Source organism: Rattus norvegicus, chromosome 20 (genome assembly GCF_036323735.1).
Source record: "Rattus norvegicus strain BN/NHsdMcwi chromosome 20, GRCr8, whole genome shotgun sequence".
Lineage (NCBI taxonomy): Eukaryota > Metazoa > Chordata > Mammalia > Rodentia > Muridae > Rattus > Rattus norvegicus.
The window spans coordinates 9,441,649-9,657,417 of NC_086038.1; the positions used below are offsets into that span (position 1 = coordinate 9,441,649).

The window sequence follows — 215,769 nt, forward strand, 5'->3', positions numbered from 1 at the left end:
GCCATCTCCATCTGGAAGAGCAGGAGCGCATCCCACACCGGAAGCTTCTTCCTCTGTATTAATAGTCTAATGATCACAACCGAAGGCTAAAAATAAGAACAGCGTCTACCATTAAAGTATAGACATTTACGAGCATCTGCGTGCATCACGGGGCCCAGCACGCGTGTCGTGCGCGCTGGAGGGATGAGGTTCTTCCGGCCGTAGTCTGGGCATTTATTGACATAGATGGCGGAGTTAGAGGTGGTGATTGAACTTTGGATCTCCATCCTCAGACTCAAAGCTCTTGATAGCAAAGAGCGTGGTGTTCTGCAGAAGTCCAGCATGGAGGAACTAAGACCGTGAACACAGAGTTCTTTAATAATTTTGTCCAGTCTTCTATTCTTTCCAGGGGCTTTCCCTCACTCTCAAAAGTCAAGTCCACTTGGCCAGACCACAAAGTGACCCTATGATCGGAGAGCAGAAAGCTATCTTTTCCCTTGCCCTGACTCCTCAAGACTGAGATGGCCCAGTGTGGCCACACCCTTCCTTGGACAGAGTCTGCACACCTCTGAGTCTCAGAGCTTCTCTTGTACCAACTTAACCTCCCACAGGAAGCTGGAATTTTTCACCTGATAGTCTGCCTTCATGCTTGACGGTAACCTCCACCAAGGTGTCATAGATTGGTTCTCAATACACTGCCCAATACAGGCAACAGTCCAAACACCCTCTTGATAGATGACTGAATCAAAGGGGCCTTGGCAATGTGTCTGTATTCTTCCTTCACAAAAGTTTGTCATGAAGATCTTGCTTTCTCTTCTTCTTTTTTTAAGATTTATTTTATGTATATAAGTAGCTGTCTTCAGACACACCAGAAGAGGGCATCAGATCCCATTACAGATGGCTGTGAGCCACCATGTGGTTGTTGGGATTTGAACTCAGCACCTCTGGAAGATCAGTCAGTGCTCTTAACCGCTGAGCCATCTCTTCCGGCCCAAAGATCTTATCTTCAAGACAGTCATTTTCTCCAGCTGAACCTGGAAGATGTGTATTTCTTCTGTTGCCCTCGATCCTACCAGTGGCTGGGCCCACAAGAGGACAGTTTGTTACCATCCTGGAAATGCCAAGAGCCCTTACCCCTCACCTGTGAAACAGCAGGCTGTGAAAGATAACTCTGATTCCTGGTCGAGATAGGTCGAATCCCCGGAAACCCTAAAAGGGACAGCAGGTGCATTCCCAGTCTCCCAGGAGAGATCAAGGGCTCACCAGCTGCAGCCCCCCACAGACCCCTGTAGAGAGGTTTGAGACAGATCAGTCGCATAGGGCAACACCCTGAGCCCCTCCTCTACAGGTGAGCTACACATAGGCTCTCTTCCTGAAGACCCAGGAGGAGCCTTTCCATAGCCAATGGCACATGTCTCTCAGTAGCCTTGAGTTCTATCTTAGATAACCAGCCATGGCTGGTTCCCTCATCTTTCCAGAGAAGCCTATCAGTTAAATTCTGGGCCTTCCATCCATCAGGGTGACATGGTGATCACTGGGATGTATGGAACAGTCACAGGATTCAAGGACCTCACAATCCAGTGGGGGGCGGGGGGATCAGTAGTGTCTAGACTGCTGTACCAACAGTGAGACGCCTCACCCCTCAGCACTGCTGAGACACCTGGATCAAGGTCACTAGGCTTCTTTTCCTGCCCAGACTGGGCTTCTCACGTGAGGGCTTCAAAATACAATCCCTGTGCTATTTTACAGACAACCTCTGTCATCTGCATTTCCATTTTAGGACAGGCTGTCAGTCACTGCTTTAGTGACATGCATATGGCTATGTCCTTATGCTAATTTAGGGCTGACTGCCTGAGTGACTAATGTGGAGGAGGGGCCAGTAAGAGGCCGTGCTGCTTGGAGACACTGTGGAAATGGGATGACCTAATTAGTGCTCCTCAAACTTATAACTTTCTCTATGGAAATCTGTACTGGGGTCATCAGGAGGCCAGATCCTCCTAATCAGGAGACAAAAGGAATGTGTCACTTCTCAGTGGAGGGACCTGGGGACCCATTCTTTTTTTTTTTTTTTTTTTTTCTCCTTTTCTTTTTTTTCTGGAGCTGGGGACCAAACCCAGGGCCTTGCGCTTGTTAGGCAAGCACTCTACCACTGAGCTAAATCCCCAACCCCCTGGGGACCCATTCTTAAAGGGGTTCCACTCCTTAGCTGGAGCCTCACCACAGCCACAAAATCCTGGCACCAGTTGCAGTCTGGATTTGCAACAAAGAGATGTGACCTCGGGTCACCCAAATGCACTTGACAGTTCAGGCCCCTTCACCTTCAGAGTCTGATTCTTTTAGTCAAAGTTAGACCCAGGCAACAGTATTTTTTTTTTTTTAAGACAAGCATCTCACTGTGCAGCACTTGACGAACTGAGGAACTCACTCTGTAGGCTGGACTAGCTTGACCCTGTACAGAGCCACCTGCCTCTGCCTCTCAAGTATTTGAATTAAAGACTCACTCACTCCACCAGGCCTCGTAGCCTAAGCATTTTTTAAGTTCCCTGGCAGACCCCTGTAGGTGACAAGCTACTCTCCTGCTGGAAGAACTGGGTCTAAGGATACAGAGCCCTGGAAACTGCCTATCCCAGACCCTGTTACCCAGGTCTATAGTACAACCCTATAAACATCGATTCCTGAATGGAAAATCTTGGATTTTATTTTAAATGCTTCAAATAACTCAGTTTATTCTATGAGAGAAGCCACTCCTTTGCCCCCAAACCGTGTAGAAAAAATGGCATTTTCCCAGAGTGTGATACTTTCCTCCTGGCTATGGCTAAAAATATCTTACAAGATACAGCTTAAGGGAAGGGTTATCTTGACTCATGGTTTCGAAGATTCAGCCAGTCTTTTTTTTTTTTTTTTTTCTTTTTCGGAGCTGGGGACCGAACCCAGGGCCTTGCACATGCTAGGCAAGCGCTCTACCACTGAGCAAAATCCCCAACCCCAGATTCAGCCAGTCTTGATGGTGACAGAAGACAGCTGGTCAACCGTTTGGTGCCTGCAATCAGGAAGCAGAGGGTGGAACAGGAAGTAGGGCTGAGTCAAACCCCAAGGCCCTACCCCTAGTGACCTACTTCCTCTATAGGGTGCAGCCTTCCCAAACCTTACCGTACGCTGGGGACCAAGTGTTCAGAGCCTGTGGGAGACAGTTCACGTTCAAACCGTATCCTAAAGTTAGAAGGTAAAAGTTTGCATCACATAGACACATAATGAGCTACATGCTGTTAATCCATGTCTTCTGGTACCTACCTCTTGTGTTCTCTACATCCATGCAGTGCTGAGCATGCCCATGCAGTGCTGAGCATGTTCATGCAGTGGTGAGCTTGTTCATGCAATAGTGAGCATGTTCATGCCGTGGTGAGCATGCTCATGCCGTGGTGAGCATTTTTATGCAGTGGTGAGCATGCCCATGCAGTGGTGAGCATGTTCATGCAATAGTGAGCATGTTCATGCAGTGCTGAGCATGTTCATGCAGCAGTGAGTATGTTCATGCAGCGGTGAGCATGTTCATGCAGTGGTGAGCATGTTCATGCAGTGCTGAGCATGCCCATGCAGTGCTGAGCTTGCCCATGCAGTGCTGAGCATTTTATGCAATGCTGAGCATGTCCATGCAGTGCTGAGCATGCCCATGCAGTGCTGAGCTTGCCCATGCAGTGCTGAGCTTGCCCATGCAGTGCTGAGCTTGCCCATGCAGTGCTGAGCTTGCCCATGCTGTGGTGAGCATGTTCAGGCAGTGCTGAGCATGCCCATGCAATGGTGAGCATGTTCATGCAGTGGTGAGCATGTTCATGCAGTGGTGAGCATGTTCATGCAGTGGTGAGCATGTTCATGCAATAGTGAGCATGTTCATGCCGTGGTGAGCATGTTCATGCAGTGGTGAGCATGTCCATGCAGTGCTGAGCATGCCCATGCAGTGCTGAGCATATAGATGCTCTATTCCACAGGAGAGGGTTCTCCAACATAGTACTTGCTTGGGTCAAAGGACCCAAGTTTCTACATCAATAATCTAAGTTCCTCAGACTACAGAAACCTGGTCCGGGGACTAACACCGCCCTGACACAAGTTTACAATGAGGCAAGGGACACAGAACAACACAGCAAAAACACCGGGCATGGCTTTAGTGGCAGAAGTGTCTAGACTAACTGTGCCTCCCCCCAATAAACTTACAACCCTGCAGTGTCTGTGTTTGAAGAGAGAAAGTAACAAAGATTAATGGGGCCCTAAAAGTGAAGCTCTTAAAATGAGATTAGTGCTCTCATAAGAAGAGATGGGCTGAGGCTGGAGGGATGGCTCAGTGGTTAAGAGCACTGGCTCCTCTTCCAGAGGTCCTGAGTTCAATTCCCAGCAACCACATGGTGGCTCACAACCATCTGTAATGGGATCCAGTGCCCTCTTCTGGTGTGTCTGACGTCAGCTACAGTGTACCTATATATAACAAACAAATAAATAAATAAACTTAAAAACAAAGAAGAGACAGGTTAACACCAGGGGTGTCGTTCAGCCCGAGTTCCCTAGCATACATGAACGCTGGGCTAGATAGATCCTAATGCTGCATAAATGAAGTATGATACACTCCTATAATCCCAGCACTCCAGACATGGAGACTAGAGGGTCAGACAAAGTTCAAGGCTACACAGCAGGTTCAAGGCCAACATGAGCTGCAGGAGACCCTGTTCTGATGTTACTACTACTATAACCAATATTAATAGTAACAAGGGCTGGATGCTGTGGTGCGCATCTCGAATCTCAACACACTCAGGAGGCAGAAGCAGGCAGATCGCTGAGTTCAAGGCCAGCCTGGTCTACGAAGCGAGTTCCAGGGCAACCATGGATTCTGTGTAATCCATGAGTTACACAGAAAAGTCCTGCCTCAAAACAAACTTATTATTATTATTAATTAATAATAATTAATAATAATAACTTTAAAAAAGAAGCAATGGAACAGAAACCTCTGTCTCTTACTTGAGAGGTCATGGTCAGAAAGTGCCCACTTGAGGCCAGAACCAGGACTCCCAGCAGGACCCTAATAGGTAACACCTTCACATACGCTTCCAGAATCAAGCCAATGAGCAGTAAGTACTGGTGGGCAGTGTCTGTATTCTTCTGTATTCCGTAACGTGGTCCTTGTCCGTTGTCCTTAGCTCTCCTATTGCTTGCAATGAAGAACGCCCTATATGGGTCATCCATCTCTAACCTAACAGTATTGGCATAAACCTCGGCTTGAGAACTTTGTGCTCTGAGCGTGCTGGCCAGGTCGCAGATCATCGAAACAAAGCCAGGGTGTCAGCAGCAGCCACGTTCAGCTGCCGTGGCTGTGAGCTCTGCAGCTTGAAGCTGCTGCCGACGACGTTTTAAACGCCAACCCCACCACTGCCATGAGATCTGTCTCTGCCTCTCCCAATCCTCCCTCCCCCCACCCCGACTCCTGTTATCTCCACCGAAGGAGTCCCCTGCCTTGTCAACAGGGAATAAACGGAAGGCCCTGCTGTGCCAACATCCACCCAGCATTTAGGTTCTATGGCATCGGTCGAGCATCTTCACTGGTATTTGCAACAGAGCCGGTTTTGTGCGGGAATTAGAATCATAAAGCCGTCCAGGTGTTGTGTCCTGAGCCTTTGATCCCAGCACTTAGGCGGCAGAGACAGGCAGATCTCTGAGTTCGAGGCCAGAGTGGTCTACAAAGCAAGTCTGGGACAGCCAGTGCTACACGGAGAAACCCTGTCTTGAAAAACTAACAACCACAAGAAATCTTAAATGCACAGGCCTGGGGTTATAGAGATGGGCAGGAAGTCAGTCTGCGAGTGTTGTTTAGACAACAGCAGGCGTCTCCCTCAACCACAGGTAGAAAAGGAAGAGACTGTGGAATTATTTCCGTCTTTCCATAGCTTATCCGCTGGAGCTCAGAACCACGGGTGCTCTCAGTGACAGGTGTACAGTGCGCGCATGCTCAGTGCGGTTCCTGACGTTTGAAGACGCATGGCTAGCCCCTCCCCGGAAAGCACCCTACACACACTCTCAGGCCATCAGGTCTGGCTCTCTTTCGGACCCCCTTCCATTTAAGCCTTCCCATGTATACTGGTTCGCCTTGGCATAGACTTGATTGGGGCGAGTCGTTACTGGGTCAATGAGACCCATGGGTGGGTCTCCGAAAGCATTTCCAGCTAGATCTCAAAGGTTCTGTGATAGGCGATGGATTAATCATCCTGATGGGTTCAAAAGACAACAGTAAAAGGTGACCAAATGGGGCTGGGGATTTAGCTCAGTGGTAGAGCGCTTACCTAGGAAGCGCAAGGCCCTGGGTTCGGTCCCCAGCTCCGAAAAAAGAAAAGAAAAAAAAAAAAAAAAAAAAAACAACAACAACAGAAGGCCAGGCCTCCAGCACGGTGGCCGTGGCGGCAGGGCTGGGCCTCTCTGAGGAGTTTTCGTGCCTCTCTCCTGGCTCCTGAGAGTCACCTACAGTCCTCAGTAGTCCCTGAGTTTGTCGATACACAGCTCTAGGTTCTCCATCTTATGGGCAGGACGATCCTCGGAACCAAACAGGCGCCATCTTTGGTCCTCCTGGAACTGCTCACAAAAGTTCTCACAGCTGGGCCTGTTGATATCACTCGCAGGGTGCAGGGGTGGAGGGCAGACATCAGACCCTCACCTGAGTATCCAGCTATCCCTCTCCCCCAGGTGCAGGCAATTCTTCCGAGATTCGATAACCTGGGGAGAAAGGCTAGACAGAGCTTGTCAGTAGGGAAGCCCTGGGAAGTAGTTCCCACTAGACAGCATTGAGGAAACCATCATCCTAGCTGGGTGTAGACCTCCCAGTGTGGCTGCTTGAATATCACCCATGTTCCTACCCCTACCCCATCGCTCCGTAAGGAAGCCCATGGTACTCACTGGCTCCCCTGAATGAGCACAAGGACCTTAGAAGAAGGGCTAGCCATTGTTTGCACACACCCCCCTCCAAGGAATGCCTTTTAATAACAGGGCCCATCTTCACACACACACACCCCCCCTCTTTAACTTTGAGCCCTCTCCTTTCTTAAGGGGACACTTGTCAATTGGTTTTTGGTCTTATTAAGCCTAGAATCAGCTGTCTCAACAATCTTTCGTTTTAAACCGTCAACACCGCGCGCAACCTTGAAACACCTGGAAAGAGACTCTCAGTGAGGGGTTGTCTAGATCAGATTGGCAGCCCTCGGGGCGTGTCTGTGGGGGGAGATTGTCTTAATCTATGTGGGGAAGTTAACCAGTAGTGAGAGGCACTGCTCCCTGAGTCTGGGTCCTAGGCTGTGTACAGGGCAGGGAAGCAAGCCAAAATGAAGCATGTGTACACGCTCTTCTGTCTGTTCGATGGAGTGTGGATCTCACGGGACCAGCCTGCTTCAAGTTCCTGCCTCCTTGCCTTTCCGGCAATACTATGAGGTAAAACAAACCTTCTCCCCTGAATGGCTTTCTGTCTGTGTGTCCCTCCTCCCCCGGCAGAGACAGAAATGAAACCAGGACACTAACTTACTCACATCTGCCTGTCCCCTTTCTCCAAATAGCATCATAGTTGTGGGCCAGATGGACACAGGGGGCTACAATTCAAACATACTGTAACGGGCTTCACACTGTCTTTGGGGCTGTCTGTTCCCTTCACGCAGTGTAGCAGGGGATCCTGGGAGAACTGGGAGTTTGACTTTCCCTGTGGTCATCAGGTCTCCACAGACTCCCAGGGGGAAAGACCTGCCTCATTTGCAATATGTCACCGCCTTGCCTTTTCACCCTGCCATCTGGGACCAATTTATAAACCTGGAAAGGAGACGTTTTTATGCTGCCTATAGGAACTCAGAAAAGAATCAGTTTAAAGGCTGAAAGCTATTCAGATTACAGAGCTGCCTAGGCCCCTATTTAAAACCTTCTGCCTTCCTCCTTCATGGCTCCGGCTATCATAGCTCGCTGTAGGACCCACCAAGACCCATATAGAATCTGGTGGGCAGCTGTACCTGTCTTCACAGCCCCCAAAGCCTCAGTTTACAGTGACATTCTAGTGCTGTTCCGAGATGCCAAGGAGGGAAGGGAGTCCTTTCCAGAAGTCTCTGTGCCAAGGAAGAGGGAGAGGCTGCCAGAGCCCCAGGACTTACAAAAACTAAATTAATCTCCCATGTAAATTCCAACTGTGGGCAGTCACAATGGCACAGCTTCTAGAGAGACCCTTCCCTGTGTCCCTCAGTGTCCACACTAGCTGGATGTCCTGTGCCCTGCGCCTAAGAGCCTCCGAGTTGACACCTGAACAGAGCTGTGCTAACCCAATAGGGCAGGAGGAAAAAGAAGTAGGTAATTTACCCTCTACACGTTAAGTTTTGCTCACTTCATTTTTGTGGCGCTGAAGCTGGAACCCAGGCACTGCCACGGAGGCCCAGCCCCATGGTGCATATTTAACATTATTATTTCTGTTCGTTTCTTTGGTTGGTTGATTGGTTTTTGATGTTGTTTTGTTTAAAGATTTGTTTATTTCTGTGTACACACCAGAAGAGGGCACCAGATCTCACTGTAGATGGTTACATGCCACCGTGTGGCTGCTGGGAATCAAGAACTCTTCCTATGGAAGAGCAGACGGTGATTTGTTAGGGTTTGGTCTTGCTGTGTATCATAATGCTAAGTGTGGGCCTCCAAGACCTCGAGTCCACATGTAGACCCAAGGGAAGCTATGCAACCTTGCCCCAAGTTATTTCTGATTGGTAAATAAAGATACCAACAGCGAATAGCTGGGCAGAAGAGACATACGTGGGGTTTAGGATTCCTGGGCTTGGGGGTCAGAGGAGAAACACAGGGGAAAGAAGGTGAGGAGGGGAGAGAAGCAACCATGGGTTAGATGAGTCATGAGAACGTGGCCTTGAGGGCTGACTGTTGGAGTTAAGAGCAGACCAGATGAAACACAGAAAGTAATAACTCAAGGTTATCAATAGAAAAGTAGATTCTAATAGCATAGAGGGTAGGTGTCTCCCCAGCTCTAATGCTGATTAAGGCTTATTGTAAATCTAAAAGTTGTGTGTGTGTGTTTTGTGTGAGAACTAAATGGTCGAAGGCAGGGTTGAAACACCAGATTGGGGTTACAATTTTCTACAACAGTTATCTTAGCCTGAGCCATCCCTCCAACCTGGTTTCAGGGGGTTTTGTTTGTCCAGACAGGGTCTCTCTGTGTAGCCCTAGCTGTCCTGGAACTCACTCTGTAGACCAGACTGGCCTCGAACTCACAGAGATCTGCCTGCCTTTGGCGTGAAGCCACCATATGCAGCTAGAAATGTCCTTTCACCAGGTCATTTAAAGCATTAAGAAGACACTAAAAAGGGGGGAAATTCTAGTTATCAAAACATTACAACAGGTTTTTAATCTATTTATTAGTGTGTTAGGTCTGACACAGAGAAGTCAAGGGACGGAGAGACACCTGTTTAGTGGGCTAAAGAGAGCCCACAATAGTTTATAATTAGAATCTGGACCTGCAACATTGTAACTTCTTCGCGGTGATTGAAATTTTAGTCAGTCAGTTAAGCCTCCACTTTCCAGGAATTCTCCTTCATAACAAACCAAGGTCAAGACACACGGTCCTCCTCAGAGCAGGTCTGCCATCCCTCAGACCCAGCTGTGGCATCCACAGCCCCCCGCCCCCTTTACTGTCATCCTGACTGAATTTAGGACCACCTGTGAGACTGAGGTGCTGCTCTGGGTGTGAGAGAGCTTTTCCAGAGAAGACGAAGTAAGACCCACCCTGATTGTGGCTTGAGGGGCCACATTAAAGAGTAGACGGGGGGGGGGGGGGGGGGGGGGAGGCAACTACCACAGGCTCTCTCTCCGGTTCCCTCTGTTTCTCTTCTTCTCCCTCACCACTGTGAGGTGAGGTCCTCTGCTCCATCATGGCCCCCCACCGCCCTGCACAGAGAGTAAGCCTTTCTTCCCATCGGTTAGGTTTGGGCACGATGATACAAAATACATTAACTCCTTGGTGGCCAGCGCCCTAGTCTCCTGGCACGGGGGCAAGAGAGCTTCGACGGGGGACTCTGAACTGGTTACTCATGCTCAAAGGTCTCCATGCCATGTGCTGGGACCCCTCTTCATCATCATTGCTCTGACCCCAGGCACTGTTGACCTTTGAGCTAAACAATTCTCCGTGTGTCTGTCCTGTGCACTGTGGCACAATTAGCAACACTCCACCCGGGAGTGTCCCTCCCAGCCATGACAACTGACATATCCCAGAAGTGCTCCATACCTTGTTTCCTTGACTTAAGTACCAGACCGGTGGTGGGTTTCATTTCTCCTTTTCCTCAATCATAGCCATTGCCATGGCAACACCCGCTTCTCCCCAGGGCTTCACCCTCCCCTCGAGTCCTTCCATGCTGATACTGGTAATGATCTTAGTCATTGAGATGCTATGGAATCTGTGTTTACCCACATCACATTGCTCCAGGAAGGGGATCCTGCTCCTATAAATGACAGCCCATCTCAGTCTACATTGAGGACCTGTTTTGTTTTGGTTTGTTTTGATCAAGGTCTTGATAGACCATCACCCAGTTGTCCTCATGGGACACAAAGCTCGAACTAAAACAATTGAGGTATGCTATATAGAAAGAGGCTGAGGTAAAGACATATCTCAGAAGTGGCAGGCGATCGGGGCTGTCCAGAGGATGGTGTGGTCACCAGGGGTCGAGCATAGTGGACCTGGAACCACCCTGGGTTAAAGGGGCCTGAGCTAACTCTAGAGGCCTTCAATCACAAGCAGGAGGCTGTTTTGAGCAGTGGATGACTCTCGGTCACCAGCCAAAGGTGAGGACTTAATCTTCAACCCATCTCCTAGCTCTTGATGGGGCTTCCCATTAGCTCAGCCCATCATGGTTGGGTTGTCCCCATGTGGGTCAGTCTCAGAGTACAGAGAAAACAGAAAGTGGGGCTGGAGGCATGTGCTGTGCTCCTGGGGCCCACTGTGGACTATTGTACCGTGGCTTCCACATGGTGGCAATGTCCTGTCATGATGTTTCAGAATGCTGCCATATGCAAAGCTGGCTCCTGGCTCTGGCTCTGGATAGATGCCACCTCTTCCAGATGCCACCTCCTCAGAGGTTTTTCTGTTCCTTTACCAGAGGTCACAGTCCTTAACCCTTAAAAGGGATGCCTCATCCAGACAGAATATCCAGCCCCTAGTAAGTACTCTGTGCACACATGTCTGCCTATCATTGGGCTTCTGAGAGTGAAGGCTCAGACATTTTCCTGACCCAGACCGAACATCTTTATTCCCTCACACATACATGTGTGTATCTAAGTTTCCATTCAAGTATCCATCCATCCATTCATAGACGCACACATATCACCCATCCATTCATATAATTGTGACTCCATCTGCCCATCTATCCACCAAATCCACCCATTTACTCACCTGTCCACCATCCATACACCCACCCAATCCATCCATCCTCAAAATATCTCTCCTTTTCCTCTCTGCACCAGCCTCATTCCAAATGAGCCTATGACATAAATATCAGCGTCACCAAATGCTTCTGAGGCAGAACCTCAGAGGGAGGGTCGCCTTGCTTTTCTTAAAGGGCAAGCAAGGCCAACTGTGCCAGTTAGGTCTTGCAAACATGACACAAGCCAGGGTCCTCCTCCATCAGATTGGCCTGTGAGAGGGCACAGCCCACTGTGGGCGGTACCACCCCTAGGCAAGTGGCCGTGGGCTATGGTAAGAAGTCAGGCTAAGCAAACCACAGAGAGTGAGGCGGTAAGCAGCATTCCTCCCTGCTCTCTGCTTTAGTTCCGGCCCTGACTTCTCTGAAGGACAGACTGTCACATGGACGGGCTGTCTTTTTTGGGTCCTGGTGTTTATCACGGCAACAGGAAGCAAACTGGGACAGCATCTCATCTCCACTGCAAAACAACCAACAGCGTACATACAGTGGGCATTTCGCACTCAGGAAGCAGAGGTGGTGTGTGGTAACAGCCATGCCTCTCATTTTCCCGGCAGAGTGCGTACCATCTAATGTTCAAAAGCAGATCGCCTGGAGCATGCACACTCTGATGTCCTTTAACTTATTTAAGAATAGCCCAGCTTTTGCTTCCTAAGTAGCTTTAACAACAACACAATAAAACTGCAGGCCCTTGAGCCAGTCGCAGAGAGGTTTAAATGCACTCAGATACCCAGATTGCTACTCCAGAGTGATGGGTCCTCAATCTGCCTGAGGCGAGACTGTTCCCCAGCCAGGTACCACTGTGTAACCTGTTAGTCCCTGCTCAGACACCTCAATTCCACAGCTGAGGGACTTTCCTACACAAGGCTGGCCTGCTTCCCGAAGAGGTTTGACTTCCGACTTGACGCCAATTCTTCTGTCTGCTTTTCCTCTCTAGAACTGGGAAGCAAACAGAGCTCTAGCCAGCCCTGAGAAGCAGGACAGGATGCTGCACTCGATGGGAGCATGGGTTTTGTGCATTTTCCCCCCACGTGCATAAGCGCAGCAACTCACATCTCTGATTGTAGAACATCTTCCCAGAGACACAGGGACAGTAGTAGGTCAAAGACAGCAGCTTGGAGAGGATTGCAAGTGTGCTCACACAAAGAAATGGGAAGAGTTTGAGACAGCGGGAAACCGCCGATCAATGCACGTGCTCCACGCATCCACGCTCGCTCCATGCCCTAGAAAGGTGCGTGTGTGATGTTGTAGGCACAAAGGTCCTCAGGCCCACAGATCACTAGGGAAGCCAACAGTGTTAAACACACAGGGACCTCTTCTGCATGGAGTCTTTTATAGATTAAAATATCTATTTTCCCACCCAGAAGGCTGGGAGTAGGTTTTGTTAATGACCCGGTGACCTTTCTCCTATCCGTAGCAGTAAACCTCACTCACCTTTTGCTGTAGAGGCAGACCTCGCCCCAAATCCCCAAAACGATTATCCAGATTCTCCCCTCCCCAGACCATTACCCGTCCTTTTGAGAAATGTCACATGTATGTTATGGCCTGCTGAGTTCTATGGTATCTGGAAGCCATTACCATAGAACCCACCTTTGTAAAGGAGTTTCTATTTAATCAGACCTTAAGCTTTTTTTAATTAATTAATTAATTTATTATTTATATGAATACACTATTGCTGTCTGCAGACACACCAGAAGAGGGCATCAGATCCCATTACAGATGGCTGTGAGCCACCATGTGGTTACTGGGAATTGAACTCAGGACCTCTGGAAGAGCAGTCAGAGCTCTTAACCTCTGAGCCATCTCTCCAGCCCCCAGACCTTAAGCTTTATTATGCACCTGGAATCAGACTGAGTGTTTGTTACCTGGGAACCTTTTCCCAAATTGTCCTGTATTTTAAATGTGTGGACAATGAACCGTCTGGCGTTAGACCCCCCAGAGTCTGATCGAGGTTGATGAAGTTAATCTGCACTGGGTTTTCATTTTTATCTCTTTGAGGGTCCTCTTCCCTAAAGCCCGCCCCTGCCCTCCCGCAGTGTGAGGTTATCAACTGTCAGTCAATCTGAAGGCATAAACAGGATTGCTCAGTGGTTAAGAGTACTTACTGCTCTTATGGAGACCCTGGGTTCAAATCCCAGTACCCACATGCATGGCAGCTCATAACCATCTCTAACATGGTTCCAGGGGGCCTGACAGCTTCCAAGAGCTCTTACACATATACTGCACACATAAACTCAGCAAACTACACACATATACATAAAAATAAATAATTTTAAAAACCTCTGAGCTCTACATGCATACACACACACACACACACACACACACACACACACACACACACACCCCTACACCCCTTCTGTGTAGTAGTTTCTCTGAATTGAAATAGTCTATCCCTGGGAGATGCTTGTTAAGATTCAGAAAGTCAACAACTCACAAGTATCAGGAAGTCTCTAAAACTCACCAGATTCACAAAGTTCTCCTTCCCCAAATCTAAGCTGCAAGAACTATTGAGGGTGAAGAGACTGTCTGAGCACAGAGCTGCCTGCAGGCTCTGCAGAGAACTCCAGGGATGGGATACATGGCCTCTTCATCTAGGCTGGAGTGGGTTTTGGTGATACAACTATGTTTGAATTATCCATGCTCCTCTTAGTCACCTCCAAACGCTTACTGACTTAGCTAGTTTGGACTTTGGTAGGGTCTTTGGCTTATTATCAGTTTTCTATCTGGGATGACTAGTTGTTTGTTCACAGAAGGGAAAAGGAAGGGGAAGCCCATTGCTGTAAACCCACGGAAGAGGCTTTGAGCCAACAGAATAGCCAGGAGCAAAGAGTGAAGCAAATTGAGCAATAACGTAAAAAAGGAGGACAGGCGGCCGCTAAATTCAGTGTACAAGACAAATTCCCACAAGGTCAGGATGATACCAATCAGAGGCTGAAGAGACAAACAGAGGGAGAGAAGCCAGTTTCCCACACAGAAGGAACTGAGGTTTACGTGGGCACACAGTGCTCAGGCAGGAGGTGGAGAAAAGTCTGCATGTAGTCGTTTCCTTCCAAGAAGGACTAAAAGATTAAATAAATGAAGGAAGGAAGGAAGGAAGGAAGGAAGGAAGGAGAAAGGAAGTAAATAATTCTACAGGGAGAAACTTGACAAATACCGCCCCCCTCCCCCACAAGCCCCCTCCCCACAAACCTCCACCCCCATAAACCCCCCTCCCCCACAAACCCCCTCCCCTCAAACCTCCACCCCCATAAACCCCCCTCCCCCACAAACCTCCTCCCCCTTCCAGTCAGCTGATCAAGATCCAGGCCAAGACTAATGAACCCTACACATGGCCTTGCCTTTTATACAGCACGAGGGAACCACACTTTATCTTATCCACAGCCTTGCAACCCCAGGCTGCTCAGGAGAAAAGTATCAGACAAATCCCAATTAAGGGAGAGCTGACAAAGGGGCTTGACTGGGCCTCCTCAGAGATGTCAAGGTCATCAAACACGGGGAGAGGCTGAGAAGCTGCCACGGCTTCGAGGAGAAGACGATGAAAAGTGTCACACCGGATCTGGGGACACGAAGGAAAGACGAGGCAACCCCAAGGAGCCTGAATAAAACATGGGCTCTTGTTAGTGCTGATGTACCCGATGTCAGCTCATTAGTTTAACAAATGTGCCCTACTATTCTAAGATGTTAGCAGTCAGGAGAACCACTCTGGGACATCTGGGGACTGTGTGTTCCAGCTTAGCAATGTTTCTATAAGTCTAAAATAGTCCTAGCATTAAAAAAAAACCTATTTAAAAATATAATTATCAAAGTGACCTGTGATTCGCAGCTATGACATTAAAATGTGGCCCGTCATATCCAGTCACACCCCGGGACGTTTCTCATAGATTTTTTCAGAAAGTTCTACTCCTCTCTCCAGAGTGATCAGGTTGGTAAGAGGTGAAGCTGGACATCCAGTCAGTGGATTGTAACACTGGCCACATGGGAAAGTCCACAGGGAGGAGAGGAAGGCACAGGCAGACAGACAGACAGATGACCGACAGACAGACAGACGACAGACAGACAGACAGATGACAGACAGACAGACAGACACACACACACACATACACACAGTGTGTCCTCATGTCCTATTGCACCTAAAGCCAGCTCAGCCCTGGACTTTTTAAAAGTAAGACTGCTGTGCACGTGTTTATAGAGCTGGGGTGTTCTTTTGCTTCTGGGCATTCAGCTACACCTCGGAGCAGAGTCCAGCTTGTCCTCTTGACTTAGTAAAGCAATTGGGGGACCACATGAACATGTCATCAAATCAATGGAAGCAAGCCTGGGAACCTCCCAGAAGAATGGCTCCAACCTATTTTCTTTCAAAGCACCAAACTTCCCTGCAAACAGCAGTCGAACATGCTAGGTCTTCATCCATGCATGGCTAAAGAGCAATGGGCCCTCAGGTGTCCATTTAAATGGCCAGGACAGTCACCCTTGCCATGGGTTTTGAGGAGGAGAAGAAGTTTCTATTTCAGGGACAACTGGGCCCTGCCCATCACTGAGCTTCCCAGAGCAACTCCTGCATGAACATCATGGGTCTCCAGGGAGACAGCCTTGGGAAGGGGATGGCGCCACACACCCAGCCTCCACTGGCTGCTGGTCATCAGCCTGCTTCCTGCCTAGTTGGCAGCGGACATGGTTGAGGAGGTGCCCCGTGCCCGTGGAGACAGTAAAGATCAAAGCCATCCTACCGCCCCTCGGGATGGCAGTGCCAACATTTGGAAACATCTCTGAGGGGAGAGATCAGCTGAGATCGCCGGGTCCTGGAACTGTTTCTTGTCATTCACTTGCTCTAAAGAGGCCTCTTCAGGCATCTTTAAACTTACGCTCCAAGGGGAAGCTGCATGTATCATAGCAACAGCGACTTGCATGTTGTTGCAGGGAAGTGGTATCCCCGGACTGCACAGGACAGGAAGGGAAGGGTCTTCATGGACCCATCACTGCGTGGCAATCTCCGTGAACCTTTAAAGTCCTTTTACTCTATGGCCCCATTATACTGATGAGAATACTGAGGCTCAGGATGGTGGAGCCATTTATTCAATGCCATTTGGCAGGAAGATGAGCCAGTTGGATTCAGACTCTGCCCCCAACCTTGCACCTAAGGGTGCTGCCCTGGCATCCTGACTGTGGGGGCCTTCTGGGTGTATATCAATTCAGGCTACTCCCCAGATTCTCATCCTCCTGTGACTCTTGTCACATCTAGAACAGAATCCCAAGTGCTGTGAGCGTTAGTCACCCTGCCCAACCTGCTCTCTGCTTCGGTCCTCTAACACCTGGCCCAGCTCTGGCTGTGTCTGGCCTTTTCTGCCATGGCTCGTGGCCTCTACTGGATGACTGTTCTTTCAAAGATCCCTCCCCTGATGCCAGTATCCCACCATTTAAAACATTTATGGCAGAAAGGACTTTATGAACAAAATACTGGTAGCACGGACACTGAGACTAATGGTAAATGGGATTTTATACAAAAGTTTCTGAGTGGCACCATCAGGCGACGTGGGAGAAGATCTTTACCAAGTATACGTCAGACCGAGGGTTGGTGTCTACACTAGATAGAGAGCTTAAGGAAAGTAGGCAGCAGGAAAACAAATAACCTAATTAAAAATGGGGCACACGGAAGTAAATAGAGAGTTCTCATAAAATGAAACACAAATGATCAAGAAACACTTGAGGAAATGTTCAACATCCTTAGTCATCACGGAAACAAACATTAAAACGACTTGAAGATTTCTTACCCCAGTCAGAATGGCCAAGATGAACAAAACAAGTGACAGCTAATGCTGGCAAGGATGTGGAGTTAGAAGAACATTTATTCATGGCTGGTGGGAGGGCAAACTTGTACGGTCTCTATGGAAATCAGTGTGGTGGCTCCAGGAAGCTGGGAATAGATCTACCTCAAGATCCGGTTCTACCACTCTTGGGCATAGGCCCTAAGGACTCTGTATGCTGCTACCGTGAGATTTGTCCAGCCATGTTCATAGCTGCTCTGTTCATAATAGCCAGAAATTGGAAACAGCCTAGATGTCTATCGACTGATAAATGGAGAGTGAAAATGTGGTACATTTGCATAATGAGATATTGTCCATCCAGTTTAAAAAAAAGAAATTATGAAAACTGTTGGTAAATGGATGTATCTAGAAAAAAATGTCCCCAAAAGACAAATATTGTATGTTTTCTCTTATAAAGAAATGTTGGTCCTGGGCTAAAGAGATGGCTCAGGGGTTAAGAGCACTGACTGCTCTTCCAGAGGTCCTACGTTCAATTCCCAGCAACCACATGGTGGCTTACAACCATCTGTAATGGGATCTGATGCCCTCTTCTGGTGTGTCTGAAGAGAGTGACAGTGTACTCACATACATAAAATAAATATATTAATCTTTTTTAAAAAATTATATGGAAACCTATTGTAGAAGCTTCCTAAAATATATACATATATGAAAAGAATCAAAATTGGGTCCCCAAAGAATAGGGGAGACAACACCCCAACAAGGCATCTTTATACCACCAAGTAAGATCTCTAGTGCCAGGGATGGGTTACATCTTGACAGTCGTTGACCCAAGGATCCCAAGGAATGCTCACACACCATCAAACATCACAGACTATTTTCTGGCAAGGCTATTGACTGCTCGCAACAACCCAATGTAAGTCCCTATTGGTGAAGGCGTTTACAACATACGTCATCAGATATGGAGAAATCAAGCTGAACTAGATGTTTCACTCCTGCTGACTAGTGTTCACGGTCCCAGAAGGGACATACTCTGCATGCTACTGGAGGAAAAAGGTTATTATCATCAATATCACCCAACGACAAACCCAGAAACAATAGTGATTTACCTGCTGGACTTAAGACCCAATCCATGGGATGGAATCCAGATCTAACACTGTCAAAGTGGCCGTGGACCTGACACTAAATTGGTCAGGGGCAGTAGAGAAAACCTAATAGTATTTTTATTCTGCTAAAGGGACTTAGGAATAAAAGGACCCCTAATGACATATTGCTATACCCAGAGACGGGCACCCTGCTCAACCCACGTCAGAGAAGCTTCATCCCGCAGTATGTGAGTGTTGACATAGAGACAATGTGGAAAGAGTGAGATACTTTGTAGCACTTAGTCCTAACTGGGATGTCTGCATCCAACCCCTACCCTCCCCGCTCAGGGATCTAGGCAGAAGAGGAGGCAGACATCCAGAGGGAATGGAGGACTCCAAGGAAACTGTGTCTTCCAGATACAACAGAACTGATGGGTGTATGAACTCAGAGTCTCTGGCACAAGACCTGCACAGGTTCAAGCCAGATGGAGTCTCGAGTCTCAGAAGGGGAAGTAGACATGGGGGGGGTCCCACCCATAAGCAAGAAACTGTCTGCAATGAATACCACTGGCAACAGGAAAATCGGGTTTCTCCAATGAAATCTTATTAGGTCACACTGGCCAATACAAACAAACCCAATAGTCCTCCTCTGTCTGTTATATTTAGTGACAGAGTTCTTTGTATGCAGTAGTTAGAGGCAGTGCCCGTCACATATAAACTTAGATGAATGAACGTCACGCTGTAGATATAAACATGGGTTAGTGAACGTGCCCTTAGCCCTGGAGGATCTTGTTCAAGACTCACATGCCAGGGGACACAAAATAGTACCAAACTTTAAATTTACCAGGTTGGGTTTTTTTCCCCCCCTATACATGCTCACCTACAACAGAGATTAATTAGGACCAGGAAGAAAATCACACCAACAAGAAGAAAACAGAATAAATTATAGCAATATATCATATTAAAAGTTATTCTAAATGTCATGAGTTTGTATGTTTCTTAAAATCTCCATTTATTTTTGAATTGTGGCTTACCAGGGGTCTCTGGAATCACAGAAAGGGACATTACTAGTAGAGAAGGTGGCTTGACAGCCAGCCAGCCCTGGGTCTGCCTGCCTGGCCCTGCTTCTCTTTCTGGTGGAGAGAGAGTCTGGCCTGCTCTGCCCACATCAAACACAGTGCTGTGATCCAGATAAGGGAAGGCCCAAGCCTTGCAGGGCCTAAGATCCATTGCTTTCTTCAAGTCAGATCTATTACTTTGTAACAAAATTCAGAGTTCCCTTCACATGGACAAAAGGAAGTTAGGGCCTCAAATGAGAGGTCTGTAAGTATCTGGGTGGAAGGGCAGCAAGGGAGTGGGGGAAGGGTGGGGAGGAGAGGCAGCGGGGGGGGGGGGGAGAGGGAGGCATCAGGAGGAGGGAGACAAGAACGGAGTGGGGCATTGGGGGGCAGCAGCAGGGTGGGGGAGGGGGAAAGGGAAGCATCGGGTGGAGGGGGATTGGGGGGCAGCAGTGGGGTGGGGGCCTGGGGGAGGGAGGCAGTAGGGGATCCTCAGGTTGCAGCCAGGATCCATGGCTCTGGTCACAGCTTTATGACAGCACACAGTAGGGATAAACCACAGAGATTCTGTCTGCTCAGAGAACTCGCTGTGTGGGCCCTATAGTGACCCCTGCTCCAAGCTACAACCTGTAGCCTCTAAAACTAAGACTGACGGTATTTCAACACTCTGGTGGACCGACGAGGCATGCCTTCCTCTTGAAGATGTGCGGTTAAGTTGGAGCAGCACTGGTCCAACGTGCAGAGAGAATGAGGATCCCAGTCTACTGGTCCCAATGGAATGGCTGACACAGGACCATTGGAATAGCATCAGGACCAGCCTGGGGCTTCCTCTGGATCCCGAGTTGGCCCTGACACATCCTTGGGTTCTGCACAGAATCATCTTCAGAAGTAGGATGCTGAGGATGCTAAGGATGGAGCATCCAAGGCAGCACTTCTCAGGACCAGCAGGAGGCTCGCACAGGATGTCAGTTAACTGCCATGACGCCTACTCCAGAGAAAGTCAGGGTTACCTGCTGCTAAAGGCCCTGGGGTCTCTCCAGGTGAGCTGCCAGTCTCACCCACCTGCAGCCCATGGTTTGGTCCCAGGCCCTGGACAGAGGGATCTTCGTCCTCTTCTCTTCTCCATCACTCAGCACTCTGGACCACTTGTCATTCCCACTGACAAATGACACTTGAGGAGGGACAGGAACCCGAGTACCTAGGAAGGATGCTTTTTTTTTTTTACCCACTTTAGAGATCTGGAAAGATCTGGCTATATAGGGGATACTTTTTTTTAAATGTATTTTTAAAAATTATTTGAAATTATAATTTCATCGTTTCCAATGTTTCCTTTCCTTTCACCAATGCCTCCCGTGGCACCCCCTTGCTCTCTCTCAAATTCGTGGCCTCTTTGTTACACACACAGAGAGAGAGAGAGAGAGAGAGAGAGAGACAGAGAGACAGAGAGACAGAGAGACAGAGAGACAGAGAGACAGAGACAGACAGACAGATAGACACTCCTAAATATATCCTGCTCGGTCAATGTGTTATCCGTACAGCTGATAGTAAATGAAGCAACAGGAAAAAAGGACATTCTGCTAAAATAAAACTATGTCTAAATAAAACTATGTCTAAAGTCACCCTGGGAAGACACAGGACTGCAGGGCAAACCACAACAAAAGACCGACCCCTGCAGATGCGTTGCATGGAGGACCTGTGAGCAAGGGAAGTGAAGGGCTAGAAGAAGGAGTCCCTGACCTGGTGCTCCCCTCACAGAACACCCAAACCAAGTGTCTGGCTGAGACGGCCCACAAGCATCCAGGCTCCCAAAGCCTTGAGAGAATGTAATACTCATTTCAACCCCCAGGGGGCACTAGGCTTCTCTGCATCAACCTGGATCCGCGCTCTCTCCCATCAGCCACTTCAAGGTGCTTTGTGGCTGCTTTTTGCTTGACTTTGTGGCGAAAAATGTCTCACTGCTGTAAACGATTCTGAAATGGTCTCTCTCTTTCTCTCTCTCTTTTTTTTTCCCAAGGAAATTCTCTCTCCAGACTCAAACATTTTCTCTTTTCACCGCAAGTCAGTTCACCTCTGCTGGGTCTTAAAAGGCTTAGCGGAGTTCCCTAGACAAGGGTCTCACACCCAACTGGGCTGGGTCCCAGTAGCTGGCCTGGTGTAACCTGCTGTGTTCCACAGGCTTCCCTGCCTGTCCCAAGCACTCAGCATAATTAACATCTTTGACATTGCTCCAGCGGGGCTGCCAGATCCCATTAGCCAAGTCCACTGAAAATGTGGGTCATCTCTCCTTTTTCCTTTTCGATTTTCTACTTTAAAGGGCACACCGCCTTTTAAAGCCGATGAGAAATCCAAAGCAGCTCTCAGGAAGAGCGGTATCGGCTCTGGTGACTTAAACATGCGCCGTCACGTGACGAATAGATCGTAAAGTTAACGGACGATGATACCCATGGACGATGATGCGGACGAAGAAGTATTCGTAAACAGCCTACCGCTCCAAAGGCTGCCATTTCCTCTCTGTAGAAGGAGTGAGTAAAAAACCAACAACACACAGGACCTTAAGGCAGCATAAACAGTGGGGTGTATAAATTCACTTAGAAAACAATGAGTAGACCAGAGAGGCACGAGACTGGAGTCTCTGCACGTGTGGACAGAGAACTGAAAGTCTCTGTCCCCCTCCTCCCCCCCAGGCTACCGCAGGGTACAAAAGGGACACCGAGCGCTTTTAATTTTGCTGAAAGTGTGTCAAAGGCACTTGATATTTTATGCTCATAGGAGGATGACAAATTTACTCGTGTTTATGGGGTTAGTCAGCACAAAATAATAATAATAACCGTTAAGTGTGTCTTCCTCATCCAACACACAGAAGTGTACAAAGCAGGGGTAGGGGTAAAGTACAGTTAGTAAAGCGCCTTCTCACAAACATGAAGACCTGAGTTCAAAACCCGGGACCCGTGTGAAAGCTGGGCATGGAGCTGGCTACCTGTAATTCTACTGGGAGGATCCCCGCAGCTCCCTGGCCTGTCAGCCCAGCTCAACGATGGAGCTCCAGGCTCAGTATGAGACATGTCTTAAACAATAAGGTAGAGGGAAGCTAAGGAAGGCGTGATGTGGATCTCTGGTCCCCATACTCACTCATAGCTTTCATATACATGAATACCCATGAACACTTACACATACCACATACACACTGACATATGCTCTTGCACACACACAAAGTGTACACATTCACCTATAAGTCTGTTTCTCTCTCTCTCTGTCTCTCTCTCTGTGTCTCTCTGTCTCTGTCTCTGTCTCTGTGTGTATGTGTGTCTGTCTCTGTCTCTCTGTCTCTCTGTCTCTCTCTCTCTCTCTGTCTCGCTCTCTCTCTCTCTCTTTGTGTGTGTATGTGTAGCCTAGGCTGCCCTGGATCTCCCTCTGTAGACCAGGCTGGCCTTGAACTCAGAGAGTCCCCTGCCTCTGCTTCTGCCCCTCTAATGCTGGGATTGAAAGCATGTACCACCGCCTCCTGGCCTACAAATCTCATTTTCAGACCGATATTTTATTTTTTTTAGGAATAGCAACATGAGTCAGGCGTGGTGGTGTAGACCTGTGATCTCATCTGACAGGGGACAACTGAGAGTTTGAGGTCATCTTGGGCAACCCCAGAATGAGGATGGAGAAGGATGGGGGGAGGAGAAAGGAAGCCAACCCAAGTAGCACCTGGCTTGCACAATCACCCCAGCACATCACCATAGCGAGGGAATCCAAGTCCTCTGCAGCAGCCGGCTAGCCGCATAGACAAGAGCCCAAGGTATTGGGGACCCACATTGAGTAACCCAGACAGGGCCATCGACCTTCTTTCCTGGGAAGGACTTTGTCTTGTCTGAAATGTTTATGGCTGGCCACGACTTGCAGTGACAGAGGCCATAAAGAATAGTCACCGAGTGTGTAAATGAAGCCCAAGGTTTACACCGGTCTTTCCACAGAACAGTACTGTTTAGGGCAGACCAGGTCAAAGAGCACAGCCTGCTGTGTGCACGTGGATCGGTGAGCAGGTATATAGGAAAGGATAAATGGCAATCTTGAGTATCATTCTTTGGGCACAGTCCACCTTCTTTTTTTTTTTTTTTAAATCTCTGCTTCCCCAGGTCCAGAATTACGGTTCCTCGCTAACACAGCAGGCTTTTTAAAAATTTTTAATATTTATCGACACTTAGGATCGGACTCAAGTCCTCTTGCTTGCAAGGTGAGCACGTTACTGACTGAGCCACCTCACCTGCCTCTGGAGTTTTGTGTCATTTAGGTCCTGTGTTCAAATCCATGCTTCTGTGCCAACCCAGCAGATCCCGCTGAAAGAGGCATCTACATGTGAACACATCCTAACCTCAGCCAGCGTGTCCCGTGTGTGCTCGTAGGCCCCTATGTGTTAGGGGCACATCTCTAACACACATGAGCTGAATACATACTTTTGCTTGGGAAATTGGCATGCACTCCTCTGCAGCCCCTTGTTCAAAGATGTAGACCCGGAAGCGGCTAGACTCTTTTTCAGAGTAGTCATGAGAAACTCTGGCTAGACTTCAGGATGGACAGACAAGAAGACATCATCGCAGCCTGCTGTCACGATGTTCAGACCAACCAGGGACAAGCGGGCCATTGGCTCTGGGTAAATTTGGGTGGGAAACCCTGTAGGCTCTCCCCAAATGTTCAAACTTTCCTTCCCAGTCTCCCTCCTTCCAGGAAGGGTGCTGTCACGGTGAAGCCTGCTGTCCTGCCTCACTGTGGCTTTGTCTCCTGCTGAACACAGGGAGCTGGCGTGGGCAAGGAAACCAGAGGCCAGCTAATCCTCCTCAGGGGCCCCTGTCTTGGCTCCTCCCCCTTCAGCTACTATCTGAAGTCTAATGGGTCGTTTTTTTTTTGTTGTTGTTGTTTTTTTTTTTTTTTTTTTTTTTTTGACAATGACAGAGCGAGCTACACTAAAAAAGACATCAGAAGGTACCAGACTTAACTACAGTTTCTGCAGGGGATTGGAAAGGAGGCTAGCCCTACCCTGGCTCCCAGACTCCCCTTCCCTTGCAGAAGAGAGACAAGCGGGATCCCACACACCTGAGAAGGTCCCTCTAGGTAGCACCATTTTTGACTGAGTTGAGGCAATACCCGGATGGTTTTTACTTTAACTTGGTACAAGCTAGAGAGGAGGGAACCTCAACAGAGAAGATGCCTCCTCAATTGAGGCCGTAGGCAGGCCTCTGAGGCATTTTCTTAATTAGTGGTTGATGGGAGAGGGCCAAGCCGGTGGTAAGGCACACTGCCCGTGGGTTTGTGGTCGTGGGTGCTATAAGGAAGCAGGCTGAGCAAGCCATGAAGAGCAAGCTAGTAAGCGGGATTGCTCCGTGGTCCATTCATAGGCTCCTGCCTCCGGATTCCTGCCCTGTTCCTGACTTCCTTTGATGATGGACTGAGATAAGGAACTGTAAACAAAATAAGCCCTTTCCTCCCCACACTGCTTTTGGTCATGATGTTTCCTCCTAGCAACAGTGACCCTAACTAAGACGGTTAACAACATCCCAAGAGCTCCAAGGTCAACCGAAGAGATAGAGGGGCAGGTTCTGGGTCCTTCACCCGACCCAGGATCCCCCAGGCCACTTGGCAGGGGCAGAAGGTTTCTTCCGGTTTTGATTCGGAGGCACTCTCTGGGTTGCATGCAAGTCGGGACACTTGGAGCCTCGGGGCTGCTGTGGAAGTCGCAGAGAGGCCAGCCCTTACTCAATCCTAGGCCTGAGAGAAGGCTGGCAGAAAGAAGTAATGGCCGCCCATGAAGGCGGTTGTCATGGAGATATTAGACAGGGACACTGATCATTCCCCACCCCAGGAGGGTCAATTGAATGAGTCAGTCTGATGGGGCACGGCGCCTTATCCTAGATGTCTTGCAGGAGTTTCTGGGTGCGGTTGAATCTGATGGCTGTCCACCTGTATGCTGGTGGGATTCATCTGACCCACCATGTGACTTAATAGAGCAGCGGGACGCGGAGAGAGGATTCCGTTCTTCCTGCCTGCTTACATTCGGCATTGGTGTCCGCCTGGCCCTCGTACTCGGGATGTACGTGAGCAGTTCTCTGGGCCCTCAAGCTTCAGATTTAAACTAGAGACTGGCACCAGCACTGGCTCTCCTGGGTCTCCAGGCTGCTGCTAATCACTTGAGCCAGCACCCGTTGTAGGAAGCAATGGCCCTGAACTTAGATGGTAGTTCAACTTAACATTTTCCTTTATTACAGCGCCCAAGTCCCATGCATTCGAGAGAAACCTCCCTGCAGCTCTTTCCCTGTGCTAATGACAGGTTGTATGAATCTGTCTCAGTCTCTGCTATTCCCCTCAAAGCAAGGCACAAATTGTAACCGAAATGCTCCGGGATCCTAAGGGGAAAGTGTCAATGCCACGATGTGTACGGTAGGAAAATGACAGGCATGTTTGATTTAAAATACTTCCAATTAATGATAGGTTTATCAGGCACATCTGTGCTGAGGTGTATGGATTATGTGGTGGTTTGAACACCCATGGCCCACATAGACTCATGTGTGTGGATGCTTGGCCCATAGGAAGTGGCACTTTGAGGAGGCGTGGCCTCGTTGGAGGAAGTGTGATACTGTGGGTGAGCTTTGAGGTTATAGATGCGTGAGTCTGGCCATTGTGACTTAGTCCCCGTTTGCTGCCTGAGGATTAATATGTAGAACTCTTGGCTCCTTCTCCAGCACCATGTCTACCCGAATGCTGCCAGGCTTCTACCATGGTGGTAATGGACTGACCCTCTGAAACTGTAAGCCAGCCCCAATTAAATGTTGTCCTTTATAAGAGTTGTCTTGGGGGGTTGGGGATTTAGCTCAGTGGTAGAGCGCTTGCCTAGCAAGCCCAAGGCCCTGGGTTCGGTCCCCAGCTCCGGGGGGGGGGGGGGGAGTTGTCTTGGACATGGTATCTCTTCACAGCAACAGAAATCCTATCTATGTACACATATATCTCAAATATATTATATATATATATATATATATATATAAACAGGGCCAATAGAAGACTATATATATATATATAGTCTATTGGCCCTGTTTCTCTGTAGAACCCTACTCTCTTACCACTGTCCAAATGACCATCATGCTTTGGGAAAGTATCATCACTTCCTGGCTGTCCTCCCACTCTGTGCCGCCCCTGGCTAGCCTCCGCTAGCCACTCAGTAGAACCGGTAAACCATTAGTCAGGCATATCTCTCCTCTGCATGAACTCCCGTGAGGTGGCATCAGAAAGATACACAGCAACCTGGAGTCACCCGTGTGAAACCCAGGAGCTGCCATTTAAATCTGTCTACCCTGCAGCCCCATTCCCACCCCGGCAGCACCCCCACCCCACCCCAGCTGCCTGCCCCCGCTGTGCCTCCATCCTAACCCTGCTGGCCTCCTGAGCAAGTTCTTAGGGTGAGGCCACTGTTGGCTGGGAGGTTCTTCATCTTATCAGGGAACCAGCTAACCAAGTAGCCTGTTAAGTCCAGCTTCCATAGCACCACATTTTTTCCCCTCTTCTCCTTGGCTTGAGATATTACTCGACACCCCGTGTCTTTATTTATTCATCAAGTCTTAACCTCTAAGATGCCAGCTCTTCCCACCCCAGGATTTTGGTAATTTTGCTCACCACCCTACCCTGAACCCAAGTACCTGAGACAGTTCTGAATACAGAAGTCATCGGCCGGGGGCTGCAGAGATGGCTCAGTGGTTAGAGCACTGACTGCTCTTCCTGAGGTCCTGAGTTCAAATCCCAGCAACCACATGGTGGCTCACAACCGTCTGTCATGAGATCTGATGCCCTCTTCTGGTGTGTCTGAAGACAGCTACAGTGTACTCATATATAATAAATAAATAAAATATTTTTTAAAAAAAGTCATTGGCCAAGGGCAAGCCACAGTTGGGGGGGCGCAGGGCAAGCATTTGCTGCCTCGGTGACTAAGTGTCTGTTCAGAGGTCTCCTGAGAGGGAAGCTGTACAACGCACAATAAAATTAAGTATGAGTGTTAGCCTGACTACAGAGCTACCTAGGCTTTGGAAGAGCCAGCTTGCCCAGTGCCCAACGCCCACAGTATGAGACACACAGCAGAGCCACACCCTCCAAGATGCCGATCAGCTGTACTGGGGACAAATATCTGGTCTTGAAGGAACCAGTTCCAGGGGACTAGGCCAGATGACAGCAAGGTTTGGAGAAGAAAGCCATTGGCCGCGCATACAGGAGCGCAAGGTGGCTCTAACAACAGGCTGCCCTCCATTCCAATAGCGTTGGTTCTTTGGACCACAAACACCTGCTTGATTTTCTGAGGACACCAGGTCACAATCCCCGAGTCAGCCAGCTAGCTGTAACCACCCAGAAATCTCAGATGCCACCTTAAACCCTGCATACCGCTGCCCCCTTTACTCCAGTAATTCTCAGCTTTGTCTAGGGCTCCTTAATTGTACTAGAAGGATGGGTGGGGCCCCCAGACAGCCCAGGTGGATTAGAACCATCAAAGTGATATGAGGGCTTAGACAGCCTGTAGGTGGAAGGTGGCTACATCCTTTACCTCATGACCGGTCACCAAGGTGTGCGTAGCAGCCATCCTGAGCCTCCTCCATCCTCAGGGCTAACAGCAGAGGAGAGTAAGTGTATCTGTGCCTAAACGCATGCTGCTTTTGGAAGCCCCTGGCTTTCTCCCTGGTCTGGACTCCAACAGCAAGGCCAGTGACAGCCCACCAGGTAGAGAGCAGAAAGGCCAGCAACCAGGCTGTTTGATTAGGCTGGTTCCTCTCAGGCCAATAGGATAAGGCGCCCCAGGCATTCTCAGCGAGCACAAGCCAGGCAGCAGATGGACCGTGTGGCTGGAAATCCACTCTAGACAAACAATAGGGCGCCTTCTCCAGCGGTTTGACGGCAGCTTCCAAGAGCAACAAGCTCACGGCCCCTCCTCCAGCTGTTCCCACAAGGAAAGTCCCAGAGAGTTATTTGTGACCGGAGGCTAAGGAGACCTGAAATTCTCTCCCCTCGGACTTAACCATGAGCCCCCCAACCCCCCATGGAAAATAGCCAAAGTCTATGTGAGTGTTGTGGGGGCGGCGGTAAGGGAAGTGCTGCATCTAACAGATACTCTGCTGGGCAACCTTCCCTCAGCTTAAAGGGCAGGGACGAGCCTGCCCGGTCAACTTCAGGTGAAGGGAAACAACCTTCCCAGCCCTTCCAGGAATGCACGGGGCTGCTCGGGGGAAGGAACTTTCCCCGCTTCCGATTCAAATTAAGTGAGGGTGGCCTTTACTGCGGGGGGGGGGGGGGAGGGCGATGGGGGAGGGGAGAGGGGAGCTGATTACCCAGCACGGTCACAGCCCTCAGCCCAGAGACTGCTATTGTATGGACGGGTGTATATAGGGAGCTAAAGGAGCACATTGGGCATTATGAAGGGGACACTTAGAAACAGGCTGTCAAGGGGACAGGGATCAAAGGAGAAGATGGGGAAGGGAGGGCAAGGGAGGAGTGAGGAGGGAAGGGAAGGGACTGGAATGAAAGAGAGGGCGGAGGAGTGAGGGGAGGAAGGAGGTGGGGGAGAGAGAAGAGACGAGAGAGAGAGAGAGAGAGAGAGAGAGAGAGAGAGAGAGAGAGAGAGAGAGAGACCCTAGGTGATGAAGGACGGGATTGAGGTGAGGTAGAGGGAGAAAGGAGGGGAGATGGGGAAAGAAAAGATGGCAGAGTGGGAGGCTGAGTAGGGGAAGGAAGAGGGGCGAGAACGCGGGAGAGGGGAAGGAAGAGAGGGGCGAGAACGCGGGATAGAGGAAGGTGGGCAGAGAAAGCAGGAGGAGGTGGGAGGGAGAAAGAGGAGAGTCTGGGAGACAGGAATAAAGGGGGAAAGGCTGGGAGGGAGGGGGCAGAAATGAGAGGGAGGAGGAGGAGGAGAAAGGGTGCGGAGGAAAGGAGTGAGTGAGGAGGGGGAGAGGCGTTTGGGAGGAGCCCTGGAGAGAAAGGAGCTAGATGGAGAAGAGAAGGGGTTGAAGGAGGGAGGGGAGGGGAGACGAGGGGATGGAAGGGCGGGGCGGTCCAGCGCCGTGGGAGGAGGGGCGTGTGGAGGCCGCGAGCCGCCAGCTCTGGTTGGCTGGCCGCCCCCGCCCCTCCCCCGCCCCTCCCCCCGCCCCCGCCCTCCCGGCGCCGCGGCCGCGGCGAGAAAGTAAGGTGAAAAAGTCCAAGAGCCGCTGCGGGCGCAATGGGGGCCGGCTCCTCAAGCTACCGGCCCAAGGCCATCTACCTGGACATCGATGGACGCATCCAGAAGGTACCCCGACCTCCCCTCCCTCCGCGGCCTCCGTGCGCCCTAATAGGCGCAGGTGTCCCCACCGCGGGCTCGGAGCCCACGGACCAAGCAGATCTTGGCGGCCCGCGGTGAGCGCAGGGTCCCGGGGAGGCACGGCAGCCTGAGGTGCAGACCCGCAGGGCAGGTCTCAGGTGGACAGTGACAGACTTGGGGGATCCTGCCTCTGCACCCTGTGTCCTCGCGGGGACTGAAGGGACTCGCTTTTGGCTCCACTGTACACTGCCCTCCCAACCAACTTGAGCCACGTAGGAGTGCGGTTCGCCACAGACCCTTTTTGTTCGTGGCCCCTCCCCTTCTAAAGACCCAGCTCTGGACACGGAGTGCCCTTGACTTCTGTTGATATCGACAAAAGGACAATAGGCAAGCTGGCCTGGAAGGGGGTGGGGGGGTTGTCACATTAGCTCTTCCTAAAGTGCCAATGTTAAAGCGTTATGAGGAAATTCCACCCGGACCGCAGCTGGACATCTCAGGGAAGCCGGGCAGCTTGCTGTGAAGCCAGCAAAGGAAGCCAAAGAGGGCTGCCTGCTGGGTATGGGCCTTCTGTCTCAGGTGTGCGCTCTCTTAACTGGATGGTTGGCTTGCTTCACCAGTAGGAAAGACCAACCTTCCACTCTCAACCTGTCCCTGGGAAAATGGGAAGTCCCATCCCTCCTCCAAGGTGGTCCCTTCGGATAGGCTCGATGACTTGGGATGGCGGGAGGCACCTTCAAGCATCACTGGTCAGCTTCTTACTTAAGCAGGAAGGGCAGGTGCGGGACCAGATCCAGATGCCTGACTCCTAGAGGGATCTGGAGTATGGATCTGGAGGGATCTCATAGCTATGCTATGGAGATGTAACAACCCTCTTCTTCCTCCCGGAGGAGGAGGAGGAGGGAAGGGCTCTCCTCTTGTCTCTTCCTGCTTCAGTCCATTTGAGCGCACAAACATGCACACGGATGTGTTCATGTATGTGTACACGATGTGTATACAAAGCCCACATCTGTACACATACATTTCCCCACACCCTGCTAAATGAGAATTTATTAATGATCTGCTTATTTATTTATTTATTTTAATGTCGGTGCAAGGGGTGGGCTTCACACATACGAGGCAGATGCTTTGCCACTAACCCATATTGCTGGCCCTTCATTCATCTCTTTAAAAAGGAAAGATGGGCTGTCACCTGGCCAGCAGTGGTAGGAGGTCCTTCCTAAAATCTCCCCAAAGGTCCTCAAAGATCTGCTGAGCAATGAGTGGAAAGTGGAAGGCAGGTTTAGGAGGGCCTGATCGGACTGGTTTGTCCCTGTGTAAGCTGGGTTTTCCCAGTGGACCTACCTGGACTTGGGTAGCCTCTGGAAAGGTCACCTAGAAGCCAAACCTGGGGGGGGGGCGGTGAGGGAGTGGGGACAGGCACCTGCACTAGGCTAGAAAGTCACAGCGCTGGGTAGAGGCAGACCTGATGCAAGTGTTGGCTCTGCTGCTCTGGGCTCCTCTGGCTGCCATCCTCTGGGAAGGGATGGTCTTATCTGCTTTATAGACTGTAATGAGAGCAAATGGGAGATATAAACAGTGCCTGGAACATCGCAGAACACGAGAGGCATCATTCTTGCTGTCTCTGCCTCTCCATAAACATCTTTGCACTCAGCCCAAGGAGCAGAGACTGGCGGAGCAAGCGGGCCCCCACCCTGTCACTGTGGTCCGTCCATCACTGATCCTGGGCACTCTGTCTTTAGCACTGGGTGCTGAGGTGAACCATTACCCCGATGAGAACCAGGTCTTTGGGTTTCCCGGTGTCTGTGTCAGCTTCTCAGGCTCCACGCCCTGCAGCCCTGCACCCATCCACACTGCTGGGACCTTGGACATCAGTGCAAAGTATTTCCTCTTCCTAGGCACTGGGCTCATCTGAAAGTTCCCAGCATGCAACTGTTCCTGGCTTACACTTACCCACTCCATCTCTTCTCCATGGGAGGTCAAGGAGCAAGCTACTATTGCTTCCCCAAGAAAAGGCTTGGGATGAGATAAGACTGTATGTTGCCTTCTGTCACACAGCCATCATCATCTTGATGAGGAGCTTGCCCGTGGTTCCTGCCAACTCCTGGCCATCCCAGCTCCAGGCAGATTAGGAAGCGACCATATTGCTAACGCTGACTTTTTCAAGTGTTTATCTGTCCAGCAAAGTTCGGGGAGAAGACTCCAGGCCCTCTTGGTCTTACCAGGGTGGGACTTAAAGGAACCAATGTAGCAGTTTGGCTGCCATTTGGTGCTGTTTGTGTGTGTGTGTGTGTGTGTGTGTGTGTGTGTGTGTGTGTGTGTGTAGACAATTCCAGGTGCACACGGCACCCAGCATTCTTTAATGGGGATGGCAGCAAGAATTGGGGGAGGCGAGGAATTCTATCTCTGAGGCATTTCATGTAAAATCTGTAAGGCCCTTAGGTGGGTGGACACCATGCTTCCCCAGGGTCTTGGGACCTCCACCTCCCATCTCTGCTTTGGTTGGTTGCCGCGTCTGTTTTCTCAGCTATGAAGTAAGGATACAAGTGGGCGTACTGCTGTACAGCTTAGACAGATGAGGCGGATCAGGTAGCCAGTGAGTCATGCACTCCCTGAAGTCGGATGTTGGAGGCTGGGGTCCAGCATGATAGAGACTCAGGGTCCTGCATTAGCCTGTGCGAGCCATTGCTGTCCCTCTGGTCTGGGGATAGCAAGCTCACAGATGGTAGGCTGGCTAACATTTTACAGAAGGACATGGCGGGGCCCCTCTCATCATTGGTGGGGCCTCGTGGATTGCTGTCCATCCTCTGTGAAGTGGGGGGGGGGGGTAGCCTCCCATCACACAGATCAGGAAGCCTTTAGGACGTACTGTGTTAAAATCTTCCAAATGGCCAAGGAGCAGTGTGACCTGTCTAACCAAGTCTCTACAGTCCTGTCCCACTGGTTCCTCCACTTGCCAGGATGCACAGATGGGGACCAAGAGGTCCTCAAGTTAAAGAAACAGGGAGTTGGGAGCCGGATCTGCTCTAGAAACGAGGCCCCCTCTATCTTTGCAGACCTCAGTACTTGGCCCTTTATCTTATCTGCAGGGGATGAGAATGAGAACACTGAGCTTACCCACTTAGGGATGACAAGCAGAAGGCACTTCCCAGCAGGGAGCCAAAGAGCCCCTGCCTGGTAGCTTAGCCAGGCCTGGGTTATGGGGAAAGCCTAAGAGGCCTTTGGGAGCCTCAGGCCAACCCAGCCTTGGGTTGGGCAAGGGGGAAGCTTAGAAGCCTTTGTTGGAGCCTGGCCCTGGTCTGGTAAGCGCCCTCCCCTCAGCCACTCTAAGCTGCCTGTGGCTTTGTTCCAGGCTATCTCTGCAGCTGGAACCCCTGGTCTTACTATGGAAACAGCCACTTGAGTTTTGCTGAGCTGTTTCTGTTTGAAATGGGAAAAAAAGCCACAGGCAGGGCACCGGGGCATCAGGAAACTGGTCAGTATCCCTGTTGGAAATGGTCTGCCCCTGGGGATGTGGCTGCCTGGCCTTTGTCCTGCTTAAGCCCAGAGCTCAAGGTGCCAATGCCTGCTTGGGGCTTGGCACCACACTTCCTGGGCTCCACCCGGCCTGGTTCTATCGCGCTTTTATGGAACTGACAGGCTCTGACCTGCTGTCTCCACAGTGAAGGTTTCCTCTTTGGTGCAGCCCCTCTGCCCTGAAAGTCCTCTGCCCTGCATGCTCTGCGTGTATACCCTGCTGGGTCGCTCACTGGGATTGTGGCTCCCTGCTCTCTGTTTCTCCGGCATCTTCTACCCTGCCTAGGCCTTTTCCAACTGTAGGGCCCTCGGGAACTCAGCCTTCTTTCCTAGCTCCATCTCTTCAGTGGGTCCACCTTCTGCTGTTCGAAGAATGTACCTATTTCAGCTTGCTCCTATGGGGAGCATCAGGCCACCTACAGTGTCCCTCCCCTAGGATATTCTGTCTTGTCCTTTCACTTCGGAGCAGGTGGGCCTGCCCATCCAGACACACAGTGGCTAACTTTCCACTATCTGATCTCCTCATGCACACCAGAAGAGGGCATCAGATCCCATTACAGATGGTTGTGAGCCACCATGTGGGTGCTGGGATTTGAACTCAGGACCCCTGGAGGAGCAGTCAGTGCTCTTAACCGCCGAGCCATCTTCTCTTACTCATATCCACGTGCTGCTTACAGCCGGAAGATCTGGGTCAGTCCTGTGGGTTCTGGCTCCCGCTGTCCTCTCTCTCATTGGAGAGACTCTCTCATCGGATTCAGAGACTCCCCTTGGCTCACCCTTAGCAGTTGCAGAACAACCCGTGCATCTCCCTAAGCTGTGTTTATAACTTAGGCTCTCTAACCGGATAACGGGTGCAGCGCCTTGAGAGCAGTGGTGAGTCAGAAGAAGAGGGGCGTCCTCATCTTTCGGGGTCCAGTGTGAAGTTAGAGAGGGAGCAGAGGGCCACATGGATGCCCAGCTCTGTGTCTATCCTGACCTCTGACCTGAGATAGCCCCAGGGTCTCTACCAGGGTCAGAGCTGATAAGCAAGATCACCTCAACTTACCTGATGGGACAAATATCTTAGGAAGACCTTGGAAGGTCAATGGGAAATCAGAGACCAGGCCCTGGCCCCGCCTATACCCAGCTTTGATCTGAGGTTCCTTTTAAGCCAAACATTCCGAATGGCCTTTGGCCTGGAGGGGATGCTACATGCTCCAGTCTAGCTCGACACTGTCAGAGGTGACTGCTGATAACCTGCAGCCTTCTGGAAACACGGGTTGGTTGCCCTGTGGCCCAAAGAGATCGCTCTGCTCTTGATGATTACAGAACAGGGTCCCCTGGTCCCTGTAGCGTTTGATTCTGTTCTTGCCGACTGGGAGGTGGTGTCCTACTTTGGTTTCTGTGGACCTGATAAGGGCCATGACCAGAAGCAACTTGGAGAGGAAAGGATTCATTTGGCTTATGCTTCCGGTCACAGACCATCTCTGAGGGAAGTCTCAGCAGGAAGTGAGGCAGAAAAACGACAGAGAAATGCAGTTTACTGGCTAGCCTGCCCTGGCATATGGTCTGCCTTCTGAGTGCTGGGATTGAAGGTGTACCCTACCACACCCAACTCAGCTTGCTTTCTTAGATGACCCAGACCTATCTGCCCAGGGTGGCACTGCTCATGGTGGGCCGGAAGTTCCTACATCAAATCAAAAATCAAAGCAATTCCCCATAGAGATGGCCCTTGAGGCTCTCTCCTCTCAGGTGACCCTTGGTTGTATTGGGTTGACGGTAAAAGCTAACTAGGACAAATCTGGGTGGTGGTATCACATGCAGGGGTGGCACACGCCTTTGATCCCAGCACTCAGGAGGCAGGGGCAGGCAGATCTCTGAGTTTGAGGTCAGCCTGGTCTACAGAGTGAGTTCCAGGACACAGAGAAACCCTGTCTCAACTCATCCCCCGGCTCCCCACCCCCAGTAACCTAACCAGGACAGATGTGAAAGTCATTTTCTTCTCTGGAGAAGTGGGAAGATGGTGACATTCCCGAAAAGGGACTATGCAGAGGCTGGTGACTCACGGGGCAGACGGAGACCCGGGAAACTAGGTGATGTCCAGCTGCTCCTCAGACCTAAGTGACCTGCTTCTCGATACCTTTCCCACCCAGAGATATGACAAGTTCAAGGTCCCAGAGGAAGCTGTGGCAGGTACCACCTTGTCTCTCATTATTCTGACCAAAAGTAGCCGCAGACAGAAAGACAGGACCAGGACCCTAGGCTCCAGACACTTCCAGTTCTGACTTATATAGAAGCCACATCTGTTGGGACCAATTCGTGCCCAGAGTCAAAGGGGTCAGAAACCTCACCAGAGTGCATTGTGAATGAGGGCCCATCTGGCCTCAGAAATGTATAAAACACAGCTCTGGTCACTTGTCCCCTCTCAAGAGCAAAGGAAGGACATGCTAGTGGACACACAAACCGAAGATGAGGCTGAAACAGGTCTCGGTGCCAGCAGCGGGAGCACCTCGGGGCATCCCAGCTGGACTCTGCTCAGATGACTGACTGACCGAGTGGCCGGTGTGCCCATAGCTCCTCACTGCACAAGAAAGCCCCCTCCCATCCAGTCATCAGGGTGCCGGTAACCCAGCAAGCTGCACCCCTGAGAACGGGGGCAGGGGGGTGAACGGGGATAAGGACAGAGGACTGATAGGGAAGACTGACCGAGTCACCAGAGAAACACCTCCCTGCAGGGTCGCTGCCCTGAGCACAGGGCTTCAACTTCCCAGGAGTCCAGCTGCAGCAGTTCTACCCACAGAAAGTGTGCTCTGTGACGGAACCGACCCCTAGGGTCTGAGAAGTGACCGTGACCTCTGACAGCCCACAGAGTGTGCATCGGCATATCCTGAGCACAGACAGCAGGTGCTCAGGCTGCAAGCACAGGGAGTGTGCAGTTGCGTGCGCACTCCCCGTCTCACCCTGCGCACCTCTATGCCCCTTCTCCGGTCACACACTGGGAACATCTGTCCCAGACAGAAATTCCCTGTAGCTTTTTTTTTTTTTTTTTTTTTTGGTTCTTTTTTTTCGGAGCTGGGGACTGAACCCAGGGCCTTGCGCTTCCTAGGTAAGCGCTCTACCACTGAGCTAAATCCCCAGCCCCTCCCTGTAGCTTTTAACCTTCACCCTTTAGACCTGCTCTCTATTTTTTTTTCTTATAGTGATAAACTGTATGTAACATTGTAACATTGTTAAATGCAGGGTTCAGCAGCCCTCACTGAACTCGCTGTGCCCTGTAGCCAGCCCTTTGGTCTTCTAGCACTTTCTCTAGCAGAAAGACAGTTTGGTCTCTATGAAACATGGACTCTGTACCATGTCTGAGCCCTGGCACCCTCTCCTTACATCCAGTCTCCATGACTGGATGGCACTGAGGAGGCCAGAAGGGAAGGCAGCCCCACCAAAGGCACAGGTAGAACAGGACACACTGACCTACCCCCTAGCTGTGGGCTTCAGGTTCATTTGTGTGTGTGTGTGTGTGTGTGTGTGTGTGTGTGTGTGTATGTGTTGTAATGCCCAGGGGTGGAGTGATGGTCTGCAGGCAAAGCCAACCTGACAGTGAAAGGCGCTGTGTGGGAGAAAGATTTCCACTCTACCACATTGCCTCCTGGCCCCTTGATCCTGTCAAGTTCTAGCCCCTCACTTAACAGCCTCCTGGGACTGTTCCATGGGTTTTTGGTAAAATAGAGCCCACCTCTGGAGTGGTGGAAGTTGGAGAGTCTGTTTAGCCCAGGGCTCTGGCGTGTGGGCAGACTGCTCCTCCAAAGTGGTTTGAGCTGAGCATCTAGAAGTCACCACAACAAGTGTCCAAATGTAGCCACATGGGCCTGTTTATAGTCAGGTAGCCAGTTGCAACTGGCTGATTGATTGATTGATTGATTAATGATTGATTGATTAATGATTGATTGATTGATTGATTGATTGATTTTGGAGCCCATGGATAAGAAGGCTTGGTTTCAGGACACAACCCTGGCCCATGGCTCACATAACAACGTCACTCAGGTCCTGCGGGGCTGAATTAAAGCTTAAGCTGTCTGGGTTCGGTCCCCAGCTCTGAAAAAAAGAAAAAGAAAAAAAAAAAAAGCTTAAGCTGTGATTAAAGGCTGGAAAAGCAGTGACCGTGTGTGCTTGAAAACATCTGAGACTCCCTGTGAGAGCCAAGGGTGCCATGGCTGCTAACCGAAAGCCACAGCTCAGAGTCTGGCTGTGGAGATAGCCAATGACCACATTGCCTCTGGGAGTCTGTACTGATGATGTTTCCATTGCTGTGACAAAATACCAGGCCCAGGGCAACTTATAGAAAGAAGAGCTTATTTGGCATACAGAGATCTGAGAGTCTGTTGTGGAGGAGGAGTGTGGCTGGGTGAGCAGCAGGCATGGTGGCAGGAGCTAGATGCAGTTCACACCTGGAACTAGTTCACACCTGGAGCTTTGTTCACACTTGGAGCTTTGTTCACACCTGGAGTTTTGTTCACACCTGGAGCTTGTTCGCACCTGGAGCTAGTTCACACCTGGAGCTAGTTCACACCTGGAACTGCAAGCCTGAAGCTAGTGGTAGCAGTGCAGGACCATAAACTCTAAAAGCCACCCCATTGACATACTTCCTCCATCAGCTCCACCAACTGGGGATCAAGTAATTAAGCACCCTAGATGGTGGATGACATCTTATTCGAGCAACCACAGCCTACAGGAAATGTTCTGTGCCTAGGCTGAGCCCCTCAAAGCCAGTGTGGGAGGTGATGATGTCTGTGTCACCATTGCTAGGGCGGATGAAGTAGTTAAGGGAGGAGAAGTGACAGGTAGATCTGTCACTTCTGGGCTGTAAGGACATAGTACTATGACCAGCTTAGAGGAGAAAGAGGGCTTGCCTTAGCACATAGGGGGCTTCAGCATAGAAATCAAATCCAATTGAAGGTTGAAGGTCCAAGGTCCAAGGTCATAGTGTCTCAAGGCTGGTTCCTCCCAAGGCCTCTTCCCTTGACTTCCAGGCAGCAGCTGGACATCCTTCTGTAGGTGCTGTGTCTGTGCCCTGCTTGCCTCCTGGAAGGTTATGAGTAGTGTCGGATCTCTCCAACATTCTCACCGTGACAGTGGTGACTCCATCACCCCGTGAAGCCCTCGTCTCTGGTACTCAGTCTAAAGTGCAGGCAGTGCAGGGGTTTGAGGGAGACACAGTCCAGCCCCCAGAGTCTCTCTGGAGAAGTAGAAACGAGCCTCTTTCCGCCTCCTGGCTTCTGGAGTTCTAAGTGACAAAAGGAAAGGAGTGGACACAGGTCACCACGGTTATTATGGTGACCCAAGGCCCACATCTGTGGTGGCTTCTCTGTAACCTTGTGGCAAAAGCTGCCCATGCCTGTTTCTCCCCATACTGAGACAGATGCCTTCCCACTCAGGACTTTTCCCTACATACACTTGTCTCTCCGCCCCTCTTGGCTCAGGAAAGGCCAAATAAGGAAAATGCAAATACCTAGAAGGTTTTGCAGCCAAAGAGGTTCTCAGAAGACCCCACCCCTCTACCCCCAGATGCCTACCTGTCTATTGGGCCTAACTACTCAGATACCAAATCTGTAGAGGATGGGGGGGCTATCCATTGGTATCAAGAGGGAGAGATGGTGAAGTTCCTGACAGGCAGAATGGGAAAGGAAGGACCAGTGTGGACAGTCCTTAGCTGGATGGGTGGGCAGAACATAGTACTTTGAGGGAGATTATTAAATTATACTGAAAGCAATGTATACTAACACTGGGCTATATGGGCATAGCCCATGTGAGGTACCTGGGCCACGAAGCCATCACTAACTCACTAGAAGGGAATCTCTGCCTGTTTTTCAGACATGTCACGGAAGCTCTAATTATGGGAGTTTCTGTTTGAGGTCTTAGACCCTTTGCTTCCAGTAGGTGTCCCATATGAGCCACACCCGAGCCCTCTTCAGAGCCTCAATGGCACCAGCTCCATGGATCCTCCTGCTTCCCAAGGGGATCACGAAGACTGTCTGCCTCTGTTCCTGGGCTCATTGAGTAAACAGCGCCTCCCACTGGGGCTCTGGTGGAAGCTCTCTCCTTACCGTTCCCATGGTATTAGTCATGGCAGGGTGCAAGGCTGCCTGCCATCCCCAGCCTTCTATTTTGGTTTCTAAGGAGGAAAGTTTCTAGAGGTTTCCATCATGACTACTGAGCACCATCACCTTGGCCCATGGTGAGGTAGGGCATCATGGTGGGCATTGCGTGGTAAGGTAGAGCTGCTCTCCTCATGGAGGGCAGGAATCAAAGAACAGGCCAAGAGGCTGGAGTCCCAACATCCCTTCAAGGGCTCTCATCATCTTTTTATCACTCCATTCTCGGGTGCTGTCTTGAAGCCAGGATTCTAGGGGCAAACCTGGTGAGAGAAAGCCACCAGATTGCTATTAGGAAAGCCTCAGCAATGTCCCCCACAAACCCGTCCTTTGCCTGCCCTGAGCTCTGCACAGCACGTTTCTTAGTCTTTTGATCTCATGTTCTCTCTTTCCAGTTCCTGTGATTCATTATTTATAGTGATGACATTGCCTTCAGACATTAAAAGTGTTAAAAAAGAGAAAAAAAAAAAAAAAGCAGAGTGACCAGAGCTTTGACGGGAGAGACACGTGTATCAAGACACGTGACAGACAAATCCAAGCAGAGGATCCTGAGACCGGCAGGGCAGTCAGGGATGCAGGTCCTGGAGTCTGCTGACAACCAGGCAACCTGGGGAGCTGGAGGAGTTTCAGAGGGTCAGGGTGGCCTTGTCCCTGCTTCCCGAAGTGGGATTCCCATAGACACCAGCTTCTTCTACTGGTGAGAGTTTCGGGGGTTGTAGCCCATCAGAGAGATAGGTGTAACATTTGCCTGTTAGCATTGCCGGATGTTCCCGACATCCGCGTCTTCCTGGAGGATTGAGAGTCGCATGCGTAGTACATGCTCTGTGAAAGAACACATACCCATAGTCCCAAGCTCAGGGTCAGATCTGGCATGGGACCAGGAACTCTGATCCTGGACTCCTTTTGCAGCATAATCGGGTCTTTCTAGGGTGATGTATTCCCCCAGCCCTAACATCTTGGGCTCAGGGAGGAAGTCGGAAGCAGACGGAGTGGGTGTTGTTCCCACCCTGGGGGTAGGGAAGTCTTGGTACACTACCTCAGAACGATGTCTCCCATCAATTGGATGGATGTGGTTTGATCAGGAGTCCTCAAAGGCCCATGGGCTGGAGGCTTGGACCCCAGCCTGGGACAACATTGGGAGGTGGAGGGATCATCAGGGGATGGAGTCTAATGGGGGTATTTAGGGCATTGGAGGTGTGCGCTCTCAGAGATGTTGGAACTGGCACCCCCCTCTTCCCTCATTTCATGTCATCTCTATAAGACGAACAATGATGCGTCTCACTGCCCTGCAAGCCTGCTGCCTTACTGCTGGCCAACTGCAGACTAGAACCACTAAACCACAAGCCAAACCATACATCCCCTTAGTAAGCTGACTGTCCCAGCTCTTTGTTCCAGGAAGGGAAAATTGGCTCACACCGTGGCCTAGCTGGATCTCTCATGTCATGACCTCTCTAGGGACAGGGGGTTGGGGGTGGAGTGGGGAAGGCAGGATACCTGGGGGCTGCTCTTTGTATACACAGAACATCAGCTTCTCATAGGCAGTTCTGGACTTGGCTGCTCCCCTTCATGCGCTCCACACGCTGTGGGCTACATCAGCTCACAGCTGCCGCCGCACGGGTTACTGAATCCCACTTCCTGTAGGACATCACTCTGTCTGTACATTGCACTTCGTTTCTTTCCCTTGCCCTTGTCGTGTGGCTTTGGGAAAGTGACTTAACTCTCTGAGCCTTACAGTCTGCAAAATAAGAGTATCCACTCCAGATGAGTGATTTAGGGAGCAGAAGTATCACGCGTTTCAGTAAATGGTGAAAAGAGGGGACCACTGCCACCACCCCTGTCCAGGAGACCTCAATTTCTACACCAGGACCTGACCAGGGGGATTGCCAGTGGTTTTCTTTTGTGCACCTATCATGTCATGTTTGTCTTACATTTAGAGATATACCATGAAGCACACGAAAAGTAATGTCAGCTGTGAGCTTGGAAGTCAGGCTGAGCAGTGGTGGGGCCAGAGGGCAAGTGCTGGAACCTCTTGGGGCTGGGGGTGGGGAGCTGACATAATTTCAGTAATAGGTCTGGAGCACAGTAATAAATGGAAATTTCTGTTATTGTTTCATACTCTTTTTCAAACGCAACGACCAGAAAAACAACATCTCCTGCATTAGAAAGGGAAATGAGGCCTAATACAGTCTTGATTTTAGCAAACAAAACAGCGTGATTGCCTGCTGGTTAGCCATAACCATCTTGGATATGACGTCATTGCCAAGCACTCCGAAGCAAGAGACAGTGCAGATAGACTGGAGTGCTGAAATTTACATGTGGAATTAATAATTGGGGGGTGAAATTCAAATATGGGTGGGCGATGGGTAGGTGGATGGATGGGTGGACAGATGGATGGGTCGTTGGATAGATGTAAGGTGGCTGATGGATGGATGAATAGATAAGTAATGTTAGGCTCGTTGGTGGGTGGATGGATGGATGGATGGATGGATGGATGGTAGACCAGATGGATGAGTGATGGACAATGGCTAAGAGGGTGGATGAAGATATAGATAAGATGGGTGTGGATGGAGATGTAGGTGTTAATATAGATAGTGGGTGGGTGATAGAATGGATGATGGGAGTTGGATGCATGGATGATGGGGAGTTGGATACATGGATGATGGGGGAGTTGGATGCATGGATGATGGGGAGTTGGATGCATGGATGATGGGGAGTTGGATGCATGGATGATGGGGAGTTGGATGCATGGATGATGGGGAGTTAGATGCATGGATGATGGGGAGTTGGATGCATGGATGATGGGGAGTTGGATGAATGGATGATGGGGAGTTGGATGCATGAATGATGAGGGAGTTGGATGCATGGATGATGGGGAGTTGGATGCATGGATGATGGGGAGTTGGATGCATGGATGATAAGGAGTTGGATGAATGGATGATGGGGAGTTGGATGCATGGATGATGGGGAGTTGGATGAATGGATGATGGGGAGTTGGATGCATGGATGATGGGGAATTGGATGCTTGGATGATGGGGGAGTTGGATGCATGGATGATGGGGAGTTGGATGCATGGATGATAAGGAGTTGGATGAATGGATGATGGGGAGTTGGATGCATGGATGATGGGGAGTTGGATGAATGGATGATGGGGAGTTGGATGCATGGATGATGGGGAGTTGGATGCATGGATGATGGGGAGTTGGATGCATGGATGATGGGGAATTGGATGCTTGGATGATGGGGGAGTTGGATGCATGGATGATGGGGAGTTGGATGCATGGATGATGGGGAGTTGGATGCATGGATGATGGGGAGTTGGATGCATGGATGATGGGGAGTTGGATGCATGAATGATGAGGGAGTTGGATGCATGGATGATGGGGAGTTGGATGCATGGATGATGGGGAGTTGGATGCATGGATGATGGGGAGTTGGATGCATGGATGATGGGGAGTTGGATGAATGGATGATGGGGAGTTGGATGCATGGATGATGGAGGGGTTGGATGCATGGATGATGGGGAGTTGGATGCATGGATGATGGGGAGTTAGATGCATGGATGATGGGGGAGTTGGATGAATGGATGATGGGGAGTTGGATGCATGGATGATGGAGGGGTTGGATGCATGGATGATGGAGGGGTTGCATGCATGGCTGATGGGAAGTTGGATGCATGGATGATGGGGAGTTGGATGAATGGATGATGGGGAGTTGGATGCATGAATGATGAGGGAGTTGGATGCATGGATGATGGGGAGTTGGATGCATGGATGATGGGAAGTTGGATGCATGGATGATGGGGAGTTGGATGCATGAATGATGAGGGAGTTGGATGCATGGATGATGGGGAGTTGGATGCATGGATGATGGGGAGTTGGATGCATGGATGATGGGGAGTTGGATGCATGGATGATGGGGAGTTAGATGCATGGATGATGGGGGAGTTGGATGAATGGATGATGGGGAGTTGGATGCATGGATGATGGAGGGGTTGGATGCATGGATGATGGAGGGGTTGCATGCATGGCTGATGGGAAGTTGGATGCATGGATGATGGGGAGTTGGATGAATGGATGATGGGGAGTTGGATGCATGAATGATGAGGGAGTTGGATGCATGGATGATGGGGAGTTGGATGCATGGATGATGGGAAGTTGGATGAATGGATGATGGGGAGTTGGATGCATGAATGATGAGGGAGTTGGATGCATGGATGATGGGGAGTTGGATGCATGGATGATGGGGAGTTGGATGCATGGATGATGGGGAGTTGGATGCATGGATGATGGGGAGTTAGATGCATGGATGATGGGGGAGTTGGATGAATGGATGATGGGGAGTTGGATGCATGGATGATGGAGGGGTTGGATGCATGGATGATGGAGGGGTTGCATGCATGGCTGATGGGAAGTTGGATGCATGGATGATGGGGAGTTGGATGCATGGATGATGGGGAGTTGGATGCATGAATGATGAGGGAGTTGGATGCATGGATGATGGGGAGTTGGATGCATGGATGATGGGGAGTTGGATCAATGGATGAGTGGATGGATGGAAAGACAGGTAAGATGGATGATGGCCAGAGACGTAGGTCTTAGGATAGATGGCTAGATGGATGGATAGAGGATGCATGAATGGGCAGATGGATAATGGATAAATGGGTTATGGAGAGATAGGTGTTAAAACAGATAAGTGGGGGGCAGATGGATGGAGAGAAAATATATAGATAGCTTGCAATGTTTTCTTTGGTAAACATGTTTTTATTTGGGGATAGAATATGCAGTTTTGGTACTGGTCTCGATATTAAATATTTTCATGTTAAATACTTGTTTCGCAGGCACTGTAAAGGCAGTATAGAACACACACACATACACACACACACACACACACACACACAAACACACACACATGCACTCACACCTTTTAGTCCCTCCAAAACTGTCAAGGCAATGCCCCTGTGCTGGAGTCTGCTGTCCTGGAAAGTGGCCCAGCTGGATTTCACTCACCCAGCAACCAGCCTGAGAGGCTCTGGCAGCTTTGGGGATGGGCAAAGCCTGACAGTCCCACAGAGGCTTATGTAAAGGCTTAATAGCTGGCAAAAGCTTTAGAGAATGAATCAGTCTGTGATAGACAAAGTAAAAGGACCACGAATTGGTTTGTTCTCCTCGGAGGAAGGAAGGAGCGAAATCAATACTCACTCTCATTAAATACCAGCAGTTGAGAGTCAGGCAGACCTGAACTGTGTCTCCATCCTGGGTGGGACAGCATGGCACAGAACTGGGAGACCCCCTTCTTCCCCATGGAGAGCAACTGAACCAGTTTCAGGCAGTACCAGCGATCCTGCATCCCGGGCTCCGAGACCTACAACTCAAGTTTGCATCAGAACCAGCACCTACTCCATCCTTTGTCTATATCTGTGTGGCTGGCTCCTGAGGCCCCCTTGCCCTGTCTCTGTTTTGAGAATTGTCTCTGCCCCAGTAGCCCTTGATGATAATGGTGGTGGCAATGTTGATAGAGTTATTGTTATACACCATAAAGCCAAGGGACACAGGGCTGGGGAGATGGTTCAGCGGTTAAGAGCACTGACTGCTCTTCCAGAGGTCCTGAGTTCAAATCCCAGCAACCACATGGTGGCTTACAACCATGTAATGGGACCCAATGCTCTCTTCCGGTGTGTCTGAAGATAGCTACAGTGTGTGTGTGTGTGTGTGTGTGTGTGTGTGTGTGTGTGTGTGTGTGTAGTAAAACTTTTAAAAAAAACAACCAAGGGACACAAAATATACCTTAGTGGTCCTCACTGGCAGTTGGGCCTTGGAGGCTGGCAGGACCTATACCCTGTGTATATGTCTATGGGCTGGTTACTCAGAGGAGCTCATCTAGGCCTGTGGGAAGGACTTCCCCATCTAGAGCCTGCTTACTGAACTAGGGGAGACCTCAACCCTCCTGGAGAGAGCTCAGACTGATTGCTCACTGGCCACCGTTGGAACACCGCCGATTCTCAGTCATGGTTCTTACTAAGCCCTTCTGTCTACCAGTATCTGCCGCCCTTCTGACACACTAGGACACAGCGACTTGTCAGTAGAGGTCAGTGGGCCACTTAGGGCAAGTACAGCCTCGTTGACAGGATTCTGGAGCTGGCCTCCTCTTGTCCCACACTGATGGAAACTCCCAGAAATCCTGGCTGGCATGCTGAGGCCACATGTCCTGGGTGTCTGTTTCTTACGAAATGGTCTTTGAAGTGCTAAGGTTCCTGGGTTTAGATGGGCCATCCTGTAGTCACAGTTGCCACTCCACCATGTCGTTGATATATAAAGCTCTCTCCTGCACAGGTAAGTCCTCACGGCAAGCCTGTAAGCCACTTTCTACCTCAGAGGAGCTAAGACACCTGCGCTTGCTCTTGCAGATGCCGTCCTGCATCCGTGTGCCGGATTTCTCTCTACTTGCTTGACTGCCATATGTGTACTTGAACCAGTGTATAACCCCAGCGCCTAAGCAGAGCAATCCTGGAGATTTGAGACAGCCAAGAGAGCAGGAGCTGTAGACAGTCCTGGGTCTTCTGAGGCAGGGCACAGACGGCCACAGACACTCAGTCCCAGAAGTCTTGGCTAGTAGACCGCCCTTGCTGCCAGGACCCCACCCTCCTCAGCCCTAATGGCTGGGGAGTATAAGGCAGAAGTTTGCCCAGTCTCCAAAACTGACCCGTTTTCTTCTCACAGACTTGCACACAGGCCTAATATGTAAAGCAGATATAGGCCGCTAAGTCACTTATTTTGCGAGCCACGTTCATAGCACTCCGTATAGTATGAGTGGCAAGAAGGAAGGACATGTGCGGCCTCGTGCTTGGAGTTGGGGTCCCAGGTGGCAACTGTAGGCTCACGTCAGCCTCAGGGTCACTTTGCTTCTGCACGTCATGGCAGCTCTCAAATTAAGACAAACCCCCGCCTTCTGGTCCCATAAAGTTGTACTAAGATGATCCTGACTGTTTAGCTCCTGAAGCCAGGAGAGGCCTGAATACCTGTGGACAACGGCCTGTGACTCACCGGGAGAGTCGCCTGGGACACTCGGGTCTCCGGAACATTGAACATGTGGGAGCACCTGAGGCGTGGACCCACAGCGTTCCCCCTCTGAATTCAGCACTGCCATTCGGAGCACCTTGTCATTCTGTTTGGTCTGTACACCCTCAAGGTCACTCTCAAGGCCTTGGGGATCTTTGTAAAAACAGTGCTCAGCTTCTGTTTGCGTTCCTGAGGAACCACCAACCCTGCTTTGGCTTCCGCGCCTTTTACCCCTAGAGCCTCTCTAATGCCTCTCTTCCCTTCTGCTTTTCTCTGGGTCCCTCTCGCTCGCACAGCCTCCACGCCCAGCCATATGCTATTTAAGTTCCAACCTCCATTTTTCTGGTTAACTGTTCAACGCTTTTTCGTTCTTGGATTTGCGCCAAGGAATTTTCATTCCAAATTAAAAAAAAAAATGGCAGAGAGACCTTTTCTCCTCACTTGAGATTTTTATACATACTGAACCTCTTGCTCATACCTGGCTCTTTATCTGAGACTAACCTCGGCTTTGGGAGCGGGTTACCTTTTTCCTTGATTATAAAAGCCCCCCACATATTCGTGGCAGAAGACTGGGAAATGCAGAGTATTATCAGGAAAAAAAAAAAGAATCTATTATCCTACCACCCAGTTGCAGGGTGCTTCATGCAGGTGTGCATGTGTGTGCACATGCGTGCATGCATGGGTACATGGGTGTCTTTCTTGCCACAGCTGCTCCTGTTCTTTTATTTTTCCCCACACAGCCTCCCATCTGCAACTCTCTCACTGGTTGCCTTAACCGGTCTTCAGAGGAACCATTTGAACGCGTTTGTAGTATTCTGTCTGGAGATGCGCTCGACCGAAACCATCCCATTGTTTATGAGACCCATGTGGTTTTTTTACTCCATGTGTTTGTGGTAAACTGTACCACAGGCACATCCCCAACTGCTGGCGGGATCCTGTGCCAAGCAGTGAGGTGGGCGTGAATCCAGAAGGTGACCTGGTTTGCTGGGCTGGCTGGGCGAGCTAATCTGTGGGCTGCATCGGAATGGTGTCTGGCCGCCCTCATGAAGTCAAAGCTCTCACGGTTACTGCTGGTTCTCCCTAGAAATGGAATTCTGAGTCAAAGGGTGTACGCCTTACCTAACGGCTCTCCTAGGATTTCAAGGAGACCCGTTCCTTAGCTGCCGTCCTCTGTACCTCCTCAGAACCCACATGTAGCGTTGCCCTCATTCTTGAGGACTATGGTGGCTTTGTAGGAAGCTGCAGAGAGAGCACAGTGGGATCAGTTTCCCAACATGGCATCTTACAAACACCACCTCCTCCCCCATAATGCATTCTAGGCGCCAAGAGTGTCGTAGTTCACCTAGGGGATTCGGTCCTTCCTCGTTCCTGGACCTGATTTGTTCCACATCTATCACCTCCTGTGCAAGGTTCCTTCCTCAGGTTCTCAGCCCAGGAGGGGGCAGGTTCATCTCCGAGGGTCTAATGGCCTTCCTGACTTCTTTTCTTTTTCTTTTTCTTTTTTTCCGGAGCCGGGGACCGAACCCAGGGCCTTGCACTTGCTAGGCAAGCGGTCTACCACTGAGCTAAATCCCCAACCCCTCCTGGCTTCTTAATAGGCCAGATCTGGAGGGTTTTCTGTGATTACAGTTGCCCTGATTTCAAGACGCTAACCTCAACATTCTTGGTGAACAGTACTCTACAGGACAGGGTGCGGAAATGGAAATAACTGACAGAAAGCACTGGGTTGTTCCCACAGGGGGGACCTGCCCTTTACTTTTGTTACCAATTCGATTGTCATTAGTATTTGCTTTGATCTCTTGGGGCCAGCAAGGTTAACTTCTGACCCCACTGCCTCCAGATGCTAAAAAGACACAGGCTCAGGGAGCATCACCATCAAGTTAAGAGAACAAACGGAGTCTTCAAATGGTTAATCTGAGATTCGAGAGTCTGAAGGGGTGGGCAGTGGGGGGCCGGCGGTGGTGGGGGGAATGGGGAGGTGGGAGGGGGCTGAGGTAGAGGACCATGGGAATCCAGCAGCAAGAGACATGGAACACAGTAGGGTCCCAGCACCCTGGGCTCTTGTCATCCACGGTAGCTGTGAAGCTGCTAAGGAAGTGCCGGGCAGAGACTACAGAATTCCTACCAGCAGGATTTTACTGGGGATTTGTTACTCTGAGTTCAAAGAGACTTGGTGAAACATTGTTGCTCAAGCAATTGACCGACAAATTCTATCATCAGGGTTCCCGTAACTAGGGGACGTGAAAAGCTGTATGTTTTCCTGTAGCTAACTCCTTAGTGGGACTTCCCAACATGGCTCTAAAAAATATATGTGTACACACACACACACACACACACACACACACACACACACACACACATACACACACACACACAGTTTTGAAAGATAGCACAGGCTTTCAGCAATGTGGAGAGGAAACTCATGCCACCCCAGTTCCCACCCAGCCTTGCAGGATGCTGTGTCTTAATGGAGTGAGGCTGAACCACAGAGGAAGTTCCCAGGCACTGCGGCTCTGGGGGCAGGGGTGGGGGTTGCTGGGAGGCTGCTGCTAAGACTAAGTTTGCTTGGGGTTTTCCTTCCCAGCCCAGTCAACCCAACCCAAACCTCAATTGCTGTTTGATTATTGAATTTGCCCCCCAGGGGGGGCCCTGGGGGAATTTCCTAACTGTAAAACTAACTACACAGGCCTGTGTTAGAAACCCACAGTTTCTGGTGGGCGCTGGCTTCAGGCCAATCTGTATAAACTGACCACATTACTGCTCCATGGTTAAGGGGAAGGTTTTCATTGAGAGAAGGGGAGGGGGAGGGGGAGAGAGAGGGAGGGAAAGAGAGAGACAGAGAGAGGAGAGAGAGAGAGAGAGAGAGAGACAGACAGACAGACAGACAGACATTTGGAAGAGTCCAGAGTAGAGAGACAAAGAAGTAGACTGAACAGGACCAGAAGACTGGCCATGACATGAGCTATCTTTGAAATAAAGTGAAATAAAGAAGAATGGCAGGGGACAGAAAATAAAGTAGCAGGAAGAAGAGTGGAGAATAGAACACTAGCAGGACCTTCGAATAAGAGTAGCAGGCGGGAGAGAAGGACCTGGAGGCTGGTGTGGTGGCATTGTACTGTACAGCGTGCTTGGGACTTGGGACTGAGCAACCTGGAGGCTAGCTAGCACGGATCTAGATCTGCCACAGGTGTATGTCACTTGAAGAGCCATGTGTCCCTCTTGCTGGAGGTGAGGGACATGATTCCTTTTGGTAGATGACAGCCAGTTTCACAAGTTCACGAGGAGTGCTGGCAAAAAGATAAAAATCTGACCACCAGAGATCCCCCCGTACGGGGCTGAGCTCCTCGTTGGATATTTTGGCTGCCTTTTGGAGTTTGGGGTAACTGGAGTTTCCTTTGGACCTGACACAATCCAAACCAGCATCTCACAGGCCCAGCAAGAAATGTGCATAGAAGTTTCAGGGAAGTGCTTCAGAGAGACAGGCAGAGATGAGCGGGTCCCTGATCCCTCAGTGTAGGGGAGTCCACGAGGAGCCACCAGCAGAAGTGTGCCAGGCAAGAGGCTGGCTGCTGTGCCCCTGGTCCCCTCTCTATTGGATTCTGGTTCTTCTGTACAGGCTTCAGTTTGCTCGGAAGCGGGGACAGTCTCACAGATGCCACGGCAGACATTTTTGGAATGAATAGAACCTGAATGTCAAGTGTAAATAGGAGAGAGTCAGCAAGAAGTCACTTTGTGTCTGGAACCCAAATCCAAGCTTCCGTCCGTACCAGTCTTCCTCATGCACCTGTGTGGGCTTCTTCCCATCTCCCTGGAACAGCTGCCCACCTTGGAAGCCAGACTGGGTTCCAGAAGTCTCCTTTAGGGTAGATCTCTGTCTAGCATGACTTGGTTAAAATGACAACTATTTGTTTCTTTAATCCCAGCACTGGGGAGGTTGAGGCAGGGGGATTACCTTGAGTTGAAGGCCAGCTTGTTCTGCAGGGAGTTCCAGGCCAACTAGAGCGTACATAGTGAGACGCTGTTACCAAAACTGAGGGGGTGAGGCAGGGGGTGGGGGATGGAGATTATACAAACTGCGGGGGTGGGCGGGGAGAAATTAAAACCAGTTCTGCGTAAACTTTTTTTTAAAAGTTCTATGAGTACGTGGACTTTTCGTGTTCATTTTACCCTCGTGCTACAGAAATCCAAACTGAACCAGGGCAAAACAAAACAGCACAGTACCACCTAGCTAGTTTTAATCCTGAGATTTGCCTCAGAAAAGCCAATTCCTCCATTTTGGGTCAAATTTAAAGCAAGCTTTATTAAATATTAAGTACTGACCCAAAAAAGGAGGGGGGACTTTTGTCAGGACTTGTCCCGGAATTTCCCTGAAATGACCTCAAGACACATGTTGCAGGGACTTATAAAACCCATAGGCCACCATACTTTCCCATGAGGCATTGTTAATTTTCCAAGAACTACAACTCCCAGCATTCCAGGAAGCTACCTGGTCCTTCAGCAGGTTGAGCTTACAGGTTAGCTTTGGGCATTACACTAACACCTCCCCAGTACCCACCCTAGAGAAGGCTCGACCTCCAACATGCCCACCACGGGCAAGTCACTGAGTCTGATCACAGGTGCTTTGGACCAGGACACAAGCGAAGGCCGAGAGTGGGGTCCAGAAGCCCTTCCAGTAGGGTGAGGCCGGAAGGATCAGGGTTGGAGCCTGACTTCTGATCCTTGGAACTTAGGCCTGTCAAGTCAGCCAGTCCCCCTGGTGTGGCATGCTGCTTATCTGAAGGACGGTGTCTTAGTCGGGGGTTTCTATTGCTGTAAGAGTCACTATGACCACAGCAGCTCTTGTAAAGGAAAACGTTTAATTGGGGCTGGCGTACAGTTCAGTGATTTAGTCCATTGTCATCATGGCGGGAAGCACAGTGGCGTGAAGGAAAACGGGGTGCTGGAGAAAGAGCTTTGAGAGCTCTACATCTGGATCAGCTGGCAGCAGGAAGAGAGAAAGACGCTGGGCCTGGCTTGAGCATCTGAAACCTCAAAGCCCGCCCCTCAGTGACACACTTCCTCCAACAAGGCCACACCCACTCCAACAAGGCCACGCCCAATAGAGGACAACAGAGTCCCTATCAGAAGCTCAGGTGGCTGACTCTTCTGTCCCTAGTGCCTTGTTCCTACAGAGCCCCACAGTCCTCTGTGTCCTGAGCCTACTCCTGACGCATCCCTATGGTGGCCCCTGTGCTCCTGTGGAACTCCCCATCCATCTCTGCAAGCTCCCAATCTCTTAGGAACTTTCCTGAAGTAGCGTGCAGGGGTCCTGGGCTCAGTTCCATCAGCATAATGATATGGGGTTACTATGGTTCTCCAAATCTTGCTTCTCTAAACTCTTGGAAGAAGGCATACACAGGGATGTTTATCGGAAAGTCTCCACCAGTGACTCTCAACCTATGGGTCTTGCTCAACCCCTTTGACAAACCTGTGTCCAAGAATATTTACGTGATGATTCGTAACAGTAGCTAAATTGCAATTATGAAGTAGCAATGAAAATAACTTTATGGTTCTGTTCACCACAACTTGAGGAACTAGCACCACTGGTCTCTACCCAACCAAGCTGACAGGTCCATTGATTGCCATTTAGCCAGAGCCCTGACCCCACTCCCCATGTCCCTTGCCTTCCTATACTCTTGAGAAGGAACCATGCAGCCCAAGAATCACTGAGCTGGGCCAGAACATCTATTCAAAGCCATGGGTGCTGCACCATACACAGCCTTGTCCATTCTTGAATGACAGTTTGCCAGGTCAAGAGTAGCTCCTCCCCCAAGGAAATCGTGGGCACAGAGGAGCTCCACCCCATCCCTAGAAATCCCTCAGAATGTGCACTATAATCTCACTAAAATACAACTGGGTGCCGAACAAACTTATGGCTGGATTTGCATTTGACAACTCAAAGACCCGTGGAGACTTAAGTCAATAGTCTGATACGGCCATTGAGTTTCATGGGTACCCAAGATGGCGTGAGTCAGCATGGTATTCAGCCAGCCATGTTATTGTGGTTCATTTCCTGTGTTTTCCTCTGCTTGCTGCTCACTATTTCCCGGAGAGACCAGTGGCACTCTAGTTCTGTTGGCCCATTTGCAGAAGGGTAAACTGAGGGTCCCACAGCTCCAGTCTTGCTTACAGCTTTCAAGAGAATCTGGTTCAGAGAGAAGGTGATTCAGATTGAGGATGGAGCTTCTATCCCAGATCCAGCCTGGTTCTATAACCAGGTCCACAGCAGGGGGATGATTTGAGTATAGACTTTAAGTAACCAGGGTCAGTAGTTACCCAGGTTAAACCCTCAAGGCCAGGTGACCTGAGATGAAACCTTGACCCCGGCTGAGCCCTCGAGGGCTCACACATGCCCCGGTGCCTCTGTGGCTTTGCTCCACTCTTTGGATTATGCTCAGTTTCTGTTAGCTCTGGGTGGGAGACCCGGGTGACTGACGCTTGGTGACATTCACAGGTCTCAGCTAAGACAGAGAAGCTCTCTGTTTCCCCGCTGTTTCTCTTGTCCATGTTTGAATATCACAGGGCTTCCCATCCAGCCACATGAAAGACTTTGGGGCTGATTTTCCATGCTTGCTTATGAACCCCAGCCCTGGTCTGTCTCCGGAAGCTAGAAGGAGGTACGAAATCCTGTGGATCTGGCTGCCTTGGCAAATCGTTTAAATCTCAACTTCTCTTTTCTCGCGCTGTCTGTTTCTGAGTAAGGGACAAAGGATCTAGAAAATTACTCAACACGTAGAACAGACAGGCCTGTGCCCTTTCCCATGAGGCTGTCTGAGGCTCTCCCGGCCACACACTGAAACCAGCTGGTTTTGGTCGTCAGAGGCAGTCGGTCCAGGCTGGATGTCTCCTGCCTCCAGCCATCCCAGCATCCTGACCTCTGGCTTCTTCCTACTCAGACCCTCCTGGCGTTGGCCCCGCTGGAGACTAGCAACAGAAAACCTCCACTCTCCTTCACGTGAGGTGACCGTGTTTCCAAAGATTTTCGCTCAACTCCTGTTGCAGCCAGTTCAAAAGAGACCTCTTGGCCGTGATCTTGGCCGGGGAAACGGAGGAATGTGGGGTCTCTGCTTTCTGTTGGAAGCACCCCACAGAGTCTTTCCTGTTCACTCCAAGTTTCTATACAGCTTCCTTAGGCCATTTGTCAGAAATGATGTCAGTAGGTGGATCCTGGTCCCAGAACAAAGCTCGCCTTCCACAGATCCAGCTCGGCTGTTTGCACGGGAACAGCAAGAGCAGCAGGTGCCAAGGGGCCTTCCATTTGATTGGGTGGAAGGCTTAACTCTCCCCCTCCCCCTCCCCCTCCCCCTCCCCTCCTCCTCCCCCTCCCCCTCCCCCCCTTCTCTCCGCTCTCTGTCTACCAGGTCTACCAGGTCTGCAAATCCCAGACTCAGCCCTGTCTGGCCTAGCCTCTCAGATGCTGGGCTTGTAGTCATCTATCACCATCCCGGGCTAGGAGATTACCTCTCAACTTTTAAAGGCCTCTGTTTCTTTGCTGTCCTATCTCTGGAAGCCCAAGCACAAAGGAAATTCTCTTCCATTGCCACCTTCCTCCGAAGATCTTATAAATCTGGACAAAGGCATTTCAAAGAATCGCCAGGACAGTGCATGGGGCTCGGCCTGGAGAAAGCTTAGGTGTTTCTTTTCACTGAGAAGACTCTGACCTTCCTGGGGTGGGAGCAGGTTATTACCCCCCCCCCGCCCCCTCAGAGGAAGTTCAAAGCTTTGACCCAATACAGTAGCCCCTTGCTTTGTGAGCGTCGCCCACTGCTCCAGAGGAACCTCGGCAGATAACCCCGTTGCCATGGAAAAGAAAGACTATTTAATACAACTTTCTGAATCTGGGGAGGAGGCGGAGATGGCAGTAAAAAACAGATATTATTTTTAAAATGTTTCATTTCGGTTTAAAAAAAAAAAAACAAAAAAACTACCCGTTTGTTAAAAACCGCTTACAAAGAAACAAAAAGGGCTTCTTTGTGGAGCTAGAACTGAAGGAGTACAATCTTCTCCCGGCTCACTCTGTGCTCTGGGGGGGTGAATTCCGCTGGGCGTGGTAGGGAGTCTCACCATGCTGTTTTTCTGTTTGTCCTGGTCATCCTGGACATCCCGTGGAGGTTGGCATGGAGGCCTGTCTGCAGTGGGCTCTGGGGAAGGGGGGTCTGCGGTTTACTGTTCCTGGTGTGTTCCTTCACTGTGGCCTCTGAACCTCTTCAGAATCACAAAATTTGGGATTGGGGATTTAGCTGAGTGGTAGGGCGCTTGCCTAGCAAGCACAAGGCCCTGGGTTCAGTCCATAGTTGGAAGGTGGGGGGTGGGGGGAGAAGGGGACGGGGGACACAAAAACAAGGTAACAGAATCACAAAATTTGACAGGAGCACCTTAAAGCATCTGTCACTCAGGCTAGCCATCTCTGGATGACAGCTGCTGTCTTTGCAGGCCCATTCTACAGGACTTAAAAATCAAGGCACAAGGAAGTGGGTGAGACCCAGAGAGCCAGGTCAAGGGGCTTGACTTTGCAGCCACTGGCGCACGTGTTGGGTATTCACGACTAAATAAATGTAAATAAAGTAAGAACAAAAGACGTCAGGGAGCTTTTCTCCCACTTACAGAAACTAGGAGGGCAGAGAGCCCCGCTGGACACCACAGGGCTCTAAGAGGCCTTGGTGTGAGTGGCTCTTGGCTATAGTGAGAATGAAACTTTAGGATCAACTCTGTGGGTCCTGGGATTCCGGAGGAGCCCCTCCCAGCAACATGGTACCATCAGTATTTGTGCAGGGGAGGTGGGAAGCACCTTTTGTAGAGGGATAGCTGGCCCCCAGCTCCACATCCAACATCTTGAAGGCTCTCCCACCCCTCAGAGCCGCCCTCAGCCTAGTAAAAACAAAGTATAAATTCCTCGCCTCACCCAGGTGCTGTGCATAGCATCCCTGAGCTGGCCCAGGGACCGTTGCTTCTCTGACTGCAGGCTCACTCTGAAGAGCCTCTTACCCCACCCTCCCTTTTTAGAAGTCTTCTGGGAAGCTGGATCGCAGAAAGGGCCTTCTACCCGCCTCCTTCGGGCCTTCCCCCACCTCCATCAAAAACCAAACTGCGCAGGCTGAGTGAGTTACAGGAAAGACCCCGTCTGCCTTGATGGCTGAACGGCTAGAACCCCAGGCTGACTCAGGACTCTAGGTTGGCTGGGCCAGCAGATCTGCAACATAAACCATGGTCTGGGGGTCCATGCCGGGGTGTTCATGGTATAAAAGCAAACCAGGGGTTGGGGATTTAGCTCAGCGGTAGAGCACTTGCCTAGCAAGCGCAAGGCCCTGGGTTCGGTCCCCAGCTCCGAAAAAAAGAAAAAAGAAAAGAAAAAAAAAAAAAAGCAAACCAAACAAACAAGGCTGGCACTGGGTAAAGGTGTGCTCAGCTGACAGCGGGGACCCAAGATGCTGCTGCCTTGTTTAGATATCAGGATGAAGAGAGGGCAGGAGGGCTAGGAAGGAACATCCGTGGGGCTGGAGTCAGAGACCAGAGTGAGAACACTTAGCCAGGATGCAGGCAAGCCCTAGGATGTTACGTGACCAGCAGAGAGTGGGTGACAGGAGCTAGCAGGGACAGGCAAAGAAAAGTGGCACTATTCAGGGGCGTGGCGGGGGTAGGATGAGGTGGGAACTGAGCCAGGGAGAAAAAAATTGCAAGAGTCAAGGTGTATGCCAGCCGTGAGCTGCAACGGCGCCTGGAGCCGAGCGCACCAGATACAGAACCCGTGAATGGTGCATACCGGCCAAATGAAAAGTTGCCCATGTGGCATCCTAGAGCCCACGGCTTTGAAAAGTAACCCTCAGTTTAGAACATTGCGCGTGGAACCTGCATCTCCATGGAAACCAGTGGGCGGCACCCTGCTACCTCACTGCCTACGGATTGTGCCTTTTCACATATGTGCATGTGTGCACACATGTGTTTATGCATGTAGCCACACAGGCACACATGCATGTGGGAAGCCAGAAGCTGTCTCCGAGCTTCTGAGAGGCAGCATCTCTCACTGGCCTGGATGACCGGCAAGTACATGAGTTCTGGGGATCGAACTTGGGTCCTCCTCGCGCTAAGGAAGGAAGCACGTTACTCCCTGAGACAACCCTCCAGCTCAGCTTCTGTGTTTTGCAGGTGGTTTTCAGCAAGTATTGTAACTCCAGTGACATCATGGACCTGTTCTGTATCGCCACCGGCCTGCCACGGTGAGTGTCCCCCGCATGCTCCGTGATGAGAGCTGTGTTATCCCCACAGTGGACCCGACAAGGGTGAAGCTACAAGTTGGGGTTAGCGGGCAGAGGGAATCAGCAAAGAGAACCCCGTGGGGAGCTCGGTCCCGGCTCCACCGCTGCCCCAGCAGCAGGGTCCAGCTGCCCTGTTGAGCTCGGCTTGACCTCCGTCCTCAGAGCTGGGTTTTCCTTTCCATGCGTTTGCTCACTGTTGAGGAAGGAGTTGCCCCGGCCACAAATAAATAACCAGGATCATTGTTCCCAACAGCATTAGGCACAGGACTCGCGTAAGGGATGCGTTACAAGCAGTTGCCTAGCCTACAAGATTCTCAAAAAAACCACCCCACGGTTTCTTTCCTAAATGCAGCCTGTATTAGCATGGGGAATTTTCTAACTAGAGGCTGAGCCTCTCTAGTCCCCCAAACCCCAAATCCTAGGTTTTCCGAAATCTGCAACAGTTTTAACACTGACCTGACGCCAGATGTACAGAGCGGTGTCCCCGGCACGGCGTGATATGTCATTCGAGATGCCGAGTGAAATATGTACATTTTATGTTTAGGCGTGGGTCAGCTCCTCCCAATATCACATCCTATATATACGGGCAGCCTAAAATCTGAAGAGAAAAAAAAATAATACCAAACACTTCTGGTATGGGCATTTTTGGATAAGAGACACTTGGCCCATTTTAGCATCTAATTTCCCATTCGAGGCGGTTTATGCCAGCGATGCCGGTATTTGGGAGGCTGGGGCAGGAGGATTGTCAGTTAGAGGCCAGCCGGGACCACTCAGTGAGACCCTGTCTCAGAGACAACTTAAGAAGTAACTAGGAGAAAGGAGAGGGTATTCAGGAATGGCATTGGATAGAGATGGCTTTAGTTAGGGTCATGGTCCCTGGAGGTAGATAGGACAGAAGGATGATAAAAGCCTGTTAGGAACAAGGAAGAAAGGGACAAAGGGATGAAGCCATGTCCTGGTGGATACAGCCCACGTCCCAGTGCAGCAAAAGCAGCCACCCCGAGGGGCAGTCAGCGTTAGGTGGCATGTGTTAAGAACTATAAAATGTACGTTGTGCACACATCTGCGGGTACGCTGTGGGATCTGGGTCCCATTTCCATTGTGCGGATTTGAAAGCTTCCCAAACTGGACCGCAGGCCCCAGTCCCAGGAAGAGATCCTGTCTCAAAATTTAAGGTGGATGGTGCCCGAGGGATTCCACAGAGACTGATCTCTGAGCTCGTGTGCCCACACAGGTGGGCGTTCATCCTATACACACAAATTAAAATACAGTAATAAAAACTCCTAGTTGAGGATCAGAGGGCTTAGTTCTTTGGGCAGAGGTATTAGCTTAGCGGAAGCCCCAAGACGAGGGGCTGGGAGGGGATAGGTTTCCACCATTTAAGTCCACGCTTTATGGGAGAGAGATGAAACGGGCTCAGAGTTCTCTCCAAGGGCCCAGAAGCAGCACAGTGAGTGATGGTTCCCATCTCTGGTCTACATTAAGTTTTGTGCACTTCATCTCCCAACTCGATAAATTATCCTTGCTCCAATTCTCACTTTATTATTTTTTTTTCTTTTTCTTTTTTTCGGAGCTGGGGACCGAACCCAGGGCCTTGCGTTTGCTAGGCAAGCGCTCTACCACTGAGCTAAATCCCCAACCCCCCAATTCCCACTTTAAATTATTTAAAATTTGACAGGCTCTTGGAGCACACTTGCCCTTTTTACTTGACTGGGGGACAACCAGCTGCCCCTCACTTGCCCTTAACCAAGGACACCTGGTCCCCTGTTCTCAGGTCCTGGTTCCTCCGGACTCTGTCACAGGAAGTCTGTGAGCAAGTGGAGGTCGGGAGGTGGGGGGCAAGTGGAGCTGACACGAGTGTTTTGCAGGAATACCACCATCTCCCTTCTGACCACAGACGACGCCATGGTCTCCATCGATCCCACCATGCCTGCGAATTCAGAGCGGTGAGCGTCTCCTCCTGGGGTGTCTTGCTGGTCCACACCATGTGCCAGGGAGTCTGCAATTCGGGTTTTTGTTTACTACTGCTAAGAAGTGTGAAGTTTCAGCAGAGAGAGAAAGAGGCAGATGGGTGGCAGGCGGAGGCTTGGTTCACTCCTTCCTTCTCGGGGGAAACCATTTTCCCCGTGAGGAGGCTGTGTGCAGACACAGGGGACCGAGCTAGGAGCATAGCTCCAGCCTGAGGAGTCCTTGTGGGCTGAGGCACAGAGGGTCAAGGGTAGCCAGTGGCTCTGTGTGTCCTTGTGAAAATGGATAGGACAGGACAGCTGGGACCAGTTAGCTGTACCCTCTTAGAGAACATGGAAAGGGCCCTGGAATCAAGGATGTTTTCCAGGGACCTGGGAAGTCTCTATCACCTCCTTGTCATTTGTGCAGTTCAGCAAAACAGAACTTACAGATGCAGCCTCTGGGGCTGGCAGGGTGGATCAGCAGCTGGTAAAGCGCTTGCACACAAGCCTAAAGACATGAGTTCAAGCCCAGGACCCACGGGAAGATGGAGGGAAAGACCAAATTCTGCAAAGTCTGTTGGCTTCTGACGTCTGTAACACACACACACACACACACACACACACACACACACACACAGAGAGAGAGAGAGAGAGAGAGAGAGAGAGAGAAAATAATTTAAATTTTTTAATATGCTCTCAGAAGAGTATAGGAGGTAGACAATGAGCCATTGGGGAGATGTGTCCTCAGGGCCCTCTCTGGGTCCTCTCTGTTCCTCCTGACCACCACTCTATAGGACAAGGAGGAGATTTGAGGGCCTCTATCAATCTGGTCATCATGGTTTCTGTGATAAACCCATGGCCAGCTCCGAGCCCACAGGAGAAAGCAGACACACCAACATCCTTTGTTGCTCTGGGCAAGCAGTATTTGAGTTCACAGATGGGGCCAGCTGGGACCTTGACCTCAGCTCCAGAGTGACTCCGCACCCCATATGAGTAACATGGACACTCAGGCAAACAGCAACTTCGTAGCTCCATCTGGCTTTCAGAAACACAGATCTGTGAGGCCCCAGGGACTATGGCTGACATACTTTTGTTTTAAACACGGCTGCTACTGTTCCCAACAACCCTCGGCCTTGGCCAGATCTCCACACTAAGCATACCCATAATACTCAGGCGTAGGACGCCTTTGTCCCTTCATCTTGCCCCCAGGAGTCAGTGTTCCAGTCCAACCCACTGGCCCTCACTCTGATCCAGATTCCCACAAAGCCCATGGCTCATTGGCTTCCCAAAGACTCCAGTGACAGTCACATGCAACATGTGTGTCATCTCCAGCCCGCCTGACCCAGCACTCAATCAAGAGGAAGGGACTGAGCGGCCCTTCCCCCTCAACACCCAGAATCCTAAAGTGGCCATGTTGGGGGTGGGACTCCTCTCAAACTTGTACCCTGTCTGTGTAAACAGAATCTCAGTCCCACAAAGCCATGTGGGTTTTGCTGAATTCAGTTTTAACAGGTGTAACGATTCAGCTTGCAGAGCTATTCAAACATGAGAGCACACATGCATGTGCACACACACATGTGCACACACATACACATGTATGTGTACACATGTGCACACATACATACATATACGTACACATACACATGCACGCACGCACACAGGCACACAAGCCCAAGTGTCTATAAAGAACACCGAATCATTTGTGACATGGTGAAAACTACCTCTCAGATGCAGAGGGGAATGGAAATGTATGAGGTTGAATAGGCGCCATCTGCTGTGTGTTGAGGTTACAAAGGTGTGGATACAGAGACAGAGCTAGCTACATAGAAGGCTGAATGAGGCAGGAACAAGAACAACACATTTGTGGGCTCAGACCTAAATCACCTAGGTCTGGTGATGGCCACACGCTATGAGGTTAGGTAGAGGCGAGACACTCCGTGTGGTCGCGTGGAGATGGGGAGGTAGCAGACATAGGCATGGCGGACCATGCTTGCCTCAGACGTGAGTTTGCTGCCTTCTGGGTCTCCGTGTCCTCCCACACTTCCACCTCCCTCATTTCTTCCCACTTCTCAGTATCTTGTCCTGAGCTTGTGTGCTGGGAGGGGTTTGTCAGCCCCATGCAGAAGGCTCCGTGTGTGTCAGGACGTGTGGGTCAGAACGTGTCTGGCCTGGAAATTCCCAATCCCGGTCTCCACAGGGGTTCCTGACCTAGAATCGTGCCCACCTGTCGGGAAGACATGGTTCTGCTCACCCACACTAATGGCTCAGTGTAAACCAGGTCAGCTGAACAGTAACCCCTGCTGTACACTAAAACGGAGAAGCTCTTTTAAAGGAATCTGGTTAACCCCCTTTAAGATTTATTAAATCCAGGTCAGCCCATGAGCCCCTCTAAGATTTATCAAATCCAGGTCTTGGTGAAGATTTGTAAAGAGTTCTGGAATGCAGAAAACCTGGGGGTAAAACCTGGGCCGAGGGGAACCCCTGAAACCACTCTGGACTTAGATGTGGGCCTGAGGCCTGGAAGTTCTCCCCTCTGCACCAGGCTAGGACCATTCTCAGAGGGTACAGTACAGGATACACTGTGTGAGCTACCCCCACCTTCCCCACGAGCACGGGGCCACCCCTAACCCCACCCACCCCCACCCATGGTTCCAGGTGGCCACATTGACTACAGGCCTGATCACTTGTTTTTGACTTCCCCCATCTCTGAAGACCTTGGACATGCTCACCTCCCCCTGTCCCAGCCTCCCACTGATGGGAGGGACCTGGCTATAGATGGCAGCCCTCATTCACACACTTGGAGCTGTTTCCTGTCCACGGGATGGATTTTCCATGACTCCCCGAGTCTCCAAGGTTTCTGGCTAGCCACCTCTATCCTAGCCAGAGGGGTCGCTGTCTCCATGTCTCCCAGCTTCATGCTTTCTGGGCTGTTTCTCTGCACCTGTTTCAAACCCCAAGTCACCAGCAGCGGAGTGGGAGGCCAGTCGGCTTCTGCTCTCATTTGGAGCTGAGAAGAAATGGCGAGTGATCTGTTCCTCAGGACCAATAAGTGAGAACAGACGTGTTGGAGCCTGGTCAGAGGGAGCTACAGGTTTGCTCTCAGAGGGCCTTATCTCATCCGGCTCCTTTCTCTGACCAAAGAATGTTCTAGGTCTGGTAGCGTCCAGCTCTCGGAGCTGCCTCTCAGACCCGGCCCTTACTCTCTTTCTGGGGAAGGGGAACAGATGCTTACGACGTGAGGAGAGTGGGGCCATCTGGTGCAGCATACGGAGAGAGGAGAGGGCCAGAACCAACTCCGCACATTTCTGACATTACACAAACACATCCTGGGTTTCCGATTTTAGCCAAGTTGTGAGACGTGTGCTGGGTAAAGCAGCCGGGTGCCGGCGAGGAGTGCTGTACCGCCATCCCTCTGCTCAGTCAGTGCACATGCCCCTTAGATAGCTGCCCAGCTGGAGCCAGGCTGCTGCCTCCCAAGGCATCATAAGGAGAGCCAGTGCTCAGGCAGTGAAGATTGCAGAACGGATGCGCAATGAAAGTCCAAGGCTGTTTATCAGCGCCGGAGGGGGAAGGGTTTATGTGGTTGACATTATATTAACAGTGTCCAGGAAGAAAGTGAGGAAGCTATAACTCAATTCAGATAGAGCCGGGAGTTTATTCAGTCCCGGAAGACGCGCCACTGGTTCTGCAGAACTGAGCTGTGGGGATCTGGGGACCAGGAGCCAAGACCAAGCAAGAGCCCATGAGATGTAGCCAAGCAGCCTTGCCCGTGGCCTGAGGATCTTGAAGTCTCTGTCCAGGCCCTCCTTACCTCAGGCCAGTGGTATCTGCTTGCCGGTTACATTCAGACCAAAGCACCATGGGACGATGAACGGGTAGCCCATCCCAAAGACAGACACCCTGACAGTGCGTCTGTCCCTTCAGAAACCCACACTCGAGCATGGGAGATCATTGCTCAGAATAGGAACATTTTAGCCTTGTTCGTGGCCAGCTCTCGGAACAGAACGAGAGTCCCTGGACTCTGGAGGCTCAGCTCGACACATAACTTCCGGATTTCATTTGCAAGCCCCACTGAGGGTCAGGTATTTGAGCTCTCGCCTGTGCCTGCCTGCTTGCCTGCATTGCTAGGGCACATCCTGTCTGTGGGCTGTCTCTCTAGCTTTGTGTTCCTCTTGCTATCAGGTTGTAAATTCTGTTAAACTGCTAAGTGAATCAATCAACCAACCTCTCCTGGGGTTAGCTCTTAGCACTGGGTATTATCTACCTTAACCTGGTTTCCATTGGTCTCAGAGCCTGCCCCTGCCCCCAGCCAGAGGTCCTTCCATCACTATAGAGCCTTTCCCCTGCCATCCAAATAGCCCAAGTCTTCTGCACAGCTTCCAACAGGGTGGCGAATAATGGGGTGTGGTTTTCGACAGGGTCGACAGTTCCAGTACAGTGCTGTGAGCTCCAACAGAGACAGGGGGTGGGGGGCAGTTTGTACTGGTTTGGGGTAGAACTGGGCAAGAATGTCAGAGTCCTCTGGCCCTACCTGATAATGTACCTCTGGTTCTTACTATATCAATGACAGAAATTTGCTCCCTTAGAATCAAATGTGAACGTTATGAAGGACACTTCGGGTAAATCATTAGATGACATCCAAATGAGGGAACTCAGAACGGCCTGGTTGCAGGGAAGGGGTGCTGGGGTGTCGTAGCTCAGTGGCCAAGCATGAGCTTGCGATGTGCAGGGCCTGGGGTTCCGTCTCCAGCACCTCAAGATAAAAAGAAAACAGACCACCAGAGCTTAGTTGACTGAATTACAATGTTTCCTAGCAGTGTTTATCTCTGGTCGCAGCCAGTGCCTCTGGCAACCACTCACTGGGACACTCTGTTCTCTTGCAGAACTCCCTACAAGGTGAGACCTGTGGCTGTCAAGCAAGTGTCTGGTAAGGCCCTGTTATCACCTTTGAGAGAGAAAGAGAGAGGGGGGGGAGGGAGGGAGGGAGGGAGAGAGAGAGAGGAGGGAGAGAGAGAGAGGAGAGAGAGAAATATTCCAGCCTCTCCTCCCCTAGCCCCTCCCCGTGCACCGAACTCCCATTGGTTAAGTGTTTGAATCCACTACAGTACCTGGAGAATCCGAAACTGTGTTTGCGTCTGGGCCGCCCCTCTGAGTTCCCACCCTGACCCAGAGAGCATGATGGATCCTGTGTGTGTGTGTGGGGGGGGGGGGGTCATCTCACCTCATTCTCCCTCGGTTCCCAGGCCCACAACCCTCTCCATTCCCATGAGCCGCAAAGCCAGGCCTCCACCCCACCAGGTTTCCCAGGGTGCTTCAGCCAGGCGTGGGATTCTTAAAGAATCCCATTTCCTTTTGGATTAAAAAAAAAAAAATCACTTCGATCTGTACGTGATTTGCATGCAACGAAATGCTCCCACTTAAATGTGCGCCTGGACGAGTTCTGAAGAATCTTCACATTGCCGTCACCGTTGGTGAAATCTACGTTCCCGGGGACATTTTCTCATGTCCCTTGCTCTGCTGCCTCGGTCAACGGCTGCCTTACTTTTGGAAACTATCCAATAGACAGTGTTTCCCAGAGTGTGTGCAAAGTGTTAGGGAGGAGGGGCGGTAATGTTCTGATTCTGTGCATACGTGTGGAGCCCAGACTTGAACGTCCATTTGATGTCCTTCCTCATGAGCTGGTTCGTCACAAGCCTCCATCTTGCTTCTTGAGACAAGGTCTCTCACTGACTAGGCTGGGATGGCTGGTCAGTGAACCCAGAGATCCTCCTGTCTCTGCCTATCCAGCCCTGGGCATGGTGTGTGTGTGTGTATGTGTGTCTATTTGTGTGTATATCTGTGTTGTGTGCCTGTGTGTGTCTGTGTATGTCTGGGTGTGTCTGTGTGTGTGTGTCTGTATCAGTGTGTGTGCGTATGTGTGTGTGTCTGTATCAGTGCGTGTGTATGTGTGTGTGTGTCTGTCTACGTGTCTGTGTGTCTGGGTGTATATGTGTATTTGTGTGCCTGTGTGTGTCTGTGTATGTCTGTGAGTGTATATGTGTGTGGCTGTGTATGTCTGTGTGTGTCTGTGTGTGTGTCTGTGTCAGTATGTGTGTGTCTGTATGTGTGTCTGTGTCTCTGTGTGTGTGTGTCTATGTCTGTGTGACTGGGTGTGTATGTGTATCTGTGTGCCTGTGTGTGTCTGTGTATGTCTGTGAGTGTGTATGTGTGTGTGTATGTGTCTCTCTGTGTATTATGTGTCTGTGCATGTGTCTTGGTGTGTGTCTGTGTGTGTGTGTGTGTCTATGTCAGTGTGTGTGTCCATGTGTATGTGTGTGTGTTGTGTCTGTCTGTCTGTCTGTCTGTCTGTCTGTCTGTCTATGTGTCACCATGCCCAGTTCTTTATGGGCATTCTGGGAGTCAGACTTAGAGCCTCATGCTTACATAGCAAGCACTAAACCAACTGTGCCAATCTCCCCAGCCCCTTTCCAGAGTTTCATGCAGAAAAAAATTGACCCAGGAAGTGAGTCCACATGAGGCTTCTGAGACCCATCGGTGGTGTGAACACTGGCCACTGTGCCCGATAGTTGCTGTCATCCTGATGTTTTTCTGTCATTTCCTGATGGACATTTGGGTCATTTTTTATGAGTCAGGCTGCTGTGGATTAGAGAGTGGGAGTGTGGTTTGAGTGGAACTGTGGGGTCATGGGGTTAAGTGTACGTTTAGCTCCATCCACGCCTGCTGCTTCCCTTTTCCAGCATCCATGGTCCAGCTGGCTCCCTTCTTGGAACTCTGTAACTGCTTGTCACTCTGATGGCTGCAGAAGTCAAGAGTGCCTCGGTTTCAATTTGCGATTCTTTTTAATTTAATTTGTGATTCCCTAGTGATTACTGACCGTGAGTGTCTTTTTATGACATCTCTGGCCAGCTCCTTGGTAGCTCTTGGTGAACTCTCCTGAACTTCCTGAGTCGTGAGGCTTCTTGATGCATCGAAGAGTCACAATTAGGGTCTATCCTGTAGCCTTGATAAGAGGGTTCATCTCGGCTCACAGTTCAAGGTTTCACAGTCCATCCTGGTGGGGAAATCAAGGCTGCAGAAGCTTAAAGTTGGTCACATGGCATGTATAAGGTCCTGGGTTAAATTCCTACCACTGCAAAATGTGTATACACACACACACACACACACACACACACACATATATGTTTTACATGTGCATCATATACACAAACACATATACATATACATATGCATATACATATATATCATATACATATACATATACATCATATACATATACAAATACATCATATACATCTGCATCATATGCATATGCATATACATGTAGATCATATATAAATATACATTGTATACATGTGCATATACATATATATCATATACATATAAATATACATCATATATATCTGCATAGTATACATATGCATATGCATATGCATATACACATACATTGTATGCATATACATATAAATATACATCATACATCTGTATCATATACATATGCATATACACATACATTGTATGCATATACATATATACATCATATGCATATATATCATGTGCATATACATCATATACATATACATCATATGCATGTGCATATATCATACACACATACATCTACATCATATACATATGCATTGTATACATCATATACATTACATATACATCATATACATATGTATATGCACATGCACATGCACATACACACATACAATACATGTGACTTTTGTGAAGGAAAAGCCAATCCAGATACTTACTCAAAGAATGGGGTTTTGTGTAACTGTGGAGCCAAGCCATACTGGAGTCGAATTCTGACTCTAACAAAAGCCAGAGCTATGTATAAGTCGAGCCTTTGGGGTGTAAGAGCTGAACTCCCTGGAGGGTTAGTGTATGGCAGGTGCGGAGGGCACACTTGAGCTGGTCCAGGGCTACCAAAGCTCCTCCCACAGCAGGGGTCATGGGAGTGACCAAGGACTTTGAGGAGCAGACAGCGCTGCAGAGGACCAAGGCTCCCCGTGTGTATCCTAGTTTCAGGATGGCAGAGTGAACGCTGAATGAGGGATGAATCTTCTCAATGAGCCAGGATGGGACAGAACCAGAAAGCACCTGCCTCACACAGTCAGCGTGAGCTCCCTTTAAGCGAGGGAAGAGTATAGGAGGGCTGCTTCCCTGGGAATGCTAGCAGGGTGGGTGTGGCCAGCAGCGATAAACTTCTCCTCAACAGAAAAGGACAAGCCTGCTGGGAGGTGGTGGGGCACACCTTTGATCCCAGTATTTGCGAGGCAGAGACAGGCAGATCTCTTGTGAGTTGGAGGCCAACCTGGTCTACAGAATAGGTTCTAGGATAGCCAGGGCTACACAGAGAACAAAAAAGGCCAGTCTTGACTGCAGAATTGGAGAGACTACTACAGCTCCTGCTGGGTGGGCTTAGCCGGGGAAGACTGACTGACTTCTCTCCGAAGATGAGTATGGAAGTCTGTGTTTACCTTGCTGCTCGGGAGGCTGGAAAGGAGACAGCCTGAGTCTGAGATTTCAAGCTGAGGCTGGGTTACCCAGATCTTCCAAAAAATGGAGAAAGGAAGGCAGCAAAAGGGGGAGTAGGGGGAGGGGTCCTTTTACCTAGCACTGGGAGGCAGTCTTGCTTCTAGTCCGCTTCTCCTTTTATGAGGGAAATAAAGTCACTAGCTGCGACAGAAGCCATCGGACAGGCCTTTTTGTGTCAATGGTGTCCGTGGTCCGCCATTTTTATTTTAAGCAGCTCAAACTGAGGTTTCTCAATGACAATATATACCATTGTGGTTGACAGCCCGTTGCAGTGTACCTGCCTGAGAGAGACAAGGATGTCACAGTACTAGCCACATGTCAACCTCGAGCCCTCAGACCCATCTAGGACCATAGTGTGGTCCTATGAAAGAAACAAACATACTCCATCTGAGCCGCCCTCTGACAGAGGCCAAAGCAGAGGCTGCCACCCCTGCACAGCGGCCACAGGGAAGCAAACTTGTTTCACTTCTTGCCTAAGGCAAGGTGCAAAGCAACGTGTGTCAGACTTTCTCGAGCCGATGGGACCTGTAGCGCCCCTGGGATCCCTGGAAGAGCTCTGTGCCCATGGTTTTCTCAAGACACAGCAGCTGTTGACCACTGAGTCACGCTCAACCTGGGGACGTTCAACCTGGGCATCTTCAATTTCTAAACCCGGCAGAGAGCTTGTGGGTTCTGTCCGTATACACTCCATTCCCCCAGCCTTCCTCTAGAGTCCAGGTCCGGCCTGTGCAGCCACACTCTGTCAGCCTGGTGGTATCCAGCTGGTTTGAGGCAGGTCCTATGCAGTCCCATCCGCATATGCTATCAGCTCCACTGGGCGTGGGGCTAGGATGCTCTCCCTGTAGGCTAGAGTGCAGGGGAGGTCCTGAGCCCTTGTTTACAGCATCTGCCTTGCCACCACCACTGTTTCCAAAGGACAGAGGGCAGGGTACAGGTGGCAGGTAGCCAGTGGTAGATAGTGCTCAGAATTCCTGCTGGGGACAGGCACACACCCTCCCCGTTCCTTGTCGAGATAGTGGCAAGCCTTCCCTGGAGATCTAGGAAGACCAGGTCAAAGGAGCCATGTGTCCGTGAGGGTGAAACTTCGACCTGCGCATGCTCCCACACACTGTGTGCACAGTGTCTCAGTGACTACAACAGAGGCCTCCTAGCCCCAGAAGGTGCCCCTGAGTAAGCTCCAGGGATGTCTATAGCGCGTCCACGGAACTCCAGGCACTGCCACGCAGAGCATTCTCCCAGGTCCTCGTGGACCAGAGACAGCCGCCCTGTCAGCTTGGCGTGCACACTTATCTTAGAAGACAGAGGCTGAGGTCCATCCCTTGGGAATTTGCATTCAGCTTCCTTGTTTGCTCAGACATAATTTGCATGCTGCTACACCCCTGGTTGGTTCAGCTTGCAGTGGAGCCAGCTGTCTGCATGTGTTTCATTGTGTATCTATCGTCACTGTTTATCCCCAAATGTTTCCATTACCCGATAGAAGCCCGCACCTGTGGGCCCCGAGTCCCCGTTTCTGTAACCCCTCCCTTCCCCGGCTCGAGCCTGCATTGTCTGAAGATCTGTCTAGTTCCCTTGTTTCAGATACGCCACTGTGGCATTTGTGGCATCTTGCGGGCCACACGTTCTGTGTATCACGAAGCTGCTCTACCATTCAATCTGGGGGTGACCGACGCTGCCTCGAGGGTGGGCCACATTTTGACCCCTCCCTTCTTCAGGGGACACACCTGAGGGTTGCAACTGTTGCTTGAAATACTGCTCTGAATTTTCATGCATGTTTTGGGGTGGATGTTGCATTGAACTGTTTCAAGATATCCCGGGGAGTTGAATAAGCCCCTCATTCCTTTTAGAAGTCTAATAGCCATGAGGGGAAGGGCCTGAAGGTTCCCTGCAAGGCATGGGAGTTCCAGCCCCACCTATCCTTAAAGTCCCCATAACTCAGTAGGCAGTTCTGAAACCCACCAGCCACATCCTTCTCCATCCCTGTGTCCCGTCCCATCCCCCCACCCCTCCCGCCGGAGGACTTCCTCTGATCAGGGAAGACCAGGAGTACTGGATAGCCAACCCTCTAGACATCTTTTTCCAGAGGACAATCTTCTGCTATCGCTAATGCAGGAGCCCAAAGGGACCCCAGAGTACTAATCTTCCTATTTCCACAGTGGTCCCTTCCTCACAAACGTGCCTCAGTTTCCCCTCCTTTGGAAAACTTTCTGGATAACCTCCCTGAGTGATCTGCGGATAGATCCCTTTCGTGGAGGCCAGATTTAGAGCTTTGAACCCGAAAATAGGGAATCCAAGAATAAAGGGCCCATCTGAAGCTGCATTCATCCGCCAGCTGCATGAAGTGGCCTTAGGAAAACTATCTCGCCCCATGAGGGTCCATTTCCTGTGCAGAATAGGAATTAAAATAGACACCCCCGCAGGGTTCTTCAGAGGGTAAATGATGTAATTTATGCAAAATGCCTATTGAGTGCTGGCCACTTAGAGACGCTCAATAAATCCTAGCTATCATTTAAAGTAACCTCCCGGGCAAACCGATGGGCAAAATCTTGTCTCAACAAAACTGTGGGATTTCAGTGGGGCAGGGACGCTCCCTCAGGGCCAAAGCGGCACATGGAGTGTGGGCTCTGATTTTGCTCGGAAGCCAAGTTACTGCTCTGAATTTGAAGGCAGATGTGTTGCTCGTGCACGATAATAATGTTTCTTAATAATATTTTCTATATTTAGTGCAGTTTCAGCCCAAAGCATTAAGGCCCTTAGGTTTCAGAAACATGCCCTTAATCACCCTTGCCTGCACTATTTTTTTTTTTTTTAAATAACAGATCGGGTGCAGCGTATAAAATGCAAAATATAACTGTTCCCGAAATTGCGAGCTCACGCTTCTCCTCCAGGGTGGTCTAGCCAGCCAGGGCAGCCAGCAGCAGGCCACTGCCAGACACGTGGGTGGCAAGCAGTGGCCTTCCTGACTAACGGCAGGGTTCCTTTTGGATAAGAACAAATACTCCTAGTGCTTCAAGGTCCATGCATGGTCCAACGACCTCTGTACTGAGACATCTCTGAGGTCCAACAGAACACAGCGTTCCGCCAGATCCAACCTGAATGAACGCTCAGTTCCACAGGGTGCCACTTAAGGAGTTTGATCAAGGCTAGCTAGCGGCAGCCCAGGCAAGACAGATGTTTCCACCAACCTCGATAGCTTTCCCCAAACACACACGGTAAGAATCCACCGTCTCCACCTATTTCGGCAGCTTACATTGCCAGCTCCCTAGGGCCACCAGTACAGAGCCCTACTGTGTGCCACCCACCTGGATGTCTGGACTCTCTGGTTCAGTGCTACCGTTTCCAGATTCACAGGCCTTTGACCACTTCTGGGCTGCTGAACATGCTTGCCCGTCTAAGTTCCTGTGGGTGGACACCGGAGGGAAGTCACCTCTAACGTGGGGCTCGGTGGCTACGATCACTGTGAGGGCCTTAACTGTGGACATTTGCTCATGGACGTCTGAATATCTTACTTGGTGAAATGTGTTCTAAGCTTTTTTGGCCACTTCTAAACTGGCTCATGTTTTTGTTTTTTTTTTTTTTATGATGGTTTACTTTGTGTTTTCTCCGGTCCTGAGTATTTTCTGCCACCCCGTGCCCCTCCCCCACCACCTTTTCCGTGCTCTGAATGAGGTCATCAGAGGAGAGAGTGAATTTGATGACATGGGAAGCAACATGTTTTCTTTAACCTTTAGTACTTCATCGACTCTCAAGATTCGGCTTCTGTTTAAAGATTTATTTTATGTATATGAGTACACTGTAGCTGTCTTCAGACACACCAGAAGAGGGCATCAGATCCCATGACAGATGGTTGTGAGCCACCATGTGGTTGCTGGGAATTGAACTCAGGACCTCTGGAAGAGCAGTCAGTGCTCTTAACCGCTGAGCCATCTCTCCAGTCCCCTTTTGTCTTAAAGCCGTGATCCATCTCAGATCAATTTACATAGGGGGTCACTGATATGTTTATAAAAAGATAAAGAGAAGGGGGGGATATGTTCTATGGAAGTATGGGGGAGGGGCTGCCTCAGCAGGTTCATGTTGAGGGATCCCTTCCCCCGAGGGACCAGCCACCTGACCTGTACAGTATAGAATAGGGTTTATTCAGGGCATGGGGAAGGGAGTTAAGAGGGTAATAGGGGCAGAGAAAGGTAGGGGGAGAGAGAGAGAGAGAGAGAGAGAGAGAGAGAGAGAGAGAGAGAGAGAGAGGAAGGAGGAAGAGGAGGAGGAGGGGAGGGGGAAGAGGAGGAGGAAGGAGAGGAGGAAGAGGAGGGGGAGGGGAGGAAGAGAAAGAGTGGGGAAGAGAAGGAGGAGGAGGAAGGGGGAAGGGGAGGAGGGAGGAAAGGATGGGGAGAAGGGGGAGGAGGAGGAGGAGGAGGAAGAGGAGAGGCCGGCATTAGCACGTGGAGAGAGATGGGGGAAGGTGATGGGGAGAGAATGGGGACAGGAAGGCAAGAGCAAGAGAGTAAGAGAGAGAGGAGGGGGCTGACAGCTCCTTTCATAGTGTCAGGCATACCTGGCTGTTGCCAGGTAACTGTGGGGCAGAGCTTAGACAGAATGCTAACAGTCACCATCCAGCCTTCTCTCTAAATACGCCCGCCCCACTGTGACAGCCAGACTTGCTGAGTGCACACTTGCTCAGAACACAATGGCACCTTCGCAGAAACAGACTGCCACTCAACACAGCTCTTTCTAGACTCCCAGTAACTGCTCTGTCTGCTCTGATTGTGAGTTAGATCAGGAAACTGTTGCCCTAAGACTCAGGTGCGGTAGTGGGGGGTGGGAGGACGGGACACCTCCCTCCCACGCCCCCTTGTGGAGGGAACTGGCAGTACCCTGCTGGGAATGGTTAGACCACTCGGATATTAGTGGAGAAACTAGCCCAGCCCCTTTCCCCTTGTAACTATAAGATAATTTACAGTCCTGCCCGGTGCATGCCACCTTGCTCCTTGGTATGGTGACTAGGCCAGGTTGAATCATAAGGTGGGGACTTCCTGCCACTGTCTGAAAACCTGCAAAAGTAAAGATTTTTCCGCCTCTGAGGAACTGGATAGGCTCTTCACGGTGCTAGGATTGACAGCTGTCTGTCCAAATGCCGCCCCTCTTGGTTTTGGAAGGAAGTCTTTCTCTTCTCAAAGCCCCACCCTGCTGCTCTCCCCATGACCCTCAACCCTCCACTTTCCTATACTAATTTCTATGGTTACTACGTTACTAATTTCTATGTTCCGTCTGGGCTGCTCTTGGCTCCAATTGGCCAGCCTTCGTGGCCATTTTTTTTTTTTCGTGGCTCAGCTAACCCATGGCGTCAGCTTCTCCTTTCTCCTCTCCTGCACATTCTTCTGTTCCATGGCAGCTTTTCTCTGCTTCTCCCAAACCCACCAAACCTTAGCCCTACCCAGTTTCTCTTCTGCCCAGCTATTGGCTGTCGGCATCTTTATTCACCAATCACAATTTACTGGGGACAGGGTCACCCAATATCAACATCTCATCTCTGGGGCACCTGTCTTGGGGCCCCAAATCAGCATTAGGGTACAAACAGCATTAGGCCAACCCCTTAGGAAGCTCCTTTCCATTCTGCCACCCTGGTTCATGGCATTGACATCAGGATTAAACAAACTACACCGTATGGGCGGAGAGAACCCCATACCTTTGTCTTCCTTTGGGGTTGATTTTAAGTAACCGGATTGTTTTCTCCCGGTCAATTTCAAAAGAAAAGTAAGAAAGTATCTGCAACATTGATTGCGAGTGCTTTCAGTGTATCAGTGGGTTTGGAGTACCTCCACATCTCTACTAGATTGAGACTTCCCACCCAAGTCTCACCGATCGGCTCAGCCAATGGTTCAAGACAGGCATTTTCTAATAAGAGTCTAGAACTGGACGCACAGACAATCGTGTGTTGGAAGGTCCGATTTTAGTGCCTGTATAATAATCGTTTTGACTTCTTAAAGTCTGTCTTGTTGGGGCTGGAGGGACGGCTCAATGGTTGAGAGCACTGGCTGCTCTTCCAGACCTGGGTACAAGTCCCGGCACCCGTGGTAACGCGTAACTGCTTGTAATTGCAATGCCAGGAGATTTTGCTCCCTCTTGTGGCCTCCAGAGGTACTACATGCACTGGGTGCACAAATATATATATATTATATATTTTCCCCCTTAGGCAGATTACTTTGCTGACTGGCAGGCTGGTGTCTGTCTGTTTGTCTGAGGATCTCACTGTGTAGCCCTTCTTTGCCTTGAATTTGCTTTGTTAGACCTGGAACACACATGTTACACATCTGCGGATGAGGCTAGGGTGGACCTTGTCAGTCCAAAGGAAACTCCATTCCCCCACATTCTGTCAGACAAAAGCCAGCATACCTCAGGAACTCGTAAAGCCAGTTCCCCTCTGCCAGAGGAACCATTTCTCTTATCACTGGCAGAGGGGACAAGTGGCCACCTGGGGTGCCCATTAGATATCAGAGCACACGCTGGCTCCAGGCTCCCTCAGTATCACAAGCATATTTCAGAGTCCACACCAGCATCTTGGTTCTTCTCAGGTCCTCAAACCCTGCCTCCTACCCCAAACTTGTCTAGTTCATGGTCTTCCCTCCCCCAGCTATTCAGTTCTCCTTATAGCCCCATTATGTCAGCCGGGCTCACTCTTGGACATCTCTTGCCCCTACTCTCTTCGTCTTCATTTCTCACCGACACCACCCTTCACACACACACACACACACACACACACACACACACACACACACTCACACACTCACACACTCATGCACACACACATACACAAGTGGGCAGGCACGTGCACACATGTACACACACTCACATGGGGGTGCACACACAGATACATGCATACATACATGCACACATGTGCTCACACTCTCTCACTTGTGTACACACACATACACTGGTGCATGCGCACACGCACACATACACATGTGCACATACACACATTCTGCTGGCCATGTTCAGCAGAACATCTACAACAAAACCTTTCCCCATAGCACGGAGCGGTCATAGGTTATACAGGCTTGGCCTTGAGGGCGCTTGGGTTTCTTGTTTGTTTGGTTGGTTGTGTTGTTGTTGTTGTTTTGCTGATCTCAGGTTTAGTTGTTTTTCCTTTTCTGTTGCCGCTCATGTTGGCTGGACAGATGTCCACATTCTGTCTCACTCCTGCTCCCTGCTCCCCAGACACCCTTCAGCATCCCTTGTAGCTGCTTCTGTAAGCAGTGTGGTCTCCCTCCACCTTCCACTGATCTCCAGTGAATAGGCTTGAGAGTTTTAAATTACAGCCAAGTTGAATGGAAAGTGCAGTTCCTATCCACGCCCCACCTCCCTTCACCCTCAGTGACAGATCCCTCATACTCTCTGAAGTCCACAGTTCACTGCAGCCACTCTTGGCTTTACACACTCTCCAGTTCTTGTAAATACACAGCCATTCGAGGTCCCCCAGTGAGGCCTCATAATGGATACCTTTAACCTTCCAGGCTTCCAGAAGTCTGATGGCACCTGTAGTCAACCCCGCCTCCTCAGGAAGCCGAGGATGGGGAGGGGGGGTCACTGAGACTAGCATCTGAGAGTCAAAACCATTGTGGTCTGCAGTGTGTGTGGTGTGCGTGTGTGTGTGTGTGTGTGTGTGCATGTGTACTGTGTGTATATTGTATGTGGTGTGTGTGTGTGGTGTGTGTGTGATGTGTATGTGTGGTGTGTGTGTATGGTACATGTGGTATGGTATATGTGGTGTGTATGGTGTGTGTGTGGTGTGGGTGTGGTGTGTGTGGGGTGTGTGTTTAGTATGTGTGGTGTGTATGTGGTATATGTGGTGTGTGTGGTGTGTATGTGTGTATATGTAATGTGTGTAGTGTATGTGTGGTGTGTGTGTGATGTGTGTGTGTGAATGTGTGTATGGTGTATGGTGTGTGTGTGTGTGGTGTGTGGTGTATGTGTGGTATGTGTGGTGTGTATATGGTGTGTGTGTGGTGTATATATGGTGTGTGTGTGGTGTGTGTGGTGTGTGTGTGGTGTGCGTGTGGTATGCATGTGTGTGGTGTATGTGATGTGGTATATGTTGTGTGTATGTAGTGTATATGGTGTGTGTATGTGTGTTTGGTATGTGTGGTGTGTATGTGGTGTATATGTTATGTGTGTGGTGTATGTGTGGTGTGTGTGTATGATGTGTGTGTGTGTGGTGTGTGGTGTATGTGTGGTATGTGTGGTGTGTATATGGTGTGTGTGGTGTGTGTGGTGTGCGTGTGGTATGCATGTGTGTATGTGTGGTGTGTGTATATATGGTGTGTGTGGTGTATGTGGCATGTGTGGTGTATGTGGTGTGTGATGTGTGGTGTGTGGTGTGTGTGTGGTGTGTGGTGTATGTGTGGGGTATGTGGTGTGTGTTGTGTTGTGTGGTATGTGTGTGTGTCCACTGTTCCTTGCTGCCTCCCACCACCCATCTTCCCTGTCTCCATGGTTTTTCCTTTCCCAGAGTGTCCTGTGGCTGGAACCTTTCCGACCAGCTTCCTTCATTTGCTCCTGTGCAGTGGGGCCCTTCCTCTGCCTCTCCCTGGCTCCCCTGCAGCCTCTCACATCTCCTGTCCATATGTAGCAATGTCCGTTCCTCCCGTACCTGCTGCAGGCAGCTTGTGGCTTTCCTCATCAGCAGTCAGGAACACTGACCACCACTCTGTACCCCTCTGCTCAGCTTCTTAAGAAGGTGGGGGCCTGGGGGAAAAGAAAGAGTACTGTGCACCCTGAAATCACAACCACACAGACCAGGACAGACCCCCACCCCCACCCCAAGAACAATGCTGTACACACATCCCTCTCCCTCATGCCTGGTGGCTCCCGAACCAAGGCAGTTGCCAGACATTGGCTCCAGGACATCGGAGTCCTTGGCACCTTGGCTGGCTGATGACTGAAATGCCCTCTGCCCGTCCTTTGGCTGCTGAGAGACGGTGTGATTTCCCAGCAGGGCGAACCCTGAGGGCCTGTGACTTTAAGAAGGCCAGGCAAAGTCACTGTTAATCATATAACTTTATTGTCCTCCTGGGTCATAAAGGAAGTGTGTCCCCCTCCTTCCCCCCTCCTTCTGAATGTCAGTTTTATGGCGCCCATAAACAATGAGCAGCCAGTGACCCTTCCAGCCTTAGAACATCCCTACCGGCTGTTTTGAAGGTAGACTGGTTGGAGGGCAGCTGCAGGGCCTGGGAGAGACCAGAAGTGGGGCAGGAGGTGAGTCTGGCCCCTCTTGGCTCCCAGGGCAAGGGTGGAGAGTCAGTCCGTGCTCCTGCACTCTCTGTGTGGGGAGAGGGAGGCTGGCACTGAGAGGGGAAAATATCTATGCTCCTTCCTTTGACTTCAGGGCCCCTGGGAGGGTTGTCTCTTTGAGTCTAAGGAATGGGGCTTACTTCCCCTCGTGTGGTGGTGTAGTGGTGGTGGCGGCAGTGGTGATGGTGATGATGGTGGTGGTGATGATGATGACCATGATGACACACCAGAAAAGAAAAAAAAAAGGTAAAAATGATATCATTGTTGTTGTTTGGGTCTTGCACGGTTTTGGTTTCAGTTTTTCGGAGCTTTAGAAAGTTTCTGTTGAGCTCGTGCAGCGGGGAGAATACTCAGAACCCTGAGCGGGAGGAGGCTCCCTGCGCCGTCTGGACAGAGGAGTAGCAAGCCCTGTGGAGACAGTCGTGAGCCGTCCCTGTCGGGTGAAGCTTGGCAGCATGTCCCTTATATTTCAGTTTTGGGGAGGATCTCACTGTGTAACCCAGGCTGGTCTGCCGTTCGCCATTCTCCTGCCGTTGGCGGGGTTACAGGTGTAGGCCAAGTATGCGTACTGCCTCTGCAGCTCTTAAAGCGGTTTCTACAGGGTCAGGGAGCTAAGATGTAGGTGTCCATGCAGGTTCCCAGGCAACTCCATGCAGGAGACTAGAACTGGGGAGAGGGGAGAAGTACAAAGTGGCTTGAGGGGCTTAGGGTGTAGAAAACTGACAGAGTTGTTGTCCTGTGCAAAAGTTGTCCTGTACAGCTCAATACGATAAGAACTTCAAGATGGCACTCGGTATACAACTGCTCCTTACAACAGAATGACGGGCTTTCCTGGCTGTCCCTTTAACCAAATCCTTGTCCCTCTGCCTCTGAGTGATAGGAGCCCTGGGCAGGGTCAGGAATTGTCTGAAACAAAACAGTTCCTGGAAGTGGGCGAGGCGGGGACAGGTTCCTTGAATGTCCCCTATAACCCGAGCTGGAGTCGGACTTAAGACTCGGCAGCCGTGGTCTGCTGCATGGGGAAACCCCCGGTGGGGCAGGGCACCTATCTCATTTGCACCTATGTGACTGCCAGCTGGATTCTGTCCAGGAACCTTGAACCTGACACCTGAGTAGCTCCCCCCTCCCCCAAATGACGGAGGTTTGGTCTATTCTGGACCCCTATTCAGAGGACACCAGAGCTGGGGTTCCTCTGTTCCCTTGCTGTGCTGTCCAAACATCCTCGTGGGACCCCCGCTGGCCTTCTTAGATTCTCCTAAGACTGTCCTAAAATGAAGCTAATACGGGAGATTCCCCAGCTCCCAACAGCAATGTTTATTGTGGATGCTTGCCTACAGCAGCCAGCAGGAGCTAAGGCAATGACAAGCTAGAAACTGTTTGGCCTGCCAAGGCTGCCAACAAGCCTCTTCAGCCTGAAGGGAGCTAGCTGCTCTTTGGGATATACAGGGCGCTTGCCTTCCTTGGCTGCACTCAGTACCTGGGAGTCCTCCCCAGTGTGTTCCTGTCAGCACCCCGTACCCTCACAGGAGCCGGGGCTATTCCTCATAGCCTGCTGCTTAGCTCCTGGAGTTTCCCTAGAAAACAAATTGCCCGTGAATGCCTGGTCCTCGGGGCCTCAGCATCAGTTAAACGCAGCTCCTCCCCTCAGACTCTCTCGCCTTTGTTAAAAGCCTTGGGATCCGGAGGGAGCCCAAAGAAATGACACTTGCCTACAGCCATGATTTACAAGCATTCTTGGCTACTGCTGACTTTTCTCAGGGCTACTTAGACGGCCTACAAACAGAATGTCTGCACGTGCTTAAACTCCTTCAAGTCAGGATGTGCCATGAAACCAGGGAAGCAGTGAGAAGCATCATTTGTTGTGGTGAATTTCGCCGACAGGGTATGGCTTTGCCATCAGGTTGGGAAGGATGGACACTTGGCAATTGAAAACTGTTGCCCCCCGCCCCACCCCACACCCAATCCAGGGGTTTTAGGCTACCTGAGGGGACGAAGACAGACAATTCGTGCTTTTTTTTTCTCATGCGGAAACCTTTTCAAAAGATAACTGGGAGGTAAAAGAATTATTAGGAAAGCAGAAGGAGAAGACGAGAGGCTGTGAATGTGTGCAGAAATGTCACAATGACCGCCCTTAGTCTGTGCAAGTGAGCTCTGTCTATAATTATGACTGGAAAAAAAAAAAAAAAGCATGGGAAAGACACGGCAGACAGATCCTGGATGCCCAGGCTGATGGATGCCCTGAGCATCCCATTGTCCCAAAGATTGGGACACACCAGGGAAGGGCGGGCCACAGGAGATGTTCGGGTGCACAGCTTGTCTGTCAGCCAGCCTTAGTGACCGGAACAAAGGCAGTGGCATTTGCCACAGGCCACACGCTGCCCTGAGGATTCTGCACAGGTTCCTTGCTTGCAGTCCAGTGGGAGGAAACAACGGCAGTACAAGAACCCCTGTGATGGCGGACAACACTCCCCGATCAGGGCTGTGTTTACGGACACGTGGGTGGGTGACTGGCTGTGCTACATGGGAATTTTCCCCCCTCTTTTCCCTTGGAAAAGAATTCATTCTTTGCACTCCGTGTAAACGCCCCGGTGAGCTCTTTGTGCTGAGTTGTCCATAAGCCACAGCCTGACTGTGGCCCCAGCGGGTGAACCACTCACTCTGACTCTGAACAAAAGAGAACCATGGGCTCAGGCTAAGGTTTAGCCTTAACGTAGACAGGGATACCAGTGTCTGCCCAAGCCGATTCCTGCTTCCCCTGAGACCTGAATACAAGTATAAAGATGCTACTGTGAAACCCAAGGGATTACATCCCCCAATCCAAACGACAGCTCTTCATTAGCTCCCTTTTTAAGATTTTTATTTTTTTATGTATGGGAATACACTGCCTTCAGACACATCAGGAGAGGGCATCGAATCCCACGACAGATGGCTGTGAGCCACCATGTGGTTGCTGGGAATTGAACTCAGGACCTCTGGAAGAGCAGTCAGTGCTCTTAACCGCTGAGCCATCTCTCCAACCCCATTAACTGCCTTTTAAAAATGTTATTTATTTCTGTTTTATGTATATGACTGTTGCCTGCCTAGATGCCTGGGGGCCACCTGTGTAGCTTTATATCCAAGGAGGCCAGAAGAGGGCATCAGATTCCCCTGGAACTGGAGTTACAGTAGTTGTAAGCTGCCAAGTGGATGCTGGGAACCAAGTCCTAGACTACTCAGCATCCGCTGTCCCTTACCGCTGAGCCATCTCTCCCTCCCGGCTTCCTTTTTTTTTTTTCTTTTCTTTTTTTTTCGGAGCTGGGGACCGAACCCAGGACCTTGCACTTGCTAGGCAAGCGCTCTGCCACTGAGCTAAATCCCCAACACCCCCTCCTGGCTTCCTTATTTTGTTATTCCACTCTGAGGTGGCTCAGAGTTCCAATTCAGATCCTCATGAGGACCCTTCCCAGTCCACCTTGCACAACCTGCAGCAACAGTGGCCCAGCTAGCTAGGCTCACCACGCTCCTGGGTGCAGCTCCCCTCCCCCACCCCATCCTTCCCTCCTGTTGCCCTTTGGTAATCATTTCCTTTCTGAACTCACTCCTCCCTGACCCCTTCCCTGCTGGTCACTGACCCGAGATCACCAGATTTCTAATTTTGTCACTTAGAACATTGAATAAATACAGTCAGACCTGCAATTTGGGAGATTAGTTGCTTCGCTCAGAACCAGCAGGCTGATCTGTCCGTCCTCGTTGTTCCTCTAGAAGTAGATTCTTTTTATGGCTGGAGGGTGTCTGGCTTGCTTCCATTGTTGGGACCATTTCCAGCCAGGTTGCTAGCTCACAGGTGATGATGGGAGCATAGATTTCCTTCCCTTTACCCGGAAGGTCAGCTACTTTCGAACTTCTCCACAGAATTGCCCCCGCACCACCAGCAGGGTATGAGTGACCCAGGGTTAGTCCTCCTGAGCCCTGGGTGTGGTCAGCCTTTTTTTTTTTTTTTTTTTTGGTTCTTTTTTTTCGGAGCTGGGGACCGAACCCAGGGCCTTGCGCTTCCTAGGCAAGCGCCCTACCACTGAGCTAAATCCCCAACCCCCAGCCTTTTTGATCTTAGGATAAGCATTCTGTTTTGCCTTTCCTAGTGACTGTGGATGCGTGGGTGGGTGGCATGACTTATTTCTTACTTACTTCAATCGGGTTTTTATTTAATTTATTTATTTCTTCACTTATTTTGGCCTTTCAAGGCAGGGTTTCTCCGTGCATAGCCCAGGCTGTCCTGGAACTTGCTCTGTAAACCAGGCCGGCCTCGAACTCAGAGAGATCCGTCTGCCTCTGCCTCCCGAGTGCTGGGATTAAGGTGTGTATCACCACCACCCCGGCTAATTTTTATTTATTTATTTTTTAAAATATCTCAGTCTTTTTTTTTTAAAGGAAAGACATTCTTGTAAAGGTTTATTTATTTATTTTGTATTTGAGTACACTGTAGCTGTCTTCTGACACACCAGAAGAGGGCATCGGATTCCATTACAGATGGTTGTGAGCCACCATGTGGTTGCTGGGATTTGAACTCAGGACCTCTGGAAGAGCAGTCGGTGCTCTTAACCGCTGAGCCATCTCTCCAGCCCCCATATATCTCAGTCTTATATTTACCCCTTCACTACTTCCTTCCATGTCCCCAGCCACCCACCCAACTTCATATTCTTTCTCTGTCTTAAAACACACACACACACACACACCCCAAAACACGGAATCTGTTCTGTGTCGGCCAACTACTCCTGAGCACGTCTGCCTAACACGTATCTTTCTAGAGCAACAATTAATTCTGATGAAGTAGCTTAGTGATTTCTCCCTGTGTATTTGGGTGTCACGTCTAGGAAGTCCCTGACTTCCCCCACACTCTGCAGGCTGTGTCCCCGTGTGTTATGGTTCTCGACCATGGGCAATTCATTTTGCATTAGTTTTTCGCCCATGGAATAATCCACTTCCACAAACGAGCTTGCAGTTTGCTTTTTGACAGAAAGAAACTTAAGCCTTCGATACCAGGTTAGGGAGGATGGACATCCTTGCTGTGTCAAATTTACTAAGTCATTAACACGAGTTATTATTTAGTTACACATCTTTATCAGTGACCCTTGGAATTCCGAGCGTATAAATTCTGCGTGTTTTGTTGTGTTTATTCCTGAGAAGTGATGCTTTTCTGAGTGACTAGCAGTGGAATTGAGTTTTTAATATGATCACTACATACTATTAATATTGCATGTGTGCCTTACAACCTTGGTTAATTCACTTGTTGGCGCCAAGAGGGGTGTTTGTTGCATTTTGTAGAATCCTTGGATCGCTCTGTGTAGACAGTCTTGCCCTCAGCAGGCAAGGGCTGCTGATTTATTTCTTCCTTTCTGGCCTGTGTGGTTTTTATTTCTTTTTTTTTTTTCTTTTTTCTTTTTTCCCAGAGCTGAGGACTGAACCCAGGGCCTTGTGCTTTCTAGGCAAGTGCTCTACCACTGAGCTAAATCCCCAGCCCCATGGTTTTTATTTCTTATTCTTACCTTATCATGCCAACTTGAATGTTCAGCAGTGGGTCAAATAGTTACGACGAGAAGCCCCTCCCGCCTTGTCACGCCTGTAGCTGAAGCGTGTGTCCGTGCTTTTATAACTTAATGTTATGTATATGGGTGCTGTAGCTGTGTGCCCGTATATGCACCGTGTGTATGTGGTGCCCACCGAGGCCAGAAGAAGGCATCCCATCTCTTGGAACTAAAGTTACAGATGGTTGTGGGCCACCATGTGGGTGCTGGGAATCGAACCCATGTCCTCTGGGAGAGCAGCCAGTGTGCTCTTAACTGCTGAGCCATCCCTCCTGCCCCTCTTAATGCTTTTGTAAAATCAACTTAATGAGGTTCCTCCCTATTTCTGCCTTTCTGAGAACTTCATCTTGAGTGTGTGTTGATTTTGCCAGATGCCTTTCTGTGACTTAATTGACAGGATAATGAGGTTTTCCTTTTCTCTGCTACCAGTGTGGATTACGTTGATTGGTTTTTTTAAACAGTGGACCAAACTTGCATCCTTGGCACAAATTACACTTGGCATTCACCTATGGTTTTCCTTTTTCTATATTGCCAAATGTGGTTTTTTTTTCTTTTTTTTTTTTCTTTTTTTTTTTTTTTTTTTTTTTTTTTTTTTTGGAGCTGGGGACCGAACCCAGGGCTTTGTGCTTGCTAGGCAAGCGCTCTACCACTGAGCTAAATCCCCAGCCCCATGTGTTTTTTGTTTTTTTTTTAATATTTTTTTTCTTACTGAGTTTTTTCTGTGTTCATGGGGGGTGTTGGTCATGGCTCTCTATCTGTTGCTGTTGCCCATGTGGATTTGGTATCAGACCCTGATGGCTGGTTGTGGTGATGCAAGCTGGTAGGAGTTGCTTAAGGAAGCAGAGGCAGGAAGATCATGAGTTTGAGGCCAGCCTGGGCTACAGAGTGAGTTCCAGGACAGCCAGAGCTACATAGAGACAACCGAAAGAAAAGGGGGAGGGTGTTCTTTCCTCTTCTTTTTTGGGGAAGAGATATTTAAAATTGTGTGAAATCTGTAACTACTTGATTGAATTCTGCAGGGACACCAAAGGGACTGGAGAGTTCTTTGGTGGTAGTGAGGAGTGGACTTTTACATTTTAAATCCACTCCCCTTTACAGTGGCAAGCTGCTCAAATTCCTTCATCCCAGATGCGTTGTGGTTTTGTTTCTGCAGGAATTGGTTTGCTTTTCAAGGTTGTCAAGTCTGTATGTGCAAGGCGTTTGCAGGACCCTCCCAGAGCCCTGTCTATAGGGGCTGTAGTAATAGCTCCTTTCTTGTCCCTGATCTCGGTAGCCTCTGTCTTTATTTCTGCCATTCTTCCTGGAAGTCTGTTGGTTTGTTGGCCTTCTTACAGAGCTGGATGGGTTATTAATTTTTCTGTGTGGTTTGATTTCTCTTCCACTGCTTTCTCTTTCTTTGTCTTTGTGTCCTGCTCTTTCCTGTCTCTCCCTCCCTCTGCTGTGTTGAGCTCTGTCTGCGAGTTCTTACAGTGAGACCCAGGGTTACTGTGTTCAGTTTTTTGCTCTTTCAGTGTACAGGGCTCCATTCCTTTCTCAGCCATACTTTAGCCACAGCAGAGCTTTGATGGATGTGTGTGTGTTCCTTTTCATGAAATTCAATGTCTTTAAATTTTTTTCTCGAAACTTCCTCTTTTACCTACGCATCATTTAGAAATGTGAACAGTGGGTCAGAGACTTGCTGCCAAGCCTGACCACCTGAGTTTGAATCCCAGGACCCACACAGTAGAAGGCTAGAAACAACTCATGCAAGACACCCTTGAATCTACACAGGTGTAATGTGGCATCCATGTGTACACACACATACTCACATATACACACACACTCACATATGCATCCTCACAGACACACACTCACACACACACACATACTCATACATAGTCACATATATACTCTCACATACTTGTATACACACTCATACTCATATATACACTCACACATACACACACTCTCATACACAGCCACATACACATGCTCACACACATGCTCACATATAGATGCTCACGTACACACTTTCACATGCTCACATACACACACACTTTCACATGTACACATGCATATACACTCACATATACACACACAGTCACATATACACTCTTACACTTGCTCACATACACACACTCATATGCACACACATACACACTCACATCACACTCACACATACATACACACACACTTTCACATACACAAACACTCAGACACTCACATACACACACTCATATGCACACACATACACACATCACACACTTACACATACACACACTTTCACATACACAAACACTCTCACACACTCATACACACACACGCACACACATACACACACAATACTGATTGTGTAATGACTTCTGAATTTATATGATTACTCAGAGATCAGCAGCTCATGTAAATCCCAGCTGCCGCTAAAGATTCTAAAGATTTCTTGGTAAGTAATCTAAGACCACACTGCACCAAGGATGCTATGAAAACTCACCGAGGGGGCCTGGGGATTTAGCTCAGTGGTAGAGCGCTTACCTAGGAAGCGGAAGGCCCTGGGTTCGGTCCCCAGCTCCGAAAAAAAGAACAGAAAAAAAAAAAAAAAGAAAAAAGAAAACTCACCGAGGCCCTGCCAGAGGCTCAGAGAAGCCACTTCTCCTCCGTGATAGATGCAGGCCTTCAGAAGGCCAGCCATTGCACTCAGGAGCTGCTCAACTGTATCTCTGTGACTGACACTCTGAGTTGAGCTTCTAAGAGACACTATAAAAAGCGACTTTTATTCTTACAGGATATGAAGCCGGCAGCCATGGGTTATCCACACCCACTCGCTTGAAAGCGTTCTGAGTCTTAGGTAGGGAGAACCATTTGAATGACACAAGCTTGAAGGAAAGATGACATTATTTAGGATAGACAGGTGCCTGTGTGTCACACAGAGAGGCCAGGAGCACAAGAGCAAAGACAGAAGATGACCTGTAGGTTAATGCCTTTACTGTGTCCCGTAGGTTATGCCTTTACTGTGTCCTGAGAATTACCCCACGGGGTTCCTCATGGGGAGTTTTGATTGGTGGTTTAAAGCAAGCAGACATGAGTTCTGAAATGCTTGGTATTGGTGGATGGTTACTGTGGCATAGGGCTGCACAGTGTGTACCAGGTGTGGGGACAGCAGGTGAGTCAGCTGCCCACAGGGAGGTGGTCACCGGGAGGAAGTGGTTTAAGGCAGACATCTGGGTTGACACCTGGGTAGATGGGAGGGAGGCAGACAACCGGAAGCAGGTTGGGGTGACTGAACCTGCTCTGAACCTGCACTCAGAGTGAAACCACGGGGAGTGTAAGGTTACGTGACACCTATAGGCAGTAAAGCAGAGAAGGCTTACCAGGTTGATCTAGGCCAGTGGTTCGACCTTCCTAATGCTGTGACCCTACAATACAATTCCTCATGTCGTGGTGACCCCCAACCATAGAATTATCACCTCGCTACTTCCCAGCTGGGATTTCACTACCGTTGTGAATCATAATGTAAACATCTGGTTATTTCCAATTATCTTAGGCGACCCCTATGGAAGGGTTGTGACCCACAGGTTGAGAACCACCGATAGCAATTGGTTCATTTTTTTTTTGTTGGTTTTGTTTGTTTTCTTTTTATTGCATACAGAGAATAAACACTAGCGAATATATTTTAGGAAGAAGGGAAGAAAGAAAGGGAGAGGAGAAAGGAGGAGAGGAGAGGGGAAGAGGGAGAGAAGGAGGGAGGGAAGATGAGAGAGGGGAGGGGAGGGAAGAAGGAGGACAGGAGAGGAGAAGGGAAAGAAGGAGGGGAGGGGAGAAGAAGAGAGGGGAGAAGAGGAGGAAGGGGAGGAGGAAGAGAAAGAGGGGGAAAGGGAGGGGAGGAGGGGGAGAAAGAGGAGAGGAGAGGAAGGGGAGAGAGGGGAGGGGAGAGGGTGAAGGGAGAAGAGAGGAGAAGAGGGGAGGGTATAGGAGAGGAGAGGAGGGGAGGGGAGAGGGGAGAAAAGAGCAGATGGAAGGGACTAGGGATGATGGCTGGAACTGGTGCTCCCAGCATATGGGAGGCTGCAGTGTAAAGATAGCCCAAGTCAGAGGCCAGCCTGGACTACGTAGCAAATCCTGCCAAAAGCAAGGGAGGAGGGGAGCAGAAAACGCCCGGAAGTAGAGCAGACCAGGCTACTGTTCCTGTCATGTTGAATGTCCATAGGAGCGAGTGTTACAACAGCCTGTTGTCGAAGACACACAGAGATGGAGCTGTGGTGTCCACACTTGGAAACATCTTCCAGGGCTCAAGTAGCATGCCACACCATCCGGTACCAAACTCGGAACTTCCTTAAGTGACCTCAAGTCGTTACTGCGCCAGCACAGTGTCCCCTAGCCGCGTGCTGCTTGAAGTGATATTCTCACAGCCGATGACCCGAATTTTGGAGTTTTCAGGGGTCTTAGCCTGGTGACAATCGATGTGTTGACGTGGCAGGTCCGTGCTACAGGGCACCGAGGCAACCCAGTCTCCTCAGTAGACCAAGACAGCAGTTAGACACGGGAGGACACGCGCGGCAGACCCGCATGCCTGTGAAACCCGTGAGCCAGCATCTGCTTAGATCAGGACAGAGGTGGCTTGTGGAGGGGAGGAGGCCAAGGAGACTTCTGGTGCCAGCAATGTCCTGTCGCTTAGACTGAAGGTGTCCAGGATGTGAGGGGGAGGAAACACTTCTTTCTCATTATAAAATTAATATGTATGTTCATAGTGGAAAATAAAGGTTCTCTGAAGCATCAAAAATAGGAAAGTGGGGGGGGTTGGGGATTTAGCTCAGTGGTAGAGCGCTTGCCTAGCAAACGCAAGGCCCTGGGTTCGGTCCTCAGCTCCGAAAAAAAGAAAAAGAAAAAAAAATAGGAAAGTGGGATCTCATAAACAGAAGATAACTACTGTTGGTGTTCTGGAAGGTTCCCTCCCAACGCGCTGGAAAAATGGGGGCATTCCGTGTCACTTTTCAAAAACAGCCATCATTCGAATGAAGTTTTTGAGATTCTGTTTAGTGTGGAGTGTTTGGCTTGAACACATGTGTACGTACTGCGTGTCTGCCTCACACCCACGGACATCAGGAAGGGCATTCGATCCCCTGGGACTGGAGATTCATGTAGACGATGGTTGGCTGTGAACCTCCACGAGGGTGCTAAGAATCAAACCCTGGTCTCTGAAAGATTTCTTTGGCCCCTAAAAACCGCCTTTTAAGTCTAATAACAGACGTTAACTTTTCCCGTTGGTTTTGGTTTTTGTTTTGTTTTGTAGAGTCAGGGTCTTGCTGGGTAACCCTGGCTGGCTTGTGGTGAAATTCACCAGTCCTCCTGCCTCCGCCTCCCAGATAGGAGCATTAAATGATTATTCGGTTTCCCCTCATCTTTCCATTTTAGACAGGCTCTTGTGGTGCAGTTAAAGCTCATCTTAAACTTGTTCTTCTCGACTCCCTGGCCCTCTAATGCCTCACCCACCCTCCCGCATACTGGGATTTGAAGGTGGGCCGAACTGGGTTCATTATCAATGGTAGACTGGGAGTCTACAATACGGGTACGTCATATTTAATTTAACAAATCCTGAGGCCCACAAGATGGCTTGGTGCTGAATGGCATTTGCCTACAAGCCTGCTGACCTGAGTTTGGTCCCCAAAAATCTATAACATGTATGTGCCACCGCCGCTGCGGCCGCCACCAACACCACACACAGACAAGCTGTGCTGACTTCGTTAAATGATGCTGGGCTGTATTATCTTCTCTGTGTGTTTGTGACCGTTTGCTGGGAAGCAGGCACTGGGCGGAAACACGGGGATATTCCTTAGCTTCTGAGTTCCATGCCCTGACTGAATTATTGAAGTATCACCTAGCCGTGCTGGTTTGGTTTGCTATGTTTCGGTTGCTGGCGAGAGTTAAGCGTCAGGCCAACAAAGAAGAATCTATGGATCCCTTTATAGAGTGTCTGAGTTTGGGGCTCTGAATGAATGGCTCTCTGGGACCCAAAGGTCTCCCTTCTCCAGAGGACAGATAGAATCACTTCAAAGGGTGACGTCACGACCATTGGCAAGTCACAGAACCGGGCTGGTCAGGAAATAGGAAAGAGACGGGTTATGATCAGCCTGGGACCTGAACCTTGTAAAAACCAACCACCCAGCCCAGTTTTACAGGGCAGGCCCAAAGAGGCCCGGCCCGCTCCTCCCAGCCTGCTTCCTCTCTGCAGACCCATCCTGAGAACACCATGTTTTCACTCGGAGGTTCACTGACCCCATTCTGCTGTGGTAATTGTCCCCATAAAATGAGCAACCCAGAGAAGGTTGCCTATATTTAGAACCCCCCAGGCCTGCCTGCCTCATCTAGGTGTGGCAGTGCCTGGAGAATATCAGCCCCAGGGCCACTGGCAACAGACCAGGACGAGCAGGCCGAGCAGGGGAGAAACCTGTGCCCAGGGAGGCCCTGCTACCCGTGATCGGCAGGCCGAACATCCTTCTACATAGGCACCTGTAGCTCACACAGGGATAGCAACCTTAGCTGCCTGCCTGTCTCCACGTCCTTCCTCCCAGCCTGCACTCCATCGGTTTCTCTTCTTTGGTTTGTAGAAAGAGAAGAACTCGTCCAGGGTGTGCTGGCCCAAGTGGCGGAACAATTCTCCAGGTACGGTATGTTCTCTGTACTTATGGAAGGTGGCTGAGTCAGCCATCTATAGCTTCTATAGCGAGCCTAGCCCAGCATATCTTAGCAAACCTTCACCATATCCCCAAAACCACGTCCAGTGGCCGCTTCTAAACTATGAGTTTTGGAAGTAGCGAATCTGTCCCCCACTATTCTTCTAAGGCTTGGAGCCATCTACCAAACATCCTTCTACTAATGAATGTTTCCCACTGAGATGCTGTTACCGTGCAGGTGGATGGCTTCTCTTTAGTGTGCCAACACCCTATAATTCTGTTGTGAGCTCCCCAAAATGACTTCTGTATGGTATGTTATTGTCACTTTGAACCAAATGACCGAACCACCATGGAACATGGCGGTACCCCACCGCTGTCCATACTGGGCAGGGCGGGGTGAAGGCATGGGTCAACCCAGCTTAAGTCTACTCAGAGAGCCCAGGACAGAGTAGTAATAACCCCCAGACTCAGAGACATTACACACTCTTTTAAAAGCTCCTCCTGCTGTCTCGGTCCCCTCCCCAGCCTCCAGCCTCCCTGGAGCTCTCACCCCAGGCAGGGACCTATACATGTTTGCTGGTCTGGGTCTCAGTTTTTATCTTTTCTTCCCGATTTTGCCCCCCAGAGCGTTTAAGATCAACGAGCTGAAAGCTGAAGTTGCGAATCACCTGGCCATGCTGGAGAAACGGGTGGAATGTGAGTGGAGATTTTTTTGTTTTTCTTCCTTCCCTTTCTGCTTTTTTTTTTTTTTTTTTTTTTTTTTTTTCCGGAGCTGGGGACCGAACCCAGGGCCTTGTGCTTGCTAGGCAAGCGCTCTACCACTGAGCTAAATCCCCAACCCCTTATTTTTTTTTTTTTAAACCTCTGTCGGAATTAGCCACTTAGAGCAGTGAGCGGGTGGGCGCTTGAAGGCAAATGCATCCTTTCTCCGTGCCGCTTTGATTTCGACGGAGGTTGCACACGGACAGATCTAAGCACGCCTTTCTGCGAAAGCGCGGTTTGCGTGATGCTTTTACCTGTGTACAGAACACAAACCGTAAACCAAAATGGCCTATGTCTGGCCCAGCAGAATCTCTGCCAGGGGCTGTACTGCTTGTACCAGGGATGGGGTGGGGCAGGAGGTCTTCTCTTCACATTGCTTCTGCAGAGTTTGGAAGATGTGACGTTTTAGTCTCAGTCTCTGGCCACCGCAAGAGAGAGAGAGAGAGAGAGAGAGAGAGAGAGAGAGAGAGAGAGAGACAAGTCCAGGTTCCATTCTGTTTCCAAAGAGACAGATTCGGGGAGGGAAATAGCTTCAAGTCACCTCACCCGTAGTGACAGGATCAATGAAGGATTGATGCTTCCGTTCCACAGGTCCGGGGAGCCCGAATTCCACCCTCGGCTCCACCGCTAGGCATTCTGTCACTGTCAGGCTCAGCCTGGAGATATCCAGGCACCTAATTTATTAACTTGGGCTGAGTAAACAAAATTCAAACAGGGAGCCATTAGGAGACAAGCACCGTGACTGACTCTCTTCGTAAGACAAAAATGGATGCCTTTTTTTTTTTTTTGCTTTTTAATCCTCTCCTCTCTCTCTCTCTCTCTCTCTCTCTCTCTCTCTCTCTCTCTCTCTCTCCTCAAGAAAAAAGTTTCTATCATGCAAGACTTGGCTCACCCATGTTCCCCACTGTCCTGCAGATACCTCTCAGAGTGTGTTGGCTTTCCCCGAGTCAGGTGGTCTTTGCGTCCTCAAGGCTATCTTGTTTTAACTGGAGATGGTGAGGAGCCACAGAAAAGTTAGTGACCACTCCAGCCAAGGGCAGCACCCAAGAGGCCTGCGTAAGTCACAGCAGTGCCCACTCCAAGGTGCCAGAAGCTGGAGGGTCTGGCTTGGGAAGTGTCAGTGTGGCTGTCTCCTCTGGGATCGGAGGGAAAGTGAGCTCTTGCCTAACTCTGATCATTGGTGCTTCTCAGTCGTCCTTCCCTCTCCTCCTGGCTGGGATCACTCCACGACTACAGCTTGCCCCTGTCTTCCTGTAGTTCCCTCCTTACGACTGCCATTTCTCAATACGCCCTGTCTGTTTCTTGTAAAGACGCTGCCGTTCGAGTCAAGGACGCTCCCATTTCAAGTCCTCTGCCTAAAATCTGCCAAGGATCTTTTGCTGAAATCAAAAGTGCTATTCACAGGATCCTATCCCCGAGTGGCTGGGCAGGCTGCCAGGAAGACAACTTGAGCCGATTCTCCATGCAGACACACAACCATGCACAAACACGTACACGAAGACGTGGACTGACACACCGGAAGGCATGTGCCCATCTGGGTGTCGTTAACTGTACCCTGCGTCTCAGGGGAAGGGACATACAGCTGTAAACCCCCACACTTTGCTGACCTCGTAGCGAACGGAATTTCCTTCTTGCTCTTTGACCTTTAAACCAAATACGAGTTTCTCCTCTGTGACTGTCAGCGCTTTTCCCCCTTTCTGTGTAAATGTTTAGCTTTTAAGGAGTCTGGGATTACTGGAGAGTCAAAGGTGATTTCATAACCGTGGAACAGCCTGGCCCTTGGCTCCTGTCCTGCCGGGAGCTGTTCACTTCCTTCCTGGTGTGTTGTGGTGGGGACACAGGGCATCCCTGCCCCATCTACTCTTTGTACCCATGCCCTGGACCTAAACCAAGACCTGAACACCAGTGTGGGCCACAGCCAGAGTTGACACCTGAAGACAGAGGTAGATACGGGGTATGCAAACAATCCAGAATTTCCATACTGAACTGAACTGTACCAGTCTTTCGGTGTCGTTCAGGAAGTGTGCCTAAGGCAGACTGTCAGAGCAGTCCCAGGAGAAGGCATTGTAAAGCAACTCTCTGTTCCCTCTTTTTTTTTTTTTTAAATATTTTATTTATTTATTATATATGAGTACACTGTCGCTGTCTTCAGACACACCAGAAGAGGGCATCAGATCTCATTACAGATGGTTGTGAGCCACCATGTGGTTGCTGGGATTTGAACTCAGGACCTCGGGAAGAACAGTCAGTGCTCTAACCACTGAGCCATCTCTCCAGCCCTCTCTGTTCCCTCTTAAAGTGGTGCCTCTTAGCTTTGCAGATAGGAGAGAGAGCGCGCCCACAGTTCCGGTGAGTTCTTAGAGTGGAGGAAGGTAAAATTGCCTTTAGCTACTGCTAAGGCCACTTTCCACAGAGCCAGCATCTCCCTTAGGAATTCACTCCTAAATCTCTTTTATCGGGAGGTGACAAGGTAGAGAAGCCCACAGGAACCCCTTCTGAAGTCGGAGCTGGAGAGGTGGCTCAGAGACTAAGAACACTGGCTGAGAGTCCCAGAGGACCTGGGTTTGATTTCCAGCCACCCATCCACGTGGCAGCTCACAACTATCTCTGTAACTTCAGTTCCCGTGTGTGTGTGTGTGTGTGTGTGTGTGTGTGTGTGTGTGTGTGTGTGTCCATCGCCCTCTCTGTCCTCTGCGGGCACTTCAACCCTTCTGAAGTCCACATGCACTTCCTGGGTTCCCAAGCAGGCCAGCATGTCAGATGGCCTATGTTGGCCGTGTCACTGGGGCGCTGGCAATGGTAAATTGTTCAGGGCAACCTCTTCTTTAGCTTAGAGTATCTGTGCCTACCCATAGGTCAGACTTGAGAGGAATAAGGGGACCTGTCTTAGTTAGGGTTTTACTCCTAAGGAACAGACACCATGACCAAGGCAACTCTTATAATGACAACAGTTAATTGGGGCTGGCTTACTGGTTCAGAGGTTCAGTCCATTATCATCAAGGCGGGAGCATGGCGGCACCCAGGCAGGCATGGTGCAGGAGGAGCTGAGGGTTCTACATCTTCATCTGAAGGTTGCTAGAAGACTGGCTCCCCCACCCACCCCACCCCACCCCTCCCCACCCCACCCCACCCCACCCCACCTCTATGGTTAGGAGGAGGGTTTTAAAGCCCATAATGACATCCTTCCTCCAACAAGGCCACACCTCTAAATCGTGCCATTCCCCGGGTTAAGAATGTTCAAACCACCATGGGACCCTTACGGATGAAACTTGGGTCAGGCCATGAGTCCACTGGCCTTCCACCATTGTCTGTGAAGGCCTCACAGAATGGAGCACCCACCCCTTGGATCTGAGGGTAGGAAGACTGAAGGGGCCCTTCGATGAACCACTGAACACCCGGTGTAGTCATAGGTCACGCCTAAAACCCCCAGCCACTTACAAACCAAGACAGGAAGATCATGCGTTAGAGCCAGGTGGTGCCACACAGGACAGCTTTGTCTCTCACCCACTAGCAAGTGGGATCTGCCACATGTCTCCTTGGATCTGCTGGCTTTCTTCCATGTTCTGCCTTTGACTCACCCATTGATTGAGCTGCAGCTTCCTCGGCTTGCTTATCTGCTGTGTGTTCCTTCAGTCTGCAAAATGCAACCAGGTTTAAACAAGACTGCAGCGGCCATATTAAACTCATGGCTGGGGAACCCCCAAGGGTGGTCCTCAGAAGAACGTCCACTGGCCTTCGACAACTTCTTTAAGTGCCAGTGATACGAGAAGGCATGAAGAACCTCACTCTAAAGAAAGGGTGACCAAGTGGGTGACCAAACATGTCTAGCCTCTGTGTTCCCCACAGCTGCTACCTAGATTTATCCCCAGGCTGCCACTACCCTGTCCCCAGACACTGTCCCCTAAGACCTTCATTTTGGTCTACACATAACAGCCTTGTGTGGGAGGGATAGAGGTTTCTCTGGCCCAAAATCAAGTCACCCAGACCAGAGCTGACCACATCCCTTTGTGCAGAAGAGGCGGTGTCCCTACTAAACCCTATCCACCTGGCCTCTACCTTGGAAATTTCTGGAAAGCCCAGAAGGAGGCTGAGCCCCGCCAGGTCACCTTTGCACATGCACCCAAGCTGCGGCTCTGTTTCTTGGGTTAGAGGCATTGTCAGGAACCCAGCAGGTCCCCAGATGGCTGTTTTCCACTAGAAAGGGCCACGGTGTGTTTTTAGCAATTATTTGGAGCCCAGCTCAGCGAGAAAGGGAATAACTCGTGCCTGGGGTAGTGTCCTTTGGCAGGGAACTGAGGTGCAGTCATAAAGTCACATATAAGTTTTTTTTCCTTCCTCAAGAACCCAGCTTCCGGTAGCATTTCCAGTCACTCCCAGCATTTCTGAGGGAGCACACTGGATGCTGGCTTGTTGGCAGGCTATTGGCTTGTTAACACTCATCAGTTAGCTGGGACCCTGGGGATATGACTGAGTCCAGCCCTGTTCCTCCTTGACTCTGCCTGTTTATTTCTTGGCTGGCGGGGAAGTGGGGGATCCCCAGATATCAGTAGCGTGGGAAGGTAGAGAAGCCTTTGCCACAAGCCAGCCTCCTTCTGAGACCCTCAGCTACCAGTCTGGCTAGAGCCCTGGGATTACTTCTGGTGACCCTCCTTCTCTGTGTCTCTTTGTCACCAGTGGAAGGACTCAAAGTGGTGGAGATCGAAAAATGCAAGAGTGATATTAAAAAGATGCGGGAGGAGCTGGCAGCTAGAAACAACAGGTAAGTCTGTGTCCAGGCCTACGACAGCTGGTCCTGGAGAGGGCCCTGGAGACCATGGGATGGGCTATAGCTAATGTGCCTTGATTTGGCGCCAACATGGATGACACAAGCCTGTTGTGTCAGAGATCAATTACTCTATACGATTATTTTTCCTTTTATTTTTAAGACTTATTTATTTATTTAATATGTCTAAATGCTCTGTCCTCAGACACACTGGAAGAGGGCATCAAATCCATTACAGATGGTTGTGAGCCACCATGTGGTTGCTGGGATTTGAACTCAGGACCTCTGGAAGAGCAGTTGGTGCTCTAACCACTGAGCCACCTCTCCAGCCCTCCGCCCCTCCCGCGATTCCATTTTCTTAAAGATATTTTTATTTCTATGCCTCTGAGTGTTTGCCTGTAGCATGTCTGTGTCCCACTTGCATGTCTAGTACCCGTGGTGGCCAAAAGAAGGGCATCAGGTCTTCTGGATCTAGAGTTTCAGGCAGTTGGGAGCCGCCATGTGGGTGCTGGGAATGGAACCGCAGTTTCCTTTGCAAGAACAGTTAAGTGCTCATAACTGCTGAGCCGTCTTTCCAGACCCCTACATTTTCTTTTTTTTTTTTTTTTTCGGAGCTGGGGACCGAACCCAGGGCCTTGCGCTTGCTAGGCAAGTGCTCTACCACTGAGCTAAATCCCCAACCCCCCTACATTTTCTTATAAAGGGTTTTGGTAGCTGGAGGAAAATGTCCATACATACAAGGTAAATAACTTCTCCAGAGCCCGTGTAACAGTAAATTCCACACTTGAAAGAATTTGACGTCCATTTTTTTGTTATTTGGATTGGATGGGGGTTGTTTGTTTTTGTTTGTTTGTTTGTTTGTTTGTTTAGTTCTGGCTATCCTGGAGCCTACCATGTACGTAGACCAGGCTGGCCTCAAACTAACGGAGATCCACCTGCCTCTGTCAGGGATTAAGGGCTTATGCCACCACACCCACCTGATACTTGTCTTTAAAGATAATGGTAAAAAGACAAAGGTGTTTGGTTTATAGTGAACAAGCGCCCAGTTTTTATCCCCAGGTCTCCTAGTTCCCAAGGATAGCCCCCTCTGTCAGAAGAGCACAGTGGGTACTCTTGTTTCTGTGGACTGGATCACATGGCCCTTTAAGGGTGATGATATCCTCAGAAACCCGTGACCAATAATCCAAACAAAACATGCCTCCTGCATGTCTTGTCGGTGGGAATAGCCAGGGTCCACAGCTATAGGGCAGCATCCTGAGTAAGGACCAGTCCTGAACAAATGACCTCAGCTGTCTTAGGACCCCAACCTCAAGCATTCTGGAGACGACACCCCAAGTACACCAAAGCCAGGCTGCCCGCTGAAGGTAGGGCTTGCCTCTGGCCTGCAGGTAGGGAGTAGTGGGAAATCTAGTGGTCCCCATGGAGTCCCACCATGATGGCCAGCCTGGTTGTCGCAGAGAGGGCACAGTATAGGGAAGAGAGGTGAATCATGGAGTCCTAGAGGGACTGTGTCCCATTCAAGATCATGTGGAGTGGCTAGCTGGTGTGGTTAAGGAGCTCTTGTTCCGTTAGATTTGTGTGAAGGCAGGGCAAGAATCTTACAACCGTAGGACACTGAGTGATCAGCTCACTTCCACTGTCCCTGTGAAGTCGGCTCTTCAGGGGCCAGGAGAGTCCCTTCTGTGTGACCTCTAAGAAGAACCAGAGTCACGTAGGGGACAGACACTCAGCTGAGGCTTGGGAACCTGCACAACAGCCTCTGACCCAAGACCTCACACAGCCTGTCATCACCCCAGGAGGCCTGGTTCCCAGGACCAGGTAGGGGCAAGTGTCTTCTGGGCCAGCTCCTCCCGTCAGCAGGGCTGGCAGACTGCCTGTAGTGGGGCTTTGGCTTGTCTTAGTGACTGAGCATGCCTCTGTAGCCCACAAGTACAGTTTAGAGCTCACAGAGACATAAAGCAGAGCCCTCTAGTGCCTGGGCAGGCTCACAGAGACAGCATTCTCTGCAGACAGCACTGGAGGTGTCCCTTGTAAGGAAGAGACAGGCCAGGGGGATGTCGATCATCTCCACAAGAGGGTGAGATACTCAGGCTTTGCCTCCAAATGAACAAACATGTGTGAAGCTCCGACCCGTGTTCTAGTCCGTGCCTAGTCCGTAGCTACTTTTCTATCCGACCCAGTGCTTTAATGGAAGGAGTCCATTTTAAGTACGGAAGCACACTCAGCAATCAAGCCTCCCACCCAGGATGAGGCTGTGTAGACTCACTAGACTGTGGAGAAAGGTTATACCCTTGAAGGGTGCAGGTACGACGTTCTTACCTTCCTCGAGGAGCCGAAGGGACAGGAGACCAGGTGAGGTGGAGCCTAGCTCTACACTCACAGTTACCCTGGAGGACAGACTGACATTTGAACACACCCTGACAGGGGGCTGGATCCACCAGAACCCACCTGGAGACAAGAGGGGGGGTGCACAGCCTGCCAGAGCCTTAGGCGGGCTGTATTCTCCTTAGACTCACTGAGGTTCCTCTGTTTCCCTGAGAGGAACAAATTCCAATGGCCAACTCACGTTCAGGGCAGAAGCGCATCCTCCAGAGAGACTATGGCTGCTGTGGTTCCCAGCACCATCAGAGGGTTGACTGAGGCCTGAGGTCTGCGATCTCTGCTTTTGTCTCAGACAAATGGCCTTGGCCAGGAACTGGATCCCCAGGGGACGGGAGAACGGGAAGCCCAGGAAATGAGGCAAAATGAGCTGCAGACAGAACAAAAGGAAGAGGCACTGTGCCAGCCGCTCTGCCCGCTGTAGGATGCTGGTTCCTGTGGCAACGGGGGCTCAGAGCGGGAAGTGGCTGGCCAAGGCAGGGTCAGCAGGCACCCAGCAGCCCAATTTGGCCCCAGGTCTCAGTTGCTAGGAAGGAGCTGGATTCCAGCAGTCAGCAGTGTGCCTGGGGAGGGCTTCCATATGCTCCCAGGGAATGCAGAAGACAGACTGTGGAACAGAACCCGGCTGCGGATGTGGGTCTAAGCGAGGCTGAAGGAGAAACCATGGTACCCTACATAGCCAAAAGCATAGCCGACCTCAAAGGGGAGGGGCTTATGGTCAGGGTGAAGGTGGAAATGGCTTCGCTGGGACATTCGATTGGCTCCTTCTGTTGGTTTCTATAGCAAATCCTATAAATTTGCTAAATCTGTTAGAATCCCCTTGGTACAGGGACTGTCACAAGAACCTGGTAGTTTTTGCAAACTAACTGGTACAGTTAGTTGGGAGAGAGGCAACCGAAGGCTGTATTTCAAAAGGATTTATGACTTTAGGCTAGGAAATACCACAGGCTCAAAGGAGACTTCAGACAACCTAGCTGGAGGCTGGGGGGGGGGGGGGGGGAAGGTCACTGGTTCAGTTGAAATTCATTGCAAAGCCCCGCTTTTGGGTTTGTCCCCCCCCCTCCATCCACCCCACCCCCCCACCCACGCCCCAGGTATGTTCGTCTAGTTTTGAAGGGGGAAAAAGAAACCTTAAATATGGGCTGGGGATTTAGCTCAGTGGTAGAGCGCTTACCTAGGTAAGCGCAAGGCCCTGGGTTCGGTCCCCAGCTCCGAAAAAAAGAACCAAAAAAAAAAAAAAAAAAGAAACCTTAAATATACTGTTTTGTGATCTTTTTCCACTTGTAACATTGTGAAGAATAGGTAGATTCAATGTTAATCCTCCAGGTCATAGATTTTTCTGTTTTTTCTTAACCCAACATCAAATGTAGTTGGGAGATTCAGATGTCCAGCCACGGGTGTCACCCGGTGTGTCACCCATGCCTCAGAACCTTCTGAAAGGACGCTCCAAGCCGTTCTCAGAGTGACCTGCAGGATGTGGGGCTTAGGAAGACAATGGATGACTGAGGACTTCAGGGTTTCTCTTTGGTTTTCTCCTGCGTTTCTGTTTTTTGTTTGTTTGTTTGTTTGTTTGTTTTTTGTTTTTAAAGACTTATTCGTTCTATATAAGTACATTGTCGCTATCTTCAGACACACCAGAAGAGGGCACCAGATCCCATGACAGATGGTTGTGAGCCACCATGTGGTTGCTGGGAATTGAACTCAGGACCTCCGGAAGAGCAATCAGTGCTCTTAACCGCTGAGCCACCTCTCCAGCCCGAGTTTGTTGTTTTTTGAGTCAGGATCTCCAACTATATCCCTGGCTGGCTGCGGACTCTTGATTCTTCAGCCTCATCGGCTGAGTGCTGACATCACACGTGTGTGCCGTCACATCCAGCTGAACCTTTGAGAATCAAACCGTTTGACTGCGTGCAAGACAGCTGTGACACATACATTTAGACCCAGCACTCAGGAGGCAGAGGCAAGCAGATCTCTGAGAGTTCGAGGCCAGCTTGGTCTATAGTGTGAGTTCTAGGACAGCCAAGGCTACCCACTCTGAGTTCAAAGAAACCCTGTGTCCAAAAAAAGGGGGGGATGTGGTTCAGTGGTTAGAGTGCTTGCCTGCTATGCATGAAGCCCTGGCTTCTGTCTCCAGTACCACCTAAACTAGGGGTGGTAAGGCACCTCTATAATCCTACCGTGCAGGAGGATCATAAATTCAAGGTCATCCTTGGTTACATAGCAAGTCCGAGGCCAGCCTGGGTTACATGAGATCCCATCTCAGATATAAAGGAAAAGGAAAAGGAGAATTTCTTTTTTCATTTGTGGCATTTAAAAAGACTTCGTAGAAACTAAACTAACGTGAACTCTGGCTACATTAGCCTCTGGCTTTATGGGTGTTTCCTATTTACAGACTGGGAGACAAACATCTCACAGCCTCCGTGGTTGATACTCTCAGGACAAGTCCAGTGGGGAGGGTCTGTGGGTTCCAGGGCTGGGGCTACAGGCTAGAGGCTAGGGCTATGGGTCCTGGGGCTGATGGCCGGGTGCTTCATTTGCTCTGACGTCCTGAGCAGCACACACGGTGCCTTCGAGTCAGAGCACACGGCTGTAACTAAGTCCTCCCTCTGCCCTCCAGGACCAACTGTCCCTGTAAATACAGTTTTTTGGATAACAAGAAGTTGACACCTCGACGTGATGTCCCCACTTACCCCAAGGTGAGATTTCTGGCCCAGGGACAAATCTAGTTCTGCCCCCCCCCCCAGCACCAGGGCACGGGAACCCAGGTCTGGCCCCTCACCCTGCACAGGGATAGCATCCCCCACCCCCATGCTCCTCTATCCCTGTCTCTGGCTGAGGAAGGATGGGAGGTTCTCAGGCAGGATATTTTTCTCTTGGACATTTGTTTAGAGAAGTGATTCCAGAGCGGGGAGGTAATGGCCCTTCAGGCTCCCTCCCCGACCTGCCGCTGACAGTAAAAGACATCTGCATATAAACATCCCTCCGAGGAACTTTAACAAGGTTCTTAAAAATCTGCATCGCTGGCGCCCCTCTCCTGGAACAGAGGTTTTATGAAAAGCTTTGCACAAAAGCTTTTGTGCGTTTTGAAAGAAGCCCAGCCTTTAGCCAAGTAGCTGCGACCTTGAGTTAAGTTGTTTTAGCTTAAACCCTGACTCACAGTTACTCTGTGGTTAGAATGGCCACCCACAAGTCCTCCTGGAAGCCCCCATAGGTCCCCGGTGCCCAGTGGTCAGTGATTCGCTCCACATGGGTCCGAGCCATACCCTGAGTTATCATCCCGGAGATCAATACCTTCCCACAAGGGAAAATGTGGCCCCCATCTTTCCGGAAATTACACAGCTCAAGATGGTCTCCACACCAGTCCCCTCTTAAGAAAACAGAGAAAGCTAACCCGAATGGCTTCCTGCCGCTGCCTCATGTCTAGAATATCAACCTTGGTTCGGACAGTTCACCCAAAACCATAGTGCCCAGTGTAGATGACCTCGGGCCAAAGCCTTCATCGGCCAGTGTGTGACTTAGCTCATGGCTGATTCCTGGGGTGGTTCTGGGCAAGACAGACCTAGCAGACTTTCTCAGTAGGGATTTGAACACCCAGTGGCTTATTGTCTCTTCCCTTCGCGTGATGTAATGTTTGACATCTGCAGAGCTCATCTTGGAATTTGAATTTTGATTAATGTGGTCATGAAATTACTATCCTGTATAGGAAATATTTCATTTATTTATTTACATCTGAAACATTGCTCCTCCTCCTGACCTCCCCCATCAGAGAGTTCCCTCCCCCCATCCTCCCCTCCCTTCTCCTCGGAGAGGGTACCCCCCCAACGCCCCCCCCAACACTGGCACATCAGGTGTCTGCCAGATTAGCTACCTCCCATCCCACTGAGACCGGACAAAGCAGCCCTACTGGGGAGTGGGTACCACAGTCAGGCTACAGTTTTAATGACAGCGCACCCCACCCAATTGTTGGGTGACCCACATGGAGATTAAGCTGCACGTTGGTTGCATGTGTGCCGGGGGCCTTGTTCCAATCCATGTATGCTCTTTGGTTGATGGCTCAGTCTCTGAGAGCTCCCAGGGGTCCAGGTTAATTAACTCCGTTGATCTTCTGGAGGGGTTTAAAGGGAATATTTCTATCACTCAAACATCCCTAAGAAGCCCTGCGGGGACCTAGGCCACTACAGATGGGAGTCCATTGACAGTTTCCAGAGAAAGGCAGGCTTGAGTCTGTACACAGTGTCTATGAGAGGTGCTAGGAAATGCTCACCCAGACCTCTGAGGCCACGGCCTTTGTCACTCACAGAAGCCCCCCCACCCCGTCCCCAACCCCCAGCCCCCCCCCCCGTCTGACTAACATACCACTCCCATCCTTCCTAGTACCTGCTCTCCCCAGAAACCATTGAAGCCCTACGGAAGCCCACCTTTGATGTCTGGCTTTGGGAACCCAATGAGGTAGGTGAGGGATGTTCCAAGTTCCCCGGTCACTGGGAATAGCTGCTCAGGATTGCAAATCATGAATGGGGGCTGAGCCCAGGCTATCCCTCCTGTGCTCAGGATTGCCAATCATGAATGGGGGCTGAGCCCAGGCCATTCCTCCTGTGCTCAGGATTATCAATCACGAATGAGGGCTGAGCCCAGGCTATCCCTCCTGTGTATACCTCCTGGTTTTCCTTATTTTGTTTTGTTTTTTAAGTTAAAACTGCCTGAATTAAAATCTATAGAATTAATGGACATCTGATGGGCTCAGGGGGATACAGGAAAACAAACATCATCTCCTGGGCTGCTGATGAAGAATGCCCAGCTGACCCCAGGCCACAGGCTGGGTACATCCACATCTGTAGGTGTCGTGGGAAGATGAAGCCAGGCAGAGGCAAAGAAGCTGCTTAGAACAGCTATTTCCTGTAGAAAGGGGCCTCCCAAGGAGACGTGGGAAGAGTCGCCAGCCAAGGCCCCTGGGGAACTAGACAACGAGATAGTGGATAGATGAGGTTTTCAGAGAAAGGAGTGACTTCCGACAGGAAAATGTTCCTTCAGCATTTCTCATTCACTAAGAAATACCAATATGGAGACTGGACAAGCAAGTTGTTCTTCATGGACAGCTCACCAAAAGCTAAGGACTCTTCCCAGCTTTTCTATAGAAGTAGGCAAAAACTGTTCCCTGCTACCTTTGACAAGATCAGTCACAGCAGATGGGATTTGGTGCCTCTAGACAAGAGGATCCCCAAGTTTCCTAAATAAACTTCTTCCAGCCTGTGCTTGCCCAGTGTAGGAAAGCCTTTGGCTGGGGAATGGTGGCCAGAAAAGCAGAGAACAGGGTGGGGAGATGCTCCATGGCTAAAAGAACTTACTGTACACGGTGAGGACTGGGGTTTGAATCTGCTGCTCCCATGTAAACATCAGGTGGGAATGGCCGGTAATCTCAGTACAAGGGAGGCTGAGATGGGCCGAGCAGGCTGGTTAGCTTAGTCTTGTCAGTGAGCTCTGGTTTCAAGTGTTACATCCTGCTTCAGTGTGTGAGATAGAGAGCAATAAAGGAAGATACTGTATCAACCTCTCATACCGGAGCACACAAGTGCACACACACATGTGCATGCGCAAACACACACACACACACACACACACACACACACACACACACACACGAACTCCCTACAAGTACACACTGAACAATAAGACAGAAAAGCAGAACCCAGCCCAGCTCACTTGGAAGCACAGCCATTAATAAGCCACCAGAGGGGGTTGGGGATTTAGCTCAGTGGTAGAGCGCTTACCTAGGAAGCGCAAGGCCCTGGGGTCGGTCCCCAGCTGGGGGGGGGGCAAGCCACCAGAGGGACAAGCCCACTCAGAGCTGCACTCTAGCTCTGAGGTGTGGGGCCGGAATGCAGAAATGGAAAATTCACGTAGAGGGCTGGAGAGATGGCTCAGCGGTGAAGAGCACGGACTGCTCTTCCAGAGGTCCTGAGTTCAAATCCCAGCCGCCACATGGTGGCTCACAACCATCTGTAATGGGATCTGATGCCCTCTTCTGGTGTGTCTGAAGACAGCGACAGTGTACTTACATATAATAAATAAATAAATCTTTTTTTTTTTTTTTTGGTTCTTTTTTTCGGAGCTGGGGATCGAACCCAGGGCCTTGCGCTTCCTAGGTAAGCGCTCTACCACTGAGCTAAATCCCCAGCCCCAATAAATCTTTTTAAAAATAGTTCCAGCAGCATCTTAGATATGCAGCCCTCCTAGGTCAGTGTAGGGGTCACATGCCCCTGTGCACAGACACCAGAAACAAAGATAGAGCTTAGAGGAAACATGTCAGCGTCATTGCTCCTGGACCTGAAGAGAGCAAGACCATGACAGATAAAGGTACAGCAAGAGGTCAAGTGGCTCCTCCCATCAGCAGGTGCATCCTCGAGAAAGATCCCCAATAGCCAGTCATTGACTTTAACCAACAACCAATGTCACCCATGAGAATGACTGCATTAGAAATCAATACTTAAGCTTTCTTCTGCCACCACCACACTCTGTGGGATCTCCAAGAACTGTGCCACCTGAGGTGGGAGGTGAATGTCGTCCCCGAGTCTGGAGAACTCATCCGTCGATAACAAAAGCGTGACCTCTCTGCCCTCGCTCTGGAGACCGTACTCATAGCCGCTCTCTGACTGGCAAGTGGGCATGGTGAGTGGCTCTCACAGCTTGACCCAGCCATGTGACATCTTCCACAACCCATAGCTTTGGCCACGGAGGCTAGCAAGATTCTTCTGGAGGTTTCTCACTACCATCAGGTGGCAAGCCAGAAATGACTCCGGCAGAGCCAAGTGTGGGCTGCCATGATGTATATCTGAAGATTCGCTGAGGACCTAGGCAGCCACCCAACTCTGAGATGTCAAGGAGCATCAGAGGTGAGCCTGTTGGGGCTCACCTCTCTTTCCCAGGGGGTCATGCCACATCCATCCGCATCTCTACCCAGTGTCCAGCCCTTCTCAACCTCGATGATCTCATGTTATTCTGATGTGTCTGATCTATTGGCTCCATCCCAAGGCTGCCCATAGTAAGACGGCTGCTCTGTCACACTGAGATGCCACCCACTGCCATCTCACAAGTCCTCCCCATCTTACTCAGCAGTCATCACATCCGGGAGCCACCTGGCTCACTCACTCAGCTGGGGTTGAGGACTGTCAGGGAAACAGACCGTCACTACTGCTCCGAAGCCACCACGTCCGTCACAGAAGGGGCAGCAGATGGTTTAGTCTGGCAACTCTCTACATCTCTCAACTCTGATTTCACAGCAGATATTTCATCTCTCCAGGGTGGCTCAGAACACTGTCTGGGCCTCTGAGGAGAAAAAAACAATGGTTTCGGGATGTAGCCCAAGAGTCCTGACGGTTGGCATCCAGGATGGTGTAGTGGCTGCAAGCTCTGGACAGCAGCCGCCTGAAGCCTGGAAGCCAGCCATTCTCAAGTCACGATCAGAACATCTGTCACTCTGCAAGGGACCCCTTCTGGGACCTTCAGCTTCGAAGCCATTGATTCCTCAAGGGAGATGAATGCCGGAGCCAGCATGCTCCCCGATGCTCTGCAGCAGTCTGAATTCTCCCTGCTTAGTCTCCCTGCTCGCCCCACTAGGTAGAAATAAGAGGTTGTTCTTTGTTTTCCAAATGAACTCTCTGAGATACACTGTAGCGGATTCTCCGCTCAGGACAGAATTGAAACATTGTAGTCACAAAGTTTCGCCTTAACTACCACATTCCCCAGCCCATACATATTATGTAACAAAAAAAGGATAGCCCTTGCTCAGAGGCACTCCCTTTAGCTTCAGCCACGTCAAACCACCAGAGACTGGGCGGCTTCAACAACTCCAGTGTGTAATTGTCTCACTGCCCTGGAGCCGGAAGTCCAAGGTCAAGGTGTCTTGGGCTGGTCCTTCCTGAATTCTCTCTCCCCTTAGCATCTCTAAAGTCACCTCCATGTGTCTGTATTCTGATCTGTCCCTACAGAGTCAGAGTCAGATCACATTGGGCCCCTCCTGATGGCCACATTTATCTTAGCTGCCTCTGTAAAAACCCATGCCTAATATGGTCTCATCGGAGGGTCACAGTGGGGTCTCAATATACTATGTCCACAGGACACAATTCAGTGCCCAGATTCAGGGGAAATATGCCAGACTAGAACACTGACAACTGCTGCCCTATGCAAGTATTGGGACACTGATGCCCAGGACCATGCAGGCACTGATATGTGACCTCTAGGGAAATGGTCTCCTAGGGTCATGCCATGTGCCCACAGGGCTGGCTCACTCAGCTCTGTATTTTAGATCTGAATCCTTGAGACCTTTCTTCTCCCAGAAGCAAAGGGGCCCTAGCCAGGCTCAGTCACAAATCCCTTGCTGGCCTAATTAATGTCAAAACTCTGGGAGATGCCTGCAAAGACCCAGAAAATGACAGTGGGATTAAATACCATGTCTGTTTCACCCCCGACCAAGTGTCCATAGATGACAGAATTCCTGGAAATAAGATTATCTCAAACAAGAGGTTCGAGATTAAGACATCAAAAAGCATCTCAAGTCCCAATAAGAGGAGTGAACTTCAGCTCATCAAAGTCCTTCCCATCTCTAGCCTTGGGCAAGCAAGATGGATGGTGGATGGCGGATGGTGGATGACCTCCTCCCAACCCTTAACCATAATCTGCTTGGATTATGGTCATCTTGGTATCATCCTCTGAAGTTGTGTCACCATGCACAGAGTTGCTATCTCGCCTGGAATACTCATGGGCTTCTGAACTCGTCACTTCACTCCCAGGAGACCTATAGGCTGTCACAGACCCACAGCCCATCTGAGTGATCCTACAATTGGCCTCTCCCACCCACAAGTGAAACTCACCTCCCCAGGTCACCCTAGTGGCACTGTCCAGGACAGTACATGGGAAGGAGGGGCAGCTGGTAGACCTGCTCCCTCTGACCCCTGACCCCTGACCCCTGGCCCTGTTCCCACAGATGCTGAGCTGTTTAGAGCATATGTACCATGACCTTGGTCTGGTCAGGGACTTCAGCATCAACCCAATCACACTCCGCAGGTGGCTGGTAAGTGGGGAACTCACACTCGGACCTCTCACCTCCTCCCTATCACCCTCAAGTGGACTGCTCTATGCGCCCTGGTGGCAGTGGGCTACTGTAGAGTGGGTGTTGGAATCAAGGAAGTCCTATGGAGGTCATTTGTCCTCCCATGCCCCTCAGAGGCCCGAGGAAATAGTACAACCACCAGGGGTACAACCACCCCAGCACATTCCAAAAGCAGGGGTGTGCGGAGTTGGGGGTGTCATGTGTCTCTGGGTGTGTGCGGATGATGAGATTACATGAGTGTGTGGGTATGTAAATGTTTACGTGTGCATGTGTGTCTGGGAGTGTACATGGAAGGATGTGTGTGACTGTGAGGGTGTATGTCTCTGTGGCGGTGTGGGTATGAGAGAGTGTGTCTCTGGGAGTCTGCAAGAGTGTATTTGCCTGGGGTTGTGCATAGTGCGGGTGGCTATACATAGATAGGTGTATGGAGGACTTAGTAACAGGTCTTTCTCTAAGGGGTAGAATGTTACTGCTAACCAAGATCTGTAGTCCTGTTAATTGTCTTAATTAATTAATTAATAGGCTTGGGAACCTAAGAGCTCCTGATGAAGTGCTCCCTGGCCCACTCTCAATGTCCTATCCCATTGTGGCTCAGCAGACACCTGGGGGATACCTTAGTCCCTGCCCCAGATGGTAGAGTCCATCGCAGGGCTCCTGGGCCACGTTGTCCCATGTTGGTGAACTTGGGAGCTCCTAAGGCCTTGGGCTTGATCATGCAAAACCCTGGGAGCCTTCTAGGAGCAGGAGCACCGAGCTCAGGGAGTTCACCCTTTCCTTCCCCCACAGCTCTGTGTGCATGACAACTACAGGAGCAACCCCTTCCACAACTTCCGGCACTGCTTCTGTGTGACACAGATGATGTACAGCATGGTCTGGCTCTGTGGCCTCCAGGTGGGTCCTGACAGCCCCTGCCCTCTGCCCCTAACCCTGCTGAGTGGCCGGACCCTCCTCTCCCCCCCAGCCCAGGGGCACTGTGTCCTCCCCTGTCACTGCAGCCTGGTCTGTCCCCACCCCTCCTGCCCTCCCATGAGGAGGACAGACCGCCTGACTCTCACCTGATCCAGGAGAAGTTTTCCCAGATGGACATCTTGGTCCTGATGACCGCAGCCATCTGCCATGACCTGGACCACCCAGGGTACAACAACACGTACGTTTGGGATTTCTTTCTCCGTTCTCCTTTGTGAAGTGTCCCTTCCCTCAGGGGAAACTCAGCTCACCCTTCAGCAACTGTCAGAAGGAGCTGCCAACCTAGTCCCACACACACACACCCAACCCTGCCAGATGCAGTTCCCAACTTTTGGGCTTTGTCCAGGGCCCTAGGCCTCCCCTGTCGGGATGGAACCTCCAAAACCACCAAAGGCACTAAGGGCAGCTACAGTCTCTCTGTGTCAGCCCAGGCTTGGGAGGTAGAGACTCAGGTCCTCACACTATTTTTTGCCAGGAAGCTTCTTCCTCAGGCTGCTTCCAAAGGCATGGGCAGAGGAGGGTAGGTTTGGGGGAGGGTGAGTAAGGGCAGGGCAGAAGGAATGTATGTGAATGTGCCCAGATCTGGGACACTAAGCCCTTCCTGTCTGCATTGGGTAGAATGCTACACCATGAGACCAACAGGCCACTCTCATTGTATAGGCTTGTGTTCAGTGATACCTGGGTTTTTTCCTAATGCACCTGTGTGGCTGTGCATCAACATCAGATGCACCTGGGGCTACGGCCACCATTTGGCAGGACAGTGTGGGTCCCAGGTCTAGACATGTGTGTTCCTCAGAGGCTGGTTGGGACAGAATAGATGCCACTAGTGGCCGTGAGTACTCCTCGGGAGCTGTCCCAAGGGTGTATCTGCTATTACCATTCTGCTTATTTAGTGGTCAGCACAGCTGCCAACAAGAAGCTGGCAAAGGGTTCTTCATTTTAGCAGTAACCCCTACAAAACCCAGCCCTTCGAATGGCACAGTGGTGCTCTCTTGCAACCTCAGCTCTTGGAGAGAGGCGGGAAGATGCCAGGCCAGCCCGAACTACAGAACGAGATCCTGTTTTAGATGTATATTTAGACAGACAGACAGACAGACAGACAGACAGAGAATGAGGGAATAAACCCGTTTCCTCTTTCCAAAATCCTGTCTTTGCTTACACTGAAAACCTGGCAGTTTTTAGAACCCTGATCCCTTCAGGGCATCACCCAGGGAGAGCGCTAAGGACACAGGTTAGACCTAAAGGCACAGGATATCCAGTTACAGAAGCATGAGAGTCAGAGGTTCGGCTGAAGCAGGTTTCTGGGGTCCTTGGATAGTACCTGGTCACTGGCCCTTGAGCATTTCCCTCCAGCCTCTGCGGGCACCACCACGCACACCATGGCATACAAAGGCCAGCGGCGGGGTGCCTGAGCCTCCTGCTCTCTCCACATACCCTAGATACCAGATCAACGCCCGCACGGAACTAGCGGTGCGCTACAACGACATCTCGCCGCTGGAGAACCACCATTGCGCCATCGCCTTCCAGATCCTGGCGAGACCCGAGTGCAACATCTTCGCCAGCGTGCCGCCTGAGGGCTTCAGGCAGATCAGGCAGGTATGTGGGGCCAGAGGTTGGTGGGGTCATCAGTGAGAGCTCCACTCTACAGAGGCTCTTGGTTACAGCGGTGCCCATTAGGGATGCTGAAACCAGCCCTCCGTCCCCTCTTCCCCAGGGCCCAGAGTGGTCCCCGAGAAGGTGGGCCTTTGCCATATACTCCTGATGTCACTTGCGTGTCACAGCCATTAATACAACACTAATGAACTCCCTTTAAGGTGACTCCAAGGTCCCTGCAGTCAGGGAAGAAGCTGAGGAGAGAGAGAGAAATACCTGGCCCAAGGCTGCAGTATGTGCTCTGGACGGGCACCTATGTTACGTACAGCCTGGTAGAGCTGGTATCTGCCAGGTAGCTTCCACTACTGTTACCCCTAGACCTGGTCATTCATCTGCCCCACAACCTCTACTAGCAAATTACACTGCCTAGTCACCCCTGCCCTGAGACAAACACTTCTAATCACTTAAAACATCGCCCTCCCCATGCAAAAGTCCCATCGAAATCATAACTAGTGCTATTTATAGGGGCCCAGAGTGATTCCTGTCCAAAAGGAAGCAGCTCAGAGGTAGTGGACCCTCAGAACCTATGAATGAGTCTTTATCTGGGGGAAGGGGGAGGTCTTGGCATAGTGTCTTAGTTAGGGTTTTTTTTTTTTTTTTTTTTTTTTTTGTTCTTTTTTTTTCGGAGCTGGGGACCGAACCCAGGGCCTTGCGCTTCCTAGGTAAGCGCTCTACCACTGAGCTAAATCCCCAGCCCCTTAGTTAGGGTTTTACTGCTGTGAACAGACACTGTGGCCAATGCAACTCTTACTTTTTTTCTTTTCTTTTTTTTCCTGAGCTGGGGACCGAACCCAGGGCCTTGCGCTTCCTAGGCAAGCGCTCTACCACTGAGCTAAATCCCCAACCACTAGGATGAGGTTCTTAAAGCCCATATCCGTAGTCACACACCCACTCCAACAAGACCACGCCCACACCAACAGGACCACGCCCACTCAAACAAGGTCTCACCTACTCTAGCAAGGCCATGCCTCCTAATAGTGCCACTCCCTGGGCTAAGCATATGCAAACCATCACACATACCTACTTAGTGGGATCTCCTGGTGCCACTGTGGATTGAGCTCTAAACCTATGACAAATGTCCTTATGAAGGACAGAGTAGAAAGAGACACGGACATGGTAAAAAGGCCAGGGGACAATAGAGGCAGATACTGATATAGGCAAAGCCGGACAAAGCCAGGTCACAGGTTGCCAGAAGTTATAATGGGCAGGAAGGAGCCTTTTCTCCAACCCTGGGAGGAATGCAAAGGCACCTTCGTCTTGGCCTTCCAGACCCCAGAACTATAAGGGACTATATCTCCTACCTGGCAGCACTCCGTAAGGCCACCATGCTGTGCCCCTAAGGAGCATCTCCAGGCCCTCAGAGACTCATCTGTTGCCATCCCTGAGTCTCGGCTGGCTGGCTTCCTCCCCAACACAGCTGAACTGATGCAGGGGGAAAGGTTCATCTGCCTCCTGCGGAACCTACGTGCTTGGCTCTGTCAAAGAGCAGCCGCCTCGTAAACCGTTAGTTACTTCCTTATTTGTCCGTTCCCCGAGAGGTTCAAAACCAACCGTCTCGCTTAAGGAGGTCAATATTGAACAACGGATTCCCAGTACAGCCCTTCTCTCTCTGTAGGCTTCTGCCCTCCCTTTCATGTTTGTGACTCCACCCTTTGCGGAGTACGCCATAAGTTTTTATGACGACCATAGCTAGCCTTCTCTGAAGTGACTAAAGGACAATGCTAGGAAGGGAGACACGTACCAGGGCCACCCAGTGACTGCCCAGAGGGCTTGATGGGGTCATTCTTTAGTATGGAGCTTTTCTCAGCAGGGTTCTTCAGACAGCAGCCTCTCAGAAGAGAAAGAGAGTCATCTGATTGGCTGAGGAGACAATACATTCCTATCAACAGGCTCTTCTTTGTACTGGCCACCGTGGGGATAGCAAGGCTTGGCCTACTCCAGAAGTTTATGAGTTTTAAAATAAGACTTTTTTCTTAAAAAAAAATCATCCACATTTTTAAAAATATTTCATCACAGAAAAGGGAGATGGTTCAATAGGTAAAGCACTTGTCACAGAGCTGAACCCCCAGAATCCACTTTAAAGCTAGATACAGTGGTGCCAGCAGCTACAATCACACAGCTACGTGGAGTATCAGCATCTTTAAATGTACAGCTACAGGGAGACGAGAGGCAGAGACAGGAGAATCACCTGATGCCCACAGACCAGCTAGTCTGATGTACATGGTAGGCAAGAGCCAGCAGCCACCGTTGTCCCCTGATCTCCACAGGTACTAATTATGATACGTGTGCCCCCACACTCGCACATACAAAATACTTTTGTCATTGAAGAGCTGGAGGGGCAACCGAATGCTCTATTAACATTCGACTAAGCTTTACAGAGAAATAAAAGTTCGTAATTCAAAGTGCAAAGTGATGTCACACACAAGGAATATACCTTTGAGATTCTTCATAGTGGCTGTCCGGCATTAGCATTTGAGGCTGGTGGCTTTATTTTCTTGGAAGACTGAAGCTCTACACCTGGCATGGAGATGCTGTGTAAATGTTTGTGTGATGGATGGATGGGTGGATCGATGGGTGATGGATAGATAGAGGATGGATGGAAGATGGATGGATGGATGGATGGATGGATGGATGGATGGATGGATGGATGGATGGGTGAATGGATGGATGGGTGGATGGATGATAAATGGATGGATGGATGATGGATAGATGATAGTTGGATGGATGATGGATGGATGATGGATGAGGGATGGACCAATGGATGGATGGATGGTGATGGATGGATGGATGATGGATGGATGGATGATGATGGATGGATGGATGATGGATGGATGATGGATGGATGGATGATGGATGGATGGTGATGGATGGATGATGGATGGATGGATGGATGATGGATGGATGGATGGATGATGGATGGATGGATGGATGATGGATGGATGGATGGATGATGGATGGATGGATGATGGATGGATGGATGATGGATGAGGGATGGACCAATGGATGGATAGATGGATGGTTAGAGGTTGGATGGATAACAGATGGATATATGGATGCTGGATGGATAGATGTGATGGATGGATGGATAGATGATGGATGGACGGACAGATGAATAGATGGATGCTGGATGAAGGGATAAAGGATGGATGACTGATGGATAGATAGATGGAGAATGGATCTACAGACAGATGATGGATGGGTGGTGGCAATGGATGATAAATGGGTGGATGACTGGGTTGATGGTAGAAGGGTGGGTGGATGAACAGATGGATGGAGGAGTTGAACGCAGATGGATGAGTGGAGGAACGAGTAGCAGATGCTTGGATGATGGAAGGAAGGATGCGTGGATGATGGGGTGGCAGATGGTTGGCTGATGGATGGGTGGGTGGGCGGGTGGTTGGCAGATGGGTAGACAGCGGATGGATGATGGATGGAAGGAAGGATAGGTGGACATATAGACAAGCAGAAAACCGTAGATGGTAGATGCACGCGAAGCTAGGCAGGCAGGAGAAACGAAAGTTCTAGTTTCAAATTATGCTAACCCCAGTCTCCAGTAAACTTCCTTAGTCTATTTTAAGCTGCTATAATAAAAATCCCACAGGCTGGGAAATATAATAAGAGAAGAGGTTTACGTTCACCCGCAGTTCTCGAGTTCTAGGAGCGTGGCATCCACATCTGCTTTGTTTCTGGCGAGGGATGTGAACAGACAGAAGGCCAAGACAAGCATGCGGATTCACTCTCTGTGGATTTAACCCAGTGCTGGGTGGGTTGGGGGGGGGGGGAGACCATGAATTGCTTCATGAGGGCGGAAACCATACACTCACTCCCTAAGTATCTCACCTCTCACTACAGTCACTGCGGGGACCAGATTTCAACCTGAGTTTAGGAGGGCACCATCCATGCTCGAACCACAGCACAGCTTTAGCTTCAAGCCCCCTGAATCCTCATTTACAAACTTCAGAGCGGGAACGTTATCAAGGATGTCATGACTTAGAAAATCTGTACGTAGTCCCATATAAATGAGGCAAATGGGAAAGTAATGGGAAGCTCTGAGCAGGACCCATTGCAGACTTGGAGACTAAACCCAGGCTTGGCTAAAATCTGTTTGGTTTCACAAGTGAGCATCGATGACCCACCCGTCTGCCAGCCTGTGGACACGGCCCAGGGACAGATAGAACACACGTGGGGGCAGTGGTCACACAGGAGCTCAGAGCACAGTGTGACGGGTTCTGGTATGTGCTGACACCGTGTCCTCTTACCCTTCAGGGGATGATCACGTTGATCTTGGCCACCGACATGGCAAGGCACGCTGAAATTATGGATTCTTTCAAAGAAAAAATGGAGAATTTTGACTACAGCAATGAGGAGCATCTGACCCTGGTAGGTTGCGTCTTTGGAAAGCTAAAGGTAGGAAACCCAAAGAGCCTGGGTATGTTACCTGGCCATGGAGTGCTGGAGTAACTGGATTTCAGTATCATAACCCCTTCTGGGCCAGCAGTAGACAAGCTACCTTCTGGAGAGCATTCCGTGGCTCAAGTACCAACTCCTCCCTTAAGGAGATGGCCTGAGTGTGTCCAATGGCTATCCCTTCCGAGAAAGCAAAATGCAAACCCAGCATGCTGGTTCATCCCTGTAATCCACAGCGCCGGAAAGCCTGAGGCAGGAGGGTTGCAGCAACTGTAGACCCACCTGGGCTACAGACAATGAGTTCCTACCCAGCTTGGATGATAGCGTAAGACCGTAGGTCGAAAATTAATTAATTTCAAAGTGAGCAAAAAACTTGCTAACAAAATAAATAACAACTAATATCCCATCATTCAGAGATTAAGTTCATTGTTTTATGCCTTACTTTGGAGACCTGGACCTTAGTCTCTTTTAAGCCCTCAGTTCCCAGCCCTCACACGGCAGCTCACCACCATGTGTAATTCCAGATCCAGGGGATCTGGTGCCCTCTTCTGGCTGCTTCAGGCATTGCACATGTACACCCATGCAGGCAGAACAGACATGCACATAAAAATAAATGTCTTTAAAACCAATACCACCATTTTGTCCCTCCTGAGGCAAAGTGACTGACAGTAGGTGAGGATCCCTTTTTTAGGTCAGGCTGAATTTGTGGCTTCCTTCCCATGACCCTGATCTTTTGTGAGGCCATTACTCCAGAAAAGCTGAATCCCAGTAAACAGACAGGGGTTCAGAGAAGCAAGGGCCCTCTTAGCTAACACTTGTACAGGGGGAGGATGTCTTCCCCAAGTTGGGGCCTCCAAGAGCACCCCCTTTCTAAAGAAAGAAGAGAGGCACGGTTGTCTTCTTGTCCATAGAGGACACCTCGCAAAGATTCTAGTGAGTACCTGAAGCCATGGGGAGGCCAAACCCCGGGTACAGCGTGTTTTTTCCTATTCACACATCTCCACGCTAAAGTTTAACTTACAAATCAGGCAAAGAAGAGCCTGACGCCAAAATAAGGCAGGGTAACAAAAGGACCACACAGTAAATAATGGGCAGGCGACGTCAAAATGGACCGAGGGCAGAGGGAAGACCTCCATCCTGGGTAAGGTGAAGAGGGTATGAGATCTTTCTGTGTTGCTCAGAACAGCATGGAGGTTAAAACGGATGGGCTCTTTCTTTCTAGAACTTTCTGTTTAATATTTTGGGGTAACTAAAAGCATAGAAGGCAAAAGCAGAGACAAAATGCGGGGGGAGGGGGCGTTGGGCAGCCATATTGGATCTGTGGCAAGATCTGCTAAGGTCTTGAATGAAGCCAAGGATGATGGGAAGGAGTGAGTGGAAGCAAGGTGGCTACACCCTGCATACTTCTGTCTGTGAAATGAAGGAAGCCAGCTTCACGACTGCGTGACAAGCACAAGGCCAAGGACTCTACCCTGCATGCAGACAGCCAGATAGGATAACCCAGACCAAAGCACCCACCTACCTCAGGCTCTACCCACCCACCCACCCACCACCCACGTGATGAGGAGGTGCAGGAGGAATAACCCCCCTAGACCTCCACTTTTCCCCTGGGACAGGATCAGGCTGGCTGGACTTGTGTTACTGCAGGGCCCCCAGAGGCTGGGGGAGGGACTGAGAAAGGTCTGGGAGTTCAAAGTCTAAGCCTCTGCCAGAGACTCCTGGAGCAAGGAAGTAGAAGTGTCCAGGACACAGCCCGCAACGTGCCTGACCCAGCCGCTACAGAGGCCACGGTGTCTAGTCTGGGACAGTTCCCCCATGAGGCCAACCAGAGCAAACTTGTTACTACTGCCTCTGGGTTGAAGCCAGTTCCGATACAGAACGTCAAAGAAGGATTGGTGTATAGGAAGGGGCTGCACAGCAAATCTCCATAAGTCCGTCAAGGCCCAGCCAAAGTGGACGCACTGACCCAGCCTGCTATGCTGGCACAAGGCTTAGTCAGGCCATGTCCCCTCTCCTACATGGAAAAGTCAACAAAGCAAGTAGTTCTGGATTGGTGGCCTAAAATTGTGTGCCTCAGCTAGGCGATCCTCCCCGTTCCCCCTCAGACCCTGGACAATAGTCCCCTTCCCCTCATTTTCTTGCGGAATGGTCATAGGACCTCGTGATGTTTGTGCCACAAGGCCAGAGCACCAGGATACCGGCTCCCACAGCCAGGCAAAGTTAATCCTCTAGCTAGCCCAGGAGAAAAACTTGTGCAGAATCCTTTGACTGGCATGACCCACACTCCAGCAAGTGGCCAGCCTCCTGCCTGGGAGGAGGTGCCTCTCCCCTGGGAGACCACACCCAAGAGGTTGCTGTGGGCCTGAGACAGTACTACAAGGGACATGTGCTCTGGCGTGGCTTGAAGGCTGGCAGGAGTTGACCTACACAGGCAACTTCCAGTCACACACTTGGCGCCATAATGGGAGATGTTTCTGCGGGGCGTGTAGCCCCAGACATAGAGACAGGCTGATTACGAAAGCTCTGTGTTTGGAAACAGAGCAGAACTGAGGCCGTTTCTACACAACTTTGTGCAATTTTCCAATGTAGGGCTGACCACTCCCACCCACCGAGGTCCTCAAACGTGGGATGGCGAGGCCTTTGCCATCATACTCTTTGACATCATTTTACCGCCACTTGGGTGTCCCCACTCTGGGCTCTTTTCAACAAACACCCTGTTTAAACCACGGCTTCGTAACAATGTCCCCTCCATATGTTTTTCGTCTGTTTTCCACAGTCACGAAATTACTTAACTTGTTAAGGTGCTAAACCTCCTGTGTGATAGGCAAACCCTGCGCCATTCAACCATGTCCCCCGCCCTGTTTTTCTGGGTTTTTTGTTGTTGTTGTTGTTGTTGTTGTTTTTTTTTTTGTTTTTTTTTTTTTTGGTTCATTTTTCCGGAGCTGGGGACCGAACCCAGGGCCTTGCGCTTCCTAGGCAAGCGCTCTACCACTGAGCTAAATCCCCAACCCCCCCACCCTGTTTTTACTCAGCACTCTGAGACAGGAGTCTCATTAAGTTGTCCAGGCTGACCGGGCAGGCGGACCTTGAATTTGCATCTTCTTGCTTTTGCTCTTGCTAGGTTATTATTTTGACAACCAGACCTAGGGACACATAACTTGTAATCCTAGAAGCTGGGAGGCAGGAAAATAAGGAGTTCAAGGCCAGCCTAAGCTGCAGAGTGAGACCATTTCACACATGAGAGAGCACAGGTCCTCCCTCGCTTTTTAACGTGATGGTTTACAGTTGACTTTTTTTAAGATTTATTTATTTTATGCATGTGAGTACACTGTAGCTGTCTTCAGACACACCAGAAGAGGGCATTGGATCTCATGACAATGGTTATGAGACACCATGTGTGTGCTGGGAATTGAACTCAGGTCCTCTGGAAGAGCAGTCAGTGCTCTTAACCACTGAGCCATCTCTCCAGCCCACAGTTGGAATTCTAAAAGCTTGTGTATCTGCTGGGTCCCCATCCTTCCCTGGGGAAGCTGGGAAATCCAGACTGCAAGGATTGCAGTGCAAAGCACAGCAACACTATGTGTGTATGTTTGTGTGTGTGTGTGAGACACAGAGAGAGAGAGAGAGAGAGAGAGAGAGAGAGAGAAAGCACACAAAGAAGGAGGAGTGACCTTCAAAGTAGAACACCTCTTGTCTTAATGGCCAGTACTGCCCCCCAACCTCCACCCCTCCCCCACCCATCCTGTCCTTTTTCCCACCTATGACGGCGGACCCAGTCAACCCACACAGCAACAGTGGTTGTGTTGTGTCTACCAACCCCCTAAACACCGCGTCTCCTTTCAGCTGAAGATGATCCTCATAAAATGCTGTGACATCTCCAATGAGGTCCGTCCCATGGAGGTGGCAGAACCGTGGGTGGACTGTTTACTGGAAGAATATTTTATGCAGGTAAGAAACACAGAGTCATCAGATTACGGGCAACTCCTTCCAACTCTGTGGACGGACAGCACTGTGTGGGAAAGAGCAGACCAGGGCAACGGGTACATCCAGCCCACAACCAGGCAGCCTCCACAACACTGTCTGTGTAGACATCTGGCAGAAATGACATTCTGCTTTTGGCATCGTCTTGAGAACCAGGCATGGCGACACACACCTGTAATCCGAGCAGCTGGGAGGCAGGAAGATCAGGGGTTCGAGGCCAGCCCTGATCAGGGATGAGACTGTAGCCACCAGCAAAACCAGTGTGATGGAATTGCCACCCACAGCCACTCATAGAGACACTTTTAGAAGCAGAGTCAGGAAAAGTGGCTTTGGGTCGAGCAGTAAGACCCAAGGGGAAGGGGCAGCCACCATGGAAGGGTGAGTTCAAACAAGATTGCTCATATGGTAGTTTTGAACTAGGATAGTGGTGGGGATGGGATGGGCGATGCAGACAAGGAGCTGTCAAGCTCAGCCTTGTAAACTGCCCTCAGACCGTGTTTAGACTTGGTCCCTACGGCTCCAACCTGCTCACCTCACCTTGGCTCCTAAGTAGCCTTTGCGCCGCAGGCTCTGTGTCCTCACTGCTGTCCTGCCTCTGTGTGACTGGGAGGATCACAGCTAGGCAGCATGTCCATGGGGATGGGCCTTTGTGCCTTTAATGTCACCGTCACTGTGTTGCCTGCAGAGTGACCGCGAGAAGTCCGAAGGCCTTCCTGTGGCCCCATTCATGGACCGAGACAAAGTGACCAAAGCGACAGCCCAAATTGGGTTCATCAAGTTTGTCCTAATCCCAATGTTTGAAACAGTGACCAAGGTGAGTACATGCTGCCGGTACAGCAGCTATACACACGCATGTGCACATGCATGCACATGTCAGGGATATGCATGGTGAGTGCATGCTGTCAGTACAACAGTAAACACACTTGCACATGCACGCATGTAAATATTTAAGGATATGCATGGTGAGGGATCGTGCTGCTGGTACAGGAACAGTAAACACACATGTGCACGCGGACATGCATGTACACATCAGGGATATGCACATGCACACGCATGAACCCTCTACAGCTTCATCATCTGCTGTCATGGTGATGGTTGCCTGGCATCCATTCTTTTCTGCTGTGTCCAGTGATCTGTCCCCGCTTCCCCCGTGCTCTTCAAAGAGCTACATGTATGCATGTCGGACCCTCCCTCGGTGCCCACTTTCCCACTGCCCATCTCTGCCAGCTTTAAGACCCAGCCAGTTGTGCCAGCTGTTAGCTCTTCTGTCCTCCCAGACCTCGTCTTAACAAAGCAACTGGAATTGGTGCCCACAACCAGATCCTAGCCTTCTACCACACAGCCCCTGTAGCCTCCACCTTCCAGGTCCCAAGCTGCCTATGTGTCCTGTCCAAGGCCACCACTTCCAGCCCTCCTCCAGTGTTCTCTACAGCTTAACGTGAATATGGGGGCTGACTTTGGATCCCCTTCTCCCCAGCTCTTCCCCATTGTCGAGGAGACCATGCTGCGGCCCCTCTGGGAGTCCCGAGAACACTACGAGGAGCTGAAGCAGCTGGACGACGCCATGAAGGAGGTAAAGGCAGGCAGGCAGACTGGGGACTGGCAGGCAGGCAGGCAGGCAGGCAGGCAGGCAGGCAGGCAGGCAGGCAGGCAAGCAGTACACAGGGTAAGCACAGGAGCCAAACCTTGATACAAGAAGCTTAGACGCTCAAAAACAATGAATTTACAAAATTCATAGGCAAATGGATGGAACTGGAAAATATCATCCTGAGTGAGGTAACCCAATCACAGAAAAACACACATGGTATGCACTCATTGACAAGTGGATATTAGCCCAAATGCTCGAATTACCCTAGATGCACAGAACACATGAAACTCAAGAAGGATGACCAAAATGCAAATGCTTCACTCCTTTAAAAGGGGAACAAGAATACCCTTGGGAGGGAATAGGGAGGCAAAGTTTAGAACAGAGGCAGAAGGAACACCCATTCAGAGCCTGCCCCACATGTGACCCATACATATACAGACACCAAACTAGATAAGATGGATGAAGCAAAGAAGTGCAGGCTGACAGAAACCGGATGTAGATCTCTCCTAAGAGACACAGCCAGAATACACCAAATACAGAGGCGAATGCCAGCAGCAAACCACTGAACTGAGAACGGGACTCCCGTTGAAGGAATCAGAGAAAGGACTAGAAGAGCTTGAAGGGGCTCGAGACCCCATATGAACAACAATGCCAAGCAACCAGAGCTTCCAGGGACTAAGCCACTACCCAAAGACTATACATGGACTGACCCTGGACTCTGACCTCATAGGTAGCAATGAATAGCCTAGTAAGAGCACCAGTGGAAGGGGAAGCCCTTGGTCCTGCCAAGACTGAACCCCCAGTGAACGTAATTGTTGGGGGAGAGGGTGGTAATGGGGGGAGGGTGGGGAGGGGAACACCTATGGAGAAGGGGAGGGAGAGGGGTTAGGGGATGTTGGCCCAGAAACCGGGAAAGGGAATAATATTTGAAGTGTAAATAAGAAATAGCCAAGTTAATAAAGATGGAGGGGAAAAAAAAAAGAAGAAGCTTAGACGCTATGCTATCTCAAAGCAGAGTTTCTTCCCCAGGGACCTCGTCAGACAGTGTTTTCCTCAGAGCCTGCTGGCCAATGAGAGCCAGCACACAACTGTGCGACCCTGGTGTCACACAGAACTGCCTCTGTGCTGTCTCTTAGCACCTCCCTGGCCTCCTCCTGGCCAGGATGCCTGTTCAGTGAGGGCTGCATTGAAAAGGAACAATGCAAGCGCCCAAAGTCCGGGCTTTCAGAAACAGTGCACACAGGGCTCAGCTACCCTTGCGGTCTGGGAGATGGAGAGGTTTTAGGGCACTGCGGATGCTGGATCTCAGGAGAGGGTAGGAACCACTACAGTCTTAACAGATTCCTCATCTGTGAGGATCTCTTCTTCCCAAGACTCTGGCACTAAGGACTCCTTCCACACCTCCTACCTGATATGGCGGCTGGGTATAGTCTTTCTCTATCCACTTGACCCCTGCTCCTACCAGGACAACCATGACCCAGAAAACCTTCCCCACTTCTTATATACTCCAGACCTTTTCTTGGCCACCATGACCCCACCTCCCAACCTGGGATGCCCCTCAGCTTCTCATTTCCTCTTTTGTACCCATCCACCCAAGCTCCCTAGTAATGGATGGTTCTATATCCATCTTTTCTGCCTTCTTTCCCAGATGTGACCTGGTATTGGTCACAGCCCGCTCAGCCACATCTGGCACACACATCCCCAGTGTGCAATGCCAGGGGTGTCTCAGAGACATAGGGTGAATGCGCATCCAGGTTGACTGAAAGTTCAGACCAGCAATCCCCATCTCCCTGCTTGGCGTCTCCTTCCACAGACACAAGACGGCTCTGAAAATCTAAAGGGTTAAGAGCAAGAGGGCATTCCTAGTCTAGACTCTCACAGGAAGGCTGCAGGGGGATTGCTCTTGTGGTCATCCCATCAGCCATTGCTTTGGAGGACCTGAGTCTGCAGTCCTACATCCCGCTTGCCCAGTGGGAATGGATGCCAGGCCTCTCCAGCACGAAAAACAAAGGGTGAACTAAGCCTGACACAGGAACTCAGCTCCCAGGCCTGGGGCTGTGGGCTGTGGGCTGTGAGCTGGCAGGATCCAGACATTGTTCCCCAGGATTATACACATGTATGTGTGGGCAGCCGTCTTTCACATTTGAGCATCTTCAGGCAACAGGCGCTTCCCAAGACAAGAGGCTGCTTGAACTGGCCCACTGCCTCCAAGGACTAACTTTGACCTCTGTTCTCTTAGCTGCAGAAGAAAACGGAGAACTTAACATCTGGGGCCACGGAAAACGCCCCAGAGAAGACCAGAGATGCGAAAGACAATGAAGACCGTTCACCTCCAAACTGATGTCCCAATGTATGCAGTAAGTGGGAAGAGGACACTGGAGTTCTAGGGGCGAGAGGGTGCATGCAAGCACCTTTATGCGTGTGTGCGTGCGTGTGTGTGCATGGGTGCATTGTGTATGCTCGAGTGTATGTGTGCATGCTCGCGAGTGCATTTGTGTTTGTGTATGCATGTGTGTGTGTGCATGTGCGTGTGTGTGTGTGTGTGTGTGTGTGTGTGTGGTGCCCCACCCTCTTCTTATAAAGCACCGTAAATTCAGTCATGAGATATGCACCCTGATGCCTCTGTCTATGCTACCCGCCTCCCACAGCCTCCTTCCAAACACTACAGTCAAGTGTTTTCACCTTTAACCTCACAGTGGGGACTGAGCAGCACCAGAATACTCCAGGGACACATACAAAGTATCAATTGCCTGCTACACTTACAGGCTAAGAGCAGAGTCAAGCCCCAGCATGCTGTGGGCTTTCCCATAAGTGAAGCTTCAATTAACCCTGTGCGTCCCCATTAGAGTCTGGGCTCTGATTTGGAAAAGTTCACACTTTGGATAGAGAAAAGATTAATTATCAGGATGTGTGCCGCTCTTATGATGAAATAGTCTGTGAAGTGCATCTGGAGTATTACAAGCTCTTTTTTTCTTTTCTTTTCTTTTCTTTTTTTTTTTGGAGCTGGGGACCAAACCCAGGGCCTTGCACTTGCTAGGCAAGCGCTCTACCACTGAGCTAAATCCCCAACCCCTAAAAGCTCTTAAAAAAGCATTTGCCCTCCTCACCACAAGCATGTCCTTAACTACTTAGCAGTGCTCTTAACTACTGAATACCTCTCCAGCCTTACTTCTGTTGAAAGAAAGAAAGAAAGAAAAAGAAAGAGAGAAAGAAAGAAAGATTTTATTTCATTTTTTAAAATTTTTATTGGATTTTTTAAAATTTGCATTTCTTTTTCTTTTTCTTTCTTTTTTTTTCAGAGCTGGGGACGGAACTCAGGGCCTTGTGCTTGCTAGGCAAGCGCTCTACCACTGAGCTAAATCCCCAACCTAAAATTTGCATTTTAAATGTTATCTCCTTTCCCAGTTTCCCCTCCAGAAACCCACTATCCCATCCTTCCGACCCCTGCTTCTATGAAGGTGCTCCCTCACCCATCCACTCACTCCCTCCCACGTCCCCGCCCTGGTATTCCCCTACACTGGGGCATCAAGCCTTCATAGGACCAAGGGCCTCTCCTCCCATTGATGCCTAACAAGGCCATCCTCTGCTACATATGCAGATGGAGCCATAGGTCCATCCCTGTGTTCTCTTGGGATGGTGGTTTAGTCTCTGGAAGCTCGGGGGGGGGGGGGGGTCTGGTTGGTTGATATTGTTGTTCTTATGGGGTTGCAAAGATTTTATTATATTTTTAATTACACACACACAAACACACACATCTGTGGTGTGTGTGTGCGCGCACATGAGTGCAGGTGTCCATAGAGAACACAAGAGGGCGTTGTATACCCTGGGTCTGGAGTTACAGGCGGTTGTACCTGCTGGGACTTGAACTTTCGTCTTCTGCAAGAGCTGTGCTGGCTCCTAGCACTCCTGGCCCAGGTCTTACCGCTTTCTTATCGAATGTATTCTATCACCATCTCAAATCCCCACTTGGTCCTGTGGCTGTGCCATCTCCAGGCCCCTCAGGGAAAAACATGCCATCTTCTCCTTTTTCCAGCAGACTGTACCAGTTAGAGCCGATGAACTGCAGCCTCTGAGTGGACAGAGCCAAGAGGGGCTTCCCAGGATCTTCCACACAAGGATGGTCGTGCCCAGATGACCCCCAGATGACCTGCCACAGACCATGTTTTCTAAGAACCATTTTGTTCACTGATATAAAAACAGGAATTCATGACGCTGTACAGAATTTTTATTTTTAAACTGTCTTTTAAATAATATATTCTTATACAGAAATGGGTCTGTATTTTTTTTCCTTTGGGTTTTAGACTCGGGCTTCCAAGGACTCTGGTTTTCCCTTGGACGTATCTTCGTGCAGTTGAACCATGGGATGTGATATGAGGGTCCATGTAAATTCCACATTAAATGTCAGAACGGTGCCCAAGTATAGAGGCGTGCATGTGTCCTGTTTTTATGAACAGAGGGGGACACTCGGGATGCGCATGTGTCCAGTGTTTATGGACAGAAGGAAGGTGTCAGTGATGTGTACAGAAGTCACAGAGTGAGGCAGGCACTATGTACCAGAGTGGTGATGTGGGAGACAGATCCCCCCACCACCACATAGGCAGTGACAGCTGCTGAATGCCCACAGGGAATTGAAATTCACCCCTCAAATTCTCAGCGGGACTCTGTCCTAAAAGAAGAGATGCCCTGTCTTTCATTTTTGGAAGGCAGACAGTGAAGACATTCCAAGTCCCATAGTGACTGTTCAGGGAACCCAGCTCCTACAGGTCACAAAGAAGTGGTCACACACACCCTGCTTATGTGGTCCTCTTGTTCTCTCATGCACCTGGACTCTGAATTCTCAATTTACAAGGAGTATGAAGAAGCTGCTGGCCATCTAATGGGGATACGGGGCCAGTGCTACTCCCCTGGGGGAGCCAGAGAACCACCAGAGAGGTCACCTCATGAGGAGTTGGTCCACTGTTGGGACCCTTACATCCTGGATTGGCTTCTCTTGAAGCACCTATCCCTCTGGGTGAGTTCTAGAATGTTACTTCTTGTCTTTGAATAATTTATTGGGGGTATAGTGATTCTATCTGTCTCTCTATCTCTATCGGGGGTATAGGGATTCTATCTGTCTCTCTGTCTCTGTCTCTCTATCTGTCTCTGTCTCTCTGTCCTTCTGCCTCTGTCTGTCTCTGTCTCTTTGTCTCTCCCTGTCTCTGTCCTCTCTCTTTCTCTGTAGGGTATGCACACACATGCCTGGCGTGTGTGTGTGTGTGTGTGTGTGTGTGTGTGTGTGTGTGTGTCTGTTTTCTTCACCATGTTGCCGAGGCCAACCTCAAACTTTCCACTTAGCCCAGGCTGGCCTTTGAATTTCAAGCCCTCCACCTCAGCCTCTCAGCCTCCTACCACAGCAGCTGCTCTCACCTCCTTTGACCCACTCAGTTCAGCCCCCACATCACCTCTCTTCTTGGTTTTGCTTTTGTCACCTTAATCCAGAGGAAATTCAGAGGCCCCCTGTCATCCTACAGGACAGGACAGTCTGACTCCTGGGCCTGGGATCCTGAGTTCTGAGTCTTGCATTGACCGCACGAGGAGACTCCTGAGCCCTGGTTTCTGGTAATCCTGGGAGACACCTAGTGTCAACAGCTGGAAATGAATGGAGTAAGGGGAGGGGCCGTGTCTGAGTGAGTGGCCCCTGGGAAAGTCACTATCTTTGATCTGATAGGGAGAATGCAGAAGACTGGTGGACCTAGGCATCAGCCTGGGGACAGGACCACCTGGCTTCTGTTCTTAGACATTACAACTTAGGAGTCTCCCAAGATCCCAGAGCCGCACCCAGCCTGAGGTTAACATGAGCTGTGAACATGAATCCCCATCCACACCAAGACGGGCAAAGACTGGAGACTTAATGGGAGGTCACTCAAGAGGCCTTCAAATGACTTCCAACCTGCCCATGTTGCTTTAGCAACCTAACCTCTCAGCACAAGCAACTCCTAAACCACCAACTAACTATTCTCCCGGCATCACCAGACTCTAATTATGTCACAACAGAGCTCTTTTTGAGCCGCCCCTGCTCACTTCTCAGATAAATTAGTCTCCAGCTTCTTGGATGCAGGACTCTGGCCACCCTTCGCCAGAGTCTTCAGTCATATGCTTTGACTTCCCATCACGCCTTATGGAGAATGCCCCACCTCCTAATTTGAATATTGCTAATGGTCAGTGAGCCACCCTTCCCTATAGTCTTCAGGGGATGGGTGTTCTGTCTGCACTCTCTCCCTCAATATCTGATGTCAGGCTTTTCCTGATCGCTCTGCTGGAAACTTTGACCCAGCTTCATCCCACCTCATGGGCCCCTCTCCCGTTCCTGGTTTTATTGTCCTTCAGTGTACTCTAAGGTGACTCGACCTTGTCCTAGGGCTGAGACTCTGGATTTTTACTCCCCAAGCTGTAAGTCCTGGCCCTTCTGAAGACTTCACACTACCAACGTCACTGATGGATCTACTCCCTGTCTGTGCTGCTTCCCCTAGTACCAGATCCACCCATGAGCACTGTGGGGGAAGTTTGGACTGCATCCCAGGACCTTCTGGTCTCACTGCCATGCCTAGGATATGTGGAATGTCCAAGCTACTGGGCAAGGGTCCTACCTGGGCTCCTTCCCACCTCTGTTTTTGGAGCTGCCCTGTGACCTACCCCACATCTCAGAGTCAGCCAGGAACTCTGGAAAGTTCCAGAAGGGCAGTTGAAGAGGACAGACAAACAGCACCCAGGAGATGGCTGCTTAAACAGGACCTGAACCACTCTTGACATCACAGGCCCAGCCCTAAGGGAAGAGCCACAAAGCAGTTAGTAGCTGGTGAGACAGGAAAAACTCATCTTCCCCAGGGATGAGTCCCAGCTGGTTTTTAGTCAATACTAAGAAATAGAATGCGGAGGGGCTGGAGAGATGGCTCAGAGGTTAAGAGCACTGACTGCTCATCCAGAGGTCATGAGTTCAATTCCCAGCAACCACATGGTGGCTCACAACCATCTATAATGAGATCTGGTGTCCTCTTCTGGCCTGCACGTGTACATGCAGGTGCAACACTGTATACATAATAAATAAATCTTTAAAAAAAAAAAAGAAATAGAATGCGGGCAATACTCAGCAGTTTGTGCTTACATGTTTATTCCTGTATATGTGCATGTACATGTATATATATATGATGTGTATGTGTTTATGTATATGATATATCCATATGTGTATGTGTATGATGTCTATGTTTTTGTGTATGTGTATGTATATGATGTATATGTGTATGTATATGATATATTGTATGTACATGATGTATGTGTGTATATGTATATGATGCATATGTGTATATGTATGTGTATGATGTATATGTGTATGTGTCTATATGTATATGATGTATATTTGTATATGATATATATGTATATGTATGTGTATATACATGATGTATATGTGTATGTATATGATATGTGTGTATGTGTATGATATATGTTATGTTTATATGTATGTGTATGTATATGATGTATATGTATATGATATATGTGTATGTACATGATGTATGTGTATATATGTATATGATGAATATGTGTATATGTATGTGTATGATGTATATGTGTATGTGTCTGTATATTTATATGATGTATATATATATGTATGTATATGATATATATGTGTATGTGTATATACATGATGTGTATATGTGTGTGACATATGTGTGTATGTATGTGATATGTGTGTATGTGTATTGTATGTGTATGTGTATAATATATATGATGTATATGTGCATATATATGATTAAAGAAGAGAATACCATATATTTCTAGGGGGTGGTAAGGAACATAGGAAGGGTAAGAGGGAGGAGGAAATGACATAATAAAGTTTTAATATCATTTTTTAAAGTGGTGTGACAGTTTGTATATGCTTGGCCCAGGGAGCGACACTATTAGGGGGTGTGGCCTTTTTGGAGTACTTGTGGCTTTGTTAGAGGAAGTGTGTCACTGTGGTATGGGCTATAAGACCCTCATCCCAGCTTCCCAGAGCCAGTCTTCTCCTAGATTTCTTTAGATGAAGATGTAGAACTCTTTAGATGTAGAACTCTCAGCTCCTCCTGCACCATGCCTGCCTGGATGTGCCATGATCCCACCTTGATGATAATGGACTGAACCTCTGACCCTGTAAGCCAGCCCCAGTTAAATGCTGTCCTTATGAGAGTTGCCTTGGTCATGGTGTCTGTTCACAGCAGTAAAACCCTAACTAAGACAAGTGGTATGTTGCCTACTTTACCAAACATGCTCAAAAGAAAAACAAAAAAGGAAAAAGGAAAAAAAAAAAAAAACCCAGAGGGATTATCTCACGCTGATTTTCCAGGCACCTGACCCCTCCCACCCACTCCTACCTGCACAGGCCACAAGAGCTCTAGGCCAGCCTCTCCTGCAGAGGAATAAGGGCTTGTGGGGGTCTGAATGAGAACCCCCCCCAGGCTCATAGAGAGTGGCACTGTCAGGAGGCGTGGCTTTGTTGGAGTAGGTGTGGCCTTGTTGAAGGAAGTGTGTCACTGGCGGGTATGGGTCTTAAGGTTTCAGAAGCTCAAGCTGGACCCAGCAGCTCACACTTCCTGCTGCCTGAGGATCCTGATGTAGAACTCTTCAGCCACCTCTCCAGCACCATGCCTACCTGCAGGCTGCCATGCTTCCGGTCATGATAATGATGGACCATACCTCAGAACCATAAGGAATATTTGGGCTAGCTTTTGTACTCAGCATCATTCCCAGGCTACCCCTGGGGGTTGGCAGAGGATATCAGATCTGTGGTTGTCACCTTTCTTATTGCTGGGACAAAGTGCTTGACAAAAACCATTTACGGAAGGAAGGGTTATGTTTTGGTTCTCGGTTTGAGGGTACAGCCCAGGATGACAGCTAAGGCATGGGGGCAGGAACCCCCACAGTCAAGAACAGAAAGACATGATGACGCTCTGCCTGCTCTCTCCTTCCTGTGCTATCTGGGATAATTGTGTGATTAATCAGCAGGTGTTTGTGTGACTCGTGGATCAATGTCTCTGGAAGGAATGCCAGGGAAAGCGGGAACTTTCTGTTAAGTGCTCCTCCTCCTCCTCCTCCTCCTCCTCCTCCTCCTCCTCCTCCTCCTCCTCCTCCTCCTCCCCTGATGAGCAGGGACAGGGTTTATATATCCCCATGTACATGTGCATGTCAATAGTTTAAATGAGAATGTCCCCCACAGGTTCCTCTATTTGAATATTTGGTTCCCAGTTGGTGAAGCAGTTTTTGAATAATTAGGAGTGACCTTGTTAGAGAAGGTATAGCCCTGTGGGTGAGCTTTGAGGTTTAAAAACAAACAAAACCCTACCCACTCCCAGTTAGCTCCCTCTGCCTTGTTGTGGATCAAGATGTACTCCAGCGCCATGCCTGCCTGCCTGCCTGCCTGTCACAGACTCTTAATTCTCTGGACCACCAGCGGGTTTAAATGCTTTCTTTTCTAAGTTGCGGTGTTCAGGGCGTCTTAGCAGAGCGATAAAAATGTAACTAAAAATGTAGCCAACACATACACAGATCTCTGCAGGCATTTCTCTGGAGCTTGTCCACTTTGGTATTTTTTTGACACAGTATCTTTCTTTGGCCTGGAACTTTCCGAGTTAGCTAGCCAACAGGTTAGAGGGAGAGCCCCAGGGCTCTGCCTGTCTCGGGCCTCCTCAGCGTCAGGATTATGAACACCAGCAGCTTCACTCTGTGTTCTGGGGATTGAACTCAGGCCTTCAGGTTTAGGGCTTAGATAACAAGCACTTAAACACCTGCCGGCAGGAACCCTCTCGCCTTTCTTTGTTAGGTTTTAGTAAGGCTATCCTCAGCTAGGTGAAGCCGCCTTCCAACCTTTACTTTAATAAAGGAGTGTGTGATTGGTGTGTGACACTGTGGATGACACTGGCTAGTTGTGTTTTTGTTGTTTTTTGGTTTGGAGGGGTTTGTTTGTTTGTTTTTTTTGTCCATTTGACACAAACTAGGATCATTTGGGAAGAACCCTCGATTGGGGAAAAAACAACCTTGCCTCTATTAGCGTGGGCTGAGGGCGAAGCTGTGGGCATTTTCTTGATTGAGGACTGATGGGGGAGGGCTGGGCTCACGTGGGTCTTGCCACACCTGGGCCAGTGGGCCAGGCTTAGGAAGCCATCAGGAACAAGTCAGTGAGAGCACTCCTCCGCAGCCTGTCTCTCCTTCACCTCCTGCCTGGAGTTCTGGCCCTGACTTCCCTCAGTGACGGAGAATTACCTGGAAGTGTAAGTCAAATAATCCCTTCCCTTACTGCTTCTGGTCAGTGTGGTCATAGCTAGGACAAGGATCAAACCCAGGGCCTCACATTTGCTGCTGGACAAGACACAATTTCCACTTACCCCAGTCTACCCCTCCTCCCTCTTCCCTCCTCCCTCCCTTTTTTCTCTTTTCTCTCTGTCTTCCTCTCTCTCTCTCTCTCTCTCTCTCTCTCTCCTCAAGAGGTTTTTTTGAGGCATGGTTTCTCTTTGACTGTCCCAGAATTTACTCTGTAGACCAAGCCAGCCTTGAACTCAGAGGGATCCTCCTGCCTCTGCCTCCCAAATGCCAGGCACTTAAAGGTGTGTGCCTCCACCTTCCAGCTCCCAGACTTCTTCTGCTCTTGTAAGCCTTGTTCTCAACCTTCCTAGTGTTATGACCCTTTAATACAGTTCCTCACACTGCGGTGACACCCCCCCACCATAATATTATTTTCATTACTACTTTGTAACTATGATTTTGCTACTGTTAGGAATGGTAATGTAAGTTTGCCTTTTCTGATTTCTCAGGTGAGGCCTGTTAGAGGATTGCCCGACCCTCAAAGGGTCCATGACCCACAGGTTGAGAACCTCTGCTAAAGCGGTATGGTTTTGTTTTTTTTTTTTTTTTTTCAAGTAGCAAATATTTGCATTTCTGCCAGCATACAATTTTGGCAGGCCTTTCATCTAACTTGTTGTCAAATCTAAACACGATCTCCTAACCCCTGTATGCTGAGAATTTCTTCTATGTCCTTTTTTCTCTCAAGTTTCATAGTTTTAGGTTTTAATCCCTGATGCCTTCAGAGTCAGCCTGCGCATAGAGGCTGAGGTCCACCTTGTGCCTGAAGATGTCTAGTGGCTCTGGCACCTTTCTTCTAAAAGCTGTCTTTCAGCAGGCTAGGGTGGTGCACACCTTTAAACCCAGTACTCAGGAGGCAGAGGCAGGCGGGGCTCGAAAATCAAGGCCAGTCTGGTCTACAGACAGTAATTTCCAGGACAGCAAGGGCTACCCCAAGCAGCCCTGTTGAAAAGAAAATTTCTTTTTCCTCCTGGAATGACCAGTACTGTTTTCTCAGAGGCCAATGGAGCATTCCTGTGGTCGTCTGTATCTGGATTTTTCTCTTTTCCATTGACTTCTACCTACTCCATTACTAGTATCACACAGCTTTAATTTTTGTAGCAATACAATTTTCTTTAAATTGGTAGCCCAGTCCCTCCCACATTACTTTCTTTTTCTGAAGAGCTTTTAGTCATTATGCTCTTTTTAAAAAAAAAGTTTGTTTTAATATTTTACATGTATGGGTGTGTTCTGGTTAGTTTTATGTCAACTTGACCCGAGTTAGGGTCCTCAGAGAGAAGAGAGCTTCACTTGAGATAATTCCCCCCAATAAGATTGGACTGTAGTTGGGATTGGGGATTTAGCTCAGTGGTAGAGCACTTGCCTAGCAAGCACAAGGCCCTGGGTTCGGTCCCCAGCTCCGAAAAAAAGAAAAAAAAAAAAAGATTGGACCTGTAGTCAGGCCTGTAGGGCATTTTCTTTATGTATGTGAGTACACTGTTGCTGTCTTCAGACACACCAGAAGAGGGCATTGGCTGCCATTACAGATGGCTGTGAGCCACCATGTGGTTGCTGAGAATTGAACTCAGGACCTCTGCAAGAACAGTCAGTGCTTTTAACATTCTCTCCAGCTGAGCATCTTCTTAATTAGTGATTGATGGGCGGGGGCGCATTGTAGGTGGTGCCACCCCTAGGTTGGTGGACCTGGGCTTTATAAGGAAGCAGGCTGAGCAAGCCATGTAGAAAAAGCCAATAAGCAGCACCCTCTATGGCCTCTGCATCAGCTCCCGCCTCCAGGTTCCTGCTCTGTTTGAGTTCCTGTCCCGACTTCCTTCTATGATAAACAGTGAGATGGAGGTGTAAGCCAAACAAACCCTTCCCTCCCCCAAGTCGCTTTCGGTCATGGTGTTTCATTGTAACCATAGAAACCCTTACTGAGAAAGGGTGTTTTGCCTGCACGGATGTCTGCACACCACATAAGTGCAGTGCCTAAGAAGGCCAGAAGAGGGCGCTAGACCCCTTGCATGGGAGGGCAGTGGTGAGCAACTTCAGGTTTTATAACCACTACACAGGGAGTTTTACACTGGTCCGGTAAGGAGTCCCAGACAAGGAAAACATGCGGCAGCTGGTCACAACTGCAGAAGCAGTCAGAGAGCAGAGAATGACGGCTGCTACTGTTCAGTTCGCTTTCTCCATTTTGATGGGTCCAGGCCCCAGTTCAGGGAGCAGAGCCACCTACTTGTAGGGTGAATCGTCCCACCTCAACGAACATAATAATATAATCCAGCACAGGCAAGCTGGGAGACTTGTCTCACGGGTGATTCTAGACCCTATATCAAACGAATAGTCAGTATTGACCATTGTGGTCTTCCTGTATTTCAGAATTATCTTGCCTGTGTTTATGAAATTTTGTTGCGTCTTCCCAGACGTTGAATTAAATGTATATTTCCAATTTTGAGTGAATCGACATCTTTGCAATACTGGATCTTCCAACCCAGGAAAAGGCATGTCCCTGCCTTTATGTAAATTCATATGTCGTCATCCCCCCCCCCCCAAAGCTGAGGATCGAACCCAGGGCTAGGCAAGTGCTCTAACCACTGAGCCATCTCTCCAGCCCCCGAAGAGAACTCTTAAAGAGAGTGGTGAGCCAGGAGGTGGTGATGGATGCCTTTGATCCCATTGTTCAGGAGGCAGAGGCAGGCAGATCTCTGCAAGTTCGAGGCCAGCCAGGTCTACAGATAAAGTTCAGGACCAAAGAAAGAAAGAAAGAAAGAAAGAAAGAAAGAAAGAAAGAAAGAAGGAAAGAAAGAAAGACAGACAGACAGACAGACAGAGACTCCAAAGAATAGCTCTTCACAATTAATGGTTTCTGGGAAGATCGTGAGTCTGACCACGCTTCAGGGAGTATGCAGCTAAGACCAAGTGGACCTGTTTGTTGTTTGTTTCTTATTTCTTTTTATTTTTACTTCTTTGGGGGTGGGGAGAGGTTACAGGAGGGGTAGACATGGAAGGACTGGGAAGGGGTTGTGATTGGGTGCATGATGGGGAAACTCCCAGAGAATAAAAGTGAGGGAAGGAAGGATGTCTCGGGCTCACAGTTTGAGGGACACGGAAGGGAGAGCATGTTGGTGGGAGCCTGAGGCAGCTGGGCATGGCACATTCAGTCAGGCGGCAGAAAGAGAGGATGGTGCCTGTTCTCTCACTCCCGGAAGTGCCCTCAGACTGGTTTCCTAAGAGACTGACAGTGGGTTCTCACTTCACCCCTGGCTTGCTGCCTTTATTGTTTTGCTTATACTTTGTTGCAAAGGCTGAGAGCCCAGCCCTGTGTTGTGAAGGCTGAGGGAGCCCTTTTCTCCTCCTCTTCAGTGGTGATGGTGAGGGATCTGCTCTTTATGCATAAATGATACGTTTATAGATGTCCTTTATCAAATTAAGGACGTTCCCTTCTCTCGCTACTTTTCAGGGCGTCTGGATCATGACCTGGGTTGATTTTGTCTATAACACTTTTACTGTGTTGCTTGCTATGACCATATGGTTTTTCCCTCTTTAACCCAGCAAGCACGGGGATCAGAGTTCAAGTCCCAGAACCTACGTAAAAAGGAGGCTTGGTGTCACACGTTTGTAATTCCAGTGGTGTGGAGACAGAGACAGGCGTGACCCCTGGAGCTCACTGGCCAGGTAGTGTGGCCAACTTAACACAAAAACAAACAACCACCCCCCCAAAAAAATTAGCCTGTCTCAAAAAACAAGGTAGAGAAGCCTGAAAAATAATACCCAAAGTTGACCTCTGACCTCTACCTGTGCCTACACACACATGTGCACATACACACTGTCTTAGGGTTTGCATTCCTGCACAAAATACCATGACCAAGAAGCAAGTTGGGGAGGAAAGGGTTTATTCAGCTTACACTTCCACACGGCTGTTCATCACCAAAGGAAGTCAGGACAGGAACTCAAGCAGGTCAGGAAGCAGGAGCTGATGCAGAGGCCATGGAGGGATGTTACTTACTGTGTTGCTTCCCCTGGCTTGCTCAGCTTGCTCTCTTATAGAACCCAGGACCACCAGCCCAGGGACAGCACCACCCACAATGGTCTGGGTCCTCCCCACTTGATCACTAACTGAGAAAATGCCTTACAGCTGGGTCTCATGGAGGCATTTCCTCAACTGAGGCTCCTTTCTCTGTGATAACTCCAGCTTGTGTCAAGTTGGACACAAAACCAGCCAGGACACACACACACACACAATATAGAAACTTTGGCTGGGAAATTTGCTAACGGTGTCCCTGAATTCAGAGTGATGGATTACCTTGTCAGTTTTTGAATACTGAACATCCCAGAATAGACTCCAGCTGGTCATAATTGTCCATCCTTGTGATATATGTACTGAACTCAACTCACTAGTACTTTAAGAATTTCTACATGGACATTTATTGTCTCTCTGATTTGATCTCGAAGTAATACCATTTCATATAGTAATTAAGAAGGGCTTCTGTCTCCTCTGATTTTGTTTGTTTTGTTTTTTTTTAAAGATTTATTTATTTATATGTAAGTACATTGTAGCTGTCTTCAGACACACCAGTAGAGGGCATCAGATCTCGTTACAGATGGTTGTGAGCCACCATGTGGTTGCTGGGATTTGAACTCAGGACCTCTGGAAGAGCAGACAATGCTCTTAACCACTGAGCCATCTCTCCAGCCCTGATTTTGTTTGTTTGTTTGATTGGTTGTTTTGCAATAGGGGGTAAAGATTGGTGCCAGTTTCTCTTCAAATGCCTGGAATAATTTTTAATAGAACTGGGCTGGAGAGATGGCTCAGTGGTTAAGAGCACTGACTGCTCTTCCAGAGGTCCTGATTTCAATTCCCAGCAACCACACAGTGGCTCATAACCATCTGTAGTGGGATCTTGGCGCCCTCTTCTGGCATACAGGCATATATGCAGGCAGAACACTGTACATAATAAATAAATCTTTAAAAACACCCCCCCCCCAGTGGAACCACTGAAGAATTAGCATTTGGTAGTGGTGGGAGGGGGAAAGGATAGAGGAGGACTGTGAACTAAGGGTCCCCAAAAAAGCGACATCCACATAAAGATTCTATAAAGTTGATTCAGTCATTGTCACCTCTGATTTGAGGGAGTTGGAATGTTGCAGGTGCAGAGGCAAATTATCCTAGGGTATCTTAGCCTCCTCAGAGCCATGTATTGGCCACCTCTGTGTGTGATATAATAGCGGTGGCTATTAGGTAAATCTTTCTGGAACAGACAAACAGACCCCTGCCTTCTACCCACCTGTAGGCTAAAAGTGCCCTCAAATGGTGCCGAGGCTACGGAAGGGGTTCCCTGCTTTGCTGAACCCCCGCCCACCTGATATTCCCACAAATATGTTCTAAAGAGCCTTGATTTACGCTTTGCTCTGTTCTGTTGCTATAAAAATGTCATGGAACTGATTCAACGCTGGAACATATAGTGTCCAGGGTAAACTTAGTCTGTGTCCCTGTGTCTTGGCCACTTACATTTAACTCCAGAATAAACTGTCTCCTCTTCCCCTTGAGGCAGGAGCTGTGTTTCTGTTGACGGGAACTTTTAATGATTTATTTCATTTTATTTTATGTGCATTGCTGTGAGGGTGTCAGGTCCCTTGAAACTGGAGTTACAGACAGTTGCGAGCTGCCGTGTGGGTGCCGGGAATTGAACCTGAGTTCTTTGGAAGACCAGACAATGCTCTTAACCTCTGAGCCGTGCCTCCAGCCCCAAGAAGTAGATTGCGTATTTACTTATTTATTTTGAAACACAGTCATCTCTTACACAGTCTGACTGTCCTGGAATTCACTATGTGGACTAGGGTGGCCTTGAACTCAGAGATCCGCCTGCCTCTGCCTCCTGAGTGCTGGGATTAAAGGCTTACGCCACAGCCAGGCAGCGGTAATGATACCTTTTCATCACTGATTCCATTTCAGTGTAAGGAGTTGATAAAATCAGTACCTTGTGGTAGATGTATTTGCTAATGTGAGCAGTTCTAACAGTCGGTCCCTCTCACATAAGCTGTCAGTGTTACAGGTATGGGTGCATTGCCGGGTCCCTTGGTCACACCCTTGCTGCCACAGAGTCACTTCCATTCCTATTGTCAACGTTTGGTCCTCTCCTTTCTCAGCCCTGCAAGACCCGTATTGATCCTTTCAAACAGCTGGCTCTGTCCCACCGACTTCCTGCATTTTTTTAAAATAAAGATTTATTTATTTATTTATTTATTATATAAGTACACTGCAGCTGTCTTCAGACACACCAGAAGAGGGCATCAGACCTCATTACAGATGGTTGTGAGCCACCATGTGGTTGCTGGGATTTGAACTCAAGACCTCTGGAAGAGCAGTCAGTGCTCTCTCTCTCTCTTTTTTTTTTTTTTTTTCTTTTTTCTTTTTTCTTTTTTCTTTTCTTCGGAGCTGGGGACCGAACCCAGAGCCTTGCGCTTGCTAGGCAAGCGCTCTACCACTGAGCTAAATCCCCAACCCCCAGTCAGTGCTCTTAACCGCTGAGCCATCTCTCCAGCCCCCTGCGTTGGTTTTAATTTCATCTCTTAGATGTCTTCCTTCCTATCTGTTTGGGTTTATTGTCTTGGTCCTTTTTATCTGGGTTGAAGTCTAGTTAAGAGACTTGATCTTTTGTCTCCCTTCTGGCATTCGCATTGTAAATCTCCTTCCCAACCAGGTTTTAACTGAGTGTGCCCCCCGGGGCTGATTTTGATACAATGTATTTTCATTTCCCCTCATTTCAAAGTCTTTTTTTTTTTAATTTCCCTTGAGACTCTTAGCCATGGATCATTTAAAACTAGGTTACCTGGGCCCTGATTGTTAGAAGAGTTCCCTGCTGTCTTTGTGTTATTGACGCCTAGTGCCTAGTTTGATTTCACTGTGGACAAAGACCACACTGTAACATTTCAGTCCCCTCAAGTGTCTGGAGCTTGGTTTGATGGACTTGTGACACACTGTCCTGGCACTCACTTCACAGTGCTGGAAGAGTGCTGCGTCTGGTTTCCGAGAAAGAGTGGGATGTCTCTGTGTGTTGGGTAGACCACGATGTCAAAAATCGCTGAGACCCTCTCTGTCCTTGCCTTTGCTAAGGACCAAAGCTCTTCACTGGTCAAGTCTCTTCCACAGTCCCTCAGCCAGCTCTGATCTAAGTTCAGCAGCTGCCCGTGCCCTTAGCCTTAGCATAAGGGTTTTTCTAAACTCCCCCATCTTTGAAGCTAGACTCATAAACCCTCCTGGGTGACCCAGTTTTCAGTGCCATCTCTTTCCTGCTGTGGGCTTATCCAATGATGTGTTAGACTGCCATTACCCGGGACCCCTAGGGAGGAAATCCCCCAGGAGATGAGCTCACAGAGAGGGCTTGTTAGGTTCTGGCGCCAGTAAAACGCATAAAAGTAACCTCTAGCTCCTCTTAGAATTCAGAAAGCCGCAAAGAACATGATTCCCACACAATTAGGGAGAACTGTCAGATCATCCTTCAAAGCAGCAGAGCGCGGGTCACAGGGAACAAAGAATGGGTACACATGCATACAGATGTTCACTCTCCGCCTGTGTGAAAGGAAAAATTACTGGCAGGGTGGGAGGTGGGTGTCAAAGTTCATCAAGCCTAGACCGTTCCTCAACAACTCAGCAGGTACAGGAACCAGGCGGGGAGCTTTGCAGTGGGCGAGAGACTGGCTTTCTCTCAATGCAGCAAGGGAGACTGGAGATTTATAGCCCCAGAGCAGAGGATCCAGAACCACTGTGAAATTGTAAGGCCCTGACCCTCGGTCAGTGGTACTTACTTCGAGACACCCCCAAGTGAGACACAGAGCCACAGATCGATGCAAAAGCAAGAGACTTATTTTCTGGCGCGTCGGGGTCGACCTTCAATTAGTCTCTCAAGGCGAATGACTAGAAGGTAACCCCAAATGGCTATTACAAGCAGTTTTTATACTTTTTTTTTTTTTTTTTGGTTCTTTTTTTCAGAGCTGGGGACCGAACCCAGGGCCTAGCGCTTCCTAGGCAAGCGCTCTACCACTAAGCTAAATCCCCAACCCCGCAGTTTTTATACTTTTTAGGGGCACAGGTTACATCAGCAAGGTTACAGTTCAAACTTATTGGCTAAGCATATTGACTTTTAAATCTGTTGGCTAGCAAGCATCAGTCAGTACATTCTGAGAATTTTCTACTTAAGAATGCTCTCTGTGGGTGGAGAGTGGAAGTTGGCCCAGCCTCAACCAGAGGCAGGAAGCTGGAACCTGGCCTAGCCTTGACCGGAGTCGGGTGGGTGTAAGGCTGGTGGAAGCCCCTAGGGTCGTTCAAAATTATATGCATGACGGAGGTCAAGCCAGTGATGCGGACCAGCTTCCTGCTGAAGATCAGATCTGGGTCACTAGACACCTTTGTCCGGAGGAATTCCTCAGAAATTTCAACCATGATAAGTTTGGAGGCACACACACCTGTAACTATAGTATTTGGCATGCAGATGGAGGGACCAGGAGTTCAAAGCTAGCCTCATCTACAAAACAAGTCAGAGCAGCCTAGCCTCCAGAAGACTTTGCCACTGCCACATACACCCCCCACCCCCACACATGAGTCAGATATGAAGTTGGGGCGTCCTTGATAAACTTAAGAGTTTTTGTGGGGCTGGGGATTTAGCTCAGTGGTAGAGCGCTTACCTAGGAAGCGCAAGGCCCTGGGTTCGGTCCCCAGCTCCGAAAAAAAGAACCAAAAAAAAAAAAAAAGAAGAAAAAAAAAGAGTTTTTGTGAAGACTGGATTTTACAAGGAAGGTCACCAATGGGGCCTAGGAGAAGGGTCAAGAAAAGTTTGGCTAAGAAGAGGATCCTTGGGGCTGGAGAGGTGGCTCAGTGGTTAGAGCACTGACTGCACTTCCAGAGGTCCTGAGTTCAAATCCCAGCAACCACATGGTGGCTCACAACCATCTAATGGGATCCAATGCCCTCTTCTGGTGTGTCTGAGGATGTCTGAGGACAGCAACAGTGTACTCAGAATAAATTAATAATGAAGTGACACGAGAAAGAGTTGGCTAAATATTAAACAATCCTTAAGGGTCATTTGCTTGGTGGTTGGCACACACACACATACATATACATGCACATATCACACACACATACACACAAAACGGTGGCTTCCTAGAACCGCACTTAACTGGACTGTGCCAGTTCATTAGCAAGCCCAGCTTTTACCCGTAAGTGGTGTCCATCTTGGACCCTACTGCTGTCCTGGGACAGAAACCAGTTCTTTCTAGGACTAATATTACACTCCAGCCGTGTTCTTACCTGTGTTCATTCAGTCACGTATTCGAGGAGGCACTGCCTCACTGCATTGCTGTGGTAGGTAGCCCCTGACCTTTAGGGATGTCTGCCTCCGAAACGGCCAGGTTCCTCCAGCGGTCCTTGCAATTTGTGTGCGCACAGTACATTTCCTCTTATCAACTTATTCCAACCCACGTTTCATAGTTAAAGTCAGTTTATTTGGGGTAACATACAGACTGAACAAATCCATCAGAGGTCTGGGGAACACAGCTCAGTGGATAGAGATCTTACCTAGTGTCTTTATTATTTTTTTTATTATTTTTTTTCTGTTGCTATGACAAAATACTCCAACAGAAGCACCTGATCTTAGCTCACAGTTCAAGGTGCAGTCCATCACAGCGGGGGAAGTCGAGGCAGCAGAACTGGCAGAAGCCGCCTATTCCTCCTGCAGAGAAAGCACTGCACAGGGCTGCTGCCCAGCTCTCTCCATACAGCCCAGCATCCCCAGGCAAGGGAACAGTGCTGCCTACAACTAAAATGGGTCTTCCCACAGCACTGTGGTGCACACGTTTAATCCCAGTACTGGGGAGGCAGAGGCAGGCAGATCTTTGAGTTTCAAGAGGTCCAGGACAGCCAGGGCTAAGCAGAAAAACCCTGTCTCAAAAACAAAACAAAACAAAACCAAAAAAAAAAAAAGGAAAAAAAGAAAAAAACAAAACAAAACAAAAAACCAAACCAACCAAACTAAAAAATCAATTTAGCACAATCAAGATAATCCCCGACAGGCATGCCCAGAGGCCCTGCTCCCAGTCTGTCAGCTTGACAATTAACACTCACCTATTGCTGTGCTAAGACTCTGGGTTCAAACCCCAGAAATACATGCACACATACACAACACACACATATACACAGACAGACACATTCACATACACACACACATATACACAGACACACTCACATACACATACACAGATGCACACAGACACACACATATACACAGAACGCATACACACACACACACACACACACACACACACACACACACACACACTCACACAGACATCATCCTTAAACCATGGAACAAATGGCATTTTTTAAGAATTTTTTAAATAGGGGTTGGAGATTTAGCTCAGTGGTAGAGCGCTTGCCTAGGAAGCGCAAGAATTTTTTAAATAAATAATTTTTAAAGATTTATTTATTTATGTGTATGAGTACACTATAGCTGTCTTCAGACACACCAGAAGAGGGCCTCAGATCCCATTACAGATGGTTGTGAGCCACCGTGTGGTTGCTGGGAATTGAACTCAGGACCTCTGGAAGAGCAGTCGGTTCTCTTGACCTTTGAGCCATCTCTCCAGCCCCTGGATGTGATTCCTAACACCACAATTTCTAACGCCACATAAACAGAGCATGGTAGCTCATGCCTGGAATCCAGCACTCATAAAGTGGAGAATCAGATGTTCGAGTTTGTTCTTGGCCGTATAACGAGTTCAAGGCCAGCCTGGGTTCCATGAGGCCATTCAGAAGATAAAGAAATGAGTGAACGAATGAATGAGGCTTCTCCAGTCCTTTTTCCCTAACAGAGACCTGTTTCTTTGTATAAGGAACTGTCTATTACTAAAATATAAAGAAGGGGAAAGACAGAGGCACCTATCAATTCTAATCTATAAAAAACAAACTACAACGGGGGTTGGGGATTTAGCTCAGTGGTAGAGCGCTTACCTAGGAAGCGCAAGGCCCTGGGTTCGGTCCCCAGCTCCGGAAAAAAAAAAAAAGAACCAAAAAAAAAAAAAAAAAAAAAAAACCTACAACAAAACCACACAAGTGTGTCCTGACTTCACAACAGGTTGAAAACTCTGGGGAGTGAGAAAAAAAACCTGGTCCTCTTTGCCTGGATATTTGGGAAGGAGAGAGATTCCAGGGAAGAATAAGCTATTGTTGGACTAAAAATTTTCTGATTGTTTAAAAAAATTTTTTTTTCAAGAGCAAGCACTTGGGAGGCTGAGGCAAGAGCCCCTTGAGTTTGGGGCCAGCCTGTGCTATGTAGGGAAACCCGGTTTCATGAACTCTTTCTCCGGGGGAACACAGCACACACCTGATCTGACAAAAGTCCAATTCCACCTAAGTCCAACTTGGGGCCCAGTGAGTTTGTTGCACTTGCTTGCAAAGGCCAGGGGTTACTTACAGGAACATGAGTGACCCGAAGCAGCTACAGCACCAGAAAGTCTCACCTAGCAGGGGTGACCACTTCCCTTTATCAGGAATCCCTTCCTCTGCTATCCTACCGCTCTGTATGCATTCCCTCTAGAGACCATGAGGCCGGGTGCAATTAGGGCAGTCTCAGAGCTGGCTGGAGGGTGCAAAGGAGGGTCCAGTGTTCCCCACCCCCTTCCTATTGTGAAGGAGGGCAGCTAATCCACAGACCTGATCTTGACGGTGGCTTGCAAGTGGTCACAGTTGCTCTGAAAAAGTTGACCGTTTGTGTGGTCAGAGGAGATTCTGTTCTACAGCTCCTGTCTTTTGCTACAGGAATCACATCCTGTGATCCTTCTACCTTTAGGCATGTGTATAGGTGCGTATGTGTGGGCAAGTGGAAGCTGGGTAGGGGGAGTTCGTGTGTCAATGCGGGGAACTCCATCCATGTCCCTTGAGACAGTCTCTCTCTCACCTACCTTAAGTCCAATAGGTTAGGCTGGCTGGCCGGAGAGCCCTAGGGCTCCTCCTGTCCCTGCTTCACCAGCCTGGGAATTACAAGTGGGCACCACCTTGCCCCCTGTTTACCTGGCTGCTGAAGATCAAAGTCCGGTCTTCCTTTATTCAATGAGCCATCTCCCTCCGGAGATCAGCTCTGATGACAGCTGACAGGAAAGGGTTTGGATGTGGAAAAAAGATGGAGTAAGTTCGAGGCCAGGACCCACCCTTGGGGTGACGCTAAAGCGTAAGGGAGCTCATGGGTGGGGAGAGATGCTTGTAGGAAGGGTGCCAAAGGGGTCCTCGGGGCTCCAGTCATGTTTCCTGACCCCCTGAGCCTACCCATGTAGCAGTGGCGATAACTCCGCCCCACATACCAACGGTCTGGGTTCATATCTGTGTTCCTCGTGCCACTTTGAAATGTTTCCAAACCCTGGCATCATTGATCACATCAAGACCCGAGTGACAGATCTTTGCTGTGCTATGGGTGGGCAGGAAGGGTCACCTCGCACCTCAGCAGACCCAACGGGGAGCAAGTGACCTCAAGTACTGAATTCACGGCTCACGTGGGTCGATGAGCTTCCCAGGCACTCAGAGACTGTTGATGGCAGGACCCACCCCTCTGGCCTCAGCTGACCCCAGAAGCTTCCACCCACATCCTGACCCTCTCCACCATTTAGGGCACCCCCTTTGTCCTCCAGAATGTCCCCCATCCAGTCTGACTGCCTTCCTGAAAAGGCTGTTCCGTCGTGGCCCGAGTAGCTGGGCTGTGGGGTGGTAGAGCTCACTGGCCCTGTGCTTCTTGCTGCTTAGCCAGATCCCCATGAGGTTTGCCCTCTTCAGTCCCTCTCTTTGAAGACATCTCTTTGTAACCAGGTAGTGGTGGTGGTGGTGCACGCCTTTAATCCCAGCACTCAGGAGGCAGAGGTAGAGAGATCTCTGAGTTCAAGGCCAGCCTGGTCTGCAGAGTGAGTTCCAGGACAGCCAGGGCTACATAGAGAAACCATGTCTTGGGGGAACGAGGAGGTGGGGCATCCAGGGGAAGGGGGGTGGTCCGAGGGGAGGGAGGAGACTCCTCTTTGCAAGGCAACAAGCTGGGGGATTTGGGGAGCCAAGATTAGGTGTCTTTATCTGATCACCCTCTTAAGCAAAACAGCTTAACTCCCACTTCAGGGGGGTTGCCTGGTAGTGTCTGAGAGTGCACTGCCTCAGCAGGAAACAGGTCAGGATGTATGTGTCTCCTACATGCCTTAAGCACCCATAAAGGTATGTCCCTAGGGTTTCCAGACCAGATGTCACTGCCACTGAGGACCAGGACTGCCTCTAGTTGGCCACTCCCTGTCAGTGCCTTCGGAATCCTCTAGAAATGGCCACCTGCAGTTAGGGTTCAACCATGCAGGGACAAGCATGCCTAGGTATGGAATCATTTACATAACACTTATCACTTTCACTGTCTGAGGCACAGTTTGGTAAGAGTTCATTCATACTACCATGCAGTCGTCATCATTGCCGTCTAGAACTTTCCATTCTCCAAAGCACTGATTTCTCCAGCTCTAGAACTTTCCATTCTCCAAAGCACTGATTTCTCCAGCCTCTGGCACTTTTCGCCCCTACACGTTGGACTGCCCGGTCTAGTTTCATCTCTGTTTTTCTGCTCAAAGCAACCCTGACCTGGAGCAAGGTAAGGGAGAAAGAGGTCAGGGATGATCAACACCCAGAGGCAAAGTCAATGGTCTTGGTTGGCTCCCAGATCCCTCAAGACCCCCAGCTATCTAGCTCCTCCTTTTCCCCAGGGCCATTCCACTGACTGCAGATCCTGCCTTCCCCGGGTGTACTTTGGTGACAGTGTTAAGTCCTGGATTCAGTGTAACTGTGTACCTGTGCCATCCTGTGTCTGTAGTCCAGTTCCTTTGCGAAGGTAGCCAGAGCTGTTGTGCCTGCCACTCGAGGCCCCCAGAAGAGGCAGAGAAGCCACCAGGTTTAGCACTCAAGGATAATGAGATAGTACAAAATATCTCATTAATTCTATATCAATTGCCTATTGAAATGATAGCCTTTGACCATGTTACTTTAATTAAAGAGCTTATTAATTTCTCCTGAGTTCTGGCTGTTTAATATGGTTCTGAGAGCATTCAAGGCGGCTGGCATTTATGGCCCATGTCCTTTGTATATCAGACAGTGCTACCTACACAGCGGGCAACTTGACCCGAGGGGACTGGAACACAGGCAGGTTTCAACATGGGAAAGGGGAAACTGAGGTAGGGTGACCCTAGCCAGAAGCTATGGCCGGATGGGAAGGGAGCAGATGTGGATTTGATCCATAGCTAGCCACGTGGGATGGCACATTTAAGATGAAATTGGGGAAGTAGACAGAGTGAGAACACCCCCTCCCAGCCCTCTCCACATGCCCCACATACCCTATATACCCCCATTTCCAAGTCTTTGAGGATAAGCAAAGAAATAAATGGTGCTAAAAGCTTTTCTTCAATCTTTCTTTTCTTTCCTCTTCTCCTCTTCCTTCTTCTCCTCCATCTTCTTCGTCGTTGTCAACTTTAAATTTTACACATATGGGTGTTTTGCATTGTACATATATCTGTGTACCGAGTGTATGCCTGGTGCTTGCTGTGGTCTGAGAAGGATGTGGCATCTGCTGGAACTGGAGTAAACAGATGGTTGTGAGCCACCATGTGGGTGCTGGGAATTGAACCCAGGTCCTTTCAAAGAACAACAAGGGCTCTTAACCGCTGAGCCAGCTCTCCAGCTCTTCAGCTCTTCATCTCCTAGTCCTTATTCGTGTATATCAGGGCAGTTGGTCCTCTGCATAAAGTTAAGATGTCAGCTTTTGGGGTTGGGGATTTAGCTCAGTGGTAGAGCGCTTGCCTAGCAAGCGCAAGGCCCTGGGTTCGTTCGGTCCCCAGCTCCAGAAAAAAAGAAAAGTCAGCTTTTGGTCTTAGGGCAGATGCAGCCTTGGACTGGCATCCAGAGATATGTTCCTTCTGTAGCTACAGCTTTGGGGGACATTTCAAAGTCTTAATTTTGTAGTTGTTTGTTTCAAAACAAACAGGCCTATGGCTAGTCGCCGAGACCTACTCAACTTCCATTTTGCAGGTAAGAAAACAAGCTCATACCCAGTGGCTTGCACGGTCATTGCGTGCTTACCAACCAGTCACTTCAGAGAGAGTGGAGAAAGCTAGCTCTCATATCGTCATTCAGAGGAGCCATGAGCAAATCTGACAGTGTGACAGGCACAAAGATGTGCTGAGCTTAGACGCTGAGGACCCTGAGCATCCCCTGCATCTGAGATGCAGAACCTGTGTGCTGAACGTGGCCGTGTCGCACAGGATGGTGGGGCTGTCAAAGAGCTGACAACCAAGGCCCACACTGGAGTCCTTTCCCTATGGAGAGCTAGAAAAGTCACTGCAGGCAAATAAGGCCCGTCATCCTCGGTGTGCTTCTTGCTCCCTCTAGTGGCAGAGTTCAGCAGTGCCTGCAAACAAAGGAGAAATCTTGGGGGTCCACGTCTCCAGGACGACAAAGCAAAGCAGGTAAGGGTCTCAGGAGCTGAGGGACAAGACTCAGCTCACAGAACACAGCAGAGGAGAAATCTACAGGTCAGAAGCATGGCAGTAAAGTCTAAGGGGGGAAAAAGGCTGTAAACTCACGATCTAGAACTGTACCCAAGGAAACAAGCAATTCATTGGGATGTCAAGACAGAAGCTCAGAGCTCACATCTGATCAGAGTAGACTGAACTTAAAGCTGGGTGTGGCAGTGCAGATGGCTTAACTCCAGCACTTGGGAGGCAGACATAGGTAGTTTGGGGCTAGCCTGGTTTGTTATACAGAGAAACCCTGTCTTGGAAAAACAAAAGTGAAACGGAACCAGGAGCCTTTTGGAAAAACTAGAGAAAACCTTCAGGATCTCGGGTTGAAGGGAGAATTTTCACACCGCACCAAAATCGAGTTCAGGGGGTTGGAGGGGCACATAGAGTCTACTACAAAAGCCACTTGTGCAAGGGACTTGAGTATCTGAAGAATATGGGGTATTGCTATCCTGGTAGTGCTATCTCCTACAAACACTGATGGATCCTCTGTACTCGACAGAAACGCTTCCCTGTGGACTGAATAGCAGAAACTCGAATGCTCACAGCAGCGGTCTTCCTACTGGCCAACAATTTTAAGCCATCCAGTACCTGTGGGTAGAGCAGACTGGTATCCCCACAGATGGACCACTGTAAGCCACGTGCAATGTGTGCTTCTCAGAGGCTTCAGCGAAAGCGGCCAAGTACAGGAGTGTAGGCAGAGGTCAGACTGCCTGCCCGTGTTAGTAGGTAAGTACATGGGGAGTGTGGAGTCCCAGTAGCAGCAACTGCCTGATCCTGAGGGCACCTTCATACATGTGAATCCCAGTGGTGGGACTGGCATGTTGTTTCGTATCCACTTCAGCTGTGTGCCACATGACCTCCCATCATAATGAAACAGAATTATGAGCACGGCGGAGGGACTGAGTCAGTGAGAGGTGGGGCAGAGGGCGAGGGACTTCTCTCAAAGCTAGGTGCAGACGATGAGGTACTAAGGAACGAAGATAAAGTTGGATGAGGCAGGGGGCTTAGGGGTACCGAGGCCAAGTCTAAACCAACAAAAGGGAGGGCTCTGCGCACTGGTGTGGATGGGAATGGTCCCCGGGGTGGAGATGTGTAGAGGGACTAAGACCTTGTTGGAGATGCGTCATTCCCAGTGTGCCCTGCCTTCTGCTCGTGGAAGGTGTGAGCTTAGCTGCTGCTCCCACTACCTGTTGCTATGGCCTCCCTTCCACCGGCATGGTCCCTAGCCCTCTGGAACTGTAAGGCCGGTTAATCTCCTATAAACTGCCTTAGTGTCTTATCAGAGACTAGCAGGCAGCCTCACATAGACGACCCTGGCAACAAGGTATCACGGAGGAAGTGGGGAGCTGCTGTCGGAGGTGAATATGTCCTGACAGCTGAAACTGTGGCATGAACTGCCCAGATCAGAGTGGCCTAAAATGAGATAAAAGGCACAAATCCCCTTAAATAGACGTCCCAACAAGAATGGGGCTCCACTCACTCCACTATGGAAGAAACTTCTGGAACAACCTCAAGTGTAGGTATGTGGACTAGCCTACTAGCTAGCAGAGCCCTATAAAACCACCACGATGCTGTGCACCCAGCCTGCGGGCATTAAGGCACCTGAAAGTAGGCCCGATTACAAGCTCAGAAGCTTCGCTGAAGGGAACAGGGCCCAGGAAAGCCAGAGGGTAGGCAGGAGCCTGCTGCCAGTCAGCTCCGGCCCAGCTAGGACATGGGAGGTCCACAACCTCCTCTAACCCACACCTGAGTGCTTCCATTGGCCACACTCACACAGGTAAGTGGGCCCAGGGACATCCACAGGTGGAATGGTGTCACGGTCAGGTGGAAACAATCATGAACACTATGGAGACAGGACTGGGGTGGGCCCATGCGCTGCTCACTGCTGTTTGGCTGATCTCAGGAATGACCCCATCATGAAAGCACCATCTCTTCTTGGACACGAGGACTCCCCCTCACTGACTGTGTGGCTGTTTCGGGGCCTATGAGCCAGACAGCAGGGACCTCAGCTGCCTCTCGGCAACACATGCATTTGGTCTCTCATGGTTCCTTGCATTGTTCCACAGCCCATGGTAGCCCTGTGAGGACCAGCCCTGCAGGCATGGGCTGGACATGGCATGTGGGTAGCACAGGACCAAAGGGCTGAGTGAACGCAGCACTGTCTCAGCAAAGCTGTATTCCTGGGCCCTCAGGCTTGAGCTTACATGGTCATGAAACATTATCTCCAGCTATTTAGAACTTGGGTCACAGGACCCAGCCAGGTTTGCATATGCATTTATCCAGGGACCAAACATCTCCGTGTTCACAACGCATAACACTAGCTCCTATAGCAGTGAGCGTCCTGCTCTGTGCACACCACCGACTTAACAATATAGCTGCTAGTGGCCACAAGGCTTCCTACCATGTGTGCATGTCCACGTGGAGGCCAGAGGATGACACTGCTGTCTTCCTATTGCTAAAAGGTCACTGCTTAGACCAGGCTGCCACCCCAGCATCAGGGTTACAGGGTGCTAGTTCTGCCCTGCCTTTGTTCTGTGGGGGAGGGGGGGCCTTGAACTTGGGTCTTCTCTCTCCGTAGCTGCTTACTCGCCAAGCATCTCTCCTGCCCGGGATGGTTTCCCTGCAGCTGGTCTGGGACACAGCATGGGTGGGCAGAGCTAGCTGACACCTCTAGCCACCAAAAGCCGTGTCATCTGAGCAGCATGCCCACAGCCATTGTCTTAGGACCAGCTTTGGAGGCCGCTGAACATTCCAGAAAGCTATGCAAAGCTGTCTTTATTGATGCTGTGTATTCTCTTCACTCACTTCTGTTCTGCAGCGCATGCAGAGGTCAAAGCAGCAGACCCATGAGGTCACCAGTCATTCCCTGTAAACAAGGCTGGCCCGGCAAGGCCACACCCTCACAGCCCTGAAGCCTGCTTGGTCTGCTCAGCCCCAGACTGAGGCTACAGAGAAACAGTACCATCTGCCTCACAACAGCAAGCAGCTACGTGAGTGATTCAGGGCTCCAACCCCAAGGGAGCGAAGGCACCCTGTGATGGCAGGTCCTGCCTACTCCAGACCTCCCTAGAGATCCCCAGGGCACCACTCTAGGCACTGACAGTCGTGCGTGGTGCTGTGGTCAGCGTATCCTTCAATGTGAAGGTGCTTCCACACAGCTAATAGAGACTCATTAGCTAACACGGTCTGTCTCCCTGCCGCTGGGCAGGAGACTGTGCTCAGTGGCAGAGGCAGTCTCTAGAGACCAGAGGCTGCTGAGCTCGTGGTGGGGACGGAGCTGCCACGATCTCCCTGAGGGATAAGCCAGACAGAAGGGAGAGGAGAGCTGGCCGTGCGGCCCCAGGGATGAGATGACCAAGCCGAGGTCAGCAGCTAAGGGCTGACTGCCCTGGCTGGGCACGCCTTTTTGGTCTGTTCTGGGGACCCTGGGTGGGGGCTCCTTTGCCGCTTCTTCTTCAGCTGCTGCTTCAGCCTCTCTTCCTTTTTCTTCAGATAAGAGGTCATGTTGTCAAAGGTGGCCTTGTACAGGCTGCGGAAGCCATCATCTGCACCAGCAGAGCCTATGACAAGGACAAGAAGAGATGCCAGGTGAAGTGACTGGGAACATGGCCCAGGGGCCAGACCTATTTCCTCTCACAGGTTGGTCTCCGGAATTCTACCTCCCTGACACCTCATGTGACCCAACCTTTGGGATCCACGCTTGGGCTGGACCTGGGGACTTGTTCCAACAGAATATGGAAGGGAAGGGATAGAGGTGGGAAGCAGGGTCAAGGGATCTGCTGACATCTGGTCTGTGCTTTCCCATTCACTGATAAAGTCAGCTGCAGGTCCTGAACCAAGGGGAGCACAGAAGTGAGGCCTAAATCCTGCAGCCACCTCCTGAGTGGGAATGGACCCTGCCCAAGGGGAACCTAAGACCAGCCAGGGTCAGTCAACACCAGTGGATGGCAGGTGGTCTACGGAGGCCACAGGCTCCAGCGAGCCATGGCTCTGGGTGGCAACACTGCAGGAGGCTTCCTTGAGTGTTAAGCTCTGGTACTACGGGCAGAGCCCCTCAGCCAGTCTCACCCTGGTGAGGTACATGCCAAGGACAACCAGCTGCATGCTACAGAGTGTCCTTAGGTCACCCTACCCTGCAGGTGGGTGTGGTCCCCGACCTCCAGCAGCCAAGGCTCAGGATGCACAGGCTAGTGTGGTGCTCCTCCCCGCCCTATCCACATGTGCTCATCTGTGTGTGGAGCGTCTGTGAAGACAGACTTTGATCTGAGTCTGCACAGGTAACCCTCAACGACCGGACTGAGCAAGGCCCAGAAGACCCAGAGGGGCTGGCCGGGCAGAGCATGAGGAAGTACAGTGGGAGGCCAACAGAATGGCTCAGGAGGGAAAGGATCCTGCGCCAAGCCTGACAGCCTGAGTTTCAGCCCACATTCTGCAGAGGCTGTCTCTGACACATGCTGCAGTCAGAAGTCCAGGGGTGAGCAGCTGCAGGCCCAGACTGCTAACACAGCCTGGGCCACAGGACACACTGCAGTCAGTTCAGAGTGAGCAGCCTGTCCTGCCTGCCACACTTCTTTCAATTCAACACAAGCCAGTCAGGCTCCAAGATGGGCTCTCAGTTGAGAAAACGCCCACTGGACGGCCCTGTGGCGAGTGAGCCTGCAGGCTTCAGAGGGCACAGCCCTGGAAGTCTAGGAACACTAGTTTCTAAGAATTGGCTTTGCAACATCTTTTCTGAGTAATCCTTTGTTTCATAAAGACTGGGTCTGGGTGGTTCTGCGTGGATGAGCATCCTCTGGCCAGGAAATACAACAGAGGACACCCCAAGCAGCAGCTGAGTGCTGGACTTCGAGTCCTATTCTCAGGTCTTCTCACTGCACTCGCAGTAGCAGAGCTTAGATGTATTATACACCTAACAGAGTTCTCACCTTCCAGCATGGCCCAGCTCTCACGGAGATGGCTGCAGAGTCTCTGGGACACAGCATCGTCAGGAGCAGCCTGCAGGTGACAAGTCAGCCGGGTCTCAGAGCAGGCAGAGGCCTGGCAGGGACACCCCCGGGCACAGGCACCTCCAAGAAGCTCTCCAGAGTTCCCAGTGCTGTTCTACCCCACCCAAAGCCTTATGGGATTGGCTGGGATGTCCCCCAGTGCTCCCCTGCACATCAGTACTCAGCAGGGCCCCGGGCACAGGGCCTGCACACCCACGAGGCCTAGCGCTGCCTTCAGCAGTGTGGGATGAGATGGGGTCGGGACCCATCACTGATGGCAACTCAACCTCCTGTACACAGGAACCGGTAAGTACCCAAGCCAGGGCAGACAAGCTGCCTCAGGGTAGATTCAGCCTTGGGACCTGCTGTGATCAAGCAGAAGAGGTTCAAGGCTGTGAGGAAATCTCATCTACACCCTGCCGCTCCCACCAGGACAACAGGCTCAGAACACGGAGATGCTGCATGCTCTCACCTGCCACTCGCTGCCCATGGGCCTCCAGAGCGCCAGAGGGGCATCACGGCAGTCCTGCAGAACCCACAGGCCCCGAGTCTCCTCAAATACAACATCCCACACCCGGTGAGGGAAAGTCAGCCGCTGTCTGAACACCAGCTGCTGTCTGCTGGCATCAAGTTGGAAGACGAAGCCCACAGGGACACTGTCCAGGAGAGAGAGAGAGACAGGTCACCACCACAGCAGCACGTGACATCCAAGCCCTAGGCCTGCCTCTACGACCTTGAAGACGCTGAGTCACCCAAACCCTGGGGGATGGTACGTGTTTGTGGTCTGAGTTCTGGGGCAACTTGCTTTATAGCAAGAACTAATACAGGACAAATGAGATGGCCACCCACACGGTTCTAAGTGTACATGTAAGTGTTTCTCAACCTCTGGGTCGTGATCCCTGGAGGTAGCAAATGACCCTTTTTACAAGGGTCACCTGATACCATGGGCAAACACACGTTTACAATTCTTAACAGTAGCAAAGTTACAGTTATAAAGTAGCAACAAAAGTAACTATGGTTGGGGGTCACCACAGGTGTGGACAGAAGGCCAGGTTCTCTCCTCTGCAAACCTGTACTATTCTAACGTCTAAGGAAAGAGCATCCCCAAGCTTCACAGGAGAGCATGCAGGGCAGCAGAGGGAGCCCCTCGATTATACCCAGCCCCCCAATCTGCCCCATAGGTGCTAACTCGTCACCGACAGTGAAACCTGTTCTTACCACTCACACAGAAGCACCACATAGCTCTCCCGTCCCCAGAATGCAATCCTGGATGCAGCCAACCCCTGCAGAGGAAGCAGCTGATTAGCCAGGCCACCTGTGCTTCCTTCTCAGTGGAGCAAAAGAGCACGGGCACCACGGATCCCGTATGATGCCCACGCAGGGTTAGAGTACACCAAAACACTCTGGAATCAACAGGAGGGGAGCAGCCAACCCCCCTGTCCTCAGCCTGACCCTGGCTCTCCCCGCAGGCCTCTGACAGTGGGAAAGCAGGGATACACGGGAAGAGAGGCTGTGATAAAGACACAACTGTCCACCATGCTTCCCAGGACAGGAGGCGATGCACATAGAAGATTCTGAAAGCCCCAAGTTTCACGAAGTGTAGGAAAGAATGTGCCTCTCACTGGCTGGCCCAATTTTAAGCTAAGCAATCTGGGAACATCCCTGATGCTAGAGGAATCATGGGTACAGCAGGTACCAGGGGAATCCATGAGCACAAAGAATGCTGGCATGCCACCAACACTGACAGAACATCGTGAGGCTGTCTGCCAACATCTTTTAATATTCAAGTGTGCCTGGAGGCCTTTCTGTAAGCTAGCCCCTGTGTACACACGCAGTGCGATGTGAACTGTTTCCATCAGGCACTGCAGAACTGGGAATCCTGTGTGTGTCCCCCAAGCCCTAAGAAGTCACACACTAAGATGACTTCCCATAATGAGAGCAATAGGAGATGGCTGGCAAACACCGGGGTGCCCAAGATGAGCATGAAGCTACCTTGTGGACTGAATGCTCGCCAGGCTCCTGTAGGCTGGCCAGGTCACAGCACTGCAGCTGGCAACCACTTCTGTACTTCCAGAGTCTCAGGGTGCCGTCCTGTACATAGACAGAAGGGTTAGCACGTGGGCTCAAGAGGCCTGTCCCAGAAGCAACAAAGGCTGGGGGAGGGCCGGGGAAACAGGACGCTGAACATAGCTGGGTGCAGACAGAGCCCCTCTGACAGCTAGGGCTCCCTTATGAAGAAAACCCTCTCTGTAGAGTACCGCAAGCTAAGCAGTTGTGCCACACCTAAGAAAGCCTCCAGGATGACAGGCGAGTCAAGACACCTAGCCATGGCACAGAGGCAAAGGAACCAAGATGGCCAGCAGCCTACTGAGCAAAGTCCACTCACACCGCCTGCTGTGCCGGGACCAGGCAGGCAAACACACATCAACTATGCACACAGCCCTGAAGAAGGGGCCACTTTAAGAGCCTGGAAGACACTCCCTCTAGTGGCCACAAGCAACAGAAACTGGTGGACCTGGCATCCTAGTTGGGGACAAGGGGCTGGACACTTTCTTTTGCTGTGAGCACCCAGCAGCAAGCAGGGAACTTACCCCGGAGGAAGAAAGCAGCAGCTCAGGATGACTGGGCACCACAAAGATGCGGCTCACAAACCTGCGGAGCAAGGCTAAGTCACCCAGAGCATGGGAGGGAGCCTCGAGCTGCTCAGAAAGGGAGAACACGGTCACCCCTCCCATACCAGCAGGTACTAAGAACATGGCTGGGCACGTTTGTGTCCCCGACATTACATCTGGACCAAGGGTGGCAGGGCCCAGTTCTGCCAGAGCATTGTCGCGTGCAGCTCTGCATGATGCCTCCATGCAGGGTCAGTGAGTCTCAGAGGGCAGGGCACCAGAGAAGAGGAAAGCCATACTACTGAGCACCAGAGAAGTCCCCAAGAGGCCTCTGTGTAGCCAGTCCATACCAGTGCCCCCAGGAAACCAATCAGAAACTCCTAGCTGCAAAACCCAACCTAGTTCTGTGGCTTCCAACTGCACAGGACAACAGCAGCCACTATGCCGCCAGCCGTGCACCTGAGCAAGCACCTGACTCTCCAGGAACCCCACACCTACCCTGCAATCCTCCTGGCCAGACACATGCTCTCCAGTGCAGGCAAGAAAGCTGCCCTTCTCCCAGCTCCTTTTATTTTTTTTAATGTACAAGTGTCCTGTCTGCATGTATTCCTGCAGGTCAGAAGGCATCAGATCCCATTATAGATGATCATGAGCCACCCCACTATGTAGTTGCTGGGAACTGAACTTAGGACCTCTGGAAGAGCAGCCATTGGTCTTAACCGCTGAGCCATCTCTCTAGCCCCTTCTCCCAGCCCTTATCAGAGACTTTATCTTTCTCAAGACCCAGGCCTCCTACCACAAGCTGGTTCACATAGCTCCCTTCATCTCCATTACCTCAATACCAAGCCAACTGAGCCAGGCCTGGCCTGCAGCTGCCATCTGAGGGGCCCTGGCTGTAGTCCTAAGCCCTCCAAGAGGAATAAGCTGTGTGCATCCCTAAGTCACCCCCAAGTCCTCAGCAGCTAAGAAGGGACCAGTGCACACAAAGCTGAACTAAAAGGCCACGGGGGTTCCCTCCCTGCACTGCAGAAACCCCAAGGGCTAACAGGTACAGTTCATTCTCAAGTCACTGTACACAAGCGACAGGTTCCTGCAGAAGGTAGAGGGGTAAAGTCCCCAAGGAAGTAGGCAGCACCAACAGAAAATGACAAAGAGGAGCAAAGGGCTGCCACATAAACACCAGTTCCACAAACCACAATGTGACAAGAACCTGAGGCAGGAGTGCACGCCCACTGGAGTGAGGCTCAGCGGAACCCAGCGCATTCTCTGAGACAACTACAAGCCGCGCTAAGCTGTGGCAAGGTACAAGCTGACTGACATAGCCTTCTTCAAGGCCAACTTCTGCATCCCACTGGAGAAGTCAAGAGCCAGCTCAGAACTGAAGTCTTCCAGGCCTCCTTCCCACTGTCTGCAATAACGTGCTTTCCGTTCAGTGCAGACACACTAAGTGCTGTTCCCTGTGCACCCTGCAATCAACCTCTGGCCAAAGAGCAGTTTTCTCCACCAAAGATCACTTGCCAGGAGAGCACAGGCGGAGACCCAGACATTTAACTCCTCCCGACAGCCTGCAGTTACCAGGGTACACTGGTCCCTGGGCCCGGAAGAGTTTGCAGTGTGGACTGTGGAAACGGGCTGAGCAGCACCAGCCCAGGAGCTATGCTGGCCCTGGGCTTCCCACAGCTCACAGCCCTGGGTTTCTGCAGCTCTCACATCTATGGGAGCCATGGGCCTGACACGGCCATCGGAGCCTCCAAGTATCCCTTAGCATGAAGCCCCTACCAGTATACCCAAGCACCAGTGCCCTGGCCCACCCTCATTTATTAGACCCGACTTCCTTGTCTGGGGAAGGGGCAGGGTGGCACTTACTCCGTGTGGCCCAGGCAGAAAGCCTCGATGCTGTGTGGGGCGGCAGCCCAGCTGACCCGGATCTTCTCATCCCGGTCTGCGGTGAGCACAAACTGGTCATCAGGACTCACAGCCTACATCACCAGGCAGAGGCGACAGAAAGAGAGCCACTCACTGGGTGGCCTTGCAAATATCATCGGAATGCTTGGATTTTCTCCAGGCTTCCCTGAAGGCTTTTCAGGGAGCTGAAGTGCATCTTGGAAGGGCAATGGGAACTGGCAGGGACAGAAGGAGCTTCTCTACTGTGAGAGGGTCCTCAGAAGTGCCCAGTTCCCATTCCTCAGCTTAAATCAGGGCCAGAGCCCTTCCCTCTATACACTAAGTCCAGGTCCAATGCCACCCACTCATGCCTGCTGCACCCTTCCCAGCCCCCACTCTGGACAGCAGCAGCCAGCCATACTAAGCATTGCGCACAGCCCTTGATGCTACCCACCTCGGACTGCCCCAGTTCTGCAGACTGGAGGCCAGGGTCACAGCTAAACCCTAGAGGGGAGACCACAGGCCAAGTAGCTCTCACCACTACCCTACACTGCCCAGACTGAGGACCAGAGGTGCAGAATGAGGATCACTCGCCTGTCAGTTCCACTCCAGCCTCCTACTCTGGGATCCCCATGCTTCTCCCACCTGGCCCTGCCCATGCAGTGTTGCATGTGTGTTCCCACATACCACATCTAGCAGCATGGAGAGGTGCCCAAGTTCCAGCCTGCCACATCCACCCGAATCCAGCACCGGGAAGGAGTAGACGTCTCCAGACTTGTCAGCCACCAAGACTCGATCCTCGGAGGCTGTGAAGGTCAGGGCGGTGCACCTCCGCACCACCGTCCTGCAGAGTCAGAGAGCTGAGCTGCCTCGGGCCCCAAGTCAGCGCAGGCCCTCCTCAGACCCTAAAGCCAGAGATGGTCCCAGTTTAAAATGGCTACACGCACAAGGCTTTGACGTCACCTAGTGCAAAGGGTAGCACACACCCAGCTCTCGCTGTTGACCACTCAACTCCAAGTGGCCAATGGGACTGTAACGCAGGCTTCTCCTACACAGCCTGGCTCGGTTGCAGGCTGACCACATCTAGGCCCATAGGTCTGGGGGTAATAAGTGTGTTAACAGTTCTGATTTAAGAGCTGATGGGCTTAGGAGCACCTAAGTCTACAGAGAATCTGCTCCTTACACTGCAGAAGGTGGTGCCCCAAACACACAGCTAAAACAAACAATGCCTTCAACCTATTTAACTTTTACAATTCCCCCTCAAAAAATGAAAGACATAGCTGGGTGTGGTGGCTCACACCCTTGATCACAGCACTCAGAAGGCAGAAGTGGTGGATCTCTGAGTTTAGGGCAGTGAGTTTCAGGACAGCCACGGTTACACAGAAAAACCCTGTCTCAAAAAAACTAATACAAAAACAAAGACAGGTAGGCACACACCTGACATCCCAAGTGCTAGCTATGCTACAAAGCATATATGCTCTCTAGACCCCAGAGCCCTGGTATCTCCCCACCAGCAGGACCACCTGGCTCTACCTACCCCCAACCCACCTCAGCCCACCTCATCTGTGACTCTGCTGCTAGGTCTGAGTCTAGAATCAGGAAGGCCATGGGCACTATCAGGTTGTCAGACCTTCAAGTGGCTGTAGGTGCCCTTCATACCCAGAGCAACGTGAGCCACGGGCAACAGGACAGCCATGAGTCAGCCAGAATTCCCAGTACATGACATAGGGACAGTGTTGGAGACCACTTAAATCTGTTAAATCAACCCATGTCAAATCACAGCACTCCCTGGCCCAGGCCCCATGGTAAGTCCAAGCTGCAAGCTGGTCCAGGTAAGGAGCATTGGTCCCAGGGGAAGGCACCCAGATGGTGTTCCCTGGTAATGTCACCCATCGCTCTAAGCCTGCTCTGCAGTGCACACACCCTCACCACAGAAACCCTGCCTCCCTTTCCTTTGTTGCTCAGCACTGGCAGTAGCCACTGCTGAGGAGCTAATGCTGGGGGCAGAACAAGACCCACACCTCACAGCAGTGGGCTGGCCATACGAAGGCCTGAGACAGGACCCACACCCTCACAGCAGTGGGCTGGCCATACACAGGCCTGAGACAGGACCCACACCCTCACAGCAGTGGGCTGGCCACATGCAGGCCTGAGACAGAGCCTGAAGCTTGAGGACAGTATCCACAAGAGACAAAAAGAAAAGGGAAGGGGTTGGCTGCACTGCTGCTCTCCTCTATCTGTCTGCGCAGCCGCAGAGTAGGTGCTCTAGAGGGGCACAATGGAGGACAGGAGAGAGACAATTAGGCTCTGGGGCCAATGAACCAAAACAAATGGCCTGAGCCACCTAGCAACCGCGTCTGTGTTAATGGGTTCAATGTGCCACTGTGCCAAACTCAAGCACAAGCTCTACACAGGTCAAGACAAACCACCAACAGTGACGCACAGGACTCCATCTGCCCAGAACTTGCTTCCTACATGAGTCTTCCCATGCCACACTGCTGCTACACAGCTCCAGGCAGACACATTCATGGTACACTGCCAACCTCTCCGACTATGGCATAGAGGCACCAGGAAGGTATCTGCTGTGGGCTCAAGCCTGGAATTAGGACCCAAGTCCAATCATCAGACGAGAAGTATGCAGGGAAGAACTCCAGGAGCTGAGGCAGAAGCCCCACTGAACCCGACTGCGTGACAGCAGGTGTTAGGCACTTCCCTAATCCTCTGGTCTCAGGGTTTGCAGCCCAGAGCTCCACAGAACAACGAGTCCTGCCTCTCCTCTCTGGTGGGCTCCAGTAGAGAGGGAACAGGCTGGTCTCTGCCAATGTGTCTCCCTGAGGAGCTCTGAAGCTCCCATTTACATATGGTGCTGCCCCAAGCCATCCTTCAAAGACACAATGTTTATGTCCTGCCAGGCACTAAGGATCTCAAAATTCCTGCCACAGCAGTCCAGCCATAGCTCTGTCAACTCATATCCCCAGCAACCCAGTGCAGAGCAAACAGGCTCTTCCTCTGTGCTGTTACAACTTTCTGCAGAACACTTTCTAGAATAGTCCAACTTCTCACACATAAAACACCACCAAAACTAAAGGTTTCATTGTCCTTTTGTGTCTTCATGTTTAGCTGGTAACCCTGGTCTCTGGCCCAAAAGGCAAACCCTGTTCTCTGGTCTATATGGCTACCATTCTCAACTGACGAACTGTCACCCACAACTCCCCCACATAAGACTGAGGGGAGAAGCCAAGAGTGGTGGCCCATGCCTTAAACCTGGCCCTCTCTGACTAAGGCACAGCCTGATTTACAGAGGGAGTTTCAGGACAGTCAGGGCTACAGAGAAACCAAGGAAGGAAGGAGAAGAGGGAGGGAGGAAGGGAAAGAAAAGAGGAAAGAGGGAAGGTGGGAAGGAAGGAGGAAGAGAGGGAGGGGGAGAAAGAGAAGAGAGAGAACGGAAAGGAGACTGAAGGCAGCAGCTGGATAGCACCCAGGCCTCAGCCAGGAAGCCCAGAGCAGCCTGGGGCTCCCCAATGGTGTGCAGGACACACAAACTCAAATACATGCAACTGGGGTTGGGGATTTAGCTCAGCGGTAGAGCACTTGCCTAGCAAGCGCAAGGCCCTGGGTTCGGTCCCCAGCTCCGAAAAAAAAAGAAAAAAGAAAAACAAACAAACAAACAAAATGCAACTGTTGGAGCCAGGCTGCACGACAGGAGTGTAAAGGTGGTCTCCTCAAGGAAACAGGTTCAGAGTCCAAGGAGATCTGTGCCCACGAAGTACAGTGACACCACAGTATGGAGTATGACAGCCTCCAGTGTAAAGGGGACTGAGCAACCTCCACTCCCACATGCCTGCTGCCTTCCTGATCAGACCTCCCTTCTCCCTTCCCTTCCCATGCTCACCTACACATGCCCTGCCGTCAGACTTCCCACCAGACAGAGAGCGAAGGACTTTACCTTGCCCTACTAACTTCGTGAACCCAAAATTCCAAAGGAGTTGTTTTCTCAATTTTGGAAATTTTTTCCAAAAAGCTCTTACAACTCTGTAAAAAGTTTGAAAGTCCTCTTGCTGAAAACAAACAAAAAACAACAAAACCCCTGAAAGATACAAAAAGAAGTTCGCAAAGAGCAAGCGACTGTCCAGCGTGCAGAGAGCCACACTGCCTCACAGGCAGTTGAGATGGAGGACTTGAGAATGCCAAGTGATGAGAAAACACTTAGAAACCCCCACAGGAGCTGGAGAAATGGCTCGGCTGTTCAATAGCTTGCTGCTCCCGCAGAGGCCCCGTGTGGTAGGTCACAGTCATTGACCTCCAGTTCCAAGGGCTCCAACATCGTCTTTTGGCCTCTTCAGGCACCATGCACATACTCCGTGTGCACAGACAAGCACACTGTGGGCCCGCCCAAATGCTACCTCTCCGTGCCTGCAGCCTGCACTACTGCTGCTGCCTTCTAAGACATGGCAACGACATTGCATTCTCCCATACGCCTTCATCCTAGGAGGCGCCGGGTCTCCTTGTCAAGTCCCCTAGCTGAGCTGCTGGCCAGCTGTGCACCCCCATGATCTAAAAACGAAAGGTCAGAGTCTGTCTGAGCTCACACCCAAGTGCAGCCCACAGCCCATGGGCACAACCACCATGTAAGCTTATGTGAGCCACATACTGGGGGCTAAGAGTGCAGGCCAGAGGGAGAACACACTCTGAGCACGAGGGGCCGTGTCCCCAGCACCTAACTAACAAGTCACAGACACCCCACCCCGTCCCAGGCTGGCACACCAGAGCCTGTGCTGTCATAGGTGACCAGGTGACTCTTGTGCGTACCTCTGCAGTCGGTCAAGGTCCCCATCACACTCTCTTAAAAACCTTCTGTGCATAAGTGTGGGTTCTCCCGTGAGGATACAACCATGCGTGTGCTACAGTACACACGTGAAGGTCAGAGGGCAACCCCAGGCAGTACCCTTGCTTTCATTTTGTGTGAACAGCAGCTCCTGTTCTTTGCCACTGCATACACAAAGCTAGCCTGTCTGCGACCTACAGAGTTCTCTTGTGTCTAGCTGCCATCCTGCTGGAGGGCTGTGATTACGGAGGCACGCCCTCATGTCCAGCCCTACGTGGGCTCCAGGACAAAGGCACCTGCTGCCAAGCCAGTGGACCCTGGTCTTATCCCCAGGACTCACATGACAGAAGAAGTGGCCCAAGCACACATGTAGGTACACATATGTAGGTACACATACTACACACACACACACCAGCACACGCAGATAAGTAATTTAAAAACAGAGAGCCAGCGTCCTGCTGGAGTCGCCTGTGTCTGTGGGAGGGCCTGAGGAAGCCTGGCACACTGAGTGTCCTGTTAAGTTCCTGTGCTGTTTCTAAACAGTGCCTACCTACTACCCGTCTAAGGTGCAAGAGCTTATGCACTGACAGGCAGCGGTTCAGGCCTCTTTCTCTAAGCTGACGGAGAGAGGGCGGAGTGGATGTACGCTCTTGATACCACCTAATAGCCAGAGTTGGGGTTTTTGTTTTTGATTTTTTAAACTCATCTCTTAGGAAACAGGATGAACTAAAACTCCAAAAAGCTCAGCTGACACTTCTGAGCATCAGTAGTTCAAATGTCACACCCACAGCTATCCTGGTGGGATGAGTGTGTGATGTCCCACAGGCTCATGTGTTTAAACACCTCATCCACAGCAGTGGTGTGGTTCTGAAGGTTGCAGGGCCTTTAAGAGATAAGGCCTAGCTGCAAATATAAGGCCCTAGGGCAGACCATGAGAGACACTGTCCAGCCCTGCTCTCCGAATCCTAACATACCCAGAGATCAGCACCGTGAGCTCGGCCTGGCACGCCTTTCCTTCCCAATTCATGCATCCTGACACTACCAGCACCACACCTGTCCTGAAAGCGCATCCTCTGAGCGACCAGCCAGGACAAACCCTCCTTCCCTGAGCTGCTTCTGTCAGGGATTTAACAGCAACAGAAACACTGATGGATAAACTCAAGGTTGGTTAGATCAGCCAGTGGGGGTGGGATGGGGGTGGGCTGATGCCACAGAAGAATCAAGAGATTCAGGAGACCCAGAGCATCTGTATTTGGTTGTCTGAGCCCCAGCACCATGTACCACAGTGACACCCACCTCCACGCTCAGGGATAAGGTGGCTCTGAGAAAGGGCAGCATCTCGGGAAACACAGATTCACACACGGTCTCCTACTCCTTACTATGGCCACCTCCATCTCCCTCCCTGCACACCGCCTTCAGAAACAACAGTGAGTGATGCAGAGTTGCCTGTGGAACTCCTGGGGAGAGGACCATTAGAGCCACCCGTGCTCCTGCCCAGTTGCTGGTCTCACCCAACAGCTAGCTTGTCCATTATCTTCTCCTCAGACACACAAGGCTGCACCTCATCACCTTAGCTTACAAATGCACACCACCCGCTTCTACTTCCCCAAAGCCCGGGTCGTGAGCTAACAGCCCCAGCCTGCTGGGCATGAGGCTGCAGCAAAGTGGAGAGCAGGAAGGCACAGTGGCACTGAGTGCTGGCGCTGCAGCCACAGGGGCCTCTACAGAGCCTCTCCCAACTGAATAGCCCTAGACTGCCCACTTAACCCCCACACCACCCAACGTGAGAGAGGAGCCCATGCCACCCCCACATGCTGTTAGGACTCAGTTAATACTCGTAAAGCTCTGCGATCAGTGTCTCACTCATGGCTGGTACGTCATGTTAGCTGCTGATTACAGTGGTTACTGTCACTATGGCTACTGACATGCAAGTACTAGGAGTGCATAGGACATCTTAATGACTCGGTGTTAGCATTTCATACCTGACACTCAGACATTGCCATGGTTTTGTACGGAAAAGAATCAGACGCTTACTGTCATCAGTTAAAGCAAAATAGCGGCCAGACTTGGAGAAGGTGGACGCCAGAATCGTGTCACTCCCCCTGTCTGCGGGCTGTCCGTCCTCCCTGAAAGGGCAGGGGAAGAAAGGGAAAACAATTAGGCCTCGTGTGAGTTGCCGGGCTTGTCCATTCTAACACAGGTAAGTAGAAGGCGCGTGGTCAGGCACTTCGTGCAGCCAGAGCATGATGAGAGATTAAGGGGACCCAAGCATGAAACCTAACACAAATGCTAATTAATATCCAGTGTGGGCTGGAAGGACTCTCAGCGATCACGTGGCCTAGCCCTCATAGACATGGACTAATCCAAGGCTAGAAGCAGGGGTTGATAAAATTCATGACACACTGAGTCACAAGTCCAGGCCACCACACAAAACAGTCACACGCTGCTTCTTACCTTTCAATTAGTTAACTCCCCACACCTGCCCTCAGTGCATTTCGTTTGAAACGGTCACTCTTACTTTAAGGAGCCAGTAACAAAAATGAGTACTAAAGAAATTAAAACAAAAGAACCTAAAAGTTCCCCGGGAAGGTCCCACATAGTCTGAATGCCCACAGTCCAAGTTGCTTCCATGTTTCTTTCTGAACTGGAATGCACAACAAGGGAACAGGAGCCAGGACTTCAGCAGGCTCACCGGTCTCAGCGCTCAAACCACAAGCGACCATGCTTCCCCACCATCTCACCCTTTATCTTCCTGCACGGACTTCTTCTCGGCAGTGCTGCAGTCATACGAGAAGAGGCAGTCATCGTCGCTAAAGGGAAGAGATAGGCATGAGCAGTTATTAACAAACACACATGATTACTGCATCTTACCCTGGGAACAAAAACACATCACTGTCATTACATCATGGGTCTTATCCATGACAGAGAAGAGCCAAGGACTGCCACTGCTTAACCTGTCAGCATACATCATGAACAGTCGGCACGGTCCTGTTCTAAATCAGTTCAGTGTGGCATGGCGGTGCAAGCCTGGAATCAATGCAGTCTTCTTCCAGCCACCAACCTGTTAATTCTAAATTATGTTCTGATATGGTTTTTTGTTATGGTGGTGGTTTATCTGTGTAGCCCTGGCTGTCTTGGAACTCACTCTGTAGACCAGGCTGGCCTCAAACTTGGGATATCCACCTGCCTCTGCCTGAGTGCTGGGATCAAAGGTGTCCACTAGCGAACCCCAGTTCCCCCACTCCCCTCCCCCCCGGCCACCCACCCATTCTGATATTTTCTTTTTAAAAAATTATTTATTATATATGTAATGTTCTTCCTGCATGCATGCCTGCATACCAGAAGAGGGCACCAGATCTCGTTATCCATGGTTATAAGCCACCATATGGTTGCTAGGAGTTGAACTCAGGACCTCTGGAAGAACAGCCAGCTCTCTTAACCTATGAGCCATCTCTCCAGCCCTCTGATAATTGTTTTCAACTCAGCTTTGCTCTCAAATTTAAAACCGCTGAGGTTGTCCTTACATAATTCAGAAACAAGTCTCACCTGCCCCCATGAGCCTCTGGCCCTTACTCAGATGAGAATCACATTCCAAATCAGAACTTAAGCTCCCTTCTTTTGCTCTGACCTGTAACCTAGCACATTAAAGCATCTGGTACTATTGACAACCCATAAAGCGGCTTTATCAAAGACTTTTCCAGTTAAACACTTAACCGCAGAAAGAGAAATCATCTTCCAAGTCCGAAACTTTGTTGGGCATTCCCCAAAAGGCACAAACTGAGGAACAATTCCTAATCTTCAAACATCTAAGTACCGAAGCTAAACGGGATAGGGGGGAAAAAAGCCGACACGGACTGCCACTGATTCTCTAGGTTGGTGGTAATCAACTACTTGCTCAAAGAATACTATCACCGAACACGACGTATACATAAGGACAGAAATAACAAAGCAAAACGTTATGTCATGTGAAGGGCCTTTAGGGAGATGCCCACTTCAGGCTCCGCAAGCATCCTGGGTTTGGAAGGTGTCGGGTTAAAAACCTCGAAGGGGGTTGGGGATTTAGCTCAGTGGTAGAGCGCTTGCCTAGGAAGCGCAAGGCCCTGAGTTCGGTCCCCATCTCCGAAAAAAAAAAACTCGAAGGGCAACAAAAGCCGGGTTGCTGGACGCAGATGAGGGAGAAGGAGCACGTTTTGCGCTCAGTAAGAACCTGCAGGGTTCCCTAATACATGATTCTCAACAGGAAGATTCCAAACGGGTCAGGATTGAAGCCAGGACCCCCCAGAAGCCTGGGCAATGAGACACCCACGTGACTTAGCCCTCCCGACGCCGCGCAGGCGCCACAAAGTCCGGAAGTGCCCCTACTCTAAACCGAGAGCGCGCCCCGGACCTGCCGTGCAGATTATGGGGCTATAGGTCCGGGTGAAGGGGCGCCGAGGAATCCGGGAAGACACGGAACATGGCCGCTCCGGCCTCGCCGCCCTCAGCACGAGCCTCTTACCTGCTCGCGGTGGAGAAGGCTAGGAACCGGCTGCCTCCTCGCACCACCAGCGTCTGGGCGCACAGTGCCAGGCCCGCAGAGCTCGCCATGGGCCCGTCCGCCGCCTCCGCACACGTGCGACGCTCAGCGCCCTTCCTGGTGGCGCCGGCCAGTGACGTCACCCGGCACCGCGCGAATGGCGTGCGGGGCAGGAGCATGCGCACAGGGAGAGGTCGCATTTGAATACCTCGGAGGTGCTGATGCTATAGATTCCCCGCGTGCCTTTCGCGTTGATTGACTTTTCCGCCCGTCAGGTTAGGTGGTTCCTCTTGGACAGAGCCTGGTACTCAGTTTGTGCCGTTTTAAAAAAAAAAAAAAACCTGCGTGACATTAGTACTGGATGGCCAGGCCCAATATGTGACCATGTGTGATTACAAATCGCTGGAAATGTGCTACTTACGGTCCTTATGAAAGACAAAGACGTCTTGGACCCCAACTGTCACACGTGTGTATCGAACGGTGTGCCTCCCCAGATCACCAAAAGACTCGTTCCATCCATCCCAGTGACTCACGACGTCCAGAATGCTGTGGTCTCTTTTGGTTGGGTGTAGACCCCCCCAAGACAGCTCATAAAGAGACGGTTCATCTGCTCCACCCACCCAACACACCCGAAACCTATTTCAAAGTCACACTTATTATACTGTGTACAATTGCTATCTCTAGGCTGGGAGGTTCTCCGGGCGAATCCATCTTTTTTTTTTTTTTTTTTTTTTTCTTTTCTTTTTTTCGGAGCTGGGGACCGAACCCAGGGCCTTGCGCTTGCTAGGCAAGCGCTCTACCACTGAGCTAAATCCCCAACCCCGGTGAATCCATCTTATAAAGCAGCCGTTGTTGGCTCCATTTTTACCTCAAACTGAGTCAGAACAGCTCTTCGTTTTTACTTGAGCAAGTTACACAACATCTGTCTAACAGCATGGATTGATGAGAACTACTTCTGGAAGCTGGGAGGTGGCGGCACAAGTCTTTAATCCCAGCACTTGGGAGGCAGAAGCAGGCAGATCTCTTGAGGCCAGCCTGGTCTACACATTGAGTTCCAGAATGGCCCGGGCTAGACAGAGAAACCCTGTCTTTACATAAATAAATAATAAATAAATGAACAAGGGGTTGGGGATTTAGCTCAGTGGTAGAGCGCTTGCCTAGCAAGCGCAAGGCCCTGGGTTCAGTCCCCAGCTCTGAAAAAAAAAAGAAAAAAGAAAAAAAAAAATAAACAAACAACTAAAAAATCACTTGTGCAAATGAGACCACCGCCTACAAATGTAATTAAGATAAATAATGGGTGAAGTTAAATTGTATCAGAGAAGCCAGGTCTTGAGTTTATCAAACATCATAGCAAGGAGAAATGGAAGCCCTTTGCCAGGCTACAGAGAGCAATGATCTAATGCTAAGGCACCACCACCACCACCACCACCACCACCACCACCCCCACCCCCTCCCCGGTCACCATGCCCTCACACAGGCATGAACGTCCATTTAGGCAACAGCTCACTCAAGACAAACACTGACGTGAAAGTGGCATCAGGCAAAGCACAGGATCCTTGGTCTGTCCCAGTTCTGAAGCCCACTGGGCAGAGTTCTTAGTAATCACAAGCAGGTAACGCCTTCACTGGGCCTGAGATCTGCCCTCTTAGGTGCCATTCCTTTTCCGGAACCTTCTTGGCTACTTTGAAGAACGTGACCTTTGAGCAGATTTTCTCCCCTTCCTGCCCTTAGGAAATCTGGAACTCAGGAGCCTTTGTTGGTGTTAAGCCACGCACAACTACCCAGTTTGCCTTGCATCAGTTGGTGGTGCTTTATTGAAGCTTCCTGGAAGGCTGTTCAGTATTAACTTCACCCCAACCCCCCTCCAAAAAGAGATGGGCTCTCATTTAAGTATAGCTGAGAAGTCCCTGGCAGTTAATAGCTTCTGGGAGAGGGAGAGTGGGTTTTCTTCAAAGATACGACCTTTGAGAAGCCACATGACCCATGATCTAGTGGAAGGTTCCACATCCTTGCATTTACTGGCAGCCCTAAGTAGACTCAGTGAATTACACACACACACACACACACACACACACACACACACACACACAAATGTACACATGCATACACACATAAGTGCACACACACACACACATAAATACACAATTGGGAAGGAATAGTTGTGACTAGGACAGGGAAGTAATGGGTGGGCGGGTGGACTTTGTCAAAAACAAATCATATGCATGTGTGACATTCTCAATGAAAATATTAAAAATAAAAGGACCGGGATGGGTGGCTCCAAGTTTAAGGCCAGCCTGATCTAGGTAGCAAATTCCTTTAAATCCTCTTATAGAGCATCTGTTGCCCTCTCTGGCCTCCATGAGCACTAATTCACATGCACAAATTCACACACACACACACACACACACACACACACAAACACACACACACACACACAGAGAAAGAGAGAGAGAGAGAGAGAGAGAGAGAGAGAGAGAGACTATAAAAATAAACAAATTTTAAAAATACATCAAGGGCTGGAGAGATGGCTCAGTGGTTTAGAGCACCGACTGCTCTTCCAGAGGTCCTGAGTTCAAATCCCAGCAACCACATGGTGGCTCACAACCATCTATAATGAGATCTGATGCCCTCCTCTGGTGTGTCTGAAGACAGCTACCGTGTACATATATAATAAATAAATCTTTAAAAAAAATACATCAAAACCAGTTGGGCAGGTGGTGGCACGTGCCTTTAATCCCAGCACTCTGGAGGAAGAGGCAGGCAGTTCTTTTCAGGACAGCCTGGGCTACATAGAAAAACCTTGTCTCTGAGGAAAAACAAACAAACAAACAAACAAACAAACCCTAAATCACAAAATTAAGTTTCCTTGTCGCTGTGGCTTCCTCCCTGGATCCTGCTGTGTGCTGCTGACAGATCAAAGCCCTAAGACAAGGACCCCCCAAGAAATAACCACTCTGGCAGCAGGCTCAGTTTTGTTGATTTATACTTTGCCTGTGTCCTTGCCCCCTTTCTCTCCTTTTCCTCCTACCCCTCCTCTCTCCCTCCTCCCTCACCACTAAACTGTTCAGATCCCTTTCCCCCACTTTCACATAATTGTGACAATTCAATCGTCCAATTCCCCAGAGGGCCCCTGCTCAGATACTGATTAGGAAATAATTGAATGTGGGACTGGAGAGATGGCTCAGTGGTTAAGAGCACCGACTGCTCTTCCCGAAGTCCTGAGTTCAATTCCCAGCAACCACATGGTGGCTCACAACCATCTGTAATGAGATCTGATGCCCTCTTCTGCTGTGTCCAAAGACAGCAACAGTGTACTCATATAAAATAAATAAATCTTTAAGGAAATAATTGAATGTATTAGGCCATTTGGAATAAAATTAGCATGTTTACACTGTGCCGAAAGCCACCTTGGCTCTACCGCGAATAGCTTTTCCCTTAGCTCAGCATTATCTTATCATCCTTTTTTTTTTTTTTTAAAGATTTATTTATTCGTTATATATAAGTACACTGTAGCTGTCTTCAAACACACCAGAAGAGGGTTTTAGGTCTCATTACAGATGGTTGTGAAACACCATGTGGTTGCTGGGATTTGAACTCAGGACCTCTGGAAGAGCAGTCAGTGCTCTTAACCACTGAGCCATCTCTCCAGCCCTATCTTATCATCCTTTAAGGGCATAGACAAAACATTTAAATATATCCTTACCACAATATATGGGGTTTTGCTAATACCACGAGGTCTTTTAAATTTATGTTTTGTAATTGTTCCTGCCTCTCTAGAGATGCAGGTTTGTAAACTGTTCTTGCATCCAGCACTTCTTCCAAATTCCATGTTGAATCTCATCTTCTTTCTCACTACCTCACGGGACTTGCTAGCAGACGCTGCCAGCTATCCGGGCACGTGGCTATCTGTCCTTGCAGAAGGAGGGGTCGCTGCACGTTGCTCCTGGGGCTTCAGGTAAGCTGTGTGCCGGCTGGGTTTAACCAGAATGCCCAGGCAGAGATACAAATCCACTGACAATGTGTTCTCCCCAACAGTTCCTACCACTGTGGCCAAGTTCATGGTGGTCCCTGTTTCCTACACCGTCTTTATGGTACCATGGAGTCACCACAGAGGAGATGGAGGCTTCCTGCTGTGGTGAATCTTTTCATCATTTCTATCATGGTGTGTGCTCTGTTTAAATGTCTCTACTAAAATTCAGTCTTTTGGGCTGGACAGATGGCTCAGTGTACTTATATATAATAAATGAATAAATCTAAAAAAATCAGTCTTTTTAAAGATTTATTTATTTTATGTATATGTGAGTACACTGTTGCTGTCTTCAGACACACCAGAAGAGGGCATCAGATCCCATCACAGATGGTTGTGAGCCCCCATGTGGTTGCTGGGAATTGAACTCAGGACCTCTGGAAGACCAGTCAGTACTCTTAACTGCTGAGCTATCTCTCCAGCCCTAAAATTCAGTCTTGAAGTCTAGAAAGATAGCCCAGGGGTTAAGACCGTTAGCTGCTCTTTCAGACAACTCAGAGACAATTCCAGGACCCAGGTGCAGCTCACAACTGTCTAAGACTCCAGTTCCAGGACATCTGTCACCCTCTTTTGATCTTGGCAGGTATTGCATACACATGGTGTGCAGCCATGCATTCAGGCAACCCACCCATACAAATAAAACTAAGTAAATCGTAACTCGGTATGGTGGCACACACCTTTAATCCTAGCACATGAAGGGCAGAGGCAGGCAGATCTCTTGTGAGTTCCAGGACAGCCAGAGTTGCATGACTTAAAAAAAAATAAGTCGGGGCTGGAGAGATGGCTCAGTGGTTAAGAGCACTGATTGCTCTTCCAAAGGTCCTGAGTTCAAATCCCAGCAACCACATGGTGGCTTACAACCATCTGTAGTGAGATCTGATGCCCTCTTCTGGTGTGTCTGAACAGCTATAGTGTACTTATATATAGTAAATAAATAAATCTAAAACAATAATACATAAATATATAAATCGGGCAGTCACACACCTCTAGTCCCAAAACTCAAGAGGCAGAGGTAGGTGGATCTCTATGAGTTCAAGGATAGCCTGATGTATAGAGCAAATTCAAGGACAGTCAGGGCTACACAGAGAAACTCTGTCTCAAACAAAAAACAAAACAAAAGAAAAACAAAAACAAAAAACCCTAAGCAAACAAACCACCAGGCTAGAGAGATGGCTCGGTGGTTAAGAGTACTGACTGCTCTTCCAGAGGTCCTGAGTTCAAATCCCAGCAACCACATGGTGGCTCAGGACCATCTGTAATGAGATCTGATACCCTCTTCTGGTGTGTCTGAAGACAGCTACAGTGTACTCATATATAAATAAAATAAATAAATCTGGGTTGGGGATTTAGCTCAGTGGTAGAGCGCTTGCCTAGCAAGCGCAAGGCCCTGGGTTCGGTCCCCAGCTCCGAAAAAAAGAAAATAAATAAATAAATAAATAAATCTTAAAAAAAAAAGGTTGTCTCAAACAAACAAACAAAGAACCACAACTTCCACCTCCGAGGAAATAAGAGATAGTTTATTCTGCATGACCACATCGCAAGAGCATGGATTCAAGTTCCATGTTCCAATGTGGAGGCGGTTTCACGACGTTTTAATAGTAAAGAACAAAGAGGATGGACAACCTGAGGTGCCCAGCGCTGAGGAGAAGTCTCAGCTCTACAGCTGAGAGGCTGTCTGATGACTCTTAGCCCTTTGACTGGGGCGAAAGGAGGTCTGGTTAAGCTAACACAGTCCAAGGTTTTTTTTTTTGTTTGTTTGTTTGTTTTTTTGGTTCTTTTTTTCAGAGCTGGGGACCGAACCCAGGGCCTTGTGCTTCCTAGGCAAGCGCTCTACCACTGAGCTAAATCCCCAACCCCACAGTCCAAGGTTTTTATCAATTTGTCAGTATGTTAGGTCCCGCTCACAGGGGTACAAGGAACGGCTATTGAGGGAACTAAAGCTAGCCCCAGGAAAACTGTAATCAGGCTCTGGAGCGACAACATTCCCACCACCCCATATCACTGCAGTTGAACCAGTCAGTCAGTTTCTGCCTACACAGCACCTTCCCATGCGAGTCTCCTTCACACATCCCAAGTTTTGTGTGGCGGACCGATGAATTTATTTTTGGTTGTTTACAGGAGCAGGACTAACTTGGAGGTGTCTACGGGGAAGCCCTCACTCAGCACACCTCACAGGCGGCCATACCACCAAGGATTCCCACCCTATCATGGCGGATTCACAAACGGCTGCCAGACTCATGACTTCCACTGCTAATAAACTGTCTACTTCTTATATAATTGAGGAAGGCCCCATGAGCCTCATGCTCCCTCTAGGAGGAAACGCTAACGGTCCAAATCTTATGAAGATCTCCTGTGGGAGCTCACATCTGCTTTGACTCCAAGTAGCAACGGCCATGTCCATCCCAGAGGAAATAACCACATTGCAATCATGTCCCCTCCACACTCTATCTCTTTCCCCTCTGGGTTCCCTCTCACCTACATATCCCTTCCTCTAACAGCATGGCTTATGGCCATACTCTGTGTATTAGTCCATTTGCTGTTGCTGAACAAAAGAGCTGTGGTTGAGCGGCATGGAAGGAAAATAGTGGGCTGAGCGGTGGTGGCATACACCTTTATTCCCAGCACTCCAGAGGCTGAGGCAGGTGCAGGTGGATCTCTGTTGAGTTTGAGGCCATGGTTGGTCTACAGAGATTTCCAGGACATCCAGGGAGATATTATATATATATATATATATATATATATATATATATATATATATATATATATATGCAGCTATCTTCAGACAGAAGAGGATATCAGATCTCATTACAGATGGTTGACAGGTGGTTGCTGGGATTTGAACTCAGGACCTCTGGAAAAACAGTCAGTGCTCTTAACCACAGAGCCATCTCTCCAGCCCTGTCTTTTTCTTTTTTTTTTTTCTTTTTGATTTATTTATTTCATGTATATGGGTGCACTATAGCTGTCTTCAGGCACACCAGAAGAGGGCATCAGATCCCATTACAGAGGGTTGTGAGTCACCATGTGGTTGCTGGGAATCGAACTCAGGACCTCTGGAAGAGCAGTCAGTGCTCTTAACCTCTGAGCCATCTCTCCAGCTGGAGAAACTCTGTCTTGAAAAATCAAAAAACAAAGAAAGAAAGAGAGAGAGAGAAAGAGAGAGAAGGAGAGAGAGAGGAAGGAAGGAAGAAAGGAAGGAGGAAGGGCAGAGTCGTAAGGAGAGTAAGTTCAAGGGCAATCTAGGCTACATCGGGAAACTGGTTCAAAACAAAACAAAACAAAACACCTTCAAATCAACCAAGCCAACCACCCCAAAACATCACACCCTCCTTATGAGAATTACCGGGTTCCCACACAAGCAACATTAATCCCTTCCAAGAGCTGTACTCATAATGATTAATTACTTCCCACGGGCCCCACCTCGTACTGCTTCTAGTCCCTCATCACCAACCTGGAGACCAAGAGCTTCCAGCTCATGAGCCCTCAGAGGGGCAAATGCATCCAAGCTCTCCCACTGAGGAGTCTTTCCCTTTCATTTGTTCTTTTTTTTTTTTTTTTTTGTTCTTTTTTTTCGGAGCTGGGGACCGAACCCAGGGCCTTGCACTTCCTAGGTAAGCGCTCTTTCGTTTGTTCTTGTGTCTCCCAGTTCCACCAACATCTAAACTGGTCAGCTGTGAGAAGTGGAGGTTTTGAGTCCCATGATCTTAAAGTTCCAACTCTGGTCCCGCAAAGGACAGGTAGTACCTGTTCCCTTCCGTATTATTTACTCACCCGTAAAGCAAGCACACAAAAGGAAGTTGAACGGGAGAGTCCCTCGGAGACAAGATTAGGTGAAAAAAGACAATTCTGTCAGCATGCTGTGTGTGTCTTCTTCCTTTAGAGACAGTGGGTGTGTCCACACTGTTGTCTAGACCTGCATCTGCTCTTTCTGCCTTCCTGAGCTCCGCGAGATCAAGTGGCTCTTGATGCTGGCAGTTTATCTGGCCACCCGAATGAGGTTCCAGATGTTGTTCAGAGGCCCATTTCCAGTCAACCTCACGGGATTTTGTAAGGCTGCCCTGTTAGAATCTAGCTTCTTCTCAGCCCACAATACAGGTAGCAATCTCATGTCACAAAAACTCCCGGGGTTGGGGATTTAGCTCAGTGGTAGAACGCTTGCCTAGGAAGCGCAAGGCCCTGGGTTCGGTCCCCAGCTACGAAAAAAAAGAACCAAAAAAAAACAAAAAACAAAAAACAAAAAACCAAAAACAACAACAACAAAAAACTCCCATCCGCAAAGCTAGATGCTTCCACATGGGCTGACTCCAGTTTTCAAAGACCTGGCCATGTGCTCTGTCTCTGGGGCTTGGACACTCCTCGGAGCTCTTGTTATGCTGTTGTCCCCCTGCTTGCCTTTACACAACATTAATAGTGCTAATAAATTTTTTCTCCCCAGTAATTTATTTCAGTGTCCTGAACCCTTTTATTGACATTGAAGTTTCCTTGGTGGAAATTGGAGGTGTTGATATATCCATCTGTGTAAAATACTGTGCACTGGGCAACGTGGGAGGGGGCACCAATCAATCAGTGGAATTAGGAATTGATAACCAATAACTCCATACTCCATGCCTTGTATATGGTTCTCTGAAAAGCCTTGTGTGTTGAAGACTTGGTCTACAACTGGTGAGGGTATGTGTGTGTGTGTGCGCGCGCACGCGCCCTCATTAATGAATTTATCTACTGATTAATCCTTACAGTTGCCTAGTGCTGGTAAGGTAGGTGGGCACCACCACTCCCAGCTTCCGGTTTGTTTGTGCAAGGCCACGCCCCTATTAGGCAAACGCCCTACCACCTAGTTGTATCTCCAAGAAACAACAAACTCACAAAAATCTCACCAAACACAGAAGACTCTCAAGACGAACCAGAAACGCAAAGGACACGATCCTAGTTGCACAACTTTAGTAGGTTGCAGACTAGAGTTAAGGGTGAGATCAGGGCAAGGTGGACAGGCCCAGATCGCAGGGGCAGGACTTCCACCCAGACCTGCCCAAGGGGCGGGCACCAAGCACTCTCACCCGGGATTAGTGGACTCAGTCAGAGGCGTGGCCTCTGGGAGCCCGCCCAGAATGCGCGCGCAAGCGCTTGGCCCCACCCTGGTGTACGATTGGCGAACGTGACGCGGGGCCGAGCCTCGGGTTGTGCGGGTGCACGCTCAGGTTACGTACCTAGGTGCGACCTCGGCGCTGGGCGTCTGTACCATGGCGGTCTCTCTCCTGCTGCGGGGAGGACGAATCCGGGCGCTGAAGGTAAAAAGCGAACGGGAGAGACCTACCCGGTCCTTAGTCTGGCCCTTAGCTGCACGCGTGGGCTCGGTGCGGTAAAGAGGTCCCAGGGCCTGTGCTCACCTGACCCCAAGAGAAGTGGTTTCTCTGCAGGAGCGAAGCCAAGGCTCCTTGGCTGTTTAAAAAGCAAAACCCGACTTTCTCTGCAAAATCAGTGTTGGGGTTTGTTTGGGTTGGGTTCGGTGGATGAAACCTAGGGCCCTGCGCTTGCTTGTCAAGAGCTGTCATTGAACCGGCCCCAAAGTAGGAAATGCTCAAAGCAAAATAAAATACAGATGACAGAGGGCCGCCATCGTCAGATGAACACTAGTTACTCCTTCAGGTATAACTTCCAGCGATTTTTTTCCAAATTATTGGTACACATACGCGGAGAATCATCAATATAAATAGAACTTTTCCGGTTCTTTTTGGGGCCTGGACATGAAGATCTAGCACCATACCTTAGCGGTTGCCGGCGGAATTACAGTAAGATTCTTCTTACATTGTAACACTTCTGAAGCAATTATCTACATCGTATCTACTAGTAGATAGTGTTTCTGCAACTTTACTAAGTGTCGAGAGATAATTTTGCAAAAAGAAACATAGTATTTCGTAGAGGAACCAGATAATCAGAATAAACTTGCTGTCCTGTCTAGGATCCAGTAGTCTGAATTGGGCTGAGAACCAACTGGGCCTTCATCCAGGATACTGGCATGAGGGTTACCGCTGGCCATCTAGGTGATGGCTGAAGTCCAGAGGCCAGCACTTCCCTCCCCCGTTCCTCCTCCCCCCATGCTAACACAGGTCTTGTCTAATGAGGCTTTGCAAGACATGTGACAGCAAGAGCTTTTCTCAGAAATCATGTCTCCTACCTACTTCCTACTGCCTGAACCACAGGTTTCTGCAGAACACAGGACCAGGCTCCTTCTCCAAGATATCCTGAAGTTTTGTATAACGAAGCTGGAAATGTCTTTATTTTTAATAAAAACTTTCCAAGTGTCTATCTTGGGAAATTTCTTTTTTTTTTTTTTTTTTTTTTGGTTCTTTTTTTTCGGAGCTGGGGACCGAACCCAGGGCCTTGCGCTTCCTAGGCAAGCACTCTACCACTGAGCTAAATCCCCAATCCCTATCTTGGGAAATTTCTGCAGAGATTAGGGAAATAAGGATGTTTTCATTTACCCAGATGCTAACAGTGATTTTCCTGGAACTTGGGGTATATTTTTCTTGCAGCTTTTTGGGTCCTTATCAGAATGTTCATAATTCCCATATGTGATGAACATTGTAATTGTGCTGCATGAATATTAATATGTAACATTGTAATGGCTGTTATCAAGGTGAGTGTCTTTCCTTGTTGACTCCCCAGGCTGCCCTTCTCGAGGCAAAGGTGTTCCGAGGAGAACTGGCTTCTACAGTGCCCCTGTCTACAGAGTCCGAGAATAATAAAAAGGCGGCAGGACCAACTAGCAAGACGGAAAGTGTGTTCAAAGGTGAGATTTTTAAAGATGGTCTCAAGGGCAAAAAAATGCAAAGTCAATAGCCTGAAATGAGTTGGACCAGCGACATAACCTAAGACTCCAATTCATAATTAGATGGGAGATTGGACCTCATCGGTGGTGGCAAAGGCTTTGGTTTGACTCTCTGTTAGCTCTAGATGTGGGAGTAGTGCTTTTTAAATGGCCAACCCAACAGGGAGAGCAGAAGGGCTCTGGCATTTCCAAGCCCTCAGGAACACATGAAATAGCATGAAATAGTGAGACCCCCCCCCTCCCCCTACTTTCCCTTCCCTGGTTTCTAGTTTTCCCTGACTTCCCAAGAGTCTGGTGAGGCTTTCCTGGGGGGGGGGGGGGGGGCATCATGACCTCGGGGAAGGAATTAGGAGCCTGAATTTCTGCTGTGCTCTACTCAGCTGGGGCCCAGTTGGTGTTCAGCTCTCTTCAAAGTCATTTTGACTTCTGTCACATTTTACCCTCTCTGAGTGCCAGCGTAGGCAAGCTGAAAACGCTGTATATTTTAAATGCTTCTCCCCCGGGGATAATTTTATTTCCTATGCCTTGTACGTTTTTTAGGGTTCGTGTATTGGGTCCATTGAATTTAGTTTTTGGTTTTTTGTTTTTTTCCGGAGCTGGGGACCGAACCCAGGGCCTTGCGCTTCCTAGGCAAGCGCTCTACCACTGAGCTAAATCCCCAGCCCCCTGAATTTAGTTTCTTAATTCATGGAGCCCTGATCTACCCTTGAACATGTGTGAAGAGCTGCCTCTTGGGGAGTGGTAATTGAGCTCAGTTTGAGTTTCACTAAACTAGCATTTCCTCTGCTTGAGTGTGTGAAGCTACAGCGATTCCTTCGTTTTCTCCCCGTCTGGGTATCGACCATTGACAGTGTTAAATGCTCGCACTGTTAGACAGTGCCTACCCACACAGCCTTTCCTGCTCTGCACACATACCTCTTGTCAGCCCCACAGTAAAGGTGTCCTAGCCTGAATTCCAGAGGGATGTGATTCAGTTCTGCCTAAACCCGCCTGATTTTTTTTTAATACAGTCCTCTTTTCCTTTTGGATGCATCGAGAAACTGAAATCTTAAGCATGAGGACTCTTTAAAACGACAACAACAAGACATATAATCCCAGTACACTTAAGAAATGCCTTTCGGGGGCTGGACAGATGGCTCAGTGGTTAGAGCACTGACTGCTCTTCCAGAGGTCCTGAGTTCAATTCCCAGCAACCCCATGGTGGCTCACAGCCATCTGTAATGGGATCTGATGCCCTATTCTGGTGTGTCTGAAGATAGCAACAGTGTATTCATATGTACATTAAATAAATAGATAAATAAATCGTTTAAAAAAAAGGTCTGCAACAAGAAGTCAGTTACGTTGTGTGCTGTATTGGCCTGGGCTTTAGTTTATTTTTGCATGCTGTGGATTGAACCCAGGGCTTTGCACAGCCTGGATTGCTTGTGACTGCTTACTGGTGAGTGACTTGGATTTCAATACTAACCGTGTCCTCTCCTCTGGTGGATTTTCAAGTTATGTCATAATCCTATCTTCTAGATACATGATTTTAGGTCACATGGATTTTAGGACCCAAGAGTTTTCTATGTAAGAACAGGTGTCTGTGTGGATAGAAGGGATGTCATCCTGGGAAGGTTTGGGAAGGGAGTTGGCCTTAGATTCCCAGGGGACTCCTGGCCCTCTGCAGCCATCTGAGCCTGCAGCTTTGCCACCTCCCTGGGTGCTCCGGGTTGAAGAAGCTGTGATGTGTGCATGTACACTCACGGGCACGCTCATCCACTTTGTGACTGGCTGTGTACTTCAGGGTGGAATATGGTCTTCGGAAATAAATTCTCTTCTGTGCATATGACACTTGGATATTCTAATTTAAAATAATTCCTGTGCAGAGAAAAAGAACTCGTGCTTACAAACAACCACAGGCGGGCCTGTGTTTTCCCTCGACATGCCGTGGATTAGAAACCATCAGAACCAGTGTAACTTTGGGAGTTCCTGGGGCTCCCTGCATCTCTTAGTCCCCAGCCACTAGGAGTGGGTCAGGGCCCACCCTCGGGGGCAATGTTTTCTTCCCTACACTGGAGGCTCCCATCTCTTGGCACAAACTTCCTTCCTAAGGAAAGCTGTCACTACACGTCAGTCCCAGGATGCTCCCTCAGGCCCTTCTTGGAGATATACCTGAGTTTTCTTTGCTGTTTGTTGAATCCAGTCACCAGGACACATTGTATAGATCTGTAAGTTACTGGCTAAGCAATTTTCACATTCCTTTCTGTCAGTTTGGTTTTGGTTTTTGGTTTTTTTTTTTTTTTTTTTTTTTTTCTGGAGCTGGGGACTGAACCCAGGGCCTTGTGCTTGCTAGGCAAGCGCTCTACCACTGAGCTAAATACCCAACCTGATTTTGGGTTTTTTTTTCCTTCAGATCTTTCCATGTAGTTCAGGTTGGTCTTGATTTGTTTGTTATTAAAAGTACACTGTCGCTGTCCTCAGACACACCAGAAGAGGGCATCAGATCTCATTACAGATGACTGTGAGCCACCATGTGGTTGCTGGGAATTGAACTCAGGACCTCTGGAAGAGCAGTCAGTTCTCTTAACCACTGAGCCATCTCTCTAGCTGGAGAAACTCTTTTTTTTTTTTTTTTTTTTAAATTTTGCCCTTTCGTAAATGACCATGAAGTGTTAGATTTTTTTTCTGTTAGAACTTACTCTGTTGGGCTTTTTTTGTTGTTGTTTCTGCAGTTTAACATCTGTTTGCAGTGATATGTGTGGTATTAAATTATTTTAGACTTTCGGGTTTTGCAAAACTTGTTTTCTTGGCTGAAGAAGTCCCCATGTGACCTGTGTGATTTTTTTTTTTTTTGGACGTTTCTTCCTTTTTAGGACAACTTTACTTGAAAAGCTGTTACCACTCTCTCCCTCCTACTGACTCTTCTCACAGGGATGTGCCAAGCAGACTCTTGTCTAGACCTCTGGTGGTGTTTTGCTCAGGAAGGTCAAACTGTGAACCTGTTAATATATTCAAGAAGCACCCAGATACTCAGAGTGGGGTTAGCACCTCAAGAAACCCTGAGTTTGTAAAACCTGTGTAGTGTAGTCAACAGAAAATATCTTCGCTAGGGTTTACCTGTTGTAAATCTGAGCGAGGTCGTTTAAGAACGCTTATTGTGGGGCTGGAGAGATGGCTCAGCGGTTAAGAGCACTGACTGCTCTTCCAGAGGTCCTGAGTTCAAATCCCAGCAACCACATGGTGGCTCACAACCATCTGTAATGGGATCTGATGCCCTCTTCTGGTGCGTCTGAGGACAGCTACAGTGTATTCATATACATAAAAAAATAAATAAATCTTGCTAACATACCACATATTTAAAAAAAAAAAAAAAAGGAACGCTTATCGTCTGGGAAGCACCGTGTGGGAGAAACGGAGTCAGATGGTGGCTCTTGTTGGTGAGAAATGCCCCTTCCCTGAAGGTTCCTCTCAGAGGCTAGTCCACCCTGGCACATGGAGAGGGGTCGTGTCAGTTACCTGGACAGCATTATGACATGACATGCTGGCACACGATGCAATGTCTATGGCTTTGAGTTGTTCCTTGAATAACGAATGTTCCTCTTTGTGCCGTTTCCCAGATGTGGTGGGAGCAGAGGAGAGGGCCAAGCTCCTAGACACTCACACAGCAGCGGCACTGTCCAAAAGCTCCCCTCCACCCAGTTCTTACCCATCAGTGGAGAACACAGGTGGGGCTGTCGCAGGCCTGCCGCTCACAGACTTGTCAAGAAAGACTTTGGTAGCGTTTCCTCAGAAAGTTACGCCTCCACCGCATGCCTGGGCTTCTGACTCGGAGGCTCGGCGGCATGTCCAGAAAGTGACGAAAGATTCATCTTCATCTTCCTCATCCAGCTCCTCAGATTCAGACTCTGATGGGGAGGAACATGGCTCCGACATTGGTCCCCGAGTGGCAAGCAAAAGCAAGGCAGGGTTTTCCAAACCTGAGGCTTCTCGTCCCTCGAAGAACGGAGCCCCTAAGATCACAGTTTTTGCAAAAGAGAAGGCCAAGGTGCAGAAGCCACACACAGATGTCACCTACCCAGAGAAGCCCCTGCAGCCTAAGAAGAAAGGGACTTTCACCAAGCCTGTAGAAGATAGTAAAGAAACCAGGTCCAAGCTCATGACATCCAAGCCACAGTCCAGTGAGGTTTTGGAGCAAAAAATGAAGGAAAAACAGCACCAGGGAAAACGGAGACCAGACAAGACAGGAAAGGAAAGCACAGAGCTGTTTGAAGCTGAAGGAATTTTACCCGGCCACAGGAAAGCCAGAGTTTCCACACAGCCCACAACCGGAACACAAGAGGCCAGCGCAGAACTCCGGCCAGCCGCTGCCCCCGAGTCGGGAGCTAGACAGGAAGCCAAAGGGCCAGAGCTCGAATGGAAGACCGCTTCTCCCCTGGTCAGAAAAGAAAGCCTGGAGAAGCAGGTGCCAGAAGGGAGCTTCCAGGCGGAGGAGGAGACCTCAGGAGATCAGACACTAGGGAGATATTCGAAGACAGTTCCTGTTGAGGAGAAAAATACCTTTGGAGAGAGAGCTGGACCACAACTGGAGGGGACGTTCCAGGCGCCAGCCGGCGAAGCCCCGCCCACTGATGCAGGCCCACCCCAGGAAGCCCCAGGCGACACACAGGGTACACCTTGCCTTGGTTCAGACTCCTCCTTGTCCCTAAAGAACCCTCTTGAGTTTCTGTGTGTTTAGAAAGGAGTATCTTTCTTTTTTTTTTTTTTTTTTTTTTTGGACACAGAGTCTCTCCTAGCGCAGGCTGATTTCAAACTCGCCAGGCAGCTAGCAGCTAACACTGGCGTTGCGATCTTGATCCCCCTGCCTCCGACTCCCAGGTGCTGGGATCTCTCGTGCAGCGCTTGGCCTCATTTAACTATTTCTTTGACGGCTTAACTTATGGAAACTATGATAGTCTAGCATCACCACACATAACCTTGGAGGGTATCCACACACGTAATTCATGAACTTGCTCACAGCAGAAATCCTGTGGCGCTCTCGTAGGTCAGGAGCAGCAGTCACACTCGGCAGTGATAGCCCTCAGTTAACCTGAACTATACGGGTGCCTTAGTGAACCGAAGCGAGTGTTAACAGGCAGGCAACCAGGGGTTGGGGATTTAGCTCAGTGGTAGAGCGCTTGCCTAGCAAGCGCAAGGCCCTGGGTTTGATCCTCAGCTCCAAAAAAAAAAAAAAAAAAAAAAAAACAAAACAAAACAAAAAACAGGCAGGCAACCACGGTCAGCATCTGAGGGCTTTTCCCAGCACAGTTGGCTGTATAATCGTCTACAGTGAGTTTCTAATGAGGGGCTTTTCAAGGGGGACAGTACTCCCATCATACTGAGTGGTCTTGCCCCTGGGTGACACCGCTCTGGGCAGCTCCCTGGGAAACAGGAATTCTTTGATTTTTTAGGGTCCGCAGTTCCCGAGTCCTCCTTAAGGTGGCAGCATCGCTAACGAGGCCTCCTGCACCTGCGAGCCATTCCCGGTCCCGCCCCCTTCTCGCCTAATTTGCATCACCCCCTGTGCTAACTGTCGCTCTTCCAGGATGTTTACAGCATTTCTGTTTTCTTCCTTTCCCATTTCTCCTCCTACACTAATACGCCAGGTACCAGCGCACGCCAGACTTCTAAGACCTCGGGACCTGCCTTTCCGACCCTGTTGCAGTTTTCAGAATTGGGATTTCTAGGTTGTCTCTCCGGGAAACAACCACGACGCACAGGGCTGCTGGTATAGCTTAACATGGGGTTTAGCTAGTGAGCAAAGTCCCGGGCTCAGTTTCCAGTACTGCGGAAACAAAAACTTGCCTCTCCTCCAACCCCCAGCCTTCTTTGCTGGCAGCTGACGCTCACAAAGTGGTCCTTGCCCAAAGCTCCTTGCTTACAGTGGGCTGTTACTGAGTTTCTAACACCGCCCCCATCAGTTGTCACCTCCCCTGCCTGACTATGTAATCCGGGGACTTTGAAGGTACACCACACACTGAAGATCTTCAGCTGCCTGCTCTATATAACATCCTTTTGTTCTTCCTTCCTTCCTTTCTTGAAGTTAAACGAAGATTAACGGCTTTTGGGTTTGGAATAGAGAAATATGTATTCAAGTTGTTGGGATGTTGTTTGTTTTTGTGCTGTGCAGTACCGACATGATTCCTCGAGAGCTTGCCCACTGGCTACCACCGCCTGCTTTGCTTTGTCTCCTGCTGCCTTTTGTGGCTTGAAAGAGCCCGCATCTTTTGCTTTCTTCCCAAGCTTTGAATTTTAAGATTATCGAGAACTTAGGTATATAGATTTAATTTTTCCCATTTAAGATAAAAGACAAAATTAAGGGGGTCTTGAGGGTTTTTTTTTGTTTGTTTGTTTTTGTCTATGATTTGGAAGATAACAATTTTCTTCAAAAAATTAAAATGACAAAGCCACAAGCTCTTCCCGGGTCCCCGAGCTCATTGTCACCATTATTGTAACACTCGGGTGTTTCTCATGTCTGTGCATGGTTATTTCCATCACAGACAGAGGTCCAAAATCTGTGATTTCTCTCCTGTGTAATTTTACGTGACCTAGGAGTGTATCCATAATTCTGGATCCTTCCAAATGCATGGTGTGAGCCCAGGGCTTAAAAATACACAAAGGAAGGGTAAGGTACTACTGCAATCCTGTATAAGAAATGAAGCACCTGGGCTGGAGAGTTGGCTCAGTGGTTAGAGCACTGACTGCTCTTCCAGAGGTCCTGAGTTCAAATCCCAGCAACCACATGGTGGCTCACAACCATGTGTAATGAGATCCGATGCCCTCTTCTGGTGTGTCTGAAGATAGCTACAGTGTACTCATAAACAAATCTTTAAAAAAAAAAAAAAAAAAGCAGCTTGTCCTGTCCCCTCTCAGAGATGTTAGACTCTGCCTTTTATTACCCCCCCCCAAAAAAAAAGCAGAGAGTCATCCGTCTCGTGGCAGGCCTGTGCCGCAATCTCAGGGAAGGTGTCTGTGGCAGGGTTAGAGTTTTTACGGTGACAGCACTGCCTCCAAGTACTTTGCAATTACACTCAACTGGTAAGACAGACCAGAAGCTTCAGCATAAGTTTTTCAGGTGACTCTTTCACATTGCTCCAGAAGACACGGGGCTCTCAAGGTCTCCTGTGTTCTAGTTAGAGTGCTCACGCGTTATAAACTGGTGGCGTGGAGACCTCTGCTTCCTAAGCGCCCAGACAGATGTGCGTGTCTGACAGCTGTCCTCTCACTCTCCTCTACAGAGCCCACACTGGTTCCCGAGTCGAGTGACACCACCACCTACAAGAACCTGCAGCATCATGAGTACAACGCATTCACCTTCCTAGACCTGAACCTGGACCTCTCCAAGTTCAGGCTGCCACAGCCGTCTTCGGGACGAGAGTCGCCCCGGCACTGAACTCAACTCAGGGTAGACCCCCGTGTGGTCCCTTGAATTCTTGCCTGTGAGAATAAAAGTCAGAGGCACAAAGCCCAGTATGTGGTCATTTCCCCTCTCTCACACACACACACCCACCCCCCACCCCCGAGAATGAATTACTGACACCTCTCACACACACACACACACACACACACACACACACACACACACACACCCGAGAATGAATTACTGACACCGTCCATGAGATTCCGTGCCAGCCTCCAGGGGGTCACAGATTCTGCCAGATGAGAATCTGTAGCTCCTTGAGATGGTAAACCACATCATCCCTAACAAGGCCTGAGGGACGTCGTCTGTTGGGGAACACACTTGGGAGCCGCTGTGTACCACATCCCTCTCTAATTGCCGGTCTACAGCCAGCCAGAGGGATCCATAAAATGAGAGAAACACAGTGCAGTTGGCCCACTCAACATCGTATGGTGTCCAGCAGCAGTTGCCGCTAGGTCTGAGCCCCAGCCAGAGTGAACCCGGGAAAGGCGTTACACTGATGTAAACGACTACATTACACAAAAGGTAGCGTGTGTGCTGCAGGATATTTGATCACACTGGACCCTGAGATTTACTGGGAAACCCCGTTTTCAGTTGCGGTGTGGCTCAGCCTTAACACACACCTTTAATCCAAGAGCTTTCTGCTTGAATATTGGAAGCCAGATTAATTAAAGTCAACCGAAGGTCAAGAGGTGGAACAAGCAACCAGCCAGCTGACAGGAAGTGAACATAGGAGTGTTAGGCTGCTAGGAAGTGATTTAGCTCAGTGGTAGAGCGCTTGCCTAGCAAGTGCAAGGCCCTGGGTTTGGTCCTCAGTTGGGGGGGGGAGGGGCACCATAGAGACTAAGAGGAAGTCTGGAAGATGGATAGAGAAACTCACAGGAAGTTGAAAGGAGGGACATTCAGTTTGAAAAAGGTTTTTTTTGGGGGGGGGTGGTTGGGGCATGGCTTCTGGGACAGAGGAGGAAGGTCAGCTGGGTGCTTTCTCTGTCTGAGTTAGCGGGTTTTCACCTCGGCGTCTGGCTCCTGAACTTTATTGGTAAATCAAATGATGGAGATTTTGTTTAAAAAACATGTGGGGGGTTGGGGATTTAGCTCAGTGGTAGAGCGCTTGCCTAGGAAGCGCAAGGCCCTGGGTTCGGTCCCCAGCTCCGAAAAAAAGAAAAAAGAAAAAAAAAAAAAACATGTGGGGGTTGGGGATTTAGCTCAGTGGTAGAGCGCTTGCCTAGGAAGCGCAAGGCCCTGGGTTCGGTCCCCAGCTCCGAAGGAAAAAAAAAAAAAAACAAAACAAAAAAAAAAATGTGGAGAGGGCTGGAGAGATAGTTCAGTGGTTAAGAGCACTGACTGCTCTTCCAGAGGTCCTGAGTTCAATTCCCAGCAACCACATGGTGGTTCACGACCATCTGTAATGTGATCCGATGCCCTCTTCTGGTGTGTCTGAAGACAGCTACGGTGTACTTATATATAATAAATGAATAAATCTTTAAAAAAAAAAACGTGGAGAGAAAAATGGGGTTAGGCGGCACACTGATTTTTAACTACTACATTAAACATAAAATTAGGCATGTGTGCATTACACTGATTTTAACTGTAACCATGCCCATTCTGGCCTCAACCCTCCCGCTCTGCTCCCTATATCTGGGATCCGGGCACATGCTACCACGTTCTCCAGGATTGGCTGTGTGCCCTTGAGAACTGCAGAGCCTCTGGTGGCCACAGCAAACTCTGAGCTACTGTAACTCCATGTTGGCCGAGAAACACATCACTCTCAGACATTCCGGGACAGGGAGGGCTGCCATTGCATACCTTGGTTCTCAGCACTAAGCACAGTGTGGGTGACATTGACAGCCGAGAGCAGCTCTTCCCGGGTTTGATTCCCAGCAACCAAATGGTTGCTCACAGTTGTCTGTAACTCCAGTTCCAGAGGATCTGACACCCTCACACAGACATACATGCAGGCAAAACGCCAATGGACATGAAATTTTTAAAAAAATTAAAGAAGATTAACAGCTTCTCAAAGCCCAAGCAGGTCCGCTCACACTCACGTGTGTGTGTGTGTGTGTGTGTGTGTGTGTGTGTGTGTGTGTCTTGGGGGCTGTGAAACCTTGGGTGGAAAGGAATAAATAAATCACATCTGTCTCTCTTTATATCTATATGTGTGTGCACGCACACACATACATGTGCACATATAGCACACATGTGGAGATCAGAGGAAAGCCTACAGGAATTGATTTTCTCCTTCCATAATGTGGCTCCAGGGGACAGAACTCAGGTCACCAGGCTTGGCAGCTCCTGCCCTCTGAGCTGTCATTCTAGCCCCAAGAGTAGGTGCATTCCGATCTGAACAGGAAATAAGAGGCTTGAACCATTCTTGCCTTGGAAATGGTCCCTCTGGGCTATCTCAGCCTTCTTGGCAGCTGCCTCACTGCCCTGAATGGGCTGAAGGACAATGACAAGCAGCCTCAGGCTGAGTCACAGCTGGCGCTCCCTGGGTTTTCCATCTGGTGGTGATACAGCAGGCACCCTCAGAGTCAGTTGTTTGTTTGTTTTTTTGGGGGGGGGGCTGTTGTTTTCTGTGCTCTCTGAAAGACTGCCACCAGAGCATTCCAGAGGCTTAAATTCCTTTGTACGTTGAGTCACCACACTAGGATGGCTTTCCAGATTCTGACCCAAGTCACAGATGATGATGAGTTTTACTGCTTTGCTTTGATTATGGTTCCTATTTTTCTGTCACCGGTGCCCTGGTATCTTTTCTAGGTGTTGCTCCCTCGTACTTGGTGCAGACCCCACGAATTGGAGCAGGTTGTATACAAAGTCACCTTAGCCCTTAAAGACAGCACAAACCTGATGGGCAATGGTGGCCCACGCCTTGAGTCCCAGCACTCAAGAGACAGAGGCAGGGGGGGGTCTCTGAGTTCGGAGGCTAGCCTGGTCTACAGAGGGAGTTCCAGGATGGCCAGGACTTTACAGAGAAAGCCTGTCTCAAAACAAACAAACAAAAGCAAACCAAACATAGCAGGAGCCAGCCTGTTGACGGTAGTATACACATTTAATCCCAGCAACTGAGGAGGCAGAGGCAGGTAGATCTCTGAGTTACAGGCTAGCCTGGGCTATGAAAGGAGTTCCAGGACAGCCAGAGCTACCCAGAGAAACCTTGTCTGAAAGAAAGAAAGAAAGAAAGAAAGAAAGAAAGAAAGAAAGAAAGGAAGAGAGAGAGAAGAAAGTCTGGACAGACAGAAAGAAGACAGACAGAAGGAAAGAAAGAAAGAAAGAAAGAGAAAGAAAGAGAAAGAGAGAGGAAGGAGGAGGAGAAAAAAGAAACAGAAGACAGACAGACAGAGAGAAAGAAAGAAAGAAAGGGAAGGAAGAAAGAAAAAAGAAGACAGAAAGAAAGATGGAAAGAAAGAAAGAAAGAGAAGGAAGAAAGAAAACAAGACAGACAGAAAAACAGATGGAAAGAAAGAAAGAGAGGAAGAAAGAGAGAGAAGAAAGTCTGGACAGACAGAAAGAAGACAGAAAGAAAGAGAGAGGAAGGAGGAGGAGGAAGAAAAAAGAAACAGAAGACAAAGAAAGAAAGAAGGAAAGAAGGAAAGAAAGAAAGAGAGAAAGAAAGAAAGGAAGGAAGGGAGGGAAGGAAGAAAGAAAAAAGAAGACAGACAGAAAGAAAGACAGATGGAAAGAAAGGAAGGAAGGAAGAAAGAAAAAAGACAGAAGACAGAAAGAAAGAACACAGAAAGAAGAAGACACAGAAGTTAGAGAGAGAGAGAGAGAGAGAGAGAGAGAGAGAGAGAGAGAGAGAGAGGGCCTTCCCGGCTATATCCATTGTAGAGAGTTAAACACCCACTTTGTGTTTGAATAGCTTGTGCTCCTCTGGCTTCAAAGACAAACAAGCAGGCCCAGATCTCCCCAACAAAGTCGGGCTTGCACACTTGGATAACAAAACGGGGCAAACAAGACCTGGTCTGTGAGGCTGTGATTTGCCAGTCCCCAGGAACCAAGGTGTCACCATGGTTCTTTAGCAAAGGGCTGGTCAGAGAACGAAGCTGGAACAGGTAGAGTGCTTTTGGTACCTGACGCCTTCACCCAGAGCTCCTCTTCTCTCTCCTCTCACCTTATGCCAGAAGAACCTGGAAACAATATGATGCAAAGGGTTCACAACAGCTGATGAGAGTGATTGTCACCTCAGATACCTGGTAGGAACCTTATTTTAAATGCCTAATTGCCTGTTAGTACTGTGGCCTTGCACCCAGATAAAGGCACTGCTCCTTCCTGGAGTTCATAGGTTAGCATTCTGTCTAAGCCCCGCCCCACAGTTACCTGACACTATAAAAGGGGCTGTTTGCCCTCCCCCCTGCTCTTGCTCTTGCCTTCCCTTCCCCCTCTCTCCCCATGACCCCCCCAATGTGCTCATGGCTGGCCTCTACTCCTCTACAACTCTCTCTCTCTCTCTCTCTCTCTCTCTCTCTCTCTCTCTCTCTGCCTTTCTCTGCCCCTACTACCCTCTTGATTCCCCTCCCTGTGCCCTGAATAAACTCTATTCTATACTATACTGTCCTGTGACTGGTCCCTCAGGGAGAAAGGATGCCTCGACAGAAGCACCCCCTTCCCCAACACCTCACCACACCTCCATAGAACATACCCCCCTTATCTTTTTATAAACACATCATATGGTGTGCAGGGAGGTGGGGTGGATGGGGGTTAGGGGGCCATATATTGGTTACCTTTGCAAGGGACCTGCAGGATGGTAGAAGGCAGATAAAAGAGGCAGGCTATAGGGAAGAGACAAAGACAGACCACCATGAGATTGATAACAGAAACCCTGGAAAGGGGTCCTCAAGGCCTTAGTGTTTGCCCAGGAGCTGAACTAGCATCGGACTGCCAGTAGCTGTGGTCACAGTTTGAGGCTAGTCCAAACCGTTAGGGTTGAGCTCTGGCCTCTGGGGATCTCTGCTCCTGTGTTTTCTCAAAGGGAAAACAAAACAAGACAAAACTATAATTTGATTGAAATTCTCACTACCCTCTTCCCCCACTGTAGGAGGCAGAGTGGCAGAGATGCAAAGGGTCTGGAAGGGCTTGCGAGGGTTGAAGATTCTGTTCCCACTCTGGGTGTAGACTTACATAGTAAAAGACCTTTAACACTCCTGCTAGTCTCCTGATGAATGGAATAGGGAAGAAGGATTGAGCCAGCGCCAGCAAGGATCAGGACACTGCCATTGTCAAGCACGGGGTAGTAAAGTTGGAGCCCAAGACAGCCATCGTTCAATCACCATCTTGAAAGCCAGTCCAGGCCATGGTCTTTCCAACCTCATGCCCATGCTGACATGGGGCTGCCCGTCCCTTCCGTGTGTTGTCTGACGGGTACCTCTGCCCTGGCTCATTGGGATGAGAGGTCTGCAGTCTGAGCCCTGAGGGCAAGCTACTTGGCTGGTCAATGTCTATCTTAGGGTTTTACTGCTAGGAACAGACACCATGACCAAGGCAACTCTCATAAGGACAACAGTTTGTTGGGGCTGGCTTACGGGCTCAGAGGTTCAGTCCATTATCATCAAGGGGGAGCATGGCAGCATCCAGGCAGGCCTGGTGCAGGAGGAGCTGAGAGTTCTACGCCTTCATCTGAAGGCTGCTAGGAGAAGACTGGCTTCCAGGTGGCTAGGAATCAGGGTCCTAAAGCCCACACCTGACACACCTACTCCAACAAGGCCACACCCACTCCAACAAGGCCACACCCACTCCAACAAGGCCACACCTACTCCAACAAGGCCACACCTACTCCAACAAGGCCACACCCTCTAATAGTGCCACACCCTGGGCCAAGCATATATAAACCATCACACTATGGTCTCAATATCATTGTACATATCCTTTGAATGATTATCTATGGCCTGGCCTGTGTCTGGAGCATGCGTCTTGTGACATAGTTCTACATATTTGGTCTTTATTTTTTTTCCTCACCTAGACACACATCGGTTTGTACACCTTCTTCTCTACTACCGTCTCACTGCCTCTGTGCAGGGTACACATCACTTACAGTGAAAGACAGGTCAACCCGAGAGGCCCCTCACAGATAGATCTCACACTGAACAATCATGGAAGCCAGACGGTGTGGAGTGCTCAGAAGGCTGAGAGTAAGAATGAGGCAAGCCAACAACCGGGAGGAGGAGGGTAGGATGGCAGGTCAGGGCACCACCCACCTTCCAGAACAAGCAAGTCACAGCCACACCTGAGTACCCAGAACTAAAGCAAATGAGATTAGCAGAAGCTGATGGGTGAAGGCCAGCTAGATGGCTCAGTGAGCAGAGAGGCGCTTGTGGCTAAGCCTGATGACTTGAGTTCAAGCCCCAGGGCCCCCTAGGAAAGAACCAACTCCTACGAGTTACCTTCTCACTTCTATTTGTGTACCATGGTATGTGCATATCTGTTGTTGTAAAAATGTTAAAAAATAAAAAAAATATAGGTGTCTATTATCCTGCTAGGTCCACACCACATCCCAACTCCACGGCAGCCCAGTGTCTCCTGCCGCCACACACTTTCCTACACTCAAACCATCACATAAAAGAACACACAACACAATAATCTTTGACCCAATTGGTAAGATATAATTGCCCACTTAAACATACAAAGCCCAGTACCATCCATCCCTTAAGAACATTAATAACGCTCCAAAGTGCTGAGTTCAGTTCAGGGCAACTTCCTTGTTCTGTTAATTAAACTTTGGGACATTGAAATTGGCTGAGGGAAATTACTGAATAGAGAATATTACTCTATTCATATACTTCTAGCCTACACAAATAAAAGGAAAAAAAAAGAACATTAATAACAACCTGTAAATACACAGAGCGGAATCTTAATGTCAGCCTCCATTGTCCTGCCACGGCTTCTCCTCCTCCCTCCTGTCTCCTCCTTTCCATTCCAGTCTCCTCCTCCTCCTTCAAACTTCTCTCCCGCCCATCCTTCCTTCTCCTCCAATGACAGGCCTCCTTCTATCCTGTAGCTGCCCCTCACTTGTATTTTACAAATTCAATGGGGAGAAGGTTCTGGTGAAGTCACCTGATTCCTGAGTCCTTGGGGCAGTGGAATTAGCATCAAAATACAGATAACTCGGGCTGGGGATTTAGCTCAGTGGTAGAGCACTTACCTAGGAAGCGCAAGGCCCTGGGTTTGGTCCCCAGCTCCGAAAAAAAGAACCAAAAAAAAAAAAAAAATACAGATAACTCCAGGGCAAACCATAACACATATCCACACATGTACATACACAGGTGCATATCCACACATGTACATGCACACCTGTGCACATGCACACTAAATAAGAGTCTTAAAAATAAAGGTGGTGAGCAGCTGAGGAAGACACCTGATTCTGACCTTGGACCTACACACACGTGTACATAGCTACACTAACAGATACATATAACACACACATATATACATATCTATACTAACAAGTACATATAATACACATACACACCACAAAACACAAACACCACAAACATCACCAACAAAACCCAGAGGCAGGGTTGGGGATTTAGCTCAGTGGTAGAGCGCTTGCCTAGCAACCGCAAGGCCCTGGGTTCGGTCCCCAGCTCCGAAAAAAAAGAAAAGGAAAAAAAAAAAAAAAAAAAAAACCCAGAGGCAGGTAGCCCTGGGAAAAGGCATAGCCTTTGGGAGGCTCAGACCACCACAGTTCCTACAAGGGATCCCCTTCCTATGTGAAGATGCTGTCAGCAGGCGCCATTTAATCCAGTACTAGGTCACTTGGAAAGGACTCTAAACACCATCGGCTACCTGAGTGGTCTATGCTTCACTGGGTCATGAATTTGGAGGACAGTCCACCTTTCCTGAGAGAATCACATCGTACCTCACCAAATACCCGTCTCAACTACTAGATCCAAGACCTCAGCTTGTCAACAACCGAGGGGCTGGACGGACACTCAGAGCTCAGCGGAGACAGGAACTGACCTCTGAGCTGATCTCCAAAGCCTCTTTCTCATAAGCACCATTGCCCAGCCTGAACACTCATGTACCTGCTTGGAGCACTCACACACCCAGTGGGAGCACTCACATGACCAGGGGGAGCACTTCTGCACACAGGGGGAGCATTCACACACCCAGTGGGAGCACTCACAAGTCCAGTGGGAGCAATCCTGCACCAAGTGGAACCATTCACATGCCCAATGGAGCACTCCTGCACCTAGTAGGAGAACTCACACGCCCAGTGGAGCACTCCTGTGCCCTGTGTGAACACACATTCACCCAGTGGGAACACCCACATGCCCAACGGGAGCACTCACATGTCCCGTGTGAACGCTCACATGGCCCAGTTTGAACAGTCACATGCCCAGTGTGACCATTAACATGTCCAACAGGATCTTCACTCGCCCATTCCGATCCTCTGGTCACACCCATCTCAGAGAGCCTCCTGACTTTAGTCAGGTTTGACATCCTTCTGGCTTAAGTAGGCAGAACTACCCAGTCTTGTCCAGAGCCAAGGTTTCTCTCTTCCCTCACCCCTTGTTAGGCACTGTGAACAAAAGGAAGTCACCTTCTCTGTGCTTGGTCAGTCACGCGATCTGTGAACTCAGGCCTGCATCCTTTCTTATTTAACTTTACAAAATAACCAGGAAAACGGCCCTTGCCGTACTCAATCTGCCGGCTCCCCGGTCTTGGACTCCCCAACTCTAGGACAGTGAGGAATAAATCTGTTGTTTTATGGGCCACAGCACTGATGGCATTTTGTGGCGGCACAAAGACAGCTCTGCTTCCCTTGGCAGGTTCCCAGCCAGCGGCTGCTCCCACACAGCCCAGGGGAACATGACAGAGTGCTAGAGTGGAAAGATCGCTCCCATTGTGTGTGCTGGAACTATCCCCTGCACATTGGACTTGGACGGCTTGGCTCTGTGAATTTCCTGACCGGGCCCCGCACCTCCCCCATCGGCTTCTCAGAAGTCCGTCTGTGGCTGGTCCAAGAGCAACAGCGACGTCAAGTGCATGGCTTACATGGAAAGCCTCAGCCCTTCCTCCTTACATCCAGCCCGTGCCTGTGGGACGTGTGATGTGGTTGAGGGACAGTGATGAGGAAAGTCCGTGTGAAAAAAGCATGTCCCTATAGCTTACTCTCTCCCTTTCTCCTCCCTCCTCTCCTGTCCCCTCCCCTCCCTTCCTACCCCCTCCCTCACATTCCTCCTCCTCCTCTCTTTTCTTCCCCTCCCTCTCCCTTTCCCTTTCCTCCTCCTCTCTTTTCTTCCCCTCCCTCTCCCTTCCCCTTTCCCTCTCCTTTCCTCCTCTTCTCTTTTCTTCCCCTCCCTCTCCCTTACCCTTTCCCTCTCCTTTCCTCCTCCTCTCTTTTCTTCCCCTCCCTCTCCTTTCCCCTTTCCCTCTCCTTTCCTCCTCCCCTCCCCTCTTCTCACTCCTCTCTCCTGCCCCTCCTCTTCCCCCTCCTCTCTTCTCCTCTCCTCCTCTTCCCCTCTCCTCCCCTCCTTTCTCCTCCCCTCCCCTTACCTCTCCTCTTCCTCCTCTCCCCCTCCCCTCTTCTCCCTCCCCTCTTCTTTCCTTCCCTCTCCCCACCTCCTCCCCTCCTTTCTCTCCCTCCCATTAGTCCCCTTTGATTCAGTTTTCACTTCACCTGCACGTACACGGTCTTATGAAACTGTACAAAATCTAGAATCCATGGGGTTTTTGTCTTTCTGAGACCACCTTGATTCACTCAGTGTGGCTCTCTCCAGTTGTCTGACATGGTCTCATGCAATCCAGTATAATGAAATGAGATGATAAAATAAGAAAATAAGAACTGGGAGCGTGCAGTGCTACAGTGCTACCTTTGGCCAAAAAAATAATAATCAATGAATATGCTTTCCCTGAGAGTTGGGAAAAAAATATAAAGCCATCGTCACTAACATGTGCTTCTTTAGTGTTTGTTTCAAGACGGGGTTTCTCTGTGTGGTCCTGGCTGTCCTCGGATCTGGGATTAGAACTGGGATTAAAGGTCTGCACCACCACTGTCCAGGCCCCAACATCTGCTTTTTCCTTGAAGGTACCACATTGATAAGTAGGAAATAGGGACACATCTGTTCTTGTCTCCTTAAAATGATGCAGACCCCATTATGACAGCCGTAAACAAGCTCCCGCCATTGTCCCCCTTAGCACGCCAGCACTGGTGATTCTGGGTCTACCCTGGGGGGCTCTATGAGCTGTCTGGACTCTGCCAAGGCTGGAGGCAAGTGGCCTGCAACCAGGGGCGGTCACCAGACTTCCTCTTCCTGACTCAATGGAGGGTGGTCAAGGCCCACATTGATTATCTAACACCCTCAATCCCTGCTCCTTTATAGCACGAATTCCTGAAGACCTGACACCCCAACACAGGCCGTGTGGGACACCACAGTCACCACAGTTTTGTTCTGAAACATGTATGTAAGGCCAGGAAAACATGGCCACAAATATTTACTGTGGCTTGGTGAAAGCCTTCACTATGTCCTTGCTATGGGTTCTAGAGAGTGTCAGGTAAGCTAGACTAAGGAGCTTGTGACAAGGCAGTGGCTAGGGCAGTCACTGACTATCTGTGCTTTCACGTTCTCCAAACTGTCTCCTATGGCTGTGTGCATCCTCCAAAGACACACGTCAGAATCCTGGATTATACGACACAGCAGTGTTGGAAGATGGCGGCCTGGGAGGAGCATCTTGGGTCAGCAAAGAGTGTTCCAGGAATAGACTGGTCTATTTATGCTGGTAATGGACTAGGTAATCAGGGACTTCAGCCTTCTTTGTCACATTCAGCATGTGTGTGTGTATGTGTGTGTATGTGCACATGTGTGTGAGACCAGCCTTGGGTGTTGCCCAGGGAACAGCAGTGGCTTTGCCTTTCAGGGACTGCTGTCCTAGAGAGCTCTGTCGCACACAATTATCCTCTGAGCCAGATAGATCCGACCTTCCTGAGTTCAGCTGTGTCTATTTGCAAGAGATCACCACAGCTAGGCATGTCGACTGGTGACCTTCCCTCATAGGAGGATGGGGCAGGGAGAATCATGGGTCCCTCGCCTGAGTGTCCAGCCATTCCCCACAATCGTATTTAATCCTTTCTGATTGCACTTGGTCTCCAGTGTTCGATGGAGGGGCTAGAGCATGTAGATTGGGGAGAATGAGAAGGGTCTCCATCTACACCAGAGTGTTATCATTCACGCTGGGTACAGACCTTCCGGTGTGGCTACTTTAGGTCACCCACACTCCTGCCCATATCCGCCATCAATACTAAACAAGCCTAACAAACTCACTGGATCCTAAGGTTTAACTTTGGTGAAATGGAACCTAGATTTGTTATTGAGACTCCCCACAGGAAGAAAATTCCTTTTTTTTTTATCTTTTTTTTTTTGTTTTGTTTTGTTTTGTTCTTTTTTTCGGAGCTGGGGACCGAACCCAGGACCTTGAGCTTCCTAGGCAAGCGCTCTACCACTGAGCTAAATCCCCAACCCCCCCCTTTTTTTTTTAATTTATTTATTTTTGTTATATACAAGTACACTGTAGCTATCTTCAGACACACCAGAAGAGGGCATCAGAACTCATTACAGATGGTTGTGAGCCATCATGTGGTTGCTGGGATTTGAACTCAGGACCTTGGGAAGAACAGTCTGCTCTTTTTTTTTTTTTTTTTTTTTCCGGAGCTGGGGATCGAACCCAGGGCCTTGCGCTTCCTAGGCAAGCGCTCTACCACTGAGCTAAATCCCCAACCCCGAACAGTCTGCTCTTAATGACTGAGACATCTCTCCAGCCCAAGAAAACTTTTTTTTTTTTTTTTCAGAGCTGGGGACCGAACCCAGGGCTTTGCGCTTGCTAGGCAAGCACTCTACCACTGAGCTAAATCCCCAACCCGAAAACTTTTTTTTTTAAAGATTTATTTTGTGTATATGAGTACATTATTGCTGTCTCCGGGTACACCAGAAGAGGGCATCAGATCCCATTACAGATGGTTGCGAGTCACCTTGTGGTTGCTGGGAATTGAACTCTGAAAGAGCAGTCACCGCTCTTAACGGCTAAGCCATCTCTCCAACCCCAAGAAAATTCTTAAAACAAAAACACAGGACACCTTCTGCCTGCGCTATCTGATACTCTGATTCTGTGACACAAATGGGAAATCGAGTGCCCCCCTCAGTTGCTCTGTGTAGGGTACATAGAAATGGATGCCCTGGAAAGTGGACCTCTGGAGTGTCAGTTACCAACAGTGTTTCCAAGCCGGACATAGAGATGCAAACCTGTGATCCCAGGACTCAGAAAGCTGGGAAAGGAGGGTTGTAAGTTCCAGGCAAACCTGGGCTTTACAGCTACACTGTCTCAAAAAACAAAAAGATACAAAAAGTTTGTATCGGTCCAGGTGAGGTGGCATTTATCTTTAATTCCAGCACTTTCGAGGCAGAGGCAGGCTGATCTGCAGTGAGTTCACTGCCTGGGGTTGGGGATTTAGCTCAGTGGTAGAGTGCTTGCCTAGCAAGCGCAAGGCCCTGGGTTTGGTCCTCAGCTCCGAAGGAAAAAAAAAAAAAAAAAAAAAGACCAGCCTGGTTACATAGGGAGGTCCCTCCCAGCCAACCAGAGATACATAGTGAGATCCTGGGGCTTTTTTGTTTGTTTGTTTTAAAGTTTATTTATTTATACTTAAATACATTGTAGATCTCTTCAGACACACCAGAAGAGGGCATCAGATCTCATTACAGATGGTCATGAGCCACCATGTGGTTGCTAGGATTTGTACTTAGGACCTCTGCAAGAGCAGTCAGGGCTCTTAACCACTGAGCCATCTCTCCAGCCCTGTCTATTTGTTTTGTTTGCGTAACAAACAGATGAAACCTTTGTATCAAAAGTGGTTGGAATTACCTTGTTTCTAGTCCTGAATCCTATCCAGCAATGACCATAGCAGGCAAGACAAACCATGGAAGCCAGTCCTTGTTCCTCCCCTGATACAGGAAGCTAGGAGTTCTTTGCACTCACAGACATGCTCTAGGGACACCTGGAAGGTTAAGCAAACAGGCTTCTCCCTTCAAGAGAAGGAATGCAAAACCTGTTTTCTGCTTAGAAAGTTGGAGCAGAAGCGCAAGGCCCTGGGTTCGATCCCCAGCTCCGAAAAAAAGAACCAAAAAAAAAAAAAAAAAAAAAAGAAAGTTGGAGCAGATGTATTATTATCCAACCTGGTGACTCGGTGTGGTTAGAAACTTTTCTAGCCCCAGCCCCTCCTCTAGTTCTCTATCATAAATGTTTTTTTTCTTCAGTCAATCTATAGAACCCATCTTTTTGGATTTGAGTTTCAGTGTAGTCATATCTGATTTATATTTAGCTTGCTCTGTTACTCAAGGAGATTTATACACGCTTTGTTGAGCATGTGGGATCGAGCTAATCGCCACAAGAATAATTTTCACCAAATTATGCCGTGCTTAAATATGTCTCAAATAAAGAATTCAGGGTCGGATTCCTGAAGTTTGAATAAATACAGACTACTGAATCATGTCCCAGAGTCGCCCCTCCCCAACCCTTGGGTCCAAATGTTTTGTCTTGTAAGTGAGCAGCATGGAAAGACATTCTGTAGAGCTGGGGTTCTTTTAGTGCACTGCGGGTTGGTCAAGACTAGAATAAGGAGACATCCCTAGCAGTGGCCTCCCAGAACTTCAGAGCAGCCTCCAGATGATGACAGATGGGTCAACGCTTTGAGACACACAGCCCACCACTCTTTATAAACACTTGCTATGTTCCTAGACTCAAGTTTGAAAACACTGGGAGCCCAGCAGGAGGAGGCGACAATGTCTGAGGCTCTCTGTTCAGCAGAGCCTTGGACCAGAGGCTGCGTTTTAATTCTCTTTAGTTTAAATGTATCACTGTGTAGCCGAGGCCTTGAACTCGCTGTCTAGCCTTCAATCCAGCTGTCTTCCTCAAGTGCTAGGATGATTGCAGGAGTCTGTTGTCAGATCATCAGACTCATTGCTTTGTTTTTGAGACACGTGTGTGTGTGTGTGTGTGTGTGTGTGTGTGTGTGTGTGTGTGTGTGTGTGTGTATTTGAGTGCCCAAGTGCAAGTGCCAAGGCTTGGCACATTACCCCAGCATTGGGGCTTCTCACAGCCTGGGCGTTATTTCAAAATGTCAGAGTTTTCCATACCTATCCTTAGCTCTGAGCCAGCCAGGAGTAGGCACCGTCTTCCCTAAAAGGCTCCAAGTGTCTGCCAGTTCATTCCCACACCGGGAACAAGGCTTCATGTCATCAAAGCTATTTCCAGGAGGACGCTATTTAAACTAAAGAGTTTGCGGGGAGGGAAGGAAGGGAGAGAGGAAGGAAAGGAAGGGAGAGAGGGAGGAGAAGCCGCTCCCAGGGATCTGAGGTTGTCTGAGATACCTGGGGATGGGGAGGGGCTGTGCAGGTTAGTTGTCTAGTGTTGCTCTCGATACGCAGGCTACACTGGACTGCCGGGCAAGCCCTTGCTCGGCTTCAGATCCTTTAGGTAGCTGGCTCCTCCTGGCTCAGTATCCACCTTTCCTCCCTTTTCACTGTGGTACTGGGCCCTTTAAAAGATCCTTGTTTTTCGGCCAGAAACGTCTTGTAAACCAAGGTCATCTGCATGCAGGAGGCATCTTAGGGAAATGCCCCGCCCCCGGCCCCGCCCCCGCCCCATCTCTCCCTGGTGTATTTAAGGTTTATTTTTGGCTCGCTATTGCATTAATCTTCCAGTTGTTTTCCGTAAAAGTGCATAATTTTCACCGCAAGCTCTTGGCCTTCCAGGGGTCCCCAGGCCTGTATGTTTGCAGGGAACACTGTCCTTGTTATTAATGCTATTGTGATTGTTGGGAATGCCACGGCAGAATAGATTTTATGTCGTGTCGCCAGAGACTTAAAGTTTTTCATTTTTGGATTTATTGCTGGAGTTAGCGTGTCATTAGGGGAGAAAGGGGGGCCTACAACAAAAGGGCCCGTTGGCATTATGAACATCGGAGGCACCGGGCTCATATATAATGCATACGTCTGGGTAATGGAGACTTTTCGTTAGTCGTAAAATGTTCAAATGACTCACAGATGTGTGGCCCTCGCAGCTGTTCCTCCTCAGCTAATGGTGCTGGCTTCCAGTCAGAGGACTTTTGTACCGAACGTGTCTGGCAACGACAGAGGCTCTTGTGCCATCAAGAGGACCATTCACTGTCAGCAGAGGCTACGGTGACAAATGGATAAAGGCCGGCCAGGAAGGTCGTGTTGCTCTGCCTTCCAAAGGCATCCTCATGCCTAGCAAGCTCAAGGCCCTGGGTTTGGTCCCCAGCTCCGAAAAAAAGAAAAACAAAACAAAACAAAACCAAAAAAAACAAAACAAAACAAAGGGATCCTCAGTGGCAGGATCCTCACCCCAACTCAATTCAGGCTGTTTTGTTGATGAAGGCTTTTTCTTTCTCCCTCAGTTTTGGGAGGGATGTGTTTGAGACAAGGTCTCTCTATGTGGCCCTGGCTGGTATGGAAGTCACTATGGAGTGTAGGCTGGCCTTGAACTCACAGAGATCCATCTGCCTCTGCCTCCTGAATGCTGGGATTAAAGATGTGCACCATCATGCTAGCTAAGGATATTGTTTTGTGTTTTAATTTTATATTTATATATAGGTATAGATTTAGATAGATATTCTGGAGGCTAAAACAGGGTATTATGTCAGATCCCCTGAAGCTGGGGTTACAGGTGGTTGTGAGTGACATAGAGGCTATCAGTTACCAGAAGTTTAGCAACAGGGTAGGGCTCCACAAGTCTTAGAGCAGCCTAGAGACGCTTCCCATGGGCCTGGTAGAGGAACTTGATAGAGGAAACTTTACCATCCTGACTGACCTATAGTCAGAACCTTGGCCTGTCAGCTAAACAGAAACATTTTCTCTGGTTCACTGGCCTCAAGGAGACAGATGATTCCTCTTGCTTTTGTTTAGTCTCAGGGTCTTAAACTCTTGGGTTCATGTGACCTCCTGTTTCAGCCTCCTACATGGATGGGCCTCCAGGCATGCCCCCCCTACTGTTGACAGAGGACAGTTTCACTAAGTGTTCATGGGAAGAAGAGCACGAAGTGGGATGTCTGGGTCTGGCTTTGTCACAAGTGCACATGAATGATCCATACACACATGTATACACACATATATGCATATATATATATATATATATATATATCCACACACACTCACACACACACACACACACACACACACACACACACACACACATATATATATATATATATAGTCTTAGTTAGGGTTTTACTGCTGTGAACAGACATCATGACCAAGGCAAGTCTTATAAAGGACAACACTTAATTGGAGCTGGCTTACAGGGTCAGAAGTTCAGTCTGATATCATCAAGGTGGGAGCATGGCAGCATCCAGGCAGGCATGGTGCAGGAGCTGAGAGTTCTACATCTTCATCTGAAGACTGCCAGCAGAATACTGGCTTCCAGGCAGCTAGGACTAGGGTAGGACACCTACAGTAGCACACCTACTCCAACAAGGCCACGCCCACTCCAACAAGGCCACGCCTCTAAAGTGCCACACCCTGAAACCATATATACCATGATACCATGATGTTTGAAAGTTGGGGTCGGGTTGGGGATTTGGCTCAGTGGTAGAGCGCTTACCTAGGAAGCGCAAGGACCTGGGTTCGGTCCCCAGCCCCGGGGGGGGGGGAGAGAAAAAAAAGAAAGTTGGGGTCATCCCCTGTGTTCTGGGATCACAGGAACACACCATTATCGACAGTGTCTCTACTATGGCAGTCATCCAGAGACTCAGAGGGAAGTAAAGTCTCCCGGGTACCAGGATGATGCAGGCGCTGCCCAGGGTGCCCGAGACCCTATTGGTACGTCTGAGTCCATGCTGCCAATCATGGGATGATCCTGCAAGACTCAGGAACACATTTCCCTTTTCCCTGGGGGAGGGAAAGTATGGGCTGTGATGGGAACAGCATGTGCATTATGGGACTCCATGAGTTGGGAGAACATACAATGACTGAAATGAAGGCACACAAAACAGACAATGGTTTGTAAACGATTCTCATTGGGGCCAAATTAGAAGTCAATGGTGCGTGGCAGCAGAGCCTGCCCAGGTGTGTTGACAGATCTCATTCAGTCTTTCTTCCCAGATGCGGACTCAGTCATTTCTCCTTATTGAGGTTTTTGGGAGGCCTCCTACTTCTCTTGGGAACCTAACAAAGGGACATGGGAAGGACTCTCCTTGTTAGCGAAGGGTGGGCACCTTTGGTTCTGAGGGAGGTTCTAAGCTTTCCAAAACCAAACAAAACCACAAAGTCAGTTCGGGACAGCCAGGACTACACAGGAAACCCTGTGTGATGGTTTGTATATGTTTGCCTTAGAGTGTGGTACTATTAGGAGGTGTGGCCCCGTTGGTGTGGGCGTGGCAATTGCTGTGGGCGTGGCCCTGCTAGTGTGGGCGTGGCCTTGTTGGAGTGGGCGTGCTGCTATGGGTGTGGGCTTTAAGACCCTCATCCTAGTTCCCTGAAGCCACTATTCTGCTAGCAGCCTTCAAATGAAGATGTAGAACTCTGAGCTCCTCCTGCACCATGCCTGCTTGGATACTGCTATGCTCCTGCCTTGAGGATACTGGACTGGACCTCTGAACCTGTAAGGCAGCCCCAATTAAATGTTGTCCTTATGAGAGTTGCCTTGGTCATGGTGTCTGTTCATAGCAGTAAAACCCTAAGACACCCTGTCTCCGAAAACCTAAAATAAAACAAACATCTGCTTTAAGATGAAAACCAAGGGGTTGGGGATTTAGCTCAGTGGTAGAGCGCTTGCCTAGGAAGCGCAAGGCCCTGGGTTTGGTCCCCAGCTCAGAAAAAAAGAACCAAAAAAAAAAAAAAAAAAAAAAAAGATGAAAACCAAAGTGGCTATCAAGGAAAAGCTCATTCCTCAGCTTAGGAATCCCATAGTGTCCCAAGAAAATGGCCTGTGTAGCCAGAGAGTAGGCCAGGCTCCTGGGTGCTATGGTGGGCCCAGAATGATAGCAGGACAGAATGACCAGGTCACAATAGAATGTAGCCACTCTCTGGGCAGCTCATCTGGTGAGTGGTAGTTTTGATGGATGGAGATCTGTCCACAGTGAGATGGACTGGATCACCTGACTTAACACAGTCTGCAGCCCCTTTCTTCTCAGAGGGCAGCAACAGCATGGTTTGGATTAGAGCTTATCTCCCACAGGCTTGTGAATTAGGGGGCTTGCTTGCCAGCTGGTGGCTTTGGGGGGATGTAATTGGATCCTGAGGGTCCTGATTTTATGAGTGGATTCTCTCTCAATGTATGATGTCATCATTGAGAGGTGACACCTACTGGGAGATGTAGGTCATGGGGGAGCGGGGAGAGGCTTAGGAACTCTAGCTTATTTTTGCCCCTTGTTATATGTCCTCTTTCTGCTTCCTGTCCACCATGACATTCTGCCTCATCATGGGACCAGAATCAGCAGAGCCTTTGAAACCATGAGCCAAATAAAACTCTCGTTCCTCATGTTCTCACTTAGATTTAACACAGTGACCCAAGGCTTCCCCAGTAAGGTTAAAAACTCCCAACCCAACCCTCCAATGGCATGGTTGTTCTTTCCAGCAGAAAGGGTCAGGGTCAGGGTCAGGGTCGGGGTTAGGGTTTAGGGGTTAGGGGTTAGAGGTTAGGATTAGGGGTTAGAGTTAAGTGTTAGGGGTAGGGGTTGGTGTTGTTATGGTTATGGTCATGGTTAGGGTTAGGATTAGGGGTTGGGTTTAGGGTTTAGGGTTAGTGTTTAGGAGTTAGTGTTAGGGGTTAGGGTTAAAGTTTGCATTAGGCTTGAGATGAGATGCACCTGGTTTAGTCTGAGGGCTGTCACAAGTCACCCAGGAAATCCATGCATTTAGACTGTCCCCTCTAGGAGTCAGAGCCAGAGACCAGCCACATTCTTTGTAGTCCAGCAGCTTCCCAGACAGCAGAGGACCAAAAGGCAAGGCCCTGTAAGGCTTCTCTGGTATGCATCCCAATAACCACACCCCAGGGGAGAGGGAACTACTGAAAATGGTCAGCCAAGATACTCAGCGTTTGAAGACCTGTCAGGAGAAAACTGACTGCTGCCATGTCTCAGCGGGGTGGTGTTTACTGAAACTTTCCTCACAGGAATACAAATTGCAACATGCCAGTGTGCAGGAGCAAAAACAAGATGCACTCTCCGGGTCTCAGGTGACCATTGGTCACATGCTCCTTCTGACAATTCACGCTAAGATTTTAAACAACAGTCTTTTTTTTTTTTTTAAAGATTTTTATTTATTATATATGAGTACACTGTAGCTGTCTTCAGACACACCAGAAGAGGGCATCAGATCCCATTACAGATGGTTGTGAGCCATCATGTGGTTGCTGGGATTTGAGCTCAGGACCTCTGGAAAAGCAGTCGGTGCTCTAACCACTGAGCCATCTCTCTAGCCCTTAAACAACAGTCTTATAAGTAAACGTGGCTTTGGATTTAGATTTGACATCCATGAGGCTCTCTGTTCTTATCACACATGTACCAACCTACATACAGAGAGAGACACAGAGAGAGAGAGCACAAGCAGGTAGAAACCTAGTAACATTGTGTTGATTTATTCTTTTTTTTTTTTTTAAGATTTATTTATTGGGCTGGAGAGGTGGCTCAGTGGTTAAGAGCACTGACTGCTCTTCCAGAGGTCCTTTCAAATCCCAGCAACCACATGGTGGCTCGCAACCATCTGCAACACAATCTGATTCCCTCTCCTGGTGTGTTTGAGGAGAGTGACAGGGTACTCACTTATATAAAATAAATAAAATCTTTAAAAAAAAAAAAGATTTATTTATTTAATGTATATGAGCACACTGTTGCTGTCTTCAGACACACCAGAAGAGGGCACCAGATCCCATTTCAGATGGTTGTAAGCCACCATGTGGTTGCTGCGAATTGAACTCAGGACCTCTGGAAGAGCAGTCAGTGCTCTTAACTGCTGAGCCATCTATCCAGCCCGATTTACTCTTTCAAAAACAAAACGAAACAGGGTCTCACTAGGTAGCCCTTGGTGTGGCCTCAAACTCATAGGAATGCTCCTGGTGCCTCTGCCTCCTGAATGTTGGGATGTGAGGCAAACATCACTACGCCCAGTTCCTACTTACTTCCTCCTTTGGTCACTGAAAGTAAACCCTTCATGTGTTTAAACACCAGGGACTGGAGTCAGTCCATGTCATTGGTCTGCTTGAACATTGTTGCTACAGTTCTTTTGTCCGAGGGTTCTAAAAGCAACTAGGTAACTACTTTAGGTACAGGACCAAGATATTTTGTAGCGTAGTTTCCTTTACCTTGTAGGATTACCTGGGTGGGTGGGTGGGGTTATTTTGTCCATCTTTCCCATATATCTATATATCATTTTGGGTGAGAGTTTAACTTGTCCATGCCTTTATTTTCCCATAAAATTAAGTAGATAATGCTTGTCCATGTTCTATTGAAAAAATACAATGTCTAGGGACTGCCTCTAAGAGGAAGAAAGGGCTGGGGGCTGGGGGTAATGTGGCTTAGTGGTACATGACTTGCTTCGCATGCATGATGAGAACAAAAGAAAATAAAAACTAGAAAATAAAGCAATTTAAGGAGAAAAGGGGGTACATGGGAAACAGACAAAACAAGATTCACAATGTTACTAGGTTTGTATACACGTGTGTGTGTGTGTGTGTGTGTGTGTGTGTGTGTGTGTGTGTGTGTGTGTATGCATGTATGCATGTTTGAGAGAGAGAGAGAGAATAGGATTGAATGGAGGCCTTCAAGAATGTTAAGCACGGGGGTTGGGGATTTAGCTCAGTGGTAGAGCGCTTGCCTAGGAAGCGCAAGGCCCTGGGTTCGGTCCCCAGCTCCGGAAAAAAAAAAAAAAAAAAAAAAAATATATATATATATATATATATATATATATATATATATATAAAAGAATGTTAAGCGAGTCCTACAGTTAAACGATTCCCCCTACACCTTAACCTTGCAGCTGCATGCTCATCGGATAGGTTTATCATATGCTCTCCTCCCTACTTCCACACCTATAGAAATGTCCAAAATATGAAGGAAAAGCTAACTTTAATAACACCTGGCCCCGGGGTTGGGGATTTAGCTTAGTGGTAGAGCGCTTGCCTAGCAAGGGCAAGTCCCTGGGTTCGGTGCTCAGCTCCAGAAAAACAAAAACAAAAACAAAAAAAACCCCACCTGGCCCCACCTAACACATTAAGTAAAAATCTCACTGGCTTCACAGCCCTCTCTGGGTGAGTTCCGTCCCTTGGAGAAGGCTACAGTATAAATAAGACTCTGCACTATCCTTCCGTAGCCCTAAAATGATTGCATCACACCTCCAGGCATTGTTGACGAGGAGACAGAAAATAGATTAGAACCCTGGGGAGGAATGACTGTGAAAGGCGAGGATAAAGCTTTCAACCTGGGGCTGCTATGCAGGGGATTTGCTTTGAACATTTGGAATGGGGCCCTTTGCTGCTCAAGGACATGAACAGAAAATCTATCAAGGATGTGCTGCCTCCCGGCTGACAATTTATTTCTGGAGATCCATGTGTATTACATTTCTAGCCCAATAAAAAGAATACCATTTTTTATTATTATTTATAAACCAATGGCTCCCAGGCAGGTACAGACACTGAGTAAAAGGAGGCTCCAGAGGAAGCTGGCTAAGTCTTACCACCTTGAACAGGGGGCCAGACTTGCTGGGTGCAGGGATTCAGGTGCTAGTAAGAGAATCCATACTCATAAGACACTGTGAGGACTGGCAGAACACACACCTTGTGACATGTGTCGTGAGTGCCCTGGACTGTGAGAGAGTTGCTATGCATTTTGAAACTCTCTGTCCACGGTTTCAAAATCAAGACCTGGCACTGGAAAGCTGGCTCTGCACTTAAGAGCACTTACTGCTCTTACAGAGGACCTGGCTTCTTGTTCCCAACCATTTGTAACTCTAGTTCTAGGGGATCCAGCCCCCTGACCTCCAAGGGAGGGCATCAGGCACACACATGGTACACGTACATACATACATGTAGGCACAAGACCCATATACATAAAACCTAAAAAAATATTTTTTGTAAGATTTATTTATTTTATATAAGTACAATGTAGCTGTCTTTATGCACACCAGAAAAGGGCATCAGATTTCATTACAGATGGTTGTGAGCCACCATGTGGTTGCTGGGATTTGAACTCGGGACCTCTGGAAGAGCAGTCAGTGCTTTTTTTTTTTTTTTTTTTTTTTTTTTTCTGAGCTGGGGACCGAACCCAGGGCCTTGCGCTTGCTAGGCAAGCGCTCTACCACTGAGCTAAATCCCCAACCCCGCAGTCAGTGCTCTTAACCATTGAGCCATCTCTCCAGCCCCCCTAAAAAAATATTTTTGTTTTAAATCAGGACCTGGACCTAGGAGATGGCTCAACGAGTAAAGGTGTTTATGTCAAAGCGGATGACTTGGGTTTGATCCCTAGAACCCACATTGTTCGAAGAGGGAATAGATTCTCTCAGGTTGTTCTTCGATTTCCACATGTGCAACATGAACCCCAACAAACAAACTAAATAAACAAAAACCGTAAGGATGATCAGCAATGACCCTTGCCTGTAGTTTGGAGGGTGTCCACCAGTGACTGTGTTATCCTTGGTGTCTTTGAAACTCCTGTGCTTTCTATAAAACCCTAAGCGTCCCTTGAATCTATGGTATAGCTCCGAGAGAGGCCTTGTAGTGGCTATTCCTGGTTGTCAACTTGACTATATCTGGAATGAACTATAATCCAGAATTGGAAGGCTCACTTGTGATCCTGACCTTGAGGCTGGGAGATACAAGTTTCTGACCTGGATCTTGGCATGGCGATCTTGAGGTATGATGGCTATGAATCCCAGGAGATGGAGGCAAGGAGATCTCTGAGTTCAAGGTCATCTGGGACAAAGCAAGTCCCAGATCCAGCTGTGGTGGTGCACACCTTTAATCTGGGCCACACCTTCTGCTGGAGACCTACATAAGGACATTGGAAGAAGAAAGATTCTCTCACCTCCTGCCTGCCTTGTGGGACTGAGCCACTGATAGATCCTTGGACTTCCATTCACAGCCGCTGCTGACCATTCATTGTTGGGGAGTTGGGCTACAGACTGTAAGTCACCAACAAATTCCCTTGCTATGTAGAGACTACCCATAAGTTCTGTGACTCTAGAGAACCCTGACTGATACAGACCTCATCATCCCGCCAGCCTCCTCTCCCTGCAAACACAGAGAACGAAGACATCAAGTCCAACGCTCTACCACGAGGAACCACAGATCTATGCCCCAACACAACAATCAGGGAGACAGAGAAAAACATATTTCTGAAATGGAAAATAAAACAAAGCATGCCAAAGTATCCTCCAGTTCTGGGACATTGGGTGAAGGGTTCACCTCTTGGTGAAGGGGAGTCAGTCATGGGCGCAGCCAGAGGGTAGAGGAGTGGCATCAGGTTGGTGCATGGCAGAAAGGAAAAAGGGAGCTCATGCCCATTTACATAGGGGATACTCACTTCACTTGCAGAGGGGCATAGTCCTGTGAAATTCTACATCATAAAGGTATGTTCAAAAAGATGGCATCCAAGGGTAGGGTTTAGTACTTATGGGTTGTTCCAAAGAGCATTAGCTAAGCTGAGACAAAGGCTCCCTCTCTTCCCCATTACAGCCCTTTAAAGGGGCAGCAGTGGTTATCAACCTGTGAGTCTTGGACAAATTTGGAGTCAAACAGCCCTTTTACATGGGTCACCTAAGACCATCAGAAAACACAGATATTCACATTACGATTCATAACAGTAGCAGAATTATGGTTAGGAAGTAGCAAGGAAATAATTTCATGGTTGGGGGGGGTCACCACAACATGAGAACTGTATTAAAGGGTTGCAGCATTAGGAAGGTTGACAACCACAGCCCTAAGTATAGGAGTCTGGTCTAAAAGCGCCTGTTTGGCCTAACTGCAGGCACACAACACACAACCCCGTTTTGGTTTGGTTTGGTTCCAGGCAACTGGCTCACTGTGTAGCCCAGGCTGGCCTCCAACTCTCAATCCTCCTCCTGCCTTCCGCCTCCAAAAAGCTGGGGAACACAACAGCCAGCTTTCCAATTAAAAAGAGAATGATAAAATACCTCGGCAGCACAAAAATAAGCAAGCAAGCCATGGAAACCCATACCCAGGGCTCTTTGGGCTGTCAGCATCGCCAGTGATTCAGATAAAAGAATTCGAACATGTCCTGTTTAGGAACCTTTTGTTTTGGGATAAGGGCAAGCAGAAGCTTTGGGAGAACTTTTAACTAAGTAACAAATGCTACTTGAAGGACTTTGGAAACCTGCACGTGCTTAACAGGTGCTAAGCTAATTGGGTATTACTTCCATCCAGCTGTTAAGTTTTTTTTTTTTTTTTTTTGGTTCTTTTTTTTTCCGGAGCTGGGGACCGAACCCAGGGCCTTGCGCTTCCTAGGTAAGCGCTCTACCACTGAGCTAAATCCCCAGCCCCAAAGTTTTTTTTTTTTTTTTAAAGCTCTTTATTGGTTGACATAGTCTTGGTCCTAAAGCCAGTCATGGTGGCATATCCCTTTAATCCCAGCCCTCAGGAGGCAAATCTCTGAGGTTGGGATCAGCCTGGTCTGTAATCGAGTTTCAGGACAGTCAGGGGCTACGCAGTTAGACCCTGTCTCGAAAACAAACTAACCAATGGAAAGGACTTTGGGGTCTTTATTCTTTGGAATGGTGTGATAACACTGTCCTTTGTATGACACTAGTATATGTCACGTCAAACATACCTCATCATTTTGAAACTGGCTGACACCACAGACACTCTGGGGGGAGGGGTGCGAGCGTAGAGCCATTTTGTCCAAAAGTCTCCCTCTCCCTGTCACTCCGAAGACTTAAATCTGCACAACTCTTAAGCTGGTCACTTGCTTTTCCCATGCGGGGTCACCTCCTAGCCTGCCTTCCCTTGGCTTTAGAGAACCTGTTTAAGCCAGCCCTGAATTCCTTCCTATTACACAAATATACTTCTGCATGTTTCCCTGTTAATTTTTTTAAAAACAGGGACCAAAGCAAACACTTGGAAGGGAAGAGGGGAGAGACACATTTTTCCCTTCCTGTACCGTTGTTGATCATGAAGGGTGCTTGTGGGGATGGGGATGGGGATGGGGACGCCTGGGAGGTGGCCTTGAACTTGTCCTCTGGAGAGCAGGCTGTACCTGGAGGCTTCTGCTTCAGACTTCCAAGTACACTCTGTGTGGTGTTAGTGCCGGTCATTAATCAGCTACCGATGTTGGCTGCGCTGTGCACTTGCCCACATACCTGCACCCACGCTTATGCACATGCGCACACACACACACACACACACACACACACACACACACACACACACACAAAGACCTCAATGTGTATATAGATAATACAAACAGAAGGGGTCCAAGGACGAGGGCAGCCTACCCTCCTAGGCATTTCCTAGGCAGGAAGCCGGAGAAGCAGCACTGTGGACACCGAGGGGCTCCACCCACAAAGCCACCTTCTCTTTCTTCACTGGCTCTGTGCTGGGGAAAGTAGAAACCTTGTACTAGGTTGCCTCCAGGCATCAGAGCGTAAGCCTTCTCTTTGGCTTCATGAGAAGGACAGCTAGGAACAAGCGGGAGACAAAGGAAGGATTTTCTTTTAGCTTGACACTTCTTTTGGTGGATTAACTCTGCAAGTCCAGGGAACAGGAAGACTGGGCGTAGGCTTTGTCTCCCTCTGCCCACGCCAGCCATTCATGTTAAGCCTCTCCAGCTGTGCCAAAGGCAGCCACTTGAGTCACTGCAAAGGCCTTTGTGACCAGCTGGTGGACAAGGAGACCAGCCACAGCCAGTTGGCCTCTGTCCCTCCCACCTTTTCTTCTCAGAGACAACCTCTTCAACGCTCCACCAGGCTGAGAAGGGCTGGGTCCCCTCCTCGGGGACAGTGTCTGACTCCTGCTGCCCATGTGGGCAGAAGCGAAAGTTCTTTGGTGGCATTGCTGTCTGAGGATGGGAAGCAGGTTGAGAGGAATTCGAAAGCACCTTTCCTGTGGCTGGTCCTTCCTACACCTTCCCTCTGGGAAGAACTATAGGACTACAGACATTCAAAACTGTCCTCAACTGTCCACAGTGTACAAGACAGTGACAGTGACAGGTCAGTGAGGCACATGAGTGTCCAAACAGGTGAGGAATGGCAGCATTCTTCTGAGACGCATACCCTGTGGACTGGAGACATCTATCCATGTGTGTGTGTGTGTGTGTGTGTGTGTGTGTGTGTGTGTGTGTGTGTATGTGTGTGTGTGTACATACACACCTGCTTATCCATCTACATATACATCTCATTAATATATCCATCCATCCATCTACCTATCTGTGATAGTTTGTATATGCTTGGCCCAGGGAGTGGCACTGTTAAGAGGTATGGCCTTGTTGGAATAGGTATGTCACTGTGGGTGTGGGCTTTAAGACTCTAGTCCTAACTGCCTGGAAGTCAGTCTTCTGCTAGCAGCCTTCAGATGAAGAGATAGAACTCTCAGCTCGTCCTGCACTATGCCTACCTGGATGCTGCCATGTTCCCACTTTGATGATCATGGACGGAACCTCTGAACCTGTAAGCCAGCCCCAATTAAATGTTCTTTATAAGAGTTGCCTTGGGGGGCTGGGGATTTAGCTCAGTGGTAGAGCGCTTACCTAGGAAGCGCAAGGCCCTGGGTTCGGTCCCCAGCTCCGAAAAAAAGAACCAAAAAAAAAAAAAAAAAAAAAAGAGTTGCCTTGGGGTTGGGGATTTAGCTCAGTGGTAGAGTGCTTGCCTAGCAAACGCAAGGCCCTGGTTTGGTCCCCAGCTCCGGAAAAAAACAAAACAAAACAAAACACAAGAGTTGCCTTGGTCGTGGTGTCTGTTCACAGCAGTAACTAACTAAGCAGCACTCCAGTTAAGATCCCATCCAACCGCACACACATCGATCCATCCATCAACGCAAACACCCACTCATCCATCCATCCATCCATCCATCCATCCATCCATCCATCATTCATCCATCCATCCACCCATTCACTCATCCATCCATCCCTCCATCCATCTATCTACCCGTCCACCCATCCATCTGTCCATCTGTCCATCCATCCATCCATCCACTCTCCCATCCTCCTTTCCTTTCTTCTTTCTCTTCATTCATCCATGAAGACAGGCTTGTTTTAAGAAGCTTGGGTCTGGGGCTGGAGAGATGGCTCAGTGGTTAAGAGCACCGACTGCTCTTCCTGAGGTTCAATTCCCAGCAACCACATGGTGTCTCACAACCATCTGTAATGGGCTCTGATGCTCTCTTCTGGTGTGTCTGAGGACAGCTCCTGTGTACTTATATAAATATAATAATAATAAATAAATCTTTAAAAAAAAAGAAAAGAGGAATTGGGGAAGGACAGGAGGGAGAGAAGGAAGGAGAGAAGAAAATAGGACAGGGGTGAATGAGAAAAAGGGAAAAAAAACTTAACAGGAAAACAGAAAATAAGATAATAATTTGACTCTCCTACTTGCAATCACAACAAATGTGTGTTGGTGATAGACAACGCCAGCAGAGGGGTTTGCTGCTGTCCCATCGGCAAGCTGTCAGGACGTGAGCTATTTCTGCGGCATCGTGTTCCAGTGGTGCCGACGTTATTATCAGACATCGGTAAAGCAGCCAGCCCTCGGTGATGTGGCCAGGTCGCGGTCAGTTGGTTTAAGGCATTAAGAGGAATTGCAGGGCGCAGGATGGGAGGAACTCTGCCTCCCAGTGGCCTTGATCTAGAGGTAGCCTGGCAGCTGCCTGCCCCGGTGTTCACTGTTGCAAAACAATGTCCCGAAGTGTGCTTGGCTTGCAGAGCACTCAAAGCCTTAGTTGCCTTAGGACGTGAGCAGGGCTCTCCCGTTGACTTGGGCTCCCCCTGAACACCACTATCAGGGAAGATGTGCCACGAGGGAGAGAGAGGTTGGAACCAAGTTGCAGAAGTAGGGATCATGTTCTCTGATGTCTCCGGATGGTAAGCCTTCTGCACAGTTAGGACACGAGGGGTAACAAGATAGAGACTCTGTCATGAATCTGCACAACGTGGGACATCAGATTGTAAGAAAGCCTTTGTTGGGGTTGGGGATTTAGCTCAGTGGTAGAGCGCTTGCCTAGCAAGCGCAAGGCCCTGGGTTCGGTCCCCAGCTCCGAAAAAAAAAAAAGAAAAAACAAAACAAAACAAAACAAAACAAAAAGAAAGCCTTTGTTCTGACGTAACTGCCGCCTGCTTTTCATCGCTTGTCACCAGGTCCCCCAGAGCCCAGAGAACTTTGTGCTCTGACCAACTCTGACCTTATATTTTGTATGACTCCTGTGCACATGTTCATGTTAATAAATATATCCACTTTTTTATTTTATGTATATGAATCCACTGTCACTGTCTTCAGACACAGCAGAAGAGGGCGTCGGATCTCATTACAGATGGTTGTGAGCCACCATGTGGTTGCTGGGATTTGAACTCAAGACCTCTGGAAGAGCAGTCAGTGCTCTAACCACTGAGCCATCTCTCCAGCCCCTCTTTTCTTTTCTTTTTTTTTTTTTTTGGTTCTTTTTTTCGGAGCTGGGGACCAAACCCAGGGCCTTCCGCTTCCTAGGCAAGCGCTCTACCACTGAGCTAAATCCCCAACCCCCAGCCCCTCTTTTTTTTTTTTTGTGCCAGAAATAGACCCCCGGACTCCTGTGCATGCCACACCCCTAGACCTACTGGATTTATTTTTGCTGAATACTCTTTTTATTTGAGAGAGCATTATTTGACTGACACACCTCAGTTATTCAAGGCTTAAGAAATGGGGACCAGAGGGCTGGGGATTTAGCTCAGTGGTAGAGCGCTTACTTAGGAAGCGCAAGGCCCTGGGTTCGGTCCCCATCTCCGAAAAAAAGAACCAAAAAAAAAAAAAAAAAAAAAAGAAATGGGGACCAGGAAGAAGGATCAGTGGATCAAGTGCTTGTTGAGCAAGCACAAGGGTCTGAGTCTGAATCCCTAGCACCCGTGTGAAAGCCGGGTGTGGTCACACATATACACGTCACCCCAGTGCTGGGTAGGTGGACACAGATGGACCCTAGAGCTCGCTGGCCAGACAGTCTAGCCAAAGCTGTGAGGTCCTGGGTCAGTGAGAGACCTTGTTCCAGAAAACCGAGGAGGAGAGCAGTAGAAGACACGTGACATTGAGTTCAAGCCTCCACAACACAGACACACAATGCAGAGAAAAAAACTTCAGCATCGAGCATCTGGGTGCAAGTGCCAGTCAGTCTGTCTGTCCGGAAGTACTCACCCACGCAGGTGCCTGAAAAGGCCAGAGGCTGGACCTTTGTTCAGTATTAGTCTCTTTTAATCTCCATTTTGGTTTGGCTTCTTCGCTGAGACGGTGTCTTCTCATTTAATCTGGAGCTCCCGTTTTGGCCAGAGCCCAGCAGCTAACTGTCACTTGCTCCCCCCACCCTAGCCCTGGCATCACAGGTACGTGCCACCACACCTGGTTTTGTCCACTCATGCTCGGGATCCAAACTCAGGTCCTCATGCTTGCACTGCAAACGTTTGCTACCTAGACTCCAGGGCAGATGATTTCTTTCAAATCAGCAAAGTGCCAGTCCCATTGTACATACCAACTGGGATCCTGGCTACTCTGGAGGCCAATGCGGTGAAGACTACTTGAGCTCAGAAGTACAAGGCCAGACTGAAGACATGGTGGGCCTGTGATGTCAACCACCGATAATATCAAACCCTTTGGTTGTGAGGACTAAAGTCTAAAATTTCAAGCAAAAGTAAAAACCCCGGAGAACTTATATCTGTGGCGTGAACCCGATCGCTTTCTGGTGCCAACTCTTACAAGGCAGGCAGGGGTACCAACAACCAGGGTGTTGTTTGACCTAGTGAAAACGACCAACGTTGGACGCATCAGAACAATCCACGAACTGATGCTTTCCAAATGTCCCGTTGCAGAATCCCACATGGAGCGATGCTTCCAGACAAGCCCGTGCAGTGCTGGCTTTTAGTTCATCAATGCGGCATCCCACACTGAATCTAAATCTAGCCGCCAATGGCCCAGCCCTGCCAGGAACAAGCACATGGAGTCTGGCAGAGCATCTGCAAAGGGAACCTAAATCCTTCACTGCATCCTTGCTGTCTGCGGGGCCTCATTGCTCCATGCACGTTGGCCAGGGTTATACATCACGGCTCGCTGGATGCAGAAGCAGATAGGCACAATCTGGCTGTCCTCAATTAAGCCAGATGTTGAAAGGATTTGCAAATGTCACCCTCCCGGTTGTCTAGCCTTTGTTTGGGGGAAATATTTTCTTAAATGTTCAGGCTATCGCAAGTGACATAGATTTTTATTGTAATTTAAGTAGATTGATAAAAGTCTTTTGAAACACTTTCTGCTTTGGTTTCCTTTGTTGTTCTGTTTTCTAGTGCTGTTTCAGTTTTGGGAAAGGGATGCTTGCCTGAGCCGGAAGCCAGCTCGCTGGGAAGAAGGGTAGCCCAGGCTCCAGCTGGGAGTGTTCTGTAGTATAACCAGATGATCCTGAACTAACCACTCAGGAGAATTTAGTCTTCCTAATTCTCTCTGTTTAGGAGACTCCATGGCATCAGCTGGGCTTCTTGAAAATCCCAGGAGGTGAAGTGGGGGAGGGGGAAAGGGTGGTAGAAAATTGGAATCTATGTGATCTTAGACATCAGTGCTACGGCCACAGAAGCATCGGCGTGGTTATACATACCAAGAGCAAGGGGGAAAGAGAAAGAGACAGAGACAGAGACAGAGACACACACACACACACACACACACACACACAGAGACAGAGACACAGAGAGAGACAGAGAGAGACACACACACAGAGAGACACACAGACAGAAACAGACACAGAAAGTCAGAGAGATAGTGAGAGAGAGAAAAACAGAGAGACAGAGAAAGACAGAAAGAGAAAAGGACAGAGACACAGAAACAGAAAGAAACACACAGAGAGAGACAGAGAAAGAAAGACATACACAGAGAGACAGAGAGAAGCAGAAAGAGAAAGAGAGATACACGCCTACACACATCTAAACACACAGAGAGACATGCCTACACACACACACACACACACACACACACACACACACACACACACACACAGGGGGAGGTGGGGAGGGTAGGATATGGAGAGGCTCCAGCCCTCATGTGCAGCTGGTGGGGATGCAAAACCTCACAGCTGCTGTGGAGAACAGGATGGGGGCTGCTCCAGACAGATTAAACAATGGATTTAGGAAACAGGGTATGGTGAAACACACCTGTCATCCCAACATCTTAGAGCTGGATGCAGGGCTAACCTCAGCTACACGATAAGGTCAAGACCAGCCTTACATGAGACCGTATTTATAGAACACGCAAACAACATAAAGAGGGCCAGAGAGTTAGCATGTACTGTTCTTCTGCAAGACCTGTATCAAGTGACTCACACTCCAGGGTAGCCCCAGCTCCAGGGAGAGCTTCCCTGGATCACCGCATTCATGCGCACAAATCCTTGTACATAATTCGAAACAAAAAATATATAAATTTTTAAAGACTTAAAAAACGTAGCCCAGCACACCCATCATCCGAAAAGCCCTATTCGCAATTGCAAAAATCTGGGAGCCACCCAAATGCCCCAAGGCTGATGAATGAATTAGCCTAGAGGGATCTGCCCAGTAATGGTATAGCCTCTAGCCTTCAAAAGGAAAGCTACCTCTCAGAAAGTCTTGAAAGAAGCCGGAAGGCTTTGAGAAGGGTTTACAGTGGCTCAATCTCCATAGCAAACAACAAAGAGAATCTTGGTTCAGCATATTGGCTCCTTTGGGAGACCGAGCTGAGCACAGCCGACCTGCCGTCAGCCCCACCCTGGGTATCAGGATGAAGAAGATGCTGCCCCAACTTCATTGAAGGAGGATTTACAGCCCTGGGCCTGGAGGGTCACCCCTGTCATCCCAACATTAGGGAGTCCAAAGGGGAAAAATTGCCAAGTTGAAAGCTAGCTTGGGCCACACAGCAAGACTCTGGCCCAGACAGGATAAAACAACACTTTACAAAAATGTTGGCAACCCTTGCGTCTGTGGATCTAATTTGGAAGCTGGCCAACTCTGAGGAGAAACTGAAGAAGCTACAACCGGCTATACACGTTGGTGCTGCTTCCCAAGAATGCAGGGTGGCCACGGGCACAGTGTAACATGGCCACTTGGGGCCTGGGGGATTGGGTCTGTCTATTCCACGGTGTCACCACCCTACCGCCATACCGAGCAGTACGGGTATAAAAAGCCAGCTTCTGGCCCTGCATCTACAGGGCCCATATGACCCCAGGGCTGTAGGATGCTGCACCAGAAACACAGCTGTTGTGGGGCAGGCGTGGGACAAAGGCTTTGCATCTGGAAATGATCCAAAGCTTCAAGCTGTCAGAGTAAAACCAGCAACCCTGGAAGCCAGACCCTCGCAGTTCTGAGTCACTCTCTGCTTACACTCTTAGGGACAATGCCTTGTTTTTAGGGGAGTCGTGACACCAACACAGTTCCTCCAGGGTGAGCCCTCGGCAAACATTTTGCCGATGAGCAGGTTTTGAGTGTCTGTGTAAGTTACTACCACAAGATCCCTAAGATTATTGACTTAAGAATCGGGGTTTAAAAGACTTATTGTTTTGAAGGTTCTGACCTGTGGTCTAGCAGCTCGGTTCCATTGGGTCTGTATCGAAGCAGCACATTAAGGTAACAGCCTATGTCGGGGGATACTCCTCACAAAGCATCCAGGAAGCAAGAGAGAAGAAGGACTGATTTCCCAATGTACTCATTAAAGGCAGGTCTCCAGTGAGCTAACGTCCTACCCCTAGACGGCTCTATCTATTAAAGGCTCCATCCCCTCCCGGTAACAGCATAAACTGGTGTGACCAAGCCTTCCACACATGACTGAGGACTCCAAACCTTAGCAGTTACCACTGAGAAATGCCGTGGTACACTGTGTCACTCCGGCGTCCCGATCTGAGCCCACCACATAGACAACCTTTTAGCCAGTCATGAACTGAGCCATGGGAATCACGTTTAATTGGGTTGTGGAGGTGGGGAAGTGGACAGCTGAGAGAATCATCACGCAGCAAGGATCTGGTACCTCCAGGACACCTATGTCCAGGTTGGAACTCCATCACGCACCAGGTCCAGGTTTCCCAATTGTGTGGATTGATTATTACATGGTAGGGAGCGCCCAAGAGAACAAAACAATCTGTTTTCTCTACCTCTGCTACAGAGTGTGGTCTTAACCTGGTGGGTTTCTCCCCTCATATCAATCCCCGGGTGGAAGCTTCACTCAACCACAGCTCCACCTGGAACATCAGATCCCACAGGCCAGGACTTGACTCCCATAGGATGGACCCCCTCAGACGACAGCTTCAGGTCCTGGCTGGTATCGCTGCTTTGGACAGATTTGCTATAAACTGGGGGGGGTTTTATGCCTTGAATTTGAATTCCTCTGAGTATATTTTGTCACTTGCTAGGATTGTTTGTAGAACTCCGCAAGACATTTTACTTATATATTTATTTTTTTATTTTCTTTTTTTTTTTTTTTTTTCCGGAGCTGGGGACCGAACCCAGGGCCTTGCGCTTGCTAGGCAAGCCTCTACCACTGAGCTAAATCCCCAACCCCTATTTTTTTATTTTCAAGGGAGTAACTTAGGACCGAGTATGCGGCAGAAGTTCTGAGGCGGAGGGGAAGGCTGTCATGCTCTTAGCCGGCCCTGCCCTCCACAATTCTCACACCTGGAAGTTCTCTGAATCCTACAGTTCCTCTCTGTTGGTTACTTCTCTGTTACTCTGATATAAAATCATGAGCAAGGCAGCTTCAGAGGCATGAGAGCGCGCCATCAATAGTAGTAAGGGCATGCGTAATGGTTTGAATATATTTGGTCCCCATAGACTCATGGTGTTTGAATGAGTGACCTATGCAGAGTGGCACTGTGAGGAGGTGTGGCCTTTTTTTTCTTTTCTTTTTTTTTTTCCCGGAGCTGGGGACCGAACCCAGGGCCTTGTGCTTGCTAGGCAAGCGCTCTACTACTGAGCTAAATCCCCAACCCTGAGGCGTGGCCTTCTTGAAGTAGGTGTGGCCTCGTGGAGGTCTTGAAGTGTGTTACTGTGGAGGTGGGCTTTGAGGTCTGCCAGTGCTCAGGCTCTGCCCAGTGTGGAAAGATAGTCTCTCTCCTCCTTCTTTTTTTTTTTTTTTTGGTTCTTTTTTTCGGAGCTGGGGACTGAACCCAGGGCCTTGCGCTTCCTAGGTAAGCGCTCTACCACTGAGCTAAATCCCCAGCCCCCTCTCTCCTCCTTCTTGCCTTCAATCGATCAAGGTGTAGAACTCTTGGCTCCTCCAGCACCGTGTCTGCCTGCACGCTGCCATGCTTCCAGTTCTGATGATAATGGACTGAACCTCTCAAACTGTAAGCCAGCCTCAATGAAATGTTTTCTTCCCCTAAGGGTCGCCTTGGTCATGGTGT

At 49.6% G+C, this 215,769-nt stretch overlaps 3 protein-coding genes, 4 long non-coding RNA genes and 1 other non-coding gene across 16 annotated transcripts; 6 read left to right on the forward strand and 2 right to left on the reverse strand.

Moving 5' to 3' along the window:
- Positions 1–19,298: 19,298 nt before the first annotated feature.
- LOC120098916 (uncharacterized) lies at positions 19,299–26,171 on the forward strand. 2 transcript variants are annotated; one of them, XR_005497685.2, is made up of 3 exons: positions 19,299–21,871; positions 22,898–25,422; positions 25,598–26,171. It is a non-coding gene; the product is annotated as an uncharacterized LOC120098916 (long non-coding RNA). The 2 variants fall into 2 exon arrangements; XR_010060770.1 differs by having other exon boundaries at positions 22,898–26,171.
- Positions 26,172–29,487: 3,316 nt separating this feature from the next.
- On the forward strand, positions 29,488–122,638 carry Pde9a (phosphodiesterase 9A). Of its 7 annotated transcripts, none has more exons than XM_008772793.4 (19): positions 29,489–29,643; positions 56,531–56,601; positions 58,509–58,586; positions 63,473–63,516; positions 88,549–88,603; positions 89,240–89,310; positions 94,051–94,135; positions 99,135–99,213; positions 100,892–100,966; positions 105,498–105,584; positions 106,410–106,514; positions 106,688–106,770; positions 108,029–108,185; positions 112,509–112,622; positions 116,493–116,597; positions 117,316–117,444; positions 118,108–118,203; positions 120,458–120,575; positions 122,255–122,638. In XM_008772793.4, the coding sequence occupies exons 1-18, from the start codon at positions 29,575–29,577 to the stop codon at positions 120,557–120,559; spliced, it is 1,605 nt and encodes a 534-aa protein (XP_008771015.1). In that variant the 5' UTR covers positions 29,489–29,574; the 3' UTR covers positions 120,560–120,575; positions 122,255–122,638.
- Positions 122,639–143,996: 21,358 nt separating this feature from the next.
- Positions 143,997–147,244, forward strand: LOC103694394 (uncharacterized). The gene is made up of 2 exons (XR_010061035.1): positions 143,997–144,081; positions 144,638–147,244. It is a non-coding gene; the product is annotated as an uncharacterized LOC103694394 (long non-coding RNA).
- Wdr4 (WD repeat domain 4) lies at positions 146,884–163,070 on the reverse strand. Its single transcript, NM_001399044.1, has 11 exons — positions 162,943–163,070; positions 161,186–161,254; positions 160,427–160,570; positions 154,307–154,463; positions 153,602–153,714; positions 151,715–151,775; positions 151,116–151,214; positions 150,342–150,406; positions 149,596–149,779; positions 149,064–149,133; positions 146,884–147,698 (listed from the first exon to the last, which is right to left on the reverse strand). Exons 1-11 carry the CDS (start codon positions 163,029–163,031, stop codon positions 147,511–147,513), a joined length of 1,239 nt encoding a protein of 412 aa, NP_001385973.1. The 5' UTR covers positions 163,032–163,070; the 3' UTR covers positions 146,884–147,510.
- Positions 147,637–153,665, forward strand: LOC134483878 (uncharacterized). Its single transcript, XR_010061033.1, has 2 exons — positions 147,637–147,777; positions 147,956–153,665. It is a non-coding gene; the product is annotated as an uncharacterized LOC134483878 (long non-coding RNA).
- Positions 163,071–169,760: 6,690 nt separating the features above from the next.
- Positions 169,761–172,050, reverse strand: LOC134483879 (uncharacterized). Its single transcript, XR_010061034.1, has 3 exons — positions 171,862–172,050; positions 170,759–170,861; positions 169,761–170,096 (listed from the first exon to the last, which is right to left on the reverse strand). It is a non-coding gene; the product is annotated as an uncharacterized LOC134483879 (long non-coding RNA).
- An 87-nt stretch (positions 172,051–172,137) lies between these two features.
- On the forward strand, positions 172,138–181,293 carry Ndufv3 (NADH:ubiquinone oxidoreductase subunit V3). Of its 2 annotated transcripts, NM_022607.2 has the most exons (4): positions 172,138–172,272; positions 173,651–173,774; positions 177,410–178,459; positions 181,067–181,293. In NM_022607.2, exons 1-4 carry the CDS (start codon positions 172,225–172,227, stop codon positions 181,219–181,221), a joined length of 1,377 nt encoding a protein of 458 aa, NP_072129.2. In that variant the 5' UTR covers positions 172,138–172,224; the 3' UTR covers positions 181,222–181,293. The 2 variants fall into 2 exon arrangements, with proteins under 2 accessions (NP_072129.2, NP_001094481.1); NM_001101011.2 differs by lacking the exon at positions 177,410–178,459.
- Positions 181,294–187,905: 6,612 nt separating this feature from the next.
- Positions 187,906–188,036, forward strand: LOC120099066 (small nucleolar RNA SNORA36 family). The gene has a single exon (XR_005497888.1). It is a non-coding gene; the product is annotated as a small nucleolar RNA SNORA36 family (small nucleolar RNA).
- The last annotated feature ends 27,733 nt before the right edge of the window (positions 188,037–215,769 follow it).

What these genes read in the sequence shown, in the direction of transcription:
- Pde9a (XM_008772793.4), top strand. Translation starts at nt 29,575, where the DNA reads ATGGGGGCCGGCTCCTCAAGCTACCGGCCCAAGGCCATCTACCTGGAC. An exon ending in TCGATGGACGCATCCAGAAG is followed by an intron (nt 29,644 to 56,530) that starts GTACCCCGACCT and finishes TGTGTTTTGCAG; the next exon opens with GTGGTTTTCAGCAAGTATTG. An exon ending in ATGTCCCCACTTACCCCAAG is followed by an intron (nt 99,214 to 100,891) that starts GTGAGATTTCTG and finishes CATCCTTCCTAG; the next exon opens with TACCTGCTCTCCCCAGAAAC.
- Ndufv3 (NM_022607.2), top strand. Translation starts at nt 172,225, where the DNA reads ATGGCGGTCTCTCTCCTGCTGCGGGGAGGACGAATCCGGGCGCTGAAG. An exon ending in GACGAATCCGGGCGCTGAAG is followed by an intron (nt 172,273 to 173,650) that starts GTAAAAAGCGAA and finishes TTGACTCCCCAG; the next exon opens with GCTGCCCTTCTCGAGGCAAA. An exon ending in AGCCCCAGGCGACACACAGG is followed by an intron (nt 178,460 to 181,066) that starts GTACACCTTGCC and finishes TCTCCTCTACAG; the next exon opens with AGCCCACACTGGTTCCCGAG.
- Wdr4 (NM_001399044.1), bottom strand. Translation starts at nt 163,031, where the DNA reads ATGGCGAGCTCTGCGGGCCTGGCACTGTGCGCCCAGACGCTGGTGGTG. An exon ending in TCTCCATGCTGCTAGATGTG is followed by an intron (nt 153,715 to 154,306) that starts GTATGTGGGAAC and finishes CTGGTGATGTAG; the next exon opens with GCTGTGAGTCCTGATGACCA. An exon ending in GCGAGCATTCAGTCCACAAG is followed by an intron (nt 150,407 to 151,115) that starts GTAGCTTCATGC and finishes CTTCCTCTGCAG; the next exon opens with GGGTTGGCTGCATCCAGGAT.